General features: G+C 46.0%; 5 protein-coding genes and 1 long non-coding RNA gene across 11 annotated transcripts; 1 reads left to right on the top strand and 5 right to left on the bottom strand.

The window, feature by feature from the left end:
- Nucleotides 1–824: 824 nt before the first annotated feature.
- LOC140916912 (uncharacterized) lies at nt 825–3,328 on the bottom strand. The gene is made up of 2 exons (XM_073358809.2): nt 1,948–3,328; nt 825–1,348 (listed from the first exon to the last, which is right to left on the bottom strand). Exons 1-2 carry the CDS (start codon nt 2,528–2,530, stop codon nt 825–827), a joined length of 1,107 nt encoding a protein of 368 aa, XP_073214910.2. The 5' UTR covers nt 2,531–3,328.
- An 8,268-nt stretch (nt 3,329–11,596) lies between these two features.
- On the bottom strand, nt 11,597–66,796 carry UBE2G2 (ubiquitin conjugating enzyme E2 G2). Of its 4 annotated transcripts, none has more exons than XM_073360326.2 (6): nt 66,527–66,796; nt 40,025–40,060; nt 39,883–39,928; nt 18,174–18,292; nt 15,976–16,116; nt 11,597–13,931 (listed from the first exon to the last, which is right to left on the bottom strand). In XM_073360326.2, the coding sequence occupies exons 1-6, from the start codon at nt 66,567–66,569 to the stop codon at nt 13,819–13,821; spliced, it is 498 nt and encodes a 165-aa protein (XP_073216427.1). In that variant the 5' UTR covers nt 66,570–66,796; the 3' UTR covers nt 11,597–13,818. The 4 variants fall into 4 exon arrangements, with proteins under 4 accessions (XP_073216427.1, XP_073216423.1, XP_073216425.1 ...); XM_073360322.2 differs by lacking the exon at nt 66,527–66,796 and adding an exon at nt 65,819–66,443; XM_073360324.2 differs by lacking the exon at nt 66,527–66,796 and adding an exon at nt 45,365–45,395.
- LOC140917444 (uncharacterized) lies at nt 45,389–63,536 on the bottom strand. Of its 3 annotated transcripts, none has more exons than XM_078854208.1 (3): nt 57,227–63,536; nt 56,292–56,560; nt 45,389–45,443 (listed from the first exon to the last, which is right to left on the bottom strand). In XM_078854208.1, exons 1-3 carry the CDS (start codon nt 57,759–57,761, stop codon nt 45,411–45,413), a joined length of 837 nt encoding a protein of 278 aa, XP_078710334.1. In that variant the 5' UTR covers nt 57,762–63,536; the 3' UTR covers nt 45,389–45,410. The 3 variants fall into 3 exon arrangements, with proteins under 3 accessions (XP_078710334.1, XP_073216422.2, XP_078710333.1); XM_073360321.2 differs by lacking the exon at nt 45,389–45,443 and having other exon boundaries at nt 55,888–56,560; nt 57,227–57,795; nt 58,025–63,536; XM_078854207.1 differs by lacking the exon at nt 45,389–45,443 and having other exon boundaries at nt 55,888–56,560.
- Nucleotides 66,797–72,322: 5,526 nt separating the features above from the next.
- Nucleotides 72,323–98,999, bottom strand: SUMO3 (small ubiquitin like modifier 3). The gene is made up of 4 exons (XM_073360318.2): nt 98,833–98,999; nt 81,001–81,129; nt 75,561–75,632; nt 72,323–73,830 (listed from the first exon to the last, which is right to left on the bottom strand). Exons 1-4 carry the CDS (start codon nt 98,851–98,853, stop codon nt 73,768–73,770), a joined length of 285 nt encoding a protein of 94 aa, XP_073216419.1. The 5' UTR covers nt 98,854–98,999; the 3' UTR covers nt 72,323–73,767.
- On the top strand, nt 98,838–122,957 carry LOC140917443 (uncharacterized). The gene is made up of 3 exons (XR_012160832.2): nt 98,838–99,165; nt 100,743–100,849; nt 121,552–122,957. It is a non-coding gene; the product is annotated as an uncharacterized LOC140917443 (long non-coding RNA).
- PTTG1IP (PTTG1 interacting protein) lies at nt 114,828–144,445 on the bottom strand. Its single transcript, XM_073360317.2, has 7 exons — nt 144,245–144,445; nt 134,902–134,954; nt 128,398–128,506; nt 123,943–124,048; nt 123,739–123,804; nt 122,505–122,551; nt 114,828–117,342 (listed from the first exon to the last, which is right to left on the bottom strand). Exons 1-7 carry the CDS (start codon nt 144,342–144,344, stop codon nt 117,296–117,298), a joined length of 528 nt encoding a protein of 175 aa, XP_073216418.1. The 5' UTR covers nt 144,345–144,445; the 3' UTR covers nt 114,828–117,295.
- Nucleotides 144,446–205,628: the final 61,183 nt, after the last annotated feature.

Raw genomic sequence — 205,628 nt, 5'->3', positions numbered from 1 at the left:
GGATCACAAGGGACGTTTCACCAACATCAACGTGGGATGGCCGGGAAAGGTGCATGATGCTTGCATCTTCAGGAACTCTGGTCTGTTTCAAAAGCTGCAGGAAGGGACTTTATTCCCAGACCAGAAAATAACTGTTGGGGATGTTGAAATGCCTATATGTATCCTTGGGGACCCAGCCTACCCCTTAATGCCATGGCTCATGAAGCCGTACGCAGGCAGCCTGGACAGTAGTCAGGAGCTGTTCAACTACAGGCTGAGCAAGTGCAGAATGGTGGTAGAAGGTGCATTTGGACGTTTAAAGGCGCGCTGGCGCAGTTTACTGACTCACTTAGACCTCAGCGAAACCAATATTCCCACTGTTATTACTGCTTGCTGTGTGCTCCACAATATCTGTGAGAGTAAGGGGGAAACATTTATGGCGGGGTGGGAGGTTGAGGCAAATCGCCTAGCTGCTGGTTACACGCAGCCAGACACCAGGGCAGTTAGAAGAGCACAGGAGGGCGCGGTACGCATCAGAGAAGCTTTGAAAACCAGTTTCATGACTGGCCAGGCTACGGTGTGAAAGTTCTGTTTGTTTCTCCTTGATGAAACCCCCCGCCCCTTGGTTCACTCTACTTCCCTGTAAGCTAACCACCCTTCCCTCCTCCCTTTAATCATTGCTTGCAGAGGCAATAAAGTCATTGCTGCTTCACAGTCATGCATTCGTTATTCATTCATCACACAAATAGGGAGATGACTACCAAGGTAGCCCAGGAGGGGTGGTGGAGGAGGGAAGTAAAATGCCACACAGCACTTTAAGCACAACACTTTAAAAGTTTACAACTTTAAAATTTATTGAATGACAGCCTTCTTTTTTTTGGGCAATCCTCTGTGGTGGAGTGGCTGGTTGGCCGGAGGCCCCCCCACCGCGTTCTTGGGCGTCTGGGTGTGGAGGCTATGGAACTTGGGGAGGAGGGCGGTTGGTTACAGAGGGGCAGCAGTGGCAGTCTGTGCTCCAGCTGCCTTTGCTGCAGCTCAACCATACACTGGAGCATACTGGTTTGGTCCTGCAGCAGCCTCAGCATTGAATCCTGCCTCCTCTCATCACGCTGCCGCCACATTTGAGCTTCAGCCCTGTCTTCAGCCCGCCACTTACTCTCTTCAGCCCTCCACCTCTCCTCCCGGTCATTTTGTGCTTTCCTGCACTCTGACATTATTTGCCTCCACGCATTCGTCTGTGCTCTGTCAGTGTGGGAGGACAGCATGAGCTCGGAGAACATTTCATCGCGAGTGCGTTTTTTTTTTTTCTTTCTAAGCTTCACTAGCCTCTGGGAAGGAGAAGATCCTGTGATCATTGAAACACATGCAGCTGGTGGAGAAAAAAAGGGACAGCGGTATTTAAAAAGACACATTTTATAAAACAGTCGCTACACTCTTTCAGGGTAAACCTTGCTGTTAACATTACATACATAGCACATGTGCTTTCGTTACAAGGTCGCATTTTGCCTCCTCCCACCGCGTGACTACCCCCTCAACCTTCCCCCCTCCCTGTGGCTAACAGCGGGGAACATTTCTGTTTAGCCACAGGCAAACAGCCCAGCAGGAATGGGCTCCTCTGAGTGTCCCCTGAAGAAAAGCACTCTATTTCAACCAGGTGACCATGAATTATATCTCACTCTTCTGAGGATAACACAGAGAGATAAAGAACGGATTTTAGTTGAATGCCAGCAAACATACACTGCAATGATTTGTTCTACAGTGATTCCCGAGTACGTGTTACTGGCCTGGAGTGGTAAAGTGTCCTACCATGAAGGACGAAATAAGGCTGCCCTCCCCAGAAACCTTTTACAAAGGCTTTAGGACTACATCTAGGAGAACAGACTACATCTAGGAGAAATGCCAGGGCAAAGTAATCCTTTCACATGCTTGCTTTTAAACCATGTATAGCATTTTAAAAGGTACACTCACCAGAGGTCCCTTCTCCGCCTGCTGGGTCCAGGAGGCAGCCTTGGGTGGGTTCGGGGGGCACTGGCTCCCGGTCTACGGTGAGAAACAGTTCCTGGCTGTCGGGAAAACCGGTTTCTCCGCTTGCTTGCTGTGAGCTATCTACAACCTCCTCCTCATCATCATCTTCTTCGTCCCCAAAACCTACTTCCGTATTGCCTCCATCTCCATTGAAGGAGTCAAACAACACGGCTGGGGTAGTGGTGGCTGAACCCCCTAAAATGGCATGCAGCTCATCATAGAAGCGGCATGTTTGGGGCTCTGACCCAGAGCGGCTGTTCGCCTCTCTGGTTTTCTGGTAGGCTTGCCTCAGCTCCTTCAGTTTCACGCGGCACTGCTTCAGGTCTCTGTTATGGCCTCTGTCCTTCATGCCCTGGGAGATTTTCACAAAGGTTTTGGCATTTCGAAAACTGGAACGGAGTTCTGATAGCACGGATTCCTCTCCCCATACAGCGATCAGATCCCGTACCTCCCGTTCGGTCCATGCTGGAGCTCTTTTGCGATTCTGGGACTCCATCATGGTCACCTGTGCTGATGAGCTCTGCATGGTCACCTGCAGCTTGCCACGCTGGCCAAACAGGAAATGAGATTCAAAAGTTTGCGGTTCTTTTCCTGTCTACCTGGCCAGTGCATCTGAGTTGAGAGTGCTGTCCAGAGCGGTCAGAATGGAGCACTCTGGGATAGCTCCCGGAGGCCAATACCATCGAATTGTGTCCACAGTACCCCAAATTCGAGCCGGCAACGTCGATTTAAGCGCTAATCCACTTGTCAGGGGTGGAGTAAGGAAATCGATTTTAAGAGCCCTTTAAGTCGAAATAAAGGGCTTCATTGTGTGGACGGGTGCAGGTTTAAATCGATTTAACGCTGCTAAATTCGACCTAAAGTCCTAGTGTAGACCAGGGCCAAGCTTAGCTGCCTCACCAACTCCTCGAGTGCTGCAGGGTGTAAGTCAAAGCAGGTCCCTATAAGTCCCCTAATCCTGACCATCCCAGCACTTCTGCCTCTGCAATTTGTTCACTAGCCTTTGCCCCCCTGAGCAGCCAGCTCAGCTGGGCGTACAGCTACTGGTATCGCCAAAGTAGCTCACAGCCGGTAGAGTGTTCCAATCAGTATGGGACTTTCTGACCTTTGTGGATTGGTCTGTTAAGATGATGAGCCTGATTCTCCTCTCCCTTATGCCATTTTCACACCACCAGGACTCCATTAGCCTCCACAGAATTTCTCCTGATTCACTGCCGTGTACACAAGTGGAGAATTGAGACCCCTTAGGACAGGGGTGGGCAAACTAGGGCCTACAGGCCGCATCCGGCCCATCAGGGTTTTGGATCTGGCCCGCGGGATTGCCAGCCCCATAGCACCCACCCGTGGGATTGCCAGCCCCATGCCACACCCCACACCCCTCCTGCACCCCAACCCCTGCCCTCAGCCCCCTCCTGCACTCTGTACCCCTGCTGCACGCCAACCCCCTGCCCTGAGCCCCCTCCCACACTCCGCACCCCCTCCTGCACCCCAACCCTCTGCCCTGAGTCCCCTCCTGCACCCCACACCCCCTCCCACACCCAAGCCCCCTGTCCCAGCCCTACATTCATGGCCCTGTATGAAATTTCCCCACCCAGATGTGGCCCTCAGTCCAAAAAGTTTGCCGACCCGTGCCTTAGGACAATGGCCAGCTTCACAGAAGACTGCTGAGAAAACCAATGCTCAGAGATGGGGGTGGGGTCTGTCCAGAACCAAACCAGCCGGTGTATACAGTCCACTGCTTCCCCTTACACTGATTCTATAACACAAAAGAGCTTTTATTCTGTTCCTCAATGAACTCCTCTCAACATCTTCCCTCAGAGAGACAAGCATTAGGCACCACCTTGTGGCTATGGTCATTAAGCGCACCATTTTTGCATTTTCCTACCTCAAGCCACTCTACTCTCCCTGTGGTATTTGTCTGGACACATCTTACAAGATGTAAGAGCAAACTTACTGTAATGGATTTCTAACCCCATTGCAGTGACAGGGTGTCAGCCTCCTTTAATTTGTAGTGGTTTCATTCTAGTTGGAGCACTAAGGGCAGTTTAGAATTAAGGTCACCTAGGCAATTCCGTTGTAACCGCTCAGAACTTCCTGAAGCTTTGCTTTTGTGGGATGAAATTTTCCACACTTGGTCTCTGTCAGAAAGTTTTGGATTATTCTTGTTCTAAACTTTGAGCAGACCTCATTCTACTGGTTTTGAGACTGAAGGGAGAGAACCATTTTTTTTCCTGTGTAAAATTAATCTTATCACCTGTTTTTGAACAGTTTGAACAACAAAGCGATGGAGATACAGTGTTGAAATTTGGCAGTGAAATAGCCTTTGTTGTGAAGTAGTGCTGTGGGTGTTTTGGTGAAAATCAGTTGTGATTTGACTGAGTTATGAAGATTTGAGAATCGCAGTTTGCAGATACCACCAAGCTGGGAAGGGTTGCAAGTGCTTTAGAGGATTGGATTAAAATTCAAAATGATCTGGACCAACTGGAGAAATGGTCTGAAGTAAATAGGATGAAACTCAATAAGGACAAATGCAAAGTAGTCCATTTAGGAAGGAACAATCAGTTGAACACATAAAAAATGGGAAAGAAGGAGTACTGCGGAAAGGGATCTGGGGGTCATAATGGACCACAAGCTAAACGAGTCAACATCGTAACGCTGTTGCAAAAAAAGTGAACATCATTCTGGGATGTATTAGCAGGAGTGTTGTAAGCAAGACACAAGAAGTAATTCTTCTGCTCTACTCCGTGCTGATTAGATCTCAACTGGAGTATTGTGTCCAGTTCTGGGCACCACATTTCAGGAAGGATGTGGACAAATTGGAGAAAGTCCAGAGGACAACAACAAAAATGATGAAAGGTCTAGAAAACATGTCCTGTGAGGGAAGATTGAACAAACTGAGTTTGTTTAATCTAGAGAAGAGAACACTGAGGGGGCATGATAACAGTTTTCAAGTACATAAAAAGTTGTTGCAAGAAGGAGGGAGAAAAAATTTTCTTCTTAACCTCTGAGGATGGGAAAAGAAGCAACGGGCTTAAATTGCAGCAAGGCAATGTAGGTTAGACATCAGAAAAAACTTCCTGTCAGGGTGGTTAAGCACTGGAATAAATTGCCTAGGGAGGTTGTGGAATCTCCATCACTGGAGATTTTTAAGAGCAAGTTAGACAAACACCTGTCAGGGTGGTCTAGATCAGTGGTTCTCAACTAGGGATCTGGGGCCCCCTGGGGAGCTGCAAGCAGGTTTCAGGGGGGCTACCAAGTAAGGTCAATGTTAGACTTGCTAGGGTCCAGGCAGGGGTGAAAGTAAGTCTAGGGACTTACTGGTATGGGGCTGGGCTGGGGCTGGCTCTGGCCCCCGGAAGGGGCAGGGCCTCAGGCAGAAGGAGCGGTGCGGGGGGGGGGGGTCAGAGCCAGCCCCGGCCCACCCTGTACTGGCAAGTGCCTCATTCCCCCTCCCTGGGGTAACAGCGGCAGCTGGGGGCTCTGGCAGTGGTTTAAAGGGCCCTGGGCCCTTTAAATTGCCGCCCCAGCCCTGCCGCTGCTACCCCAGGGCTCCGGCAGTGGGGCTCTGGGAGCAATTTAAAGGGCCGGGGGCTCCAGCTGCTGCTGAGAGCCACAGGCCCTTTAAATTGCACCTTGGGTCGACGATCCACCCTGGTACGGCGCACCGGCTCTTGCTTTCACCTCTGGGTCCAGGGTAGAAAGCGAAAACTCCACTGCATGGGACTGAAGCGCTGGGCCTAAGTCCTGCCACCTGGGGCTGAAGCCGAAGCCTGAGTAATGTAGCTTCATGGGGGCCCCTGTGGCATGGGCCCTGCTTGTATCCCCTAACACAGGCCCCAGCTTTTATATGCAGAAAACCAGTTATTGTGGCAGAGGTGGGCCATGGAGTTTTTATAGCATGTTGGAGGGGGGGTGGGGCCTCAGAAAGAAATAGTTGAGAACCCCTGGTCTAGATAATACTTAGTCCTGCCAGGAGTGCAGGGGACTGGACTAGACGCCCTCTTGAGGCCCCTTCCAGCCCTATGGTTCTATGTGCAGTATCTGGTGTGTGATTGTTAAAGCAACTTGTTTCAAGCACAGGGAGGCTGTGCAGCACATGCTTGGCTAACAGCTGCGAAGGTGCCTCCGCCACAGCACGTTCTCAAAGTGTGAATTGAACAAAACCTTCGAAGGTGCATAGTGGAGCATCTGATGCTGACAGTACATTGCGTGTGGGGAGGGTACAGTGACCATGTCTAGCCAAATAGTGACAGATCATGGATTTGTTTTCCCTTTCAAACAAGGCTACAAAAACGACATTAAGAAAACATTCAGGTTGCACAGATAAGTACTGAAAAGTGGTGCATAAGCAACCTTACCTTGCGCCCTGCTATCAGTACACTGCACTATCGACTTTAATGATATAATCACATACAGTATCTCAAATATTCTGCTCCATCACACAGTGGAGATCAAAGGAGCTTTGCCAGTTTACATCAGCTGAGGATCTAGTCCCTAGATCCTAATCAATATTGCCAATTCAGCAAGAGATCCTGACAAAATTGCACTGGAATGCAGGAATATTTCTATTCTCACACTATACCAAAGACTCTCTAGATAATAGAAGGTTTCAGAGTAGCAGCCGTGTTAATCTGTATCCACAAAAAGAAAAGGAGTATTTGTGGCACCTTAGAGACTAACAAATTTATCTGAGCATAAGCTTTCGTGAGCTACAGCTCACTTCATCGGATGCATGCAGTGGAAAATACAGTGGGGAGCTTTTATATCCACAGAGAACATGAAACAACGGGTGTTACCATACACACACTGTGACGAGAACGATCAGGTAAGATGAGCTATTACCAGCAGGAGAGAATAAAACAAACAAAACAAAAAACCTTTTGTAGTGATAATCAAGGTGGGCCATTTCCAGCAGTTGACAGAACATGTGAGGAACAGTAGGGGGGGAAATAAACATGGGGAAATAGTTTTACTTTGTGTAACGACACATCCACTCCCAGTCTTTATTCAAGCCTAAGTTAATTGTATCCAGTTTGCAAATGAATTCCAATTCAGCAGTCTCTCCTTGGAGTCTGTTTTTGAAGTTTTTTTGTTGAAGTATTGCCACTTTTAGGTCTGTAATTGAGCAACCAAAGAGATTGAAGTGTTCTCCAACTGGTTTTTGAATGTTATAATTCTTGACGTCTGATTTGTGTCCATTTATTCTTTTACGTAGAGACTGTCCAGTTTGGCCAATGTACATGGCAGAGGGGCATTGCTGGCACATGATGGCATATGTCACATTGGTAGATGTGCAGGTGAAGGAGCCTCTGATAGTGTGGCAGATGTGATTAGGCCCTATGATGGTGTCCCCTGAATAGATATGTGGACACAGTTGGCAACAGGCTTTGTTGCCAGGATAGGTTCCTGGGTTAGTGGTTCTGTTGTGTGGTGTGTGGTTACCAACTACATGGTAAGAGCCAGGCCAAAGCTGTGTCTGGAACCCCACCCAGTGTCAAGCTAGTGGGGCAGAGGGGTTCATCTAGAGGGTGATGGATCACCCTGGCACCAGCACTGAAGATTAGGGGATAAGGTATCAAGGAGAGGGGAGAGCTGGGGAACCGACTGACTGATCAAGAGAGTGGATGGGCACCCGGTGGCAAATGGGTGCTTTAGGATTTCCCAGGTGGTGCTGGGGGCCACAGGAGGAGGTAGGATACAATGGGGAACCCATTCTAAGCAGGATTCAGATACAGGAAGGAGCTGTGTGGGGTGTTTATTATAACCCAGTGACACTTGTGGATCCATTAAATGGAATATGGAGGGCTCATTAGCTTGTCACATGTCCTGGTGGATCTTCTCCCCACCAAGCTCTGGGAGCCTATTTCCTCAGGGGAAGGGGAAGAGCTAATCCTTCCCATCCCTCCCTCACACCCTGCCCTCTCATGCCAGCCAGAGCCTGGAGCGTGGTGAGCTCAACCCTATGGTCCCTGAGGATCCCGGTGCCAGTACTGGTGCCCTGCTGCTGTGAAAATCTGGTGCCTGCAGCAGTGGCTGGGAGCCCTGCTTGGCTCTGGGCTCATGGGAAGCCAGCATGGGAGATGGGCAGAGGAGCAGGGTTCTCTAACCACTCACCGGGGGAAGAGGAGAGGACTAGAAGGGAAGAGAGGAGGAGCCAAAACAGGAGCCAGATGGGCAGCAGCCCCAGAGGTGGGGGTCGGCCAATGGGGATATTGGTGTGCACACCATCAGCTCTATTATTGAGCTAGGCATTTCTATTAGGTTAACCAGACCTGCTGGCCTCCGGAAAGGTGGCAGGAGACCTGCTGGCCTCCGGAAAGGTGGCAGGAGACCTGCTGGCCTCCGGAAAGGTGGCAGGAGACCTGCTGGCCTCCGGAAAGGTGGCAGGAGACCTGCTGGCCTCCGGAAAGGTGGCAGGAGACCTGCTGGCCTCCGGAAAGGTGGCAGGAGACCTGCTGGCCTCCGGAAAGGTGGCAGGAGACCTGCTGGCCTCCGGAAAGGTGGCAGGAGACCTGCTGGCCTCCGGAAAGGTGGCAGGAGACCTGCTGGCCTCCGGAAAGGTGGCAGGAGACCTGCTGGCCTCCGGAAAGGTGGCAGGAGACCTGCTGGCCTCCGGAAAGGTGGCAGGAGACCTGCTGGCCTCCGGAAAGGTGGCAGGAGACCTGCTGGCCTCCGGAAAGGTGGCAGGAGACCTGCTGGCCTCCGGAAAGGTGGCAGGAGACCTGCTGGCCTCCGGAAAGGTGGCAGGAGACCTGCTGGCCTCCGGAAAGGTGGCAGGAGACCTGCTGGCCTCCGGAAAGGTAGCAGGAGACCTGCTGGCCTCCGGAAAGGTAGCAGGAGACCTGCTGGCCTCCGGAAAGGTAGCAGGAGACCTGCTGGCCTCCGGAAAGGTAGCAGGAGACCTGCTGGCCTCCGGAAAGGTAGCAGGAGACCTGCTGGCCTCCGGAAAGGTAGCAGGAGACCTGCTGGCCTCCGGAAAGGTAGCAGGAGACCTGCTGGCCTCCGGAAAGGTAGCAGGAGACCTGCTGGCCTCCGGAAAGGTAGCAGGAGACCTGCTGGCCTCCGGAAAGGTAGCAGGAGACCTGCTGGCCTCCGGAAAGGTAGCAGGAGACCTGCTGGCCTCCGGAAAGGTAGCAGGGAAAAGTGTATAAATCAAGCTAAGGGTACTTAAAAAAAAAAAAAAAAAAAAGAACAGGTTAACCAGTGGGCCAAAGGGCGGGGGAAAGGGGCAAGGGAAGGTTTTGCCTTCAGTCCTGGTGTCTGCAGCCAGACCAGCACCTCCCATCAGCTGGCTAGATGTTCCTGTGGGATTCCTGAAGGCAATGATAGACTGAAGCAAACCTTATGGCACCTAGTAAGATGGTCCCTCCCTCAAAAAGCTTACAATCTAAACAGTACCATGGACAGCACTTGAAAAGACCGGAATTAGGAAATTGCTCACACCACCAAGGTATGGGTCTGCTATGGCAGATACTCAATCCTGAGCTCTTCCACTGACTTGATGAAAAGGTCCCATCCCCAGATTCAAAGCTGGATGCCTAAAGTTTGGAACCTAAACTCTCTATTTATCTGCTCAAATTAATAAGCCAGCAGCTCCCATTGGCTTCAGAGCAAGGTAAGGATGCTCAGGGCCCCAGAAAAATCAGGTCACTTATTTAGATGCTTTCCTTAAGGGCCAAGATGTCCAATCCTGGGTACCTCAATGAACAATGCCTGTATTTTCGGATTCCCATGCAGCGTAGTCTCTTCTCACCTCCACACTTACTGAGCTAGGGCTCTTTGGCAAGGGAAGAGGAAAGTATGGTAAGTCACAAGATAAACTCTACAACTGGTGGAGATTTTACCCAGGGAATAAGCTAAAGTGAGCACATTTGCTTCATTTTAAAGGCATATGCCTTCAATTCATGACATTGATTATGAAGTCAGAACTGGTCAAAGAAACTGGTGAGAATCCATTCCCTTTCCTCTCTCCGCCACCCCTTCTCCCCCCGGGTCTGCTCTGCCCTCCAGTTGAGTCTGTTTAATGTGGTTCCAACACCTTTTAGTACAACAGTATTTTCAAAGAACCTCTCATTCCCCATCCGATGAAGTGAGCTGTAGCTCACGAAAGCTTATGCTCAAATAAATTGGTTAGTCTCTAAGGTGCCACAAGTACTCCTTTTCTCATTTCCCACTGTGTGTGTTCTGCCAAAGAGGAGAGGGGACCTTTAAAAAGGATGCTGCTAGTATCCTTTTAAACTAATAAAGCCTAAAGCAAACAATCCACCAAAGAGAGAAGTAAAATTATTAAAAAGTAAGAAGTTACTTGCATGTATAGATCACCGTACGATACCTGCAGTTCTGACGCTCCCCAGAGAACAAGTTCCGACTGAATTGTTTCAGACACTGAAAAAGGCAAATTGATCAGGACTGTTACTAGGGGCTAGTATTACAGCACTTGTGAACGTGAATCTCTTTTTAAAAGGGAAAGAAGATTTCTCCTCTCATTGAAGACCATCCAATATCACAGCAGCAGCTTTATCAAATAGAATTCTATAAACTGTTCCTAAGCTGTAAGAAGTCTACAAGGTGCAGAGTTGCTGGCACAGAATGGCTGTGACATCAGAGGTGAGGCATTTCGGCAATGGGCAAATGACCCTTTGCACGCCTCAAGTTTGTGAAGTACTCTGATCTTTCTGGATGAAGAGTGTCAGCTGTGCAGTAATTTGATTCACCTACAGTATTTGAATCAACAAGTTTTATTTTTCATCATTTGCAACTAGTACAAAACTATTCTAATGCGCTGTGTTATGTTTAAATGAAGTTTAAACATTTTGAGAAATAAACTGTGTAGTACAGTAAATAACATTCACCTATTTTGGCCATAGCATAAACATGAGAAATCAGAACAAACAGATCCCATTACCCGAACAAGGCAAGTTTCAGTTCTTAAACCAACCACTGAGAAATAACTTTGAAAAATCTAAATAGAAGTTATTAAAATTGGTGGTTTAAATCAAGTGGTTTTACTACTAATTTTAGTCATTATTTAAGCCATTTTGATGTAGCAAATCTGCCCTGCCTTTCAATGCTAACAAGTTTCTTTGAAATCAGTGTGTTCCATGTCACTAAAAATACCATTTTCTTTTTGAGAGGACAAATTCAGGGGGATGTGGCGATTTTTCAAAGTTGGATGCCCAATTCCCACTGAAAGTCAATGTGAAATGAGCATCGAATTGCCCATTTCCATAGTCGTAAGTGCAAACACAAATCCTGGAATGGACACTAAACCTCATGCCTAAGCTGAGCTGTTGCTATTAGAGATCAGAAGGAGACCTTCATGCCCAGTGCAGGACAGGATTCTTGCACCACCTTCTAAAACAGCTTGTGCTGTTCACTGTCAGAGACAAGATACTGGATGGGATGGACCTTGGGTCTGAGCCCACTTGGCAATTCTTATGCCCCTTTGTGTCTTTGAATATCTCTCCTGTGGGCTTAATGATAGTGGACTATATCTTTTCCCACATGAGGCCCAAGTTAAAGCTGTACTCTCCTGGCTATCTATCTTTTCACCTACTGAAAGAAACAATCGAGGAGAAATTCATTCTTATGCTTTTGTGAAAGAAGAAAATATCACTTTATTTTCAATATACAGATTAAGTTCCACCATAAAATAAGGATAATGAATCTTTGAATACACATGAATAAAAATATTTTGTTTTTAAAACAAGACTAATTCTGCCACGTCCCTTTCTTGATTGTGATCAATCTGTCTGGAATCAGGCATACAGCCCCCTCCTTTAGGAAGCTGTTTCCTAATGTGACTATGGTATTCCACAAGCTACACCGCATCTATCCAGTGCATAAAATGCCTTCACTCCACATACAAAAGCTACATCTTCATGTACATTTGCAAATACTAGTTGGGTACAATACTACTCCATCATCTTCCTGCCCCCAAAACTAGTCCTCTTCCAAACCTATAGGAATTACTCCCTATAATGGAGGTAAATCCAGCAAGTTATCCCAGCCCAGAGTCTCTTCAGTGATGGATAAAGACGACGCCCTAGAGTGACATGCAGCACATGTGTGTATGCAATATGAACTGCAAGCCACCAGATACTGAAATGAGAGCAATATACATGTGTCACTTCAGCAAAGCTCTCTCAATAATGTAATTATTCCTATAATTTGATTTCTTGGTTCTTTTCATTCAAAAACAGATACTCCTATCCTAGCCTGTTTTAGATAGTCAACAATATTTGATTCCACACACAACAGAGGCTTATGTTATTGCTTGCAGCATAAGCATATTTGCTTGAAATGCCTACAGAAGATTCAGGCCTAGACAAGAGGTTCAGTTGTAAAGCAAGAACACTAGAAGGTGCCCCACACAAGCTTTACAGTCTGGGCACTACAATGAGTAGAGTTTGAAAGTTCTTCATTGTCCTGCTGCATACCATACAGAGGTCAGTAGAACAATGTTGCAAGTGTGCATCCTTCCATCCTCTAGAGGATGGCATCAGTGATAAGGATCTCCCCCAGCACTGACTTAGGTATGCAAGAGCAGTTAGCATCTAGAAATTGCAACTCCTGTTAAAGTAAGGGTTAAATTGGATCACCGTCAAAATCCACGTTCCCTACCTGAAGTGTGGGTGACCTGGTCTGTCATGATAAGTGTTCAAGTCAGTACTCTACTCTATCAAGTATTGGCAGAACAGGGTTTCAGATCATCTCACAATATCTTGGAAAGATTTTAGTTTCCCAGCAGGACTAGCTGAGTCCCCCGCTCCACGATTTTCAGAGCACAGATGACCTACCTTGCGTTTCGGGATGCAGGTACCTAACAAAACAGCTGACCAAAATGTTTAGGAAAAGACTGGGTTTCCTGACCTACTTCTCTGATTTAAACTGGAAGTTACAATAAATATTTTTAGGGAGTAATTACAGCAGTCATTGAGATCTCTTCTTTGCAAAAGCAGATTCAAAGGCTAGATTTAGACTCATAGCATGATACAAAAATATTGGGCTATTCTAAACAGCTGGGTCCACGAGCATCAGCCACAGATGAAACTGGCCATCTAGAATTTGAGACGCCTTAGCTAAAAAACTTAAAATCGCTACATACATTAAAACAACCTGAAGGTATTCTTGTTTTAGAACCTCTTTCACTGAGCTACCTTTTTGTAAACTCTGGTGTTGAATATCATTGCTGTTTCCAATTTCCCAATGAGATCACACAATTAAAAATGACTTTGTTTCTGCACACATTTTTGGGTACGATGTTAAGCAGAAACGTAAAGCTGATTGTTGTAGCAGGTCACCTAAAACTCCTCTTCTCTGGAACAAGCTCTGGGAATACCTGCAAACATTAATATGCTGACCACCTAGCTACTTAAGTATTTGTTCACTAACCTTTGCTCTGAATCACTGACTGGGGAGGATTCCACTGCTTGGCAATGCACAATGACTTGTGCATTTTCTTGGTGAGACCAGGGAGTGGATTGCAGAAAATGAGTATAAGACTGTGCTAGGCTCAAATTCATGCTTTGTAAAGTCTCCATGTTTTCAATACAACAGAATGAGGTAGCATTGAACAGCCTTTGCAATAGGACTGACTCCATTTTTGAATTCTAGTAAAGTACCCCCTTGCTACATGTTTTAGTCTGAGCCAGAGGCTTTTTAAAGGGGGGGAAATAATAAAAAGAATAAAGAGGAAGAATTAGGCCAACAATTTTGCAAAATCTGCCTTTTTGGTATCAGCACTAAGCATTGCTCTCTGTCAGCTGGAGAGAAATACAAAACACTGCAGTTTCGTTCTTTTCTTTTTTGTTTTTAAAGCCCAAGGGACTTCTGCACAATCTGCTTGGCAATTTTGTTAAACTGTTCTCTGTCATCCCGCCACATTTTGGAGGCATCAACATTGGCTCCACTTTCATCATTTGGTTCTGAAATGAGAAAGACAAAACAGATAGGCAGGTTACTCACCGAGGACTTTGGTTCTTCAAATGCTGCCTCTGCACATTCATCCCCCTGTGTGCTTGGGATACCATCCGCACCAGGGGGAATGTAGATGCCCTTGGAGAGAAAATCCCACTATATGTGCGGCACCCATCCCACCCCTTGTTTCACATATCTCACAGAAAATAGAGGAGAGTTTCAGCAAGAGGTTTTTTGGGGGGAAAAGCTTAAGTGATTGGTATTGGTGCTTTCTTAGTAGCTGAACCTCAGCACTTAAGATAGTATTTTGTCACCAATGAGGCAGTCAGAAGATTAGTGGAGGTTTCTAACACTGCAGGCTGCCACCTGGCAAATCCCTTTCTGGTTCTGGAGTTTCATGAAAACCCAGATTTCTCTTCAGCCCCACCACTGCAGGTCCTCTCCTGCACCTGGGGGAAGAGTGCCACAGAAACACACACAACATTCACTTCTAGAGCAACGTTCACTTCTTCAACTTCAAGAATCTCAGAACTTTGCAAACAGTATTTAAGCCCCTGTGAGGTTGGCAACTCATTTTACAGTCAGCTAAATTAAGGTACAGAGACTTACCCAAAATTAATAAAGAACAGTGGTGAAAGGGGGAGCATAATTACTTCTTAAGGATCATACAGACAATGGCAACTGAGAATAGAACCCAGGAGTCCTGGCTCCCAGCCTCTACCTCCTGCATCTGCTAATCTGCTTTCATGGTTTGATCACAAGGAATTGGAGCCATTCCATGACAAGAGGGGAATAAAGCTCATGAAGTCTCTTGTGACTGTACGTGAACTTCAGATCAAATTAATCCAACTACGGATGATTTGACCAGTTCAGAGCACAGAAACACTAACCCGAGGATCACCAATCTCCAAACCTAGCTTCTTCCAAGACTGTTACCATCCAGACCTTTCTCACCACTCCTGGATCAGACTGTGGGACCCTATACCTCTCGCAACCTCTCCACTAGGCCCCAGCTGCCTTCAGTTTCCAGTCTTTGGTAGGCACAACTCCAGAGCACACAGTTTGAATCTGCTAGCAGCCAGGGTCCAGGAAAGAGGTTTCCAGAATCTCTGCTACACAAAGGATATTCAAAGGTGTGTCTTGTGGCAGGGGAAAAAGGGAAACAAAGTCACAAGGATGGAAGAGTCCAGGCAGCTATTGGAGCATTGGAAAGCCTGGGTAAGATGGTGGCACAACCCAAACCTTTTGAGGCCTACACATCACTGTATTAAGCCTTAGGATGTTTAATGTATAACTGGTAATTGAGCTGATTTGGGAACAGTCTTGATGTTAAAAACGGGAACAAGTAGAGTGCTTTGCGTCCTGTTCATTCAGGTTTTCTGTTCCTAAAACCTTGGATTTTACATCCTGATGGTCATTGCTGTGATTATGGTCGACGGTAGTATTTCTTCCCTGAGTGTATATATCCAGAATAGCTCTCTAGGTTCTTAGCCAGCCTTCATCATAGCAGCATCTAAGCACCTAAATTATATTTTTATCACTCAGTACCAATTATTCAAGAGACACATTTTTATCTTCTCCAGTTATTAGATAGCCAAACTTTAGAAACTTATCTCCAGGGTAGAAATCTGTGTGAAATATTATTACATTAGCTATAGGGCTTGCAGGGTTGTCCCTGAAACGCTGACTTCTTAGGTGACCTATCAGAATGAGAACCAAAAACTGAACCCTGGTTTCACACACGATAGCAGAGAGCAGTAACTGGGCCTCACAGATCTCCATGGCGGTGCCACTAGCCTGGACAGAAGCAGTGTGAGGTTGCATGCAAACCTGGAGCCACCAATTTGCTGATCTAGTCCAGGTATTTTGAGGGTACCGATACATTAATAAAGCAGTAGGTGGCTGTTATGGCACTGACAGACCTTGCTGTTGCAGAACAAGGTCTGAGACCTTTGACTGCCCAACAAAGACAAATATCAAAGTAAAGACATTACCCATGCTTCAGAAATGCTATCCTAACTGAGCAACTCCAGATGAGGCACTAATCCTTACCTGCTAACATGCTGACCACTGACAAAAGGATCTTCTCCACGCTCTGCACTGGGCTCCACCGCTCAGCGCTGCTCTCGTACCCCATGGGGTCATCCCCTGGAGCATGCAGAATGGAAATGCAAACTCTCCCATCTGGGTAAACTGAAGAGGAAGCAGAGGAGATGAAAAGCTTTTTATAAATGATGCATTTGCCCCTTTGGGCTCCTCAGACCAGCAATGATTTATGTGCAGAGATGACCAGACTTGCTCAGCCCTTGCCTCCACACAGCTGCTCCTGAACCCAAGGGGACACTTTCCCTTCAGAAGGCAACAGGACAAGTTATGGGTGTTTTGTTATCTTCCCTGAACTAAGAAGGGAGAAACTAACTTTACCATCATTGTAGCCCAGGTCACAGAGGCAGGTTGTAAAAATCAGATCTCATGCACAGGAGAAAAAAAATAATACTCTACAGTGAAAGTAGGCAGCAAATTAGAGCCAAACATTTTTCAGCTTTACTAGTGCCCAAGCTTCTCTCTCCCAGGGACTCTGCAATATGGATTACTGTACCTCCAGAGAATCATTACCCCATAGTTTCCAAAGTGAACCGCACTTCGTTATTTTCTGCCCATATTTCTAGCCTCCCTACAGCCTTTTGCCCTGTCCTCACCACCCGTTCCAAATTACTCTCACCCGCAGGTTTCATTAGCATACTCCTTCCAGAACAGAGATGGAGATATTAAGAGTGGATCTCACCACAATCCTCTGCTAGTCTCCTCCCTGCAACTGGACACAAGATACTCTGACACTCCAAGAACTCCATCCTCTGCTGGTCACTGCTATGCTGACTTGCTGGATTTTCAAAGCAGTATAGAAAATTTTAGCCTATATATATATATATATATATACACAACTAAGTCACCCAGGCTTCTTGAAAACTTCAGTCCCTGCAGAACTTTCCTTACATTACATTAAAGGTGCATCTGTACAGGAGTCAACTGGGAGATCAGTTCCCATGGTGACAGGCAGGGTCTAAGAACATTGACAATCAGTCGGAGACAAGGGCAATGGGAGCTGGGTGGATTAAACTATCCCTCTTGCTGACGGAATAATATACCATAATGTACAGGAAGGGCAGAGTAGGTGAAGATCAGGAGCTGCACAAATTCCATGGCTTGTTTAAACCATATTTCATGTCAGGTACCTAAATCTCAGCCAGAACTTAAAGTGGTTGACATTCCAGAGCTTGTGTACTAGGGGTGGGGAACATGCGCGGCAGGTGCGACCAGAGTTTTCCCTCTAGTATTGTCAGACTTTAATGAATCAGAGGATGGATCCAGGCACATAATTTGAGTCATAATAAAAGGTTCACACATGTTTTCTGTGTTGCTTTAATAACTAATTAAAGCAGTAACCAACAACTTTGTGCAGAACGCCATGGGCCTATTCAGAAAATGAGAATTGAGTGCCGGAATAGCATTTGGTGCAGTTTTTAAAATATATGAGCTTTTGGACACAAGCATTAGTATTATTCAGTAGAACACTCTTAAACCCCTACCTGCAGAGAGGAGTCCCATAAAAACAGTTTGGTTGTGATACAGTGAACAGTTAAAAAGATTGGAGTTACACTAAAAGACTAAAAAAACCTCTGCTGAAATTCACATCCAAGAATCTGAGCTGTGCCACATATTGAACAGAGGCACCTGGCCTCACAGCAATGTCACCTGAGGAATCTTATTAAACCCCCGTCTTTTGCAGCAAATGCTACTTTTTCTTCCCTTAAAAAGATTCCTCACATTAGCAACATTTAAGTTACAGAACAGCACAGAAGAGAGTCTACCCCAGATTCAGATTGTTTTTCTAGCCATACACCACAAGGCATACACCATCAGAGAATTCAGATGTAGTATAACTGCAAGAATTCCTGCAATGATCCCCATGCAAGACAGACTCACTTTTCAGTCCTGACCCTTGCTGTACCATGACCAAGAAAGCATGATAAGAGAGAGTTAGATTAGGAGAAAAGACAGTTCCAGAAAGACATGAAACTGTCCACTGGTTAGGAGAGCTCCCAGCACACACTCCAGATCTGGGGTTAAATGAGAGACAACAGCCTTTGTGGAAACACCTGATGTCCTCCTACAACAGTTGCCCCTTTAAAAAATTATGTATTAAAATAAAGTCTTTAAAAAAAACCAAACACCTGTTGAATCAAACTTACTGTTTGGATGAAACATCTCACATGTGAACCTCATCTTCGGAGGACTTAGAGGATAATCAAGAGGGAAGCTCAGGATAGCTGGGAAAACACCATACTCAAAACAGGTATCCTCTGGGCCCCTAGAAACAAATGAAACAAATTAAATACCTGACTGCAGTGTAAATCCCTCTCTCTGCAGTAGTCACTTATTAAGAGGATTAATCAGAGACATACAATTTAACCTTGGTGTTGTGAACATCAAAAAGAAATCGGAAAGAAGAGTATATTGGCCTATCAGTACTCCTGCAATAAGAGTCAAAGTGTTAAGAAAATTATTATGCACACACTTGGGATTCCATTAAAATTCAAATAATACAGTTATGGTAGGGGACAGAAAAAAAAAAGATCCCAAAAGTTAAGAGTAACAAAATGATTATTTGTAAAAGACTGTAAGCGGTTAGGGGCAGGAACTCTCTTACTGTGCGTTTATAACACTGAGCACAGCAGGGCACAGAACCTGAATGGGGCCGCCAGCTGCTACTGCAATACAAGTAGTAAAGCATTTCAGAAGATGGCACATCAGTAGCAGCAAGTTACTTATAATGTGCAGGACACTATTCTTGTGCAACACATGCTAATGTCTATTTGAACAACAGACTTCTCCTGTCCTGGCGTGGCTAGCATTACCACCAATATCCCCCATTTAAAGGTGGCTAATGACTAAGATCTTGTTGAAACTTGTTCTGAAAAAGTCTGATATTTGTTTTCAAGTTTACACTTCAGGAGAAAGGTGGTGATATATCAACTCCCGGCATCAGTCACTGCTGTTCAGAGCTTGTCTCCTTGAAGTATGAAACACAGGCTTGCAATGTTCCCATTCAAAGATGTGAGGGCTGGACCCATGACCGGTTCCCTTCCTCACAACCATGGCACACAAAGCATGGTTTGCCCCATGAGACCACTATCTCAGTCATTACAAGCATGGGAAAAGTAATTGAAATGGCACTGTTAAGTTATTTCTCCTTAGGTTTCAAGTCCTCTTCACACTACTTTTGACAGCCAAGTGGACTCTGGGAACTGAAGTTTGTAGTAGAGAAGTTTCCTCTCTGATGAACACCCTGGGGTGTGCTATTGTAGGATATTTACAAGCAGAGAACTGCTGGTATTTGATTACTGGTCACCAGTCAATTGTGATCTCTGGCTTTGCAGTGGGGCTGCCGCTAAGACAGGCTCTCTGCCTGCCCCGGCCCCACGCCGCTCCTGGAAGCTGCCAGCGCCACCCCGCAGGGGCAGAGGTCTCCCTCCTCATGCTGCTCCTGCCTTTAAGCACTGCACCCGCAGCTCCTGTTGGCCACAGCTCCCCATTTCCAGCCAATTGCAGAGAGGAGCAGCATGCAGAGCCACGTGCCGCTCACACCTGCTAAAGGGGCCGCAAAGGTGCATTGGCGCTTTCCTGGAGTGGTGTGAGGCCGAGGTAGGCAGGGAGCCTGCCTTAGTGGCAGCCAACCTGCACCGCAACCAGGAACCGCAGGAGATAAGTGCTGCCCAGAGGGAGACCGCACTCCAACCCCCAGCCCTGACCCCCCTCCCAGAGCCAGCACCCACACCCACTCCTGCACCCCAACACTCTGCCCCAGCCCGGAGCCTCCTCCCGCACCCAAACTCCCTCCCAGAGCCCATCCCCTCCTGCCCCCCAACACTGCCCCAGTCCAGAGCCCTGTCCTGCACACAAACTCCTTCCCAGAGCTTGCACCCCTCACCCCCTCCTGCACCCCAACCCCCTGCCCCAGGCTAAGCCCAGAGCCCCCTCCCACACTGTGTACCCCTCGGCCCCAACCCAGAGCTTGCACACCCTCCTGAACCCCAACCCGGTGAAAGTGAGTGAAGGTGGGGGAGAGTGAGCAATGGAGAGGGGGGATGGAGTGAGTGGGGCGGGGTTGTGGGGAAGGGGTGTGGCCTCAGGGATGGGGCAGGGTAGATCCTGGGTAGCCCTTAAATTCAAAAAGGGATCTTGGGTATAAAAAGGTTGGAGATCACTGCTCTAAGAAAACCAAGAACAGAGACAACAACTCTTCCTCAGCTTTCATCCCCTAATGCCCCTACTCTACTTGCGCTACATTGATGACATCTTCATCATCTGGACCCATGGCAAAGAAGCCCTTGAGGAATTCCACCATGATTTCAACAATTTCCATCCCACCATCAACCTCAGCCTGGACCAGTCCACACAAGAGATCCACTTCCTGGACACTATGGTGCTAATAAGCGATGGTCACATAACCACCACCCTATACCGGAAACCTACTGACCGCTATTCCTACCTACATGCCTCCAGCTTTCACCCAGATCACACCACACGATCCATTGTCTACAGCCAAGCTCTACGATACAACCGCATTTGCTCCAACCCCTCAGACAGAGACAAACACCTACAAGATCTCTATCAAGCATTCTTACAACTACAATACTCACCTGCTGAAGTGAAGAAACAGACTGACAGAGCCAGAAGAGTACCCAGAAGTCACCTACTACAGGACAGGCCCAACAAAGAAAATAACAGAACGCCACTAGCCATCACCTTCAGCCCCCAACTAAAACCTCTCCAAAGCATCATCAAGGATCTACAACCTATCCTGAAGGACGACCCATCATTCTCACAGATTTTGGAAGACAGGCCAGTCCTTGCTTACAGACAGCCCCCCAACCTGAAGCAAATACTCACCAGCAACCACACACCGCACAACAAAAACACTAACACAGGAACCTATCCTTGCAACAAAGCCCGTTGCCAACTGTGTCCACATATGTATTCAGGGGACACCATCATAGGGCCTAATCGCATCAGCCACACTATCAGAGGCTCGTTCACCTGCACATCCACCAATGTGATATATGCCATCATGTGCCAGCAATGCCCCTCTGCCATGTACATTGGCCAAACTGGACAGTCTCTGCGTAAAAGAATAAATGGACACAAATCAGACGTCAAGAATTATAACATTCAAAAACCAGTCGTAGAACACTTCAATCTCTCTGGTCACTCGATTACAGACCTAAAAGTGACAATTCTTCAACAAAAAAACTTCAAAAACAGACTCCAACGAGAGACCGCTGAATTGGAATTAATTTGCAAACTGGATACAATTAACTTAGGCTTGAATAGAGACTGGGAGTGGATGGGTCATTACACAAAGTAAAACTATTTCCCCTTGTTTATTCCCCCTCCCACCCCCCACTGTTCCTCAGATGTTCTTGTCAACTGCTAGAAATGGCCCACCTTGATTATCACTACAAAAGGTCCCCGTCCCCCCCCGTTCTCCTGCTGGTATTAGCTCACCTTAAGTGGTCACTCTCCTTACAGTGTATATGGTAACACCCATTGTTTCATGTTCTCTGTGTATATAAATCTCCCCACTGTATTTTCCACTGAACGCACCCAATGAAGTGAGCTGTAGCTCACGGAAGCTTATGCTCAAATAAATGTGTTAGTCTCTAAGATGCCACAAGTCCTCCTTTTCTTGTTTTAGGGGATACATACACCTGTCAGGAATGACACAGACGAGGCAGATAGATTGAAAAGAGGTAGGGCAAAGTTTTGTGCTTTCCATTACGCAGCACAGATGGTGGCAGATGAGTTTGACTTAACTTAAAAATGGCAGACCAAAGACCACCAGCTACTAATACCATACCAACATCCAACCAGCATTGGGCCCTTCCGACCATGTAGGTATCTGGAAGCACGCCACCCAAAGGTGGGCTGCAGGAAAGGGAAAGAATAAGAACACCTACTGCAGGTGGTACACAGCCCCAAATATTATGCCATAAATGGAGGAGTAAGGGCACTAGACACAGTCAGCAGTAATTAGTCCTACAAGCCTAGTTAACGCCTTTGGAAAGGTCACACGCACGCAGCCACCTGAGGCACACAAAGAGAGCACAGGATGGGAGCAAGCTGTGCTGCTGGAGGTGCAGGTGACTGGAGCAGCATGGAGGAAAAGGCCATGGATCCACAGGGTTATCAACCTTTTCAGCCTGAGTCTATGCATGAATGTCTAATTGCACAGCCTGCCCACTCAAACCACTTGGCACACGCACAGAATGGGACGACATGGCAAAAACTCAATACGTCTCATGTTGATGCTATTTCTCTCACTAGACACCTCAAAATCCAGCCCTTTGCACTCTTCTGCTCGCTCTCTCATTGGCATACAGCATCTTCACCAGACTGCTACAGTGGCGCAGCTACATCGGTGCAGCTGCACTGCTGTAGCACTTCTAGTGTCAACTAGCCCTCAGTGTCACGTAAGATCCCTGTAGCAACTCCAGCCACGAAAAAGTCACAATAGGAAATGGGTCATTTCAGCTGTATATACCCAATAAGTGTTTTATTCTGTTCCTCTCTTCACAACTGCTGCTCTGCAACATGTCCTGTTCCCCATGGACATGGTGGGCAGCTTCCTTGTTCCCTTCCCCCAGGGACACTCCTCTCCTACTGGCAGTTCTAATCCTGCTGGCATCCCCTAGCTGAGTGGTTCTCATTCAGGGGTCCGAGGCCCTCTGGGGGGCCTTGAGCAGGTTTCAGGGGGTCCTCCAAGCAGGGATAGGATTAGACTCCCTGGGCCCCAGGGCAGAAAGCTGAAGTCCAGGGTCCTGAGCCCTGCCACCTGTGGCTGAAGCCAAAGCCTGAGTAACTTAGCTTCATGGGGGCCCTGTGGCATGGGGCCCCAGGCAATTGCCCTGCTTACTACCCTCTAATGTCTTTTATACGCAGAAAACCAGTTATTGTGGCACAGGTGGGCCCTGGAGTTTCTCTATCATGTTGGGGGGTGGCTCTGAAAGATAAAGGTTGAGAACCTCTGCCCTAGCTCTTCTGTGGGCCATTACTGGCAGGTCCAGTCGGGAGGGAGGTGTAAGAGCTACCCGCACAATACAGGAGCAGTCTGCAGGCTGGTAGAAGCAGATGGAAACAAGGCGTTACAAGACACAAGCTGGCCAGAGCAGCAGCAGTTCTCCTTCCTCTTACCCCCTACAATGCCTCATCTAGTCACCAGTCAGCACACTGATAAGCGGTGGGTTTGTGCAGGAGCCTGTGCACCTTGCGATAACCGTGTACCAACAGAAGTCTTTCCCACTTCAGCATGGCAACTGCCTTGTGCTATTACTTTCACCACTAGGCAGTCACCCAAACCCTTGTCTAGTAAGAAACCTCAGATTTCCATTACATGTTTCCTAAGCTCTTCTAAAGAGCACAAAGAGTTAACCTGCTCTTATCCCACTCCCCATAAACTTAAAACCAAACATGGGGTTGGGAGGGAGGGGAATATCAAAGCTTGCACATTAAATTACTAGGAAGGTCGTAACACTCTGTTCAATTATACCCACACACATCCTGCTAATTACGTAATCTTGTCTCCAAGGCATGTTCCAGGATTTGCGTGTCTGCACGTCAAGGGAAAATAGCCAGCAGGTATGGCGCTTTTGCTTCTTTGAAGATACTGTTGTGCTGCTCACAGGGACGTCAAACATAGCAGCTCAAAAATCATTTAAAAGATAGGGACTAGGTGGGGACTCACCTAATTGACCGACCAAGAGTCGAACTATCAGTATCAACTACATGTCAGGACTTCTTACCAATTGAGACAAAATACTGAACACTTCAGGAAGCATAACTGCTGTATATGGAGTCCCCACACCTCTCAGCTTTCAGACTCTTGTTCTGTGACATATCCAAGGCATACATAATGCTGCGTGCAATTACATACATCAGAGTTCATGTGGAAGTGTTCTCTATCATATGCATCTAGTACACAAAATAACCAAGTGTCATAGGGTGACCCCGCTTCGACAGGCCGTGGCATGACAGGTGCATCTGCCTCAGTTTCCCCGTTCAGAATCCCACCAAACAGCCTCTCTTAATGCAGATGGCCCTTGTGGGGTTAATTTATTATAGAAGTCCTGTGCACATAATTCACAACAAAAGTCCTACAACCATAGTCCAGAATTCCCCCCACATAGTTCAAACAGTACATGCAACATACATCCTGGGCATCTCCCACCAGGCCCCGGCTTCCCGGTACAGTCCTCTCCTATCCTCATCCCAGGACAGCCAGTCCAGCCCTTCTACCCTGAGTGCATCCCCACTCTTCCCAGTGGGAACCCCCACAGCCTTTGTGCCTGGAGAGCATATTTAGTAGGGAACATCCCTGCCAAGAGAGCATCCTTCACTCCCTTTGGCCCTCTCACAGTTCCTCTGGGTCCAGCTCTCTGATCCTGGAATATCAGCCACTGGGTATCTTTCTGTACCTGATTCTCCCTGTCCTTTATAGCCCCCAGGTGCTGTCCTGCCCTCTTAGTTGGCCTGTAGACGAAAGCTCAAGTTCTACAAGACAGAAAAACTGAGTAGGCTTGCTCCTCAAAAGTGTGGGGATTTAGAAAGACTCGACAGGTGGGTTAGTGAAAACGATAAACACAGGCACTAGACCTGCACTTTCTGCTCCTCAGATTATTTTAAAATGAGAGAAACGCATCAATAGCCAGTGAGAATCAAAATTATACTACAGTCATGTTTGTCTTCCTCATGCTTAGTCAGAGTAATTCAGCAATAAACACCATGAGCTGACATTTATTCTGGTTACAGTTTAAATACATTTATGTATTAAACTCCTGAAAGTGTGTGGAGTTTCTAGTGCCTCACATTCCCTTTTAAAAGCAACAGGAAACCCTGGGGGTTTCTCTGCTCAGATATGCTAATGCATGATCATATATGCCTCATTTTTAGGACCTCTGTTAAACAGGTCAATTGTTTTTGTTTTAGTCATTTGTTGCTGCGGGGATCAAGTTCAAAGGGAAACCACGAAGTGAAACCAAGATGGGATTTTCTACTATGAAATGCATAAGGGTGTGAATTTTAGACCTAAACAACTAGACAGCATCCCATTAAATTCAAGTAGTATGCCAAGAGCACTAAAGTTAAGCAACTATTTGGTTATCCCACTACCTGGGACAGAAATGATCTCGAAGCACTCCACAAAACTTGAAGCTTCAACACCTTATTCTATGATCTTGTCTGACTTCCCATGCTAATCAACGTCGGGTGCGTTGAGTAGTTGGACACCTCCAGGAAAAACCCAGATGATGCGGAAGTTATTAAGGCACCACAGCGACTGGCACTCTTTCCTTCTCGTCAGTACAGTATGGATCCAATGCTCCAGTGTGGTGTTAGGGAGCTCCTGGAAATAGCATCTTTCAAATGAAGTGCAAAACCAACTATCACAAAAGATGTGTTGCTACACATAAATCCTGGAGTTCCCCTCAGCAAAGTTCACATCGGGAACTACATTCTGCCCACCTACATGCATCCCCGTAGTTTCAGCTTGAAGTCACCATTTCTCAACCTAAACTGTTGTGATACTGCACAGAGCTGAAACATGGCTAATAACTAACTACCTTTTGATCATGCAAATCTCACATCTTTAACTTTCTCAGAAAGCTGTGCTCCTCCGGAACAACGGAAATCACAAGGCCCTGGACAAAGCATTGCTGCTTGAGGAGATCCAGCTACGAAACAAACATTTATATGGAGCAAATAATCAAGCAATCAATTTGCAAATACCTAGCAAATAATAAGTTGAGATGTAATAATCAGCATGGATTTGTCAAAAACAGATCGTGTCAAACCAACCTAATAGCTTTCTTTGACAGGGAAACAAGTCTTGTGGATGGGAGTAGGGCAGTGGTGGTAGATGTGGTATATCTTAGTAAGGCTTTTGGTACTGTTTTGCATGACCTCAAATGACAGAAATACAGTCTAGATGGAGCTACAATGAGATGGGTTCAAACTGGCTGGAAAACCATTCCCAGAGAATAGTTATCAGAGGTTCACAGTCAAGCTGGAAGGGCATATCAAATGGGGTCCTACAGGGATCAGTCCTGGGTCCACTTATATTCAATATCTTCATTAATGATTTAGATACAGTAATGGCATAAAGAGTACACTTATAAAGTTTGCAGAGATTACCAAGCAGGGAGGGTTTGTAAGTGCTTTGGAGGATAGGATTACAATTCAAAATGATCTGGACAAACTGGAGAAATGGTCTGAAGTAAATAGGATGAAATTCAATAAGGACAAATGCAAAGTACTCCACTTAGGAAGGAACAAATCAGTTGCACACACACAAAATGGGAAATGACTGCTGAGGAAGAAGTACTGCGGAAAGGGATCTGGGGGTCATAGTAGATCACAAGCTAAATATGAGTCAACGGTGTAACACTCCTGCAAAAAAAAAAAAAAAAGCAAACATCACTCTGGGATGTATTAGACGTAGGTTTCCCTCCTCCCATTGGTGGGTAGGGACTTGGGACTAGAAGGGGGAAAGAGTGCTGTGAGCCTCATTTATGGTGGAAAGTCTGTCTTGAAGAGGAAGGCTTTGCAATGTTTCCTAAAGATGGTCAGACTCTGGATTCACCTGAACTCCTCTGGAAGACTGTTCCATTGCTGGAACTCACTCACCAGAGAATGCTTTGTTCCCAGCCCTCTGTGCTCGAACCTGAGCTTTGTGATCTGCCTTGTCCCAGAAGAGAACAGCTGTCATGGTGGTTCTCAGATCAAAATTTGGTCTTTCATGTAGCTGGGACTTGATCCATTAATTGCTTTGAAAATTAGGACCAAGGCTGTAAACTGGCATCAGGACCTGACCAGGAACCAGTGAAAGGATGGGAACAGGTGCCTGATGTGATGACAGCCTGAGTCACGGAGAAGGCGGGCAGATGCATTCTGTACTAACTTGTGCATAGTATTCACATTTAGATACAAGTTACAGTAATCCAGCCTGCAGGAGACAAATGCATGAAACACCACATTCAGGTTCTTGTCCAGAAGGAAAGGATGAAGCTACTGGTATACATGGAAACTGATGGTACCTAGTCATCCAGATTTAGCAGAGTCAGATAGGTCCCTGAGGCTACACCTCTTTGACAAATGGTGGCTGTGAGCCTTCAATGGAAGGCAGAGAATGTCTTGGTCACTTCTTCAAAAAGTGTTTCCCTCCTTGTGACCAGCAACACTTTAGTCTTGCCTGGATTCAGCTTGCACCAGCTGCTCTTCATCCAAGAGCTAATTTCATGTCGGCATTCTGACACATTAGTAGTGGCAGCAGCTGCATCATTTGAAAATGAGATCTAGAATTGAGTGCTATCACCACACTTTAGGCAGCTGAGCCCATGGCATCTCGCTCTCTTCACCGGTAGTCTCACACAGATACTGGAGAAACGGGGATAGTCTGGGTCCTGTGGTACCCCAAAGGTGAAGGCCATCAGAGAGGAGGAAGAGTTACCACAACTCTTGTTCTGCTGGAGAGGAACAACCGGAGCCACTGTTGAGCTGGGCCATCTGCTCCTCCTACGTCAGGGAGGGGGGTTAGTAGCACCTTCAGGTCCATTGGGTCAAAGGCAGCAGAGTGGTCCAGTGCCCATGGTTATGTGGTGATCGTCCCTTAGTGCACCAGAGCGATCTCTGGGCTGTGTCTGGGTCTGAACCCTGTCTGTGAGGCAGCTAGGATGTTGGCAGAGCACCGTGGTTAATTACTTCGCTCGGGAACGTTTGGCTGGTGATGAGGCAGCATGTAACGTTGGCTTCTGGAGGCCTGGGATGAGTTATTGTGTTTTTCAAGGAGTTTTGTAGGTGTGCTTCTCTGAAGGAGGCAATGACTGTTTCCATTCCATTTAACAGGGTATTTTTCCTCTGTTCACCACTAGTGTAACTAAGGGAAGCAGAGCTCTAGAAATATGGTATTAGCAATGTGACGTTCCCCTGGTGTTATCCGGACCAGTGATCTGCTAGGTCTCTCCAATCCTTGACTCTGGGAGCCAGCCTTACCCTGCTCTGCTGTGAGAACCCCCACTCCTGGGCTGTTCATGCACAGCCTCTGGCATGTAAGCTACTCCTCGGATTGTGCAACCGAATGACACTAGCCAATGTCTCCAGCCCCAGACAAAACTCTGGGAACCTCCGTCTTGCAGTGTCAAGTTATGCCCGCTGGACTCTGCAAGCTTATATGAGTTCGTCAATTTAACAAAGAAATGGATATGTAACAGCTTGTTATCCCAAGGGGAGTCTCTGACACACTTCAAACCAAACACACTGCTGCAGGTAGAATAAACAAATAAATTTATTAACCACAAAAGATAGATTTTAATTGATAGGCAAAAAGTCAGAGTGGTTACCAAACTAAAATAAAATATAAGCATGCAGTCTAAACTCTCAACTCTATTAGACTGGGCAACATCTAGATTTAAGCAGTTTTCCTCAACCCACTGGATATTGCATTCCTTAATAAACAGGTTTGTTCCTTAAATCTGTGCCAATCTCCTCTGTTGTAGTCTTGTCTTCTTCTCAGTGTCATAGTTGTTTGCAGCGAAGGTGGGGCAGGAGAAGGGTCAAGTATGTGTCCACCCTGTCTGTTTTATACCCTCAGTCCATGTGCTTGGGGAGCACAAGTCCAGGCATGTCGGGGGGGGGGGGGTACTGCTGAGTCTCTCCAAGCAAGGTTGAGCAATTCCCCTGGTGAGGCCTCATGCAGGTGAGTCATTGCATTGTAGCTCCCTTGCTGAACAATGGCTGTTGATGGGTTGTTTGACACCCAGCCCGGGCATTGGTTACTTTCCTTGCTGTTGCCTCTGGGGAGCGAATATCTGGCTGATTCCTCAATTTATGGCATGTTTTAGTGACCACCATACAACACAATTCTCATAACTTCATATGCATTAATGATACAAATATATGGATAGAGAAGTGACTTTCAGAAGATCATAACCTTTCCCCGATACCATACAAGGCATGCTTTATATGCACAATTATATGAAAATGAGGAATATGGGGGTTACAATATGCTCCCACAAGGTATAGAATGTCACAAGCAACCATAGTCCTCCTCAGATGGCGGTCTCTGCAGCCAAACAGCAGAGATCATTTTCTGCCCAGCATCACTGGTGCGGATTGTTAAAACTTCCTAACAAAATTTATGATATTTAGGACTCGGAGGACATTACGACTGACTACAAACAGTTCTAAGAGAGGCTAGATGAGACCACATAGCCTTACACCATCCTTCAGAAGATTTACTGATAAATTAAAACACTTGAATAGTTCAGTTCTTCTCTGTCAGAGATCACAGATGGTGGTATCGGGCAACTGTTCACAGGACCTTAGAGCTCTAGCATTCAATGCTCTATTGTATTTCCCTTTCTGATCAAAATGCATGAAAAGCTGCTGAGAAAGACAATATGGGGTGTAGTGCCTATTGCTCTATAGGGTAAAAAGACTGTGCAGAATTTGATTTTTAAAATATAAATCTGACATGTTTATTTTTATTGATTTATATCATCACAATTGCTGGAAATTATGGGAGGGTCAGACAATTATTTAAATATAATAGATGCTGAGATTCAAATGGTTAAAGCTTTATAACCATTCAAGCCCAAACTGTCAACACCACATGTCAAAATATATGAAGTAAAGATCCTTAAATCAAACTCTAAGTTCTCAAGTAGGAAAAATAAGAAAAATGCTCTCTACATTTTGATCATCATAAATGGAAATATTTTTCTGTTGGGTTGTGTGTGTACGGTGGAAGAGATGCACTGTTGGTTTAATATACAACATGAGCAGAAGAAACTCTGGAGTCCATCAATAAGATGCTATTTATGGTGGGAGGAGCAACACTATGGAGAGAAAACCAACATCCAGGTGTCTGCCAAAATAGTAGGGTGAGACAAACTGATGAGAGGATAGGCAATTCTATGATCACTGTTTTCTGTACATTTGTAAATGGCTTCTTTTGTATTTGTGACAGCTGGAAAATTACCAAAAACCACCATCTCATCAGATCCTGATAAAAGGCAATTCCATGATACAAAAAGCCCTTCTCCAAACAAAAGTCCTAAGTCTAAACACAGATCTAAATACTTTTCAAGAGAGATTTTTGAAAAATCGGCTTAAATTTGTATTGTTTATATTTAAAAAAAGCAATCTTTAGGCTAACAAAGTTCTTAACGAGTGCTTCTGTATCATTTTGGTGGGCTAAGCTGTTTCTTTAACACAAGCATAAGCTTTCATGGTACACTGCTTTTGAAGTTCAAAGGCAGAATACTAAAAAGGCCCTGAAATGTTAATATTAAATTCATAAACTTGCACAATAAATTCTTGGACCCCACACAGCGTTAAGATATTATCCAGTATTTTGATTAAATCCTTTGACATTTTGGAACAATTTATCACTATGTTGTATGAACCAATCAGCCCTTTTCTAAAGATCCAACCTGCAGACCTCTATTAACTCAGCTGTATTTGAGTGGCACAATAGCATCACAGATGTGCACTCTGATCCGTTTCATACACATTTGTGCGTTAGAAAGACACCTCTTAATATAATCGCCTGGGATAGGTAAACACACATGGCTTTATGGAACCGAAAAACAGCTACTTGGGAAGTTCAAATCAATAAGATCTTAAACTTAACTATTACAGCAGTGCTGCATTGTGTAAACACAGTGTTGAAAGAATTCAGCATTTTAAAAATAATGTTCCTTGCTTTCTAGAAGAGAAACAAGAGTTCCCACTTACACATCTCCCTACTACTTTAACCGGCTGTAATTCTTGTATTTATGCTTGGTGGGTTCTTCACATGTGCCTCAGAAGGCCCCTTAAATTAGTCAAAACGAAAAATGTCAAGCCTCCTGTTTGCCATTTCACCATTTATGCTGCTCGTTTACTTTTTGCATTGTATCTCTCTTGGACAGGGCTAGACTAATTAGTGGCACTTCATAGTCTGTTTAGTTTCCTGGACATCATGCAGCATCAGCACAAAGTTGCAATTTTGTGGTTGCACACAATGCTGGGGGAAGCTTACATCCAAATATAAAGTACTAACTGAACTTTCATTTTAAAAGTAATTAAAACTTTCTATAAGATTTTGTCATATTTATTTATAATAAACAGTTTTGAGGACAAAGATACCTGAATCTCTGCTTTTATTGCAATTCAGCTTCAAAATCTATCCAGTGTTAAAATGCAAATTTTCGTATCACATGCCAAATAAATAAATGTAACAGTAATAATGCTTAATTTGCACTGACAGAAATACCACAAGCTAAACGTACTTGAGAGTTTTCACTTTAAAGGGTGTTCATTTTCAATGCCAGCAAGAAGTCCCTGGCTATTTACATCTGCATTATAGTGACAAGGGAAACAAAAATATTTTATGCCTAACAATACACTTTCAAGTTTCTCCATTGTGTGTCCTCCATGACAGCTCTCACTGTTTGGGAAAAAGAAAAGGAGTACTTGTGGCACCTTAGAGACTAACCAATTTATTTTAGCATAAGCTTTCGTGAGCTCACGAAAGCTTATGCTCAAATAAATTGGTTAGTCTCTAAGGTGCCACAAGTACTCCTTTTCTTTTTGCAAATACAGACTAACACGGCTGTTACTCTGAAACCTGTTTGGGAAAGAAATTGAGTTATCAGTACTTCCTCACTCTAAGGAGTTTGTCAAACCCTGGGAGATTTCTAAAGTCAACCAGATCGTCACACTGTTTAAAGAATACTAGTGAGTGCTCACCTTTCACAGCTACACAGATCATACTTCTAAGAATGCTGATTACCACATTTCCAACTAGAAGACACTGCATAAAGGATCATGGTAAACATTTCTGGACTTGGATGCCTAAAAGTTAAGCAATGAATGCATATTTAGAAATTAAATTATCTTATTTTCAGAGACGTAGAGGATCCACAACTCCCACTGATATCAAAGAAATCTTGAAATTATAAGTCTGCTTCCCAGGTCAAAATTTTATTAAGACAGGGGGTACTAATTGGTTGTATCACTTCAAACCAATATTTTTCTTCTTCCAGAACAAGTCAGAGATCCCATTCTTTAATTAAAAATATCACCTTCACCCACTTCATGGGCTGCAGACCTCAAGTGCTCCAGTGACCAAAACAGGCTAGGTAAGTTCTTACAACCATGGTTGTATTCCGTATTCATTTGATGTCAATAATTTCAACGTTTTTAAAGTTTAAGTCATTCTGTAAGTGTATCCCTGTAAAGGCCGATTAGCAGGGATGGTGAACAGGCATCAGGTTGCTTGCAGAGCCTACAATTCCACCACTCAGCACCACCACCTTTGTTTTTATAACTAGTGCATGCCCATCCCAGTTTGGGATTAATACCCATTTATTTATAGCTGAATGAAGTTTATCTGGGAGTTTGTCTGGCCCTTTAGAGGGACCACATGGAAGTTAAAAGCTGCACTGTCAGAGAACTTTCAGCCTGTGTGCATGCAATACTGGAAAGCATGACTGTTTGAAATATCGCACACCTGGGAGTTATTTCTGCTGCCTAATGCCAGCGGATGTTACACATACCTAAAAGGCGTCCAGAAATGCTGGCAAAAGGTATAACTTCTACATGGACTCTTTCAGGGTGTGTGAACTTTTTGTTAGGAAGAGTCTGCCTCACTATTACCAACCCAGAACACAGTTCACTGGAAAAAGGATGCATTTTGGATAAGTTTCATACCACTACTCTCCATGTGGGACATCATTCCCTGAAAGTCCAGGGCTCTCATCTTACCATTCCATGTCTAGATGGAGGAGTGGCCTGCTGTACGCCCTCTCCTCCAATGCTGTCAAGGTGCACTGTCATTCAGGGCTACCTGGCCCTCTTGGCTATGATTAAGGTAGGGGAAAGGGAAGTCACCTCCTGTTCCCTGAGGTGCATTGGGAGGAATCTTATAGACAGAGGTATGGGTTGACATTGGGAGGGTCAGATTTACCCTTCACAGATCAGCTCTGAGAGCTGTTTTGTGGCTCGGAGCAGCAGAAGCTCATTGCCCTAAACAGGGGTTACTTTGGCACCTGCGTAACCAGTCAGATCCCAAGTAGAGATTACTATCTACTTTGAGCTCAGACTGATTTGTGAGAGATCACCAGCAGGAGTTAGAAGTTATTTCAGACATACAAAGATGGTCCCCTGTGGAGGTTACACCTAGCCCTGGTCTACACTAGGAGTTGAGGTTGAATTTAGCAGCGTTAAATCGATTTAACCCTGCACCCGTCCACACGACGAAGCCCTTTTTTCCGACTTAAAATCGATTTCCTTACTCCACCCCTGACAAGGGGATTAGCGCTGAAATCGGCCTTGCTGGGTCGAATTTGGGGTACTGTGGACGCAATTAGACGGTACTGGCCTCCGGGAGCTCCATTGTGACCGCTCTGGACAGCGCTCTCAACTCAGATGCACTGGCCAGATAGATAGGAAAGGGCCCGCGAACTTTTGAATTTCAATTTCCTGCTTGGCCAGCATGGCAAGCTGCAGGTGAGTGCAGAGCTCATCAGCAGAGGTGACCATTCAGAGCTCATCAGCAGAGGTGACCATGATGGAGTCCCATAATCGAAGAGAGCTCCAGCATGGACTGAACGGGAGGTACGGGATCTGATCACTGTATGGGGAGAGGAATCCGTGCTATTAGAACTCCGTTCCAGTTTTCGAAATGCCAAAACATTTGTCAAAATCTCCCAGGGCATGAAGGACAGATGCCATAACAGGGATCCAAAGGAGTGCCGCGTGAAACTTAAGGAGCTGAGGCAAGCCTACCAGAAAACCAGAGAGGCAAACAGCTGCTCTGGGTCAGAGCCCCAAACATGCCGCTTCTATGATGAGCTGCATGTCATTTTAGGGGGTTCAGCCACCACTACCCCAGCTGTGTTGTTTGACTCCTTCAATGGAGATGGAGGCAACACGGAATCAGGTTTTGGGGATGAAGAAGAAGAAGATGATGAAGTTGTAGATAGTTCACAGCAAGCAAGCGGAGAAACCGGTTTTCCCGAAGCTGGGAACTGTTTCTCACCCTGGACCTGGAGCCAGTACCCCCCGAACCCACCCAAGGCTGCCTCCCGGACATGCCAGGCAGCAAAGGGACCTCTGGTGAGTGTACCTTTTAAAATACTATACATGGTTTAAAAGCAAGCATGTTTAATGATTAATTTGCCCTGGCATTTGCGGCTCTCCTGGATCTACTCCCAAAGCCTTTGCAAAAGGTTTCTGGGGAGGGCAGTCTTATTCCGTCCACCATGGTAGGACACTTTACCACACCAGGCCAGTAGCACGTACTCGGGAATCATTGTAGAACAAAGCATTGCAGTGTATGTTTGCTGGCATTCAAACAACATCCGTTCTTTATCTCTCTGTGTTATCCTCAGGAGCGTGATATCATTCATGGTCACATGGTTAAAATAGGGTGCTTTTCTTAAGGGGACATTCAGAGGTGCTCGTTCCTGCTAGGCTGTTTGCCTGTGGCTGAACAGAAATGTTCCCCGCTGTTAGCCACAGGGAAGGGTGAGGGGCTAGCCATGTGGTGGGGGGAGGCAAAATGCAACCTTGAAACGAAAGCACATGTGCTATGTATGTAATGTTAACAGCAAGGCTTACCGTGAAAGAGTGTAGCCATTGTTCTAGAAAATGTGTCTCTTTAAATACCACTGTCCCTTTTTTTTCCCCTTCACCAGCTGCATGTGTTTCAAGAATCACAGGATCTTCTCCTTCCCAGAGGCTAATGAAGATTAGAAGGCGAAAAAAAGGCACTTGCGATGAAATGTTCTCTGAGCTCATGCTGTCCTCCCACACCGACAAAGCACAGATGAATGCGTGGAGGCAGACAATGTCAGAGTGCAGGAAAGCACAAAATGACCGGGAGGAGAGGTGGCGGGCTGAAGAGAGGGCTAAAGCTGAAAGGTGGCGGCAGCATGATGAGAGGAGGCAGGATTCAATGCTGAGGCTGCTGGAGGATCAAACTAATATGCTCCAGCGTATGGTTGAGCTGCAGGAAAGGCAGCTGGAGCACAGACCGCTGCTACAGCCCCTGTGTAACCAACCGCCCTCCTCCCCAAGTTCCATAGCCTCCTCACCCAGACGCCCAAGAACGCGGTGGGGGGACCTCCGGCCACCCAGCCACTCCACCCCAGAGGATTGCCCAAGCAACAGAAGGCTGGCATTCAATAAGTTTTAAAGTTTTAAACTTTTAAAGTGCTGTGTGGCCTTGTCTTTCCCTCCTCCACCACCCCTCCTGGTGCTTCTCTCCTCCATCACCCCTCCCGGGCTACCTTGGCAGTTATCCCCCTATTTGTGTGATGAATTAATAAAGAATGCATGAATGTGAAGCAACAATGATTTTACTGCCTCAGCAAGCGGTGATCGAAGGGAGGAGGGGAAGGTGGTTAGCTTACAGGGAAGTAGAATGAACCAAGGGGTGGGGGGTTTCATCATGGAGAAACAAACAGAACTTTCACACCGTAGCCTGGCCAGTCATGAAACTGGTTTTCAAAGCTTCTCTGATGTGTACCGCGCCCTCCTGTGCTCTTCTAACTGCCCCGGTGTCTGGCTGCACATAACCAGCAGCCAGGCGATTTGCCTCAACCTCCCACCCCGCCATAAATGTCTCCCCCTTACTCTCACAGAGATTGTGGAGCGCACAGCAAGCAGTAATAACAGTGGGAATATTGGTTTTGCTGAGGTCTAACAGAGTCAGTAAACTGTGCCAGCGCGCTTTTAAACATCCAAATGCACATTCTACCACCATCCTACACTTGCTCAGCCTATAGTTGAACAGTTCCTGACTACTGTCCAGGCTGCCTGTGTACGGCTTCATGAGCCATGGCATTAAGGGGTAGGCTAGGTCCCTAAGGATAACTATAGGTATTTCAACATCCCCAATAGTTATTTTCTGGTCTGGGAATAAAGTCCCTTCCTGCAGCTTTTGAGACAGACCAGAGTCCCTGAAGATGTGAGCGTCATGTACCTTTCCCGGCCATCCCACGTTGATGTTGATGAAATGTCCCTTGTGATCCACCAGTGCTTGCAGCATTACTGAAAAGTACCCCTTGCGGTTTATGTACTCGCCAGCTTGGTGCTCCGGTGCCAAGATAGGGATATGGGTTCCATCTATCGCCTACCACAGTTAGGGAATCCCATTGCAGCAAAGCCATCCACTATGACCTGCACATTTCCCGGGGTTACTACCCTTGGTATCAGCAGATCTTTGATTGCGTTGGGTACTTGCATCACAGCAGCCCCCACAGCAGATTTGCCCACTCCAAATTGATTCCCAACTCACCAGCAGCTGTCTGGCATTGCAAGCTTCCACAGGGCTATTGCCATTCGCTTCTCAACTGTGAGGGCTGCTCTCATCTTGGTATTCATGAGCTTCAGGGCAGGGGAAAGCAAGTCACAAAGTTCCATGAAAGTGCCCTTATGCATGCGAAAGTTTCGCAGGCACTGGGAATCATCCCAGACCTGCAACACTATGCAGTCCCACCACTCTGCGCTTGTTTCCCGGGCCCAGAATCGGCGTTCCACGGCATGAACCTGCCCCATTAGCACCATGATGCCCACATTGCCAGGGCCCGTGCTTTGAGAGAAGTCTGTGTCCATGTCCTCATCACTCACGTCACCGCGCTGATATTGCCTACTCACCCGGTTTTGCTTTGCCAGGTTCTGGTGCTGCATATACTGCTAGATAATGCGCGTGGTGTTTAATGTGCTCTTAATTGCACAAGTGATCTGAGTGGGCTCCATGCTTGCCATGGTATGGCAAGAAAAAAGGCACGGAACGATTGTCTGCCGTTGCTCTGACGGCGGGAGGGGCGACTGACGACATGGCTTACAGGGTTGGCTTACAGGGAATTAAAATCAACAAAGGGGATGGCTTTACATCAAGGAGAAACAAAAACAACTGTCACACAGAATGGCCCCCTCAAGGATTGAACTCAAAACCCTGGGTTTAGCAGGCCAATGCTCAACCCACTAAGCTATCCCTCCCTCTGGTATTTCAGGCAGGACTTCACGGAGGGAGGGAGGGAGAGAGGGGGGAGCAAATGAATACAAAACAGATCTGGTCTATTTCTTGTTTTGATCCACTCCATCTATCTTTTACATCTTTGGCTGGCAGCAGACGGTGCAGAAGGACTGCAAGCCATCCACATCTCCTGGCTGCTTGCCAGAAGATGGTGCAATAGGACTGCTAGCCATCCACATCTCCTGCCTGCTCACCATAAGATGGTACAATAGTACTGCCTGCAGGACTAAAGAGAATGACCTGGTTGAGTCACTCCTAATTTAGTCCCTGCACCCATATCTGCCCAGGCGCTCCTGACTGACCTTACCGAGGCGGCCAGGAGCACCTCGGACATGATGAGGATGGTTTTCGGGCCTATTGTACCGTCTGCTGCCATAAGGCAATGGGTTGCTGCTGCTGTGTACCAATGCAGTACCGCGTCTGCCAGCACCCAGGAGACATACGGTGACAGTGAGCTGAGCAGGCTCCATGCTTGCCTTGGTATGGCGTCTGCACAGGTAACTCAGGAAAAAAGGTGCAAAACGATTGTCTGCCGTTGCTTTCACAGAGGGAGGGAGGGAGGGAGGGGGCCTGATGACATGTACCCAGAACCGCCAAGACAATGTTTTTTGCCCCATCAGGCACTGGGATCTCAACCCAGAATTCCAATGGGCAGCGGAGACTGCAGGAACTGTGGGATAGCTACCCACAGTGCAACACTCCGGAAGTCGACGCTAGCCTCGGTACTGTGGAAGCACTCCACCGAGTTAATGCACTTAATGCACTTAGAGCATTTTGTGTGGGGGGACGGACGGACACACAATCGACTATATAAAAACGATTTCTAAAAAAACAACTTCTATAAATTCAACCTAATTTCGTAGTGTAGACATATCCTTAGGAATGTAAAAGGTTAACTAGTAAGCATTAGGCTTACCATTAACTGGACCTTAACTGTTTACCCTGGCCGTGTTGGGCCGGTGGGCCAGAGGGACCCCAGCCCCGGCAGGCTGGAGCGGCCCCGGGAGCAGCGGGCAGGCCAGTGGGATCCCAGCCCCAGCCGCCCCGCCGGAGCGACCTTGGTTAACGGTTAACCAGTTAAATGGTATAATTTTAATAATTTAACTGGTTAACTTTTTAAATTGATATTTACATCCCTAGAAAGTTAAAAGCTATAAGCCTCTCACATGATTGGCAAGAAAGTGCATCCTTTCCTTTCAGATGTAAGGCCTCACTATGCCTAACCATACCTTTGTCAACTCAAGATTGGACTATTACAACATGGTCTGCACAGACTACACGTTCATACCATCCCAAAACCACAGCTATTGCCAGACAAGGCAGCCCACCTACAGAGCAGCTTTCCACACACAGCATATTACATCTGTGCCATGTGATCTTCATGGGCTACACACTGACTTCTGGATGAAGTTTAAGGTGTTGATTACACCATGCCTACCCCTATATTATCTGAGCTCCTCCCAGAAAGCTAATGGTATGTCTACACTTGCAGAGTTTTTGCGCTATAAGTTCCACCAGTGACAGGGAATGAGTGAAAGTAAAGCACTGGTTTGTGTACTCACTTAATTCCTGAGGTGTCAGACAGTGTTTACATTAACAGCACTTCCATCACTGCGCTCTAGGGCAGCTATCCCACAGTGCAGCTCTCTCCAGTTTCATGATGGGTCTTGTGGGAAGGGGAGAGGGGGAGGTGATGGGGGCATCCTGGGTCCCTGCACAGTCTCCTCTCTCCAAACACTGATAAGCTCCAGTAGCTCAGCATTGCTCCATGCAGGGGTTCGTTTGCTCCATGGAGCAGGCATTGTCACCGGGCCAGATAAGTGAGTACTTGCCAAGAAAACAGGAAGGGGAGTTTCAAACTTCCTGGGGGCTTTACAGGGGGAGGAATGGATGTCTGTTTACCTGGCATTGGAGCAGCTGGCTAGAGTGGTCACCTAGGCATTGTGGGATATCCTCCAGAAGCTAAAAGCTGTGTAAACAGGAAGAATGCGTCTTCACTTGCACATCACCTCAAAAGCATCACCAGTAAGAGCTGTACGCTTCTCGTGGAGGTGGTTTTCTTTTTGTGGTGTAACAACTTAGTTTCACTGCAAAAAGTCACTGGCAAGTGTAGACACTTCCATAGTTTTTGTACAAAAAAGGGACTTTTTCCGCTTTAAATGGCAAGTGTAGACATGCCCTAAGTAAGCATCTATATGTTCTACAAACAATGCCTATGGACCCTGTATGCTCCATAACAGTAAATGTGGAGCTTGCCAGATCATTCTGGCACCTTGGTTAAGTGCTGGAGGGGACAAAACGAAAATTAATTTTGGAGACAAAAGGAAAACAGATGTAACACTGGCAAACTGTCTTCTTCTGCTTATAATGTGAGAAATCTGTCCCTATTTTGTTGAATTTAGTTACCTGTTTTCACAGTCTGCAAATCAGGCAACTCATTGTTTTCCAAGTTATTTACGTACACATTAAGTAGATGTAGTGCCAGCAATGATCCCTGGGGTATGCCACTACACCCAGCACACTACTTCACTGGGCCAACGTCACTAACTTTTCTTATTCCTTCAACAATATGACCATCAGCATAAGACGACTCAAGTGCAAGTGTTCTATTTTCAAATCCAGATCATGGTCTGATGGCAGAGAGGTTTCCCAACTTCCCCCTTTGAATACGGACTGAGCAGATTGTATGGAGTTCTCTTTTACGCAAGAATATACAAGACTGAATTAAGATTTTCTGTATTAATGCTCTCCTTTATGACAAGCTAGTCCAAAAAGTTAAATGTAAGATGAAGTTTAACTCCAAAGGAGTATCAACTCACATGATCAAGGCTTCCCATTCAAAGAAGTTTTCTTCATTCATAGGCCCTATTTAAAGAAAAAAAAAAAAAGATACATCATTGCTTTACGAACAACAGTCAATGACACATACCTACATAACATGAGTTCTATATAGCTCCTTACCTGCTACTATTCCTTCTGGTGGATTCAGGGTTAACTCTAAAATTCAGAATTAAAAGAAGATTGTTATTGATACAGTAGTTTCTTTATATTACTTAAAATTCAAAGAATAAGACATTTAACCTATCAATTGGATTGCTGTAGCTCAGCATGCTAATTCCTGACAAGCAGCAACAGCCGATCAGATATCAGGAAAAACTTGGGAATGTTCTGATTCCTCCTACTGGTTGTCTACTCTCCTCATCGGTTGAGTCTTCCAGAGAAGAAACACCAACACATCAAGCTCACAGAACGAAACCACTTCATGAACTAACACAATCACTGACTTGCTAGCCAACCTGGCTTTAAAAACCTTTCCTGAAACCCAATACACAACAATTTGAACTTTAAGGAGAAAAACCACTGTTCCACCCAAACACAGAAAACATGCACGCTTTTTCAGGGTGGGATATTCTGAATTAGCACACAGAGTTATCAAAGTTCAATGAACAGGGAAAGACTTTACTCCCATGGCCTCACTGCATTAATTCAAAACTGATGACATCTTCACCCCAAACACAAGCCAGAATACAGCGAGGAGGAGGAACGGACGCAGAAAGATTTGATGGGAATAGCTGCATACTGTACTGCAGCTGCTGAGGACTACATCCTATCTGTACAATTTAAGAAATGTGAGAAAAGAACCACAGAACAGCCTTGAACAACTGGCTGACTAGTCAAGGAGTCTTTCCTGTCTCCAGACAGTCACAGCCTGACTAAAGCAAACCTTTACCTCATCACGACACAGTTCATCTGCAGCTTCATAGACAGCTGACAATTCCTGATTCACCAAGCTATAGTAGACTTAAATCCATGGCCCCCTGATTTCAGACTCTCCCATAAGATGAGCATCCTGAGGCAAGAACTCCATGCATCCGATGAAGTGAGCTGTAGCTCACAAAAGCTTATGCTCAAATAAATTGGTTAGTCTCTAAGGTGCCACAAGTACTCCTTTTCTTTTTGCGAATACAGACTAACACGGCTGCTACTCTGAAACATGTCCTACTGTAGTAATCACTTAGAAAGTCTCCAATATCTAGAGGATGTGAGAGCAATTTAACTAATTTCTGATCAGAATAAAAACTTCGTAGCGAGCTACCCTGATTTGAGTTGAAAAGCTTAGGTATACCCTGAAACACAGTCTTTTGAACTATTTTAGCCCTGTGGAACACTTGGAAGAGGAATTTACAAAAGAGGCTCTCTAGCCTGCCAGCTCTCTGTGTAAAAAACAATACAAGGAAAGCCATTAAGGAATAGGATTCAAAGGGGAAGAGTCAAGCCAAGGGGTTCAAAGAATTATTTCTCTTTGTCTTGCCAAGTACAGTTCAATGTCAAGTTAGTAAATGACATCACCAATGTATGGTATTATACACAGCCTGTGGAAGCTCTGAGCCTATCAACTCAACATCAGAATACTTTTGATATTTCCCACAATTACATGCACCCTTCTAGGCTGGATTTTTCACTTCTGAAAGGGAGAACAGTGTTCAGATCTCAGACTCTGTGCTGAGAGAACAGCGAATGAGACTTCTGTTGCTCAGTCAGGGCCTAGTTAGGAGTTAATAGCTATGAAAGGAGTTGTGAAGGATGCACTGTATAGCCCTCCTACCCCAAAGAAAACCATACCAACACAAGGTACTGGGGACAGTGAGGGTGAAATCCTATGGGACAAAATAAGGTATTTGTGAAGATGCAGACTCAACCCTTCACCTCACCGGGCTAGGCTCTGTCCTTCCCCTTCTCAACAGAAATGGGTGCGCATCACATTAGGGGAGCAAGCACAAGGCAGCTGTGTGGGGTTAGGCCTATCTAGTCCTGAGAGAGGAAAGCTGCAGGATCTTGAACTCACATCATTCTGATAGCCATTTTATGCTTGGATTATTTTGCGGGGAGAGGGTACCCCTCTTTTGCACTTCCAGGATTCTCTCACACTGCTAGAGTTCATACAATTTAAAGGCCATTTGGGAATCCCAGCTTTCAAATGCTATACAGCATTAATCTCAAGCAAATATCATATTGCCTCTATATAAATCCATGGTATGCCCACATCTTGAATGCAGATCTGGTTGCCCCATCTCAAAAAAATTGGAAAAGGTATAGAAAAGGGCAAACAAACATGATTAGGGGTATAGAACAGCTTCCATATGAGGAGAGATTAATAAGACAGGGACTTTTCAGCTTGGAAAAGAGATGACTAAGGGGGGATATGATAGAGGTCTATAAAATTATGACGGGTGTGAAGAAAGTAAATAAGGAAGTGCTATTTACTCCTTCTCATAATACAAGAACTAGGGGGTCACCAAATGAAATTAATAGGCAGCAGGTTTAAAACAAACAAAGAAGTATTTCTTCACACAACTCACTGTTAACCTATGGAACTCTTTGCCAGAGGATGTTGTGAAGGACAGACTATAACAGGGTTCAAAAAAGAACTAGATAAGTTCATGGAGCATAGGTCCATCAATGGCTATTAGCCAGGATGGACAGGCATGGTGTTCCTAGCCTGTTTGCCAGAAGCTGGGAATGGTTGATAGAAGAAGGATCACTTGATGATTACCTGTGCTGTTAATTCCCTCTGAAGTACCTGGCATTGGCCACTGACAGAAGACAGGATACTGGGCTAGATGGACCACTGGGCTGACCCAGTATGGCTGTTTTTATGTTAGCTTGTGAAGCATTAGCTGTTAAAATTACATCAGAACTGAAGTGGACTAAAAAACAAGATTGCAATCAACATTACATGATTTTAAAAGGACACAGCTTGAACAAGATCCCAAATGCAGGTTTTGTAAAAACACAAGCTCATGATCTTTTATTGTATCTCATCACTAGCCACTGCAGCCAGAGGCAGAAGGCTCCATAACCCATTACTAATCCCTGGAGCCATTTACGCACTCTTAAATTTTGTTTGTGTTAAGAGTTCAGATTTTCTAATTTGTTTTTAAGCTTAGAATGAAATAACCACCCCATTTAAAAGATCTATTCACATGCAAATACAGTGTCTCCCCTGAACATTTCTGGTACACACAATGACCACTAATGCATGTTGCGGATGCCCAAGTTTTTAGAAAAGGTTTCATAGATTCATAGATATTAAGGTCAGAAGGGACCATTATGATAATCTAGTCTGACCTCCTGAACAATGCAGGCCACAGAATCTCACCCACCCACTCCTGTGAAAACCTCTCACCTATGTCTGAGCTACTGAAGTTCTCATATCGTGGTTTAAAGACTTCAAGGAGCAGAGAATCCTCCAGCAAGTGACCCGTGCCCCATGCTACAGAGGAAGCTGAAAAACCTCCAGGGCCTCTTCCAATCTGCCCTGGAGGAAAATTCAATCTGCCCTGGAGGACTATTGTTGTTATAGCAACAGTCACTAATGTCATACTCATTGTGAGTCACTGATGTATGATCACTCAGGATGAAACTGTCCATAGAAAGAGTTATAGAGATATCATGCAGTGACCACAACCAGACAGTCTCTTCATGGACAGTTAAACTTCTCTGCAGTTCCTTTGTCATGCAGAGTAGCTGCCCCTAGTGGTCCTACAAGCACCCCCTGCAGTTTCCCTCCAAATTCTCCAGAATAATCCAGTTAAAACCAAAGTCTTTGAAACTATATTCCCCTTCTCCTGGGAACTAATTTATTCAATATCATTCAGCCCCCACAAAAGCTTCTTTCTGCTTCCCCCTCAGGTTTAGGGTCATTTTGTTAGGTATAAAATAGTTATGGTCAAATAAACTTTGACTTCACTATAGCGAGTGTACAAACATACCAAGAATCTGCATTTTAATCAACCCTGATTATGTTCTCAAATGATCTGCTGAACAATACACCTTCTGAAAACTTTATTAAACATTTATCAATTAATTTGAAGGTATGCAAAACTATTAAAGACAGATTACCTGAGAAATACATCTTTTCCCCTTAGTGCAGGCAAATGATAGGACTCTGGCCTGAGATTCAGGAAACCCAATTCTATTTCCCACTCTGCCATTTCCCTATTGTTGTATTCAGTGTTGTTGTAGCCCTGTTGTGTGACTTTGGGCAAGTCACTCCCTCCATCGGTCAGTTTCCCCATATGTAAAACAGGGACAATGATACTTACTTTCCTTTGCAAAGTACTGAGACCTATGGATGAAGATACTTAGCCCTGGTCTACACTACAAGTTTAGGTTGAATTTAGCAGCATTAGTTTGATTTAACCCTGCACCTGTCCACATGACAAAGCCATTTTTGCAGACTTAAAGGGCTCTTAAAATCTATTTCTGTACTCCTCGCCAAGGAGGGGATGAGCGCTGAAATCGACATCGCCGGGTCGAATTTGGGGTAGTGTGGACGCAATTCAATGGAATTGGCCTCTGGGAGCTATCCCAGAATGCTCCACTCTGGACAGCACTTCAAACTCAGATGCACTTGGCAGGTACACAGGAAAACACCGGGAACTTTTGAATTTCATGTCCTGTTTGGCCAGCGTGGTGAGCTCATCAGCACAGGTAACCATGCAGAGCTCATCAGCACAGGTGACCATGCAGTCCCAGAATCGAAAAAGAGCTCCAGCATGGATCGAACGGGAGGTACTGGATCTGATCACTGTATGGGGAGATGAATCCATGCTATCAGAACTCTGTTCCAAAGGTGAAATACCAATATATTTGAAAAAAATCTCCAAGGGCATGATGGACAGAGGCTATAACAGGGATCTGCAGCAGTGCCACGTGAAAATTAAGGCGCTCAGGCAAGCCCACCAAAAAACCAGAGGCACAAACGGTTGCTCCAGGTCAGAGCCCCAGACATACCACTTCTGTGATGAGCTGCATGCAATTCTAAGGGGTGCCCCTACCACTAACCCACCCCTGTCTGTGGACACCTGCAAGGGGGGAGTCTCACAAAACAGGGATGGGGATTTTGGGGAGGAGGAGGATAGCGCACAACAGGCAAGCGGAGAAACCATTCTCCCCAACAGCCAAGAATTGTTTATCACCCTGGAGCCAATACCCTCCCAACCTGGGCTCCCGGACCTTGAAGGTGGAGAAGGCACTTCTGGTGAGTGTACCTTTGTAAATATAATACATGGTTTAAAAGCAAGCGTGTTTAATGATTAATTCACCCTGAAGACTTGGGATGCATTCACGGCCAGTACAGCTAACTGGAAAAGTTTGTTAACGTGTCTGGGGATGGAGCGGAAATCTTCCAGGGACATTATTAAGGGGACATTCAGAGGTGGCCGTTCCTGCTGCGCTGTTTGCTTGCGGCTGAAATCATCCCCGCTTTTAGCCACGCGCTGGGGGGAGGCCACTTACGCTGAGCTGTTCGCATTTGGCTGGCAGGGATCTTCTCCGATACTAGTCACGCGGTGGGAGGAGGGGTGAAGCGATCATTCTAGAGAATTGGAGGGGGGGGAGCGGTTAGTTGTGTTTGTGCTGCACGTTAAACCGCAGTCCCTCCTTTTAAATGGACAACCCAATGGGTGCTTGGTATGGGAAAGGACAGTGCTGCTGTTTGAGACCATTCCCACATGTTATGAAGGCTGAAGAAGCCGAAAGACTGTGGCTTACCATGGCTGCCTGCAAGCCGAATTCTGTTGCCCAGCCCTGTGTGCGTGAGATCTCTCACACCAAACCGGCAGGCCCTCAAAATAAGAGGCAAAATGCGACCTTGTACCGAAAACACATACTACGTAATGTTAACAGCTTGGTTCACCATGAAAGAGTCTACTCATTGATCTCTAAAATGTCTTTTTAAATACTACTCTCCCTTTTTTTCCCTCCCGCAGCTGCAAATGTTTCAACACTCCCCCGATCATCTCCGTCCCAGAGGCTAGAGCAAATAAGAAGGCGAAAAAAAAGCACTCGCGATGAAATGTTCTCTGAGCTCATGCTGTCCTTCCACACGGAAAAGCTCAGCAGAATGTGTGAAGGCAAACAATAGCAGAGTCCAGGAAAGCATAAAATGAACGCGAGGACAGGAGGGACGAGTAAGATGAGAGGTGGCGGCAGCATGATGACATGAGGCAGGATGCAATGTTGAGGCTACTGGGGAATCAAACGGATATGATCCGGCGTCTGGTGGAGCTGCAGGAAAGGCAGCAGGATCACAGACCGCCGCTGCAGCCCCTGTGTAACCGCCCGCCCTCCTCCCCAAGTTCCATAACCTCCTCACCCAGAAGCCCAAGAACCGGGAAGGGGGGAGGGGCTCCAGGCACCCAACCACTCCACCCCAGAGGACTGCCTAAGCAACAGAAGGCTGGCATTCAATAAGTTTTGAAGTGCAGTGTGGCCTTGTCCTTCCCTCCTCCACAACCCCACCTGGTTCTTCCCTCCTGCCCCACCACTCCCAGGCTACCTTGGCAGTTATCCCCCTATTTGTGTGATGAATTAATAAAGAATGCATGATTTTGAAACAACAATGACTTTACTGCTTCTGCAAGCGGTGATTGAAGGGGGGAGGGCGGGTGGCTTACAGGAAAGTAGAGTGAACCAAGTGGGTGGGTTTTCATAAAGGAGAAACAAATAGAACTGTCACACCGTAGCCTGGCCAGTCATGAAACTGGTTTTCAAAGCTTCTCTGATGCGCAGCGCACCCTGCTGCGCTCTTCTAATCGCCCTCATGTCTGGATGCGCATAATCAGGGGCCAGGTGATTTGCCTCAACCTCTCACCCCACCATAAATGTCTCCCACTTACTCTCACAGAGATTGTAGAGCACACAGCAAGCTGCAATAACAATGAGAATATTGGTTTTGCTGAGGCCTAACCGAGTCAGTAAACTGCGCCAGCGTGTTTTTAAACGTCCAAATGCACATTCTACCACCATTCTGCACTTGCTCAGCCTATAGTTGAACAGCTCCTTACTACTGTCCACGCTGCCTGTGTATGGCTTCATGAGGCAGGGCATTAAGGGGAAGGCTGGGTCCCCAAGAATAAACTATAGGCATTTCAACATCTCCAACAGTTATCTTCTGGTCTGGGAAGTAAGTCCCTTCTTGCAGCTTTTCAAACAGACCAGAGTTCCTGAAGATGCGAGCATCATGTACCTTTCCCGGCCATCGCACGTTGATGTCGGTGAAACGTCCCTTGTGATCCACAAGTGCTTGCAGCACCATTGAAAAGTACCCCTTGCAGTTTACATTCTGGCTGCCAAGGTGGTCCAGTCCCAAGATGGGGATATGCATTCCGTCTATCACCCCACCACAGTTAGGGAATCCCATTGCAGCAAAACTATCCACTATGACCTGCACATTTCCCAGAGTCACTACCCCTGATAGCAGCAGCTCAGTGATTGTGTCGGCTACTTGGATCACAGCAGCCCCCACAGTAGATTTGTCCACTCCAAATTGATTCCCGACTGACCGGTAGCTGTCTGGCATTGCAAGCTTCCACAGGGCTATCGCCACTCGCTTGTGAACTGTGAAGGCTGCTCTCATCTTGGTATTCTTGCACTTCAAGGGCAGGGAAAGCAAGTCAAAGTTCCATGAAAGTGCCCTTACGCATGCGAAAATTTCGCAGCCACTGGGAATCATCCCAGACCTGCAACACTATGCGGTCCCACCAGTCTGTGCTTTTTTCCCGGGCCCAGAATCGGCGTACCATAGCATGAGCCTGCCCCATTGCCACCAGGATGTCCAAATTGCCAGGGCCCGTACTTTGAGAGAAGTCTGTGTCCATGTCCTCATCACTCTTGTCACCACGCTGCCACCGCCTCCTCGCCTGCTTTTGCAGGTTCTGGTTCTGCACATACTGCAGGATAAAGCACGAGGTGTTTAAATGCTCATAACAGCCACAGTGATCTGAGTGGGCTCCATGCTTGCCATGGTATGGCGTCTGCAGGAGAGCAGAGTTGCAGCGGAAGCGGTGGCTGACGACAGATGCCACGAGAATAGATATTTACAGAGAACGATGAGATGACTTGCGAGGTGGATTCATGAGAGCAGGAGAGCAAAGTTGCAGTGGAAGAGGTGGAGGACGAAGGTTAACAACACACACATTTCCCGAGGAAGAACACACGTACCCGGGAGCCCATGACAGACAACATGGAGAAATTCACTATTGAGACAATAGCAGCAGAGCAGAGTTGCAGCGGAAGCTGTGGATGACGACGGTTAGCAGTCCTACTGCACCGTCTGCTGAAAGCAGTATGGTGTCCGCATGGAAAAAAGGTGTGAAACGATTGTCTGCCGTTGCTTTCATGAAGGGAGGGGCAACTGACAACATGTACCCAAAACCACCCGCAACAATGTTTTTGCCCCATCAGGCATTGGGAGCTTAACCCAGAATTTCAATGGGTGGCGGAGACTGCGGGAACTGTGGGATAGCTACCCACAGTACACCACTCTGTAAGTCGATGCTAGCCACGGTAGTGAGGACGCACTCTGCCGACTTAATGCGCTTAGTGTGGACATACGCAATCGACTGTATAAAACTGATTTATAAAAATCGACTTCTATAATATCAACTTAATTTCATAGTGTAGACATACCCTTAGCTGTTATATAGCAAATAATATTCATTATTATATAAGGTGGATAAAAAATAATTATTTTTTATTTAAATCAGATTTTTTTGATAAAATGCTTTTTGAGGGAAAAACCTATCTAAAGACAGTTTTAATTAAGATACATTATAGCTCAAAGATATCTCATCATGGAATAGGGATTAAAAATTCTAATTCTATAGTAATGAGACAATATATTCATGTAACGTTTAAGGAAAGTTTTGTAAATGAGTTCCAATAGTTCATGTATTAGGGACCCAATTTTATAGGGTTCCTGGGGCTTCTGTATAGATTATTTAGGTTAATCTTTCCATATACCCAATGGGACTCAGTGCTCAGTCTAGAAGATACCATCAGAGACGCTTACTTGTGCAGTTGTCAAAGAAAAAAAAAATCTCTATCATCCAGAAACAACCATAGATAAGTTTGTGATAAGAACCAGAAGATTACAAAAAGAGGTAATTGATGAAAAAAATGCCTGTTTTTTTATGCAAGAAACTCTCCTTCCCGTATGATCGAGAACCCACACTTTATTAACATGGTTCAGTCATTAAGACCAGGATACAGTCCACCCAACAGAGCAGACGTCGCAGGCAAATTGCTGGATAAAGTGTATGAAAGAGAAATTGAGCAGTATGCAAAAGGTCTAGAGGGTAAAATTGTTAACCTGAGTCTTGATGGATGGAGCAATATCCACAATGATCCTGTTGTATGTGCTTGTCTGACAACAGAAGAAGGGAATGTCTTCCTTACAGAAACAACTGATACATCATAAATGATCTGGAGGATGGTGTGGATTGCACTCTCAGCAAATTTGCGGATGATACTAAACTGGGAGGAGTGGTAGATACGCTGGAGGGCAGGGATAGGATACAGAGGGACCTAGACAAATTGGAGGATTGGGCCAAAAGAAATCTGATGAGGTTCAATAAGGATACTTATTACTTACCTGCACTTAGGAGGGAAGAACCCAATGCACAGCTACAGACTAGGGACCAAATGGCTAGGCAGCAGTTCTGCAGAAAAGGACCTAGGGGTGACAGCGGACGAGAAGCTAGATATGAGTCAACAGTGTGCCCTTGTTGCCAAGAAGGCCAATGGCATTTTGGGATGTATAAGTAGGGGCATAGCGAGCAGATCGAGGGACGTGATCGTTCCCTTCTATTCGACATTGGTGAGGCCTCATCTGGAGTATTGTGTCCAGTTTTGGGCCCCACACTACAAGAAGGATGTGGATAAATTGGAGAGAGTCCAGCGAAGGGCAACAAAAATGATTAGGGGTCTGGAACACATGAGTTATGAGGAGAGGCTGAGGGAACTGGGATTGTTTAGTCTGCAGAAGAGAAGAATGAGGGGAGATTTGATAGCTGCTTTCAACTACCTGAAAGGGGGTTCCAGAGAGGATGGTTCTAGACTATTCTCAGTGGTAGAAGAGGACAGGACAAGGAGTAATGGTCTCAAGTTGCAGTGGGGGAGGTTTAGGTTGGATATTAGGAAAAACTTTTTCACTAGGAGGGTGGTGAAACACTGGAATGAGTTACCTAGGGAGGTGGTGGAATCTCCTTCCTTAGAAGTTTTTAAGGTCAGGCTTGACAAAGCCTGGCTGGGATGATTTAGTTGGGGATTGGTCCTGCTTTGAGCAGGGGGTTGGACTAGATGACCTCCTGAGGTCCCTTCCAACCCTGATATTCTATGATTCTATGATCAGGAAATGCATACGCTGCAGAATACTTACAAGAAGTAGCAGTAAAAGCTATAACAAATGCTGAAAAAAAATTCAAATGTCTAGTATGCAGCTTGGTCACAGACAATATTGCAAATGTATACAAAGTGAGAAGACATTATTGTGAAGAGAGTCCCAAGATGATAATATACATTTGCAGTGCTCATTTGATGCACCTCCTAGCCAAAGACTTCAGTGTTCCAGAAATAAAGGCTAATGTTTTTGGCAAAATACTTCCGTAACAACCACTTTGCAGCAGCTGCTCTGAAAAAAGCGGAAGAACCAAGATAACTCTCCCACAAGGTGCGCGATGGAACTCAGTAGTGGACTATTTTGAGCACTATATCAAGAATTGGACTAATCTGATGACAGTTTGTGAACAAAATTGTAAAAAGATAGACGGCACTGTCACAGCCGAAGTTCCCAACATTGGGCTTAAGAGAAATGTTGAACACATGCTGAGTATCCTGAAGCCTATTTCTGTAGCCTTGAACAAAATGCATGGAAATAGCTGTTTTATTGCTGATGCTGTTGAAATTTGGAAAGAATTGAGTGAGATCTTAAAAAGAGAAATATGCAATGACAGAGTTAAATTACAAGCATTAAAAAAACGAATGGGACAAGCACTATCTCCAGCTCATTTTCTTGCAAATAGTCTCAATACTCGATACGAGGGTCAAACCTTAACTACTGAAGAAGAGGAGTTGGCTATGACATGGACATCCAGCAATCATCTCTCCATAATGCCAACTATAATAAACTTCAGAGCTAAGGATGAACCATTCAAGAAATATATGTTTGCTGATGATGTTTTAAAGAAAGTCACACCAGTGAACTGGTGGAACTCACTTAAGCACTTGGATTCAGAGACTGTTGAAGTGATAATCTCACTTGTAACAACAGTAGCTTCTTCTGCCCGTGTAGAAAAATATTTTCTTCCTTTGGACTAATTCATTCCAAACTGAGAAATCTTTTGGGACCTGAAAAAGCAGGAAAGCTTCTTCTCCAGATTATGAACAAACAGGAAAATGACGGTGAAGAGAACTGAGTTAGCTGCAGAAGCCAATATTTTAAGTTTCTCGTGTTGACCTGGCTGACAGTCGATTTAATTTTTTTTAAAAAATATTTCATTTAACTATTTTAGTTAAAAACAATTTTAACCAAAACAAACCTGATTTTAAAAAACGTGAATATTTAAATTAAAAAATTCATATGCTTGTTGTGTTATAATATTATATGTTTGCTGTTGAAGACAAAAAATCCAGAATACATAACATTGTTGTTTCAGTTAAATAATCTAAATGTCTGTCTGGTGATCTCCTAATATAGCATGGCAAGAAAGTCCTCCAAATATTAATGATCAACCTATTGAACTGGAGATAGTTCACCTCCCAATGACTTCATAAATATCTGCTTCAATTACCTTTGATAAATGAGATAACCAAACAATCATTCATTTTCTGATATAGCTGTAAAACTAATCTGAAAAGTTCTCAAAATAAATCACTTAAAAAATGTATAGTGTGTACCTTCTAAAAATGAAACCTACATCTATCTCTGAGTTGTGAAGCATATGTATTAAGGTTATAACAACTAACAAGAATGCACTTTTATGTAGAAATCCATGACTAAATGAAGTTTTCCTGACTCGTGATTGAAATCATGATTTCAATCAGTTTGATTTAAATCAAATCCACCCTGCTATTATAGCCTCTATTAGAGATGGTAGAAACATTCTCTGTCCTGAACTCACCCATCCTATTTATTACAGTTCCCTCGTGGTAAGTGAATTCATTATCATTACTTGGATAAGCTTAAGTGTTTTATGACGCAATTTCCTACATTTTTGAACACATTCTCTCTTGGGATTGAGTTTCAATAACTGACTAGGAAAAGCCCCAAATACTATGTTTAGGAAAGGAAGGGGCATTTTCAAAGCAGTGGTTTTGATGCTAACCATGTTAACCAGCTGCAGGGGCCTTGCCTAAATGTTTATCTCTTTATTTAATGAGCAGCAGCAGCTAACCACAACCTGTCCAGCTGCAATGCTGGATTTTTCTTTTTGCTCCAGATGGAAACTTTCCAATTTTAAGAACAGACTGCAAGAGCATGCAAACTGAAATGAGGTTGGCTTATGTCCTGAAGCATAAAGGCTTATATCTCTTCTAATTGTTTTTTTAAATCCTGTCTAACGTAACCATAGATGTTCTCTGCCATATAAATATCTAATTTTTTTCTTAATCCTACTAGGCCCTTGGCCTCCATTATATCTAGTGGTAATAAATTCCACAGGTTAAATGCCTCAATTTTTAAAAGGAAATACTTTCTTATATTAAACACGACTACTTTGCAGTTCTACGGTTCTAATGATATAAAAGAACCTCCATTTTACAGATGTGGAAATTCAGACACAGGAGTGTAAAGAGCTGCCTAAGATCAGATAGCACATTACTGGCAAAGCTGGGGATATGGCTATGCTAGAAACGCTACAGCAGCAGCGCCATAGTAGCACTGTAATGTAGACACTACAGAGATGGAAAGGATTCCTCTACTGCTGAAGTAAATCCACCTCTCCAAGAGCCGGTAGCTAGACTGACAGAAGAATTCCTACCAGTCTCTATACCAAGGCTTAGATCGGCTTAATTACATCGCACATGGCATGAGCAATGTAGTTAAACCGACCTTACTTTGTAGCATAGACCAGCCCCAGGAAGAGGATTCCAATCTACCAACTCTCACGTGCTTCAACCAAAAAAATGCTTTTCCTCAAAAATGACATTCAACCAATTTCAGATTTAACACAGCACAAAATCCAGGATATTTAGGCCAGGTCTACACTATAAAATTACACCTGTATAACTATATTGCTCAGGGGCTTAAAAAAATTCACACACACACACACCCCGAGCAATTCAGTTATACCAACCTCACCCGTGGTGTAGATAGCACTATGTCGACAGGAAGGCTTACCTCAAAGACATAGCTGCCGCCTCTCGCAGAGGTGGGTTAACCACGCCAATGGGAGCAGCTCTCCTGTCAGCCTAGTAGTGTCTTAACTTCCTGAAATTTCTGACTTTAATGCCTGTCAGAGTTCTCTCCCCACTCTGAACTCTAGGGTACAGATGCGGGGACCCGCATGAAAGACCCCCTAAGCTTATTTCTACCAGCTTAGGTTAAAAACTTCCCCAAGGCATGAATTCTTCCTTGTCCTTGGACGGTATTGCTGCCACCACCAAGTGAGTTAGACAAAGAACCACTTGGAGTTCCTGTTTCCCCAAAATATCCCCCCAAATCCCTTTAACCAATCAGATTCTTAAAAACAGAACTTTTTTATAAAGAAAAACAAGCACCTCTGTAAAATCAGGATGGAAGGTAATTGTACAGGGTAATACAATTTAAAACATAGAGGATTCCCCTCTAGGCAAAACTTTAAAGTTACAAGAAACAGGAATAAACCTTCCTCTTAGCATAGGGAAAATTCACAAGCTAAAACAAAAGATACTCTAATGCATTTCCTTGCTATTACTTACTATTTCTGTAATTTTTGATGTATCATTTAGTAGGAGCTGGATTAGTTGCTTGGTCTCTCTGTCTTCGAGAGAACAACAAAGAGCACAAACAAAAACCTTTCTCCCCCAGATTTGAAAGTATCTTCTTTCTCCATTGGTGCTTCTGGTCAGGTGCCAACTAGGTTAATGGAACTGATTAACCCTTTACAGGTAAAGGAGGGATTATACGCTACCCTTAGCTGTATGTTTATGACAGTGCCCAACCACGGAACAAGCTGAAATTATTTGACTGGCACTAGCAGAATGGCCAGTCCAGAGTCTGAAGCACACAATGCCCATATGATTCAAGGAAGCAAACACTGACTGAGGGCATGGCTACACTTGCAGATGTAGAGTGCTTCAAGTTAAACCCGCCTTCGGAGAGCGCAGTAGGGAAACGCTGCAGTCTGTCCACACTGACAGCTGCAAGCGCACTGGCATGGCCACATTTGTGGCACTTTCAGCGGCACTGGGAGCGGTGCATTATGGGCAGCTATCCCACAAAGCATCTCTTCCCATTCTGGCGCTGTGGCTTGTGGGAACAGGGTGGGGGGCGGGGCATTCTGGGTCCTGTCCCAACGCCCCATGATGCATCTGTTTGCATCCCAGCAATCCCTGTGCTTCCATCCATATTTGGCGCCATCTTTCAACGTTTTTTGTACTGCGCGCTCTGTCTTCTCTTTCGGGCTGCGGGAATGGAGCTCGAACTACTGAGGAGTATGCTGATGAGTCTCGCCAGCACGTCACATTTGGTAGTCGAGTTATTCCTTATAATGCAAAGTGACAGTGAGGGCTCCGATGATGATATCGACTCGAGTAACGCATATAACACAAGCTTGCTTGTGGCATTCACGGACATGCTCACCACCATGGAATGCCGCTTCTGGGGTCGGGAAACAAGCACTGAGTGGTGGGATCACATCTTCATGTAAGTCTGGGATGACAAGTAGTGGCTGCAGAACTTTCGGATGAGAAAACCCAGTTTCATGGGACTGTGTGAAGAGCTCGCCCCCACCCTGCAGCGCAAGGACATGAGATTGAGAGCTGCCCTGACGGTGGAAAAGCACGTGGCAATTGCAATCTGGAAGCTGGCAACTCCAGATAGCTACCGCCAACCAATTTGGAGTGGGGAAGTTGACCGGTGGAATCATGTTGATGCAAGTTTGCAGGGCCATTAATCACATCCTGCTCAGAAGATCGGTGACTCCGGGTAACTTGCATGACATTGTGGATGGCTTTACACAAATGGGTTTCCCTAACTGCGGAGGAGCGATAGACGGCATACACATTCCAATTCTGGCACCAGCCCACCTAGCCTCCGAGTATGTTAATCGGAAGGGGTATTTCTCGATGGTTCTCCAGGCACTTGCGGATCACCGTGGGCTTTTCATTTACATTAACACAGGCTGGCCCAGAAAGGTGCATGACACAAGCATCTTTTGGAACACTGGCCTGTTCAGGAAGCTGCAAGCTGGGACTTTTTTCCCAGACCAGAAGATCACTGTAGGGGAAGTCGAAATGCCCATTGTGATCCTTGGAGACCCCGCTTACCCGTTAATGCCATGGCTCATGAAACCCTACACAGGGAGCCTTGACAGCAGCAAGGAGAGGTTCAACAACAGCTGAGCAGGTGCAGAATGACGATGGAGTGTGCTTTTGGCCGTTTAAAGGACCACTGGAGCTCTCTGTACGGGAAGCTGGATCTGGCCGATGACAGTAGCCCTGCGGTTCTATCCATGTGCTGCACCCTCCATAACATTTGTGAAGGGAAGGGTGAATGATTCACTCAGGCATGGAACTCGGAGGTTCAAATCCTGGAGGCTGAATTTGAACAGCCAGAGAGCAGGGCTATTAGAGAGGCCCAGCGTGAGGCTGCAAGAATTAGGGATGCCTTGAGGGAGCAATTTGAGGCTGAAAGCCACCAGTAATGTCTGGTGCCCTGAACGGGAGTGAAGTGCAGTGGTTCCAACGTTGGTAGGAATCTGTGTTTGCTACGCTGACTTGCAGAGCCTGTTTCTTTTCTGGGCTAAGGTATCTTTTACTTTATGTAATAATAAAGAATATTTTCAAAGCCAAAAAATCCATTTATTGAAAAGAAACAACTGCTTGTGAAACAGACAGGGCAAGGGGGTGGGGTGGGGAATGGTACAACCACAGATTTGCATCTGTCCTGTTATCATACTCAGCCTTCCTCTTTGGAGTACTGTGCAATGAGTGCTGCATTTCAGGATGGCTATACTGCATGGTGATGGGGGTTGAGTGCAGTGGGTAAGAGTCATAGTTTTCAGGGCTGGGTGGTGAAGCTACAGGTGTTGGAGGCAGCTGGTGGCGGTAAGAACCCGGATGTTGGGGACAGTGGGTTGGAGGCGACATGGGGGCACAAAGGAAAGAGTTTTGGGACAAGGGCTGTGGGGGGGGGGGGGGGAGTCCAGGCACGGTAGTGCTCCGCCTGCATGGCTACAAGCACCTGGATCGAGTCCGCCTGGCGCTCCATTATGCTTATCAGACGATCCGTGCTTTGCTGCCGGAGCACCGCGCTTTTGTGCCAGCAGTCCTCATTCTGCTGGCTGATCCTCCTTTCCCTGTCCCGCCACTCCTGCACTTTTTGATTTTCATTGATTGAATGCTGCATTACTTCATGCAACATGGCTTCCTTGCTTCTACGTTGGCTCTTTCTGATTCTTTGGAGTCTTTCGGCTGGTGATAACATGGACGGCTGAGATCTCAAGGTTGCATCTGCAAAGGCAAAATGCAACACTTAACAGAGGCAGCATTGTTCACACCAGACAGAGCAATGATTCCCTCATACTTAAGGGCAAGCACAGTCTACACAATTGCATAATTTGCCCGTCCTAAAGCGAGCGCACATAACCCACAGGAGCCCCAACATGCTGAGTCAGCACAGGGTCAAGCGTGACTGATTGTTTCACGGCTGTATTGTCCTCTGGGTTTCTGTGCCTTGGGGAGAGCCAACAGCGGCAGGGGGCCCCTATACTGAACACTGCCCCCACATTTTCCACAGGAGTTAGTCCTGGATATCTCGCTGCTGAGGGTGACCTGGGAAGCAAGGGAGGGTCTTCTAATCCAATGCGGATTCCGCCCTGGCCCATATGCAGCTTGCCTGTGCGCAGCTATGGTCCCCCCGCCCCTCACGGCACAGTGGCGAGGACAAGTTAGCTTTACTGGGACAAGGAACACAGTGGCTCACCCGAGAAACCTGTGCAAGCACATTTCCCAAGTTCTGGATGAGATCTTTGAAGAGATTGTTGAGACAGATTACCAAGATGTGAGAGAGAGCATACCAAGGTCCTATTCCGCATCTAGGCATGCATGCAGCCCTAACCCTCCTCACCCCAAGAGCCCGCACCAAATAAATTCCTTCCCAAAATAAAAGCCGCTTACTGGGAACCTCCTCTGGTGTTTGTCCTTCCCCCGACACTGACTGCTGTGAGTGGCTACCTTCCTCCTGGCTTGAGAACAGCTTCTGGCTGCATGCATCTAGGGATTCCAGGGTGTCTTCCTCTGCCTCAGCACCCTCGCTCTGACCCTGCTGCTCCTCCTCATCCTCCCACCTTGTTGAACTGGGCTCTGAAGTGTCCATGGTGGTACTCGGAGTGGAGGTGGGGTCAGCCCCAAGTATCGCGTCCAGCTCTTTGTAGAAACGGCAGGTCGCAGGGGCAGCACCGGAGCAGCTGTTTGCCTTGTGCGCTTTGTGGTAGGCATTCCACAGCTCCTTCATTTTAATCCTGCACTGCAGTGCGTGCCAGTCGTGGCCCCTTTCCATCATGTCCCTTGATATCTGCCTGAAGGTATTGTAATTTCTACAGCTGGAGTGCATCTGGGACTGGACAGCTTCCTCCACCCAAACACCGGTTAGGTCCAGCACCTCGCCATTGCTCCATACTGGGGATCGTCTGGTGCATGGAGGCATGGTCATCTGGAAAGGTTCGCCGAGAGGATTCCACGCCTGGCTGAGCAAACAGGAAGGGGATTTTCAAAATTCCCAGAGAATTTAAAGGGTGGGTCTGACGGTTGGTCACCTGAGGGCAGGGCAGTAGAGTTCAAAGTAATGACCAGAGTGGCTACGACAGGCACTGTGGGACACCTCTGGAGGTCGATCAGAGCGCACTAACAGACCAGGGCATCCACACTGGCGCCGTGGCGCTCCAGCGGGGGCATAACAAACGTTATTCCACTCACCGAGGTGGAGTACCAGGAACGGGCCAGCCGCAGAGTCAGAGCGCTCCATGTGCCTTCCAGTGTGGACGAGTATTGAGCTAGTGCGCCCGGGGCTCCTTTAATGTGCTGTAACTCACAAGTGTAGCCAAGCCCATAGTTTTCCAAAGCAGCGAAAGACATACACACAGGGCAAAAAAATTGTAACGGCTTAAACCAACATGCAGAGAATGGAACAGGATCTCAGCTTCATTCAACGTACACAGTTAATGAGGCAGTGTTCTTTAGAAAACTTGCATCTTCCCAGTACGCATACATGCAGCTTTGCGTAGAATATAGGTTTTTAAAAATTTTACCTGCATACATAGAAAATTTGGAAACCCTCCTATCTGCCAAATAAAACTAAATGTTCACCAGAACTCAAAAAGGAACATTGCCATACAAAACTTTGAACTCTCTACCCCAGCCATTTTGTCAGTAGAGCTCTTTAAAAAATTGTTTCAAGAATTTATTTACAACATATAAAAATGGGGAAAGTTTGCTGTTGTCATCTTTTACTTGCTCATTCAGAAATGGCAACCAATTTTTTTAATTAAACTATAAAAAAAATACATACACAGGCAGAGACCATTTCTGGAAAAATTTCAGCCCAACATATTGAAGTCCCTGAACATTATAAAAAACTGAAAACAAAGGATTATAATGCTCATGCAACCTTAAGTACAGATGTAAATAAAGCACCAGCTCGAGTATAACTGCACTATTCTAGCAGACAACTGACTAAACTAAAAAAAGGAATGATTTAACTTCTTTTACAAGACCAGAGATGCTGGAAGGGAAGTTACTACTTTACGAAAATCAGATTAAGGCCCCGATCCTACGAACACTTATGCACACATTTCACTACCCTATGACATGAATGGGACCACTCTCAGTAGTAAAGATAAGCATGCTGGTGTTTGAAGTATCAAGGCCTAGATCTCAATACAAAAAAGTCAAGGGACTAAAACAAAATTAAAAATAATAATAAAAGAAATCAAAGAATTTCAGAGATAGTACACTAGGAAAAAAAACAAGCCAAACGCCAAACAGGTACTTCTGTCATAATTAGGAACAAATTATTGGGAGGAGGGGAGAAATCAGATTAAAGTAGTGAGAAAAGTATATATTCATAAAAAGCTTTCCCCAGAGCAGTCTCTCTTAATTTCAGTTTACACACTAGTTAGCTAATAATCCACATCCAATAAAAGCAAAAAAGCACAATAAGGGGATCTAACTTTAAGATTATGAACAAACATTTACTATATTTTTACTTTTGAAAACTATTTTGGGCTAAAGAAAAATACTAGAGGACAGCTATAATTGGGTGTTCACTTGTACATCATTAGCATAAAACATCAGCAAAAGGCATGAAGAGTATTTATGGTCTAGATTTACCTCTGCTTTTTGGAACAAAAGCTTAACAAAAAAGAGGCTAGCTAGGAGAGTTACTGTCTGCATAAGCAGTTTAACTATGTTTGTTCAAATGTTAGAAGACAGATCAATTAATGGTCTACAAGGACTGACAATTACATGCCTCGGAGAGAAAACATATCAGACTTACGGTTATAATTTTCCAAGAGGAACTTAGTTTTGATAATAAACTACATCACTTAGAACGTCGGGGAAGCTGGGATACACAGTGTGCCAAACTTTTCTGCTCGTCTCCCCATAGGTGAAATCATTGCACAGTAAATTAATTGCTATAGATTACATTAATTGTTCACAAGACTACATTCAATTACAGTTCGGATGCCTCTTCTCAAGGAAGACTCAGAACTGGAATAGCATATGTTGTAGGTCATGACTGAGATGTACTGGCAGAGCTGTGCAAACAATACACAAAGAATGTTCTGATGTTATATGATTAAAATATGACCATTGTGGCTACCATTGTTATATAAATACAGCAAATCTTATACAAAGTACCGTATATACTCGTTCATAAGCCAAATTTTTTTGGTAAAAAAGTGAAGCATTGAAGAGCGGGGTTGGCTTATCAATGGGTCTACATCAAAATTTGACAATTTTAAGCTCTATTGAATTGAATATCTAATATAATGTCATTTTGTTTACCTGGAGCTTTCGCAGACACGGAGCCCCTCAGCTCCCTTTGGCCACAGTTCGCCGTTCTCAGCCAATGGGAGCTGCGGGAAGTGGCAGCCAGCATGTCCCTCAGCCCGCGCTGCTTCCCGCAGCTCCCAGTGGCTGGGAACAGCAAACTGCAGCCACTAGGAACTGAGGGGCTCCATGCCTGCAGATGCTCCAAGTAAACAAAATGTCCCGACCCACCAGCGACTTACCCATATGGGCCAGGAGCCAAAGTTTGCCAACCCCTGAAATACAGAGTTGGCTTATGAAAGGGTCATACAGTTTTTGCCATTTTTACCTATCCATTTTGGGGGGTCGGCTTATAAACGAATGGACTAATGAACGAGTTTATACGGTAGGTCATGTAAGGTATCTATGGAAAAGTTATGATTTGCTGAATATGGTTCTCCTATTTGTATGCATATATTATTTTTGTATCTGAAGTTATGAATATTGACTATGTTCCTATATTTCAAATGTGTTTGCTCCTCATAGAAGAAATGGTTGTAGGGGATAATCCTGGTTCAAGTGATCACGAGCTAATTCAGTTCAAACTGAATGGAAGGATTAACAAAAATAAATCTGCTAGTAGGGTTTTTGATTTCAAAAGGGCTGACTTTCAAAAATTAAGGAAATTAGTTAGGGAAAGGGATTGGACTGAAGAATTTATGGATTTAAAGGCAGAGGAGTCCTGGGATTACTTTAAATCAAAGCTGCAGAAGCTATCGGAAGCCTGCATCCCAAAAAAGGGGAAAAAATTCATAGGCAGGAGTTATAGACCAAGCTGGATGAGCAAGCATCTCAGAGAGGTGATTAAGAAAAAGCAGAAAGCATACCGGGAGTGGAAGACAGGAGAGATCAGCAAGGAAAGCTACCTTATTGAGGTCAGAACATGTAGGGATAAAGTGAGACAGGCTAAAAGTCAAGTAGAGTTGGACCTTGCAAAGGGAATTAAAACCAATAGTAAAAGGTTCTATAGTCATATAAATAAGAAGAAAACAAAGAAAGAAGAAGTGGGACCGCTAAACACGGAGGATGGAGTGGAGGTCAAGGATAATCTAGGCATGGCCCAATATCTAAACAAATACTTTGCCTCAGTCTTTAATAAGACTAAATAGGATCTTAGGGATAATGGTAGCATGACAAATGGGAATGAGGATATGGAGGTAGATATTACCACATCTGAGGTAGAAAGCGAAACTCAAACAGCTTAATGGGACTAAATCAGGGGGCCCAGATAATCTTCATCCAAGAATATTAAAGGAATTGGCACATGAAATTGCAAGCCCATTAGCAAGAATTGTTAATGAATCTGTAAACTCAGGGGTTGTACCGTATGATTGGAGAATTGCTAACATAGTTCCTATTTTTAAAAAAGGGGGAAAAAAGTGATCCGGGTAACTACAGGCCTGTTAGTTTGACATCTGTAGTAAGCAAGGTCTTGGAAAAAATTTTGAAGGAGAAAGTAGTTAAGGACATTGAAGTCAATGGTAAATGGGACAAAATACAACATGGTTTTACAAAAGGTAGATCGTGCCAAACCAACCTGATCTCCTTCTTTGAGAAAGTAACAGATTTTTTAGACAAAGGAAACACAGTGGATCCAATTTACCTAGATTTCAGTAAGACATTTGATACCATGCCATATGGGGAATTATTAGTTAAATTGGAAAAGATGGGGATCAATAGGAAAATTGAAAGGTGGATAAGGAATTGGTTAACAGGGAGACTACAGTGGGTCCTACTGAAAGGTGAACTGTCAGGCTGGAGGGAGGTTACCAGTGGAGTTCCTCAGGGATCGGTTTTGGGACCAATCTTATTTAATCTTTTTATTACTGACCTCGGCACAAAAAGTGGGAGTGTGCTAATAAAGTTTGTGGATGATTCAAAGCTGGGAGGTATTGCCAATTTAGAGAAGGACCAGGATATCATATAGGAGGATCTGGATGACCTTGTAAACTGGAGTAATAGTAATAGGATGAAATTTAATAGTGAGAAGTGTAAGGTTATGCATTTAGGGATTAATAAGAATTTTAGTTATAAACTGGTGATGCATCAATTAGAAGTAATGGAGGAGGAGAAGGACCTTGGAGTATTGGTTAATCATAGGATGACTATGAGCCGCCAATGTGATATGGCTGTGAAAAAAGCTAATGCGGTCTTGGGATGCATCAGGCGAGGTATTTCCAGTAGAGATAAGGAGGTTTTCGTACCGTTATACAAGGCACTGGTGAGACTTCACCTGGAATACTGTGTGCAGTTCTGGTCTCCCATGTTTAAGAAGGATGAATTCAAACTGGAACAGGTACAGAGAAGGGCTACTAGGATGATCTGAGGAATGGAAAACTTGTCTTATGAAAGGAGACTCAAGGAGCTTGGCTTGTTTAGCCTAACTAAAAGAAGGCTGAGGGGAGATATGATTGCTCTCTATAAATATATCAGAAGGATAAATACCAGAGAGGGAGAGGAATTATTTAAGCTCAGTACCAATGTGGACACAAGAACAAATGGATATAAACTGGTCATTGGGAAGTTTAGACTTGAAATTAGATGAAGGATTCTAACCATCAGAGGAATGAAGTTTTGGAATAGCCTTCCAAGGGAAGCAGTGGGGGAAAAAGATCTATCTGGCTTTAAGATTAAACTCGATAAGTTTATGGAGGAGATGGGATGATGGGATAACATGATTTTGGTAACTAATTGATCTTTAAATATTCATGGTAAATAGGCCTAATGGCCTGTGATGGGATGTTAGATGGGGTGGGATCTGAGTTACTACAGAAAATTCTTTCCTGGGTATCTGGCTGGTGAATCTTGCCCATATGCTCAGGGTTTAGCTGATCGCCATATTTGGGGTTGGGAAGGAATTTTCCTCCAGGGCAGATTGGAAGAGGCCCTGGAAGTTTTTCACCTTTTTCTGTAGCATGGGGTACGGGTCACTTGCTGGAGGATTCTCTGCTCCTTGAAGTCTTTAAACCAAGATTTGAGGACTTCAGTAGCTCAGACATAGGTGAGAGGTTTTTCGCAGGAGTGGGTGGGTGAGATTCTGTGGCCTGCATTGTGCAAGAGGTCAGACTAGATGATCATAATGGTCCCTTCTGACCTTAGTATCTATGAATCTAAACACCCACAATGCAGTTTACATCAAGTCTAGCCAGCACATTGTGAATGGAGTTTGAGTAATTGCCCACCAACGAACACAACAGGCCACAGAAGAAGCCTATCCCCATCTAATGGACATTCCTGAGGACCTTCTATCTAGTGTACGGGTAATGGCTGCTCTGACTCATGCAAGGGCACGTGACTAGAGCAGGGGCGGGCAAGCTTTTTGGCCTGAGGGCCGCATCAGGTTTCTGAAATTGCATTGAGGGCCGGTTGGGGGAGGCTGTGCCTCCCCAAACAGACAGGCCCCTGCCCCCATCTGAACCCCCCCCCGCTTCTCACCCCCTGACAGCCCCCCCAGGACTCCAGCCCCATCTGCCCCCCCTGTTCCCTGATGGCCCCCCTGTCCCATCCCCTGTCCCCCGCTCTCAGTCCCCTGACCGCCCCCGGACCTCTGGCCCCTAACTGCCCCCTGCCACCCCATCCAACCCCTCCTCCCATTCCTGACTGCCCCACGGGACCCCTGCCCCATCCAACCACCCCTTCTCCCTGACTGCCCCCCACCATCCCATTCAACCCCCCTCTCCTTCCTAACTGCCCTCCCCAGGACCCCTGCCCAATCCCCCCCCCGCTCCCTGCCTCCTAACCAGCCCCCGCCACCCCATCCAACTCCCCCTCTCCTTCCTGACTGCCACCCCTTGCCCCCATTCAACCCCTATTCCCCACCCTCTGACTGCCCCATCCCCTATCCACACTCCTGACCACCCCCTGAACTCCCCTGCCCTCTATCCAACCCCCACCATTCCCTGCCCCCTTACCACGCTACCTGGAGCACCGGTGGCTGGCAGCACGGCTGCACCAGGACAGGCAGCCCCGCCACGCAGCACAGAGCATCAGGTCAGGCTGGACTCTGCAGCCCCACCGCCTACAACATTGTGCCGCATGGCGGCAGGGAAGGGGAGACAGCAAGGGAAGGGCTGGGAGCTAGCCTCCCAGGCCAGGAGCTCAGGGGCCAGGCAGGACGGTCCCGCGGGCCATAGTATGCCCACCTCTGGACTAGACCCTGTGGTACTAAACTTCATCTTGTGTTCCTGTATTTTTCCACAAACTATGCCAAGGCTTTGTTTGAGACAATGAAGTTTCCCCCACATGGCAGAAGCTATAGAAGGCCCTGGAAACAGCTCCATTTTGCCTCTTTCCTGCTCTGATCTCTGAACTATGGATTTATACTAATGGGAGCATTATAACCAAGGTACTGAGGACCTTCCAATTACTTGGGAACAACCAGAGACTTAACTAGTTAGCAGTTTATGCCATCACTGCTTTAAAGCTAATCCAATAATTTTGCAATTATTGTATTTATTTGATTCCTTTAACCAATTTTAACTCTCACCTCTTTCTTTCTTTTTATAAATAAAACCTTTAGATGTTAGATACTAAAGGGTTGGCTGTAAGCGTGTATTTGGGTAAGATCTGAAATATCCATTAACTTGATGGGTAATATGGCTGATCATCTGGGATTGGTAGAACTTTGTATATGACGAACAAGATTTTCAGTAATCCTCATCATATTTGACTTGGCTGTCTGGGTGGAAGCCAAAGGCTGTATTGCTTTAAGGGAATTGCATTTTGGCTTCTGGGTAACCAGTAAGGTATTATAGAAGTGTTTTGTTGCTATCTTGGTGGAACTAAGCATTGAAATAACCACCAATCTGGGGGACTGCCGCACTATTCTTTGCAGTTTGCCCTAATTGAGCAACCGCAGCATGGCTCCCCCGGGACCTGGCCACAAATGCCTACCCCTATTATGCCCAAGTCTTTTTAATGCTATTAAGTTCACATTTGCATGAACCAAAGTTCAGTTAGAAGTTTTAGACAACAGAAGCGCCCAAGTTTTTTAAATTAGGAGATCTACTTAAAAGGAGGAACATCTAAGCTCCCAAATGCAAGCAGGGACTAATCCTCCCCCGCTCCACCCGCCCAAGATCAGAAGCATATCTAATGCTTCTGAAGGGAACTTTGGTATCTAGGGCTCTCAATTTAACCACTATCAGATGCAACAAACTCAACAGAAGCACAAATAGACCTCACTCTTGCCCATAAGCAGCAGACAAAAGAGATCAGAGCAATTCACTCTTCATGCCCACACAATCCTCATCCTCACTGAGAGCCAACAACGGCCCTGATAAGTGCCTGGTCATCATGCAGCTTTGGGACATGGATACCTCCACACTATGAAAGGGACTGAGGCTACGTCTACACTATAGCAGCCACAGCTCTAAACCACCAGGAGAAAGCTCTCCCATCAGCTTAATAATTCCTGCCTCCTTTACAAGAGGTGGTAGCTAAATTGGCGGGGGGTGGAGCAGCTTCTCTCACACAAACAGCGCTGTCCACAGTGGCGCTTAGGTCAGTGTAATTTACATGACTCGGTGGGTGGCTTATTCACACCCCTGAGTGACATAAGTTATACCGAAGCAATTTGTAGTGCAGACAACCTGAGACAAGCAACTCATTTGTCTGGGGTCAGACTCCTGTCAGATTGTTAAGATTTCTAGTCACAATTGTCCGGGGCTTTTTATATACCGGTTGAGGATGGAGTCATCAAGGGGGCCATTTAATCATCACAGCACACTGAAGTACAGTACTCCTGCAGCATTTGCAGAAGTCAGATTCTTCCATCATTCATCAGAAAGCAATGAGGCTTTCGCTGGATAAACTGTGAAGTGAAAGTCTCATTGCTCCTTCTACTGGGAAAGATGTGAACAATACCAACGTTGCTTCACCCGAGCTCAGCTGTTTAAAAGGACACGTCCAGTGACAGTCAACGGCAGCTTGTCCGACAGGTCACGTCTCCAACCAGCCCCGCCTGGTTAAGCGGGCAGAGCGTGCTCAGAACTAGGATGATTTTCACATGGCGGCCAAAACAGCCGTATGCTTTGACCCCATTTCCCCACCGTCTTTGCTCCTTTCTCCCCAGCTTCTCCCGGGGGCCTTGGCACCCCGGGCCTCCCCGCCTGGCAGGGCAGGGAAGGGGCCGCTCCTCAGCCGCGGGCGGACCGGCCAGGGAGCGCTGCCCCACGGCTCCGCTCAGGGGCCTCGCCTTGCCCCGCGTCAACAGAGGCCCCATGGGCCGGCGGCAGGAGCCTCGCCTGGAGCCCCTGTCCCGCGCAGGCCCGGCCCGCAGCTCGGCGCCCCCGTGCCACGCCAAGCTGGGGGAGCGATGCCGAGCCCGCCCCGCAGCGGCTGGGTCCCCGCGCGGGAGGGAAGGCCGGGCCCGGCCCGCTCACTCACGCTTGTACTCAGCCATCAGCCGCTTGAGCGCCGTGCCCGCCATGCCCGGCCGGGCCGCAGCCGCCAGCCGTGAGGAGCTGGAGCGCGCCCCGCCGCCGCCAGCCGCGTCCGAGGCAGCAGCGCACCATAGAGAGCCAGGCGGCGCGGCTAGAAAGGCCGCCCAGGCCCAGCGCGCAGCTCCCTCTCGCTGGTGCTGCGGGGTCCGTCGGGCGCACGCGCTAGGGGCGGGGCTGCTGGAGACCGAGAGCCCGGGGTGGAGGGAGCGGGGGCATCAAGACTCCACCCCCGCGGCCGCTGCACGGGCCCGGCCCGCGGATGCCTCCCCGCTTCCACAGCCCCGGCCCCCGTAGTTAATCCAGCTCCGTGGTCCTGGCGCTGCGGGAAGGAGTCGTTGGGCGCCGAGTGGACGGAGGGTCCCGCCCAGCCTTGTGTCTGAGCGCAGGGGGCGGGTGCTCCAAAGGGCCGAGTTAAGGGGACGCAGTGGGTCCCGTAGTGCCAGGCCTCACCCTTGCAAGAAATGCGAGCCCTGAGCTGGGGGACGCGCAGTCCAGGCCTCCCTCTTCCCCCACCCCAGAGGCTGCCAGTGAGCAGCTGGGGGATTTGTTTGGAGCATAAGTGGACTGGGCGAGTGGTGGCTCTGGTAGCTCGCGCGGGCTAAGGGGACTGGCAGCCATGGGCCTCTGCCATGCACCCCGCTGCCACCCAGTCACACCTGCCAGCCCTTTGCTGCCAGTGCTGCCTGCCCACGGCCCCAGGCTAGGGTGACTAGATGTCCTGTTTTTAAAAGGACAGTCCTGGTCTTTGGGACTTTTTCTGAAATAGGCGCCTATTACCCCCCACCCCCTGTCCCATTTTTTCACAGTTACTATCTGGTAACCCTGCCCCAGGCTGCTAGTTTGTCCAGTCCTGATGTGTCTGGTGGTGGGATGCCAAGATCCCCAACCAGGACTGGAAGGAGGAGGATGAGCCCCTGGCTGCAGAGAGGCCGCCCAACTGCTGAACAGTTCCTGCCAGAGATGGCTTCCACGCTCCAGGCTGGTGAGTGAGTGAGCAGGGCTGTGACAGCAGAGCTGCAAAGGACTTTCTGTATGGCCACAGAGCCAGTGACACTGGATTCCTGCAGATGCAAAGTGCAGGGAAGGCTGCAGTCCTGTGGGCAGAACAGAGACCCTGGTACTCCCAGCTGGTGTGACACCGTCAGATGGGTGACAGCGGGGCTGCAAAGGGCTCCCTGCTCTGCCCCAAGAGCCAGTCAGCAGCAGCGTGGCCTCCCCCGCACCTGGGATCTCTTCCTTCTCCTTGCAGTCCTAGCCGGGGGTCTCTGCTCTGACCCACCACGACCCAGGACCGCAGCCTTTTCCCGCACCTTGTGCCTGCAGGGAGCCCTCTGCAGCTCCGTTATCACAAACCCGCTCAGCCACTCCCATGGCAGAAGGGTTGCAGAGAGCTCGCTTTGTGGCCACGGAGCCCTACAGGCACACAGACTGTGACCCATTGATCCTCTTTTTAGTAATGTCAGTGTGTCAGCTGAAATCAACATCTACAGACAGTTATCGATTAAAATGGAACCCTGCCAAACCAGACTATAGTAGAGCTATTGCTATGCTATAATCTTGAGTATTGCCCATGGTAGGAGGGAGAATGTGATGCGGAGGAAGTTGAGAGGTGAGGTACACTAGGCAGGCCTACACTCTTAACACACCAAGCACTGTGGGGAAATGTGCCCAGTGCTGAGGGTCAGCACACCACCTGAGCCCTGCCAGTGATGCTGTGTACAGGGGCAGAATGGCTATAGCTGGGGGCCTTTGCACATGTTATACACCATAGCAGGGCTCAGCCTCAGCTCAGAATAGACTGGCATGAAGGGGAGACTTCAGAGCAAGCCCAGGAGAAGGTCCATAGGATCGATGATTACCTGGGTTCAGGGGCTTGAACCCCCTGTCTGCCACAGGCTGGAGTAGTGGCTGTGATTGGGTTGCACTATATGCCTTTTCCATGGGTTGGGCAGTGGGTGCGTTTTGCTTTAAGAAGGTACAGCAACACTATCTAACTCCAGCACCTTTATAATCTGGAACATTCTGGGTTGGCAAAGTTCAGCAGTTTGCAGCTAAGCATTGCATTATACGTGCAAATAAATCGAAAAATGTTCTATTTACTTGGTCTCTGTGATTCCAGGGCCTGCTCCAGCTGTTCCTTAGAATTCATGACAGCACATTTGAGTGCTTCATGAGCATTCTTTATTCCTTTGCTGACTCAGCCTTATGGGAGTTGGGAGAAAAGGTCTGTCATATCCATACAGCTAAGGGTAGCCTAGAATTCCTCCTTATCTGTAAGGGGTTAAGAAGTTCAAATAACCTGGTTGGCACCTGACCAAAAGGACCGATGGGGAAAGAAGATACTTTCAAATCTTGTGTGGGGGAAGGCTTTGTTGGTATGTTCTCTGGGGAAAGCAGAGAAGCATCAGGTCAAAAAACTCCTTCTCCTATAAACCATCCTGTACAAGTCTCTGATATTACAAAGAGTAAGTAAATAAGGCAAGGCACTTTAAATTACCTTTTCTTTTCAAATTGTGAATTTTCCCTTTGCTAGAGGGAGGTTTATCCCGGTTTTTTGTAACTTTAAGGTTTTGCCTAGAGGGGAATCCTCTGTGTTTTGAATCTGATTACCCTCTAAAGTATTTACCATCCTGATTTTACAGTGATTCTTTTACCTTTTCTTTAAATAAAATTCTGTTCTTAAGATCCATCAGGTCCTTAAAAGAAATAAAAAATCAAAGGGTTTGGGTCTGTGTTCACCTGTACCAATTGGTGAGGAAATTATTCTCAAGCCTTCCCCAGGAAAGGGGGTGTAGGGCTTGGGGGAATAGGACTCCAAGTGGTCCTTTCCCTGGTTCTTTGTCTAAATCACTTGGTGGTGGCAGCATACTGTTCAAGGACAAGGCGGAATTTGTGCCTTGGGAGAGTTTTTAACCTAAGCTGGTAAAATAAACTTAGGGGGTCTTTCATGCAGGTCCCCACATCTGTACCGAGAGTTCAGAGTGGGGAAGGAACCCTGGCAATGTCCATGACCTTTTGGAATAACTCACATTGATAAAGCACCTTTTATGCAGAAGACTGTAATTACAGAGGTGGAGGATTTAGCATCAGAAAAGAATGGCTAAATACACACACACAGACATGCCTTTCTACTTTAACCTCTTTCACTGAACGCATTAGACTGCTGATCCCAGTTTAATTCCATTACCTGCACCAGTTAGACCAGGTTTGAATTTGGAACGTTTACAAGGTTTTAAGATTGTCTTATTAATAGTCATAGGCTTCAAGGCCAGAAATACCGGTTTGAGGGTGGCTTGCCCTTCAAGGGGCATTGGGCCCCACCTGTAATTAATCAGCTACTGCACGGTTGATGCTGTGAGACCAGGGGTCAGGTGACAACTTGAAGATCATCTGGTGCCCCAAAAAGCCAGCAAGTAGTTGTGCTGGACAGATGTGGTGAGTAGACAGACTCCTGCAGGAGATTCTGGGGTGGGGGAAAAGAACCCTATTTGTATACAATTCTTAGGGAGGGGAGATGATCTGCCAAGGTGAAAACTGCAGAGGGCAGGCCAAGGAAAAAAAAGCTCACCTTGACTCCCAGGCAGGTAGCCTCCTGGATGCAATTTAGTAGGGAGTAAGTGGGTACCTCCAGAAGACTCCAGTTCAGGGGGAAGGAACACAACTGAGGTCGTGGACAGTTTCATTTTAAAGACATAAAACTGAAGCTGTGAAGAACAGGGTGTAGAATCCTGAGGTTGGAGTGTGTTCTTTGATGTATGGGCTGGTGAGCTAGCACCCAACACCCTTCTGACGTCTTACGTAATACGGGCCAAAAATTTTCACTCAGATTCTTGTATGTTGGGTGAAGTAGAGCATTTCTTAAAGATTTCACATGATGGAGAGTCCATCTCACCCTTTGGTATTTTGGTCCAATAGTTAATTTACCTGCACTGTAAAAAGCATGTGCCTCCTTGGAGTTTAATGACAGGTTTCAGAGTAGCAGCCGTGTTAGTTGTATCCACAAAAAGAAAAATAAATTTGTTAGTCTCTAAGGTGCCACAAGTACTCCTTTTCTTCTTGGAGTTTAAATTGGTCTAGTTTCTATTTCCAGCCAGTGGCTTCTCTTATGGCTTTGCTAGATAGATTAGAGAGCCCTGCAGGCACACACAGATTGTAAAATGTAACATCTCACTGAAAGATGGGAAATTCAAACTGTCCCCTAGTTTTTGGTAATTGCATACCTGCAGAACTTGAGAGCTGTAGGCTGTCTTGCTGCTCAGGCATGCGTGGCTTAGCTGCAGTCACATGAGCCTGTAGACCAGTTCAGCTAGATGGAATCTGACCACTCTAAGTGGAGTAGTAGTCTGAGCGATAGGGGAAGACAGGTTCCCTCTTCTCCTGATCCACATTTTCCACTCCTCCTGCTGCTCTCAGAGATCTAGGCTACAGAGTAGACTCCAAGCTTCAGCTTCCTGAATGATTCAGTCCCCCCTTCAAGTGAAACCTTGGAAAGGGGAGCCCCACCTCCCTGAGAAAGCAGTATACCTCACAGATAGTACTGTCTGCTCAGCACAATGGGCCTGTTTTGAGTACTTGTTTTCCTTTCCCCCACATTTTTGAATGATCTAGTCCCTCTCAAGCCAGATAAGTTCTAGCTACCCTGCTTAGGGCTACAGGAGCTGTTTCTGAAGACAAAAAATGACATACATCGAAGTGACAAGTATGGTACATTGTGTGTAAATTGTCAAAGCTGTCTCTACACTGGGAAACACCAGTGCTGAATTTCACTCTGCAAATTTATCTCAGAGGAAGTGGAACATGTCTAGTGTCTGGTGATGTGTTTCGCACTGTGGGAAATACTCTAATTCATCAAAAGGGAAAAGCTGCATGCAATTGTTCTTTAGAAGCCGCCTCAGAGAGAGAAAGAATAGCTACCGCAAAATTTTCATTGGGAAACTGGCGATGGTGAAAGTTGTCTGACACACAAGCAATGAAAGATGTTGCTTTTTTTAGTTTGGTGGGATCACTTGTCTTTGTGTGCCCTCAATGCTCTGTATTTATACCTAGAAGCAAACCTAACAATGTACTGCTGTCATACTGGCATCTCAGTAAGTTCAGTTACAGGTATGTTTCTCACGTTCAGTTACAGGTATGTTTCTTACGTTGAGCTGGCCTCTTGAACAACTCAGCACAGCTGCTGTTTACAGAGAAACCTGGAAATCTTCCAACGCTCCTGCCCAATTATTTTTTGGTTCAGGTAATTAACAAAACACACAAAAGATATTCCTCACCAGTTAACCATAGTAGAGTTTGGATTACCAGATGAGTGTGCCTTTACTGTAACCCTAGTTGCTTGTGAGTATAAGTACCCTGAACTGTGCATTCACTGTACCTATTATCATGTTCAGTGTAGCTGATTAGAACTATCAGAGGTGACAGGTTTCAGAGTAACAGCCGTGTTAGTCTGTATTCGCAAAAAGAAAAGGAGTACTTGTGGCACCTTAGAGACTAACCAATTTATTTGAGCATAAGCTTTCGTGAGCTACAGCTTATGCATCCGATGAAGTGAGCTGTAGCTCACAAAAGCTTATGCTCAAATAAATTGGTTAGTCTCTAAGGTGCCACAAGTACTCCTTTTCTTTTTATCAGAGGTGAGGATTTCAATGCAAGATATGGTAACAAATAAAGCAATGGCACTTCAGTGACCTCATGTCAAGTAAAGCCTTCAGAAATGCAGCAGCATTAAACATAAGCCATGAGACAGAGTACCAAACTATATTTACTGTATACAGTAGTAAAGGACAACAAATAATGTACAAATTGGTGACTAAACTATGAGCTCTAACAGAATATCCCACCCTAGCCCATATACAATAAAATGAAAAAGAAAATAAGGACTTTTCCCAGCAAGATTTCAAGCAAAGTGATGATCTAATGCTGTCAAATTGGTCAGGTAAATATAAAAGGCAGATAATGACCTAATCAAGCAGCGATTGACAACCTATTGAAGGATAATAGAATGACCTTTTAAAAATTTCATTTGGAGTAGAGCCCAAAACATCATACAGAACTGAAAGTCACCACATAAATGCATTTAAAATTCAATACATTTTGGGAAGCAGCAGAGCAGAAATTTCTCAGAAGAACCTTAAATTACCTTTTCAAGGTTTTTGTGCTTAGCAATCTTTTAATAGCTCTTCTGCACATACAACTTGGCCATAAGCTCATCAAGAGTCCGTCTGTTAGGGGTTTGGTTTGTTTTATATAAGACCACATTTATCCATAAGAAACACATATTGAAAGAAACCAGAGGCCACATATTTACTAGTACCAAGTGAGTAATAATGATACAACTTCTATGTTTGTATTAAAGGGGATGACAGGGACAAGTTACACATTTTTTTGTCCATCACCTAATAAATGGATAGTGAGCTGTGACGATGGACTTTTTTCTTTTTATTCTTACGGAACATAATACACTAGTGTTCAGTCATGAACACCAGTAGGTTTGGACTAGCATTCTGGTTGCTGACATTAATTCTGGGCAATTCCTTCATTTTTGCTTTTTAAAACTTAAATTTCAGTCTATTTTATCAGATTATGACAAAGCACATGTACATTTGCAATATTTTAAACATTTACTCTATACTAAGCCTCATATCTGCATGTACAGTCCTTGTATCATAGGTTTTAAGTTTTACAATAATAACTGTGTTTACAACACATAGTAAAAACTTCTAAATCAATAACCTTTTCTTCCCTTGCCCTATTGTAGGAGGAGATTTTAAACTCACTACTGAAGTGAGGATATATTTACATGATTAGAATTATGCAGTGGGGCAATAATATAACAAGAGCCAGGAATGAACAATTCATGTCCTAGAATATAGGTGGTTACTTAGGCCACAGGTTTATATAAACAAGGTAACAGCAGACAGACAACCCATATTTTACTTAAACTGAAAAGTTAATTCCATTTGGCCCAATTTAAGATGTAGGTTAATCCCTGCAGATACAGTTTAGACTTGCACACGCAGTATGTCAGAGGGACAGCAGAACAATTTTGGTAAATGTCCTCTAAAGTTTTAAAAGAATCCTGTGTGATTGGCATGTTCATTCATTACTATTTAATAGCAAATCCAAGGACAGATGAGAAAGTGAGGTGTGACAAGGGTCTTTAAATTCCTCTTCCCAAAGGGATCACGTTTAACACACTCCACCTGTCTGCTGTTGAAACACATCAATAGTATCTTCATCTTCCATCTCCAGCTGTTGGATTAATGCACAAATATTTTAATATATACATAGCTATATATTTTAAAAGGGCATTTAGTTCTTGCATTGTTAATAGCATTACTCATTAAAAAGCAGTGTTTAAATTTAAACTTTAATGCTTATTAAATTGCCCTCTCCACCCAACTAGAAAGCAACATCACCCCTTCACCACAGTGTCTTCCCAGCTCCAGTCACAAGTTGTCTTGGTCTCCCTTCAGCCAAGACATTCCAGGCTGACTGACATTGCGTTGGAGAACAAGATCCCAGATTTAGGCAGTAAAGTGGGGTCTAAGATCCAAGGCATTAAGGGCTTCATGTCAGTCTATGCTTTTCCTTTAGCGTCAACACACAGCACAGACTGTTCCTGCTCGACAGGCACAACTCTGGCCCTCCATTCACACCCTTGCTCCCCACAGTCTCAGGCTTGGTCTACACTGAAAAATTAGACAAACCTATCTTCGTTACTCAGGGCAGTGGAAAATTTCAGGCCCTGAGAACCATAGCTAGGTCAAAATGACCCCTGGTGTAGACATGACTAGGTTAACAGAAGGATTCTTCCATCAACCTAGTTACCGCCTCTCGGAGAGGTGGATCACCTACATCAACAGAAAAACCCTTTCTGTCAACATCGGGATCATCTACAATGTTACAGAGGCACAGCTGAAGTGCCATAGCTGTGCCGCCGTAGTGTAAACATACCCTCAGTATACTTCCCCAAGAAGCCTGGGACAAGATTCTCTGCTCTGTTTCCTCCTCTCTAACTGCTAAAGGTGTGGTTTCTGTTGATTTAATCTACAGATCTCCCCAAACTTCATTCCACTCCCAGCCAACTTCTGCAGCAGTGCACTTTGAACCACTGTGCAGTTCAATTTGTCTTCTGAACAGCAAGGGTCTGGAACTAATCTCAAAGGGCCAGATTGTGAACCCCTTTACTCAAGTGACTAACTGCTCACCACTGTGAACAGTTTATTCACATGAGTAGTATCATTAATTCTACAAGGGCACAGAAAAAGGCACAGAAAAAGTGGGCACAGAAAAAGTTAGTCTTTTCAGCAAGCCATCCTGGGGTGCACTCCAGTCAGCTGCAGTCAGGGTGTCCCTTTTGAGAGAGATAATCTAGGCTGATAGTTTTCACATCCAATTACAAAATAGCTTTGCAGGGCATTCCCACAGCCAGAACAAACCAGTTTGGTCAGTGATTTATTGTTCTTTCTCAACCCCAAAGGAGGACCCATTAGTCCAATCCACACAATCCAGAATATGTCTTGGTTTTGTTTCTTGTATTCCCTACCACAGGTCTTGTCCATACCAGGAATTCTCCTCCCTGAAATTTATCACTATTGCCAGTACTGATTCAGCTTCAGCAGTGGCAGAAATGGTGGTAGCACTAGTATAGACAAGGCACCAGCAGCCACCTGCGTTTTAATCATGATATTGTCTAGACCTACTCTGAGCATGGTTTGTAAGACAATCCTTAAAACTCTGGCAGCTATTTGGAGCCATGTCTACACTAGTACTCTCACTTGCTAATTGGGTCAAGCTCCACCAGTGGTAACAATTATGAGAAATTTTAAAGAAAAAGGAATCCTACTGCACATTTTGGGAACTGCCTACAACAGAGATAGTTTTCTATCAAAATGCCCCCTAAAATAGTTTTCTCTAGGTGCAGACACATCTAAAAATATACAGAGTTCTGCTACAGTTATTACAACGTATTTTCATACCTGTGCAGGTGTGTCAGTTTCATTAATTGGTTGTCCATCAAATCTGAATCTAATCTGTCTCATTGACAAACCCTGGAAGTTAAAATAATTAACATGAAATATGGAGATATGGAATCCAAATAAAATAAGTTTATGATTAGGAGTATTTGCTATAATGTGTAAAAATCAGAATTCAGAAGATTTAAAGTTACAGAAGAGCTATATGCATGTCGTAGTATATGAATCAAAACAGATGTCAAAATTCTAAGTTAGTCTGATATCCCAGGGCAGGCACTGTATGAGCAGGACACCTACAGTAGAACCTAAGAGTTATGAACTGACCAGTCAATCACACACCTTATTTGGAACAGGAAGTACACGATCAGGCAGCAGTAGAGGGGAAAACAAAAACAAAAAAAAAAATCCCCCAACAAATACAGTAAACTACTCAAAAAATAAAGGGAAAGCAGCATTTTTCTTCTGCATAGTAAAGTTTCAAAGCTATATTAAGTCAATGTTCAATTGTAAACTTTTGAAAGAACAACCATAATGTTTTGTTCAGAGTTACAAACTACCTCCATTCCCAACATGTTCTTAACTCTGAGGTTCTACTGTATTTTGGAATAGCACATGCCCCCTGCACCTGGCAGTATGTAGCTTTCTGTTGAGTGGGGGAAGGGAGAGTAATGCCTTGTCTACACTATGAAATTAGTCCAATTTTAAAGAAGTCGATTTTTGGGAACAGATTGTATAAAGTCGAGTGCATGCATCCACACTAAACATAATTCGGCAGTGTGCGTCCACAGTACCGTGGCAAGCGTCGACATTCCAAGTGGTGCACTGTGGGTAGCTATCCCACAGTTCCCACAGCCCGTTCGAATTCTGGGCTGAGCTCCCAGTGCCTGATGGGGCCAAAAATTTGTTGTGGGTGCTTATGGGTAAATGTCGTCAGTCAACCCTCCCTCCGTGAAAGCAACGGCAGACTATCATTTTGCGCCCTTTTCCCTGGATTGCCTGAGCAGACGCCATAGCATGGCAAGCATGGAGCCCGTTCAGATCACCGCAGCAGTTATGACCATTGTAAACACCTCACGCATTATCGTGCAGTTTATGCAGAACCTGAAAAACCAGGCAAGGAGGCGATGGCAGCACGGTGACGAGAACGATGAGGACATAGACACAGATTTCTCTAAAACCGCGGTCCCCGACAATTTGCAGATCCTGGTGTTAATGGGGAAGGCTCATGCCATGGAATGCCGATTCTGGGCCTGAGCAACAAGCACAGAGTGGTGGGAGCGCATAGTGTTGCAGGTTTGGGATGATTCCCAGTGGCTCCGAAACTTTCGCATGCGTAAGGGCACTTTCATGGAACTTTGTGACTTGCTTTCCCCTGCCTTGAAGCGCAAGAATACCAAGATGAGAGCAGCCCTCGCAGTTGAGAAGCGAGTAGCAATAGCCCTGTGGAAGCTTGCAACGCCAGACAGCTACCAGTCACTCAGGAATCAATTTGGAGTGGGCAAATCTACTGTGGGGGTTGCTGTGATGCAAGCAGCCAACGCAACCATTGAGCTGCTGCTATCAAAGGTAGTGACTCTGGGAAATGTGCAGGTCACAGTAGATGGTTTTGCTGCAATGGGATTCCCTAACTGTGGTGGGGCTATAGACGGAACACATATCCCTATCTTGGGACCGGACCACCAGGGCAGCCAGTACATAGACTGGTGGATCACAAGGGATGTTTCACCAACATCAACGTGGGATGGCCAGGAAAGGTTCATGATGCTCATGTCTTCAGGAACTCTGGTCTGTTTAAACGGCTGCAGGAAGGCATTTACTTCCCAGACAAGAAAATAACTGTTGGCGATGTTGAAATGCCTACAGTTATCCTTGGGGACCCAGCCTACCCCTTAATACCCTGGCTCATGAAGCCATACACAGGCACCCTGGACAGTAGTCAGGAGCTGTTCAAGTATAGGCTGAGCAAGTCCAGAACGATGGTAGAGTGTGCATTTGGACATTTAAGGGGTCGCTGGCGCAGTTTACTGACTCGCTCAGACCTCAGCGAAACCAGTATTCCCATTGTTATTGCTGCTTGCTGTGTGCTCCACAATCTCTGTGAGAGTAAGGGGGAGACGTTTATAGCGTGGTGGGAGGCTGAGGCAAATCTGAATACGCTGAATACACGCAGCCAGACACCAGGGCAATTAGAAGAGCACAGCAGGAAGCGCTGCGCATCAGAGAAGCTTTGAAAACCCGTTTCATGACTGGCCAGGGTACCATGTGACACTTCTGTTTGTTTCTTCTTGATGGAAACCCACCCCTTGGTTGACTAATTCCCTGTAAGCCACCCGCCCTCCCCCCATTCGATCACAGCTTGCTTGCAAAGGAAATAAAGTCACTATCATTTAAAAACCATATATTCTTTATTAATTGGGTATAAAAATAGGGAGATAACTCACAAGGTAGCCTGGGTGGGGTGTGGGAGGAGGGTAGAAGGGAAGGAAAACGTCACTTCAAAACTTGTTGAATGACAGCCTTCTATTGCTTGGGCTGTCCACTGCGGTGGAGTGGTTGGGTACCCAGAGCCTCCCCTCCCCTGTTCTTGGGCATCTGGGTGAGGAGGCTATGGAAATTGGGGAGGAGGCAGGGCAGTTAAACAGGGGCTGCAGCGGCAGTCTGTGATCCTGCTGCCGTTCCTGAACCTCCAACGGACGCCGGAGCATGTCCTTTTGATCCCGCAGTAGCCCCAGCGTTGCATCCTGCCTCCTCTGATCTTCCTGCCACCACCTCTCATCTCGATCGTCCCTCCTGTCCTCACGTTCATTGGCCGCTTTTCTGTACTGTGCTACTGTGTCCCTCCACACATTCTGCTGAGCTCTGTCAGTGCCGGATGACTGCATGAGCTCAAAGAACATTTAATCACACGTGCATTTTTTTCGACGCCTTATCTGAGATACCCTTTGGGACGGAGGAGGGAGGCTTGAAACATTTGCAGCTGCGGGAGGAAGAAAAGGGAGTGAAGTATTAAAAAAAGATACATTTTACAGAACAATAGCTATACTCTTTCATAGTGAACAACACTATTCACATTACATAGCACATGTGATTTCAGTACAAGGTCACATTTTGCATCTTATATTGAGTGCCTGTGGCTTTGGTGTTAGAGATCACACACACGCAGTGCCGGGCAACAGAATTTGGCTTACAGGTGGCCGTGATAAGCCATAGTCTTTCGGCTTCTGCAACCTTCATAACAGCAGCGCCCTCCTTTCCCATATCAAGCAAAGCCTGTTGAGTTGGCCACTTGGTGCTGCGGTTTTCATGTTAACTTGCAGCAGCAGAAACCAAACTAACCCCCCTGCCGTCAATCCAATTCTCTGGGATGATCGCTTACCCCTCCCCCCACCGCGTGGCTGGTATCAGGGAAGATCACTGCTAGCCAAACGCGAACAGCTCAGTGCCAATGCCCTCCCTCTCCCCCCACACCTCTTGGCTAACTGCGGAGGAGGATTTCTTTTCAGTCACAGGCTAACAGCCCAGTAGGAACTGCCACCTCTGAATGTCCCCTTAATTAAATTCTCGTATTTCAACTAGGTTACCGTGAACGATATCACTCTCCTGAGGATAACACAGAGAGATAAAGAATGGATGTTGCTTGAATGCCAGCAAACACCGGGACCATACGCTGCCAGGTTTTGTCATGCAATGATACCAGATTACTTGCTACTAGCATGGCGTGGTAAAGTGTCCTTCATGGTAGGACAAAATAAGGCTGCTCTCCCCAGAAATCTTCTGCAAAGGCTTTTAGAGTACCTCCAGGACAACTTCATGAAGATGTCCCTGGAGGATTTCTGCTCCATCCCCAGACATGTTAACAGACTTTTCCAATAGCTGTACTGGCCACGAATGCATCCCAAGTCCTCAGGGAAAATTAATTATTAAAAAACACTTGCTTTTAAAACATGCATTATATTTAAAAAGCTACACTCACCAGAGGTCCCTTCTCCGGCTTGGTTGGGTTGGGAGGGTATTTCAGTCAGGGTGATAAAAAGATCCTGGCTGTCGGGGAAAATGGTGTGCTGTGTGCTCTCCTCAAGCTCGTCCTCCTCGTCATCTTCCCTGTCCACAAAATCCTCAGGCATGGCGGAGAGTACCCCATCATCGAAGTCCACGGACAGGAGTGGGGTAGTCGTGGCGGCCCTCCCTAGAATTGCATGCAGCTCAGCATAGAAGCAGCATGTCTGGGGCTCTGTCCCGGAGTATCTGTTTGATTCTCTGGTTTTCTGGTACACTTGTCTGAGCTCCTTAAGTTTCACGTGGCACTGTGTTGCATCCCTGCTGTAGCCTCTGTCCATCATGGCCTTGGAGATTTTTTGAAATGTTTTGGCATTTCATCTTTTGGAATGTAGTTCTGATAGCACAGATCCGTCTCCCCATACAGCAATCAGATCCAGTACCTCCCGTTCGGTCCATGCTGGAGCTCTTTTTCGATTCTGGGACTGCATGGTTACCTGTGCTGATGAGCTCTGCATGGTCACCTCTGCTGATGAGCTCGCCTGGCCAAACAGGAAATGAGATTCAAAAGTTCCCGGGGCTTTTCCTGTACACCTGGCCAGTGCATCCGAATTCAGAGTGCTGTCCAGAGCGGTTACAATGGTGCACTGTGGGATAGCTCCCGGAGGCCAATACCGTCAGATTGCATCCACACTAACCCTAATTTGAAACAGCGATGTCGATTTCAGCGCCCATCCCCTCATCAGGGAGGAGTACAAAAATCAATTTTAAGAGCTCTTTATGTCGACAAAAATGGCTTCATTGTGTGGACGGGTGCAGGGTTAATTCGATGTAATGCTGCTAAATTCGACAAACTCGTAGTGTAAACCAGGCCTAAGCTACCACAGCAGAGTGATGCAGGGGGATAGAGAGACAGCAAAAAACATGGGGGGGGGGCGCGCCCAGAGTGAAAAAACAAAAGGAAAAGACAGACAACTACCTTTCATCTTCAAAGCACTCTGAAAACTTCTTAAACCTCACTTCACACTTGTCAGGTGCATAAGGATTTTACATACATTATAACAGAGGTTAAGAGATCTAAGGCAACAGAAGGAATTAGTGTCAGAGTTGAGATTAGAGTTCAGAAGTTTCTGGCCCCTAGTACCAATTTTAGAGAACCAGGAGCACTGGATGAGGAGAAAGTCATTTTGATTAAAGTATAACAAACTAAATTTTTCAAACCAGAGAGAGAAAGTTAGGCCTCAAAATACATATTCTACCATACTCCCATATAATGGGGTCTACTCATTCTCTGGAACATTGGTATTTAACACATTTTATGAAAAGAAAAGTTTCCATAATGACAAGGTCTTTCATAAGATAAGTGATCCTATTGACTCTCAGGCAGCATGATGAATTTATTAGTAATACTGGACCACAACATATAAAAGCTGTGTTAAACATGTACCTGTCTCTCACAATAAGCCTTCATTAGTTTGCTTAGGGGTGTATGCCTTTTTATTTTGAACTGCACCACGGATCCATCCTGGCCAGCTACTTTTAGATTGATATGGTCATTCTCTGTTTTTACTCCTTCCTGCAAAACAAAATGTAAAGATGGACATCACTATTTAGGAATAAAAGTTACCCTAAGAATCTGGAAAAGACTGATAGTACTTCAGCAAACTGTTGCAAAACAAGCATTCCTTCCTATGTATAAAGGTTTGATGTTCTCCACAGCACACAAAGGAAAAATACCTGAAGTTTTGTGTTTGCCTCTGAGACTTGCAGGCAAAGAGGTAAAAGCAAGAAACTTTAGAACAAATTACTAAAAACTGAACAAATTCCAACATGTACATCTGCAAACTCAGACCATCCTGAGGGGAAAGTTAGTAGATTATTTATACTCAATGGCAAAACACTAAATTAATACAGAGTTAAGGCTGCTTGATATGTCATGCAGAACATTGAGTTGAGCAAAACTCAAACGTCTGAAAACCAGGAAATGCATAGTTAAGTGTTCATGGGCAACCTTAACTTTGCTCTCTTTCAGTAATGCCCCAATATGCCCCATTAACACACATACCTTTACTTTGCCAACCACACAGCTGCTGAAATTACTCCAGGAGGGGGATTCTCCACCTCTGCGAAAGCACAGAATTCATATGGCCTGCATTTTTCTGTGCCCCCTGCACAGAAAAATGAAAAAAAAAAAATCTGCTGGGGGACACATCCCTCTTCCAGCATGCCTGAAGCAGCCTCAGAGACGGGGGAGGGAAGCTGGGCGTGCGTGCCTTGGTGATCACCATTGGGAGTGGCTGGGGGGCAGGGAGCAGGGCTGGGCATACGTGCATGGCAACAAGCGAGAGAGATACTCTGTCCCTCTCTCTTGCAACTGCAGCTCCCTGGCGTGTAAGGGTAGGGCTTTTTATTATGCAGGAAGAACGCTAGAGGCACAAATGAAGCAGCCTGCCTGAGGGCTTGTCTACACTGCCACTTTACAGTGCTGCAATTTTCTCGCTCAGGCGTGTGAAAAAACACCCCCCCCCCCGAGCACTGCAAGTTTCAGCGCTGTAAAGTGCCAGTGTAGACAGGGCTCCCAGCGCTGGGAGCTATTCCCCTCGTGGAGGTGGGTTTTTTGAGTGTTGGGAAAGCCCCCTCCCAGCACTATGCTGCGACTACACAAGCCACATTAAAGCAGTGCTACAGCACTGCTTTAACATTGCCAGTGAAGACTTTCCCTGAGTTAACTGATCTCATTCGCTGAGGCACAGATGTAGCAGCCTGACTGTGTAGCAAAGTTGTTAAAATTGCTATTGATGGTTAATTGACCTCATTCTCGGAGGCAGAAATTGTTCCTATTGTTAATCAACTGTTCCCATTCTCAGTCAGTTCTCCCAGGAGCATAAAATTTGTGAAAGTTTTAAGGCCAGAGTGATGTAAAGGAGTCTTATTATAAATGATAGTAAGGGGATCCTCAGCTAGGAAGATCTGTGTGTTCTCTGACTTTTTTTCTGTGCCAAAGTGGCACAGTGGGGTTAGATTACAGTTCAGGATTTATTTAAATGGGTAAGTAAAAGACTTTGAAGGCAATAAAACATTTACCAAGCAGTCAATAAAGGGCCCGTCTACACTGGCAAGTTTCTGCGCAGTAAAGCAGCTTTCTGCCCTGTAACTCCTGAGGTGCACACACTGCCAAGCCACTTAGTGCGCAGAAACTGCGCAGTTGTAGCGCTCTAAAAAAACCAGCCCGACGAGAGGCGTAGAGCTTTCTGCACCGGGGCTACAGCACTGCAGTGCCAGTGTAGACACCGTGGCAACTACAGCGCTGTGACTGACCTCCAGGAGGTGTCCCACAATACCTCTTCTCGCCTCTCTGGTCATCGATTTGAACTCTACTGACCTGCCCTCAGGTGACCAACTGTCATCCCCACCCCATACATTGCAAATTTGAAAGTCCCCTTCCTCTTTCCTCGGTGATATATACAGTGGTCTCAGTGCATCTTTCCAGGTAGCCATGCCTGCTCCACGCACCAGGCGATCCCCCACTTGGAGCAATGCCAAGCTCCTGGACCTCATTGGCATTTGGGGAGAGGAAGTGGTGCAGTCACAACTGCGCTCCAGCCGTAGGAATTAGGATACCTACAGACAGATTTCATGATGCATGACAGAAAGGGGCTATGACTGGGACACATTGCAGTATAGGGTAAAAGTGAAGGAGCTGCGGAATGCCTACCATAAGGCATGGGAGGCAAACCGCTGCTCCAGTGCTGCGCCCACAAGCTGCTGGTTCTACAAAGGAAGCTGGACGTGATAATCAGTGGTGACCCCATCTCCATTGCAAAGGCCCCTGCGGATACTTCATTGGCTCATGTGCCATTCGAGAGTGGATTGAGCCAGGACGAGGAAATCTTGGATGAAGAGGGGGAGGGGGACCCAGAGGCAGAGGATGGCTTGGAGGCCAGAGATGCATGCAGTCAGGTTTTCTTTTCTACTCCGGAGGAGCCTAGCTAGTCACAGCAGTTGATCGTGGCAAAGCGGAAAGAAGAGAGGAGGCCCCTGGTAAGTGGATCTGATTTTGAGAATTGCTGAAGCAATTTATTGGGGGCAGGAGGGTTGCAGAAAGCAGGCTTGTCTCCCACTGCATGCCTATTCTGAGCAGCAGAACAGGCTCTTGATAAGACTCCCTCACTTCATGGGAATTTCCCTCAGCGATCTCCAGTAGAACTCTCATGGAGATACTGGGCAATCCACTGCTGCAGGTTCCTCGGCAGAGCTGCTTTGTTTCTTGCCCCTTTAATGGTGACTTTCCTGCGCCACTGTGCCGTCCGGGGGGGGGGGGGGGGGGGAGGGGGGACCATTGCTGCACACAAGCAAGCCACATAGGGGCCAGGGCAGAAGCTGCAGTCTTGGAGAAGGCCCTCCCTAGATTCCCTGCTCACCCTCAGCAGCGAGATATCTTCCATAATGATCACATCCTGTGGAAAGTGTGGGGACAGGAATGATCATCAAGCCCCCCTTCAGGAGCCACATGCCCAGTGTACAGCAAGGTTCAGGAAGAGTGATTCACCGTGGCCCTGTGGTTACTCACCATTTTGGGGGTCTTGTGGCTCATGTGTGCTTGCCTGGGGTCAGCCAGTTAGTGACAGGTGTGCGAGTACTGGCTGTGTTTTAAAGCACTGAATCAGTGTTGTCTGTGTTGCAAAAAATGCTGCTTCTGTAAAATGTTGTATTTAAACTTCACAGAGATGACCTTGAGAGGCCAGCCTCCCTTATCGGTGGCAGAATGGCTGTGCAGAATTAGAAAGTGGCCACGAAGAACTAAGGAGGACTTTCTCCATGAGGTTATGATGCATTCTGCCGCTGAGAAACAGGAATTGAAGGAGTAGCGGGACAGCGAGAAGAGGGACGGAAAGGGAACGCAGCACACCAGAAAGAAGCCATGGAGCGGCTTTTAAACCTTATGGAGTGCCAAGTGGACATGCTCCAGGTGATACTAGCTCTTCAAACCAAGCAGCTCCGTGCCTGCCCTCCCCTGCAGCCGCTGTTACAAAACTCTTTCCCATGCCTCCCCCCCCACAACCCACACTGCCAACACACTTATCAACCTCCTGGCTCCACTCTCTACCCACAGCATTCCACTCCTCCCTCCTCACAGTCCAGCAGTGTGGACTCCCACTACCCACTGCACTCAACACCCATCCCTCTGCAGTTTGGCCCTGCTGAAGTACAGCACCCGCTACATTGGACTCCAAAGGAGAAGGCTGGGTATGATCCCTGGACATACACAAATCTGTAGCCATCCCGAGACCCCTTCTCCTCTGGAGACCTTCCCTTCCACCTTCCCCCACCCCCCTTCCTGCTGACGTATTTTTGTCATTTGACTCTCTCCTCTGGTTGTTGTCTTTTAATAAAAGAACCATGTTGGTTTGAAAGCAATCTTTATTCTATTAAGTGAAAGCAAAAAGAGCACTGCAAAGCAACATGCAATTATGTTAAACCCCCTTATTGCATCATGTGCACCAGTCACCTCCTAGCATTACAAGCACTGCAATCCCAAGCATAGCAGCAAATATTAGTGACTTTCAGCTTCAAATTGCTGCCTCAAGGCATCCCTCATCCTTATGGCCCCGTGCTGTGCCCTTCTAATAGCCCTGGTCTCTGGCTGTTCAAACTCAGTCTCCAGGCGCTAAACCTCTGCGGTCCAGCCCCGACTTGAGCTTTCACCCTTCCCTTCACAAATATTATGGAACGTACAGCACGCAGCTATAAGCATAGGAATATTGTCATCAGCCATGTCCAGCTTCCCATACAGGCATCGCCAGCAGGCTTTTAAACGGCCAAATGCACACTCCAGTCATTCTGCACTTGCTCAGCCTGTTATTGAACTGCTCCTTGCTGCTGTCAAGTTGCCCCATGTACAGTTTCATAAGCCACGGCATTAAAGGGTAGGCCAGGTCTCCCAGGATCATAATGGGCATTTCAACTTCCCCTATGGCAGTGGTTCCCAAACTGGGGTTCGAGAACCCCTGGAGGTCCGTGAAATGTTACAGAGGGTTCTCGGGGGAAAATTCCCTAATGGCGGACAGAGCTGTCCCTAGTGACCTCAGGCAGCACGGGGCCAGCAGCCCGTAGCCCCTGGACTTCCAAGAGCTAAGCAGATCAAAGCAAACATATTTATCACACTGAGGAGATTTAAACTTCAAGACTCCTTATAAAACAGGGAGGTGGATATTTTAAAAATTAAATAGGCAGTTAGTATTGTTTTTAAAATTATGATGAAGAACAAGTTTAAGCTTTGTTGTACTGGACTGCTCAAGACCTGAATGCTTGTGTTGGAGGAACTCTGAGTTGGCGTCTTAAATACCTTCAAACTGTTTCACATCTGATACTCCTTGATAAAACATAGGAGCCTTTTCTTATAACAGACTTTTCAAAGTGATATAAGCTACAAAAGCGAGATCTTGGATGAGTGTTGCCGCTTTCATAATGTAACAAAAATACTGTAATAAGTAATAATAGTGTGTAATAAGCATGTCATAAAAATAAATTTTATATTTCCAAGATCACTGCTTTTATAATTTATTCTCAGATAAAGGAGAAAATCCCTGGAAATATTCATTTTTAGGAGGGGGTTCACAAGACTTGACATTTTAGTAAAGGGGTTCACAGGTTGTTAAAGTTTGGGAACCACTGCCCTACAGTGATCTTCTGGTCCGGGAAGAAAGTCCCTGCTTGCAGCTTCCTGCACAAGCCAGTGTTCCAAAAGATGCATGCGTCATGCACCTTTCTGGACCAGCCTGCATGAATGTCCGTGAAACACCCATGGTGACCCACAAGCACCTGGAGAACCATTAAGAAATACCCCTTGCGATTAATGTACTTGGTGGCTATGTGATCTGGTGCCAGAATTGGAATGTGAGTGCCATCTATCACCCCTCCACAGTTAGGGAAGCCCATTTATACAAAGTCATCCACAATGTCACGCACGTTGCCCAGAGTCATGGTCTTTCGGAGCAGGATGCGATAGATGGCCCTGCAAACTTCCATCAACACGACTCCAACGGTCGACTTTCCCACTCCAAACTGGTTAGTGACAGATCAGTAGCAGTCTGGAGTAGCCAGCTTCCACAGTACAATTGCCACACGCTTCTCCAATGACAGGGCAGCTCTCATTCTTGTGTCCTTGTGCCGCAGAGCTGGGGCGAGTTCCTCACAAAATCCCATGAATGTGGCTTTCTTCATGCGAAAGTTCTGCAGCCACTGCTCATCATCCCAGACATGAATCACAATGCGATCCAACCACTCAGTGCTTGTTTCCCGAGTCCAAAAGCGGTGTTCCACTTTGGTCAGCACCTCCGTGAATGCCACAAGCAATCTCTTGTTGTAGCTACTATGTATGGCAAGATCAACTTCGTATTCCTCTTGCCTTTGTAGTTTAAGGAATAACTCCACTGTCACTTGTGACGTGTTGGTCAGAGCGAGCAGCTTACTGGTCAGCAGTTAGGGATCCATTCTTGCAACCTGAAAGAGGCAGGGCACGCCGTACAGAAACCATTGAAAGATAATGCCAAACATGGACAGAAGCACAGGGATTGCTGGGATGCGAAGCAACGCATCAAGGGGCATTGGGACTGGACCAAGGATGCTCCGTGTTCCCACAAGTCTTAGTTGCAAAAGAGAAAGAGGGTGCTCTGTGGGATAGCTGCCCAGAGTGCACCATTCCAAATAGCGCTGCAAGTGTGAACACGCTATTGCGCAGGCAGCTGTCAGTGTGAACACACAACAGCGGTTTTCCTTCTGCGCTCTCTGACCGGCGCTGTAACTTTGCCAGTGTAGACGTGCCCAAAATGTCAGGAAAATCAGAACCAAGCACTTCCCAAAGTACCCAGCCAGGTCCAGGACAATGATTAGCAAAACGGTATGACTTTCATGTGTGAAAGTCTCAGCAATTTAAAATGACATTCTACTTTTATAAAAAATTTTTTTTTGCTGTTTGGTGTTCTGAAACCTAATTTAAATTAAATCCAGGATTATAATTGGAATGCCTGGTATTAGTTACCAACTGTTTACAACTTACCTTCCATGTGTTTGGGAAATGCTGAATAGTTATTGTGACTTTTTTCTGTATTGTAATTTAAATAAATTACTAAAACAATTGAAACTGGTGTGATTATACTGCATTATTTTGACAAATAAAATATGCAGAATTTTGAATTTTTTGGTGCAGAATCCCCCCAGGAGTAAGAAATGTACAAGCTCTTCACCTCCTTTTACAACCCATTCACTCTCATGCCCAGGATTCCAACTAACACTGTTAAAGGACACGCCCCCCAAAAGTTGCTCTGAACCCACTCAGGCCTCTGCCCCTGGCTCTTCCCCCACTGGATAAAACATAAAAATTTGTTTAGACCGGCTACTGACTATCCTACTGTGTTCACAGTAAGCCTCCCCATAATATATAAATCTGCTATAACATAGACAGCTTCTACCAAGCAAAATGAGTTATTAAATCTTTATTGCACAGGTGTACAAAGGTTCAGACTAAAAATGTCATTGGTGGGGTGTTCACCAGAGGCAATGGCATTAGCGCATTCTCTCAGCCTACCTAGACAAGCATAAGTGGCTGCACAGAAACCCTCTTGGTTTTGTTCTTTATTGGCACATGCACATTGTGCTCCTTCCAGGTTGCACATCTATGCAAGCAAAGAAGTGAATGTGTTCTTAAATACTGTTCACAGCTTGGGTCTCCCAAAGACTTAGTAGATGCCATGCACTACCTTGGGTAACAACTGACTGACCAACAGACTATTCTGAGCTGCATCACAGCAATAATTTTATCAGTAGCTCTGCACAAACACGCACACACAGCCAGAATTTCCCATTGTCTCCCTCATGCCCGTGGCTGTGCAGACACTCCTTATTCTGAGCATAACCCTGTATACCACTGAAATAAATTTCCTTACTTATCAAACAAGTCAAAATAAAGACTCAATCACAACAGAATAAAAATTATTGCTCTAACTAGATCTGGTACCTTGCAATCCATTGCTATGGAGTACAGAGGATGCAGTAATATGTCCAAAGCACTTAATCTCTCTCTCTCAGATTCTAATCCCCCTTTTCCTCTCCTCCCCATGCAATCTGAATTCCGGTGAATTACATGAAACAGGTAAATGTCCCATTAGTGGATATCCAGGATTTGTTTTGGGCTGCTATGTCTAGCTATCTGCAAGTCTCTAAAAGTGTAAGAGAAATTTTGTACACCCTTTTCTAAAGTTTACTTTAGAGAGACATTTGTTTGACTATTTCAAGTAGGAGCAGCTGTTAGATGGGGGTCCCCTGGAGTGGGTGAGGAATATCTTGAATTCCAGGTCCTCAGCCTTTAACTGCCCATCAAACGCCTTTGGGAAGGCAATGGTTATCCCTCAAGGACAGACACCATGCTTAGCAATAAGACAATGCTTTATGGGAGCCTGTATGTCCCAGTCAAGAGAAAGGAGTAGATCCCACATAAATATTATGCAAAGACCTTTTCCCCCTACAACACCACTAAGCTTGGCACAATTTAATACATTTTCAGTTTTACAGTGGTGCTGCAAGGGCCTCCCTGAACAGCTGCAAGGTACTGAATCCCTGCAGGAGCAAGGTATAGAGAGGACTATGGTCCCGGCAGGGCAGAGCAGTGACCCCCTCAGCCTGGATTGCAAGGTCAATGAGTTCCCAGCCACAGGGGAGGCCACCATGCTACTGAATGACTCCTGCTAGGGGAAGGCCACCGCATCCCCAGACAGCAAGTGAGTAAGTGAGCAGGACTGTGGCAACAGCGTCGCAGAGGGCTCCTTGTGCAGCCACAGGAACAGTGACGCAGATCCCTACAAGCAAACAGTGCAGAGAGGCCAAAAGATTTTTGTTGTCAATTTCAGTGCATCAGGCAAAATCCACATTTACTAAGAACTAACAAACAATTTAAATCGAATCCTACCAAGCCTAAATAATACAATGCACCCAGTACTGCATGCCTAGGTAAACAAATTAATGCTGTCTACCCTGCACAGAATCCCCAGCCATGCAACTCGCCACCTCTGAGTTCTGGAGCAAAGAACTCCAGATGATTGGACTAGATGACCTTCTGAGATCTCTTCCAACCCTAATCTTCTATGATTCTATGTGTTATGAGCTTGGGTTGCTGCTCCTTGGTCCTGATGCAACTTTTCTGGGAGGGAGGCAGGAGGAGGAAGGTGGGGGGCGATGGAGGAACTCCTCAGTAAATCAAAGTTTATAACGTGGCCCAATCAGCCTGTGCCAAGGCTCACAACTACTTCAAATGTGAAAGTTAAGCGTCACATTCCTTTATGACATGAATTTCAGTGAAATAACTGTCATTCACTGAGTTATCCCACTGTCCTCAAACTCTGAATTGAACATGCTTGCCTACACAGGTGCATAATAGACCGCAAGCACTTTAATTGCTGAACAGTTATTGTGACGCTCTGTACCTCAGGGGAACACCTTACACCCCCATGTTCATCTTTATAAAATAATTATGTGGTATCCAATGCAAAGTTTGTCATGTTGGGTGTCTTCGGAAGGCTCATAATGCTCTGAGCATGGTTGTTATAGTGATGTTATAGTAATTGTTACAGTATGGTTATAGGCTATAATTTTATGTATATAGTTATGAGGCTAAAAATGTATCCTCATGGCTTAAAGCAAGCCCATGCAAAAACTCTCCAAGAACAAAAAGAAAAGGAGTACTTGTGGCACCTTAGAGACTAACCAATTTATTTGAGCATGAGCTTTCATGAGCATCCGATGAAGTGAGCTGTAGCTCACGAAAGCTCATCCTCAAATAAATTGGTTAGTCTCTAAGGTGCCACAAGTACTCCTTTTCTTTTTGCGAATACAGACTAACACGGCTGTTACTCTGAAACATCTCCAAGAACAGAGACAGTTCACACCTCATTAGGGCATGGATAGGACAAACCCAGCCCAGCCTCCCAGAAACAACTGACACTGTCTTAGGCAGCAACAAAAGAATCTGTTAGACCCTCGAGGGAGCCACCCCCTTCCTTTGGGCAGTTTGGGACTGCGATGAGGTAATGCTCACCTGACTCTGAAAGGGGGTGGGGGGGCAAAGCCAAGAGGAAAGAAAGGACATGATACAAGGGAGAGACATTTTGCCGTGCTCTCTCTCTTTCACCTACAGACTGAAGCGCTGATCAAAGGGGAGAGAGCCAGCCTGTGGTGAGAAGCATCTAAATTTTTAAGGACACAAAGTGTTAAGAACAGTTTAGAATGCATTTTGCATTTATTTCATTTGATCAAATCTAACTTGTTATGCTTTGACTTATAATCACTTAAATATACCTTTACAGTTAATAAATCTGTTTATTCTACCTGAAGCGATGCATTTGGTTTGAGGCGTGTCAAAGACTCCCCTGGGGAGTACAAGCCTGGTACATATCCTTTTCTTTGTTAAATTGACAAACTTATATAAGCTTGCAGCGTCCAAAAGGCATAACTGGACACTGCAAGACAGAGGTTCCCAGGGTTGTGTCTGGGACCAGAGATATTGGCTAGTCATTCGCTTGCAAGTAGCTGGGAGCAGCTTACATGCCAGAGGCTGTGTGTGAACAGCCCAGGAGTGGGAGTTCTCACAGCAGAGCAGGGTAAGGCTGGCTCCCAGAGTCAAGGATTGGAGAGGCCTAGCAGATCACTGGTCCAGATAATACTCAAGGGGAACGTCACAGTCATTTATTACAAACCAACTATATACAAGCATATACCGGGTGGGGGGGGGGGGGGTGGGGATAGCTCAGTGGTTTGAGCATTGGCCTGCTAAACCCAGGGTTGTGAGTTCAATCCCTGAGGGGGCCATTTAGGGATATGGGGCAAAAATCAGTCGGATGATTTAATTGAGGATTAGTCCTGCTTTGAGTAGGGGGTTGGACTAGATAATCTCCTGAGGTCCCTTCCAACCCTGATATTCTATGATTCTAAACAAACATTTAAAACTCTGTTAAATCTAAAAAAAAATAAAATAATGTAACCACCTACACAGTCATTCTCAAAAGTGCTGAAACATGCGTAAGAAAGTACTGATCATACATCCTAAAACCCTCTGTACATTTGAAAAATCCTTTCTGACCCTTGTGCGAGAGATGTACCCCAACTACAAGAAACAGTGAGGTGTCAGGCCTTGTAAATATTTCTGTCACACAATACAAAATTTTCAATTAGCCATGAACCCTCCAATTTCCCAATTAATGTTCTTCCAACACTTATTAATAGCTTTCATATTGTCACTGTAGTGATTATTCAGAGGCTCAGCCAAATTAAAGGAAACTATCACAGCTCCTGGGCACAAGTCACTGATGCAGTCCAAATCTGCACTCATACATTGTGTTAGCAGTACACCAGGAATAAGGCCCAAATAATTTCTGCCTCACTGAATCACCATGTCTGACACATCACAACCTCTTAAGTCACCAGTGAGACACTGCACAGTGGGCAAAACATGATTCCAACCTCTTTTTTCTCTCTCCACACAAATCAACTTGCAATTAGTAATCTCCATGTCATGGTGTACTTACTACTCTCCTGCAAACTTCTCCAACATTGTGATCCAGGAATTGCCCAGAAACCACACATTAGCATCTCTGGCAGCACACATATATTTTTCCTCAGCAATCAAGGTAGCCATGCTGTCAGTTCCAAATCTCTGAACTATGTTTCTTTGGAAAAAAAAAAAAACAAAAAAACATTAATCTGTCCTGAGATCATGAAGTAGCCACCTGGCCTCACCCTTCCCCCAGGGGCTAACAATATACAGATTTTCTCAAAAACAATGAGGAGTCCGGTGACACTTTAAAGACTAACAGATTTATTTGGGCATAAGCTTTCGTGGGTAAAAAACCGTACTTCTTCAGATACAGAAGTTTTTTACCCACGAAAGCTTATGCCCAAATAAATCTGTTAGTCTTTAAGGTGCCTCTGGACTCCTCATTGTTTTTGTGGATACAGACTAACACGGCTACCCCTCAGATTTTCTCAATCAATCAGAGGGGTACAAAACCTAAACCAGGAGAATATGAAAGAATATTGAAACTTGTGTTGCCTCCATTTACCCCACTCCTTTTTCTGTGTCATCTATTTTGATTGCAAGCTCCCAGAGGCAGGATTCTGATAAGCACTTAGCAGAAGCAGTTGCAGCAGGTAAAACACACTGGAGGAGGGGAAGATGAGCTCCGAGTGAAGCCAACAGGTTCCCTCCCTTTCCCAGCACTCCTTAGACAGAGAACTCCTGCCCCTAGGAACACCAGGCTCTATCCCTCCCCACAACCATGTGGCTCTGGGGAAGCTGCATAGAACCAGCTAAAGTCTCAGCTGGCAACAAACAAAGAAGCAGCTGCAGATGGCATTATCGGACACATGATGATGTCATCTAAAGGTACGTCTACACTGCACACTCCTTTTGGTAGTGTGTAGAGTACATAGATGACATACTCCCCTAGCACTGTTAATAACTAGCACCGTAGATGGACAGGCACTGCTTAGGTCAGTTAACAATATGCCTGAACCCTGCGCATACCCAACATGGCTCTCTGTTCGCGCAAGCACTACCTGTCCTGCAGCTGCCTCCCCAAAGCTGGGGTCCTTCCCCATGGCAGTGAAAGACTCTGGCAGTAGAGAAGCAGCAGAGCCAAGCCTTTCCGCACTTCCTACCCCTGCCAAAGCCTTCACTGACATGTAGCTACGCTGCAGCGTGGATACAGCTTGCTTTGCACAGCAGTATGTAGTAACACATAACCTACACACCACCACAAGGTGTGTGTAGTGTAGACATAACCTGTTTTCTAGTTTTTCCTTTGGACATTCCTCTGCTGATTAGTTGTTTACTCTACCCCCCTCCCTCATGGTCTCTTCTCTTAAATCTCACTCCATCTGCCCTCCACACTCCCCCCCCTTCTGCATTTTCCATCTCCCTTCCTCTTTCTGTTAACCTCAACCCACCTAATCACAATGCCCCCCCTCACAAAAAACCTCCAAGGCACTAACATGTTCTCAAACCATCACTGGATTCACCTTATTTGTATTTTATATCCCTTTGCCCTACCCTTTGTCTATTTAGCTTACAAACTTTTAGGGGCCGGGACTATCACTATGTTTGTATATTACCTAGAAAAATGGGACCCCTTTCTCAATTGACATCTAGGTGCTATCACAAAACAAAAATATCTTAGCACATATTTGGGTACTATAATAGTTTTCTAATATTTTTGGAAACTTGAAACAGTCATCTCTTTATTTCCCATCTTTTGTTGGTGTTAAACATTTGAGCCAAACATAACTACTATTAGAAACAAGATAACTTCTGACAGTCAAGACATAATCCTGCCCTTTTCTTTCCTGATAGTCCTGGTATCTACCAAAGGAGAACACAGACGTTTCCATCAAACACAGCCTCACTAGTTCAACCACCTTACCAGATAAGCACCAGATAAATTCAGTTAAGATTTTTAAAGAGCAATGACTGTCCTTTAAGTACAGAGAATGCAAAGTCCTAATCACGCTCTTCATCTTAAGAATCATACAACTATCAGAAACATTCACCCAAGTTATCAGCAGAAGACAGGTGAGCTCTCCAAGTAAGCCAGTGCCATAGCTCAGGTCAGATCCTCCACTACCAGGTGGAGATTTCACCCTTTCCTTAAAACGGCACACTCCTCCAAACGAGCAGCAGTAAGAAAGAAAGTGATCTTCTCCAAAACAGTCTCTAGAAAAGATTCCAGGTTCTGAAGGGTACAATTCAGAGAGGAAAATATCTATCTGCAGAGCCACAGAAAAGCTATATCAAATATAGCTTGTCAAGTCCAGTCCTCATTGGCCCCTAGATTGATTCTCCCTTCCTTCGTCTCAAGACTGCTTTCAGCACATGAAGTTTCTAACCCCAATAAAAGGAACAAGGACTATTATGGATTTTGTGGACCAAAACTTTAAAAGCACACTGGGGTGCAGCTTTGAATATTTGCCCATTGTCCTACAAAATTACTTTAAATCTCCAGTCTTTGCTCACATGTCTTTATCATACAGTCCATGTATCACCCTAAATCTAAGGTTGCCTGCAAAAGTCAAGAAAAAGCTAAAGATTTACAAGTTAGCACTCTGCTTCCTGTATAACTATCTACATCATTGCTAGTTTTTCCACTAAAACCCTTCCCTGTTACATTCTAGCTTGCCACAATATGTGGCTTAAAGCTTTGGACACAGACCTCCAAGGACAATCTCATTCTTTTCTATATAGGTTCTTAAAATGCACGGATCATGATAATATCCAAATACTTTCCAGTAGCATGCGAAGTGATGTGACTACACACCTGTCATATATTGTCTCTCATCCTCTCCACGAGGGAGAAGTATGTTCAGGGGAGTACAGTAACTCACTTAAGGTCCTCCCGCTTAACGTTGTTTCAGTGTTACGGCTCTGCTCCATTACAGAACATGCTCATTTAAAGTTGTGCAATGCTCCCTTATAATGTCATTTGGCCACCTGCTTTGTCCACAGCTTGCAGGATTCTCCAGAACAGCAGCGACTTTATGAGACAGCATTGCACAATTTGTAACAAGGTGGGCTGACAGCCCCCCCGTCAGCTCCCCTACACCTCCCCCAGGGCCTCCCATCCACCAGCACACCCTGCGGATCAGCACCTTCCCCCCGCTCCCCCCTTGAGCAATCAGCTGTCTTGAGGCATTAAAGAGGCTGGGGGACGAGGAGCAAGGATGCGGCGCGCATCATCCCCCCTCTGCCTCCTGCCCGTGGTAATCAGCTGTTTTGCGGCGTTCAAGGGGAGGAGCAAGGATGCAGCGTGCAACCTCCTCCCTGCCTCCTGCCTGTGGCAATCAGCTGTTTTGCGGTGTTCAGGAGGCTGGAGGACGAAGGGAGGAGCGAAGATGCGGCGTGCTCCGGGGAAAAGGTGAAGCGGGGGTGGGAAGAGGCGGGGCAATGGTGGGGGCATGGGGGAAGGGGTGGAGTGGGCAGGCCCGGGGTTGACCCCCCCCCCCAAAGGCGGTGCCTGTGCTTTCACAGTAGGGAAAGCTGCCCCTGTTGCTGTACAAGGTGCTTCCTAGTCTACAATGGCACCTTCAGCTGCCTTGTTGTCTGCAGTGAGCTGTTGTCTGCATGTGGGGTAAGGCAGGGGCACCTCCCAACAACAGTACAGTGCCTGTATTAAATTGCTTATTTAAAATTGTTTAAAAACTTATACTGTCTTTGTATATAATGCCTTTTGTCTGGCAAAAAAAATTCCCTGGAACCTAACCCCCCCTATTTTCATTAATTCTTATGGGAAATTAAATTCGCTTAAAGTTGCATTTTTCAGGAATGCGTTAAGTGAGGAGTTAGTGTCTGCTCCCACATCCACTGCTTTTTTAATATGTGTTGTTAAGTGTTTATAGTAGAGAAGGCAAGGTGAAAGAAATGCACCTTGTACTTGGAACAGAAAGTGGTGAGGCTTGAGGTAGTACTTAGTCGTGGGGGTGGGGTGGGCTGGCTGATTCCAATGTCTCAGACAACCCCTGGAGAAAGCTTGGTCTCCCACACAGACAACCTTTACTCTTATTGTTGAGAGTTCCACTGTGCCAGAGGAGTGGGGTTGTCGACCATGGTCTTCATACCTGAGCTTTAGACAATTTTTTAGATATCCTGGGCCCAGGCTAAAGAGCACTTTGAAGATAACGACTGAGATCTTGAACTTGATTCTCTAGTCTATGGGAAGCCAGATTAGAGAACAGAATACAGATGTGATGTGCTCATGGTATCCTGTGTTGCTGAGGAGATGGGCTGCAGCCTTCTGCAATAGGAAGAGTTTCCTAAGTTCTGAAGGTTTCACGCCCAGGTATATCATGTTGGTGTAGTCCAGCTGAGAAGTGCCAAAGCCATGAATAACTAAGGCCAGGTCTTTGTCCACCAGGATGGGGCAGAGTCTCTTAGCTAGAGATGGAAGAAAGCACTGCTTGCAAATGTTGGATTCCTCACTGATGCTGAGTCTCACTTGCCAAGAGTACTCCTAGACTATGGACTGAACTGACCAATTGAGGGTGTATGTCTCAACTAACGGAAACAGCACCATGACTGCAGGCTTTTCAGGATGCTTTCCTTTGCCCACCAGCCTCACCTCTGTCATTCAAGCTCCCTTTGGTGAGATAACACTTTTCAGGGGATCCCCCCAAAAGACACCAACGAATTCCTCAGACTTGAATGAGATCTCGCCCAACCAATCCTCTTTCAGGAACGTAAGGGAAAATTTCAGCTGCCACATCTCTTTTCCTCCACCAGCCAAAAGCCCCTCTGTGGTGTCTTCTCTAGAGAACAAAATCTTTTCAGCCAAGGAACTCACCGTCTTCATAGGAAGACTGAAGAACTTTCTCCTCCTGAACCATACCTCCTGACAGATGTGCTCTGAAGATTATTCACGCAAGTCTTCTCAGTAATTCCCACACCCTTCCTTTTTGGCCTCCTCACCACCCCATAAAGTAACAATCTAACAGTGCCTCATATATCATCTATTTAAGAATGATTGTTCTAGTTCCAGCCAACAAGAAGTTCTTCAGTTTCTATTCAAGGTTCTTTGTGGATACAAAGAACATGGCATTTCAACTTAAATCTGGTAGTACATAAACCCCATTTCTGCACAGAATCTGTGACTCATCTCATTCAAGAATTATCTCTGAAAAATACCTTCCCTCTGTTAATCTCAAAGAGACCTACCTTTAAATTCTGTTTAGTTCAGCTCACCCGTGTTATATTTACTTCACAATTGAGGACAACTGATTGTGGTAAGTAATGCCCTTTGGTCTCTTCTACTCACATTTTCAAAGAGATGACAGTCATAGCAATAGCGAGTCTGAAACAAGGCAGCATCCAGAATTATCAATATATGGACAACCTGCAGTGAGGACTCAATCATACTAAACTGCTTTTCTTAATACCCAAAGAACTATCAAGGTCCTGGTGAACCATAATTTTGTTTTTAACCCTGAGCAAGAAACTCAGAAGCTTCCACACATTTCAGAATCAAAGAACTTAGTAAGTACCCACTGGCCATGCCTCCACTAAAGAGGCACAGGTGGAGCCTGTATCAAGTACGTTCCCTGGGGACTGCTGGGACTACTAGGAAGAGGCTGGCTCATCAACTGATCCCACCTCTATCGGTTCAGCTTTCCATCCTCTGGTAAAAATCTTTTCTTCTTCAGTGACAAGCCCCTAAATGGCAATATAGCTGTCATGTGGTTTTCCAGATAAAGAAGTGGCAAGTTCACTTTTCCAATTGTTAATATTCTATGTTTTGTAGATGTATAGTAGCTGTTTGTAAAATTGGTTATATTTCTCAAACTAACATTATCGCAATCCCATAACGTCAGGGCACGTCAATGAAAGCATGTCAACTGGCCAAACTTTGTCGCTTCTCAGCTGGACTAGAGCAATGCAACGTACTTGGGCACGTATTCTTCAGCATTTACCAAACTCCACGAGCAGGGAATGTTGTAATGTGTCTTCCTCAGCAACACAGGCTACTGCTAGCACTTCAAACCCTTCCTCCGCTCACTAGTCGCTGCATACAGATTTTCAAATCAAGGTCAAAGTCTCAGGTCTTATCTTCAAGGCGCTCTGTGGCATGGGCCCAAGAGAGCTAGAAAGGCCGCCTACAGACCCAGGATGAAGACTGCGGTGCACAACTCCGCTCTGGGGCCAGTCTTTAGCACCGTGGAATGAAGGCCTCCAGAAACCGAGGTCCGTCCTGACCTCACCACTCTCTGCTGCCAGTGCAAGGTGTAGGTCTTTGACCTGCCTTCTTAACCACGAAGCCCCAGGTCCATTGAAACAGGCCCTACTCACTACACAACTGCCTCCCCTACGGAGCGACCCCGCAGGCCAGGAGTTAACGCGCTGCCGAGGTGGGCAGCGTGAGCTCAGCGAAGGCGGGGGCGGGGCGAGCCGAGAAGAGCGGAGCGAAGCGAAGCGAAGCGAACCGGACGCTCCCCCTGACAGCACCTCCGTCCGGCGCAGCGCCTCTCGGCGACGTCGCCGCCGACCCCAGGGAGGCCCGACCCGCAGCCAGGCCGCGCTCCCAGCATCCCTCGCGGGACCCCGGGTCTCTCCGCTGTGGGGCGTGGCCGGCGGGCCCCAGAGAGCCTGCGGGGCCCGGGCTGCGCGGCGGGGAGCCCGCCCGGGGCCGGGCGCGGAGGAGCGGCGTGGGCCCAGCGGCCCCGCGCCGCGTGCGGCGGCCCCAGCCGTTACCTTGGGCTTCTCCTCGGACATGGCGGCGTCGGACGGGTCCGGCCTGGCGGGAGCGGGGAAGAGGCACAGTCACGCTTCCAGCTCCCGCGTCTCTCCCGCCGCAACTGTCCGCGAGAGCGCGCTTCGCCCCCCAAATCCCTGGCCTCTGATTGGTTCCGGCAGGACCACGTGCCGGTGCGCGCTCACGAGGCGCGCTCGCGAGCAATGCCTCGTCGGGGGCGCGCTTTAGGGGCGGAGGCAGGTAGCGCTGGGATGTGCGTCATCGGGGAACCGGAAACGGCGGAGGAGGACGCCAACGGGGGGAGGGGCGAAGCAAGTGGTGTTGAGAACGAGGTGGGTAAAGGGGAAGAGGGAGCTCCCCGCAGAACCTGGGGCGAGGGGTGGCACAGAGCCCCATGGGTCAGCTCCTTCCAGAACCTGGGGGATGGGCAAGGGAATGGGGACAGCTCCCCAAAAAGCCCTGGGGGAGGGGCAAAGAGAGCAGGAGAGCTCTCCACAGAACCTATGGGGAGGGGCAGCACAGAGCCCCGGGATCAGCTCCCAGGGAGAGTGGGGGAGGGGCGAAAGGGGCCCTGGTGTTCTATTGCCTGTCAAAGGGCCTGGGGCTGCCACAATCACAACTGCTCGCCAGAAGCACCTTTGCCATGGGGAGGCAGCAAGTAAGGTATGTGGTGGTTTGGGTAGTGGTAGCTCCCCTGTCTGAGACACCCAAAGGTACAAGTACAGATAATCCAATAACAGCTCTGCAATAACACTTTTCACCAGCAGGTTGAGATCAGTATTGTTACCCGCATTTTAAAGATGGGAAAACTGAGGCTGCATAGAGGTATACAAATATTTGGATCCCTATGTGTGTGTGCTCATGACTGCCCTCCCGCCCCCGCACACACACCTACGTTCATGGAAGTATATAGCTCTACCCATATGCATAGCTAATGGACACTACATATATGTAGAAATGAACACATACACAGTGATGCAGGTACCTGCATAAACATGTATGACCACATGCACACAGGAAATCAGGCACAAATATGCTGGTACATGAAAAAACATGAACAAACATATATGCTCTAAACAGCCATCTTGAAAACCCACATACACACTTATCCACATCGCAACCTGTGCGCAAAACATGAAAGAAAACTTGCACAAAGTATACATACGTTCTGTTTTCTCCTACATTGCCCAAAAACATAGAAATGTGAATGAGCATACATGTATGCATACACAGCTTTGCACATATGCAGATACACAAAACACACAACTGTATATGCTCACAAAAACAAAGGAACCACATACTTGTGCATATACAGCAGTAATATACAGGCATACTAAATGTGTACACATAAATGCCCCGAAACAATTCAGACTCATACACAAAAGCACACATGTTCATGTACAAAAAAACTGCACGTATGTATACATATGTTGGGGGCGTATTTTCCTAGGAATGGATATGCATAACATGCTAATGCATATACAAGACATGTTAGACATGAGATCAGACTAGATGATCACTGTGGTTCCTTCTAGCCATGGAATCTATGAAAAGACTTCATACAAAATCACACAAATGCATACATAGTATCATACTTATGAATGCATGAGTGCATATATGTATACTCACAACCCCTCACACATACATATACATGTATGTATATATATGTGTGCACACCCAAGCAGTAGTTCACACATGTCAATGCAATGTACTTCCCTTGTAGAATTAATATGAGTTACATATAAGGGACAGGGTTAGCAATCCCAGGCTTGCTTACACCATAAATTGCTCTCTTTTGGTGAGGAAGAGAGACTGACTGCTGGTCCCATGACTTTTGTATAGCAGCCAAAGTAATTTCCCACCATCCAGGATCCTAACAGAAATAGTCTTTCTACCTATTTTCTATTAGGAATTACTGCATGTGTACCATATGATTTGCAGCAGTTATTCTTAAAAAGCATTCCTTGAATTGGTACAGCCGCTAGTGATGGGATGACAGAGGTCACCTGCAAACAGGTAAGTTATTTTAGCAATGAAGATAATTAGGGCCAGACAAGACTGAACCCTAACCAGTATAACAATTTGTAATCAATGGTATAGGAAATCTGTGGTCTTCCAGGTACTCTGCCGTTGTCACTCTGTTGCACAACCTGGCCTCTCAGAACTTCCTGGAGTCAAACTAGAGCTGCTGCTCGAAAAGCACAGGCCCCTACTTCTTGAGATAATTAAGAAACTGAGCAGTAAATGATAACTTAGTGAAACAGTTCTGATTCTCTCCAGTAGAGGACAGTGACACACATATGTTGTATGCAGCATAGTTGTAGCTGCGGGGGTCCCAGGATATTAGAAGTTAGTCCGGTAAAAGATATTACCTCACCCATCTTGTCTGTCTAGTGATACACATAAACCATTGTCCCAAGGTTATTTTCATAAGAATTTTTTCTCCTGAGCTACCTCCCCCCATTCATAATTGTACAAACCACCCCTTCCATTGACTAATAATAAATAATACCTAGCTGTTACGCATCACTTTTCATTCATAAATCTCTAATAACATCTCTTGGGCAACTACAACAGTTTTTACCTAAAAAAGTAATAGGAGGAATGTATTTTTAGTGGTCTTTTTATATAATTTAGCAGCAGGAAACAAGGATGGGAACAACCATCTCTCCCTGGACAAATCATGAGGTGCAGTTTGAGAACTTCTGCCACACCCAGTCCATTACAACAAAAAAGAGTAACCTGATAACAGACCATAATAGATTTTCAGTTTATGTATTCAGTGCTGCTGCTAAGAGTCCTGGATTCTGAAGCAGGTGCTCTGTGACTCAGTGATTCCACCACACCTCAACACAGAGAGATCCAAGTCAGGTTTAGTCTAGCTTGTGATTCTAAGCATGTCACTGCTGGAGGGGCTTTTCCCTTCACACAGAAGAGCTCCCACTCTCCCAGAAAACAGTCCTTTAGAACAAGGGGGGTAAAGCCGGTCAGGGAAAGAAAACCAATTTGGAACATGTGCAGGTGATGATGTTGGTCATTGTTTCTAGCTAATGGGTAGTTGCCAGCAAGCAAATGTCTCTTTTTAACTGTGATTGCTAAATCAAAACCCACCCTCCCACCACAATTTCCTTCCTCTTTTCCTGCTAATGTCTGACCCAATGCTTTATTCTTTAGCTTACCTCTGCCTTCTTTCTAATGCTAAATTTACTGCTTTAACGTCCCTGCTTCAGTTACAGAAAGTGTCTTTTTCTTGGAGTTGCCTAACCCGTACTCCCTTTCAATAGTCTCTCTCTTTTGTCCAGGTCTTTCTGTTCCTACAGAACCTATCCTTTCCATATCCCAACTAGAGCTGGTTGGGAATTTTTGGATGAAATGTTTTTTCGATCAGAAAATGCTGATTCATTGAAACTAATTTTTTTTCACAGAAACATAAGTTTTCTCAGATCCAGGATGGAATCTCTGGTCAAAACCAGAGTGAAAACACAAGAACCCAGAATAGACACTAGCCCAGTGGTTAGGAGCACTCACCTGGGAGACCCAGTTTCAAGATCTTGCTCTGCCTGATTTGCAGTCGGGACTTGAAGCTGGGTCTCCCAGATGAGAGCCCTAACCACTAGGCTATTGGCTATTCTCTTACCCTCAATCTCATTTTTCAGGAAAGGTCTTGGATTCATTTTGCTACAGAATGGGAATTTTATTGCAGGATGGACAAAATAGAGCACCCAGCTCTATTCCCAACTCAACTAATTGCCCTCCTACCCCACTTCAAGATTTCTGGCTACTGAATGGATGCTCCTGGCACTCAGCCAAGCCAGACATAAGGACTCCTTCCCATTCTCTGTTCTGAGCCTTAAATCAGCTCTCTATTTCCAACAGAGTACATAAATCTGCTGGGGCATAATAAGATAAATAAGAACAGGCATACTGGGTCACATCAATGCTCCATGTAGCCCAGTATCATGTCATAGAATCATAGAATATCAGGGTTGGAAGGGACCTCAGGAGGTCATATAGTCCAACCCTCTGCTCAAAGCAGGACCAATCCCCAATTAAATCATCCCAGCCAGGGCTTTGTCAAGCCTGACCTTAAAAACTTCTAAGGAAGGAGATTCCACCACCTCCCCAGGTAACGCGTTCCAGTGTTTCACCACCCTCCTAGTGAAAAAGTTTTTCCTAATATCCAACCTAAATCTCCCCCACTGCAACTTGAGACCGTTACTCCTTGTTCTGTCATGTGCTACCGCTCAGAACAGTCTAGAGCCATCCTCTTTGGAACCCCCTTTCAGGTCTTTGAAAGCAGCTATCAAATCCCCCCTCATTCTTCTCTTCCATAGACTAAACATCCCCAGTTCCCTCAGCCTCTCCTCATAAGTCATGTGTTCCAGTCCCCTAATCATTTTTGTTGCCCTCCACTGGACTCTTTCCAATTTTTCCACATCCTTCTTGTAGTGTGGGGCCCAAAACTGGACACAGTACTCCAGATGAGGCCTCACCAATGTCGAATAGAGGGGAACGATCACGTCCCTCAATCTGCTGGCAATGCCCCTATTTATACATCCCAAAATTCCATTGGCCTCCTTGGCAACAAGGGCACACTGTTGACTCATATCCAGCTTCTTGTCCACTGTAACCCCTAGGTCCTTTTCTGCAGAACTGCTGCCGAGTCATTCGGTCCCTAGTCTGTAGCGGTGCATGGGAATCTTCCGTCCTAAGTGCAGGACTCTGCATTTGTCCTTGTTGAACCTCATCAGATTTCTTTTGGCCCAATCCTCCAATTTGTCTAGGGCCTTCTGTATCCTATCCCTACCCTCCAGCGTATCTACCTCTCCTTCCAGTTTAGTGTCATCTGCAGACTTGCTGAGGGTGCAATCCACACCATCCTCCAGATCATTTATGAAGATATTGAACAAAACCGGCCCCAGGACCGACCCTTGGGGCACTCCACTTGATACCAGCTGCCAACTAGACATGGAGCCATTGATCACTACCCGTTGAGCCCGACAGTCTAGCCAGCTTTCTATCCACCTTATCGTCCATTCATCCAGCCCATACTTCTTTAACTTGCTGGCAAGAATACTGTGGGAGACAGTGTCAAAAGCTTTGCTAAAGTCAAGGAACAACGCGACCACTGCTTTCCCTTCATCCACAGAACCAGTCATCTCGTTATCACTGTCTTCCCACAGTGGCCAATGGCAGGTGCTTCAGAGAGAATGAACAGAAGAAGACAATTATCAAATGATGCATCCCTGTCCTTCAGTCCCAACTTCTGGCAGACAGAGGCTAGGGACACGCGGAGTAGGGGATTGCATCCCTGACCATCTTGACTAATAGCAATTGATGGACCTAAACTCCATGAACTTATCTAATTCTTTTTGGAACCCAGTTATACTTTTTGCCTTTACAACATCCCCTGGCAACAGTTTGTGATTGGGTTTACAAGGCCCAGGGGCCCTGCTGGGGGTCCTTGGGGTCCTACCACATCCCTTCCCAGAAAAAGGGCAGTGGAGGAGCGTCCTCCAAGCAGCTTAGAGAGGCTGTGGTGGAAGCAGCAAATCAGGGAGGCTACACAGAGAAGCCAGTCAGAGTGTTGCAGGCCCCTATAAAAGGAGTTGCAGTATCAATGAGAGTCAGTTGCTGTCTAGAGCCAGAGGAGTGAGGATGATGCTCCTGGCTGGCTGAAGGACCTGTACAAGCATGAACAGAGAAGTTGCTAGCAGGGACTGGAAGAGCAAGAAAGAGCTCCTGGCTAGCTGCTGGGACTGAGTACAATATTGCCCTGAGCTAAGGCTAAAGGAAGGTATCAGGGTTTGCAGGGAAGTGGCCCAGGGAAATGTAGCATACAGAAAAAGGACACAGCAGATGGCTGCTACTGATGGGGTCCCTGGGATGGGACTTGGAATAGTGGGTGGGCTTGGGGTCCCCCCCACCAGCCATTAGGAAAGTGACATAAGTCCTGAAGAAGGGGAATTTACAGAGGCCCAGGAGAAGGGATTGAAAACCCCGAAGAGGGTTGGTAGTGATTGAACTGAGATACCCTCAGAAGGAGATTGATTGAACTGAACGATTCAGCTGAAGAGCTGGGGCTAGAGAGAATAAAGACGGTCCCATACCAGGGCCAGGACTATCTAAAGACTGTGGGCCTCATTAAAGACTGAGCCCAGGGAGAGCTACAGGAAACCAGCAAGGGTACTAAGATAGGCCCCTCGATTGAGAACTGGGCCTGTGGAGGGCTACAGAGATATTCCATCCAAGGAATACTATGACAAGCCCCTGTTGCACTAATTAAGGACCTGAACCCTGGGAGGACTACAATTTGAGTCTTTTGCTAGTCGCTTTTCCAATTCTTTTTTGGCCTGCCTAATTATACTTTTACACTTGACTTGCCAGAGTTTGTTCCTTTCTATTTTCCTCAGCAGTATTTACTTTCCAATGTTTAAAGAATGCCTTTTTGCCTCCAGCTGCTTCTTTTACTTTACAGAACAAGGAGAAATGGTCTCAAGCTGCAGTGCGGGAGGTCTAGTTTAGATATTAGGAAAAAGTATTTCACTAGGAGAGGCGTGAAGCACTGGAATGAGTTACCTCGGGAGGTGGTGGAATCTCCATCCTTAGAGGCTTTTAAGGCCCGGCTTGACAGAGCCCTGGCTGGGATGATTTAGTTGGGGTTGGTCCTGCTTTGAGCAGGGGGTTGGACTAGATGACCTCCTGATCGTCTATGATTCTTTGATCTCTGTGTTGTAACCCAAGAAGCCTGGCCAGAGCCTAACTCACACTGCACCTTTTTTATCAAAGTCAACACAAGGCTGTTTACTGTGATATGTAAGGCCCAAGTGGCCACCCTAGGTTCAATAGTCATTTGATTGCTGTAAGATGAGGCAGGGTCACTTAGCAAAAAGCTCCTCTGGCTCACTCCACCCTGTGACAACTGGTACCACAGTAGGATGTCCGAATTCCCCTTTGGGAAGAAGGGGCTGATGGAAGAGCTCCTGCCACTCCTGCTTGATGACAGGCCCAGGCTGAGGCCTAGTGACTGTTTCTCAAGGGACAACAAGAGGCCCCGTGATTCAATAGCAGCAACATAGCCAACAGCAAGAGAGAGTTTCAAGAGTCAGCGCTCCAGCAGGTGGCCAGCCTAGCCCCATCAGAGTAGCAACACTAGGTACTGGCCTGGCCCTTTCCAAGCTGGGTCCAGGTGATGATCCAGAGGCCTATCATGTTCAAGTGGACAGCAGTAATGGCCTAGTGGGCTAAGGAGACCTGGGCTGTATGGCATGTACCTTTCCAATCCAGAGAAATCCACACCACCTACCAGCCTTTGAGGATAGCCTAAAGGCCGCTATACTTGACAGGATAGGAGTGTCCCAAGGGACATCACCACCAATTCTGGACAGAGTCTTCCCCTTCCAGGTCACCACCCTGGACTGTTGCCCAATGCCAGGATTAGGCTTTGTCTAACGGGCCACACTGCAATGGACACTGTAGACTTGATGGCATTAAAGCAATACTTAGTTCTTCTGACTCCTATTCAGACACAGCAGCATAATCCCAGCTCACTAGCAGTCATGGTTCAAACTGCCAAAGACCGTCCGGCCACAGGTTGGCCCAGCAAGGTTGATCAGCCCAAGCCAGATGGCCACAGGCCCAGCGCGCAGAGGACCCACCATGGGCAATCAGGAAAACCCATAGAGCAAGAGACTGCCACTTGCTGGATCCCACAAGGTGCCCTGAGACATTTCATCAGAACTATACCCAGGCATCTGTGGAGGACTTCTGGAGGATTAACCAAAGACTAGCAACTCAATGATCTGTTTCTGTTGTAGGAAGCCAGGACATATTAGTCAGTCCTTCCTCCTTATGAAGTGCAACTACACTGGGTATGAGGCCATAGAGCTCTGTGGGTCTCTGCCTGCCTCAGCAGATGATAGGTGTTACCAGGCATATGTGGCCCCCAGTACAATGTAGGGGGCAAACAGTGTCAGGGTTAGTGGATTCAGGATTGTAATGGGGTACTGGCCCTGGAAGGCAGAAGGAGATAATTACCTTCTTCTACAGAAGGCCTTGAAGCAATCGGGGGGGGGGGGGGGAGGGAGAGAAGGAAGTTGGTTCTCCTGGGACAATCATCCTCTGGGAGAGGGGAGGAGTAGAAACACTGGTCTGGGTTTTCTCTGTGAGGGCCCAGGACGAGGAGCTTTATGGGGGGAGGCAAGGCTCCCTTCTCGCCTAGCCAGTACCAACAGGTGTTTGGGGTTATTACACCCACCTGGGGAGGATTATGAGAATGATTTGATGACTGGGCAGGGGTGTCAAAAGGAGGCTCCAAGCCGGAGAGAACTGCTGGAGGGAAAGAAATCAACCAGCACCCAGTTGCTGTCAAATCCTGGACTTAAGGAGAGGGGCCAAAAGGGGCTTCTGGAAAGGCTCAAACTAGACCTTCACGGAGGAGGAATATTACTTTAAAGACCTTTTTGCTGTAAGATACTTCTGGAGACTCAAAGGGAAACTGAGGCAGGGTGTTGGGCACTAGCTCATGGTAGTAAGGCCTAGTGGTTTGAGTAGAGGTCAGTGCCAGACTTAGGATGGGGCCAAGGGCAGTACTGGAATTGGGACAGGCTGGGGTCAGAACTAAGATCAGAGCCCATATGCAAGCTCAATCAGTACTATAGGTGGAGTCAAGGTGCAGGCCAAAGGTTGAATCTGGGTAGCGAGGATTGGGGGGGGAAGGCCAGGAGGCAGAGGTAGGGCTGGAAGGGGTCAGTAAGAAGGCTGGAGCAAGGTTAGAGTAGAGCAAGGACAGGACTAGAGCAGAAACTGGATCAGGCAGGGAGTCTAGTGAGTCTGTTACTGTACGAGGCAGCAGGAAGGTCCCTGTCAAGGTAGGACTGTTAAACAGATTGGCTGCAGCTCTGGTGGGGTTGGGGAAAATACCTGAGCTGGGGCATCATCTGACCTGGGTTCTGCTTAGGGATGGGCTGCCACTGCATTGCTGAGAACTGAGTCACTGCAGGGTAAGTCAGTTTAGCTGAATTGTTGCCAGCTGCCTGAGTGGTGACTCAGTGTGATCCTCTCAGCCATGACAGTCCAGCCAATAGCAAAGGAACTGGCGTAGGTCTGTTGATGGGTAGGTTTGTCCCCGGTCTTCACCCAACAAGGGATTAAACTTCATGATCCGCTTACTACAGGAAGTGTGGCAGCTCTCTAGGTCAGACCCTGCCAAACCTCAGTTCAGTCCAGTCCCTTCCATATGTATGAACTGGTAGAGAAGTTTAATCAGACCCTAAAACAAAGGGTGAAAAAAATCATGAAAACAGACCCCAAACACTGAGCCAGGCTTCTGCTGTACCCTTTCTGTGGGCTTTTCACGCTGGAGTTACTGTATGGCCAACTGCGCCCAAGTAAGCCTAGATCTCCGTAAGGAGGCTGAGAAGAACACTCCCAAAGCATACCACAGTACATCCAGCAGATGTGGGAATGTCTGGGTCTTGTGGGGCGACTTGCCAGGGAGAACCTCCTATGACACCAGCAGACCCAGGCCAGTGAGAAAATATAGCAGCCTGGGATCTGTGTGCTTGTGCTACTGCTACTCCCCAGCAAATCGCAGGACCCATATGAAGAATGCTAAATCCACTCAGCCCATGGAGCGATAGCCCCAACACAAGCAATCCATGCGCTGTGGCAGCTAGTCAAGGCCTGGGTACCACCTGTACATTCTTCAACAGAGCAGGCACAGACGCCCACTAGGCAGCAACCTCATTCAAAGCTTTGAGAACACCGTCTGCAGCGCTATGAGTGGGGAAAGGTTCCCCAAACAGGAAAACTTCTTTGACGGGTCTATTGCCTTGGTAGCTTTACACACATGTCAAAAAGTTAGCAGTGTTTCCCATGACTGTCCACTCATCTAAGTGCAGAACAGAGAAGTGGTTACATCTTATTATAGGCACACGTTGTTCTTTGACATTTTCTAACATGACTTGGGTTCTGTGTGAAGCCATGGCCCTTGATAGAGAAAGGAGGGCTAAAGTGTTTTGCTTTCTCTTTCAACATTACTAACACCACATCTCTCGCAACTAGTAAAATCAGTTTGACAGTGTTTAGCTTTCCTGCTTTTGCAATGCACAAACTAGCTTGATACATACTTTTGAGGGATCACTGCTACTAATAATCAGATTTTATCGTTTTCTTTTCGGTGGGTAATTCAATTAATTTGTTCTTGAAAAAAATTTCAATGGTTTATCTTTAAATCCAGTGCATGTTGATTTCAGGTGATGCTTAAAATGAGTTGGCTTTAAACTCTCATTTGCCAAAATTATTAACAAACAGCAGGTTGTGGAGAGGGATTGTCTTAATTTCCTGGCTGTGTGCATCTTAACCGCTAACATTTTGCATAATCCCTTCTTGCAGCTTTTCTATTCTTTTAATATACATCTTTTTTTTTTTTTTACATACAGCATCTTTATTCCAGTTCTTGTCTTAATCACTATTACATTTCTTTTACCCTTCCTGCTTATATCCTGGTGTGTCTGTTCTTCCTGCTCACATATAAAATATACTGCCAAGTATTTGGTGGTGCATGATACAACAAAATCAACTTTAAAAAAACAACACTGCACTCTGATTAAACAGTGAGCACTATATACTATCAATAATACACACACTAACTGGCTTGAGGACTGGCTGCCAGATCTCAAAGTAGTTGTCAGTAGGGATTTGTCATTGAATGGGTGTTTCTAATGAGGTTGCTGTAGGGATCAGGGCTAGGTCAGATGCTATTCAGTAGCTTTTGTTAGTGATCTGGAAGTAAATACAAACTCATGGACAGGGAACAGAGAAGAATGGTGCTTGGGGAGGGAGGGGGTTAGGCAGAGTGCTGATCAAGGAGACCAAAGGAGTCTAGTACTATGGAGATGGAAGTTAAACAGGAAGGAGATGAGAGAGGAATGGAGGAGAGTGAAAAGACAGTGGAGCGGAAGTTACAATTCAACTGAGTATGAGTGAATTTGGCGGGGGGGGCAATGACAATGATAAAAGGACAAGCGGCAGTGTTCTAAGAGGCTGCAGTGCTGGCATGATGCTTTTGGTCAGGTGGGTACTAGATTGTGACTTCTGATTCACACCCTACCTTGTAACAGACTCTTTCCCCTCTCGGGACTATCTTAAGGTACTGATACTTCTAGAATTGAGAGCAATGGGCCTCTGTGCAGCAAACCAGGAAGACTGAACAGATCGCAGATGCATGTAGCCATAGCTACCAAGTTTTGGGCCACTCCATGCAGATCAAGTAAGCTAGTTTGCATGTAACTAAGCTTCACCCTTTACAAGGGAGTTGGATTTAGGGCAGGTGAAAGGCATTGGCCTATTTGACCTCTAGCAAGTAGAAAGTAGCCACAAGATGGTCGTTCCCCCCCAGACACATGGCTTATCCTCTGAAAAAGGGAGGAGGGGGCAAGAAGGACTAGGTCAAATCGAAGAGCACGTGGATAGGCACGCGGTCAATACAAGGCTGGATGGGAACAGAGTGGTGCCCTAGAGATGATGTTCTGTGAAGCCAGTAGGTGGATGCCCCCCAGCAGAAATCTGCCTAGATACATAAACTTACAAGGTCAAGGAAGATGGCATAAGAGTCAGAGCGCCTCCCCAGGAGTAGTCTTCTTCCTCCTGGATTGAGGAACTGCCAACTTTGCTTTTGCCATAATGACATTTAGGAAGCCTCTGGACCTACCCAGGTTTCAGATGGGGTGACTGTTCAGATTTTGGAGGAGGAAGAATTGACCTGCCAGCCCCAGATGCAGCTAGGCTGGGGAATCTGAACTGCATACAGATTAATCGAGTCCTGTTTACTAGCACGGCAAGTCCTCACCGCCCCCACTGCCCTGTTAGCCTGCATCTAGGGAACGCATTCCCTGGAGGAGCGTAGTACCACAGTCCCTTCTCTGCTGAGTCTGCCAAGTCATGCAGACATGGGAGCTGGGACTAGGACAAACTCATCTGAGATGCCGCTGCCCAGCCATTGGATAAGAACAGCTTCTAATCCCTGCTGAGTTGGGCTGTATTCTGATAGCAACAGGAGAAGGGACAGGCTTTGTGGCTTACTGGTAACATGCTGAACAACAGCTCCTGCTCCCAGGGTGCCCTCAAGAATGACACTTGCTTTCTAACTTCTGCCAAGTTCTCCCCTTTTTGGAGTATGCCCAGGCAGAGTCTCCCACACTCTGGCCACACAGGCAAACTCACCCTGCTCTGGCTCCTGCAAACCCTACCAGCGAGTGCTCCACCCTGTTCTTAATAGGACAGTTCCCTTAAACGAGCCCAGTGTTAACACAACATCCAGCTTCACTTCTAAAGACATGGTGCACGAGCAAAGTTTTCAATAATTACAATGATCTCAGGGTCCTATTACATTCTTTTAACATGGTTTGTTTTAAAATTGCAAAGTCAAGCCCTTCAGAGGTAGAAAGTGCTAAAAATAAAGTTTTCCCCTGCAGCCATCTTCTGCCCTCTCATGCATATGCATTCTATGATCATAGGCTCTTCCCCATATAGGTGATCAGAAAGCTTTGCACCCAGGCACTTCCAAGCCACAGCACAGATATCTGCCCGTAATGCTGAAGGAGCAACTGTAGCTAAAGAGAACAATTATCCACCGTCCCCCAGCCCCTAGAGGGGGACCCGAGCCATTCTTTTCTAGTGGTTTTACACCACTTTAGGAGGCAGCAATGGAATGGTGGAGATAGCAGGGCCAGGCTCTAGAGCAGAACATGGTTGAGCGTTTCCAGAGCGGACAGCCAAGCACACACCAGGTACATGTTGTCTGAAAAGCTATGTGGCTAGTGTCGCAATTCTCAGGCTGCTGATGGGCACCTTGTACTGTCTGCACACTGAAAAAACTTGAGTGGTACAGCTACTGTCTGCTCTCACCCAGAGCTTTTAAGCCCTTATTTCAACGTAACCTGACTGATAGGGCTGAAGAGGTGGGGCCAGCCTTTCCCAAAGCACTTCTTTAACCCCTCCATCATCAGTTCAGGGTTAATACACCCCATCACACTAAGTTAAGAGACCTGGGTTTTATTTGCAGCTCTGTCTGAAGTGACAGGCTGGACAAAGGTCACCTCATTTGTAAGATTCACCAAGCTCCCAGGCTGGGGAGATGCAGCCTGGGTCAGTCATAAGAGTTATGAATGACACCCAAAAAAAAAAAAATCATTTCCAATGCTCAGTAGTAGAGGTAAGACCAGAAATCCTCTGGCTCCCAGGCCAGTTCACCCTCCCCTAGGAAAAAGTGTGAGGGGGGCAAGTGTCTCTCTCCAAAAATGCCTGTTTATTGCCTGATATCTGGAGAGGGGTGCCCAAGGCATGAGTCGTGCATGTCTGTCTCCTGAGCCTGTAATATCTGCCACTCTAATCTTTCTACACCAAGGTAATTAATTGTATGTTAGCATCAACTCTCCTTAGGACATGCCTTTTGTATTCTGCCTGTAAAGTGCCATAACATAGTGGGATAGCTGGATACAAAACAATAGTGCCCAACCATAGGTGAGGAGGCAAGAGTTGCTAGTATAAGCTTGATGCTGCCCATTCCCAGCTTCTCTAGCATCAAAGGAACACAGGCCCCAGTGCTGCCAGATTAAGCATGGAGGGGAGATATGGACTATCAAATTTGAGGTAAATTAGGTTTCTGGATTATGACACACAAAAAGCCCAATCTGGAAATTTCCTTGCTTTACATTGTAGCAAAAAACCAAATGGAAGAAATGAATCCAGTAAATGATTTTGTCACTATCTAATGAAGAGGAGCAAAGGTTAGTTGATTTTTTTTTTTTTTTAAATAAAATGGAAGAGTCTGTCGTCCTTTCCCTCCAGTGATCAATGGACAAAGGAGAGCTTTTCCACTAACAGTGTTAGGGACAAGCAATTTACAAACCACATTTTAATCTAGCTAGATCAAAGTTAGCTTGAGTAACAATAGAGTGACACCATGGCAGCACAGTTTAGCCCTGCCCACCTGGGGCTCTGGGTACATACTGCTGCCTGGGAAGCTGCTAAATTACACTGAGTATCTATACCAGCCAGTTTCCTGGGTGTAGACAAAGCTTAAGTTTACCAACACATGAAGGTACAGTGGCCCGTGGGTCAGCTACCCTTCCCCTGCACCACTCAACACCTCCCAGAAGAGAACTTGTTTCCCACACACCTCTGTGACAATCAGGCTCTAGGCACCCAAGGGAAGAACAGTAAATTTAAGCCCCCAAAATGAGCAATTTGAACCAACTGATATAGTACGATAACACAGTGTGCGAAGTGTTTTGAGGAAGGTCTTTTATGAAAGCTTGTAATGGTCATTACAAAATATGCATGCGGACTGTGGTTATGGATCTAGGTATTAGTGTATCTAGAAAATCATGCTCATCATTTCAACCACCTCACAGCAGCAAGGGGCACCTTGCAACTGGGCATTTATATGAAACTAGTTCCAACTAACATTTTCCAGCACAGGAAGAGATAAGTAAGGGCCATAGGAGTGAATGGAAAAGCATTGAGCTATCCCAGCTCTTGAGTGGAAACTTCCTCTTGACTCAATGAACATGGATCATCATGGTCTAAAAGAAAAAAAAAAGGCCTTTCAAAAGCAGGCTTGCATCTGAGGTTTTTTTTATCCAGAACTTAAAGTAGGAGGCTGCCAGTGACCACTGGATTCCTCCTATGGGTAGAGGGCATGCTAGGAAATAGTTTTAAGGAAATGGGCAACTTTTATTAGAAAAAATAAAAGGAGTACTTGTGGCACCTTAGAGACTAACCAATTTATTTGAGCATAAGCTTTCGTGAGCTGCAGCTCACTTCATCGGATGCTGTAGCTCACGAAAGCTTATGCTCAAATAAATTGGTTAGTCTCTAAGGTGCCACAAGTACTCCTTTTCTTTTTGCGAATACAGACTAACATGGCTGTTACTCTGAAACCTTTTATTAGAAAAGGGATTTTATTTAAACTTGAAAGTGTAAAGCCTGAAGTAGCATCTTTATGTTCATTTTCTGTGTAACTTGGCTAGGTTTGCTTTCCCTTACTCGTGTCTTTGAAGCTGTGGCTTTTCTAGTAAACAAACTTTTTGTTTTTACCCCCAAGCAGTTCTCTAGTGTGCAGACAGCAAGGAGTGTGTGCACTAAAGTGAACTGAGAACATGGGCTGGTTTCATGCCTTTGGGGTAATAAACTAGATGGGAAAAGTCCAAGTGGCTAGTAGTTAAGAACTTGGGGTAGACAGTTGGGGAGACGCGGTGTGCAGGAGGGGGCTCAGGGCAGTGGTGCCTGGAGGGGTGTGGAGTGCAGGAGGGGGCGGCTCAGGGCAGGGGTGTCGGGGTGCAGGAGATGTGTGGCAGGGAGTTGGGATGTGGTGCAGAAGGGGTGTGGGCTCCGGCCCGGTGTCACTTACCTGGAGCGGCTCCGGGGTGGCAGCAGCACGCACCTGGGCCAGGACAGGCTTCCTACGTGCCTGCCCTGTCCCTGTGCTGCTCCAAGAAATGGCCAGCACCACACCCCTGCAGCCTCAGGGGGAGGGGGGACAGGCAGAGGGCTCCATGCACTGCTCTTGCCTGTGGGTACCTTCCCCGAAGGTCCCATTGGCTGGGAACAGGGAATTGTGGCCAATGGGAGCTTTGGGGGAGGTACCCACAGGCAAGAGCAGCATACAGAGCCCTCTGCCTCCCCCCTCCCCCCAGGGGCCGCAAGGACATGGTGCTGGCTGCTTCCCTGAGCAGGGCCCGCAGCACCATGGGGGTGGCAATCCTGTGGGCTGGATCCAAAGCCCTGAGTGTCCGGATCTAGCCTGCGGGCTATAGTTTGCCCACCCGTTTTAGACTATCCAAGGAGCAATGCTGCTTTTCACCAAATATATATACGTCTAAATAAGCCAAAGAACATCTACCTTTTCTTTAATATGCCATTTTAAAGAGGGCAATACCAAAAGGAGTACTGTAGTTTATCATAAAGAAGAAACACACATAGCACACTGTTTATACTTACTAAATCTGTTTATTGAGCATTAGCCAAGTAATGCATTTAAATATTTAGCTATTGGTTGCTTGCCTGAAGTTGTCTTCAAACTGCTGAAAGGAAGGCGGGGGGGGGGAACCCCACACCCCACAGTATAGAGATTAAAGACTATATGCAAGTTTCTTGTGCCCATATGTCCAGTGTTAGTGGAAGTGAAATCACATCTTACTAGTATGCGGAAGAGCTTTACACACTCAACGCTACTGTGCCCTTCAAGCCGATCAACATCCATAAGGTTTTACACACGATGGATTAGTTTTGAAAGCGTTCAAAGTTCAGCTCCAAGGTTTGGCATTTATTATGTTCTAGGACAGTGGTTCTCAAACAAGGGCCACCACTTGTTCAGGGAAAGCCCCTGGCAGGTTGGGCCGTTTTTCTTACCTGCTGTGTCCACAGGTTTGGCCAGTCGTGGCTCCCACTGGCTGCAGTTTGCTGCTCCAGGTCAATGGGAGCTGCGAGAAGCGGCACGGGCCGATGGATGTGCTGGCCGCCCTTCCTGCAGCCCCCATTGGCCTGGAGCAGCGAACCGCGGCCAGTGGGAGCCGCGATCGGCCAACGCAGCAGGTGAACAAACGGCAGCCCTAGTTTGAGAACCACTGTTCTAGGAGACCGGACAGCCATAAGAGTGTGACATTACAACAAAGTGTTTTAAGAATTCCCCAGCAATATTACAAGATCCCAGATGATGTACTGAAATATCACCTCCAGGTTAGTTTTTAGAAGTCTGCAAGGAAAGGGATCCCAAGTTACCATTTTAACAGGCAGTCTTTTCAGAGCAGACATGTCTTACTCAAAAGATTACACAGTATTCTACACAAAAATTGTTTCCTTGGAATAAAAAATTGATACTTCAACGTTCATCAAAATATTTATGGCTGGTCTGTATATTAATGGGCACTTGGCCACTGACTTGAGAAAGTTCTGAGATGATCTGGAACGTTACCACCATTTGTTTGGGTTTCATGTGCCCAAAACACTTTCAAACTTCAAAAATCAAGTTGCCTCACCTGTTCAGAAGTGTGTCTCAGAAAAAACCAGCAACCGCTTCCAGCTGTCTGCTCTCAAGGTTGTCAATTATTTGATATATTTTGAGTGTTTCATAGAAAACTAAAACCCATCTCCTATAAGATGTTTTCATCCCATCTTTCCACTTCTCTACGGCACTTTAAAACACACAGATTAGTAACTATACATAGCTACTTGGCTCAAGCCCTAAGGCACCAGGCAACATTCCAGGCTGCTGTGCCTAGGACAATGCAGAACTACCCGAAAAGCTGGTTACTGCACTTACACTTGCAAGGACAGCAGATTATATTAAATGCAAAGCAGAGGCCACATTGCAGCTCAACTAAAAGGTTTCACAGTTGCTCCTGCTGTATGAAAGCCTTTCCATACTTCTGACCGTTTGGTTATTAGAACATTCTTTTAGAGATTATATGCTGCGTCAGCTACAGCATGGGTTTGCCAACACATTCTTGAACACAAATTATACTTTGTGTTAAAGCAAAAGTCAATCAGGCTTAGAGGAATCAAATCAGTATTGCTAAAGCTTTACAGTCTTTATAATTTTATCTAATGGATCAAAATCCTAGTATTACATCTAAATCTTATATTGTTACAAAATATCAGTCTTGAATTACTTTTACTATTATAGGAGAAGTTACAAAAAGGCACAGAGCAGAGGTAGGACAGACTTTTAAACAAAATGAATTCTGAAAGGAGAACGAGCATCTACTCATTAAGTGCAAATAAGACTAAACTCCCTTCCCTCCCTCAGAATAATTAAAAAAACCCTTACAAAAGTTGAAAGAATTGCTGAGTAACACACACAGAACTGCATAGGCACTTCAAGTGACAGTTAAGGCCTTGATGATCTAAGAAGTCTTCTTTTATTCATCTACCGATACTCTGAATTGCTGCTATACCTTATGTAGGACCAAACTAGCCCCCACCCCCACTCCAGTCCTGCCCTGCCCTCAGATTTAAAGCTTTATTTGGTGAATAAAGAAGTAGTAGGGCAGAAGGGCAAGACTGGTTCAATAAGCTGTTCTTTGAAACCATTGTATTACAAAGCGTCTGGCAAGTCAGACAACAGAAATAGCAAAGACTTAAAATCGACTCCCAGACAATGCTGCACAGTCTGTTGAGCTATGTTAGAATGTCTTGAGGTAAAGTCAGGTTCTTTCTGGTTCAGTCTCGCTGCTTGTAACAGCTCATTGGGATTACAGTAGGCTCTGTCCCAAATTAGCACAAAGCTTTCTACTGAAGCTCATGACAATCTTTTTGGCAATTTAAGGCTGTTGCAGCATCTCATTAATTTGATTTTTTTGGTGTTTGGAATGCAAAGTCTCTAAGCCTATACTGTAAAGCTCCAGTCAGCAAAGGTAGAGGAGCTTTGGTGTTGCGTGGTACTTCTAGGGAGACCAGTTAGTTGTTTTCAAATTTGGCATAAGGGTTCTCTTCCTTAAACAAGCCTGAAAAGAAAAAAGCTCCAGTCAGACTAATACATTTCAGGATTGAAAGGGAGGTGGGGGTGGGAGAAGAAGAATAGACAAGTTGAGTGCACTCTGATCGTAGAAATAAATCAAACATTTCTTCACTCAGTACCAAGTCTGCATAAGTGACCGAAAGCAAGTGTTATGACACAGTACACCGTTTTCCTCCCATCTTTAAAGACTTAGAGCAGAGGTGGGCAAACTATGGGGGGGCACAGCTGGCCCTCGAGCTCCCGCTGGGGAGCAGGATCCAGGACTTGCCCCGCTCTGGCGCTCCAGCTAGGGAGCGGGGTCAGGGGCTTACCCCACTCCACACGGCTCCCGGAAGCAGCAGCAAGTCCCCCCTCTGGCTCCTACACATAGGGGCAGCCAGGGGGAACCACAGCCAATGGGAGCTGCAAGGGCGGTGCTTGCGCACAGGGCAGTGCGCAGAGCTGCCTGGCCATGTCTCCACATAGGAGCCGGAGGGGGGACATGCCGCTGCTTCTGGAGCTACTTGAGGTAAGCACTGCCTAGAGCCTGTGCCTTTGACCCCCTCTGGCACCCAAGCTCCCTGCCCCAGCCCTGCTCCCCCTCCCATCCTCCACACCCCTCAGTCCCAGCCCAGAGCACCCTCCTGCTCCCTCATCCCCAGCCCCACCCCAGAGCCCACACCTCCAGCCGGAGCCCTCATCCCCTCCCTCCCCCGCATCCCAACCCCCTACCTCAGTCCAGAGCCCCCTCCCACACCCTGAACTCCTCATTCTGGCTACTCTCCAGAGCCTGCACCCCAAGCCCCAATTTTGTGAGCATTCATGGCCCGCCATAAAATTTCCATACCCAGATGTGGCCCTCGGGCCAAAAACTTTGCCCACTCCTGGCTTAGAGCCTCAAAGGTATTTAGAAGCCTAACGCACACGGATTTCAATGAAAATTGGGTGTGTAGATACCTCAGGCTATTAGCATGACTGTACAGGCTTGACTCAATTATTTAACTAACTGATAGCATTTGCAGTATATACAATTGTGCTCACAAATCAGGTAAACATTGAAATGGTAGCACTTACACCCAAAACAATGGACGCTGCATTTAAGTATTTCTGCCCTGCAAGTCTAACAAAACCAAATTCCACACTAAGATGTTTGTGTAAAGTAGTGGCAAGTTTCTCCTTAAACAAAATAAAAAAAAAAAAAAGAGAAAGGTCAGTAGTGTATAGGCTCTTTCCTCTTTGAAGGATGTTTAAGAAAACAACTGGAAGTCCAAGCATAGGGCTGATCAAAGTGGTTTTTGGTAAAGGTTGGACTTTAAGAAAGAAGTGTGTTCCGAATGAGGGGTCTGGCTAAATGAAAGCTGCAGTAATTCCCCTCATCCCACTTTCCTGAAAGATGTAAAAGAAAAAAAGTTTCCTTCCAGCTGTCTATGAAAGGTAGTCACCAGCTCTACCACAGCCCCTTCCCAAAGGTTGAGGTCAGGCTGCTGTGCCCCACGGCTCCTTTCTCCAAAGCAGCCAGCACCAGCTCTCCCACCATCCCTACTCGTAGAAAGATGGAGCACACAGACCACTGAGTGAAACAGGAGAGAGCTTCTCACACTCTGGAAGCTGTGCAGTAGGGCTTTGGACCAGGCCAGAGCATTAAGACAACACAGACTTCCTATGGCAATAGCTACTGGCTAAGCAGAGCCTTCTGGTTCCTCTCCTTCCCCAAAGGCACCAGGCCCAGCAGCCTCATCTACTCTTCCCCCATTCCACAAGAGGAATGGGGACAGCAGGCAAGAGGACTTTGTAGGAGACAGTTTAAGTCCTCAGATCCACAGAGTTCATCCTCTACAGCAGCCAACATCAGCTACAAGTAAGGGCAAGTCAAGGCCCTCCAGCCTCCTCTCTGTGGCTGCACTAAGAGGGACCCACCCAGGGCCCAGTGGCTTTCCCTGCCCATCCCACCCCAGTAGGGCAGCAGCTTCAACATCAGGCTGTGAAGGCAACTCTGAAACCTGGACTCAAGGTAAGAACAAAAGAATGGCCATACTGGGTCAGACCAAAGGTCCATCCAGCTCAGTATCCTGTCTTCTGACAGTGGCCAATGCCAGGTACCCCAGAGGGAGTGAACCTAACAGGTAATGATCTAGTGATCTCTCTCCTGCCGTCCATCTCCACCCTCTGACAAACAGAGGCTAGGGACACCATTCCTTACCCATCCTGGCTAATACCCATTAATGGACTTAACCTCCATGAATTTATCTAGTTTTCTTTTAAACCCTATTATAGGCTTAGCCATCACAACCTCCTCAGGCAAGGAGTTCCACATGTTGACTGTGCACTGTGTGAAAAAGAACCTCCTTATTTGTTTTGAACCTGCTGCCCATTAGTTTCATTTGGTGGCCCCTAGTTCTTATAGGAACAAGTAAATAACTTTTCCTCATTCACTTTCTCCACACCACTCATGATTTTATATACCTCTATCATATTCCCCCTTAGTCTCCTCTTTTCCAAGCAGAAAAGTCCTAGCCTCTAATCTCTCCTCATATGGGACCTGTTCCAAACCCCTAATCATTTTAGTTGCCCTTCTCTGAACCTTTTCTAACGCCAGTATATCTTTTTTGTGATGAGGAGATCACGTCTGTACGCAGTATTCAAGATGTGGGTGTACCATGGATTTATACGGGCAATAAGATATTCTCAGTCTTATTCTCTATCCTTTAATGATTCCTAACATCCTGTTCACTTTTTTAACTGCCGCTGCACACTGCGTGGACATCTTCAGAACTATCCACGATGACTCCAAGATCTCTTTCCTGATTAGCTGTAGCTAAATTAGTCCCCCATCATATTGTATATATAGTTGGGGTTATTTTTTCCAATGTGCATTACTTTACATTTATCCACATTACATTTCATTTGCCATTTTGTTGCCTAATCACTTAGTTTTGTGAGATCTTTTTGAAGTTCTTCACAGTCGGCTTTGGTCTTAACTATCTTGAGAAGTTTAGTATCATCTGCAAACTTTGCCACCTCACTGTTTACCCCTTTCTCCAGATCACTTATGCCTAGGACTGACCCTTGGGGACCACCACTAGTTACCCCTCTCCATTCTGAAAATTTACCATTTTTTCCTACCCTTTGTTCCTGTCTTTTAACCAGTTCTCAATCCATGAAAGGATCTTCCCCCTTATCCCATGACAACTTAATTTACTTAAGAGCCTTTGGTGAGGAACCTTGTCAAAGGCTTTCTGGAAATCTAAGTACACTATGTCCACTGGATTCCCCTTGTCCACACAGAATCATAGAATATAAGGGTGGAAGGGACCTTAAGAGGTCATCTAGTCCAACCCACTGCAACATGTTAGTTGACCCCTTCAAAGAACTCTAATAGATTAGTAAAACAAGATTTCCCTTTACAGAAACCATGTTGACTTTTGCCCAACAATTTATGTTCTTCTAGGTGTCTGACAATTTTATTCTTTACTATTGTTTCAACTAATTTGCCCGGTACTGATATTAGACTTACCAGTCTGTAATTGCCAGGATCACCTCTAGAGCCCTTTTTAAATATTGGGGTTACATTAGATCAGCTTCTGTACCCAATGACTGGAAGATAGTTAAAGGACAGGTTACAAATCATAGTTAATAGTTCCGCAATTTCATATTTGAGTTCTTTCAGAACTCTTGGGTGAATGCCATCTGGTCCCGGTGACTTGTTACTGCTAAGTTTCTCAATTAATTCCAAAACCTCCTCTAATGACACTTCAATCTGTGACAATTCCTCAGATTTGTCACCTACAAAGGACAGCTCAGGTTTGGAAATCTCCCTAACATCCGCAGTCGTGAAGACTGAAGCAAAGAATTCATTTAGTTTCTCTGCAATGACTTTGTCGTCTTTAAATGCTCTTTTTGTATCTCGATCGTCCAGGGGCCCCACTGGTTGTTTAGCAGGCTTCCTGCTTCTGATGCACTTAATAAAAATGCTTTTTCATCTTTTGAGTTTTTGGCTAGCTGTTTTTCAAACTCCTTTTTGGCTTTTCTTATTATATTTTTACACTTCATTTGGCAGTGTTTATGCTCCTTTCTATTTATGTCACTGGGATTTGACTTCCACTTTTTAAAAGATGCCTTTTTATCTCTCACTGCTTCTATTTGTTTACTCTGCTGCCACTGGCTGTTGCTCCCTCAAGTGCCTCACTCTCCTCTCACCTCCTTTCACCCACTCCAGGACCTCTTCCCTCACTTCAGTCCCAAGGAGCCCCTCCGAAGAAGGAATAAGGGTTTACAGACGCTGCACAAGAGGATGAAAGGGATGAGAGCCTGATGTCACCTGCTCCCTTTGGGCCAGGCTGCGAGCCATGTACTCTCACTGGTGAACCATTACTCACATGAGCATTCCGCCTGGAGTCAATCAGCTGCAATCTCCAGTCTCTGCTAAAGCCACTGCACACCTCACAGTGGCCAGAGATGACCACTGAAAAACTTCCTCCACATGCAGCCAGTTCCCTGACAGCCCCCAACCTCATTGCACCTGAGGTGAAGAATCTGATCCTACAGGATTATTGTAGAGTAAGGTGCCACTTCTTGAGTATCTGGCCCATTGGCTGGACAGGTTGTATCCTTTGGCTTTTGTTATTTTTAATCGCTTGAGGGGAAAAAATCTCATTGCCTCCTACCCGGAATCTCAGAGCTTCCTCCTCACCTTTGTTTTGGCAGATTTCAATTAAACCCCAGGAAAGCAGGAAAAGCAACATATAGAACAAGCTGACCAGCATTCCCATCTGGCGCTGTGGAAGGGCTGTGTCTGAATGTTCACTGTAACTGCATTGTTTTCAGTGTCTATTTGTGGCTTTCTTCTGCCTTTATTAAGTTTAACTGTAATCTCATGAAAAAAAAACTTTTGGTTTAATGTAATGAACTATTAAGCTGCATGACTTATTATGCAGTTTCTGCCCCACTCCTACTCACTCCTAGATCACTCAAACAGATGGTACTGGGTGTCAGACCAAATACAAACAGACAATAGCAATTCTTGTATTCCTCCCCGAAGTGCAACTGATCATTTGGTGATGCATGCAGTCAATGTTTTGTTTATAGCAAGGTATCAAATACTTTAGTGCAATATATGGATTTGAAGAATCACTTGAAAAAGAAAGTCACTTGTGAACTTATGAATTTTACCATATTTTTTCCGGATTTCATCATGTCGAGATTTCATCTCAGCTCTCCTGCAAAAACAAATTAGAGACTTCTAAAAAAGTATAAGCTAATGAAGTTATCTGTCTCTTCCTATACTTTTTCCTCCAAAGTACCAGTTTCTGGAGCCAATATACATAGGGTTAGACAGTTACCAGTCTGCATACAGATTGTGTTTCCCTGCCCCCAAAAGGCCTTCATGAGGAGGAAAAAAAAAAAAAAAAAGCATTAAACAACCCGGGACTCAAGAGGAAACCCATCAGAAATAGTTACAGTACAAACAGATTATAAAAAAAACTGTTAAAAGAACTAAGTGTGCAGTGTTGTTGCAGCCATTGGTCCCAGAATGTCGTAGCAGTTGGTCCCAGGAATTAGAAAGACAAGGTGGGTGAGGTAGTATCTTTTACTGGACCAACTTTTGTTGGTGAGAAAGATAAGCTTTTGAGCTTACACAGATCTGTGTAAGCTCAAAAGCTTATCTTTCTCACCAACAAAAGTTGGTCCAGTGTAAGCTCAAAAGCTTATCTTTCTCACCAACAAAAGTTGGTCCAATAAAAGATAGTTCCTTTTAGAGAGACAAGGTAGGTGAGGTGTTAACAGTTTCACATTCTAATGAGTTAGTATGTCAAGTCAAGGTTTTCAAATCTCCTCAAGTTTATGTATCTTGACAACATTCTTTTAATTTAACAAGTTCAACCAGTCACCTATGGAAACAGTCTCCAGAGATGCTTGATAATATTACATTAAGATTAAGCATTAGCCAAAAGAACAGGGCCTCACTAATGAAATTTACACAAATACATAGACATTTTTTAATCCAGTTGCACAGATTGCTGGTTGGAGGTAAAGTCATATGTCCCTTTGAGATCTGGCACTGGGAAGCAATTTTAGGTTCTCCAATGGCTAAGTACTTCCACTGCTGTCACCAAAGGAGCCCCTCATCTTGGGCCATGGGGGTGCTGAGATTGAGTCTGGATGCAGATACCTAGGACTGTGTACTTGATGGTACATTTAAATTACCAACTACCTCATGTTATTAGGAGACCGGTAAATATACAGATGATTAATATTTTACAATTTGAGCAAGACTGAACATATATAGCATTCCATTTCTCCAATATCAAGACAGGTGTGTTGATCTGTTTACAGAAAGTTATTTTAAGCAGAAGATGATCCATTTCTGCCTTGCCCATCCCATTACCTCACACTGGGTACTCACCTCTCTTCTTGCCGTACTCTCCTCTGTTCCCTTTCTCTGGCAGCTTTTTCATCGTCTTTGTCTGGCCTGACAGGAATAATAGAGATTGTCATAAACAACCATCAACTGGCTGTGTTTGGCATTCACCAGGGTTTGGGCATCTAGTTAAGTTTTGTAACTTTCTAAAAGTGCTGTAAAGTAGGAATTAGATTTTCAGATACTTGCTTTTTGCTCTTCTTTTTCCTGCAACAGCAGAAGCAGCAGATGCAGAGAGCAACAAGGATCACTCCTCCTACCACAGACATTGCGATGATCAAGGCTTCAAAGTTCACTGAAAGAGTCAAAACATTTATAAGTATAAAAGCATATGAAGATGTTAAGAAAGTGAGAATTACAACCTTGAGGCCTTTGCGTTATGACACAGAAGCCATTGTTTTCTGGAAGCTTAGTTGCATTTAAAAGTCAGAAATATTAGCTTGACTCATTTGTTTCAAATTTTTTTGTTCTTTTCTCCTATAGAAAGCAGTACAGGTATTACAGTCAACTACAATCATCCCAAGCAGGAAGGCTACCACAGTACAGGGGTGTTATACAACTAACTGATGCATAACTTAGGGTTGCCAATCCTCCAGGATTGTCCTGGCATCTCCAGGAATTAAAAGATTAAATCTTTAAGATTAAATCATCCAACGAAACCTCCAGGAATACGGCCAACCAAAACTGGCAACCCTAGCATAACTGTACACTTTAGTTACTGGCTATTACTGCACCTATCAAGAACTTGCAAGGACACCAATGTGTTCTGAGATGTCAGACAATGGTTCCTGTGGAAATAATTACCAGCTAGTTGGTATGCTTGCAGGGTGAGGAAATTTGAATATAACTTGATATCAAAGTCATTGATGTTGCTATAACCTACTTGAAAAATTGCAATAGCACAAATTTGAAAGTTACAATTTATAGCTAAATTATAAAAGCAGTTTTAAGCAGTCTTATTTCAGTCATACTACTGGTAGGAGATCTTAAGAAATTCTGTACGCAGACAAAACATCAACATTGAAACTGTTTTATTCATACCCTCTTACAAATCCAAAATGGCCTGATAACTCACTATAGACCATTACCACTTCAGTGAGAATATGACTAGAAATGGAAGAACCTTGACTCGCAGATCAGTTACTGCAGGTAGAAACCTGCTTGCAGAATAACTTCCTGGACTAATTCAAGAGCAAGTGTTGATTCCTCTGTTGGTGCAAACCACCACCCTGTGTGTCTGGTACTGTTACCATCTCTTGAGCGGAGATAGACAGAAACCCCCCACTTACAGATTTAATTTCTCAGAACTACAATTAATATGGCCACTCTCCTTTTTCCTGAAGGCAATCATCGCTATATAGATTCCTATTCTTGGAGAGGCAAGGAGGAAGGGAGAGGGGACAGTTAAAAAGAAAAGAAAAGCACAGATTTCAAGTTTTGCCCACCAATCGCCACCACCTAACAGGGCTGGAAATCACAGGAATTTAACCAACCCCTTCAAAAACCAAGGAAGTCATTTTGTCCTGCTCCCAATTTGGATTTCTCATCTCCTCTGTACCCCTATTTCTGCCATCCTTCCCCCCCCCCCCCCCGCCCCGTCTAGTCTCTGCCCATATTTTTTTTTTTTTTTGACAAGGGCCTCTAATCCCTCATTTTCTCACCTTTTTCCTACTACAGTCATCACATAGTAGCATACTGGCTGTGGAAGACTCCTCTCCTTTGTCAGTCAATGTTAATCCTGCAGTTGGCCAGGAAACGGGAAGACCCTCCTCACTTCCACATGGAGCATTTATCGACTCACATCGGCTACCTTCCAGGCTAAATGAACTGTCATAGCAACAAACTTTCCAGTTTCCAAACTTTCTAGCAGCAAAGCAAGATTTTTTTCCCCCCCTTCCAGTCTTGATTTGCATGGCACTCCTTTAGTCAGCCTACAGAGTCCTTTTGAGATAGTTGCTAGTCAGATCTGCTTGAACATTTGCATTTGGGCAGAGGGGTCTTCCACAAATGGAAGAGGCAGGTCTCGAGGAATTCCCTAGTTCTGGTTGCAAGAAAGATTTTCTAGATCTCTATTATCCTGTCAGCTGCTCAAGGCAAATATACCTAGTTGGAAAGCTCAGACCAATTGTTCAGACAGTTTTCAGAAACTGGAATTTCATCAGCAGACTAAATCATTTAATGCAGGGGTTCTCAACCTTTTTCTTTCTGAGGTTCCCCAAACATGCTAAAAAACCTCCATGGCCCACCTGTGCCACAACTGGTTTTCTGCTTATAAAAGCCAGGGCTGGCATTAAGGGCAAGCAGCGCAATTGCCACAGGGCCCCCCCACAAAGCTAAGTTGCTCAGATTTTGGCTTCAGCCCCGGTGGTGGGGCTCAGGGCCCTGGGCTTCAGCTTCATGCAGCAGGGCTTCAGCTTTCTGCCCTGGGGCCCAGTGAGTCTAACACTGGCCCTGCTTGGTGGACTGCCTGAAACCTGTTCGAGGCCCCCCCCCAGGGGTCCCCAGACCCCTGGTTGATTTAATGTGTTTCAACTAAATATCCCTCAAGATTAACTGAGCAGAAATACCCTTCTTATTTTTTCTTCAGGCTAATTTCTTACTGATAGTCTTCCCAAGCACTGTGGACAATGCCATTTCAGAGGTGGGCCAAGGAGACAGCGTTCCACAAGATGGCACTGAGCTTCAACATGCAAGCCCAGATTGGAGGTCCACTCTCTCACCTTTAAGTGTATTACCTAAAACAGGAGTAGACTTCAGTGGCAGAGCTTTTGGACCTAGCTGAAACACACACCTGCATGAAATGCATCCCTGCTCAGAACTCATCAAAAGTTAGTATCAGTCACTGTTTACCAGGCTCTGCCCTCATTGCCTTTTATTATACCTTCAAAGGCTGCAACTGCATGCCCCATGGGGATAGCAAAGTCTGTACGCCAGTGCTCGAGATATTATGGTTGTGATTCCATATCTGTATCAGGCAGGAAAGGAGTTTGCCTTCGTTTTTCCACTCTATGCCGTGAGGTTTTACTGTTTAACTATCCCCATCCATCAGGAGCAAATGGAATTGGATGTACCACACCTACTACTAAACTGCCGAAGATCAGCTGTACAAAGACTCAGGAAGGAACACAACGTTTTGTCCCCTAATGCAAGTAATTAGAAGGTCGGGAACAGTCCTTGAAGAACACCCGTTAGAATTTAGGAATATTGAGCGTAAATATTTTTTATTAGGATTGCCCGTATGCTTAGCATTTTAGTCATGGCCAAGACAGACCCCTCCCATGAGGCAGGTGACAACAGAAACCATTACACAACAAATGAGCACTATGTTCTAAAGGAGCAAAAAACGTCTAACAAGGCACTACAGTTCTTTCAAGGAAATGCAATGTAACAGCGAATAGCTCTTTACGTAACCACTACTAAAACATTAAACAAAGGATTATAAGACAAGAGACTCAGAGAGCAAACCTAGATCAGCCACGTTTGGGTTCACTGGGCAATGCAGAGGCAACGCATCTTTGTCTTTCTCCTCAAGACTGCTGCATGTGTGTAACTTCACTTATAGACTCAAGGCCAGAAAGGACTATTATGATCATCTAGTCTGCCCAGCATAGCACAGGCCAGAGAATTTCACCCCATAATTTCTCCATCTAACTCAATCGATAGTTGAACTAGAGCATCTTTTAGACAGCTATCCAGGCTCATTTTAAAGAATGAATTCTGCTATGACCTTTAATGAAGAAATCCCTACCATATACAATGACACAAAAGGGAGGAAAAGCCATTCTTAAAGCATGAACAGCTCCAAATGCCTGCAGGTGTACCACATCATTTCCTTGGTTAAACAGGGCAGCCCAGTGCATAAAGGGCAGGAAGAGGGGCCCATTCCTGTGGATGCAGGAGGCTGAAATACTGTGGATCCCATATCAGACATGTATACTGGTTCAGGTAATATCTTTTATTGGATCAACTTCTGTTGGTTAAAGAGAACTTGTTCTAGAATATGGTCTTGTTTGGCCACAAGTTACTGGGCTAAATGGGCAATCACAAAGTGAAGTTCTATGACTAGTACTATACAGGAGGTCAAACCAGATACTAGTAAAGGTTTTTTTTTTGGTAAAGGCCAGAAAAGTAAGTATAGATGGTATGTCAACATTCATCTTGCTATATTAGCTGGACATAACTCTTCTGCTTTTCACCATGCAAGAGGACAATGTGGCCCCTAGTTCCCAGATTCTAGCCTGTGTACCATTAGTAGTATATCAAGCATTTGCCAATGTTCTAATCTACAGAGACCTGGTGGCTCTTATTTCCGGCCCCTAAACCACATGAAGAAGCTACTATCACATTAAATACTTTCCAAATACTATTTTTCTATGTAGGTAGGTAGTTATATGAGTTATTCTATTGCCAGCAGAAAAGGAGGCGGTCCAGAAGACACTGCATTAAGATGTGGTCTTTGAGAACTCTTGATATAGCTAGGATCTCTGATAAAACATAGTGGCATCACATTAGAGAAACCTGGGGAAAAGTTTCTTCTCTTGCTTGTTACACTGGATGTAACAAAGGCTGTAGAATTGATAAGGTGCCACCAATTTTTAATTACTGTACATTTTCCACAAAATCACTGACATAAAATCCACTTACCCCAGCAGACTCCCCAGCGTGCAGAACTCAACTCACAGAGAGAGTGAGGAGGGAGAAGGTTTTTAACAGGATAATCCATGCATTTCTTGTTGCTGCTGCACCACAGACACTGAAAGAGAAGCAAAGCGAGATGCAAGTGCAAGATTGTGTGAGTGCAATGATACTACTAGGTAACAAAGGCTATTCAAGCTAAGAGCATTGTAACGAGCCAGACAAGTTTACAAACTACAATGTATGACATGACTTACTATATTCCAATATTCAAGGGCACAGGGCTGATGAGAGTAATCTGTATTTGACTACAGATAGTTAAGGCGATTGCTGAGAACTGCTATGGTTAAGTGTTAGGTTATGTGGTGCTGTGGATATATAGAACAGCAGATTCCTGAGGCATGATGAAAGCTCAGTATCTGCACTTTTGAAAAAAGTTTGCAAGTCATGAATGTCATGCTTTGCTGCTGATGTCTGTTGGTATGAAAGTGTGCCTCAACTAAGGCTGTCCGGAAACAAGCTTTGTAAATAGCTATGGGTTTATAATAGTTACAGTACATTTTTGTAAAATAAAAAGGCTCAAATATGCTTCCTATATGAAGGTTGTTGAATAAATAAGGGAGGAAACTTTGTAAACAAATGGAAATGTCACTCTAAGTCAGGACTTAGACTTAGTTTGGCAAGTCAACTTTTAATATGTAACATTTGTACTTTTCACCCCAAAGCAAATACAAGTGAAAAAGAGCCACTGATTTTCATATCAAACATAAGGGTGTTACAAAGAATTTTCCCTGGAGCCTAGGGAGAATGTTATCATTAGAGCCCTTAAAATGCAAATAATCACAGTCAACAGTAGACAGGTAATGCAAAGGCTTTCTGGACTACAAGACTTTAAATAGTTGCATGAGCAAAGCATTCAATAACTGTTACAGAACCAGGGAAATGTGAAAGGTTAGTATCCACCCTAGCTAATTTTTCTTTGACCTGATTCACTGTCTTCACATACAGCACTCCCCCCCAACTATCACAGGAGTAGGGGGACACAGTTTTTGAAGTTTCCCTGCAGGTCCTGGCACAGCTCTTTGAAGCAGAAGTTTATGGGAGTTTCTGTTGGAGATGCTGGAGCAAAGTGGAAGATTTACAAGTTGTTTTTTTAAAAGGACAAAAAGGAGGCCTCAGGGTTGCTCACACTATCTCATAAAATGGGATTACAGCAGCCGCAGTAGCTCCAGACAAGAAGGAATCAGGACTACAGGACAGAGCAATCATGGTATAGCAAACAGAAAGAGCACGCAGCAATGCATTCAGAAACCTGTAGATTAAGTAATGGGCTGTAATTTGTTGGGTTTAGTATGTGGGTGCTGGTGGTTTGTGCTATACATGAGGTCAGACTAAATGATCTGATGGTCCTTTCTGGCCTTAAACTCAATGACTAAGTGCTCCTTATCTATCTACAGCTTTGGGGGATTCTGTTAAGTAAGATGTGCACACACCTAGAGTAACTCTGATCTTAGTATAACATACATCCTCCCTTCCCCTGCATCCTTTACCCACCACTGTTGCATCTTGTCTTTTTGTTTGTTGACGTGAAGACCTAAGTGTGCTGGGTTCTTAACATTTATAGTGCAGGACAGACCAAATGAGCCAATGCAGCTGTGCCACCTATGCTTCTGGCCTATGGTAGCACTAGTATACCAGCAAAAACAACTATAGGACTTTGTCTGAGCTCATGTGGTTATGCTGGTAGTTTGAACTCTTGTGAAACAGGAAGCATGTGAGTGGACAGTGTTTGACAGGTGCTTTGGGGAGGGAAGGGAATGTATGACTGTCCTCTTTTCCCCTGGCCCCAATGGGAAGCACTGCTCTGAAGAGTGACTAGAAGTGGCATGGAGTTCCATGTTTTCTGCAGTGTAGACAAGGCCTAAGATGACAGTTTAAAAGACATCTGGAGCTGTAGCATTGCCAGAATCCTTGTCTGACAGAACCTTTTATAGAACCAGTTCAGTTAAACCTTTAACTGAAGGTAGAATTTAGCCCTACAACTGGAACTTGAACAAGTTTGTTGACATTAAGATCAAGGTTTGAAAAGTTTCCTCAGCTACCATTCACACAAGTACCTCAACCACCTCTACCCAAGACTACACCTATTTATACTGTTTGATGGCAGGAACAGAAGATTATGGGAATCAAGTCTGTCCTGCCATCCACCTATCAAATCTAACCCAGCTGTCATTCATAGAATCATAGAATATCAGGGTTGGAAGGGACCTCAGGAGGTTCCCTCAGCCTCTCCTCATAAGTCATGTGTTCCAGACCCCTAATCATTTTTGTTGCCCTTCGCTGGACTCTCTCCAATTTATCCACATCCTTCTTGTAGCATGGGGCCCAAAACTGGACACAGTACTCCAGATGAGGCCTCACCAATGTCGAATAGAGGGGAACAATCACATCCCTCAATCTGCTCACTATGCCCCTACTTATACATCCCAAAATGCCATTGGCCTTCTTGGCAACAAGGGCACACTGCTGACTCATATCCAGCTTCTCTTCCACTGTCACCCCTAGGTCCTTTTCCGCAGAACTGCTGCCTAGCCATTCGGTCCCTAGTCTGTAGCTGTGCATTGGGTTCTTCCCTCCTAAGTGCAGGACCCTGCACTTATCCTTATTGAACCTCATCAGATTTATTTTGGCCCAATCCTCCAATTTGTCTAGGTCCCTCTGTATCCTATCCCTGCCCTCGAGCGTATCTACCACTCCTCCCAGTTTAGTATCATCCGCAAATTTGCTGAGAGTGCAATCCACACCATCCTCCAGATCATTTATGAAGATATTGAACAAAACCGGCCCCGGGACCGACCCCTGGGGCACTCCACTTGACACTGGCTGCCAACTAGATATGGAGCCATTGATCACTACCCGTTGAGCCGGACAATCTAGCCAACTTTCTACCCACCTTATAGTGCATTCATCCAGCCCATACTTCCTTAACTTGCTGACAAGAATACTGTGGGAGACCGTGTCAAAAGCTTTGCTAAAGTCAAGAAACAATACATCCACTGCTTTCCCTTTATCCACAGAACCAGTAATTTCATCATAGAAGGTGATTAGATTAGTCAGGCATGACCTTCCCTTGGTGAATCCATGCTGACTGTTCCTGATCACTTTCCTGTCATCTAAGTGCTTCAGGATTGATTCCTTGAGGACCTGCTCCATGATTTTTCCGGGGACTGAGGTGAGGCTGACTGGCCTGTAGTTCCCAGGATCATCCTCCTTCCCTTTTTTAAAGATTGGCACTACATTAGCCTTTTTCCAGTCATCTGGGACTTCCCCCGTTTGCCACGAGTTTTCAAAGAATGGCCAATGGCTCTGCAATCACAGCCGCCAATTCCAAAACACCCAGTTAGTAAATTCTGGGCACCAACTGGTATCTCCTCATATAGGAGCTAGCCAGTTGTACAATGCTTTCATAATTCCCAAATAGAGAAAAGATACTGTGTTCAAGATAATTAACATGTGTTTATGTTCAGCCTTACAATCCTAGAACAATGGGCAATACAGTTAAAGACTTGAGCACTCACAAGACATTCGTCTGATTTGAGGCCGCTATGAGAAGTGTATCACATGAGGAGTTTAAGGAGAAGCTTATCAAAGATTTGATTACTAATATCAGGAAATACTCAGGCATAGTGATGCAGGTTAGAAATACTGACCTCTAACACGTTTCAGAGTAGCAGCAGTGTTATACTCCAAATAAAACAAAGCTTTCTTGCTCTACCACAGATGTAATTAGTGATGGTAACTGATCGTAGAGCTGGATCAGGGCTGGACTGTGGCAGCAGAGTGAATTTTTCCAGCAGTTAACTGTATTGTAAAGAAGCTCTAAAGCCAATTTCCAGTGTAATCTAGATGAGCTGATTTTTATTGTTCTTTTATGCAATGCAAGTGTCCACATTGTTATGCCCAGTGTTATTCTAAGCCTCTTGGGATATAGTATTTTGAGGTTGATTTCCCACAATATCCTCAGCTCAGGAGCTGGGTTACATCAGAGATGCAGTTTATTAGGCAGAGCGTGAGGAACAACTGACCCATAACATTACTGGGGGAAGAGTCTCTTCATTGCTGTTTCAGTGACCTCTTAGGGTCTGTTTACAGTGCAACTGGGAGGCATGATGGCAGCACATGTAGGGATACCTACCCTAGCTTCGATTGAGCTATCTTGCTAAAAATAGCAGTGAAGTCACAGCAGAACAGATGGTGGTGTGGGCTAGTCACCTAACCACAAGCCTGCCTGTGACCCTGATTATATATTTGGGTAGCTAGTCTAAACCATTGTGCCTCACTGCTATTTTTTAGTGAACTAGCCTGATGAAAGCTAGGATGGGTACACCTACGGGTGCTCTCATATCTCCTGACTGCAGTGTAGCCAGATCCTTAGCTGTTCACAAAGGAAGCACAACTCCTTCCAGGAGGTGGTAAAGGATTTAAAGTTACCATACGACATTATATTCTACAGAACATGGAAGCCACAGGATGGTAGAGTAGTTTTGGTAAATCTCTGTAATCCAGAGGTGGGGTTTAAAATAATCTGCCATTCATGAAAGCCAGGGGCAGAACCCCAGAAGCAACTAGACATTTTTCTTAAAAGAAATTCAACGTAATTGTCTCCCAGAGCACAGCTGAGTGGAACCGTAGCCAGTGGAGCCTGTGCATGCTGACCCAGTCATGTGCTAGGGGTATTAACCTTTGTCACGTGGAGGTCAGGTGGCTGGGGCCTGGAAATAGAATTGAGTTTCTTCCCATCACTCCGTCACCCTTTATCAACAGTGTTCTCTTCTGGTGGGGGACTTTCCCCTTTTGCTTTCCATCAAGTTACTGTAAGTCAACTAGAATTCATACTGGGCAAAACATGCTACATGTGCACAACAAGGACTCTTCAGAGGTGTGACAAGCTTCCAACAACAACTGAAGATGTTGGAGGGACTTCACAGGCTAAGGACATTACTGTTGTAGTCTCTATAGGAGTCTGGCTTGATCTAACTAAATAAACAAAGCCACACAAAAACAAAGCCAAGACAGTGCAGAGAAGCCATGGTACTTTTCCATTATCCCCACTGATGCCACAAAGTTCTAGGCTAAATCTATATTGTGGAAGAAGCAGAAACAGGGCTGATGGATTGTAATCCTGAACTCCTTTTCAAAAGGATTAACAGATCCAGATTTCTACTCCAAGTTTGTAAAAAAAGGTTATGTCAGTTTACTGGATCAGAAAAAGAGAGAAGATTGTGTAAGTAGTGGAAGACATGATAGCTTTGAATTCAAAGCTATCCTTTTTATAAGACCTACAATTCCTGCATAGCCAGCTCAGCATCAGTTCCACATATTTTGAATAGGTAGGTTTGGCTTGGTTGGAACTTTGTAATTGACTAGATGCTTAAAAAAAGCAGTTAAGTGTTAGAGTTTCAAGAGAAGATACAAGAGACTCAACAGTGTTCTACTCAGAAATGCAAGGACAACGTGCATTTCCAGGCATGAGAAATAAACTTGTTTTTGTGTTCACTGTTTCGTTTCATAGAACACTGGAGTCTCTCTCAATTTCTCACTTTCCCACAGTTAGGGAACGTTACAACTCTGAATTTGCAGCTCAGAACTGACTGATATAAGGGACAACTTCATACCTATGAATGTATGGTTTCCCCTAGCCTTAGTACCACTAAGTTTCACCTATCTGCACCAACATTCACCTTCATATGATGAGCAGGTACAAATTCAGAGGCATTCGGAGTTTCTCAGCAAGCCAATTTAAAATCAGAGACCTGACACTAGGCAGTTAGAAAAACACACACGTCATTAGAAGACATTTGAGGTGGAGGTCAAGGCCCAGTGTCACTTTTAAGCCTTCCACAATCTTGTAAGGTTTGTTTCAGTAAGACTACTTCTATACCTGAATTCAAGAGCCAAAACTTTGGATTCCTCCTACCCGTAAAGCCAAACCTCCAAAACTGAGGTGTTTGATAACTTCCCCTACCCCCATCTGAATTCCACTTGGGTCTAGGAGTGCTAGAGGAGACACGCTATTTCCAGCATATCCTCAGATTGTGATCTGTTCTCTCAATCCACTCAGCCCACTGGAGAAGTGAGGCAGTTTAGCCAGCACCCACACAGTGACAAAAAGGAAAAGCAGGACTCCAAACAGTCCCCTAAAATACTGGTGGGGAACAGTAGGTCATCCAAACAAAGAATGTGGCAGAGATCATCAGAACCTGGAGGGAAAGGCAAGGTTCTTCAGGAACCCTTTCCAAGGGTTTGGATTAAACATTTAAAAACAAAACCACCCCACCACAGGTGCTTAGCACTTGCAGCTCCCTTTGAAGTCAGCTGGCATAGTGGCTGCTCCCCACTTCAAAATGCCAAGACAGATCTTTTCAGCTGCTTCGCAAAACTATGAACCTTTGGCAGGTTGACACAGCAAGTTCACTTAAATAAAGGAAATAGATTTGTTTTTCTACTACTTACTGAGACTTTTTTCAGACACTCTTCACAAGTTTTGTTTGTGTATTGAGGACAAGCTGTGGAGAGGAAAGAGCCATATTAGTATTTAGCTAGGCCCATACAAGCAACATTTTGAAAATAAATAATGCCTGAACATTTAACTTTGCTGTATCCTCGCAGCCAGGCCGTACTACATATAGTTTCTAAAAAAACAAAGCAGCATTGCCAGACATTTTTCCTTGACTAATTACTCTACTGTAAAGTACAGCAACTTCTTACCTTATTCCTGTGCACTAGTGCTTTGTCTCAGAGAACTGGAGAAGCAGCACCATACCATCAAGATATTCCCACTCTATTTGCACATATAACATCTATTTGTAGAGGCTCCTTTCCACATAATTATCATCTATTGTTGCAATTCTCGTGCCATTAGTGTAACACAATTTAAACAGTTTCGGGAGACACACAGTCTTGAGACTAGATAGCATTACTGCAAGCTTATTATGAAAAGTCTCTTCCACGCAGGCTCATTCTAGGCTGTTTAACGTTTAACTATGAAAACATGCGAGCTATCATAGATTTAGTCCAATGTTTTATTACTTAATTGTTGGGGAAGCAGGTTATGCCAGGTCCCAATTATCAGATTTGCAATTAAATAAAAGTTTTAAAAAGAACTCCACCAATGTTGCTCAGCCTCCTATTTGCAATGACCCTCTTGATGAAAAAAACAATTGAGCTCGTCTTCCTCTTGGTATGTGAGTTACCCCAAGCAGGAGGCTCAGAAACGTTAGTTGCAGTTTAGTTTTCTTCAAATCCAAGCACACAAAATCCTTCAAACTGCAACAGATCATGGTTTCTGACAAACTCTTCACTACACTCTTCTGTTAATATTATGCCCTGTTCACTGTAATCACGTTCTGTTATCTATAAAGAACAAAACCAAATATAACTGAGGTGAAAATGTGGCGAGAGCATGAATAGTTTCCTGGCTAGTATACTCTGAAACCTATACCCTGAGTGTAACAGCCGTGTTAGTCTGTATTCGCAAAAAGAAAAGGAGGACTTGTGGCACCTTAGAAACTAATCAATTTATTTGAGCATGAGCTTTCGTGAGCTACAGCTCACTTCATCGGATGCATACTGTGGAAAGTACAGAAGATCTTTTTATACACACAAAGCATGAAAAAAATGGGTGTTTACATTGTAAGGAGAGTGATCACTTTAGATAAGCTATTACCAGCAGGAGAGTGGGTGGGGGGAGAGAACCTTTTGTAGTGGTAAACACCCATTTTTTCATGCTTTGTGTGTATAAAAAGATCTTCTGTACTTTCCACAGTATGCATCCGATGAAGTGAGCTGTAGCTCACGAAAGCTTATGCTCAAATAAATTGGTTAGTCTCTAAGGTGCCACAAGTACTCAAGGTATATTGTCCCTGAACTGAAGGGCTTGCATACTTTATTGGTACAATACCTCACTGGTTTTAGGTAGTTGTAAAAAGGTTTCTGTGTTTTTGTCATCGTTTAGAAGCTTAAACATGCTATGTCCGCAGATTTTAATTTACAAAATGCATGCTACCTAGGGAGGTGGTAGAATCTCCTTCCTTTGAAGTTTTTAAGGTCAGGCTTGACAAAGCCCTGGCTGGGATGATTTAGTTGGGGATTGGTCCTGCTTTGAATAGGGGTTTGGACTAGATGACCTCCTGAGGTCCCTTCCAACCCTGATATTCTATGAAATAAAAAATCTTCTAAATCACAGGTCTCCCCAATAGTCCCTATTAACATTCGATAGTCTCTTGGTTACCCTAGTGTGCTATAGCGCCACGTTTCCTCCCTTCAACCAAAACAGAGTGTTAGAAGTACAGGAGACAAGACCTCTAAGAACCCACTTCATTAGAATGCTTCCTCCATCTAGTAAACTTCAGAAAGATTATTTCCTTTTCAAACATAGCATTTGAAGAGCACTTTTAATTACTGAATGTTTGAGGAGTAGTTGAGAATTTTAAAATATCAGCAGTACCCTATTTTGCGAGGAGACAACTTTTCTGACAAGATTTTAGTGAAATTATTGAGCATTCAATCGATGGTCTGTGGAAGATGATGTACTACACATTAAAATATCTTTAAAATATCTTTTGTAAACCAGAAAAGAAAGGGTATTTGTTCATAAGAACATTTGTAGTAATGATTTTCCATTAGCTACAATGCAGCTGGTCAGTTTTGTGTTTTCATTTACAGCGGAGATCAGTCATGTGATTAGGGAGCAGAGCTGTGGTTTCTTTTAGGTTTATATCCTCAGGGTACAGCCCTTGAAGTGAGTCAGCATTCTATGAACATAGGTAAGATAGAGATGTTTACACACCGCTCTACATTTTAGAAGTCAGACTCTGCACTCCTAAACTAGATCTGAAGCAGAGACTTTATCAAGTACTAATATTCACTGTCATTACTACCAAGTTGAAGGGAGTCGTGGAACAGCCACTCCACACCCCTAAACACAGTTACAAATGTTGGGGACAGAAGAGAAATCATGGGACTTTTATGTTAACACTAATTATATAGTTAAAAAAGTACAGTAAACTTGTGATTCAGTCCAAGATCAGTTAATTCAAGCCAGCACTATGTTACTGCTGTTTAGCAAGCCCCAATTTCTAAGACCTTCTGACTTTCCAGTCCTTGAGTTGTTCAATTTTGATTCAACAAGAATGCAGCTTTAGAACAGTTAATTCAAGCAACAAGCTGATGGGCAGCAAATATGCAATTGGTGAAGTTTAAAGTCTGAATTAAGCTACATTTGCTCTTCTGCTGCTTTCTACCAGCTTGTCAGATACTTTGCGTGATACGTCTCATTGAACAAACAAAGATACTGCTAACAACTGTAGCAAAATCTCACAAATCCACACTACTGGGAGAGCCCTAATACAAGATAAAGACCCTTCTACATTATGAAAAAACAACGAGGAGTCCTTGTGGCACTTAGAGACTATCCACTTCATACAGCTAAACTCAACGCCTTGCACGGTGACAGGTTTCAGAGTGGTAGCCGTGTTAGTCTGTATCAGTAAAAACAACAAGACGACTAGGAAAGAGGTCCTTCAAATCATGTTGGCTACCTCAATTTCTTTTTAAAGTGCATCTTAACACCTATGACCTCTCTCACTCTCTCTCACTAGGATACAAGGTGGATAAAAACTGATGATGTTGGGGGGGAGGAAATCAAAGAATTGGATTTTTCCACCTTTACATAAGATTTTTGATTTTAGTTAAATTTTAATAAGTTTTTCTTGTTAAAAATAAATCTGTTTAAAATTCAATCTGAATTTAATGGAAAATATGCTAAGGCCTAAAATTATAATAATTAAAACCTTTAAATAAAAATAAATACCCTGAATCCATGAGCCACTACCAAACACTGAGTTAAAGATTACTTTTCTTTGTAAAGAATCAGGAGAAAAACATTTCAATTTGAAGGGCAAGCTTTATAAGATGGCACAACAGGTCATGTTCTGTATTAAGTGTTTGATCCTGTGGGGTTTCCAGGGGCTGTGCTACTGGGGGTAACAGACTGAAATTCATATCTCACCAGGATCATCCACTGAGCCCACCGGGATAGTCTCATACTCCTATTTTATAGCTTCCCTCTCCCTGAACTCTGATTGGCTCAGTTCTCAAATTATGAATATGTATGACTCCACCCCTCATTCACCATTTTCTAACCTACTAAAACGTACAATTAAGAAGCTGAAAATATTAAACTATAATACTCTTTAAATAAATGTATATCATTATAGTGTACCCTCTTAGGTAGCAAAAAGGTATACCAAATATAGCATAAAGGCTCTATTTAGTTCTAAGTCTACATATTTTAATGACTACACCAGTGAGAATGCATCTTTCTTTATACGAAAGAACTGAAGTACAAATGGAAAAGCTGATTGAAATTGATTATTTAAATCTAGACTTTCCACTTGGTGAATTAAATCACCATTATTTAAATCAATCCACCTGGGTAGGATAGAGAGGTACACTCTTAAAACATACCAGCTTAAACATCTTAAAATTTTAGTGTAGTGATGGCAAGTTGTAGTTTTTAATGTTAAACTGTCAATGTGAACCCTAGAGGGGAGCCTAGGGTTCATCTTGACTAATAATGTGCATGTCCTAGTGTGGACAGACTCTTAGGGCTAGACTACACTGGCAACACTAAAGCGCTGCCGCAGGACTGTTTTAACGTGCCTTGTGTGGTCACGGCGCAGCACTGGGAGAGCTCTCCCAATGCTCTAAAAAAACCCACCTCCACGACAGGCGTGGCTCCCAGCACTGGTGCACTGTCTACACTGGCTCTTCACAGCGCTGAAATTTGCTGCGCTCAGGGGGGTGTTTTTTCACACTCCTGACCGAGACAGTTGCAGCACTGTAAACTGCCAGTGTAGACAAGCCCGTAGTGTAGACAATTTAATACTTTTGCAGTTCTATTATCCAGTTCAGTTTTTCATTTTATTTTGAAAAGCACCTACTTTCAGCCCTAATCTAAGTAGACCTTTATGAGTGCTAAGTAGAGGGCCTGTGAAAGTGACATTCTTCACAAGCTAATCGGGAAGAGCCACCTCAATCCTTGGCCGAGCATTCACTGAAACCTTGAGACAGGCCTAGAATGTTTACTTCTGGTGCTACCTCCTCATACTGTCCCCCACCCATCTTCTGCTTCTGTTCTTCCAACTTGTGCAGCTGTTAAAATGCAGGGTGCAGGGCCAGGTTGTTATTTCACTTGTTGAAGAATGAAGAAAAGCCAGTGTGACAAAGTAGGGTAGTATGCTTTTAGGATGCTTGCTGCCACCCTGCTCTCTTCGCCTTCAGAAGAAACTCTGGGAAGCAGTGACTCTGAAAAGGACTTTGGGGGTCCTAGTAAATAATCAACTGAACATGAGCACCCAGTGTGACACTGACCAAAACAGCTAATGAGATCCTTGGATGTAACAAACGTGAATTTTGTGTGAAAAGAGGTTATTTTACCTCTGTATTTGGCACTGGTGCGATTGCTGCTGGAATATTGTGTCCAGTTCTGGTGCCAACAATTAAAGAAGGATGCTGATATATTGGAGAAGGTTCAGAGAAGAGGCACAAGAAATTAAAGTATTGGCAAACCTGACTTCTAGTGACAGATTGAGCTCTTGAGTCTATTTAGTTTAAAAAAAGAGATGGTTAAGGGGCGACTTGATCACAGTTTGTAAGTACCTACACAGGGAACATATCTAATAGGCTCTTCAGTCTAACAGACAAAGGTATAACAAGATCCAATGGCTAGAAGTTGAAAACGGACAGTCAGACCGGACATGAGGCATAATTTTTTTTTTTTTTTTTTTTTAAACAGTGAAGGTAAATAAACATTGGAAAATTTACCAAAGGATGTGGTGGATTCTCCATCAATGGAGATTTTTAAATCAAGACTCGATTTTTTTTTTTTTAAAGACATGCTTTAGTTCAAACAAGATTTTTTTCAGGGAAGTCCTATGGCCTGTGCTATGCAGGAGGTCAGATTGGTGGATCACAGTGGTCCCTTCTGGCCTTAGAATCTAGGCATCTGGTAGTATTGCTAGATCCCCACTTACTCTTTGATGATCATATAGCAGCAGTCACCTGAACAAGTGCAAACAGGGGTGGAGGTGGTTAGCCAGGCACTAGCCAAGAAGTTGAAACTTTTTCTTTTCAATTCAATCTTTCTGCCATGGCCTATGCCTTTATAACCTGAGGATTAGACTTCTGAAATGCGTGAGAGGGATGCACTTTAAATCAACTCACAAACGGAAACCTGCAGCAAAGGTGGCAGCTTGCTTATTGGAGAAGTTTCTCACAGTCAACACATGACACCAGTGCTTCATGACCTGCACTGCCTGCACGCTGGCTTGAGTGAATGGAAGGGGATGGTTTTGACCAAGAATCTTAAATGGCTTGCAACCTTCGTATTTGAGATGCCTTTCCCCCGGTGCCATGTTAATGCAGCTGCAGGTAGTCAGTCAAAGCACTCAAGTTGGAGTCCCCTCAAGAAAAGAGGGAGCTGTTGGGCAGTGTCAGGGTGTTTTCTGTGATGGGCTGTAATCTTTAAATTCATTCCTAACTTTAGTCAAAAGTCACATGACATCAGGGCACACTTCAAAACCAATCTTCTCGCAAGCTTCTCCTCTTGTCTGGTTTGGGGAAGCCACCTTGTTGGTCTGTAACTGTAAAGTATGTACAAGGAATACATAGCATTTTGGAAACGTTTTAGAGTTTGTGAAAATCTGATCACAAGACCCAAAACCTCCACCCTAAGATTTTGAAATTTGTTAACTAGCAGGAAGACGGTGGAAACAGTGCACTGGGATGAAGGCAGTTACATCAAGTGAAAAATAATGCTTTCAACTCAAAGTATTTCTCACCATCCATCATGTGAGATGCATTCCATACATTTGTAATACCACACTCTGGCAGAGAAATCAGGTAGCCTGCTCAGACTTCTCTGGACCTTCAGGAGGTTAAAATAGAACTGGAGCTTGTTCATGTGTGGAAGGGCACCTCTCAAAGCCTGAAACAGAAGCCCCCTTTATAGCAGTCAGCTATTACTAAGCAGTAAGTTATTACTTCATAGTGTTTCAGAGATACAATCTTATCAATACAGTGAAAAGTTAAAAACTTAGTTATCAAAACTAATAAAATACATAGCAATACACTGTCCTTGCTTTGTTTGTTCGCTTACCCACCAATTCACATAATTCAGTAACTGACATCCCTGCACTGAAAATTCGTAACAACTATAAGAGAACTTCAATATGAACTTCCAATGAAGGGAGCTGTAGCTCACGAAAGCTTATGCTCAAATAAATTGGTTAGTCTCTAAGGTGCCACAAGCACTCCTTTTCTTTTTGCGAATACAGACTAACACAGCTGCTACTCTGAAACCTGTCATTATGCAAGGCACAGAGGGAATAGTGTGTATGGTTGGTTTCACAATGCTGTCTTCGCTAATCTCTCTCCTTAGTCATGTTAGGCATTACTTGTAACACTAACAGGTGAACAAGTTTTCACACAAAGGTGTGATTATAAATTGGTGTTCTGCTAACAAGATAGCTACTCTGAAACCTATCTTGTTAGCAGAACACCAATTTATTTTCACACCTTTGTGTGAAAACTTGTTCACCTGTTAGTGTTACAAGTAATGCCTAACATGACTAAGGAGAGAGATTAGCGAAGACAGCATTGTGAAACCAACCATACACACTATTCCCTCTGTGCCTTGCATAATGACAGGTTTCAGAGTAGCAGCTGTGTTAGTCTGTATTCGCAAAAAGAAAAGGAGTGCTTGTGGCACCTTAGAGACTAACCAATAAATTGGTTAGTCTCTAAGGTGCCACAAGCACTCCTTTTCTTATTGCTAACAAGAGTTTGCAGAACAGGAAAAAAGACAAGAGCCAAGACAACTAATGAAGCTTAAAATTTTAAGCTGACAGACTCAAAAGCCTTCTATTGCAATAAGACGACAGCACAGATGTTTTGTTGTAGCATTATTAAGTCTTTAAATATACAAAAAAGCTAAGTTTTCAATGTTAGTTTTATAGTCACAAGCATCACAAAATGAAACCTATTTCATCAGAAAATCTGTTAAATCACTTCAGAGAGTCTTACAAGAGGGGCTACAAACAAGGCAAGTACTATCAGGAAATTTAGTCTATGTATAGCTACTAACTTTCTTCAGTTATTTTTGATTCACCACAGCAACTTACAAATTCAATGCACATCTTCCAGAAGTTGAGACTGACATTAAAGCCACTACCACAATGGGGACAGACTTCCAAAACAGATGTCATCCGACACAGTTAGCACAGTTCTAGTTTTAAGCTTACATGCTGTCTAACCACATTTTAATGACTTCCCTGATTAGCACACTCCACTCTTTGATAAGGCAAGGCTGTAACAAATAGCCCACTGTGCTTAGAAGGCTAAATACTGAGACCAACTATTGCAAGGTCTTGTCTTCACAGTGAGAAAGGGGTGCGTTCTTCCTCTGTTAGCTGGCAGTGGGGAAAATCCTAACGAAGACCAGACACTAGTGAAGTTGCTATGTTCAAACAAGCAAGTAGCGGTAAAACCCAGGATCGCAACTCCACCAGCTCCAGGGGAAACTACCAATGGCCTTCTCTCCGCTAGAAGCTAACGCGAGTTGTCAACAGCAGCAGTCGCAGGGCAGGGGTGGAGGGGAATTAGAGTCTCAGATGATTGTAGGGGACTGGACACTTGGGGGATGTGTCGGATATGGGGGGAGGAAGAAGAGACACCAGAGGCAGGAAGTGCGGGGCAAGACACCTGGGGGGATCGGGGAGGAAGTGCGAGGCAGGGGGTCCGGTACGGGGGGGGTTGGCAAGGCGCCAGGGACAGAAGAGATGGGGCCAGGACACCACGGGCTGTGTAGGGCAGGCTGTGGCGTGTGGAGGGAGGTGCGGGGCAGGGGACCGGGGGCTGTGTGGGGCAGGCTGTGGCGTGTGGGGGGGCAGGTGCGGGGCAGGAGATCGGGGGGGGGGGCAGGACAGGACACCGGGGGCTGTGTGGGGCAGGCTATGGCGTGTGGGGGTGGGAGGTGCGGGGCAGGAGACCGGCGGGTCGGGCTTGGGGGGGCATGACACTGGGGGCTGTGTGGGGCAGGCTGTGGCGTGTGGGGGGAGGTGCGGGGCAGGAGACCGGGGGGGGTCCGGCTTGGGGGGGCAGGACACCGGGGGCTGTGTGGGTCAGGCTGTGACGGGTGGGGGGAGGTGCGGGGCAAGAGACGGGGGGGGTCCGGCTTGGGGGGGCAGGACACCGGGGGCTGTGTGGGTCAGGCTGTGACGGGTGGGGGGAGGTGCGGGGCAGGAGACGGGGGGGGGTCCGGCTTGGGGGGGCAGGACACCGGGGGCTGTGTGGGTCAGGCTGTGACGGGTGGGGGGAGGTGCGGGGCAGGAGACGGGGGGGGTCCGGCTTGGGGGGGCAGGACACCGGGGGCTGTGTGGGTCAGGCTGTGACGGGTGGGGGGAGGTGCGGGGCAGGAGACGGGGGGGGTCCGGCTTGGGGGGGCAGGACACCGGGGGCTGTGTGGGTCAGGCTGTGACGGGTGGGGGGAGGTGCGGGGCAGGAGACGGGGGGGGTCCGGCTTGGGGGGGCAGGACACCGGGGGCTGTGTGGGTCAGGCTGTGACGGGTGGGGGGAGGTGCGGGGCAGGAGACGGGGGGGTCCGGCTTGGGGGGGCAGGACACCGGGGGCTGTGTGGGTCAGGGGAGGTGCGGGGCAGGAGACGGGGGGGAGGTGCGGGGCAGGAGACCGGGAGCTGTGTGGGGCAGGCTCTGCGTGGGGGTCCGGGCTCTCTTACCTCCCTCCGACGCAGCAGCCGGGGAGGCACTGTCCGGGGCCATTGCCAGCAGCAGTAGCGCCAGCGGGGCGCAGAGAAGGAGCCCGCTGCCCAGAGCCATCGCGGGTCTCGCAGCCGCACAGCCCAGCGCTCGCAGCTATCTCGTCCGGCCCCCGCCCCGCGACCTTCCGCAACAGCGCCGCGAGACCTGCTATTTGCTCGCGGGGGCGCGCGCGGCCGCACTTCGAGAGCCGGCCACGCTCGCCCCCTGCCGGGCAACAGGGCCCGCGCGGCCCGACCATGTCTGAGGGGAGCGACCCGCCTCGGGCTCCGCCCCCCAACCGCGGCCCCGTCCTCGCACCACTCTCAGCCGCCGCCCCCCGTCTCGGGTCCCGCCCCCAACCTCCCTCCAGACTCCACCACCTCCAATTGTTCCCCCACTCTCAGGTCCTGCACTCCCAACCCCCCCCAGCACCACCCCAACGCCCCTTCCCCACACCCCGCCACCTCCCGACCCCTCGGGCTCGATACGTGGAATAATCCCGCCACAGGCCCCAGCACCCGCTGCCTGCCACCCGCCCCTGAAACCCCCTCGCCCATAGTCCCCAAGCCCAATTCCTCCCCACCCCTCCCCGGCCCGATCGCCTCCCGCCCGCTCTCTAACCTCCCCCAGAGCTGAGCTGAGGGCTGTTTGCAGTGTGCTGTGATTGCACTGGCAATTGACATGCAGAGACACCTCGCACACACATCAAACAGGAACTAGTTTAATTCCCCAAACTTCCTACTCACTGTAACCCAGGAGCTGGAGGGGAGCAGAACCTCCTCACTGACCCCCTGGGACGCTGCTGTGCAGTGACGGTGAGACTCTGCTGCAGCCCCCTGAAAATCACCCCCCTACGTTCTGTATCAGGAGTCGGGGAATGTGAAGAGCAGCGATTAAGTGCTGTGGGAATCAACTAGTTGCCACGTTTTCAAGTTGTTCTACAAAGAAAGGTTGGATGTAAGATACTGGTTTGCAAGATCATAACATCTGATCGTGGTTTCTGGTGGATTGCACTCTCTGAAGGAGGCACCAATGATTTTCGTTTGTAGCAGGCACAATGCTCTTCTTTTCACCAGTTGTGATCTTTTGGGTACTGAAGCAAGCAGAGACAGCCTGTGGGAAAACAGTATGTGAAAACACTGTATCATAATGCATATGTACATGGGAACAAGAGTTCTGATAAATTAAAAAGGTGTTTACTAACAGAAAAAAGGCATAGCAAGATCCAGTGATTGGAAGCTGAAGCTAGACAAATTCAGACTAGAAATAAGGCACACTTTTTAAACTGTAAGGATAATTAACTAATGGAACTATTAATTTATAACCCCTTAGATATCATCTGCAGACACCCACAGGTCCGTGGACCACAGGTTGAAAACCACTGCTGTAGTCATCAGAGTGAGGTTGTCTAGCCTGTGTTATGCAGGAGGTCTGACCAGATGATCATAATGGTCCTTCTGGCCTTCACATCTATGAATCTATAAGGGCTGAACAGCACCATTCATGCCAATCCTATGATGGAGCGAATAGTATGTTATTCAATTTCAGTCTCCCTTCCATCCCCATCACCTTCTACCTGTTACCTTGTCCCAGTCTCTTTGCTCAGAACAGTTCCAATTTTCCCCATGCACCGTGGCTTTTCATCAGATCTGTCTCCTCCGCCTCACCATCTCCATTCTCCCACTATGGGTTCCCAAGGCCCAGTCTTTTTTCCCCCTCTGAGTTAGTCACAGTGTCCTCACCTCCCTCCGCTCTTTCATAAATATGAGTCTTTCCTCCCTCACTGGCTCCCAGTCCCCACACCCCATTTCCCTCTCCAGCTCTCAGGCCCAGTCTCCTCTCCTAATCAATCCCACTCCACTCCCTTTCCCCCACAGACTCTTTGTCACCTCTGTCAGGCACCTTCCTTTTCTACACTGCTTGGTTGTCAGCAGAGGGTGGTGACCAGGTCACTGAGAGCACAAGGGGAAAGTTTCCATGCTCTCAGTTCTGGTGCCCTGCCCTACACCAGTCTGCAGCAGCTGGGAGCAACAATTGCAGGGAAAGTTCTGCTTGATGCTTGTATCCCTGGGCTTTAGCATGCTCAGTCACTTTCTGGGTATGCATGTGCAGGCTAGTCAACAGCAGGAACTGAAAGAGACAGTATCTTCAGAGAGTTTAGCTACAGTCTACAAAGTCTCTGAACACAAGCAAACTCACTTTTCAAAGATTTGTTCACACTTGGGTGGATTTTCATAGGGGATGGCAAAATGCACATTCCGGACACAACGGCCACCCCATGCCAAGTTTCAAGTCCCTGCACCAAAAGCATGAAGGTGTGAAAGCTTTTAAAAAAAAAAAACTGTAAGAATTTTTTTTTAATGTGGCACAACAATGTATTTTTTCCCTCGCCTCATTCTTGGAAATGGCTGAAACTTTGACAGAAACTTTCCAAAAATATTCAGTCTGAGGCCAGTAGAATTTCAGTCCAAAAGGTTTAAGTTTGGCAAAGTTATAAGCTACTGAAAACAGGAGAGTGAGTTTGTGTGTGTGTGTGTGTCCCGGGGGGGGGAAAGGGGGGGGTGAGTGAGCCTGGATTTGTGCTGGACATGGCCCACCTTGATTACCATGCACATTGTAGGGAGAGTGGTCATTTTGGATGAGCTATTACCAGCAGGAGAGTGAGTTTGTGTGTGTATGGGGGTAGGGGGATGAGAAAACCTGGATTTGTGCTGGAAATGGCCCACCTTGATTATCATGCACATTGTAGGGAGAGTGGTCACTTTGGATGAGCTATTACCAGCAGGAGAGTGAGTTTGTGTGTGTGGTTTTTGGAGGGGGGTGAGGGGGTGAGAGAACCTGGATTTGTGCAGGAAATGGCCCACCTTGATTATCATGCACATTGTGAAGAGAGTTGTCACTTTGGATGGGCTATTACCAGCAGGAGAGTGAGTTTGTGTGTAGGGGGGTGGAGGGTGAGAAAACCTGGATTTGTGCTGGAAATGGCCCAACTTGATGATCACTTTAGATAAGCTATTACCAGCAGGACAGTGGGGTGGGAGGAGGTATTGTTTCATGATCTCTGTGTGTATATAATATCTGCTGCAGTTTCCACGGTATGCATCCGATGAAGTGAGCTGTAGCTCACGAAAGCTCATGCTCAAATAAATTGGTTAGTCCCTAAGGTGCCACAAGTACTCCTTTTCTTTTTGCGAATACAGACTAACACGGCTGTTACTCTGAAAAGTGTCTTATTATGAAAAGCAAGGGAAATTTTAATAATAGTCAGGGCTGCTAGCTCCACCTATTTGACTGCTACTAATAGTGCCAAATTCTTTGCTTTTTCCTCCAAACTTGATCATGCAAAGCGCTCCCTGAAGAAGATGGGAGTTTTAGCTGAATAACTCTTGAGTCCAAGATGTGGTCAGTGCATGTCCCTTAGAAAAGGAGGAACATTTACAGAGAAATAGGAAGCCCAGCACATGTGCCAGCTTCAATAAGTTACCCTTTCCCCATTCCCTTTCCATTTACTGTGAATTAAATCAATGGTTTCACAGGCTCTGCCTGTGCAAATGATAGGCCATTGTGGGTGCAAGCATCATTTATGCATACTCGGGGCCGGATTAACTTTTTGTGGGCCCGGTGCCAAACATATTTGTGGGCCTCCATTGGGGAAATAGGGCATGTAATGGGGGGCAGTCTGTGGAATGAGGGGCTGTTTGGGGGCAATAAGGCGCAGTGCAGCGGAAGTGGCCCCACTCAGCCCAGAACAGGGCACTGTTTACAAATCCACAACTGCTAGATACACACTGGCCTGCCCAGCCCTGCACTGCCAGTGTGCCCCTTCCACACTGCCCGCTTGTCCTTGTGCCCAGCATCCCTTCACCCAGAGACTTTCCCTACAGATCCCTATGCCCAGAGACCTCCCCCACAGATCCCTATGCCCAATGCTCCTGTCACAATATGACTGCCCCCCTCCCCCATGGGGACCCCTGGGTAAGCAGTTAGCATTGCATGTTGCTATCACTTGTATATGTGGTAAAATGTATTGTGGGAAGGGTTGCAGGTGTGAGTATGGAGTGAAAGGTTCCTTTGCAGGTTACAAGAGGCCGTAGAGGGAGGAAAGCAGAAGGGAATGGGTTAACTCGACACTCCAGCTAGGTCTGAAGATAAGACGTTAACTCTAGCCCAAAGCCACGACACACAACCAACTCTTGGCTGCCTGCCAAAAAAGACGGGGGCCTGGATTCCAACTCCGACCAGCTGTGAGAAAGGAGGATTCAGCTGAACAGAACTGCAGGGGCTGCAAAAACTAGTGAGACAGTGAAGGTCAGCGAGGGGGAAAACCACAGTGTTGCGTCCCTGAAGCTGGTGTGTTTTGGGAAAGCTGAGGAAGCCATGGAAGGCCGGTTTGGACTGGTACAAAGAGTATGGGGGACAGAGGTCCCTGAACAGAATGCCCCCAAAAGACCCCAGGACTTAAAACCCTCCCAAGAGCTCAAGTAAATCGAAGATCAACAGTGGACTCTGACGGCCTGTGCACAGAACAGAACTCTTGTACACCCTTCCCCCCTCTACTTCTGATGTTACACCCAGGCTTGGCCAGCCTCGGGTTGTGCGTGTGTAAGTATAAAAGTGGGTTAGGGCACGGAAACTAACGCTTTTTTTCTTCCCCTGAGTAACATGGGAAGCCCCAGCACTAACCGCTGTTATTTTATTAATAAAACTTTAAAACTTAGTCAGTTGGTGTGCTCCTTCATCTCCTCCCCTAACAAACCTGCGGCCTCAGCCTGATCACCTGACGCCTCAGGCAGGTTGGTAACATAAATCTGTCACAGTTTTGGTGGAGAACTGCAGAGGGGGGTGGCCCTGCGGAGCACACCAACTGGTCTGCCCTTGGCATTTCATGTTTGCTCTGCCCGGCATGGTTGGTATTTCATGTTAAGGATTTTAGGATTAAAGATATGCCCCACCCTCAGTCGTAGCATAACTAAAAAACAAAGGAAGGTTTAGCGTTCCTCTCTCCACCCTGGTCGGTGGGGGAAAGGTGTAGGTGGATCTACCGCCGGCCGTAAAAGTGCCAGGCAATAGGAGGAGGGCTTAAAAACCCTCACTCCAAGTGCAAAAAAAAAAAAATCCTTGGTGCATACACCCTCAGTCGTAGCATAACTAAGCATTAAAAAAAAAAGGGTTTCTCGCTCTGCATGAAAAGGGTTTTAAATTTGGTGTATAAACCCTCAGTGGTAAAGGACCAAGTAATACAGAGGGAGGCTTAGCATCTCTCCTTCCAGCCCAGGAGAATAAACATTGTAAGCCCTGGTGCAGGCGTGGGCAACGTAAAATTTCAAGTAACTAAAAAAACCTTAAAAGCTGTACTAACAAAGTGTAACAAAAAAGTTATAAAGGTAAAAAAAATTCAGAAAAAAATATGTTCAAGCAGTATTTTCTATATAAGACCCAACTCTGAAGGATATAGAAGTGTGGGCAAATAGTGGTAGCACCAGTGTAAAAAATGTTTAAAAAAAAGCAATCCAAAAATAATACTTTGTTTAAAAAATTACTCATTTTAAACAAATCTTGCTCTGTTATACCAAACTCTAAAGAATATAAAAGTTTGGGCAGTGTAGTATTTCTTGTAAGTGATATTGTGGTAATTTCACAATTAAAAAAAAAATGTTTCAGAAAAGGGACCAGGAGTGGTGGGGGCTAATTAAGGAGCCCACCCTCCTTGCTAAACTGGTAGTAAAACAAAGCCAGTGCCCATGGAAAGGGACGGTACAGCAAAACTGGGCCCAAACAAGCAGCCAGGCAACAAATAAAAAGTTAAAAAACAGGTTAAAAGTCCTAAGGGCATAGTGGCAAAAGTAAAAAAAAAAAGTAAGTGCAAACATAAAAAAATCAAATCCCTAAAATAGTACTTAAAATGGTAAAATCTAAGTTCATAAACGTGTCATTTTAAAAAATAAGCAAGTAATTAAAAAAAAAAAAAAGTAAAAAGTTAACTCTGCAAAGGCTGGAGGGAATTAAGCGGGTAAACATCATAACACTGTTAAAAAAAAAAGTGTTATAAAAAAAAATTCTTGGTTTCTTTGCAACCATTGTAAAAAAAAAAATATGGGCCCTTTTCCAAAAAAATGTCTGTAAATAGTCCAGGCAAAAAAATTATCTAATTAAAATAATTTAACTATGTACAATTTACTCAAATTTGCTAAAAAAATATATAAGGGGGTTCTATTAAAATCTAACTGCCCCAAATGTTAAAAAAAATGTAATCTATATACAGCTATGTAAAAACAAAGCAGTGTAAAAAAATGTGCAGTGTATATTGTAAAAGGGGTAAAAAAAATGGAAACATACCATACTACTTAATTAAAATCCTATTAGGGCTCCAAAAAAAGCCGCAATAGGTTGTGTCTTCTTTTTCAAATTTTTGTATGTTTTAAAGCAAAAGTTAAAAATAAAAAATAATCAAAACTCTGTAAAAGTTAATTGTGTCTCTTTTAAAACAAAGTCTCTAAGCTGCTAATGGCTTTAAATTCAAAGGCAAACCAAAAAGCGTCTGTGTTAATGCAAATTATCTAACTAATAAAAGGAAAAGCCATTAAAACCTGGCCTGCCTATAAAACAAACACAAAAAAATATGGGGGTAATTCCTCTGTTTTGCCTGCAATCAGCAAGGGTATTTGTAAATATATATATATATATATATATATTTTTTCTTTTAAGCAATAATCTGCCACCCCCAAAGGGGGAAAACATGTTATTTTTGTCTTTCAAAAAAATCAAAAAAAGCTGACACCAGCTAAAAAGCAACCCAAAATTCCATAAATCTACTGTCACAATAAAAATTGTGTTCTGTGTTCTATGTTTTCTCGTGTGTTGTTTGTCTTGTTGCTAGCACTGTTGTGTATTAAAAAAAATACTGCAAAAAAAACATCCTCAGGTAGTAGGCACCATATTAAAAAAAATTGGTTTTAAAGCAAAAATTATAAATACGGTAAACCTAAGGGTAATTAAAAATAACTTAAGCTCTTTGTTCCAGCTACAAAACAGCCTAATACAAAAACAAATAAAAATAAAAAACCATACTGCTATAGCTATGGGATGTATTAAAATGCAAATACTTGCTTTGTCCACCTTAAAAAAAAATGTTTTGGGTAATATCAAAAAACACTAAGGTTTTAATACACTTGCTAAAGCAAAGCAAAAAAAAACACTGTTTAATACTTATCAATACAAATAAATGCAGTGTGTTTCTAGCATAGTAAGGCCAGGCCTTTTAATTAAAAAAATTGTTGTTAAAAATGCACACCAACAAGCTCTAAAAACAAAAATATAAAAAGTTAGCCCACTCCGCATATGGCACATAAAATCCTTCTGGCTACCCCAAACCTTGAGCCAGTGGGCTGGGAGGAAAAAAAGCTATTAAACACCACAGGTTGTACCGAGTGGACTCCCCAAAAGTGGGTGTGCTTGTCCTTGCTTGTTACTCCAAAGCCCTGTAGTAAAAACATTTAACTAAAATCCTGTATGTAAAATAAATTAAATAATAAAACCAAAGTACTGTATAATGGGCAATGTGTATGTGTTAATTCCTAAAAAAAAAGTGTTTAAAAAAATTAAAATGTTAGCAACCTTCTAATAAACAAATGTAAATGTAATGTAAGTACTGTGTTTAGCAATAATCACATTTACTGTTTGCCACAACCAAAAAAGACTCAGCTTTGCCCAGGGGAAAAAAAAAAGCTATGTAAATACCCGCAAAGCCGTAAAGGCCGCTTTAAATAAAAAAAAGGCCAAGCGTAAAAAAATCGTCATTAAAAACATCCCAAAATGGCAAATTAAAAACAAGGTAATGTTGCAAAAGCTAAAAAAAGTGACCCACACTCTAAACGCCAAGTGGGTGGGTCTGTACTCCACTGTAAATCACATCTCCCCGGTAGTGTACCAACGTCAGCTACCCAGTAAACTAAAATGGGTGCATGCCAATCAGCTCAAAACATATGTTTCTAGTCATGGCGTTGTGGGCCTCAGTTGTGGACCAGCCACCTGCCTAGACCATCCGGGTCTCCATCTGTCCATAAAATTATTTAAATAATTATAATTATAAGGAGGAAAAATACCTCCAAAAACTCTCCATGGTTCAAGCTAACAATGGGGCCCGAGCCACAGGGTGGCGCAAGGCTGAAGGGGAGAAGCCTTGGGGGCAATGCATAGTTCAAATAAACACCATAGGGCCACAGCAAAATACCTGGTGGGTGGCCCTGGACCTTCCATAAATCCCCAAAAAACAAACCCTGTACCTCATGTGGTGGCCTAAAGCAAAACAAAAAGCCCTTTGGCAAACAATAGCAGTCCCTAATCCCTAAACAAAATGTTGTTGTAACCTCCTAAACCAGGCAAACAGCATCCATAACAAAAGCCAAAAAAGGCTGTAACAAAACAACTAATGCCTTAAAAATTTTTAAACCTACCTCAGTTTCTCAGATAAATGCATTTACATTGTTCTTTTTCTTTTCCCTTTTGCTCTGTTAACAAAACAGGGCAGTAATAGCAAAAGCCCCAAAACACCCTAAACAAAAGTGATAAACCACTCTTGCTGCTTCAGGCCTGCAAAATTCGCCAGTGTAACACAATGTATCTATGGTGGTCCATACCTGTAAAAATCCTCAGGTGTCCAACACTTTTGTCATCCTTTGTTAATTTTACCACTGTTCAAAATTGGCTGTGGTAAAAAAAAAAAGTCAATTATCCATTGGCAGGGGGGCAATTGTGGCTTAGCATCCTAAAAATGTGGCATCACATATTATCTGGGTATTTTTCCAAGGGCGGCCCCCTGCCAAAATCCCCAGGTCCCCAGCCCTGCATATCCCTCCCCAATTAAATCCCAAACAAAATTAAACCAAAAAACCCGCGTACCCCACCAAGTAGCACCACAGGGGACAACGTTACATCCCATCGACACCTAAACCCCCCTCCCAAAAAGTTTATTTCCACCTGGAAACAATGGCCCCTCCCTTGAAAAAAAAAATCTCTATCCATACTGCCAGCGCTCATGGTTCCACTTAAAAAAATTTTTTTTAAAGCAATCACTCAAGTAAACCACCAATAAAAAGGTACATAAAAAGGTTTTCAATATCACAAAAAAGTTTAATATGCTGTCCAAGTCAACACTCCACATTAACATCTGGCATAAAAAGGTGGTCACCATATTAGTCCCCAGATGGTGTTGGGTTCAACCTAACCCCCACAGTTCCAAATGTTGGTATATCACGTATATCACCCACTCATCCACACACACGTCTCGCCAGTGTGGATAGGTAAATATTACATGCCCCAAACAATTTCCAGCATCCCTTATAAATTGCAGCCTCCTCCGCATAGTCCCTAGTCTTCAAAAAGTAATTCTAAAAATGCACCTCCATATCTCCCCCCACCAACGGTGGTGGCAAATGTTACCAGCCACCAAATGGGAAGCGGCCACTCAACGCTAAATCCTCCTTAATGCCACCTTAAAAGCTTTAAATATTTACCTGCCCCTAACACGCTTTCAGGTCCCCGCCTTCCTTCCCAATTGTACAAAGGGGGCCGCCCTCCAACTTGCCCTCCTTAGACAAACATTGTCCTTGTCCCCCTCAAAAAAGGCAAACCTTAGTAAGCTCCTTGTAAAATGGGGCCAATACGGCAGCTAATATTTAAAACATTCAGCAAGGGGCCATAAAAGACAAACAGTTAAAACAGTTAAAAAAGGCCATGGGCTGGTCACAAGTGCAAATCTCATGCACCTTACATTGGAAACCTCTGCCCTCAAACACACTGCCAAATTGGCCCTCCACACATGGAACACCTTGCGGGAACTAATTAGAACCATAACTGAAGCCGGGGACCAACTAGTGTGGAATTCAGTGTGCTCCCAGCTCCAACAATATTTAACCCAGCAAGTCCACAGCATCCAAAAAAATGTGCTCTATAAAGCCTGGCCTAAAAAAATTTATTTCCACTCAAAAATGCCCCAAAAGCAATGGCCTTTTCACTACTCCTGAAGGCACACAAACTAAACTTGCACAAGCACTGCCTGCTCCTTTACAGCATTTGGCCCCATAAAAAAAGTGTGGGCCCCAGCTATAAAAATCCAGCCAGGCCTTTAAAAAGGCTGCCTCTGGAACTGGGTGGTCCATCGCAACATATAAAAGGTGGCTCCCCCAATGACACGGCTAAGTGGTATGTGCTGACTACATCCTCTAACTATCAGCAGATATAAATTGCAAAGGGCAACACCTGGCAACTGTGCTGAGAAAGCCCCCCCAAATAATGTGTAAAAAAAAAAAAAAGGCAATGCCAGGCCGCTTTTATAAGGTGGGTCAACACATCTGCTGGAAAGGGGAGGCATCAAAATACGCCCCCACTAAAGCACACATGTTCACCAACAGCTCCGCGTGTGTTTAAAAAACCGCCTATCCTAGGGTGCCCCTTAAGTTGCTGTTGCACTCTCAGGCGCAAAATTTTTCGGTGCATTAACCCGCAGTTATGCAAAGTATGGTTAATATTTCTAACTATATTGTGTTTAATTTTTCATAAATTACGCCCATTGTGTTTCTTCCATTAACGCACACCCACAACCAACTAACCGTGTTCCACAAAAATGCCTCCTCCTTTACTGTGGTGCAGCACACATTTAATCTAAAAAAGGCTGCCTTTGCGACAGCCATCCGGATGGGGCATCTATGTGAACAAAGAAATGTGCTATGCTATGTTACTAATGAAGCCAAAACCCAGTACTGGCTGGTGCATGCAATTGTTGCCGCCCTAACCATTTTTTGTGCTATATTGCTGTTTGTGTAAGAGGCCAACGGTAACACGAGCCACCGTGTCAAAAAAACAAAATAAAAAAAAAAACAACCTAAGTGGTGACCCCTCACAACAAAAGGTTGATTCAGGATCAAGGGGGGGAATGTCACAATATAACTGCCCCCCCCATGGGGACCCCTGGGTAAGCAATTTAGCATTGCATGTTGCTAGCGCTTGTATATGTGGTAAAATGTATTGTGGGAAAGGTTGCAGGTGTGAGTGCGGAGTGAAAGGTTCCTTTGCAGGTTACGGGAGGCCGTAGAGGGAGGAAAGGAGAAGGGAATGGGTTAACTTCCCAAAGACCCCCCCTGCTGACATCCCATCACAACCGCACAGCACCCTGCACACCATACCCCTTGACCAGCTCCCCTACCCACAGATCCCCTACTGTCCAGTACTCCCTTCACAGTCCCACCATCATAGCTGTACAGCACCCCATATTCCTGAGGGAATTCTGCAGCAAATTCTGTGCATAATATTTTAAAATTCTGCATTTTTTTTTACAATAAATAAATGTGGAAACTCCACCAAGGCAGTGGGGAGCACAGGCCACTGAGGTGGGAGAATACCTTGCAGCCTCCCTGGGACAGGGACTTGGCAGTGAGGCTGAACCTGACTCTGACACAGCACAAGGGCCATGCCTGCCATAGAAATACCCTGGGGCCCTGCCCCTTTTGCGCCAGGCACACCAGATGTGGGCAGGGAGGCTCAGCCTGGCAGCAGGATCCAAGTGCAGAGGGACTTAGTGTGGGGGGATCCAGATGGGGGTAAGAGGGTTGTGTGGGGGGCAGTCTGGGTACAGGCAGCTCAGTGCGGGATCTGGATGCACAGGGAGGTTCCAGGTACAGGGGCAATGGGAGGCTGTAGGGGGGACCAAGTGAAAGTGGTTGGAGCTCAGCGGGAAGAGGGGTGTCTGGTGCAGGGGAGGTGGGGTTCATTTGGGTGGGGGTCCAGGTGTAGGTGGTTGGGGCTCAGCGGGGAGGGTGTCTGGGGCAGCTCATCAGGGTGGTACAGATGCAGGCATAGGTGCTGACTTCTGGTTTTGCTGGTGGGTGCCCCATCCCGGCTCCGCCCCCTTCCCCAAGGCCCCACACTCACTCTGTCCCACTCCACCTCTTCCTGCCCCTGCTCTGCCCCCTCCCCTTAGGTCCTCTCCCCTGAGCATCTCCTGCCCACTGCTCACTCCTTTCTGCCCCCTCCTGCTGTGAAGGCAAGGTGTGTGTGTTTGGGGGGACTTAGTCTCCCCACAAAACTGGCAATTTTCAGCATATTTATACACTTCTTTCATATTCTGTTATTGAATGTGTGTCTATCATTGGCATCTTAACAATGTAATCATTATTAAAATAGTAATGAACTATATCATTATATTAGCATGAATTACAGTATATTAAAATCAGTACACTCAACTACAAGCTGTCTTCACTAACATCCCAGTTTAAAGACATTATGTTCGCTCTGGGCTTCACACCTGCTTAGGGCCTGTTTGGGAGCTGAGGGAGGGCCACTGATGGCTGTGGGAAGAAGGTGGATGGGAGGGACAAGCAGTGGAGAGTCTTTCCCCTCTCTCTTCCTTTCGCTCTCCCTGCCCCTTTCCCTTTCTCTTATTTCTTCTCTAAGTCCTTGCTCCCCTTTCTGATGTTTCTCCCTTCTTGATCTGTCTAGTGCCTGCTCCCACCCACACACTCAGAGTGGCAGAGGAGGTTCCCCCTCCTTGGGTGGGAAGGTTGCCTAGTGGTTAAGGTACAGGCCTCGGGCTCAGGTGTTCTTGATTTGATTCTCTGCTCTGCCACAGACTCCCTGCTTAGCCTGGGGAAAGTCACTTCACCTCTGTGTGCCCTAGATCCCACCTGCCAACTGGGGCTAATGCTGACCCTGCCTCCCAGGCTAAATCCATTCATGGTTGTGTGATGATGGGGGAAATGGAGATACCAATGTGGGTAGATTTGGGCTGAATTTCTCCACAGCCCGAGAGTGAGAGCCAGCTCTGCAGAGGGGACGGGGGAAAGTGGGGCTCAGACCAGCTCCGCACAGAGTGGGCTTGGGGCTTCAGCCCTGCAGCTTCTGCCACTAGGGTGGCTGGGGATCCTGAGCCTGGGACTTCAGCCCCACATCTTCTGCCAGGGTCCAGGGCTTCTCCACCATCCGCCTCCCTCCCACCGCCAGTGTGACTCCTGCCAGGGTCTGGGGCTTCGCCTTCCCCCCATCCCACCCCCAGCATGGCTCCTGCCAGGGTCCAGGGCTTCTCCTCCCCCTAATCCATGACTGCACCCAGCCCTAGCCTAGCTGGGCTCCCTTGGGTCACGTGATGCCTGCTGTGGCCAGAGTTGAGCCTGGCTGGCAGAGAGCAACCATACAGGTGGATGCCATGGCCATCAGCCCAAGAAGTGTGGGGCGACCCTAGGTGAGCAGGGGCTGGCTGTGCTGCTGCTGATAGCCCAGAACTTCCGCCCATGCCTAACCCTAAGGCTTTTTTTTTTTTTTGAGACTCACTCAGTCCCTGCCGGAGCGGGGAGGCACGAAACAGTTGATCTGGGCCTGCCCGCCAAACAGCTAATCGCAGCTGCGCGCAGGCTACCCATATGAAACAGCTCATCTGCCGAGGCACCCGCAAAACAGTCGGGCTGGCCGGGACCCCTTCTGATTCTGGGCCCGGCGCCATAAACCCGGTACAGTGCTTACCCAGAGCCTGGCTTCAGCTGCTCTCAGGGCTTTTACACATTACCACTTATGTCGGCATAATATATGTTGCTCAGGCATGTGAATAATCCATCCCCCTGAGCTACATAAATTACACCGACCTAAGCACTGGTGTGGACAGCGCTGTGTCCACAGGAAAGCTTCTCCCGCCAATTTAGCTACCGCCTCTTGCGGAGGTGATATTTTTATCCAGACGGGAGAATTCTCTCCAATCGGCAGTCTTCACCAGACACACTAGCGCAGCTGCATTAGTGCGGCTGCCCCACTGTAGCACTTCTAGTGTAGACTAGCCCTCAGCCTGTTCACAGGATGAGTGGTGACTTAGCCCCAAATACTGAAGAGGTTTGTTCTAGGATGGTAAATAAGAAAAAAAGGAGCTATTGGAATCCTTTCCGGGGCTTGGCATCTTGTTGGAGATGCTGCTGTGGGTGCTAGAATCAGTAAGTTTGCGTGGAGTTTGGCTTTGAAGAGGGAGATGCAGGGAGTCAAGGGAGTGAGTGGAGGGGGAATTGAAGATCTGAATAATTCTTCTGATAGTTTTTCATCATGAGGGCTTAGTTGGGAGCTGCTTGAGGAATTCCAGAGCTCCAAGGCTTAGTTTTTGTGCTGTGATAATCTATTCAGGACTGTAGTAGAGTAAGGGGAGTCTTTGGCTCCACTGAGCACACAGAATTCTGCTCTTTATTCTTTCATTATGCAGAGCGGAGCCGGTCGTGGTGAAGCGAAGCAGAGCCCTGTGGGGCAGTCAGCTTCAGGACACGTAAGGTGCCCCTTACCTCTTTCCCCCACACCCAGGCACATTTTAGCCAGATTGGGGAGTAACACTCTGCAGGTGAACTTTTGAACTCCGGGGCTGGACTTTTTTTGGACTTTGGGTGATTTGTGGATTGCTGGACTCAAGAGACGTTTGGGTTCTGGGACTCAAGAGCCTGAGGGAAAGAATGTGGCCCAATTTTTCTGGGGTGGGTCGGTGTTCATGGTTTGGTTAATGAACACTAGTTGTGGTGTTTCCCCAATTTAATGCTGATGTTGTTTGTCTCATGTTATTAAAGATTCTCTGCTAAACCGAGACTCTGTGCTTGCGAGAGGGGAAGTATTGCCTCCTTGAGGCGCCCAGGGTGTGTGTAAGATTTTCCCAGGTCACTGGGTGCGGGCTCGAGCCAGTTTTGCATTTGCTTTAATGAGAGGGAACCCCTGTGTACTGAACCCGGCCCTTGCTGCTATCAACTTGGCCTGGCAGAAGGGTTACATTTTTGGGGGCTCGTCCGGGATCGAGACTGGGTGAGTACCCCTCGCAAGCACATCTTAGGTGAGTCATTAAATTGGGAAAACCCAGAATCTGGTTGTTGTTGTTTTGATCTGTTATATTTGGGAAAGAAATTACAGTTTGTATAATGGCCCTACATTTGCTAGAGGATTGGTGCAAGGGGATGAATATTAACCCTAGGAACTGTGTCCTGGTGACCGGGGTGCTGGAGGCATTCAATGAAGGCTCAATAGAGCCTACCTTAAGGGCATCCACTGGGTACCTGAGTAAGTGTAAAATGCGTGGGCGCATATTTGTGAGGGAGGACGGAGATTTTGCTGTACTGTGTGAGCTGCCGTCGGCTGTGGACCCTCTACAGGTTCCAGGCACGATAGCAGTGGAAGATGGTGAGTGGAAGGTAATAACTACTGGGAGCCAGCCCTCACTGGCTCCTGCATCTGAAGTGGAGTTTTTAAAGAAAATGTCAGCCTTTTTGGGGAAAGAGGGGAAGACCTTGGCTGATATGCCGGGTCTGTTGGGCCTTGACCCAGGAGTCCCAACCCGGGAGGCTGCTCCATCACCTGATGAGTGGGTGAAGGCTTTGGGGCAAGCATTAGAGAAGGTTGTGCCACCCCACCCTGAGTCAAGCCCCTATCGTAAACTGAGGCTGTTTTCTGGGGGTCCCACCCCAATACCCGGGGAGGAAGCATTTGAACCCTGGCTGGAACACACCACTGAAATGCTGCAGGAGTGGGCAGTACCTGATGCTGAAAAGAGAAGGCGACTAGTAGAGTGCCTCAGGGGGCCAGCCCTAGATGTGATTCGCACCCTGAAGCTCAGTAACCCTGGGGTCAAGGTAAAGGACTGCCTAGAGGCCCTTGATCATGCCTTTGGGAGAACCGAGGGCTCAGAGGATGTTTATTGCAAGTTCCTCAATGCCAGGCAACAAAAGGGAGAGAAAGTTTCTGCCTACATACAGAGGTTGGAGAAATTATTACAGAGAGCCATCATGAGGGGAGCAGTAGCGGTTGAGCAAATGGACCAGACAAGATTGGCTCAGATTGTGAGGGGAATTCAATATCAGAACCCAATCCTTCTCCACCTTCGATTAAGGGAGCACCAAGACAATCCACCGGGTTACTCTCGACTGATAAAAGAGGTCCGAGAGGAGGAAGAGAGGCAGGCAGCTGGTGAGGTTTGGGAGGTTCAGCCACCCCAGGCAACTGCCACAACATCCATACGAGCGCCCAAGGCGCTGATGGTGAATCCTCAAGAGGAACTTACCCAACGAGTGCAGGTCCTGACACAGAAAGTGGCTGAACTAGAGAATACTATCGATTCAGCAAAGACTTCAGCGTACAAGGAACCCCCTGTTACCACGGTCCAGAAGACTACATTTAGAACCTCTGCCCCACCCCGGCAACACGGGAAAGGGCAATCCTTCTTCTGCTACCGGTGTGGCCAGGATGGGCACATTGCTGCCAGGTGTCAGAATGCAGAGAATCCCCCGCTAGTATACCAAAAGCTGAGGACCACCTGGGGAAAGTCGGGAAACGGCCCCAGGGCCTGGGAAGGGAGCCGCCTAGGCCTGCAGGGTTTGGAGGCTCCCCTGCGAAGAACCATGCCACCCGAATCCCACCAGGATTGATAGGACCTCGAGCTGAGGTCACTGTAAAGGTTGAAGGGACAGAATGTAGAGCAGTGCTTGACACGGGATCCCAAGTGACTATCATATTCCAGTCTTTCTACCAGCAGATGCTTATGCATCTGCCTATACAGCCCTTGACAGGGCTTGGCCTGTGTGGTCTCAGCATGGATGAATACCCGTATCAGGGGTATGTCATTGTACACCTGGAATTCCCAGAAGAGATCGCTGGGGTAAGACAGGAGGTGGACACTGCAGCTTTAATATGCCCTGACCCTAAAGGTGTCTCTGATGTGTCCGTGCTGATAGGGACCAACTCCAGCCTCTTTAAGGTACTTGCAGATTACTGCAGACAGCGAGCAGGGGACCAATACCTGAATACCTTAGTGATACACACACATTGTGCCGCAGCCTACAGAAAAATTGAGGACGCAAAAAGAGTGATGCCTGATTTGCCGGTGGGAGTACTGAGGTATGCAGGCCCGGTCCCCTTAGTGGTGCCTGCAATGACAGAAAAGGAGGTGATTGTCATGAGTACCTGCCTGAAAGGCAATAAGAGAACATTAGCAGTGGTAGAGCAGCCGACTGAGGGAGGGCTCCCTGAAGGAGTGCTGTTTCTTAGTGGAGTCATAACCCTACCTGCTGAAGCCCAGGAAGAGGTGACTATACTGCTTGCTAATGGAACAAGTCGTGATATTTTTGTGAGGCGAGGACAAAAGATAGCAGACCTCTTTGAGCCCGAGTCAATTGTAACCCCCGAGTGTGAAACGCAAGTTCCGACGATAGACCCAGCAAAGTTTGACTTTGGAGATTCACCAGTGTCCGAGGAGTGGAAAGATCGCCTGAGGAAGAAACTTTGTGAAAGATCCCAGGTGTTCTCACTGCATGAGTGGGATGTGGGATGTGCAAAAGGAGTAGAACACAATATTAGACTACATGACTCTCGACCTTTTAGGGAGAGATCTAGAAGATTGCTCTCTCTGAGATGGAAGACGTGCAACATCATCTTCAGGAGCTGGCTGCGAATGGCATCATTACAGAGTCCCGCAGCCCATACGCCTCGCCCATTGTGGTAGTCCGTAAAAAGAATGGGAAAATCCGGATGTGTATTGACTACCGCACCCTAAACAGCCGTACTGTGGTCGACCAGTACACTATGCCTCGAGTGCAAGATGCCTTAGACTGTTTGCTGGGAAGCCAGTGGTTCTCTGTGTTGGATCTTCGAAGTGGGTACTACCAGATCCCTCTGGGAGAAGAAGATAAGGAGAAGACCGCCTTCATCTGCCCATTAGGGTTTTATCAGTTCGAACGCATGCCCCAAGGGATTTCTGGAGCACCTGCCACCTTTCAACGTCTCATGGAGAGAGTTGTGGGAGACATGAATTTACTGCAAGTGTTAGTTTATTTGGATGACCTGATTGTGTTTGGAAGAACCTTAGAGGAGCATGAAGAAAGACTTCTTAAAGTGCTTGATAGGTTGGAGGATTATGGTCTGAAGCTTTCAATTGACAAATGCCAGTTCTGCAGAACCTCAGTGAAGTATGTGGGTCACATCGTATCCCAAGAGGGTGTGAGTACTGATCCTGATAAAATAGAAGCACTCACTACATAGCCACGTCCAAGTAACTATAGAGAACTCAAGACCTTTCTTGGATTTAGTGGCTACTACCACAGGTTTGTGAAAAACTATGCTACGATTGTAAAGCCTCTGAATGATCTTACCAGGGGACATCAGTCCAGCAAGAACAAATCTAAGACCAGGAATAAGGGGAGGTTCCCAAAGCCTCCTGTGCAGAGAAACTATGGCCCCTTTGCACCATTTGGGCCACGGTGGGATGAGAGATGTGAAAGGGCTTTTCGAGAAATCATTACTTGCCTAACTCATGCTCCAGTCCTAGTTTTTGCTGACCCAAGCAAACCATTTATCCTGCATACTGATGCCAGTTTGGAGGGTCTGGGAGCAGTCCTGTACCAGGAAGTGGAAGGCAAACATAAACCTGTAGCCTTTGCCAGCCGAGGATTGTCTGATAGTGAAACTCGTTATCCCACCCACAAGCTGGAATTCTTGGCCTTGAAATGGGCCATCACTGAGAAATTTCGAGACTACTTGTATGGTGCTCAGTTCCAGGTGTGGACAGACAACAATCCACTGACTTATGTGTTAACAAGTGCTAAGCTGGATGCTACAGGGCAGAGATGGGTGGCCGCCTTGGCTAGCTATGAGTTTAGCATTCAGTACCGATCAGGGAGAAGCAATGTAGATGCAGATGCATTGTCCAGGCATCCGCAGGCTCCAGAAGTTGCTGTGATACCCACAGATGGAGTGAGAGCTATTTGCAGTGTGAGTCGTCGAGAGCCAGAGGCCTGTGAGAGCCTTCAGGGATGTATTGCAGAAGCTTTGGGCCTGCCCCCTGAATGCATGCCTTCTGCCTCAGTGAACTATATTGCATTGGACCAATCTCCTTTGCCCATGCTCAATGCGGCTGCCTGGCAAGAAGCCCAGTGGCAAGATATTGACATTCGTGATACACTACTTGCCAAAAGGGAGGGGTGAAGCCCAGCTGCGGTTGTCCCACCTAACCCGGGGGGTAAACTACTATTGAGAGAATGGACCAAATTAAAACTGATTCAGGGAGTGCTACACCGAATGACCACCGACTCTTTACAAAAGCAACGAGCACAACTAGTACTGCCAAAAAAGTACAGAGCCCTGGCCATGAGGGCCCTGCATGATGACTTTGGGCATTTAGGGATGGAGAGGACCCTGGAACTTATTCGTAGTAGGTTCTATTGGCCCCGAATGGCTGAAGATGTTCGCAGGAAATGTGAGACTTGTGCTCGATGTGTTCAAAGGAAAACTCTGCCCACGAGGGCTGCATATCTCAAGAACATCACCAGCAACAAACCTTTGGAATTGGTATGCATTGATTTCTTGTCTGTAGAGGTAGACAAGAGGAATGTTGGGAACATTCTAGTAGTGACTGACCATTTTACACAGTATGCACAGGCATATCCCACACGTGATCAGAGGGCCACCACCGTCGCTCGAGTATTGTGGGACAAATATTTCTCAGTCTATGGATTCCCGGCTCGGATTCACTCTGATCAGGGGCGGGATTTTGAGAGTCACCTTCTGAAGGAGGTGCTGAAGATAGCAGGAATTAAAAAGTCTAGGACAACGCCTTATCACCCCCAAGGTGATCCCCAGCCAGAGAGGTTCAACCGAACCCTATTAGATATGTTGGGAACTTTGCGACCAGAGCAGAAGGCAACCTGGAGCCAGCATGTCGCATTTCTGGTGCATGCCTACAATGCCACAAAGAACGATGCTACGGGAGTCACCCCATATCTCTTGATGTTTGGGCGAGAACCAAGATTACCCATAGACTTGTGCTTTGGTGTATCAGAGGATGGAGATAGCTATGAAACTCATCAGCAATACGTATCCCGACTAAGAGAAAGGCTGCGGGATGCTTATCGCTTAGCTACCGCTGCGGCTCGGAAGAACGCAGACCGCAACAAACATCGATATGATGCTAGAGTGCGATCGCAGGAGCTCCAGCCGGGGGACAGAGTCCTGCTGCGAAATTTGGGTATTGCTGGCAAACACAAGATAGCTGACAGATGGAAGGCAATACCTTACCTGGTGATGGAAAAGCTGGGAGATCTGCCGGTCTACAAGATCAAACCTGAAGACAGTCCAGGGCAAATAAAGACGGTGCATAGAAACCTTTTGCTCCCTGTGGGGGAATTGGTAAGCACCCCTTATGAGATTGGCCATGACAGGGCAGCCGGGCAGAACAGAAGTGCTAGACCAAAGCTGCCATCCAACACAGACAGTGAGCCCCCTGCAGCTAACTTACCCCTATTCTGCACATCTGAGAGTGAGTCTGAGGAGGAAGACACAACCCTGGTGTATCCTGGGATGGAGACAAGATTTCAGTCTCGACCAGCTGAACCAAATGAGAGTTCTCCCTTTTCCACCCTAAACCCTATGGCGGAATTATTTAGGCCCCTTTCTGACACCCCTGTGCCACTGATGAGACCCCCGTGTGATGACACACACAGGTTATTGGCCAGTGGAGACACACAGGTAGAGGATGTCCTGGGCACCTTGGACCCTCCCGCGTTAGAACTAGGAGTGCAGGGGCCTACGCCAGTAGCCAAGAGACCCTCAAAGGACGCCTCTCCATCCATCAATCAAGAGGACGTTCCCCTTACCTCGGCAACAGAGATTCTCAATAGACGAGACAGGGTGATAAGACCAGTAAAACAGTTAACTTATGATGCACCTGGGGTGACTAGTGAGGAGCCAATACATTTAGCACACAGAATTGTGGAAGCCAAAGTGGGCTTTCTGAGGCCCTTTGGAGGAAACCAATGAGTTGGTATAAAGGGAGTATGATTTGTCGGGACGCCAAATTCTCGGCTGGGGGGAGGATGTAAGCAGAGACAGGGTGGGCTCCACCCTGACATCTGGTGGTGAGGTGTGGCAAGTTGTAGAAAAGAACTTCAGGGGCTGATCTCATTTGCATAGGCACACCCACCCCGCCTAGAATGAGGCCATAACTGCCCAAATGGTCACTTTGGCTGCTGTGGGATCCCCAGTGTCTCTGTTATTGGGGCGGGAAGAATAAATTGTTAGTACCCTGATTAGGGGAACTGTGCTTGGAACTGTACTTGGCCTTTTTGTTATGATGGAGGACTCACCATCAACTGAGTAGCACTCACTAGGCAAGGGACATGGGTTCCAAAACTCTGTGAATTGAGAGAGACTTGAGACAGGTATTAGTGCCTGGTGGTGTAGGCCCCTTTGTGAGGGCCTGAAGCACCAATTGCACCTCTGTCTCTCTCCACTGTGGAATATCAGAGCTAATTTTGGGTCTATTAAGAGTTTTGTTACAGGTACTGTGCTGAATTCACTTCAGCCTTGTGGTGCACCAGCACTAAGGCTCCCACTACTATGAGCTGAAATCACTGAGAGCTAAAATCACTGAGCACTGTGTCAAGTAGTGGGGAGCCGGAAGATCTAGTGTGCAGCAGAGCTATTTGTGAGACGGCGAGCTGTGCAGAGCGGAGCCGGTCGTGGTGGAGCGGAGCAGAGCCCTGTGGGGCAGTCAGCTTCAGGACACGTAAGGTGCCCCTTACCTCTTTCCCCCACACCCAGGCACATTTTAGCCAGATTGGGGAGTAACACTCTGCAGGTGAACTTTTGAACTCCGGGGCTGGACTTTTTTTGGACTTTGGGTGATTTGTGGATTGCTGGACTCAAGAGACGTTTGGGTTCTGGGACTCAAGAGCCTGAGGGAAAGGATGTGGCCCAATTTTTCTGGGGTGGGTCGGTGTTCATGGTTTGGTTAATGAACACTAGTTGTGGTGTTTCCCCAATTTAATGCTGATGTTGTTTGCCTCATGTTATTAAAGATTCTCTACTACACCAAGACTCTGTGCTTGCGAGAGGGGAAGTATTGCCTCCTTGAGGCGCCCAGGGTGTGTGTAAGATTTTCCCAGGTCACTGGGTGGGGGCTCGAGCCAGTTTTGCATTTGCTTTAATGAGAGGGAACCCCTGTGTACTGAACCCGGCCCTTGCTGCTATCAACTTGGCCTGGCAGAAGGGTTACAATTATAATTTTATTTCAGAAAGTAATATATCACTAAGAAGAACATGAAGACAGCAGATCTGAATCTCCTACTTATACTGATGGAGATTAGGAGTAACTCCCTGGAACAGACTTTCACCAGTGTAAAGGGAAAGGAGAATCGGGGGAGGGATAGCTCAGTGGTTTGAGCATTGGCCTGCTAAACCCAGGGTTGTGAGTTCAATCCTTGAGGGGACCATTTAGGGGTCTGGGGCAAAAACTGGGGATTGGTCCTGCTTTGAGCAGGGGGTTGGACTAGATGACCTCCTGAGGTCCCTTCCAACCCTAACCTTCTATGATTCTAGGTACAAGATGTATAATCATACATTCTTACATATGTCACTCCTACTTCTGTCTTTTTTGTCCATAATAAGACTTCAAAGCAGAAGGACGATCTTGTTGTTAAGGCACTTAAGAAATCTGGGCTAAACTCCCAGCTCTGCCACAAACTTCCTGTGTGACCTTGGCCAAGATTTTTAAAAGAGCTCAGAGCCTGATTTGCCACACCCACAAGTGAGGCCCGATTTTCAAACACATTCAGCTCCCACCAGCTCCCACTGTGATACCTGTGTCTCTATTTTTCAAGAGATCTCATCACACTAGGTGCTTTTTGAAGTGCTGAGATAGGAATAGCGCGCTGGTCCCTGTTGTGGATACTGAACTTTTTGAAAATGTTGGCCTTAACCTATAAGTGACTGTTCTCCCATTCCTAACACTGGAAACATGCTGGACCTCCTCCTCCACCCACCCTCACAGGAAAGAGAGAGAGAGACAGAGTGTCCCAGTGGATATTGGGGAGTAAGATCTGGCCTGGCACCTGTTGACTCTGCAATATCCATTCATGCCCAACATGGTGGGTTGACTTTGGGATCCAAAGTGATATTGTCACCTGGATTTCCCAATGGTCCCATGTTAGTATCATGGCCTCTCTGGCGGGCGGGTTCCCAGTCTTGATCCAGATTGTGTATGTCAGGCCTGTCATAAATATAAAGGGAAGGGTAAACCCTTTTAAAATCCCTCCTGGCCAGAGGAAAAATCCTCTCACCTGTAAAGTGTTAAGAAGCTAAAGGTAACCTCGCTGGCACCTGATCAAAATGACCAGTGAGGAGACAAGATACTTTCAAAAGCTGGGGGGAGGGAGAAAAACAAAGGGTCTGGATCTATCTGTATGCTGCTTTTGCCAGGGACAGAACAGGAATGGAGTCTTAGAACTTTTAGTAAGCAATCTAGCTAGGTATGTGTTAGATTAGGATTTCTTTAAATGGCTGAGAAAAGAACTGTGCTGAATAGAATGACTATCCCTGTCTGTGTGTCTTTTTTGTAACTTAAGGTTTTGCCTAGAGGGATTCTCTATGTTTTGAATCTAATTACCCTGTAAGGTATCTACCATCCTGATTTTACAGAAGTGATTCCTTTACTTCTATTAAAAGTCTTCTTGTAAAAAAACTGAATGCTTTTTCATTGTTCTAAGATCCAAGGGTCTGGGTCTGTGGTCACCTATGCAAATTGGTGAGGATTTTTACCAAACCTTCCCCAGGAAGTGGGGTGCAAGGGTTGGGAGGATTTTGGGGGGGAAGACGTGTCCAAACTACATTTCCCAGTAAACCCAGTTAAAGTTTGGTGGTGGCAGTGGAAATTCCAAGGGCAAAGGGTAAAATTAATTTGTACCTTGGGGAAGTTTTAACCTAAGCTGGTAAAAGTAAGCTTAGGAGGTTTTCATGCAGGTCCCCACATCTGTACCCTAGAGTTCAGAGTGGGGAAGGAACCTTGACAAGGCCCTACCCTGATTGGGGGTGTTGTGTAATTGAGTGAATTAGTTGGTGGGGTGGGGGGGGCGGTGTGCAGGTACAGAAGCCTCATGGTTATAATAAGCACATTCTGTGAAGTGGCACCAATCAACACTAAGGGGTGGGGAAGCTGGAGCCCTCCGCTGTGGGGGATGGATGGTGAGGGGAGTGTGTATCTGTTCCCCATTAATAATATTTTCTGTGTTGTCCTGTGGCTAGCCAATGTGCCAAACCCAGCAATTAATGTTCAAGACAAAGAGCACAATTTACCCTGGACTGTCTCTCTGGCCTCTTCAGTTTTGTGAGCATGGTCCAGACACAGCAACATTTTCCCCCTGCAAGGAGAGCAGTGTTCAGTGCCATGAGAGGGGGAAGGAGGAAGTACAAGAAACAGGGAGACTGGATTGGACTGTAACACTGTCTGATGGAATACCCTGAACTGACTAGTAGTAATCACAGGGGATCAGACCTTTTGAATGCGCTCCCCTCCAGGCTGAGTGTCTTGGGCCAGGTTTTTGTCAAGGGGAAGTTTTTCTGTGACATTTGACCCAAAAAGGGTCAGTCATTTTTGAGACTCAGCAAATGGAAACAATCTCCTTTCGTCAACGTAAAGCAAATTCTTGCCCCATTTAGCAACAGTCAAGCACAGAGATGGCTACTGGTAGGAAGGTGACTTGGGCAGGGTGGGAGGTTTCAGGGAAGGTTTGGAGCCTGCGCATAGGTTCTTTTAAATGACAGCAACTCTCCCTGTCCAACAGGAAGTTAGGCATGTTGGTACATTAGCTGTACAGAGGCAGATTTATGGAAATGGACAGCACTCTCCCTGGCATGGAGGCTGGGAAGGTGGAGTCTTGGCTGTTCAGGGAGAAGGTGTGGGTACTTCACTACAGCCATAGAATAATAGCTCAGATTGAAGTATGCTCAACAAATCTGCACTCAGTCGATTCTGTTCGGTCCCTTAACATCCTCCCCTGGTGTGATCCTACAGGTCTCCAGAATGGAAGCCTGAATCTGACAGTCTCTGTCCTCACCTGGTAAGGACAGCAGATCCCTCGGACAGGGTCTCCTCCACCAGTTGCCATGCTCTCCAGTCATCCATCAGCTCCACAACTCAGTGACTCCCTCCAGGTACAGCACCCTCTCCAGGGACTGGATGGCAATGCTGGGTAGAAAAGGCGGAATATACTACCTGCTCTCTGTGCAGGGGAATGTGCTCCCAGCATCACAGCAGGGTTATCTAAAGACAAAGGGATAGGCTAGGTGAGATCCTTGGGCCCCAACAGGAATTGGCTTCCCTTTTCTGATGACTAAGAGCAGCCAGCAATGCTCTGCTCCCCAGCCCAAACTGCTTCAGACACCACTCTGCTTCATCTTCACACTGCTGAGCTGGCTCCTCTGGGGAAGCCTTCTGGCTTTCTGAATAGCCGGGGGGCAACTCTGCCCACTCATAACTCTGCCAAGCTCAAAGGCCCCTATGATCCAAACTCTCAGTTTTCCAAAACCTTTCAGTATCCCTGAGCCCCCCCAGATAAGGAGGATCCTAATGGGAATTCAGTACTTTCTAAGGGCTGATACAGACACTGTGTGAGGGGTTGGCTCCATCTATGACAGGTTGGACCCCTTGGGAAGCCACCTGATGTGCTGAGATACCATTTAGTCTACCTGTTCTGCCAGCATGGGCTCCCTTTAACCTATCTTGCTGAGCCAGGCTCTTAAAACCTCCTTTAACACACAGGCAGGCAGGGCCACACCCAGCTGCAGATTAGCTGTAGGAAGACTCAGTTTAAGGGACTTGCTCCAGCCCTCAGATGTCCACCTCCCTTGGATTGCAGACCCAAAGATATATTATGAAATTCACCCCCTCCCTCAATGTGGAGAGAGGTGTGCACACTTCTTGCCCCCCACCCCCATTAGAAATTACAGAAACTGGGTTTAATAATAAAAAAAACAAATGCTATTAACTATAAAGGGCAGATTTTAAGTGGTAGAAGGGGTAACAAACAGAACAAAGCAGATTACTAAGCAAATGAAATCAAACACGCAAACCAAGCTAGTTTCATTAAAGAAACTGGTTACAAATAGTATTTCTCACCCTAGATATTGTTGCAGGCAGTTTGCAAAGTTTCTGTGCTTCAGATTTCCAGTTATATTCCTTTTCAGATGATACCCCTATCTCTGTCTGGACTCTCCCCTTGCCTTCCCTTTTGCAGTCTTTCTTCTTGGGCAGACAGGCCATGGAGAGGAGGAGTCCTGTTTGCCTTCTTCCCCACCCTTAAATAGGATTTACATAAGGTGGGAATCCTTTGTTTCCCAAACTTGACCCCCCTTCCCTTACAGTGGAAAATTACAAGAAGTTCCAGGTAATGTTTTAGTATCAGGTGACAAGACCACCTGACGCTGTAGTATCATAGCGTCCCTGAGTCAGTGGCCCTGTGGAGGGTCCACAGGAAGGCCAAGCTTTTCACAGCTCATTGTCCTTGCTGATGGGCCATCCACCATGTCTGGTTTTGCATTGTTGTACCTGAAGTGTTAGCAGTGGGCATCACCCAAAGTAGCATAGTTGAAATACAGATACATCGTCAAAATTCCTAACTTCAGATACAGAAATGATACAGGCATACAAATTGGAAATCACATTCAGTAAATCATAATCTTTCCAGTGATATCTCACATGAGTCATCCCGCATAAAGTATATCTCGGTTATGTCAGATTCATATCATAAGCATATTTTCATAAAGAATATGGAATGACATGTCACACCATCCATCTCCACTAGTGACTTGCAGGGGCTGAAGTCACTAGCCAGCTCTTGCTGGGCCCTTGATAGGTACATTGTCTGGGAACAGGGGATGGAAAGGAAACAAGTGGCAAACAGGTGACCCTGAATTCCCTGCAGAGTTTCCTTTCCCCACATAGCCCCTACCATCTCCCGTGTACACTACAGGATCTCCAAAAGGGAATAGGACACCGTCAGAATGGAGATGTCCCAGCATGCATGGGGAATGCAGCAGGGAAAGAATCCTGAATTTTCAGTGCTGGGAACTTACAGCAGAGCTGACTGGATAGAGCTGATGATCTGGGTCTCTCTAGTGTTAACCCTATGATCTCCAAGGTGTTGTGAAGCAGGATGTACAGGGTCTCCCTGGCCAGCATGGTCTTAGCTCCCAGAAATCCTCATATAACCCTGGCCTGGCTGTGATAGACACAGATTAACACACCAAGGGCACTGCTAGGTGGGGTTAGCACACATGTTCAGGGGATCCCTGCTGGGGTGACATATTAAGGGTCAGGACCAGCAGATTCATAGCGCTAACAGCTGAGCTCAGTGCACATAGGATTTCATTCATATTTTGGGGTCAGTTAACCCTTCAGGGACTGACCAGTCATGCGTAGGGCCTTACCAAATTTCCCGGTCATAGGATTTTTAAAATAGTAAATTTCATGATTTCAGCTATTTAAATCTGAAATTTCATGGTGTTGTAATTGTAGGGGTCCTGACACAAAGAGGAGTTGGAGGGGGGGAGTTGCAAGGTTATTGTACGGGGGGGTTGTAGTACTGCTACCCTTACTTCTGCACTGCTGCTGATGGTGGCTCTGCCTTCAGAGCTGGGCAGCTGGAGAGCGGCTCTGAAGACAAAGACGCCACCAGCAGCAGCGCAGAAGTGAGGATGGCCTGGTATTGTACGGTATTGCCACCCTTCTGCGCTGCTGCCTGCAGAGCTGGGCCCTCAGTCAGCAGCCGCCACTCTCCAGCTGCCCAGCTCTGAAGGCAGCAATGCAGAAGTAAGGGTGGCATGGTATGGTATTGCCACCCTTACTTCTGTGCTGCTTCTGGCGAGATGCAGCCTTCAGAGCTGGGCGCCAGGCCAACAGATGCCGCTCTCTGGCCGCCCAGCTTTGAAGGCAGTGCAGAAGTAAGGGTGGCAATACCACAACCCCTTAAATAACCTTGAGACCCTCCTCCAACTCCCTTTTGCGTCAGGACCCCCAATTTCAGAAACACTGGTCTCCCCCATGAAATCTGCATAGTATAGGGTAAAAGCACACAAAAGACCAGATTTCACAGGGGGAGACTAGATTTCGTGGTCTGTGATGCATTTTTCATGGCCGCGAATTTGGTAGGGCCCTAATCATGAAGGGTTAATACCGTCATGACTAGGTACTTCTGGAGGCACTGCCAAGCCATTAGGGGGCGCTGGGTTAGAGCTAAGGGAAGGCCTGTGACAAAGGGAGGAGACTGAGGACAGGCCCAGACTCTTAGGTGGAGCCAACCCTAGTTGAGCTTACCTCTGTCAGCTCTCAAGTACCTTCTTTCTTTGCTGTTCTCTCCTAAACCTGCTTCACACCAAAGATTATGTCATGTGATGAAATCTCCAGAAATTCGTCCAGCCAAAGTTGGCAACCCTGTCTGCAACCATCTGTGTGCCGGCCAGAGTGCATGGTGTGTGTGTGTGTGGGGGGGGAACAGACACACACACACACACGACCCACTGTGGTCTCTGTTTCTCCCAGGTGGAGATAGAGACTGGGATCAGCCGTTTGGTGCTTTGGGCTCCCTCCTGCAAGGCACTGACGGGACAAGGGGTGCTCCACTCCCATCCTGCTTGTAGGGCCAATAAAATGTCAAGCCTACGATTGTGAAGCATGTTAGGAGTGGCTGAGGGTGACCCCTGCTTGCCAGAGAAAGGCATTTCAGTCTGTATTCTTCCAAGGATCCCTTTAATCAGGGAGTTTCAATACAGTTTATTTTGGTTTGGAGTCTCCCTATTGCCTTATTTGTCTGGTGCCTGCCACTCATGTTCCATGGCTACATCGGGGCTTCCGAAAGTGGAGGGAGAGGCACTTGCACTGTTGCCTCTTGATACAGGCGGTGGGGCACATTTCACAGGGAGTGAGCGGGACAAGCTGGACTCAAGGCATCAGGTGCCTGTAAATAATCGCAGGGCTGTGTCCGATAAGCACTCTGCAGGCCGGGGAAGAAATGGATCCCCAACTATTAGTGAGGGCGAGGAGTGGCATCTTCTCTCCACCCCAGGGATGGCGCACTAATAATTCTGGGCATTGGGCAGGATGGAAAGAATGAACTGTCAGGTTGGAGCCTGGTCCCTCTTGTAGAACTGATCAATGAAATTGTTTTAATTGTTCACTTTATTAATATAACTTCATAAGCAAAATTTTATGAATGAAACAACATTCATTCATAAAACGGGTTACCCCAATAACTGGCTAATTGTGTTTCACTTTCAATCCAATTGCTGCTTAAATCCCTGAAATTTACAATGTTTCAACATTGTAACTTCTGCTCACTGTTTGTCATTCATTATACTTGTCCATATTGTAACTCAAACTCCATTTTAACTTGTCCCAAACTCCATTTTAAAATGCTCACTTCATTTTGTAAAAGCTTGCTGCAACCTTCATTTTTGCAAAACCCTCCTGTAATCTTATTAGTTTAGTTTAGATGTGAGAATGAGGTATGTATGGATGATGGAATCAACCTCCAGCCCCACCCTGTCCTGATGAAATAAAGTGTAAATACCCTACAGCTGAAGATGCAGACAACAGCCCTGACAAAGTAAGAGGAGTCCACCCTCAAAAGAAAAGAACAAAAGTACAATTGAAGAAACATCAAAGCCAGGTCCTAGGCTGAAAGTCGTGTCTGCAATTGACGGGTGATCAATCACACCAGACCCAGAGGCAGCGTGACACAGCAAGACCTATAGACTCTGGAGTCAAACTAAAGCCTACAAAAAGGATGGGTGAGATGGAAGACTCTGAAGGGTAACATTCTGCTGCCAACATGGAAGGGCATCAGTGCATGCCCAACAGAGACCCAGCTCTTCCTTGTGCCCGGCTTTCCTGGCCAGTTAGCCGCCATAAGCTACGAACCCAAGCCACAAACTCAAGCTACATTCAGGACTGGTAACTATACAGTAGCTGCAGAACCTGTGTGTGTGTATGAACGAACGTGTGAATGAATGTGAAACTGAATCAAATGTTATAGCTATAACTGACTGCCTATTATGATTCTTTTTGTATTCACAATACATGTGACATTTTGTCTTATCCCCTTTAATAAGATCCTGCTGGTTTTTATTTTATTGGTATAACACTCTGTTTCTCGATCTCTTAGCACCATTTTCAGGATGCCCATCAGCTTGCCAGTACACTCGCCTGTCTCCACCAACCCGTCCAGCATGGTGAAGCAGAAGAGCATGAGGTACTACAAAAGTAGGTGCTTTGCGATGATCTGCAGGGAAAAGCAATACGGCAAATGTGAAACCAATTCCCTTGTCTTGGACTCCCAACTAACACTGTACTAAATAGGGACTAAGGTTTGGTTGTATTTGTCCAGCACTAAGTTATCTGCTCAAGGAAAACTGGAGCCTATAACTGAAATTTTAATTTGGCAGCTCCTGCTTTTCTGTCTCAGTGACTGCATTGTTGGGGAAACCCATGAAGTTGGGGACACAAATTCCTTGTCAAGTGAAGGGATGATCCCTCCCCCTCCCTGCATCTCTCTCCAGCTACAGTCTCTCTTACTCACTGCCGGGGGAGGAGGTGTCGTTGCAGCTGAGATAATCCTGCTCCCCACTCACCATATACAATCCAACAGCACTAAGGAATCACCCTCAGGACCAGAGCTTTCCACATCCCATCCCAAGTTAGCTGAATCCAGCTTTAGCTGGCCAGGTGGGAATTCCCAGCCCACGTGAGCTCTCAGCTGGTATACAGCCAGTGCCCCTAGTTCCTGTGCCATCTGCCCACATCGGTGTTGAGAATGTGTCAGGGGTGGGGTTAAAGCACAGCCAGACTCTGCTAATCCTCGACTTGCTCAGGCTCCCTGGAGGACCATCACATGCTGGTGTTAAGAGTAGCCCCTGGGTTGCTCTAACTTACGGCAGGGGAGGGGCTGACATAGATCAGTGCACAGAATCAGGAGCTGTACTGTAGATGCCCCTCCCCGCTGTCCTGGGCCAGGCAGATCGTGATGTAGGAGAGAATGTCCCCCTCACTTTTTCTCTATAAAGATACTTTTCTGCCCAGTGTCTCACTCAAACAATGCCCCAAAATACCCCCCAGCGTTAACAATGGAAATGGAGCCAAGGCTGTGGAGAGTGCAGGGCAATAGTAGCACAAGGGGATGGACCCATAGTGATGCTGAAAAGCCTGTGTGTCTTTGGAACTGAGGGATAGCAGCTGTGTAGTAAAGAGCAGGGACCAAGAGCTGAGCCCTCTGGGATTCTGTAGCAAAGATGCTCCTAGCACAGAGAAGGTGCCTCCCCAAGGGATGGCAGAGGCAGATCCATGAGCAGAGAAGGGCTAGGAGTAAGTCAGTGTTAAAGCAAAGACATGAATGGAGCTGGCAGGCAGGAGTGATACAAGGAAGCAGATGGGAGGAGCTGTTGGCAGTGGCAGGAATACATGAAACAAGGGTAGGGAGTCAGGACCAAGCACTGCAAGGTGAAGGGATCAAGAGAGGAGGGAGATTTAAGAGACTAGGTGGTTCCTGGTGAAGGGCAGAGGCCAGTGTTGGATCGTATTAAAGAAGTTCTGTATTAAAATCACAAATGAGTTTGATTCCCCATAGTTTAAATTCCAGGGTATTACTAATTAAGAGGTCTCTTGGTTTTTGGTACTGTTTCTCTCCCCCTATGTGTGAAACTTGCAAGCTGCTAATTGCATTAGTACATTCTAAGACAGAGTCTGTTCTTCAAAGCTGTCATAAATATAAAGGGAAGGGTAAACCCCTTTGAAATCCCTCCTGGCCAGGGGAAAGCTCCTCTCACCTGTAAAGGGTTAAGAAGCTAAAGGTAACCTCGCTGGCACCTGACCAAAATGACCAATGAGGAGACAAGATACTTTCAAAGCTGGGAGGAGGGAGAGAAACAAAGGGTCTGTATGCCTGTCTATATTCTGTCTTTGCCGGGGATAGACCAGGAATGGAGTCTTAGAACTTTTAGTAAGTAATCTAGCTAGATACGGTTAGATTATGATTTCTTTAAATGGCTGAGAAAAGAACTGTGCTGAATAGAATAACTATTTCTGTCTGTGTATCTTTTTTGTAACTTAAGGTTTTGCCTAGAGGGGTTCTCTATGTTTTGAATCTAATTACCCTGTAAGGTATCTACCATCCTGATTTTACAGGGGGGATTTCTTTATTTCTATTTACTTCTATTTTTATTAAAAGTCTTCTTGTAAGAAAACTGAATGCTTTTTCATTATTCTCAGATCCAAGGGTTTGGGTCTGTGGTCACCTATGCAAATTGGTCAGGCTTTTTATCCAACATTTCCCAGGAAAGGGGGGGTGCAAGTGTTGGGAGGATTGTTCATTGTTCTTAAGATCCAAGGGTCTGGGTCTGTAGTCACCTAGGCAAATTGGTGAGGTTTTTTTACCAAACCTTGTCCAGGAAGTGGGGTGCAAGGTTTTGGGAAGTATTTTGGGGGGAAAGACATGTCCAAACAGCTCTTCCCCAGTAACCAGTATTAGTTTGGTGGTGGTAGCGGCCAATCCAAGGACAAAGGGTGGAATATTTTGTACCTTGGGGAAGTTTTGACCGAAGCTGGTAAAGAGAAGCTTAGGAGGTTTTTCATGCAGGTCCCCACATTTGTACCCTAGAGTTCAGAGTGGGGGAGGAACCTTGACAAAAGCAATACTCTGTAACAACAGAAACAGCGCCCAGATTCTCCCTGCCCTTTTGTTGTATTAACAATTGTGATTAAAATAGAGATAGAGGATGTATGTGGATGGATGCTTGGTGTGGATAATAACTGAATGATCAGGGAGGTGCCAGCCTAAGAATCCAGTGTCCATCAGCTGAAGAAGGCGTCAAGTGGAAATAACCAGAGGACCCCCGGAGGGCAGACTGGAATCCACCCAACAGCCTCAAGAATGGGAGAACCAAAGAACAAAATAACATCTAGCAGCACGGAGCCATCAGGAATGTGCTATCTGCTGATTGATTCAGCAACAGCATGATGAAGCAATTCCCATAGACTGGCATAGGAAGAAATTCCTATAAAAATAGACTCTAAAAAGTGAGAACTTTGGGGTCTGATTCTGCAAACCAACTTCCAGGAGCATCAGATGAGCATCTGACAAGGCCCTGCTCCCTCCTCATGTCCAGGCCACCTGGCCAGTGGCTTGGCATGAGCAACTCTAAGGCTGGTAACTATGATAACAACCTTGCAGAACCTGTGTGTGTGTGTGTGTGTGTGTGTGTGTGTGAATAAATATGAGATTGAATGGAATGTTATAGCTATAACTAACTGCTTTCTATGATTCTTTCTGTATTCACAATAAATGTGGTATTTTGCCTTTTTCCCTTTAATAAGATCCTGCTGGTTTTTAATTTATTGGTATAACACCAGGACAGCATTGTAGATACCAACTCACTTTTGCTATGTGGACCTTTGGATAGGGCCAGAGATTTAAAGTGCCATGTTCTCTCTGTAGACCCAGTCACTAGGTAACTGCAGGGAGATGGCAGAGTGTTGTGAGGCTGGAGACAGTTTGCTTCTGCTCCATCTTACCTGTTCAAGGAGAGAGATTGAGACTGAGACACCCTATGTCTGAGACTTCCTGAGCACTAAAGGGCAGCAGCCCAGTCAAATGGCCCTGTTCTGCAGTGGGCCTCAGCTCTTGGGCCACAGAACAGAAAATGTGGGAGTGGGCTGGTTGTTCTGAGCCCAGATCTTTGTGGACAAGGATCACCCTCTTCCTCCACCTCTCTGTATATGCTGCTGGGGAGCAGCAGAGTCCATTTTACTGTCACTCACTCACCTTGCAGGGGGCTCTGAAGCTGCAGAACATGAAGAGCTGAATGATGGCTCTTACATCTCATCCCCATTCATGGCCTTGGAGAAGGAGAGCCATTTCTGCCAGTGCTGAGGGAACAAGGAGGAATGTGTTTGAGCAGCAGCAACATCAGACACACAGCTGAGCAGTATCCAGGTTACTCAGCCGGTGAATTGCTAGGTTCCCCCAGCTTTGGCGGCAGGTGGGAGTTGCAGCCTTGTCCGTGTCTTACTAACCTCTGACTGGATAATAGAGCTGTGCCGTCTCACCCGCGCTCAGTTCAACTTGTGGTGGTGATACAACCATGGGTGGCCTTGACCTCTTCTTCCTCAGAAGGGAGACTGGAGTTTCCTGTTGTAAATGGGGGAATGCTATTCCCTGCTATTGTGGGGAACTTTCCTGGCTTATACACTACCCTGGTGAAATGGGCTAGTGAAAGGATCTGAGTCCTCGCTCCCACTTCCTTTACCCTGAGGCCTGCCTGACCTCAAGGGCTCCCCTTCCACTCTCCTGTGTGGCAGAGTGCTTGTAACCCTGACAAGGCTGAGCCCAGGATTCCTGGGAGACTTGACCCCCAAACTTGTCATGGTCACTTAGGACAGGGGCTAGGGTGTCCCCACCCTGGGGTGCTCTTGGCACTGGATGCTTCCCTGATCATTCCATATAGTTCAAAGCAAATACAATTTATTAAACAGCAATCAATTTTAAAGACAAGGATAAAACAGGAAAGGTTAAAGGAATCACCTGCTCTGTGGCACAGGGGCATCACAACCAGTGTCTCTGGAACATCAGGGAAGTTCACAGTCTGTTCTTCACACATCCCAGGCCTCCTTCTCAGGCCCTGGCAGTGCTGCAGGGATGCCACGGAATGAGCACTTGCCCTGGCGGTGACCACATGCCTTCAGGCTCTAGGTGGCAGGACCCTTCTTCCCAGCATTGCCCCCACCCGCATCAGGGTTATGATCCCCCTCCAAGTCTGGCCTGCAAGACCTCTTGGCTGGGGGTGTCTCCCTGCGCTGGGCCCGCTGCCCAGAGTCCCCCATTGCTCTCACCAGCTGCTCACTGCATCCAGCTCCGGACTGCTCCAGCCCCAGCTCCACCACTCTGCCTCAGCACTGGGGCTGCTCTGCCTCCCAGCTCCCTGGGCTGCTTCTCTGGCCCCGGTTGGTGCAGCTCTGCATTCAGCACAGCTCTCTGGGATGCTCCTCTGGCTCTGGCTATTGTGGCTCTACTCCCAGCACAGATCTGCTCCCTGGGCTGCTCCTCTGGTTCTGGCCAGTGCGGCTCTGCTCCCAGCTCAGCTCAGCTCAGGCTCCTGCTCTCTCCTTAGCTCAGCCCCATTCGGGTGCAGGCAGCTCCAGCTACATGGAGGACAGGACCCCCTCCTCCTGACTACCTCATTAGCCTGCCTGCCCTGTCAATCGGGCTGACTTGGATCACTGGCCTCCCCCCATTGGCCCTGCGGACTGTCAGTCTCAGGGTCCTGGTTTCCTATCGACCTTTCCCCTTCCTTTTGGTACTGGGAGATGGCTAACCAAAACCCCCCACTAAGTTTTGGTAGGCCAACAGTCCCCTTACACCGAGGCATAAAGGAAGGAGCAGATATGGACATCAGAACTGAGACTGGTCCCAGCATGAGCCAGGCTGGGACTTGATGGATTCTTTCAGAATTACTAGTGATCCAGTGGGCACCAGCTGTGGAGCCAACAACAGAGGGACAGGTCCCCCCCTGTAGCAGGCAGCGACTTTGCTGGGGAAGCTGTGCACATGGGATGATAATACTGAGTACTGTCCAGGGCCGGCTCTAGGCACCAGCGAAGGAAGCAGGTGCCTGGGGCGGCCAACAGAAAGGGGCGGCAGCCGTTTGTTATCGGGGCGGCACGTCCGGGTCTTCAGCGGCGGGCCCTGCAGTCCCTCTCTTCCTCTTCGGCAGCACTTCGGCAGCGGCTCAACCAGGCTTGTTTTTTGTTTTTGTTTTTCCCCTTCGCCACTTGGGGTGGCAAAAAAGCTGGAGCTGGCCCTGGTCCTACCCTATGGCTTCACCCATTCACAGCACTTCACAACCAGATTAGTGCTCTTACAAGTCAGTAACCAGCGATGGGGCTGCATAAACTCTGACCCAAAAGCAGAGTTAATCAGCCTGTTAGGGAGTTAGCAGAGAGCAGCAGCATCCAGTTCTCATTACTGTGCTGAAATGTCCCTTCCCCTCCTCTCATTGCATCTGTGCCTCCCAGGCTGTTGGGCTGAACAGCAGCTTTCCACAGCCAGTAAGTCAGCCCCAAAGACATACCCCAGGTGTGAGATATTGATCAGCGTGTTGGCAATTCGTGCTCCCAGGCAGGCCTTGTCATCCCTTCTGAGGATTGCCTGCAACACATACAGCACAGGGTCAAAAGCAAGAACTGGAATCTCTAAATGCTGTTTGATGCCCCCACAGCCTCAATGCCTTTGAGTGCAGTGTCCCATGGAGCCAGGAATTTGGCCTGAAGGGCGGGGGGCTTTAATGGAATGCTAAACTCTATTATACTTTTCAGCCACGAGAGGGCACTGTGCGTAAAATATCTTATTTAAATGAACCTCAGTCATACCTGGCAGAGCATTAAAGGATCTTATGATGAATGCAGCTGGTGTGTATAAGAAAGCTCTGTGACCAGTTCATATCTGGTATAGGGACATGAGATGATGGCAGGAGTAAACTAAAAACAGAAACAGAAGGAAAACAGCAACCAAGGTTGCAGACAGAAGAAACAGCCACTAAGGTTACAGGATCTCATCAACATGCCACTCTTCAATGTCCCAGAGAACTTCAGCTTTGAGAAACCTTTCCAATGGACTGACTGGAAGCAGTATTTTGTAAAATTTCAAATTGCAAACAAACTCCACAAAAACTGGGAGATATACAGGTATCTTCTTTAATTTATGCTATGGGGAAGCAAGCAGATCATATCTTTAAATCCTTCAACTTTATTGAAGATGGTCAAAGATGATTATGAAAGGGTTCTGGCTATGTTTGATACATATTATGATGGGGCATATCTACCCTACACCAGCTCCAAGAGGGTTAACTCTGCTTTGCAGGCTGAGGAAACCCCACCCCTCTGGCCCTGCTGGACATGCTCAGCCTGGAGGCAGCATATAAAAGGTAGCAAGCCAGCTCAGCCTGCTGGAGGGGAAGGATGCAGGCTGTGAGCTCTCTCCAGGAAGTTGCTACAGGCCCTGACTATGGGACCAGTGCTTGCAGAGTGCTAGACAGACTCCAGGCTGCCTGGGGCTTCACCGGTAAGAGCCTGGCCATTTGAGGACCCTAGAGACCCAGAGGAACAGGGGAGCTTCAGTGAGGGGGAAAGGGTAAGAAGCAGCCCAGGGGACTTGAACTTTTTGACAGTGAGTGAACCAGGGAGCCAGTCAGCATGTTTTGGGAGGATCCCTGCTGACTCGGGGTGAGCACCCCCACCACTGATAGGGCCCTGAGCTGGGACTTGGAAGAGCACGGAGGGCCTGAGTCCCCTTACCTGGGATGCCATACCCCCTTGAGTGGCATCCTATGCCCCCAACAGGCCATGCAATCCCATAGAGGTGGGCTACTAGGCTGATTCTGGCCATTAGTCCACGCTGCCCCATGTAGATGGGCTGCTTGCTGACTCTGGCTGTTGGGACACATAGCCCCTTGTAGAAGGGCCATCTACTGACTCTGGCCATTGGGCCACATTGCTGTCAGCGGAAGGGCTGCCTACTGACTCTGGCCTGTAGGCCACACTGCCCTGGCTGGACAGGCTGTCCTTTGATGCCAGCCACTAGGCCAAACTACCACACCACAATAAAGATAATTGGTATAAGAACTTACTGACTGCAGTAGCCCTTTTCCTTTCTTTTGGACCACACATGACCCGACACCCCATGGTGGGATGTACCTACCCCGTGACACATACTTTACACCTCAGAGGAGTGTGGTTTGTGAAAGAGCATGTTTTCACTGGAGAATTCAAGAATGAGGCAGAAATGTAGACTGTTTTATAAGAGCTGTCTATGCAAGGGCTGGAAACTGACTTTTGGAAATGCAAAACATGAACATAACAGAGACAGGCTGTTTGTTGTGTTTAACAGATAAATATTTTTCACAGCAGGTACAACTGGAGAAACTTAACCCTAGCCACAGCTATTCAAATAGCAAAATAGTCTGAACTGGCGAAACAGCAAAACCTAGAGAAACGTGACAAACTTGAAAAACTAGCATCAAAGCTATAAACAGACATTCAAGTGTTAAAAGTCATTATCATAAAACCCTTGAGGCAAGGAGAGAGAACTTCCAGGCTAAGAGGGAACAATTCCAGCCTACATGCACAAGGTGGGCAAAAAGTCTTATCCCAAGAGATGATGCATGTCCAGCCAGAGGCACGTGGTGTAATAAATGCTTGAAATATGGATGATTTGCAGCTGTTTGCCACACCAAAGCAGGCAGGGAGTTGATTCATGTTACAGAAAATCAAGAGTCATTGTTTCTGGGATCTATCACAGAACCTGCCTGGAGAGTGAAACTAAATATTCACAGCAAGACTATTGACTTTTTGACTCAGGAGCTGATGTTACAGCCATCTAAGAATTGATTTACAGTCACCTATAACCCCTCCCAGAGCTGAAGTCATCTGACATAGGTCTGACTAGCCCTGGAGGTATTTTGAACTTTATGGGCCAGTTCACCACAGAAACCACTTACAAAGACAAAAGCTTTGCAGTCTGAGTGCATGTGCTCAAAGGACCACAGATCCACAGCCTTCTCAGCTGCAGCATGGCAGCTATGATGGGCCTAGTGAGAAAGGTGGAAGAACTCGATGGAATATTTGGTGATTTGGGGGCTTTTGAAAGGAGATCCAGTACAAATAACCTTAAGAGACCATGTTGAACCCTTTAGTATACATACACCTTGCAAGATTCCTATCCCATTACATGGTAAGTGGAAGCTGAGTTAGAGAGAAGGGAGAGGACTGAGATAATCGAGGGAAAATCTGAGACAACCGCATAGAGTGCGCCAATGGTACCAGTTATAAAGAAAAATGAAAAAATATGAATGTGTGTGTCTTAAAGGACTTAAAGAAGCAAATGTGAGAGAAAAATATATCCCCCAAAACTGGAGGACTTCCTCCCCAAAGTGGAGAATACTGTAGTTCCTTTCAAACTGTGAGCCTTTCCCTATCGTCCATTCCCAGTTTCTGGCAAACAGAGGCTAAGGACACCATCCCTGCCCATGCTGGCTAATAGGTCCATCAATGACTAACCTCCATGAATTTATCTAGTTCTTTTTTGAACCCTGTTATAGTCTTGGTCTTCACAACATCTGTGATAAATGACGTGGGGGGGGGGGGGGGGGGGCGGGAGTAGCTCTCTTTTATGGACAGCCAGCCAGCCAGTTAACTATAAAGTCCCTCTTGGTGGCTGTTCTCTGCTTGCTTTCATAGAATATTAGGGTTGGAAGAGACTTCAGGAGGTCATGTAGTCCAACTCCCTGCTCAAAGCAGGACCAACACCAACTAAATCATCCCAGCCACAGCTTTGTCAAGCCAGGCCTTAAACCTCTAAGGATGGAGATTCCACCACCTCACTAGGTAACCCATTCCAGTGCTTCACCACCTTCCTAGTGAAATAGTGTTTCCTAATATCCAACCTAGACCTCCCCCACTGCAACTTGAGACCATTGCTTCCTGTTCTGTCATCTGCCACCACTGAGAACAGCCTAGCTCCATACTCTTTTTTGGAACCTCCCCTTCAGGTATTTGAAGGCTGCTATCAAATGCCCCCTCATTCTTCTCTTCTGCAGACTAAATAACCCCAGTTCCCTCAGCCTCTCCTCGTAAGTCATGTGGCCCAGCCCATTTTCGTTGCCCACCGCTGGACTCTCTCCAATTTCCCCACATTCCTTTTGTAGTGGGGGGACCAAAACTGGATGCCATACTCCAGATGTGGCCTCACCAGTGCCGAATAGAGGGGAATAATCACTCTATTGAGGCGAGGGATAGCTCCGTGGTTTGAGCATTGGCCTGCTAAAACCAGGGTTGTGAGTTCAATCCCTGAGGGGGCCATTTAGGGATCTGGGGCAAAAATTGGGGATTGGTCCTGCATTGGGCAGGGGGTTGGACGAGATGACCTCTTGAGGTCCCTTCCAAACCTGATATTCTATGATTCTTCCCTTGATCGGCTGGCAATGATCCTACTAATAGAGCCCAATATGACATGGGCCTTCTTGACAACGAGGGCACACTGCTGACTCATCCAACTTCTTGTCCACTGTAATCCCTTTTCTGAAGAACTGCTGCTTAGCCAGTCGGTCCCTAGCCGGTAGCATGGGATTCTTCCTTCCTAAGTGCAGAACTCTGCACTTGTCCTTGTTGAACCTCATCAGATTTCTTTAGGCTCAATCCTCCAATTTGTCTAGGTCACTCTGGACCCTCTCTGTACCCTACAGCATATCTACCTATCCCCCCAGCTTAGTGTCATCTGCAAACTTGCTGAGAGTGCAATTAATCCCATCATCCAGATCATTAATAAAGATGTTGAACAAAACCGGCCCAGGACTGACCCCTGGGTCACTCTGCTTGATACTAACTGCCAACTAGACATCAAGCTGTTTGATCACTACCCGTTGAGCCTGACAATTTAGCCAGCTTTCTATCCACCTTAGTCCATTCATCTAATCCAGAGGTGGGCAAACTACAGCCCGGCCCATGGGACTGTTCTGCCTGGCCCCTGAGGTCCTGGCCCGGGAGGCTAGCCCCCAGCCCCTTCCCTTCTGTTCCCTCCCCTCTCCCGCAGCCTCAGCTCACTACGGTGCAATGCTCTGGGTGGCAGGGCTGTGAACTCCTGGTACAGCGCAGCTGCAGAGCTGAGGCTGACCTAGTGCTCGGTGCGGTGCGTCGCTGCCTGTCCTGGTGCAGCCGCGCCACCGGCACTCCAGGCAACGTGGTAAGTGGCAGGGAACGGGGGAGGGGAGTTCAGGGGGTGGTGAGGGGCTGGGAGTGTGGATAGATGTTGGGGCAGTCAGAGGGTGGTTGAATGGGGGTAGGGGTTCTGGTGGTGGTCAGGGAGAAGGGTTGGTTGGATGGGGCAGTCACGAAGGAGGGGAGGATGGATGGAGAGGCGGGGGTCAGTTAGGGGTGGGCGGTCAGGGGACAGAGAGCAGGGAGGCTGGATGGGGCCGGGGTGGGGCCATCAGGGAACGGGGGGGTTGGATGGTGTTCATTGTAAAATCCTTTAATACTGGTGTGCATAAGCAAGCTCTGTAATCAGGCCATATTTGGTACAAAGATGTGCCTCAATTCACGGCCATGCTGGAAGGGGCTTGTGGCCTCTATTTCTCCATTCTTGTCTACATGTCTGGAAAACTCACTGCCTGCTAAGGAGCAGAGAAGGGAGGATCTGCGTAGAGACAGTTCTGGAAAAACACATGTTAGAACCCTAAAATCCCAGATGTTTTCCTGCAAATCCAGGCATGGCTGAGCCTGCTGGTGCTGCAGCCTCCTGCTCACTTCAAACCCTGGGAGGAATGCACCGTTTGAGTTCGGGTGCTGGGTAGATCCCTCAGGAGGAGGCCAGGGAATCATTCTGTGTATAACCAGCATGAATCTGCTAAAGGAAAATATGCCTTTAGTCATTTAATTCCCTAGGCCTAAATGCCACCAGAAAAATCTAACATCAGAACTAGGCTCTCCTGCAGCAGCACAGAATATAGAGCCCTGTGGCCCTTAACATTGGATGCTATAGAGTGTGCATCTGAGCTTTGGGATCCCCCCCTTCCCCTGACCCCAGCACCCAGTAGCACGCACTCACTCACCAGGAGGTGGGTCAGTGGAGGATCTGTCCTGGAGCACCAAGTGCATGACTTCCCTGTGGTGACAGCCCCTTGCCCACTTGCACAAGACTTCTCAGAAAGGAGAATTTTCCCAGAGGGTCCTGGATTCCCCAAATGGCTGTTGTTCCCAAAACAGACAGAGGGAAGACAGTGGTGAGGAAACATCCACACTCCATTGAGAGCTGAGGCTCAACAAGCCCCTAGGGCTTTAGGGGCAAGCTCCACAAGGTAGCTGCTAGCCTGGCTTGGCTTGTTCTTGTGCCCTAAGGAGAAGGACCTTGCTTGCCTACTTGAGATTGGAAAACCTTGCTTTGTCCTACCATGGACGCTTATTCCTCTGGGGAATGAACATCTCTGGATAATGGATACATGGAATGCTCTGGTTTTCAAAGGTGCAGAGCACTTGCAGCTCCCAGAGACATGAAGGAGAGCTGGGGCAGCTCAGCTCCTCTGACAGGGTACAAATATGACATAATCCTGCAGCCCTAGGACTTCTCAAAAACCTGATCTGGGACAGGAATCTCTAATTCTCTCACAGGCTGGGCTCTACCTGCTAAGGCTCCCATTCTCCAATGAGAACATGTATTTAAACCAAACATTTCACTCTAATTTTCTCTAGAACTTGCATATGGGCACTGTAACCAGAGTAAGACTGAGTGTAAATACTCCGAATGCAGCTTGGGAAATTGCAACAAGGCACTTATGAAGGAACCTACAACTTCTGTGTTGTAGCCTTAATGAATCAGTGGGGAGACCCTAAGGGCTCTGAGAAAGGGCCTCAGATCTCACCCTGGCACAAAAACAATCTAAAATTATCCCAGGAAATTCACCCTCTTAAGGACAACACTACTGACTCCAGTGATGTTCAGCTGTACTATAATAGGGCCTGGAGCCAATGGGAGTCTCTCCATTGCCTTCAATGGGCTTGGATTCAGAGGGCATATTAACAAAATTATGGTGTTAACATTCCAATTTCTCCTATCCCTACTAGAATAAAGTGCCATCTCTTGGGTCTAAGTTAATACAATCATGGAGTGTTGGTTGCTCCCAGATTTATTTCCAGCATCCCAGTGATCCTCCAGGGAAGAGAAAATGATTCATTAGTTGTTTGTTTAGGGCATGTGTCAAGGCTGATTCCCCACTCTGGCACTTCGAGTGCAGAAGGTGGGGGCCCACAAGGATTCTAAAAATTAATACCGGCCACTCCAGGCTTGTATTAAACTCCCAAGGTTACAGCTTCTCTTTGACCTTGGATGGGTAGATGCTGCCACCACCCAAATGCAAAACCCCTTGGAACCCAGTAAGGCACACTTGGAAATTCCTTCCTGTGGGGTACCCTCAAGCCCTTTCACGCCCCTTCCGGGGAAGAGCTGAGAAAGGAAAACAAAGAAATCAGCTGTTGCCACCAGCTAACAAAAAAACATGTGCACAATCCTCTTAAGACACAAAAATCCAAATCCTGTTCTTAAAAAAAGGTAATTTTTTTATTAAAAACAAAAAGAAAGAAAATACATCTGAAAACTCAGGCTATTGCTAGATTTTTAAAAGAGCAATTCCAAAAATTAGGCACCCAAAATAGTTTTCTGGGGGTTCAGCTTAAAGGTTACGAGCAACAAAAGCATCTGGAGTTAGCACAGAGGAATCCACAAGCCATAAGGAAATAAAAGGAATAAACCTAATTGTGTCTTCCTACACATTTTCTGATCTACTTACATATCTGGGTTCCAAATAAGCAATTCTAGGTATGATTCTGATGATTTTCATACGTGGCCTTCAGTTTCTCACAACATAACTGCTGCCCTGTTCCCCTCTTCTCCAGAGAACTACAACACACAAAGGGGAATCTTGTTTTCAATTTTAAAAAGTTCTAGTTGTCCCATTGGCTCTTTTGGTCAGGTGCCCACTCCCTTTCTTTTACCTATGCTGGGAGACTTTTTTAACCCTTTACAGGTAAAACAAGCAGAGGACAGCCACCAAGAGGGACTTTATAGCTAACTGGCTGGCTGAGTGTCCACAGAAGGGAGCTACCCCCCTAGAATCATAGAATCATAGAATATCAGGGTTGGAAGGGACCCCAGAAGGTCATCTAGTCCAACCCCCTGCTCAAAGCAGGACCAATTCCCAGTTAAATCATCCCAGCCAGGGCTTTGTCAACCCTCTCATTTATCACAGCATGGAAAGGCACTGAGTGTGCAATCAGGGGAGTGGGTCTGACTTAGAAGAGGACTCAGGAAGTCATGTGGTCCTGGATGGCAGACAATCTGCTCGCCAGGACGAGCTTCCTGGGATCTGAGTGGGCGATGTATCCATAGAGTGGAACTGGAGTCGTCTCATCTGCTCAATGTGAACTGGTTCCTGAGAATTGCAAAGGAAAGAGTGAGGATCATCTCTCAGTTGCTCAGAACATATGCGTGAGGAAGGAAGATGGTTTGTTTTACCCAGCAGTGTTAGAAACCACAGAATATTCTGGTGAGCTGATTTGCCTGTGCTCAGACATACTCTTCCCATCATTACCTAGTTGGGTGTTTGAAGTGACTTGGGCAGCTAAAGGCAACACACTAGCAGCTGCTTTCATTCATATTCTTTGCTAGTGCAAAACAGCATAGCTCTACTGACTTCAACAAGGCTACAGTGATATACAGCAGCTGAGGATGTGGCCCAGGGGAATAAGAGAATGTCAGATATGTTACCCCTTGTGAGTCCGCAGGAATGTTTGTGAACTATCATGACAAAGGGGAAGGCCAAGTGTCTTCTCTTCTGAGAAATGTGTCAGTTGGAGCTGATGATGCAGAAGCCACATTCTTCAGTTTCTCCTTGATCTTCTCTGAACCTTGTTTAATGGGTTGCATGGAGCATGTATGAGCTCCTTAGGAGATATCTTGGAGAGCTGAGAAAACAGAAGCCACTAGATCCCTGGATATGTTCCACTCTGCTGGCATCTCAGGTGCCAACTGGTCACGCTGTGGGAGAGGCTGATGCTTCTGCCTCTGATGTCCAGTGTCTCTCCTGGGAAAGCTCTGACAATGGGGTGATCTTAAAGTGGCACAAAGAGCAGGCTGTGGTCATTCTAGAAAGCCAAGGATGGGCTCTGAAGATCATTGCCATCGGCATAAGAACAAGGAAGGCCATTGCGTCACACAGGAGCTTGTCCAAGGCAGAACATACAGAGATAGCGCCAGGGGATTTACAAAGGAGAAGGGATCTCTGTGAGATGGTGGGGTAGCAAAGGCCTCACCTTTTCCCCCCTCTTATTCTCTGAAAACTGACCGTCTCCACAAGCAGGCACAGCTGGGGTTTGATGGTCTCTGCTGGAGATGACATCAGCACACGGCAAGAAAGACAGCATTGTATTGGATGCATTGAGCAGAGGCCCGATAGACAAAGAGCCATCTGGGTGCTGGTTCCACAATCCTAGGAGAAAGAAAGATAGAAGACCTAAGCTGAGTAAACCTTGGCTGTGACTGTATACAGTATTGACCCCAAATAAATGAGGTGGTGTACAGAATTCAGTTGTGTCCCCGGACTAAACCAAAAGCAATCAGGGGACAGGATTTCAGCATGGCTACCCTCAAAAACTGAGAATGTAGCTGTGGAAGCTGAGGCTGGAAGAGGTATGACAGTAATGAGTCCCCTATTAGAACAAATCGGGCAGGTCTCTCCCAGCCAGCAGAAGCAATAGACTCTTATCAGGGTTGCAGTGAAAGAGGCCCCTCCCTCTTGGTTGAAAGCAAATCAGGCAGGGAGAAAAGATCAAGGAGATTTAGATGGGAGTAAAATTGTTTTGAGTTGGTGATGGGGGAGTGTCCTGACAGAAAGGCACTAAGAGCTAATTAAGCTTGTATACTTTGCAACTTGTTAAAATTGTTTATTTTCTTTCATTCTGGGCTGGGTTGTTTAGGGTGTCACCATTTTAGGCTCCATCAGGATGATGTCCAGAGCTGAGATGGGGAGTATTGATATGTTGCGGGGTGTTGGTGACTACCAGCGGGCATGTCCTTGGTGTATAGACCAATCTGCTGGGCGTACCGACCACCCTCCATTCAGGATAAAGATAAGAGGTGGAACTGATAGGTCTGAGCAGATGCACGTCAGTTTATTTTCCCTCTGAAAATAAATACATGCAATGTATTTAATTTAGAAACACTTCATTTACATTTAAACACATTGGAACTAGACTGTGGTGATACATTCTGAACTTACAGTGGTACACTTTTTAATCAAGTGCCTAATCAGATGCTTAAGTAACATAAAGCGATCAGTAATTGATGGTCTTTCTTTAGTGAACTTGATTGTGTGCGACACAGCACTTTTTTCTTAAAAAAAAAAAAAATGTGTGAGCGAATGTCAAAAGCTAGAGCAGGATTGATATGGTGGCCCTGAAAGGCAGTCGAGAGCGTGCACTGCTTTTGAACACAGAACTGGCTGGAAGCAGACTGGGATTTTTGAACAAGAAATCTGCCTCCTCTTTGATTTCTACTGTGCTCAGAGAAACATGACTTTATATACATTCTTTGCAACAGAGATACACCTGAGTCCATCACCAGTTTCTACTCCTAACAGAAATAACCCGCAGGGCCCCTGAACACTGGTTAACAGTTCAGGCCAAAAGCAGCAACATAGAAGCGCCAGGGCCTTGTTTTATCTAATCCTGTATATTTAAATTGAAGTGTCTGGGAAATGCCATTTAGGTTGGCAAGTTGTGTGCATATTATTTCTATTAAAGAAATAATGGACTTTATATAGAGGGATTGTCCCAGGAGAGGGATGTGCAGTACAGGACATACATTTGTGGAGGAAAAGTTAAGACTGGGAATGAGTTGGGGTCACCCTGCAGTATAACCAAGGCTGGGGAGAGCCAAGAGACAGCTGGCTGGCTGCAGCACACAGACACAGGCATCGCTGGGAGTGATTTCCATGCTGGAGGCTGTTTGTGAGCAGTCCAGGCTGGAGGCTACAGCAGCAAGGCAGTGTAAAGGGCATGCCAGGGTAGAGGGCAGGGGTGACTCAGCTACTCATTAGTCTGGATTGTACCTGGCTTTGTCACATGGCAGTCAAAAGTTATCACGTTACAGAAGACAGACACCTGGATAAGCACAGACCTCATTTGGCTTGACCAAAAATCACCTCCCTTCTCCTACTCACTATTCCCCTGATCATACAATGAGAGACCATGGTAGCCCCTTTCACCCCAGCATCCACACTGGGAGCTCATGTTGAGTTGTCTGGCCACCATGACTCCTAGATCTTTTCAGAGTTACTGCTTTCCAGGATACAGTTTCCCATTCTGTAGGTATGGCTTGCGCTTCTTGATCCTAGCTGTATAACGTTCCATCTGGCTGTATTAAAACATTTTGTTTGAAAGGGCCCAGCTTACCAAGTGAGCCAGACAGATCTGTATGAATGCCCTGCTCTCAATATTACCACTCTGTCAACCTCTGTGTCATCCACAAGTTTTATCAGCAATTATTTTATATTTACTGTGACATTGGCAGACCCTAGGTCTCAGCTGAACACCCACGAACGCATAGCTGGAAACCAGTCTGGCTGACCTGTGCATTAGTATTGTTATACCTGGTATAATTTATCCATTATAAAAACGGATTTAGTGTTTATGACATACTTATAAGTTGCTGCATGCATTAATCTCACTTATAATATCTATATCCTGTGTTATAAGGTAATATTTAAGTGTTTGCTCTGAAACTGTAAACCACCAGTCAGGAGAGATGCATTCCCAAGTGTGAAATACTAGTTTGCCCTAGGAGGTGTTATCTCCTGCCCAACAAAAGAAGGCCCATAGACACCAGACAAAACATTGTGAAACATCAGAGGAGAAAAGACTGTGTGGTTGTGCTCCCCCCATGAAGAGGAGACATGCATGTGGACTCATCCCATCAACTTGAACCCTAACAAGAAGAAACTATCGTTATGCTGCTTGGACTCTGAAGGCAAGGATTATGAAGCATAAGCAAAAAATCCCCAATGCTTATTCTGGGTTAGCCCTAACGGGCATATAGAGCTTGCTTATTATAGAAAGCTTCTGCAACCTTTTGGATCCTGTAATGGGGTTCACGCTGCACCCCTGGGTATTCAGCCCCTGGGCCTCCCTCTTCAATAAGTCAGAGATATTTCAGTCTGAAGCAACACCGGTGCTCTTTATTCTCAAAAGGTTTCCCACCACCAGTTCCCAACTATATACAGGATTCACAGCTACTTTGCCTACAACAGGTCTGGCCAGCAACAGACTAGCAGGTTCCCACTTCCTTCTGTGCCTGACCTTTCACTTTCCCACTTCCCCCTTCTCTGGCTTCCTCCCAGCCTTTATAGCTCCAGGCTAATAAGACTAGCAGGTGCGGCCAGTTACCGGGTAGGCACCAGGCTATTCACCCAGCCCCTCCATGCCCCTTGATTGGGGTTGGAGTTGATTAAGGGCTTCTCAACCAGCACCCTGCCACACACCTCCCCCCTTAAATGACTGCCAGGGACCTGGTCCGGCCTCTTCTCCCCCTGCCTGTGAGGTTACTCTAGGGAAGCCCCCCACCTCCCACTGGGTGATCCCTGGGGTCCTCCTTGTGGGATTTGTCCATCCCCCACTCACAGAAGGTACAGTGGGTAGGGGGCAGACTTCCCACAGTTCTGCTGCTACCCACAGGTCACACCAGTCACAGCTATCCACACCGCCAGCACACAAGCTGCCCTGGGTGACTAGGAGCTCCCTTGGTTTCCTCCTTCCTCTTCTCTGGGCTTCTCGTGGGAGGGGGGGAGGCGGGTGGTTCTCAGGGTTTCCTCCCCACTCTAGGTCACGCCATGTCCTGCCCTCCTTTTGAGGAAAATCCGCCTCCGCATACTCCTCCCTCAGTTTGACAGTGGCCTCCATCATATTCGGCTGGTGTCGCCGGACCCAGTCTCTCATGGTCTCTGCGAGGCCCTGTACAAACTGCTCAAAGATCACCCTGTCCATGATTTCACCCACCGTTTGGGTGTGCAGCTGCAACCAACACGTGGCGCAGTCCATCAGTTTCTGGGCAAAGGCTCGGGGCCACAAACCCCCAATCCACCGGGCCGACCGAAATTTCAGTCAGTACTTCACTGAGAGTCCCACTCGGTCTAGGCTGGGCACCTTCACCGTGTCATAATCCTTGACCTGTTCATTGTTTAGTGCCATACAGGCAGCCTGCACCTCACCAGCCAGATAGGGGACCAGTCGTAGGGTCCAGGTGTTACGCTTATAAGAATCACACGGGATCTTTTTCAGGGAAAAGGCAGCACACCGCATTTATTGAGAATACAGCAGTTAGCATATGCTTTTCAGTTACACACACACATACACACACACACCATGCACACAGTCCTGCCAGTTGATGTTTATAGTTACCAGTCCAGAGTCTGGATCAATCTAGTGGCCAGCCAGATTGGTCGCAGAGGGGAGCCGGGCTCTGTCGGTCATGATCTGATGCTCCTGGAGTTGTGGCAAGATGAACCCGAAGTCCCATTGCCAAGCACCCTGTTCTTATAGTCTTTTTTCTCTCTGTTGAAGTCTATGGATTTTGCTGTGTCAATTTGTGACCGATTACTCCTTAATTGGTGTTATCTTTTGATGTTAACATTCCAAAACACCTCAGAGAGGGTCAGCCTGTCCTGGTTTCGATTTAATCAATTGTCTTCTACTTAGGGGTGCCAGCCTCCACCTCAGGGTCATCAATCTGCCCTTTCTTAATTATTATTGATGGTTCTCTGGTGTTGTTAAGTCTCTTCACTCCTTTTTCCTTGACCATCTGGCTATTACAATGGCCTTCACACCTTATCTTTTCCTGATGCATACATTCCTCATTCACACAAACAGTCTTTTACAGAGACCTTCAGAAAGGATAACATTTTGGAAAGGATTATATGGTTACTAAAGGAATTACAAAAGAACCTTACACAACTTAGTTTGCAATGTATACAAGAAGCAAGACCTTATAGCAAATACTGTAATGAAATCTTATCCTAAATCAAAAGGTGACCATAATCAGCCATAAGGACTATTCTAGTCTATTCCTGGCTTTCAATTATTATAACCTTTAATACAAATATAAAATCCTACTCCTACACAGGTTGCACCTGAGGCAGGGAGCTCAAATGACACCCCCATACCCCCTCACTTGGGCCAAAACTTTGAAAGGTCTCAATTCTGCCTTCTTCCTGTTCTACTTCTCTCACGGTACTGCTCTGCTACCTACCCCAATAAAGGAGAACTAACAACTTAAAATGCCTTGTTCAAAAATTTTAAGTAACACAACTTTCAAATGCCTGAACAGCAAATGTAACTTTTCTTGTCTGCATAGTAAACACTGGCATTTTTATCAGTTCGAATAATCAAAGTCGTGCTTTCCCTGCCTTCTTGGTTGCAAAGAGTTGAACTGCTTCCTGAAGCTCCATGGTCTGGGCCAGCTCATGCTCTGTTGAGATAGTTACAAGGCCGACCAGCCTCTCCTGTGTCATTGTGGAGCATAAATGTGTTTTTATTACCTTCAGCTTGGAGAAGCTGCGTTCTCCACTGGCAACTATTACAGGAAGTGTTAGAAGTATGTGCAGAGCAACAAAAGCATTTGGAAAGAGGGTGGTCATCTTATTTGTGCATATATATTCCCGAACAGCCTTTGCAGTTGATCCTGCTGAAATGTATCTTGAAAAGGCTTTCAGTTCATCATCTAAATCACTCACATCAATATCACACGTCATCATGTGTCAACACTGTCTCTAGTGCCTTGCATTGCTGGTGTAGGTCTTCTTCAGGTATAGCGAGGAATTTTGGAATATCATTCAACATCCCCAATATACCGCTGTGTTCCTTGAGCTGCATGAAGCATTCTTCAACAGACTATATTGCACAATCTAGCACCTGGTTAAAGAATTCAACTTTGAATTGTTGTTTGGGGTCTCTTATGGGATTATCCCATGCCTTGTAATCAAAATGTCTTCTTCTTCGGTGACTCTTGTATTCTTGAATGGGTGGGAAAATAGCTTCAGTGTGAAGTTCCTCTGCCAACTTCTGTGCACTCTTCAGAATGTTTTGAAATCCCTCATCTGACCAGTAAAACTGTAGGTATGACTTTGCTTTGTCCAATTGTTCCATTGCTCCAGATATATCAAGGTCAACACCTTGGAGTCTCTTGCTTACAACATTTATTTCAAACAGTATGTCATGCCACAACACTAAGCCACACAGAAATTTGAAGTTATGAATGTTTCTGGTGATTCCATTTCCCTCTGCCACTGTTCTCCCATGAACCATTCCTGTCATAGCATTATCCTCCATAATGGCAACTATGGCATCATCTATCTTCCTGATTTGGTATTTGATAGGCTTTATCACCTCCACTTGAGTTTCCCATCGTGTGGCACTCAGTGGTTTCAGTGTCAGAGAGGATGTTTCCAGATGTTGCTTCAAAATTTGCCATCGATGAGTTGATGCAGAGAAAAATATATAGATGCTTTGAATTACATAAAAAAATTCAGCAGCCTCACTAGAAGCTGATTTTGCATCACTGACCACCAAGTTCAATGAATGAGAACTGCACAGGACAAAAAAAGCTAGAGGGTTTTAACTCTCGGATCTGTGTCTGCACTCCTCTGTTCTTTTCTCTCCTGTTGGCACCATTATCGTAGCCCTGACCTCTCACGTCAGCTATCGCAATTCCCGTATCTTCCAGCTTTTTAAGAAGCACATTTGTCATACCAGGTCCTGTAGTATCATCTATGTCAATAAATTCTAGAAAATGCTCTCTGACAGTCACCATTGCAGGGACATTTTCACTAGGTTCTGTTGTTGTTACAAAACGCACCATTAAAGCCATTTGTTCCATATGGCTGATGTCAGGTGTGCAATCCAGAATAACAGAGTAATATCTTGCTGACTTCAGATCTGCCACAATCTTCTGTTTGACTTTTGTTGCCAGTAACTGTATGATCTCATTTTGAATTGTTTTTCCAAAGTAGTGGTGTGTGTACATTTCTTGGGTGAAAAGAAAAGGAGTACTTGTGGCACCTTAGAGACTAACCAATTTATTTGAGCATAAGCTTTCGTGAGCTACAGCTCACTTCATCGGATGCATACTGTGGAAAGTGTAGAAGATCTTTTATACACACAAAGCATGAAAAAATACCTCCCCCCACCCCACTCTCCTGCTGGCAATAGCTTATCTAAAGTGACCACTCTCCTTACAATGTGTATGATAATCAAGGTGGGCCATTTCCAGCACAAATCCAGGGTTTAACAAGAACGTCTGAGGAGGGGGGGGGGGGGGAGATGCCTGGAGAGAGAACGGATTGCAGGGGGTTGGCTGATGCCTGCCGAACCTGCAGGGCCCAGGTCTGGATTCAGTTTGATGAGGGCTCAAGGTGATTAGGAGCTCCCCTTTGCACATTCAATTCCTATTTCACCACTATGTAGGCTTGCTGCCAAGCACTCTTGTGTGCAATTACCTTGGTTATTTCATTTCTGGGTGTTAGTATAACCCATTTAACTGTAAAGTTGGATAGTAAAACAAAACCATTTTAATGTCAGCATCTAACTGGTAGTAATACACAGAGTGATGCTATGGCTTTCATTACCTAGAGCAGTGCTATTCAATGGCCTTATCTGGCTCACCAGCAAATGTAATGTCCAAATCTTGGCGGGCCAAAGATCACTCTCTAGGGTCTCTTCATGTCTTTGCTGACTGGTGAGCCTGCCACCGGCCTGGGGCTGCACTCTTTCAGGAGGCATGTGCCAGACTGTATTTATTAGTCTCAGAATAAATGGTTAAGTGTGCTGCTAGAGAATATTCCAACAAAACCTTGTAAACAAATAATCGGACAAATACACTGTGATACTATTGATATCCTAAAAACCCCAATGAAATTAAAATTAGAAGTCAAGATGTGGCTTCCCATTCTGACCCTGCCCCTACTTGGATTTCTCACCCCCCCTCTCCCAGGCCAGGGGGCTGCAGGTGGGGTGCTCCTCCTGCTAGGCTGGAGGAGAGCTCTAGAATTCTTCTTCCCCTCGCCAGTGGTGTGATATGGGGATGAGCAGAGGAACCATCCCTGCTCACAGAAGGGGAAGTGGAAGAGGGAGCAGAACCGTCCTGAGCTACTGCATTCTTTCTGCCCCTCCTCCCCTCCATGAGATTAGGCTCAGCTCCTGGGGGGAACAGAGAGAGCTCTGCTGCTCCCCAGGAGACATGAATGAATGGATGTCCAGCAAGGAGTCAAAGGGAAGCCCCATGTGTGGGATCTGGCGTACGGCCACCCACTGAATAACAACGTAGGAAGTCAAATACATTTTTGGAGCCCATCAAAATCTGAGGCCCAAGGTCCTACAATAATCTGGTCCTAGCAGGGTCTGGGTCAAAAGTGGGGACACACTAGCAGGGAAGTCCTATGCAGAAGGACAAACTCAAGGCAAGAAGTGCTGTGAGAGCAAGACAATCAGGGTGGAAGGGCTGGGCCCAAATTGGGACTGGGGAGAAACCTGTAGGGTTTGGGTTCTCTTCTGAAGGATGCTGTGCAGGATTTAATAACCTGGAACGCCAAAATAGAATGTCTTGAACATCTCAACGATGTGGACTTTTCAAGGTGCTCTGTGTGACAGAATACACCTCTATATTTACACCCTATATACTATTGTACCCTACATGCTCTTTGTACAAACTATGCCTTGTGAGGTATCATTTGAAAACTCATAATTTGCTGGTCAGCATTGTCCTGATACAATATGTGTGGCAACATTATATGTGAAGTTATAAGATTCTCCTGTATGATGTTATTCACATATGTTCCAAACCCCACAGCCCTGCCCGGGCAGATGTTGACAAACAAAGGATGTCCTAACAGAAGAATGTGTGCTTGGCTTAATTTGCATTTAAGCAGTAACCAGAGTCTTCAAGCAGGAAGGGAAAACAAAGGAAGCTCAAACAGGTGGAAAAAAAAAGAAGCAGGGAACATCCATCCACATAGACTCTTTGTCTCCTGGGTGTCAGCTGGAAATGTTTTTCCAGAAAGGGACTGATACTATAAAAAGGAGGGTCAATAAACCCAAGGCACCCCCCCCACCTCCCTGCCCATCACATTCTTTACACCTGCAAAGACAGGAAATAGCTGTTGGACTTGGGGGGTGGGCCTGACCAGAAGAGATTGCTCAGTAATGTTGCTGGAAGCATGTTTTGAGAAACTTTGCTTAAATCTAATATAGTTTAAGTTAAGCAACAGTTAGCGTTTTATCTTTATTTTTCTTGTAACCATTTCTGACTTCTATGACTCATTACTTGTATTCACTTAAAATCTCCTTCTGTAGTTAATACATTTGTTTTATCTAATCCAGTGTGTTTGAGTGGAAGTGTCTGGGTAATTCTATTTAAGATAACAAGCTAGTGAATATTATTCCCTAAAAGAAATATTGGACTTAATATATGTGGACTGTCTAGGACAGGACGAACACTTCTGGGGGAAAGTCTGGGACTGGGAATGTGTTGGAGTCACCCTGCAGTATAACCAAAGCTGGTGACTGGCAGGATGCAGTTAGACAAACACATCTGGGGGTGACCTGCATGTTGGTGGCTGGTTGTGAGCAGTCCAAGTTGGAGGTAACAATAGCAGGATATTGCAAGGCAACCCAGGTTATAGGGCAGCGGTGACACAGCCCCCCATGGGTCTAGATTGTACCCTGGCATGTCACAGTGGTACAGAGAACTATGGCTTATGCACAACTCGTTGTTTTAAATGAGGCTTAAAATTGCTCTATCAGTGCTTAAAGTGTAAGTGAGTCTCAAGTGTAGTGCTGGAAACAGTCAAAGAGAGGTCAGAGTTCATTGTTTTCTGTTCACTTATTTTGGGGAAGGGAAATAGAAACAGTAAAGCATAAATATGAGCACCGGTGAAACAACTGCAAAGCTAGAGCTGGGCAGATTGGAAATAGAACAGGAAGACAAAGAACATGAACATCAAAGTTAGCAAGCAGAATTAAGAGCCAAAGAAAGGCAGACAGAAGAGCAGCAGCAGGAAGTAAACTGGCCATCAACAAATTTAGGCTTGAAATTAGGTGAAGGTTTCTAACCGTTAGAGGAGTGAAGTTCTAGACCAGCCTCCCAAGCGGAGCAGTAGGGGAAAAAAACCTAACTGGCTTCAAGACTGAGCTTGATAAGTTTATGGAGGGATGGGATGATGAGACTGCCTACAATGGCATGTGGCCAGTCTGCGACTGCTAGCAGCAAATTGCCCCAATGGCCAATGATGGAACACTAGATAGGAAGGGCTCTGAGTTACTACAGAGAGTTCTTTCCCAGGTGTCTGGCTGGTGGATCTAGCCCACATGCTCAGGGTTTAACTGATTGCCATGTTTGGGGTTGGGAAGGAATTTCCCCCCAGGTCAAATTGGCAGAGACCCTGGTGGGGGGTTGCCTTCCTCTGAAGCATGGGGCACAGGTCACTTGCAGGTTTCAACCAGGGTGGATTTGATTTAAATCACTAGTCAGGATGACTCGATTTAATCATGGATTTCTACATAAAAGTGCATTCTTGTTGGTTGTTATAACCTTAATACATATACTTCACAACTCAGAGATAGATGTAGGTTTCATTTTTAGAAGGTACACACTATACATTTTTAAGTGATTTATTTTGAAAACTTTTCAGATTAGTTTTGCAGGTATATCAGAAAATGAATGATTGTTTGGTTATTTCACTTACCAAAGGTAACTGAAGCAGATATTTATGAAGTCATTGGGAGGTGAACTATCTCCAATTCAACAGGTTAATCATTAATATTGGAGGATTTTCTTGCCATGCTGTTCTCCTCCTAATACATCACCAGACAGACATTTAAATTGTTTCATTTAACTAAAACAACAACATTATGTATTCTGGATTTTTTTCCTTCAACAGCAAACATATAATATTTTAACAAAACAAGCATATGAATTTTTGAATTTAAACATTCAAGTTTTTTAAAATCAGGTTTGTTTTTGTTAAAATTGTTTTTAACTAAAGTAGTTAAATGAAATATTGAAAAAAAACAAAAACAAAAATTAAATCGACTATGTCAGCCAGGTCAACATAAGAAACTTAAAATATTGGCTTCTGCAGCTAACTCAATTGTCTTCACCTTCATTTTCCTGTTTGTTCATAATCTGGAAAAGAAAAACAAGCTTTCCTGCTTTTTCAGGTCCCAAATGATTTCTCAGTCTGGAATGAATTAGTACAAAGGAAGAAAATATTCTTTCTACACGGGCAGAAGAAGCTACTGCTGTTACAAGTGAGATTATTACTTCAACAGTCTCTGAATCCAAGTGCTTAAGTGACTTCCACCAGTTCACTGGTGTAACTTTCTTTAAAACATCATCAGCAAACATATATTTCTTGAATGGGTCACCCTTAGCTCTGAAGTTTATTATAGTTGGCATTATGGAGAGATGATTGCTGGATCTCCATGTCATAGTCAACTCCTCTTCTTCAGCAGTTAAGGTTTGACCCTGGTACCGACTATTGAGAACATCTGCAAGAAAATGAGCTGGAGATAGTGCTTGTCCCATTCATTTTTTTTAATGCTTGTAATTTAACTCTGTCATTGCATATTTTTCTTTTTAAGATCTCACTCAATTCTTTCCAAATTTCAACAGCGTCAGCAATAAAACAGCTATTTCCCTGCGTTTTGTTTAAGGCTACAGAAATAGGCTTCAGGGTACTCGGCATGTGTTCAACATTTCTCTTAAGCCCAATGTTGAGAACTTTGGCTGTGACAGGGCCAGCTATCTTTTCACTGTTTTGTTCACAAATTATCAGATTAGGCCAGTTCTTGATGTAGTGCTCAAAACAGTCCACTGCTGAGTTCCATCGCACGTCTTGTGGGAGAGTTAGCCTGGTTCCTCCCACTTTTTTCAGAGCAGCTGCTGTAAAGTGGTTTTTACAGAAGTATTTTGCAATTTCAGCAACATTAGCCTTTATTGCTGGAACACTGAAGTCTTTGGCTAGAAAGTGCATCAAATGAGCACTGCAACCGTATGTTATTAGCTTGGGACGCTCTTTTCTCTCTCCTAAATTTCTTCTCATCTTGGATACATTTGCAGCATTGTCTGTGACCAAGCTACGTACTAAACATTTGAATTTTTTTTCACAGTTTGTTATAGCTTTTACTGCTACTTCTTGTAAGTATTCTGCTGTGTGTGCATTTCCTGATGTATCAATTGTTTCTGTAAGGAAGTCATTCCCTTCTTCTGTTGTCACACAAGCACATACAACAGGATCATTGTGGACACTGGCATCTTGGAGTGACCTGCATGCTGGTGGCTGATTGTGCACAGTCCAGGTTGAAGGCAGGAACAGCAAGGCATTGCAAGGTACCCCAGGTTACAGGGCAGGGGTGAGACAGCCCCCCACTGGTCTGGATTGTACCCCAGTGTATTATTGTTAGATGTTGGCTGCATGTGTGTTCTTTCTGTGTGCTGTCCCAGCTGTGCACAGATGGTTGACATGGCGGACCTCTATTGAACTGCCCAATAACCATAGACTTGGTTTGTAGCAAAGGCATTTGATCAGGTTTATGGTCAACGAAGCATGGTTCCAATGTCCTGGCTCCATGGTTACAGGTACACTAACAAATGTATGCCCATTGCAATGGACTAGCTCAGTTAATGACGGGACTTTCCATTATCCCCTCGGCCAGTCAAAGACACTCCCTCTGAGATACCTCTTTATACACCAATACAAACAAGTTATGTATTGCCCCTCTGTCGTGGCCAGGTGCCACCCTCTGATGTATCTAAGTGTCACCCTCAGACGTATCTGGGTGCCACCCATTACCTTGTACATGTTGGTTCGATCAAAACATTTATATCCATCAAGCTGTCATCCTGACCTTATCTTTAGGATAGGTCACTGTGTTCCTGTTCTCTTTAGGGAATGTGCTGGTTTTGGGATGTTCTGGTACCACCCCTCTGGAACGTGCTTGTGTGAGTGCTCTGTGCTCAGCACCTCTTTGTAATATGCATTTTTACAACATCAGCCCTGTTCTTGCCAAATTCTGCGAGCAGGGCCTGCCTCTAGCTCACAACCTGACTTTGCTTTATATCAGCAAGGCTTTGACCACTACTTTAGCCCAGGCCTCAGGCCTCATACCAGGCCTCTGATACAAGGGCTTATGTTTCAGGCTCTCTTCCTGCTTCATATGTCACACCCCAAACAGAAGAAGCAGATAAGGCAGGGTGCTGCAGAGTCACCCTGGATCACGAGGGCATGCTCAGGAGGCAACTGACTCCGGTACACCCACATCCAGTGACGATTCCCCATTGACAACTACAGTCTGAGATTTGTCAATTAGCCAGTTCTTAAGCTGTTTAAGGAGTGCTTTATTGACAGTGAGCATTATAAGAACCTCAGACAGGTCAGCTACACCTGATAGACTTATCATATTACAAGGGCAAGGCTGTCCTGCACCCTGAAAGATCTGCAATAAAGTAACATGGGCTCAATTAACCCACTCCTTTTTTACATGTGAAATGTAATGGCTCTGTTTATTCACCCAGCATATTGAAATGATGGATTATGGATTGATTCATCATTAATTCCTCTTTACTGTTCCTGGGCCCCACGCAGCTTGTCAACTCCAGGGAACAGTCTTTCTGGTCTGCATAGTTGGAAGGAAGGAGTAAGGTATCTGAAGAGGTTAAGGGGCTGGTGGAGACAAAAGTGTCTGCTCATCCTCCACCCATCCGGGACCCAGCTGGGCTGCAACACCCTTACAAAACAGCTGTGTCTGCACCTGGCTTGGCCCCATTTTTAAACACCCCAGCATGAACTGGATTTGCTTGTGTTTGACCCCATCCTGGCATGCAATGGATAACAAATAGAGCAGGAGACATGAACCGACGGTAAGTCATGAGAATGTCAGTGGAATGAAATGGACACAGGGGATAGTGCCATAACCTGAAAATAAGAACGGGGGCTTCAAAATGCGATTCCTAGATGTTAAGACCAGGATGGACCAGTGGTCATCCAGTCCGGCCTGCTGCATCCCATTGGCCCCAGAAGGGAGGTCAACAACTAGACCATATGACTTGTGGCAGAGCCAGAACTTTTAGAAAGAAACTCCGTCTTCATTTAAAGACTCCAAGTGATTTAGAGACATGGTGGATTCTCTGAGAGTTGTTCAATGGTTAAACGTCCTCACAGTCAGACATTTGCACCTTACTTGCAGTCTGAATTTGTCTAGCTCCCAGAGCTACCAATGCCCATCACAGGAGCAATCTCCATGCGGCCTCTTGTGAAGCAGTGCAAGAAAGTCAGAGGATCTGGACGGGCAGCATAACAGCCTCGAGGAGCCATTCCCTGCCTTGGGCACTCCCCACACACTGGGAGAGAAAAGTTGTCTCTGGACCGCACCTCCATGCATGTCACCTTCCCAGTGGAAGGTGCAATGCTGTCCTGTGGGTAGGCAGGGGCTCCCTACAGTTCCTTCATGGGCTAGGCAAATGGCTTGCTGCCTCCCCACAGTGGCTTGCAGTTCACCAAGTGACCAGCTCAAGGGAAACCGGTGCATGAAATTTTGAAGAGCAGAACAAGCCAAGGGTCAAGAGAGATTTTTCTAAGCTGACGCATGTTAGAATTGCACTCAGAAAGGGGGCCCGATCATCACCTTCGGCAGTAGCCTTTCTTTGCTTGCTGCTTTCAGTCCTTTAACCACTCCTATGTGTTCTGCTCCTATTCATTCATTTTCCTCATAGGATATTGTTCGCAAGGAGCCAATCTAACTGCTTTACAATGTAAACTTTGACAATACCAGTGCTTATGCTGCGTACGCCTAATCAGTTTAAATCATAGTTATTTGGATTAAGCTATTTTAGTTGTAGCCCATGGTTTTCCAACTGGGCTTAAATGCCATTTGGCCTCATCAAGACTCAGCAGCAAAACCCTGTTTAAACCAAAGCCTTGTCTCCACTGGTGATTAGCCAGCTGTCAGCATAGCTGCTGCAATGCAAACTTCCTGCATAGCTGGGCAAAGAGGCTCTTTGCACCGTGGTACCTAGTGCTCATTCCATTTACCCTGCCTACACTACAGGTTTGTATCAATGCCCCTACACTGATGGCTGAAATCAAGGCAGAGCCCCACTGTTGACAGATTAAACCCTCTTGAACCTGTGTTCTCATTATGGGTCAAGCTGAATTTCAAACAGAGCACTGAACAGAATCCTTTGGCTGAGGATTGGTGAGCGTGATACCCAAACAGCAAGAATATTCAGAGCCGGGCAATTAATTCAGGTTTTTTCCAGTTCAGTGGCAATTCTGGGGGAAACAAACAGTCCAGGCTGTATTGACTCTGGAATTTCTTGGAATTTTTGCTGAATAAAGAAACCCCATGTTGAGTGTGTTCTGGAGCAGGGATTTGAACCTGGATTTTACCACATTTCAGGTAAAGGCCCTAGCCACTCCCCTAAAGGTTTTTTCTTTTTCGGGGGGAAAGGAGCAACATCAGCACCTTGTCCTCCTTGGTTCATTTTCTTACTGGCCGCAACTATTCATGTCAATTTTGTCAATAAGTTTTGACTGACACAGTGGGGGTTCTTTTCACAAAAACAGTAGTTGTCTGAAAAATTTTGCCCACCTCTCTGAATATTGGCTGAATATATCCAATCACAGAGAAATAGCTAACCATGGCCAATGTTCTGCTATTGGCAGTCCGACGGCTAGATGCCACAGTGATGGGCATGTTCCAAAATAAGCATTTGAGTTGTCTGCCTGAGATATCGTGTGACTCTATCAGGAGCTGAAGGAGCAGCAGGGGTGCAAACCTCACTCACCCCTTTTCCAGAATTGCACAGCTGTTTGCCAGGACTGTCAGAGGACAACTCATTTGGAGCACAGCTGTGTAGAAAGCAAGCCCAGGCTCTGGGGAAGCTGAACTCCATGTAGTGGGATCGGTTAGTAGGCTGTATATCAAGTGACTAGTGGGGTGACTCTGCAGTTGTAGTGTTAGTCTGGGGGTGGCTATTCTGATGTCACGGCTAAGTTTCTGAGCACACTTAGCAGAATTGATTGCTATCACAACCCAGAGATCTCAAATCCAGGCCCACAAGGCTCATGGAGGCCACCATGTTCCAAGCCCCCACCTGGCAGCCTGGTGCCAAGTGCTTACCTGGGACCCATGAAGCCCAGCTCCAATGTGAGGCTCTGTCCCAAGGTCTGATTGGTGGAGTCCTAGAGTGGCTGACAGGCCCCTTTGCCCAACTTAAGCCAGCAGCAGGAACAGGGAGTTTTCTGAACAAGTGGGCTCCACCCTGCTCTAGGCTATCTGCCTTGTGCTACCCTGGCTTGACTCCCAACATCTGACTTGAGTTTCCAACCTCCAGTTTGTCTCTTGCCTCTGACCCCTGGTATCTGGACCCTGCCTGACTCTGGTTCCTGACTCATGGGTCCGATCTCTAGTTTGTCTCCTGCTTCCGACCTCCTGGTGTCCCAACCCAGCCGACTCTTGACTCATGTCTTGCGACTGCAGACTCTGGCTCGAGGTCTGGCTGCCCATGAACCAGCTGTGACAGATGCTTCCAGAAGCCTGAATCAAGCCCTTGTGGTTAATACAAAGTGCTGGGCTTTCTTCCCTGACATATCTGCCTCCTGTGTCACAGCAGTTTGTTTCTTCAGAGTCACCTGGATTTACAAGGGGATCTTGTGACAACGGTGTCAACTTCAGCAACAGGTTTGCACTGCTTCTCCCCCACCACAGAGAGGCAGGGCCCAGTGAGAACCCAGCTTGATTTGGCCGAGCAGACTCCTCAGTGTTTCAGCTTAGCTTGTCCAGCTGCTCAGCAAGATGTGCTGCTCTGTGTTAGCTCTGCCACACCCTAAACCCTGCTCACGGCCAGTGCT

This window comes from Lepidochelys kempii, chromosome 9 (genome assembly GCF_965140285.1).
Source record: "Lepidochelys kempii isolate rLepKem1 chromosome 9, rLepKem1.hap1, whole genome shotgun sequence".
Taxonomy (NCBI): domain Eukaryota; kingdom Metazoa; phylum Chordata; order Testudines; family Cheloniidae; genus Lepidochelys; species Lepidochelys kempii.
The sequence above is the reverse complement of the archived record's forward strand: the minus strand, read 5'-3'. Positions and strand labels throughout refer to the sequence as shown.

What these genes read in the sequence shown, in the direction of transcription:
- LOC140916912 (XM_073358809.2), bottom strand. Translation starts at nt 2,530, where the DNA reads ATGCAGAGCTCATCAGCACAGGTGACCATGATGGAGTCCCAGAATCGC. An exon ending in AGGCGGAGAAGGGACCTCTG is followed by an intron (nt 1,349 to 1,947) that starts GTGAGTGTACCT and finishes TTTCTCCACCAG; the next exon opens with CTGCATGTGTTTCAATGATC.
- LOC140917444 (XM_078854207.1), bottom strand. Translation starts at nt 57,761, where the DNA reads ATGACCATGCCTCCATGCACCAGACGATCCCCAGTATGGAGCAATGGC. An exon ending in AACACCAGAGGAGGTTCCCA is followed by an intron (nt 56,561 to 57,226) that starts GTAAGCGGCTTT and finishes TTGCCTTTGCAG; the next exon opens with ATGCAACCTTGAGATCTCAG.
- UBE2G2 (XM_073360326.2), bottom strand. Translation starts at nt 66,569, where the DNA reads ATGGCGGGCACGGCGCTCAAGCGGCTGATGGCTGAGTACAAGC. An exon ending in GAATGGGAAGCCTTGATCAT is followed by an intron (nt 18,293 to 39,882) that starts GTGAGTTGATAC and finishes ATTTGTTTCTAG; the next exon opens with GGGCCCAGAGGATACCTGTT. An exon ending in TGAGATGTTTCATCCAAACA is followed by an intron (nt 16,117 to 18,173) that starts GTAAGTTTGATT and finishes CTTCCTCTTCAG; the next exon opens with TTTACCCAGATGGGAGAGTT.
- SUMO3 (XM_073360318.2), bottom strand. Translation starts at nt 98,853, where the DNA reads ATGTCCGAGGAGAAGCCCAAG. An exon ending in AGGCTTATTGTGAGAGACAG is followed by an intron (nt 75,633 to 81,000) that starts GTACATGTTTAA and finishes TTTAACTTCCAG; the next exon opens with GGTTTGTCAATGAGACAGAT. An exon ending in AAACTGACACACCTGCACAG is followed by an intron (nt 73,831 to 75,560) that starts GTATGAAAATAC and finishes TTAATCCAACAG; the next exon opens with CTGGAGATGGAAGATGAAGA.
- PTTG1IP (XM_073360317.2), bottom strand. Translation starts at nt 144,344, where the DNA reads ATGGCTCTGGGCAGCGGGCTCCTTCTCTGCGCCCCGCTGGCGCTACTG. An exon ending in AGAGTACGGCAAGAAGAGAG is followed by an intron (nt 122,552 to 123,738) that starts GTGAGTACCCAG and finishes TTGTTTTTGCAG; the next exon opens with GAGAGCTGAGATGAAATCTC. An exon ending in TGAAATCCGGAAAAAATATG is followed by an intron (nt 117,343 to 122,504) that starts GTAAAATTCATA and finishes TTTTCTTTTCAG; the next exon opens with GCTTGTTTAAGGAAGAGAAC.